This window comes from Bos javanicus, chromosome 2 (assembly GCF_032452875.1).
Source record: "Bos javanicus breed banteng chromosome 2, ARS-OSU_banteng_1.0, whole genome shotgun sequence".
In the NCBI taxonomy this organism is placed as follows: Eukaryota; Metazoa; Chordata; class Mammalia; order Artiodactyla; family Bovidae; genus Bos; species Bos javanicus.
The window spans coordinates 106550052-106790523 of NC_083869.1; the positions used below are offsets into that span (position 1 = coordinate 106550052).

Sequence of the window (240472 nt, forward strand, 5' to 3'; positions counted from 1 at the left end):
CTGCAGTGATTTTGGAGCCCCTAAAAATAAAGTCTCTCACTGTTTCCATTGTTTCCCCATCTATTTGCCATGAAGTGATGGGACTGGATGCCATGATCTTAGTTTTCCGAATGTTGAGTTTTAAGCCAACTTTTTTCACCCTCCTCTTTCACTTTCATCAAGAGGCTCTTTAGTTCTTCGCTTTCTGCCATAAGGGTGAGGCAGATTTGATCCAACCAGGGATCAAACCCCCTGTAGAAGTGTGGAGTCTTAACCACTGGGCCATCAGGGAAGTCCTGAACATATACTTTTTATTCACACAAAAAAGGTGCTTTTAAAGAAACCAGATAGCACCTGAATTGCATTTACTCCTCTTACCAGACTGCATGAGCTCACACACGCACATCTGCACACACATGCACAGATGTGCACACACGTGTACATCTGGTCTTGAGAACTCTTGGGAAGGTATGGCCAGAAGTAGCAGCTGGCCTCACCCCACCCACTTCAGCTCACCTCCCTAAGGACCACCGTGCAGAGGTGACAGGAGAATCTCTGCAGAGGTGGAGCTTGAGGGACAGCTGCCCAGGGGGCTGAGTTTGGGGGTGATGCTAACTTCTGAGTGAGACTGGTTCCTTTCCCATCTTGAGCGAGAAGCCCCCTAGGATCAGGATTCAGAAATGCAAGACGTGGCTTCAGGGGAGAACGGCAGAGCAGAGTCCAAAGGAACCGGTTTATTGCAGCTCATAAAAGCTGGAGGAGGAGCCAGCGCCTCTGAAGGGGCAGACAAGAAAAGCTCTGTGCCCCTTGGAGCGAGCGAGCGACCTCTAGGGGTGCTAGGGTCCCGTCAGTCCTGAAGGGCCCTAAATCCTTGTTCCCTCACCCCTGAGTCACTCCCCCAAAGGAGAAAGGAGGACGGAGGAGACTGCTCCTCTGGTTTGGTAGGATGAAGGGTCCAGGCGCCCCTACCTTTCCTGGCAGGTGCTGTCCACCTGCAGCGAGCATCTGGGCCCCGGGCAGAAACGTATCCCATCCCTGGGTGCTCGCTGGGGACCCAGGGGTGGGGCCCCTCGGCTGTGGGTGTCTGGCAGTCACTGGGCTCCTGGCTCCCAGGGACACGGCGGCCACCTGCCTCCCCACCCCCTCGCCCATTCCCTCTCTCCCTGGGGCCCTATCTTCCCTTATATGGTGAAGGCAGTTCCTAGAAGGGGGGGGCGGTGGGGACAAAGGTCGCTCTCCTCCAGCCAGCTTGCCACAACTCCCTGAGATCTCCCAGGTGGCAGCTGCCTCCCCCAGACAGGTAAGGCCACCCTGCGGGGACCCAGCACTGTAGGTGGTGGGAGAGGGCAGGACCGGGTCGGCTGCTTCCGGCCTCGGGCAGCCTGGAGCCTCCTGCAGCTTCTTGGGGTGGGGGTGAGGGAGAGGCTTGGCTCTCTGGAGAGTCTGGAAAGGGCAGGGAGCACAGGGTGGCCTCCCAGGCCTCCAAAAGAAGGACAGTGGAGCTTCCACCCCAGACAACGGCCCTTTCCTACCCCACTGCCTGCCATCGGTCCCCACCCTGTGTTGGGTGCCACCTGGCCCGGATCGCCCTGGACAGAGAAGAATCTGAGGACTTGTTGATGTAAAACCCGCCAGTCCTGGGCCATCGGGGAGCAGCTGGTCACCCTGACCTCCCTCTCCCCCTCCCCTGGCTCCCACCATCTTTTTGCTCATTTCTTCCTCATCTGAGATGGTTTTTTTCTCTGCATCTCCATTTCCTTGTCACTCCTGGGACCTCAGCACTCTTGTCTCCTGGATACCAAAGTGTGAGCAACAGGCATCAGGGATGGAATGGGCAAAGACAGAAGCAGGGGCAGGGGGCTGGTGGTGGCAGGGCCGGGCCCTGTCTACCCTCGGCCGCCCTTGCAGGCATGCTATCCCATCTCTCCTCCCCTGGACCCATCCCCTCAGCCTCACCAGACCCTGTAGCCCCATTCAGCTGAAAGGAGGTGGGGCAGGGGAGTGGGGATCTTGGGACATACTGACCACCCGCTTCCCAGGAAGCCTGTTCAGGTGCTCTTGGGTGGGGGTGAGGCTGAGTCTGCAGGCTGGAGGGCTGGCATATGTCACTCGCTCTGCTCTCACTGGCCTAACAAAGCAAGAGTTTGTCCTTCGTTTCGAATACTGCCACATCCCTGTCCTGCTCAGAACTGCATAACTAGGGACAGAGAGCAGTGGGAGCACTCTGGAGCTCTTTGGAGCCCGAACTCCCAGGACCATGGGGCAGCACTTATAAAGGGAAGATGGGACCCAGGGGACAGCAGGAACCCTAATTCTTCCATGGCCCTAAGAAGGGCCACTCCTTTCATTCTACAGTTCAGTATTTCTGCTTCAAGAATATTTATTGAGCACCTAGTATGTGCTGGGGGGCTTCCCAAGTGGTGCTAGGGTAAAGAACCTGCCAGGCAATGCAGGAGACTTAAGAGACACGGGTTTGATCCCTGGGTTGAGAAGATCCCCTGGAGGAGGGCATGGCAACCCACTCCAGTATTCTTGCCTGGAAAATTCCATGGACAGAGAAGCCTGGTGGGCTACAGTCCATACGGTCTGCCACGACCTGAACATGACTGAAATGACTTAGCATGCACGTGTACTAGGAGCTGGGGGTTACATAGACAAACGCGTCTGGGTCCTTGACCTGGAGAACCTCATACTTACAAACAGAGCCTAGCACCATCCTGTGGTGAGAGGACCAAGAGAGGCATTTTTTGGCCAGGATGGCTTGGGGTCCCTGAGGATGGGTCTCTCATCTAACGTGAGGATTCTAGGAAGGCATCTTGGAATAAATGAGACCTAAGTTGAGACCAGAAGAGCTTGGGAGTGTTGGCCAAGTGAAGAATGGTGGGGAGTACTTTGGAAAGGAAAATGAAAGGAAAAAGAAGGGACATGAGGGGAGACTGAGAAGCAGCATGGGGCGGGTGGGTGTGGCCAGGGCCAGTGAATGGTGTGCTGTTACCAGAAGCAGAGAGGGATGGGGGTGTGTTGGAGGGCAGGAGAAGGAAGGTTTCAGGGTGTGCACCAATGGCTGACTTCGGGGTCCGGGAGTGATTGTGCCCTTTGGTGAGGTGGGGACAGAGGAGCGCGGGGACCAGGAGTGAGGGGGGAGCCAGTGAATTCAAGTTGAGGGAGAAGACATCACATATTCAAACCCAGGGCAGGGCTGTGCTATGGGCAACGGGGAGTCAGCATGGGCCCCCTACTCCTCCCAGCAGTTCAGGAGATGCAAGGCTGGAGAGGGTCCATTGGAGTGGGGGCACTGTGGGACAGAGGCATCTGCTCTAACCAGCATCTACGAGGCAGGAGCAGCTGGCGAGTATCCATGGGGTACTCTTGCAGTGTGAGTCCACCTCTTGGGGCGGCTCTCCCAGAATCCCCTTGCCCACCTCTTCCCTCTTCAGGCTGCTGGAGGTCCCCAGTCCTGATTTCTCTCTAGGGAGGCAGAGCGCCAAATTTTTCAAACCCCTGCTCCCCTGAGTCTCCACTGTTTTGATGGATAAGAAGGGCCTCATCTTGTCTGTCCTCTTTTGCTTTTGCTGGTCCCTCCTAGATTCAGAACACATTCCTGATGGGACTTTTTTTTTGTAATTTTTCATTTATTTATTTTGTGCCACACTGCATGGCACGTGGGATCTTAGTTCCCCAACCAAGGATTGAACCTGTGCCCCCTGCAGTGGAAGTTCATTCTCAACCCCTGGACCACCAGGGAATTCCCCCAGTGGGACTTTAGGGATCACCTGGTCGTCGACTGCCAACCTCATAGTGAAGATACACACCATGTTCGCACAGCTAGTGAGGGTCGGTCTGTTTTGGCAAAAAGAGGGATATGGGCAAAAGTGATGATTGAAATAAGAGGAAACGTTTTCTTCATTTGTACCCAAATTGGTTCAACTGAACAAGGAGTCCTGGGAACCCTGAGGTCTCCATGGATTGAGAAATATCTCATGGAGGAGGCCCTGACCCACAGGGATATCAGACAGGACCCAGGCATTAGGGGCTCCTACAGGTGCAGTGCTGGCCATCAGCAGGTGGCCCTAATTTGCTGGAGGGGGCGCTAATCAGAGACTGGGCAGGAAGACGTTGTCCCCAAATTCCACAATGCCAGGGAGAGGGTGGTCACCCTTCAGGAGTCGGAAGAGGGAGTTTATCAGCAGTAAAAGACCAGGTCATTGTTCCAAGGGGTGACTCAGAGTCCAGGTGCAAGGAGAGATTATGTAGGTTCCAGCTGTCAGAGCACGGTGGTGGGGGCCACATGATCTTTCATTCATTATTCATCGGTTCAAGGAGCATTCATGGAGGGCAACTCCAAGCCAGGCTGGGTGGTAGACTCCGTGGGGAATGCGATGGCCTCCAGACTGGGAGGGAGGGGCAGGAAACCTGGGACAAAAATTACTGGGGACAAGTGACTCTCCTCCCTAGCTCATCGGAATCACTGGGGAGTTTTGAAAGCACCTCTGGCTTGCCTCCCCAAAGGCAGAAAATAAAGTGCCCAAGCCTGGGCCCCACCCTGGCCTAATTAAATCAGAATCCTTGGGGGTTTGAGATAGCTTGAGCATCAATGCACCAGTGTTGTTTAAAGCTCCCTAGGCAATTCTGATGAGCACTTGGAGTAGAGAATATAGCTAGAGGTCAAAGGAAAAGAGCCATAAAATAGAGCATGAAAGAAGATAGGGGAGAGATTTCTTCAAGCTCAGTGGGTGGAGGGTGGTTCCCAGTGGGAAAGGTTCATTCATTCATTCATTCACTCATTTATTCCCTCATCCATCCACTTAATTACTTTTACCCACAAACTCAGCCAACCACCCAACCACCTGACCATCTACCCACACACCCACTCAACAAAGTTCCAGCAGACCTGGAAGCTGGGGATTCAGCACTGAACAAACAGGGCCCTACCCCGGTGGGGTCCACATCTTGTGGGCCACCAGAACAGTAATTGAGGGGTGTTTGAGGGTTTGGGACTTCCCTTGTGGCTCAGCTGGTAAAGAATCCACCTGCAATGCAAGAGACCTGGGTTGGGAAGATCCCCTGGAGAAGGAAAAGGCTACCCATTCCAGTATTCCGGCCTAGAGAATTCCATGGAATTTAATGTCCATGGGGTTGCAAAGAGTCGGACATGACTGAGCGACTTTCACTTCCACTTGAGAGTTGGGGGTAGCAAGAAATAGGAAACTGCTGCACACACTTTTCTATTGTGATAAAATACACAGAACATAAGACTTACCATTTTAACCACTTTAAAGCATACAATTAGGGGGCATTCAAGACATTCAAAATTCTGTGCAGCCATCACCGCTGTCTAGTTTGAGAATATTTTCATCATCCCAAATGGAAACGCCACACCCACAAGGGGTTACTTCTCATTCCTCCCTTCCCCGCAGCCCCTGACAACCACATGCTGTCTCTATTGATTTGCCTGTTCTGGACACTTCATGTAAATGCAGTCACACAAAATGGGGCCATTGTGTCTGGCTTCTTTCACTTGGCATCTTGGCCAAGGTTCACCCACGATGCAGGGCGTATGGTGCTTAATTTCTTCTGATGGCTGAGTACTATTCCATTGTGTGGACAGACCACCGTTTGTTGATTTAGTCATCTGTTGATGAACATTTGGGTTCTTTCCACCTTTTGGCTCTTGTGAATAGAGCTGCTATGAAACTTCATGTACAAGTTTTGTTTGAACACCTGTTTTTCTTCAATTCTTTTGAGCATGTATACTTTTCAACCCTTGTTTATTCTTTGCTTAAAAAAAAAAAAAAACAACTCAGTATGATATGTATTTTTTAGCCAGGCATGACTTTGATCAAAAATTTTCAGGCAGAAAAATCGTTTGGGTCTGCATCAAGAAGGACCTTGTGTGCCAGGCTTAGGAGTGGGACCTTTTTTCAGTGGGTGATAGGGAGTCAGGAAAGGTGTTTGAACAAGAGTGACAAGATCAGAGCCAGGTGGGACCCCCCTGGCCAGTCAGGGCCCAGGGTGGGGACCTTCTCTCAGAGCCCTGAGCCCTGGAGAGAGAGGAGCTCTCCAGGGCTGGGCTGAAAGAGTGGCCCCTGAAAGCCAGGGTTCCCAGGTCTTCTTCTTGCCCCCACACCACTTCTCCCCTAGGCTCATCCGCCATGACCAAACTGAGCGCCCAAGTCAAAGGCTCCCTCAACATCACCACGCCTGGGGTGCAGATATGGAGGATTGAGGTGAGGATACTGCCCGGTCACAGGGCAGGCTCTGCAGGCCGGGGATGGACTGAGGCGAGGAAGGCTTGACTGTCCTCCACCCTGCCCTGCTGGCCTGTGAGCCCCTGGTGCCATCCCCGCCCTGTCCTCAGGCATCGACCCCTCCTCCTGCTCCTTCCTTTCCCGGCCCGCCCTCCTCACATCCACCCTCCTGGTCGGTTTTCTCGGGCTCTCTTCCTGGCTCTTCCTTTCCCAACTCTCCGTTTGGTTAAAGGGAGGCAGGGAAGCTGGGGGTCCTGGGTGGTCAAACCCTCTGACTTCCCTTCTCTCCTTAGGCCATGCAGATGGTGCCTGTTCCTTCCAACTCCTTTGGCAGCTTCTTTGATGGTGACTGCTATGTAATCCTGGCTGTGAGTGGGGAATGGGCAGGGGAGGCGGCGCAGCAGAGAGCAAAGCTTAGGGCAGCAGCAGGAGGAACCGGGAAGCTGGGGGCAATGGGGACTGCTGCCCAGCTTCATCCCAAGATAGTGTTCAGTGGGCGTTCCCAGCCTAGTCGTAGCACCAGAGGGTCAGAGATCTAAGAGCCAATTGCTGCCCTTGAACCACTGAGCTCCCAGCTGGGGTGACCCTCTGTGGATTTATAGTCTTGGACGAGCTTCTGAACTGGTGGGATGTCACCCTACTTTGAGTCCATGTTCCCAAAATCCACAGTCAACTTCATTTGACTGTCTTGGTTTCTTCTGCATCCTGTATCATTAATGCATTTGTACTTTTACTGATTCACTTTTAAAATTTAAATCTATTTATTTAAAAACTTAACTCATGGAGAAGGAAATGGCAACCCACTCTAGTAATCTTGCCCGGAAAACACCATGGACAGAGGAGCCTGGCAGGCTACAGTCTGTGGGATCACAAGAGTCAGACACGACTTAGCAACTAAACCATCCACCACTACAAAGTGAATATATGCCTAAAGATAATATGTGAAAAGGATATTTGCCATATACTAGCTAGTTTTTTGGTGGGAGGGTGGGAGTCAAGGAAGACTTGGGATTATTTTTACATCAACTTCCATTTTATACTTATTTATAATGGCCATTATTTTTACTAATACCGTAAAACTATGAAAATGAATAAAATACTAAAAGTTTCATATAAAAAAAACTTAACTCAGTGTCATTATCACAAATGGAAAGCAGTATCCCGTTTCACAAACAGAAAGTAGCTATAAAATATTTCCATAATCAGGGATTTCCTGGAGGACCGCTGGTTAAGACTCCACACTTCCACTGCAGCGGACGTGGGTTCTACCCTGGTTAGGGAACTAAGATCCCCTATGCTGAGAGGGGTGGACAAAAAAAAATTTTCAAAGTCATCTCACTGTATACTACCAAGTCACCTCCTAGACCTCTGATGGTCTGTGCACATAACTTTGGAAAACGCTGCCGTAGTCCAACCAAGTTATTTCCAAGGCCCAGGGGAAGACACCTGCCCCATGTCTCAGAGGGTCTGAGGAACTACAACAACACAGGGCTCCTGACCACTCGTCCCATGAACTTCTCCATGCCAAGCTCCCCTGTGGTGCTGGCCCCACACGTTCAGGAGACCATGTAAAGCAGGGAGGCAGGGAGAGGACTGTGGGAGCCCAGGGCCTTGGGCCCACTGGACGTGTTCTCTCCCTAGATCCACAAGACAGGCAGCAACCTGTCCTATGACATTCATTACTGGATCGGCCAGGCCTCGTCCCAGGACGAGCAAGGGGCGGCTGCCATCTACACCACGCAGATGGATGACTTTCTGAAGGGCCGGGCCGTCCAGCACCGTGAGGTCCAGGGCAACGAGAGTGACACCTTCCGAGGCTACTTCAAGAAGGGCATTGTGTACGGAGGTGCACGCTACAGGCTCGGGAATGGAGCCAGGGCTGGGAGGGATACCTGAGGCTGGGGGGCAGACCTGGGGCTGGAAAGGGAGCCTGAGGCTCTGCAGGGAGCCCATGAAGGTAATTTTTGTTCACCTTTCCATTCCCCACCCCCATCTCTCCTGCTGCCCTGTCCTTGGTCTTCAGCCTTGAGTTTGGGAGGAGACACAATTCTGTCTTCAGCATTTTCCCTCTTCCCTTCGCTTCAGTCCCCCTGTCCTGTCCTTCCACATGGCCCCATTACCATGCACCCACCTTTTGCAGGCCTCTCAGCAGGGCTAGGACTAGGGTGAGGCAAGCGAGGCACCTAGGGTACAAAGTCCAAGGAGGCACTCACGGCCAGGGTCATGCAAACGGAGGCGATAGAGTGACCTTGCACTTGCATGGCCCTGAGAGTGAGTGCCTTTTTGGGGTTTGTGACCCCAAGGCCTCAGGCACCCCTTTACTCCCAGTCCCAGCCCTCAAATGGGCCCCGTGGCAACCACATCCCCAGGATCTGGGAGGACGGGGGGTCTGTCACACCTCCCAGCCCACTCCCTTGGGTCAGTTCACATCTCTTCTCAGGATCCGGAAAGGGGGCGTGGCTTCTGGCATGAAGCAAGTCGAGACAAACTCCTATGACATCCAGCGGCTGCTCCACGTAAAGGGCAAGAGGAATGTGGTGGCCGGAGAGGTGGGCATCAACCAGGGCTCAGGGGGCACAGCCTCCTCTCCTCCTATCCACTGCCCTGTCTGGGCGGAGGGCAGAGGCTGAGGAGGGGTGAGGGGCAGGGAAGGGGTGGGGGAGAGATTGATGGATGATGGACAGGGTCTGAGTGAGGTCTGTGCCTGCCCCATGGCTCCCCAGGTGGAGATGTCCTGGAAGAGTTTCAACCGTGGGGATGTTTTCCTCCTGGACCTTGGGAAGCTCATCATACAGTGGAATGGGCCGGAGAGTAACCACATGGAGAGACTCAGGGTAACCCTGCCCTGTGCCCACCCCCCAAATCGCACGCTGCTCCTCCCTGCTCCTGCCTCCAGCACCTGGTCTCCCTCCCAAACTTGCCAGACTGCTGCCACGCCTCCACCAGCCCCCATTTCCTCAGCGCTCTCTTCCCTGACTGTCCGGGGTGCTATGTTTGAAGGTGGATCTGAGTCTCCATGTGTATGCAGTGAGGTATGCGTGTAGGAGTCCGCATGCATGCACTGTGGTGGATCCACTAACGTCTGATGAGTCCCTGCTTGTGGTAGACGCTGTGCCCAGCACTGGGAGCCGGTGGTCAATGAAATGGGCAGAGCCCTGCCCTAGCTCTGGCGTCCAGTGGGCCATCCAGGAGGGGAGACAGATGTGAAGGGAATATTGGAGAAGTGAGGGGTGGGGAGTGTGGCTCTCAGGGTTCGGAGGGGTCTAAGAAGGCTTCTGGGAGGAGGGCGGGTGGGGAGGAGCGGGCCCTAAGGCAGGAGAGAGGTGTATGGCAGACAACCTTCCAGCTCAGACGAAGCCCGAGACGGGGACTTTGGGGAGTTTGGAAAGGAGGGTGGGGGTGTCTCAAAGGATGTGCTGTGTGGTCAGGAAGCCATGTGAGAGGGTTGAGGTTTGTTCTCAGTGCCTGGGATGCCGTTGAAGGGCACCCTGACTTCTGAGGGGCGAGGGGAGAGGAGGAGCTGAGGGCACATGCCTAGGTGAGGAGGGGGCTGGGAAGGTGGAATCACAGGACGTATGTCAGGTTGGGGGTGACAAGAGAGGAGAGAGACAGAAGTCAAAGGTTGTGCTTTTTGTGGGGATGGGTAGGGTCCCATTTTCTCAAATGGAAAGATCAGGGAGCAACAGAGTTGGGGAGAAAATCAAGGTTGGGTTTGGGGCATCTTAAAATGGGGCTGTCTTGGGAGCTGGATAAATAGGGCTAGGCTGGAAACAGAAATGTGGGCCTGGCGAGGGCGGCAGTGGGGTGAAGGGAGCCGTGGAGAGGGGAGGGGGCCGGAGTGGAACGGCCGGGAACTGGGTAGGAGACGCTAGGCTGAAAGAGTGAGCCAGGCTGTGTGTGTGTGTGCACATGTGTGTGAGCCCATGTGAGGCTTTGTGTGTGTGTGAGTGTGTGAGGGTGTGTGTACACGGCTTTGGGACAAAGAGACAGGACTGTGATCTTCAGGGCTCACCTCTCATGCAAAACTTTGAAGCAAAATCACACATTTCAAACAATGTCAAAACTGAAGGCCTGGCAAGTCCCGCCCCCTCACCAGACCCCCTCTTGCTCATGAAGAAGACTGCTCTTCCTGAGGTTTTAGTTTGGCTTCCTGACACACATCTTCAAAGCCTGGTCCCCTCCTTGAAAGGGAAGCGCTGGGCAGGTGCCTCCCCTTTTGGGGCTGCTGGGCTCTCCAGGTGTGGTCTGGGGTGGCGGATGCTGCCCTGTCCACCGCCCCCGCCGCCCCGCCAGCCTTCATGCGTCCCGGGGCCTCCCTTCAGGGCATGAACCTGGCCAAGGAGATCCGCGACCAGGAGCGGGGTGGGCGAACCTACGTGGGCGTGGTGGACGGGGAGGACGAGAAGGCCTCACCACAGCTGATGGAGATCATGAACCACGTGCTGGGCCAACGGAAGGAGCTGAAGGCCGCCGTGGCCGACACGGTGGTGGAGCCGGCCCTCAAGGCTGCCCTCAAGTTGTACCAGTGAGTGCCCGGCTGCGTGGGGCTCCTCCTGGCACAGGGGGTACCTCCTGGGGGAGGAGACCCCGGGGTGAGAGTCCAGCATCCTCCTTGTCTATGCTGCATCTTTGTCCTGCAGTGTGTCTGACTCAGAGGGAAAGGTGGTGGTCAGAGAAATCGCCACGCGGCCACTCACACAAGACCTGCTCAGTCACGAGGTGAGAGGGTCCGGGGTGCCCCCAGCCCCAGCTCCCCATCACCCACCCGCCCCCTGTCCACTCTCCACCAGGGACCTGGGGTGGTTGGGGTGGGGTCACAAGAGGCAAACTTCTGTGTCTGCAGCTCCCCCAGCCTGCGCCCTCAGGCTCTTGCCCTGTGCTTTCTCTCCCGCTCCAGGACTGTTACATCCTGGACCAGGGAGGCCTAAAGATCTATGTGTGGAAGGGGAAGAATGCCAACGCCCAGGAGAAGAAGGAAGCCATGAACCAGGCACTGGTGGGTCTGGGCGTCGAGGAGGAGAACTTGGAGGAGGGGCAGAGAAGGCCACCCAGCAGGGAGAGGGCAGTGGGGGCTAAAGGCCAGGGGTGGCTCTGGGGCTGACTTAGCTCTGGGGGGTCATCTTGAGGGTTCTCTGCACCCCAGGAAGCCAACCACCCAGCGACCTCAAGAATCGTCACAAAAAGGGAGCCTCCTCAGGGCTTGCACCTTGAGTTTGGCCCTGAAAAGGGAGAAAGAAACGGAGGCCAGCCTCCTTACAAGAAGCGGGGTGGGTCAGCATGGGGCTAAGGCCAAGTCAGAGTTTGGGGTCATTGTAGGAGCTGGAGTCAGTAACCCTGAACTGGCTGGGGGTCAACGTTGGATTGGGGGTTGGGCTCAAGTTTGGAGATGGAGACTGGGGTCAGGTTTGGGTCAGATTTGGCCTTGGAGTGAGGGGTCTGAAGTGGGTTTGGGGGTTAGAGTTAGATTCAGGGTTGAGGTCAGAGTTAGGTTTGAGGTGGAGTCTGGTGTGACCTGGGGTGGGAGTCAGCTGGGTTAGGTTTGAGGTCAGCACTGGGACAGTGAATAGAGTCTGGTTTGGGCTTGGGGCCAGGGCAGGTTAGTGGTGGGTCTGATTGGGGTTACAGCCAGGCTTTAGCTCCTGTTGGGGGGTGGAGCCTGGGGGAGGGACACACCCCAGACTCTTCCTTCTCGTCCCAGAACTTTATCAAAGCGAAGCAGTACCCACCGAGCACACAGGTGGAGCTGCAGAACGACGGGGCCGAGTCAGCTGTCTTTCAGCAGCTCTTCCAGAAGTGGACAGTACCCAACCGGACCACCGGCCTAGGCAAAACCCACACCGTGGGCTCCGTGGGTGAGGGCTGGCCTGAGGTGGGGTGGGGCCGGAAGTGGGCAGTGGGGCCAGGAGAGCGCTGGACCTGCCTCCTGCCCTCCTTGAGCACTCCTCTCGTGAACACTGCACCCTGACTCTGGGCTCCCCAGGTGGAGGGGCGTGGACACAAAGGGACTTGGATAAACTTAAGAGTTGTCACAAAAAGGGAGCTGAGAACAACTCACCTTTCATTTGGAGTAGTGTTAGGTCTCCTCAGAACCCAAACCCAAACATCTCCAGTCTTCCAGACAATATTTGCTAAGGACAAGCTCCATGCCACGCACCCGGGGGAGGAGAAAATGTCCCTCCTGTGGCTGCTCTGGGAGGCCCGGACAAAACATGAGTCTTACAGGAAGGAGATAGGGTTCTGTGTTATAGCTCTGCCACTGGCTAGCTGTGTGACCTGGGATAAGCTACCGAATCTCTCTAGCCTCAGTTTCTTCATCTGTAAAATGGGTCTAAGAATTGCAGCTCCCATTCAGGGCTGTTGTGAGAACCTGGGGGAACTCAGCTGGTGACATTGGGTGTCATGATTTCCCTCCTCACTCCAGCCAAGGTGGAACAGGTGAAGTTTGATGCCATGTCCATGCATGTCCAGCCTCAGGTTGCTGCCCAGCAGAAGATGGTGGACGATGGGAGTGGGGAGGTGCAGGTATGACAGGGGGAGAGAGGCCCGGGCCAGGGGGCGGGGTTGGTGGAGTCTGTCCTGGACCTCACACTAGCCTGGTACCGGCCCCAGATGTGGCGCATCGAGAACCTAGAGCTGGTGCCTGTGAATACCAAGTGGCTTGGCCACTTCTTTGGGGGCGACTGCTACCTGCTGCTCTACACCTACTTCATCAACGAGAAGCCACACTACTTGCTCTACATCTGGCAGGTCAGGCCCCACTCCACCCTGTTTAGAGCGCAGCTGCTCAACCCCACTTCACTATACCCCTGCCAAGTGGCCATCGCCCTTGAGTTGAATACCTCTGGTGTGGATATCTTACCCCCTTTCCATTTTGGAGCTGCTTTGGCTGGGAGATCCCCCTGGCTCTGGGTAGCCCCACTCACAACCCTTCCCCTTTGGCTCTCTGAGTCTCCTTTCCAACTTCCATGGCTTCCTGTGCCTTCTCTTCACCTGCTGTGACTGGGTTTCTATGTCCAGATGCGAGGGAGCGGGAGATGTCTGGGGGTGCTGGGGGGTGAGTGGAGGGTAGTCGTGGTGTTTCCTCAAGAAAGGTGCAGTAAGCGGGAGAGGAGGTTGGGGGTCAAGGTGGGTTGGGGTGGACTGAGGCTGGAGAAAGATTAGGTGTGGGGCTGGGATCACAGATGAGGTCTGGGTTGGGAGGGTGGATTTTGGTTTTGTTCAGGGTGGGGATTGGAGGGGAAGACAGTTGGGTTTAGGGCCAGTCAGAATTGGATATGAAGTTAGAACTGGGAGCTGGCCTCACCTCACCCCTCCCACCCTGCACATCCCCAGGGCAGCCAGGCCAGTCAGGATGAAATCACAGCCTCTGCCTATCAAGCCGTCATCTTGGACCAGGAGTACAACAATGAACCGGTCCAGATCCGGGTCCCGATGGGCAAGGAGCCACCTCACCTCATGTCCATCTTCAAGGGATGCATGGTGGTCTACCAGGTGCGGCAGTGAGGTGGGGTGGGCTCCAGGAAACAGGGCGGAGGATGTGGGGTGGGGGACAGGGCTAGGGGGCAGCCCCCTCTTCCTGGGAGGGGACTGTTTGAGGCTCCATCACTTATGTGCAATGGAAATAGAAACAACTACTCAATATTTAAAAAAATCCATTTAATAAACACTTAGCATGTGTAAGACTATTACTCTCTACACCCCAACTCCTCTTTAGATGAAAAAAAGAAGTTATTTTGGATAGATGTGCGGAATGATGAACCTAAGGTGCACTGGCACCTTTTTTTTTTTTAACTTTTTATTTTGTATCGGTGTGTAGCCAATTAACAATGTTGTGATAGTTTCAGGTGAACAGCAAAAGGACTCAGCCATACATATACATGTATCCATTCTTCCCCAAACTCCCCTCCCATCCAGGCTGTCAAATAACCTGGAGCAGACTTCCCTGTTGAAATAGCCATCTCTTGCGTTCCTTTAGCAATAACCTATTTATTGAACACTTACTAAGTACACAGCCCTCTGCAAAGACCGAGGGGGAGAAGAATGCCATGCTAATGCTGCTTACCATCTTGCTGAACGAGCAGTGAATCAACAGTCCAAGGCAGGGTGTGCCTCAGTTCAGTTCAGTTGCTCAGTCATGTCCGACTCTTTGCCACCCCATGGACTGCAGCATGCCAGGCCTCCCTGTCCATCACCAGATCCTGGCGTTTACTCAAACTCATGTCCATTGAGTGGGTGATGCCATACAACCATCTCATCCTCTGTCGTCCCCTTCTCCTCCTTCCCTCAATATTTCCCAGCATCAGGATCTTCTCAAATGAGTCAGTTCTTTGTATCAAGTAGCCGAAATATTGGAGCTTCAACTTCAGCATCAGTCCTTCCAATGAAGATTCAGGACTGATTTCCTTTAGGATTGATTGGTTTGATCTCCGTGCTGTCCAAGGGACTCTCAAGAGTCTTCTCCAACACCCCAGTTCAAAAGCATCAATTCTTCAGTGCACAGATTTCTTTATAGTCCAACTCTCACATCTATACATGACCACTGGAAAAACCATAGCTTTGACTAGACGGACCTTTGTTGGCAAAGTAATGTCTCTGCTTTATAATATGCTGTCTAGGTTGGTCATAGCTTTTCTTCCAAGGAGCAAGCATCTTTTAATTTAATGGCTGCAGTCACCATCTGCAGTGATTTTGGAGCCCCCCAGAAATAAAGTCTGTCATTTTTTCCACTGTTTCCCCATCTATTTGCCATGAAGTGATGGAACTGGATGCCATGATCTTAGTTTTCTGAATGTTGAGTTTTAAGCCAACTTTTTCACTCTCCTCTTTCAATTCATTAAGAGGCTCTTTAATTCTTCTTCGCTTTCTGCCATAAGGGTGGTGTCATCTGCATATCTGAGGTTATTGATATTTCTCCTGGTAATTTTCATTCCAGCTTGTGCTTCATCTAGTCCAGAATTTCTCATGATGTACTCTGCATATAAGTTAAATAAGCAGGGTGACAATATACAGACTTGACGTACTCCTTTCCCGATTTGAAACCAGTCTGTTGTTCCACGTGTGCTTAAATGCCAGAAATACGTTTCATTCAAAGGGACTTGTGAATACAGTGATCAGTGAACAGGCCGAGTCCATGGTGGAAAGAGGGTTGGGAGGAGATTTTGACACTGGGGGGGGTGGGGGCGGGTCACAGCTCCGCAGGGGTCAAATGAGGGCGATGCAGAGGCATAGCCAGCACGAAGGCCCAGGGGAAAGGCCCTGTGGGGAATCGTGAGAAGCTTGGCTGAGCTAAATGGAGGGTTTGGAGAGCTGAGAGTGACCCTGGAAAGGCAGGTTGCCTCCTCATGTGAGGCCTCAAATGACCCCCTGAAAGCTGGGTTCTGGTCTGTAGACCTAGAATGGTTCTAGTCTGAACCAAGCTGTCAGGCAGGGGAGTGCCCGTGACCAAAGCAATGTTTTGGGAAGACTAGTTAGGTGATGGTGTATCAGAGGACCACCTTTGGTAAGTTACTCCTGCCCATCTCTCCCTGCAGGGAGGCACATCCCGGGCCAACAGCGTGGAGCCTGTGCCCTCCACCCGGCTATTCCAGGTCCGAGGAACCAGCGCCAACAACACCAAGGCCTTTGAGGTCTCACCCCGGGCCGCCTCCCTCAACTCCAACGACGTCTTCATCCTCAAGACTCAGTCCTGCTGCTACTTGTGGTGTGGGAAGGTGTGTGCAGAGTTGAGTGGCCTCCCCCTCCAACTCCCCCCGCCCCCCCATAGGCCCCGCCTCCTGGTTTCCCAGCTGCCTCTGGCCCCGCCTCCCACCTCCTCAACACTGGATCTGGATCCCTACTCTCTGCCTCTGTGTCTGAGTAGGTCTTTCTCATTCTGTTTGTCTCTGGTGACTCCTGTCTGTCCCTGTGTTGGTCCGTCTTCATGTTTTTTTTTTTAACCCTTGCCTGAGATCAACACGTGCACAATGCTGTATTTATTTATGGCTGCGCTGGATCTTCATTGCTGCATGCGGGCTGCTGTCTGGTCGTGGTGCGCAGGGTTCCCATTGCAGTGGCTTCTCTTGCACAGGCTCTAGGCGCACGGGCTTCAGCAGTTGCAACACTGGGGCTCAGCAGTTGTGATCTGCTGGCTCTAGGGCTTGAGGGCTTCAGTAGTTGTGGCACAGAGGATCATTAGTTGTGGCTCTTGGGCTCTAGAGCTCAAGCTCAGTAGTTGTGGTGCACGAGTCAATTTGCTTTGTGGCATGTGGGATCTTCCTGGACCAGGATTCAAATCCACGGTCCCTGCATTGACAGGCAGATTCTTATCCACGATGTCACCAAGGAAGTCCCTTTAAAAAAATATTTATTTACTTATTTGACTATGCTGGATCTTAGTTGCAACAGGTGGGCTCTAGGTCCCTGATTAGGGATCAAATCCAGGCCCCCTGCATTTTGAGCACAGAGTCTTAGCCACTGGACCACCAGGGAAGTCCCCTGTCTCTATGTCTTGGGCTCTCTGACTCTCCCTGTGTGTGCCTGTTGCTGCCTCCCCCTTTATCTCTATCATGAGGACTCAGTCTCTTGGAGGCCTCCACCTATCCACTGGGAGGGTCTATCCACTTGTCTCCTCTGCCATCCTTTGGAGCATCAAGGACGCTGGGCTGTGTGCACAGGGCCTTGATCCAGGAGAGTCTCTCAGGCCCAGGACCTCTAGGCCAGTGAATGTGGTGGAAGGAGGGGGAGGCGGGGCACCGGAGGTGGACTCCCCCAGTACAGCCACCCCCCCTTTTTCCAGGGTTGCAGTGGAGATGAGCGGGAGATGGCCAAGATGGTTGCTGACACTGTCTCCCGGACTGAGAAGCAAGTGGTGGTGGAGGGGCAGGAGCCGGCCAACTTCTGGCTGGCCCTGGGCGGGAAGGCCCCCTATGCCAGCACCAAGAGGTAACTCCCAGGTCCCTCGACCTCCAGCTTACCTTCTGAGGCTGGAGAGCCTCCCAGCACCTCTACCCACATCACCTAGACCCTGCAGCAGGCGTGGATTGAGGACTCTGTGTGTCGGGCTCACAGGGCTACCAGATGAGGAAGGGGCAGCCGAGGCTCTGGGAGCCTCTTGGCACAGGGGCTGTGTCTGTGCTACTTATTGTGGGATTCCCAGGGCCTGGGGTGGATATTCCTGTAAAGGGAGTGCACACCCAAAGGAGGCAGCTCAAAGAGAGGGGTAGGACTCTAGGTGTGCCCTTTGGGAGGAAGATGCCAGGGTCCCATCAGCCACTGCCTTTCCATGCTGCCACAGGACCAGATGCTGAGGAACACAAGTTGTAAGCCTAGTTTTCTGAAGAAGGTCCATGATCCACCATTTCCTCAAAAGCAAAAAGACATGTACTGTATTAGCAGCAGGAGCGATAGAGGAAAGATATTAGGAAGAACTTCCTAACAGGACTATAGAAGAGCCCACTGAAATGCTTGTCCTGGAAGAGTAGTGGGAATTTCTCCTTTGGAGGGCTCCTGGACTCTTGGTAGGATGGGGGACTTTTGGTGTGATCAGAAGAAAGAACATTTTTCTAGGAGATGAGCTTTCCAACACAATTCCCTTTCCGCCTTGCAGGCTGCAGGAGGAAAACTTGGTCATCACTCCCCGGCTCTTTGAATGTTCCACCCAGACTGGGCGCTTCCTGGCCACAGAGATCCCTGACTTCAATCAGGATGACTTGGAAGAGGATGATGTTTTCCTGCTAGATGTCTGGGACCAGGTAGTTTTGAGGCCTGGGGACCGCCCTTCCGACCACCCTAATCCCAGGGCCAATAAATAGTGGCTTTAAGGATAGGTAAGGTTTGATGTTTTCTTGGCTTCCATATACATTTTCTCTGAGATTGGTGTTACGAACAGCAGGAGCATAAGAAAGAAGAAGGCAGGTCAGAGAGGAGGATGCCCAGTGGGGCTGCAGGGCATGATGTGTACTCCCAAAGTCCAGTTGATTTTATGAGGCAGAGGAGTGTTTCTGAGGGTCTTTGGCTCTGAAGAGGCTGGGAGTCACACATCTACAGAATATCGAAGTAAAGGGCATCTGTCCAACCCCAATTTCCAGAGGCAAAGTTAAGGCCGGATGGGGCCTGCCTAAGGTCAGGGTCCACAGCAGGATGTCTGAGCCTGGGTGAGCCGAGGGTGGGCAGGGGAGGCTGACTCTGGGATGCTCCACAGGTCTTTTTCTGGATTGGGAAGAATGCCAATGAGGATGAGAAGAAAGCCGCAGCCACCACAGTGCAGGAATATCTCAAGACCCACCCCGGCGGCCGGGACCTTGAGACCCCCATAATTGTGGTGAAGCAAGGGCATGAGCCCCCTACCTTCACAGGCTGGTTCCTGGCTTGGGATCCCTTCAAGTGGAATGTGAGTGGCCCCAGCCCACCTGGTCCTCCCACCCCAGCACATGCTTCATAGCACATGCGAGGAGGCCAGGGTAGACTCCTGGGTTTTTCTGTTCACTGGGATAGATGACCTGTGATGTATTTGTAAAGGGGCTTCAAGAGACTGAGAGTGGACAGTAAGGCTGAAGGAAGACTATGAGGCCCCCTGGTAAGGGAGAGGGAAGGAAGTCCATCAAAAATTTAGGCTAATGACAGTGTCTTGCTTGTACACTAGATTTAGCTCAAAGCTCCTGGGACATTATTGGGAAGAGCTGTACTGATTATTTAAATGCAAATGAATTGAAATTAAGCAAAATCAAAGAATTGATTTCTCACATTTCTCACTAGTCATGTGTGGCTGGCTGGTGGTTGCCATACTGGACAGCACAGAAAAAGAACGTCCATCATCATTGTGGAAACTTCTATGAGATGGCATTGATGGGTCCTCCAAACACATCAGTTCTACAAGTCTAAATATGTGTCTTCTAGCACTAAATTCTAAGCAAAATGGGTCCTACGTGGTCCTGACCTGAGGAACAATGAAGTAGACTTCCACAGAATTTTCCTAAACAGGCCCCAGAGAGAAGCAGAGGGCAGGTCCTCAAAATGGAAAAGGAAATGGCAACCCATTCCAGTATTATTACCTGGAAAATCCCATGGACAGAGGAGCCTGGCAGGCTACAGTCCATAGGGTCGCAAAGAGTAGGACACGACTTAGTGACTAAACCACAAATCACAGTGAAGGTTTTCTGCAGGAGGAAGGAAAGCTAAGATAGAATGAGTGTTGCCCTGGTGGCTTTGGGTACACAAAATTGGCACAACAGATGAGATTAGGGAAACCGAGAGCTTAATTTCCTCAAATGCCTTAAAAAAAAATCAGTGTTTGATGAGCTAAGTGTTTGGTGAGGGAGCCCAACAAATCTCAAGTCTGCACACCTAGATGTGTCCAGAACTTCTCAAACCCAGGTCAGTGTCCCACATCAACAACTCTGGCAGGTCTTCCCCCACCCAGATCTGTGCCGGCTTCTTTCTCAGACTCATTCATGTACTCACTAGTTCATGCTGTCAGCATAGCTGGAACTCATAATGTGCCATGCTTGCTGCCAAGTCCTGGGATGTGGAGATGGGGCTCCCCATGGAGCCAAGGTCCCCTCTATTCCTTTCACTCCTCTGTGACAGTGTCCCCTCCAGGCTCTGAGGGGAGCTCCCCAGTTCTCCAGGACCCCTGAATCCCGCACAGTGTGGGTAGGGTTTCCAAGGCTGCATGCAGCTTCTTAAACTCAGAGGGTGGGGAAAGATTATACTCTCCATCTCCGTGGTGGGCTGAGCGAGGCAAATAGTCCCTTGCCCCAGCCAGTTACCTGTCAGCCCTTCATGCTCATCCTTACCATCCAACCTGATTTTTCAGGGACAGCCTCCAGCCTCCCCCTGATTCCCCCTTCCCCTTCTCATCGCCCCTCGGCCCTACAGCAGCCTTCTTTCAACGCCTGAAGGAAAATGGTCCTGTCTCCTCTGCTGAAACCCAGGTCTAATTTGTCACTTACTTTGTATGCAGAACTCCAAATCCTATGAGGACCTGAAGGCGGAGCTCGGAAACTCTGGGGACTGGAGCCAGATCACTGCTGTGAGTACAGGGCAGGTGGCAGGGGCCCCCACAGTGTCCACTGACAGTAGTTAGACCCATGAAAGCTGAGAAAGCTCCAGAGAAGGTGCCAGGGTCTTCTGCTTTCTTTCCACCATTTTCTCCTTCTTCTCCTGGAAGTTCTTCTTGTTATTTAACTTCAGTGTCTCGCGTGGGTTTGTCTCCTCCATTCCCTAGTGAAATGGTCCCCAAATTTTATCATGTGTAAGAGTCTGGGTGATGGGGAACTTGGGGGTGGGGGAAGCTTATTGAAATGAAGATTCTGGGACTTCCCTGGTGGTACAGTGGTTAGGACTCCGTGCTTCCACTGCAGGAGGCACAGGTTCGATCCCTCGTCAGGGAACTAAGATCCCACAAGCCGTGCCCCCCCATCCACAAAGAAGGAAATCCCAAAGTCCCATTTCCTGAAATTCTGGTTTGTAGAATTGGGTTGAGACCTGTTAATATGTATTTTTCACAAAGGGCCCAGGTAATTTGATCCAGTTAGTCCTCAGACCATACTTGGAGAAGTAATGATTTCTCTACTATCATCACCCTTCTCCAGATAGAAAAACCTCCTCCTTCGTTCTTTCAGTTAGTTCATAGAGATATGTTCAGCCTGCAGGCTTAGAATGTGGAAATATGAAGTCAAAGATGTTCACAGGCTTGCAGGGGAGATAAGACCAAGTAGACTCTGCAGAATTGTGGCCAGTACATGAGAACAATTTCCCAAGCACACCGGGGTTATCAGCAGATAACATGTGAATTCCTTGGACCCACCCACAGCCTGGGAACCCCATGGCACTATTAACCCTTCTTGGTTGACTGATGGTGCAGGCAGGAAAGCGTAGGTAGTTAGGTCAAGGCTAAGAGAATTTATGGTTGACAGTTTCATATCAGATAAGAGAAAGGTCATAAATGTCCAAGGTAGACCTCGAACATTCACGGTAGCCATAGAGAAGTTTATGTCATAGAACAAAACAGTTTTGTTTACGTGTTTTTCAAAGCTGGTCATAGAGCCAACCAGCTTTGGTTGAATATAGACCTCCAAGCTTTAGCTTGTGGATCCTGTCCAGTATGCCATATTCTTATGAAGAGTGTGTGTATACGTATGTGGACAGTGGGAGGCAGGGGTCATGGAAGGCTTATATTTTTTTGGTCACACTGCACAGCTTGAGGGATCATAGTTCCCTGACCAGGATTGAATGTGGGCCCTCAGCAGCGAACGTGCTGGGTCCTCACCCCTTGACTGCCAAGGAACTCCAAGGAGGGCTTCTTGAAGGTTCCCTAGGGTCATTGATGACTTCAGAGAAAAATGCAGCCTGGGAGGCAGCCACAAACCAGCTGAAGTAACGTTTTCTGTTTCTTCCCCAGGAGCTCACAAGCTCTAAACCAGAGGCGTTCAATGCTAACAGCAACCTCAGTTCTGGACCTCTACCCATCTTTCCCCTGGAGCAGCTGGTGAACAAGCCCACAGAGGAGCTTCCTGAGGGCGTGGATCCCAGCCGAAGGGAGGTGGGTCAGGGCCTGATTTAGCCAGAGATTTTTTCTTGAAAGATGAATGGGAATTATTCAGGCAGAGTGGGATATTCTTGGAGAAGGGAACAGTATACATGGAAGCCCAGAAGTAGGATGTAAACACAGCTTGGGTGAAAGGGCAAGATGGCCAGAGCAAGGGGTGGGTGGAGCTGGGAAGGGGCAGCTGCTGGGTGGAGGGGGGCACTGGGCAGCACCTTTTTTGTCAGGCTGGGGAGGGTGGTGTCCACCCTAAAAGTCAAGGGGAACTATTATGGGTGAAGCAAGGGAATGGCCATCAGGTTTACATTTTTCAAAGCCCACTCTAGTTGCTCAGTGAAGAATGGACTTGCTAAGTCTCCTTTAGTCGTGTCCGACTCTTTGTGACCCTATGGACTGTAGCCCGTCAGGCTCCTCTGTTCATGGGATTTTCCAGGCAAGAATACTGGAGTGGGTTGCCGTGCCCTCCTCCAGGGGATCTTCCCGACCCAGGGATTGAACCTATGTCTCTTATAACTCCTGCACTGGCAGGCAGGTTCTTTTCCACTAGCCCCATCTGGGAAGCCCAAGAATGGGTGGGGATGGGTGGAGATGGTTTCGAGAAGTATTTAGGTTAAATCAGCAACACTTGGTAATGACTGGATAAATGTCATGGGGGGGGTAATTGTGTCATTTTCTGAGATTAAAAAAAACCCTGGGTCAGACCCAGCTTAAGACAGGGCCAATCATGAGTTTAGTGGCACCGGGGAGACATCCAGGTTGGAATATCACTATGTGTATGGTAGGCTGGCAATTCAGAGGCGTGCCGGGGAGGAGACGAGTCAGCACAGGGTCCCTCAGGGAGAGCAGCTGCTGTCTGTGTGGTTTTGGGGGAGAGAGTTTGGCAAGAAGGGCATGTTTTAAAAAACACATTTCTAATATTCATTCTCTGTTCATGAATATCCAAAATAGACTGCAAATCTAGCTTGAGAGGGTATTGAGAGAAAATTTCCCCAGTGTTACAATAAACCATAAAGAAGCCTCAGAAATGAATTAAGGAACCTATAGATGGGAGTTGGCTATTTCCTCCAGGAACATCTGAGTCTGTTATGGGTTTGGGCCCAATATACACATAAGTGTATTGTTTCTAGAACATTTGCATCCTCCTTGTCACCTTTAGACCCCTTTATGCATTACCTGTGTCTTCACTGTAATATTGGGATGATCCTAATAGCATATATTATTCTTAAAAATATTACAAATACTATTTCCCCAGCCTTGGTCCATAGGAAGTGTTCTGTATGTGTAAGCTGTGATTGTCATTGCTTGTTTTACACCTCAGAAAACTCAGATCCAGAGCAGGGAAGTGACTTTCCCAGTTAGTAGCCGAGTCAGAGCAAGAATCAGGTCTTCTGAGTCCCACTCTTCCTGTCATACCACGTAACACACAGAAAGTATTTCTAAAGGGAAGGGTAGCCAGTATTATTGGGCCAGGTGATTTAAAGGAGGCTAAATAATGACCATGTACTTTGTTGGTAAGGCTGTGGAACAACATATATTATTTTGCTGTGAGGGCAGAATGTTACTACCCCTGTAGAGGGGAATTTTGCAATATCTAATAAAATATACATTAGCCTTTTTTAAAAAAGGTAAATAGATCACTAATTTTGAATATAAGAAACAGAGTCAAGACAACTCCACCATGGTAGAAGAGGTCTGAAAGGCTTCAGTTCAGTTGCTCAGTCTTGTCCAACTCTTTGTAACCCCATGGATCACAGCACGGCAGCACGCCAGGCCTCCCTGTCCATCACCAACTCCCGGAGTTTACCCAAACTCATGTCCATCGAGTCAATGATGCCATGCAACCATCTCATCCTCTGTGGTCCCCTTCTCCTTTTGCCCCCAATCCCTCCCAGCATCAGGGTCTTTTCCAATGAGTCAACTCTTTGCATGAGGTGGCCAAAGTATTGGAGTTTCAGCTTCATCATCAGTCCTTCCAATGAACATCCAGGACTGATCTCCTTTAGGATGGACTGAAAGGCTTAGATTCTTTTAAAAATTTTGTTGTCACCGATGATTAAATTGTGGGAGTAGTGTGCATTCTTATAGAAAAATTGAGGGTTCCAGGCTAAGTTGGGAGAGTGCACACACTCTCTGGCTGCTCCAAACTCAGAAGGGAGGGCCAGTAACAGTGAACAGTGGGCTGGTGGGTCTCGCTGCAGACAGTAGCAAGAAGGGCAATCCGAGTACCCATGAGTAAACCACAGAGAGGCGGATGTGGGCATGGGTGAGGCTAGTAATCAGCTGGCAGGACCGCAGGGTTCAACAACAGGACCAGTGGAAAGATACAAGTCCACTGGGATGGGCAGTCCCTGCTATCTTGCCTGGGGGGTCAGAGTCCAGAAGTCTCAACCAAGCTGCAAAGCCAGCTTGGGTGGGACAGAGGGCACCTAAAGCATTTGCAGACCATGGACACAACCATAGCTGTCAGGGACCTTCTTCCAAAACAAAGTGCTCCACCACCCTGCCTGGGGGATTGGGGAGCTCAAGGCTCCAGGAGCCTTGAGCAGAAAATGCCGAGGTGGGAGGCAAAGGATAACAGGTTAGAAAACTGGAGCTTCAGATCCACCTGAGTTTGAACTTCATCTAAAGGTGTTTACTAAGAAGCTGTTCCGTGCAACCTGGGCTTGAACTCCACCTACAGGTGTTAACCGTAAAGCAGCTGTTCAATTCAGGGCTCTCTGCAGGAGTCAAAGAAACTTTCTCCAGGGCAATCCTACAGAGCAGAACAGCCCCAGATTGAAAAGAAATGCCACCTCCCCCCTCCCTGTCCCTTTCCTGACCCTCACCACATTGCCTCTTTTTGCTCGTCATCTGATTTCTATGCTACACCTCTGTGACTCATCAGAGCTAACTCTAAGCAAGGAGCTGACCCTCTGGTCCCTCTCCTCTTCCAGGAGCACCTGTCCGTTGAGGATTTCACCCGGGCCTTGGGGATGACTCCTTCTGCCTTCTGGGCTCTGCCTCGATGGAAGCAACAAAACCTCAAGAAAGAAAAAGGACTGTTTTGAGAAGCAAAAGTAGCTTGTAGTTTAAAGTAGTACCCTACCCTGCTTGCAGAGCTTCATTATTAATGGTATCAGTAAATTGAAGTGAATCAACTGAAGTGAAAACCCAGTCTGGTGATGCCGCTTGTTTAGTAATCTACCTGTTCTTCCAGAAAGATGATTCCTCTATAAGGAGACTGTGGTCCCAATTTCAGCTCTCAGGAAGCTGGCTGCATTGTTTTTATCCAGGGGTGTTGCATCACGTTCAACGCCTTCTGCTCTAGTGCTTTCCCTTCTGAGACGAGCAACCCAGCACTCCATGGAACCTCAGTTATGGAGAGCCTCCCCTAGGGCTTTATCATGGCTCATCTTTAATTACGGCAGGTGGGCCGAAGCATTTTTCAGTTTTACATCTTTCCCAGAGTAATGGCTTTTCTTTTTCACATGTATTTACGTAAATAAATTTACATGTACTTAACATAGAAGGAAGTTACTGCCTTCCTCAGGTGATAAGTTAAAGGGACTTGTTCTTTGGAAGAGCTGAATGATCCAGGTGATGGCCCTATTTAGGAGGTTCCACAACACTCACTAACCAGTACCCAGTGAGAAACACATACCCACTGGGCCTGGGCTAGGGGCCTAACAGCAAGTACGAAATGCCAACACTATTTCACCTTCTCCCTGATACTCTTAATAGTAAGGCAAAGGAAGAACACAGTTTAGGCCAATGTTGGATTTACAAACTGTTGTGCAGAACCTCTGCAGAGCTTCACAGGCTCCTCAGAGAAGGCTGGTGCTGACTCAGCCATACTAGGTGTGCGGCCCCACTCCCTTTAAGGTACAACAGTGTTGCTTCAAAGTCCAAGTCAGAAGACCAACAGAATGTGATTTTCACAACTTCAACAACTGGTGAGGTGTCTGCAAGAATGTGTCCTCAGAAATAAACAGTCGAACACAAGGTTAATAAAGGCTTTAATTTCACACACAAAAAAACTCTATGCATAATTTAAAAGGTAAACAAAAAACAAGAAAAAACCGTAAAGGGTACAGAGGAACAGTTCTGCTAAAACACAGATAAAGTGCCGCTCCATACAAAATAACGAATCAGAATCAAAAGTCACTCTGAACACAAAGAAAACCACCTCACAAATAATGTGGCCAAAGCTGCCAGGTTTGCCTGGTAGTGGCTCAACTAGGTAAAGATGAAGAAGCTTACTTCTGTTCTCTCTGTAGCATAAACAAACAACACTGAGATAGGCCAGAGAAGTTGGAGATGGAAGGAAAAGAGTGGGGGTAAACCTAAAGACAAGGTGTGTCTCTCTTCCACCCCTCTGTTCTTGAGACAGACCAGTCCAGATGACTGCTCGTTTTGGCATTGGACCCAATCAACTCCAGTCCTGATCCAGACCCTCATCTACTCTATTCAGACAGCAGTGGACACGTACTTCAAACCTCTGCACTTTTTAAGTCCAAATGACTGAAATCAACGGCTTATATCCATACTGGCACATTTTTTAAACTTGAAAACCTCAGATACATAGCACACACGGAAAGGAAAATTTACTGTGTATAAATATATGTGATACAACGAAAGAGTCTGTCTGAAGTTTAGTAATCAAAGCATGCCATAAAGGAGTCAGTGGTCGTGGTGAGACACAGCAAAAGAAATCTGTCACAAAATTCTCAAGGCCTAACAAACTATTGTCTTCCAATAAAATATATATATATATTTTTTTCAGATGTTAATAAGAAACAGATAGAGACAAAATTAGAATTCTGAAGTAACACATCAGAAAGATGTTAAGAGGGAAGAAATCTGTTTAGTTTTTGTACACAACTTAAAGAGCATTATTTGGTGTAAAGCAAGATGGGGAGAAAGAAAAAGATGTATCTGTTTTGGGGGGGATACTTTTGTGTGACTTGCATCTAGTATTGGGTTGCTGGTGACTTTCCTGAAAATCTCCATGTATATACAGGATCCACTTGGGAGATCCAGCTCTGCTTCCCTGACTTAAAATAAAAGACCACTTCAGGGGAATCACTTAAACAGGGCAAAAAGTACTAAGAACATACACTGTAGTCACTCCAGAGGACAGAGAAGAAAGAGGAAGAAGGGTAATTTTTACTTAGTATAATCTCTTTCCAGTAGATCACAAATGAGTTTACAAAGTACCTTTTCTTTCCCTGTCTCCAACCCCCATGCTCTCTCTACACTCGTCATGCTCAATTACATATGAGAAACTGCCAAGAATCTCTTTAATTTAGGTGTTTCCAAATAGTTTTCATTATACAACTACATATTCAGCTGTACATGTGTAGAGCTGTATTTATATAGATACATAATGGTAACTGCAGTATGGAAGAATAAGTAAATTCATGAATTCACTTGCTGAGGTCTTACAAGTTTTTCTTTTAGAAGAATTTTACACTTGACCAAGGAGAGAAATAAATATCTAGTACTTGCCTCCCAGAGTTAATGAACTGATCTTTAAGTATCACTGTATACTTCTTAAAACGTAAACATATTTACATTTGTTATTGAGCCATTAAGTTAGGTCTGAAATTAACAGACCATGGCAAGTAAACAAGTAGCTCTTGGAATCAAAATACAAATAGAAGAATAATTCATGGATTTGCTTCTTATTCTATTCTGCTGAGACAAAACTTCAGAGTTTGTACACACATACATATTCCCAACACAACAGAATCTATCTTCCTGTAAGCCTAAATTATAGTTTGGACTTCTAAAATGATAGTAACATCTGGCCACCTGCAACTTTCCAATCCTTTGTAGTAATACTAGGTGGTAAGAATTAATGTTTGAATTTTAGTTTCATTTTCCAGTTCAAAATATTCCAATTAAGATGAACTGTGTGTAAAATTAAGTACTGTCAAGTTTCAATTCAAAGTCATTTAAAGTAATGTAACCGTATTTGGTATTTTCAATAGGAATATTAGTTATTGTGCAAGCTGCCTGGAACTGAAGCACTCTGTCCTTACCTATTTTGTCCCTTTCTGGCACTAACATGTCAAGTGCCCCATCTTCTGATTCTGAGCAAACTGCACAAAAAATATAATCTACCGGTAATTTTAAAATAAATACTGTCAGCTCAAAAAACAAACAGAAAACAAACCCCATCAATATGGTCTGGCTGAGCTTTCCATCTGTAGTCATTAACCCTTCACGGAACCAAAATGAGAAATTAACTTAGTAGTGAAAGGGGTAATAGCTGAAGGAGTGAAGGGAGAAAGGAAGGCTGACCAGGCCAAAACAACAGACGTATCTACGGAACTTCAAGTCCCAAACGTGCAAGTATACGAGCAGTGAGATAACTCATCTCCTAGTTTGATCTAGTAAGTCCTGCCCGAGACATGAAGAGCAAATTAAATTAGGTTTAAGCCAAGTGTACTTCAAAACCATACACACAAGCTACGAAAAGCAAGTCAAACAAGGATACTCACGGGCAACCTGGGCTTACGGCATCACTTCTACTTGTTTAAATGCCCTAAATGCACCCACTCACGTCAAATCATTCCCATTTTTAAAAGCACCTCTCTCAAACTCTCAAGTATAGACACAGAGAAGTAATAAATAGCTAAAGAATTTGATTACCACTTCACTCATATATGAGAAAATAGTTTTTTTTCCCAAGGGGAAAAAAAAAAGCCTCCCTAGTGGAAACAAAATTTTAAAAGCTAGCTTTTTAAACAAGTATTTTCCCCTGCTCTATACTGCTCCTGCATGTCCTACCACCACACCATTCAGCAACATTCACGACATTGACAGGTAGGAGACAAAGCTTTCATCAGTAGTTAAGCAAAAGTGCTGGGGCCACTTACAATTGAAAGATTCAGTATTTTAGAACAGGTTACTATGTCAGAACATATCCAAGTTTCTTTCTTTTTTTTTTTTTTTCATATCCAAGTTTCAAGAGTAGGGCTGGAGCTCTCTTAAGGCAATCTTCTAGAAAAGATGTTACATCTTCTGTGATGATGGACTTAAAAATGAAAGAAAATGTTGAAGGTTTCATTTTGCTATACTTAACTCTGTGTGATCCTAATGATTCCTGGGCTCACAAATTTATTTTAGGAACAGAGAATTCTACTCTCAAACTCATTCTTTATATGGTTTCACAAGCTGCTTAACCAAGCAGGTTATGTCAGCTGAGTGATATAACTCACTTAAATGTTGCACCCCCATTTGACCTCAACTCAAAGCACCTAAAAAGTAATAAATCTATTATGCACCTTTGTTATTTGTTAGCTTCTGGAATTACCTAAACCTATCACATTTTAATTCTCACCCTGTTTGAATAGCAAGGCAAATGATTAATGGTTAAGCTTTTCCCGCAGCTCGCGTGCTCAATTTCACCTTTGCAGCAGGGCTTTCAGCTTTAGTGGTCCAGAGTTTCAGCTTGAACACAAGAATACTCCTCCTGACCTCTCTATGTCTGGGAGACAGAGATGCTAGTATTCTTCATTTTCCTTAGGTATTCTTGTTGGGGAGTCCCAACTGGGACATCACTTTCCTACCTCTTACAGTTTTTGCTTCAGTCTGTTAGGGTAATGCTTGCTCCATGGAAGAATGACACAGAAGAAAAAAAAAAAGATTCTATCTTCATCACAATAATACAGATGATACACAATGAACATACTGTGTGAAGATTCTTTTGAAAGAAAACAAAGTGTACAATGAATATCAAATGTGGCAACACAGCACATTCCAAAGCACCAAAAATCCATTTCTTGGGACTGCATGTAAACAGCAAAAGCATTACAAATCCATGAAATATATATATATTTTTTATAAAAGCTCCTCAAGTCAGATGGCAGAAATGCCCCTCCTTTGCCGGGAGGACAAACTGTCATTAGTGTAACATGGAGAGCTGGCTTTCCAGTGAACTTTACTAATAAGAAACACACATGAAAGATCAAACTTGAGTGAAATTACTCAAGGAACATAAAAGCTAAATGCCAAATGATATGTATATCCTCATACATTTCTCAAGTGAATGGACTCTTTGACAACTTTTCTTTTCCAAACTGCTGTGCTATTAATTTTGAGCAGGCATACTCTGGTGGCCTATTCTAATGTTTAAGGCTCCATTCATTCCACAAATATGTGTGTATGTACATATATATATATATTTACAACATGTATTCCTAAGACAAAAGGAAGTGCCACTCTTGTAGGAGAAAAAAAAGGATAATCAGCTACAGATGTGAGACCAGTTTCCATAAAACAATTAATATGGAGCGTTCCGCATAATTGCAGTTCTCGTCTTTTGGTTTGGCCCTGAGCTGTTTGTTGCTCCCGCATCAAGTAGAGTTCCAAATTCTTCTCAGGCAGAGGAAAGAGAAGTGGGTGGCAGTAAGAGAGAATATGCAGTGCACACTGCCAACCCAGGGGTTTGTTCCTCATGAAACCTGACGAGTGGTCTTCCCCACTTCCAGGTTAAGTGCCTGAGAGTTCTTTTCTGTTTCCAGCAGCTCATCAAATATCTCCCTTAAAATAAAACAAAAAAAATTAAACAGGAAATTCAGTGAGCAAATACAAGGACAGACAGAAAAATAGACATAGATAAAGCCTGCATTATCCCATTTGATGCCTAAATTATATTAAATAAGCAGCTCATTCATTTTATTATCATCTTAACCCCATGTGCTGATTCTTGAAAATACTTAGGGGGGAATGGCAACAACTAGCTTTGATAGAAAGGCTATGTATTTCCTATCTATGGAACTCAGATCTTCTAGCTGATATAATGAAAGACAATAACAGGACAGCTTCCATCATAATAAGCTCTTAAGCTCTATATCTACATTTTACTGTGAGAAGAGTAATTAATGCTGAGTTAAGAGAAACATCATTTTGGAAATATCAAGATATGAGCCCTAATAAAAATAATAAATTGTCAACCAATTTAACTGATGGGTACATTTTATCCTTAAAGGAAAAAGAAAAGAGTTTAGGAGATTTTTAGCCAAAAACTTCAGACTGGGCAACGCTTCTTACTTGTGCATATAAAAGAAGATGTAGCCACTCCGATCTCGATCACTCTGCACAGAAGCCTCTTGGATTTTAGATACCTCTAGGTCATTATATGTAAACCATGCCTGCTTCTTAATGTCGTACACATCACTAATGTAGTGACCTTAAAGAAATAAAAATTAAATTTTTAAAAATAAAATATTGAATTATTCTCAGGTATAGGAAGTGGCAGAAACAGTCAACCCATTTCACCTTACTTCCAACAATATTTCCAAAACCCATTAAAAAATTACAGAAATTTAAGGGGGGAATACTGGAGAAGGAAATGGCAACCCACTCCAGTATCCTTGCCTGGAGAATCCTATGGACAGAGAAGTCTGACGGGCTATAGTCCATGGGGTTGCAAAGAGTCGGACACGACTGAGCGACTAAACAGAAAGGGGCAAATATGCTATGCCAGGACAACTTTTGTGATACATGTATTTTGCTTAGGAAAATCTGGGTCATTTGTGAATAGAGAAATCAGAACAGCTGCACCTATTAACACATACGATGTGATAAAAGAAAATATTTCAAAGTTTTTCTTTTTTCTCAAAAGATTGATTTATTGAGCACCTCCTGCAAGTGACACACCTTTGCTCTGGTGCCTCATGGCACCCCAGGATGACCCTGGGCTGGGGTCACTTATGTGGACTTGGGCCCAATCTCAAAGCTGGCGTTCTTTCCTCCTCAGCAGTCTGCCTCTTGGCTAAGGCTCTGAGAAGGGGCCCCCAGGGTTCAAAGTTTTCTGTGATGCATTCAACTCACACCTCACAAAGCAAGGCTCAGAGAAACTCAATAAGGAGTAAATGCTGACTGGTCCATTTATAAAATGCTGAAATCCTAATGTCTGTTTACCTGAAGACGAAGTGCTACCAATGTGACTGACAACACTGATGAGCCGATAGGAATGAGGAAGATTTCCTGTCTGGAAAACAGAAGTGGGCATGACTTTTAACTCTTAATTTGTATAAAAGCAAAACACTGAATTTATTATCAGAGCTGACATGGGGAAGTTTCAATGTGTGAGGGGTTAGACTCAATAAAAAACTCAGTGGTTGGTACTGTTCATATCCTTTGAACCAAGAATTATACTCCCAACTAAGAATTTATTCTAAGAAAATAATTAAAAAGAAGAAAATGTATATATGTATAAAACTATTCACTGTAGCATTATCTATAATAATGAATAACTGGAACTAAAAATACGCCCAGTAATAAAGGTTACAGGTATTTCAACACAATTCAATATTATTCAGTTATTTTAAGAAAAAAAAAAAAAAAAAACCATGGTTCAGCAAAATGTTAACTTGTTTTTAAAACCTACATGAGCATACACAATATAACTACAGATCTCTATGAACAGATAATGTTAATGGTTAAGTACTAAAAAACAGAATGAAAATAATGAAAACAGGTGCTATATTGTTGAAGGGATTATAGATAAACTTTTACATTTTAAATATTTCAAGGAAAAGAAAATAAAACTGAAAAGTGATATTCATGCACTTTAGGCATTACTATACAACATAATTTTGGGAAGAAACTGGAAAGAAATATAGCTATAGGTAGTCAAGTATGGATGTGAGAATTGGACTGTGAAGAAAGCTGAACGCTGAAGAACTGATGCTTTTGAACTGTGGTATTGGAGAAGACTCTTGAGAGTCCCTTGGACTGCAAGGAGATCCAACCAGTCCATTCTGAAGGAGATCAGTCCTGGGTGTTCTTTGGAAGGAATGATGCTAAAGCTGAAACTCCAGTACTTTGGCCACCTCATGCGAAGAGATGACTCATTGGAAAAGACTCTGATGCTGGGAGGGATTGGGGGCAGGAGGAGAAGGGGATGACAGAGGATAAGATGGCTGGATGACATCACCGGCTCAATGGACATGAGTTTGAGTGAACTCTGGGAGTTGGTGATGGATAGGGAGGATTGCGTGCTGCAATTCATGGGGTCGCAAAGAGTTGGACACAACTGAGCAACTGAACTGAACTGAAGACAGAAACAATTAAAATGTTCAAATACTTTGATGCAGTAATTTACTTCTGAGGATTTCCTTAAAGAAGAAAATCCTAAATATAGAAAACATTATAATCATACACAGTTCCTTGATATTATAATGAAAAAAGAAAATTTAAATGCTCAGTGTTAGCTAAAAATTAAAATAAACAGAAGTTAGAACAGTGGGATCTGGGTAATTAAAATTATAAAAAAAAATTAGAAAATGGGAAAAAAGCAATTATTTAGGGGGAAAAAGGGTTAAAAAAAGATTCCAAGTGCTCTAGTTAAAAGTTATTAATTCAACAGTTTTCACTGAGTAACAATCAACTAGTTTTAGTATTTAACCTTAAAGATAAAATAGTTTTGGTAAAACTGAAGGTGATTTAACATATATGTAACTTTGAGAGCTATTACTAAGTTATTACCTAAATGGCTGGATGGCAACACCGACTCAATGGACATGAGTTTGAGTGAACTCCAGGAGTTGGTGATGGACAGGGAGGCCTGGTGTGCTGCAATTCATGGGGTAGCAAAGAGTCGGACATGACTGAGCAACTGAACTGAACGGAACATGTACATGAGGCTGTCAAGAATGTTTTCTTTTTTTTGTTTGTTTGTTTTTCTCTTTCTTTTTGTTTTGAATATTCTGTGTAAGTAATGAGAAGTAAAGCTCAAGAGAAAAGTGAGGACCATTTGATGGCTGCCAAAGGGGCAGAAATGAACCTGCAATGGACAATGACCGAGTCCTTTGAAGATAAGGAGCAGGAGGAGGAGTAGTGATAACGTGACCAGTTGTTTTACACAAGGAATATGTCACCCACCTCAGCATTTCTTTTCAGTTCCTCAGCTTCAGCTTCTGTGTACTCCATATCTAAAACATCTTCATTTCCAGAATCCTCATCAGAACCCAATGAATCCACAAAAGAGTTGTTAAACTCTAAAGAACACAAAGACAAAGTCTTGTAAAAGCTCTCAGAATAGACACAAAGAGATATAGTTGGGAAAAGGAAATACATCTGGAAGTACATATTTTATCATCCTAAGAAACAAAAGACATATTATTATTAGGGTTCCAACTCACCCAGCCTACTCTAGGGAATAACAATTCAGACACCAGTTATCTGTAAAAGAAATGTTTCCCTTTGTTTTAAACATATGTATATCAAAGAGGACAATACTCTTAAGAAAGGAATGAAACTGAAAAAGAGAATATAATTTGTTCAGTCCAGTTCAGTCACTCAGTCATGTCTCTTTGCGACCCCATGAATCGCAGCACGCCAGGCCTCCCTGTCCATCACCAACTCCCAGAGTTCACTCAAACTCACGTGCATCGAGTCGGTGATGCCATCCAGCCATCTCATCCTCTGTCGTCCCCTTCTCCTCCTGCCCCCAATCCCTCCCAGCATCAGAGTCTTTTCCAATGAGTCATCTCTTCGCATGAGGTGGCCAAAGTACTGGAGTTTCAGCTTTAGCATCATTCCTTCCAAAGAACACCCAGGGCTGATCTCCTTTAGGATGGACTGGTTGGATCTCCTTGCAGTCCAAGGGACTCTAGAGTCTCCTCCAACACCAGAGTTCAAAAGCATCAATTCTTCGGCGCTCAGCTTTCTTCACAGTCCAACTCTCACATCCATACATAACCACAGGAAAAACCATAGCCTTGACTAGACAGACCTTTGTTGGCAAAGTAACGTCTCTGCTTTTCAATATGCTATCTAGGTTGGTCATAACTTTCCTTCCAAGGAGTAAGCATCTTTTAATTTCATGGCTGCAGTCACCATCTGCAGTGATTTTGGAGCCCCCCAAAATAATGTCTGACACTGTTTCCACTGTTTCCCCATCTATTTCCCATGAAATGATGGGACCAGATGCCATGATCTTCATTTTCTGAATGTTGAGCTTTAAGCCCACTTTTTCACTCTCCTCTTTCACTTTCATCAAGAGGCTTTTTAGTTCCTCTTCACTTTCTGCCATAAGGGTGGTGTCATCTGCATATCTCAGGTTATTGATATTTCTCCTGGCAATCTTGATTCCAGCTTGTGCTTCTTCCAGCCCAGTGTTTCTCATGATGTACTCTTCATAGAAGTTAATTAAGCAGGGTAACAATATACAGCCTTGATGTACTCCTTTTCCTATTTGGAAGCAGTCTGTTGTTCCATGTCCAGATCTAACTGTTGCTTACTGACCTGCATATAGGTTTCTTAAGAGGCAGGTCAGGTGGTCTGGTATTCCCATCTCTTTCAGAATTTTCCACAGTTTATTGTGATCCACACAGTCAAAGGCTTTGGCATAGTCAATAAAGCAGAAATAGATGTTTTTCTGGAACTCTCTTGCCTTTTCCATGATCCAGCGGATGTTGGCAATTTGATCTCTGGTTCCTCTGTCTTTTCTTTTTTTTTTTCTTTTTTTTGAGGGTTCTGAGCACCACATCAGGATCCCCAGCCGGGGGGTCCTGCGCTTGGAGGATGAGCCACCAGAGCATTTGGATTTAAAGGCTACTGCTACTGCTAAGTCACTTCAGTCGTGTCCGACTCTGTGCGACCCCATAGACGGCAGCCCACCAATCTCCACTGTCCCTGGGATTCTCCAGGCAAGAATACTGGAGTGGGTTGCCATTTCCTTCTCCAATGCATGAAAGTAAAAAGTGAAAGCGAACTTGCTCAGTCGTGTCTGACTCTTAGCGACCCCATGGACTGCAGCCCACCAGGCTCCTCCGTCCATGGGATTTTCCAGGCAAGAGTACTGGAGTGGGGTGCCATTGCCTTCTCCTCCTCTGTCTTTTCTAAAACCAGCTTGAACATCTGGAAGTTCACGGTTCACGTATTGCTGAAGCCTGGCTTGGAGAATTTTGAGCATTACTTTACTAGCGTGTGAGATGAGTGCAATTGTGCGGTAGTTTGAGCATTCTTTGGCATTGCCTTTCTTTGGGATTGGAATGAAAACTGACCTTTTCCAGTCCTGTGGCCACTGCTGAGTTTTCCAAATGTGCTGGCATATTGAGTGCAACACTTTCACAGCATCATCTTCCAGGATTTGAAAGAGCTCAACTGGAATTCCATCACCTCCACTAGCTTTGTTCATAGTGATGCTTTCTAAGGCCCACTTGACTTCACATTCCAGGATGTCTGGCTCGAGGTCAGTGATCACACCATCATGATTATCTTGGTCATGAAGATCTTTTTTGTGGAGTTCTTCTGTGTATTCTTGCCACCTTTTCTTAATATCTTCTGCTTCTGTTAGGTCCATACCATTTCTGTCCTTTATCGAGCCCATCTTTGCATGAAATGTTCCCTTGGTATCTCTAATTTTCTTGAAGAGATCTCTAGTCTTTCCCATTCTGTTGTTTTCCTCTATTTCTTTACATTGATCGCTGAGGAAGGCTTTCTTATCTCTCCTTGCTATTCTTTGGAACTCTGCATTCAGATGCTTGTATCTTTCCTTTTCTCCTTTACTTTTCAATTCTCTTCTTTTCACAGCTATTTGTACGGCCTCCTCAAACAGCCATTTTACTTTTTTGCATTTCTTTTCCATGGGGATGGTCTTGATCCCTGTCTCCTGTACAATGTCACAAATCTCCATCCATAGTTCATCAGGCACTCTTATCTATCAGATCTAGTCCCTTAAATATATTTCTCACTTCCACTGTATAATCATAAGGAATTTGATTTAGGTCATGCCTGAATGGTCTAGTGGTTTTCCCTACTTTCTTCAATTTAAGTCTGAATTTGGCAATAAGGAGTTCATGATCTGAGCCACAGTCAGCTCCTGGTCTTGTTTTTGCTGACTGTATAGAGCTTCTCCATCTTTGGCTGCAAAGAATATAATCAATCTGATTTCAGTATTGACCATCTGGTGATGTCCATGTGTAGAGTCAGACATATATAAATTATTTGTCTAGAATATAATTTGTTGCATATGTTGCAATATGTTGCTGGTGCATATTATAGCACCAATATGTTGCTGGTGCATATTATAGGTGCCACCAGCAAACATAAAATATCTCATAGAAAAGAGACCATAAAAAGATCAACATCCTTTCATTTTCTTCAATATTAAATCATACTTTGAACAAAAATAATGGAAATTCAACATTGAACTAAGTTTTACCTAAAATACACTAAATAGATAAAAAAATCCAAGATCCATTTTTTTCCCCTCCTTAATGATGTGCTTGCACTGGAAGAATTCATCTCTACTAATGGCTTCAAATAAAAAATCCCAGGAGCATTTGTACAGAAACAAAGACTTGTTTTACGCTTGTTTAAAAGTCATGAATAAAAAAAAATAAAATAAAAATAAAAGTCATGAATACTTAAGAATGGGAAGAACAGGAAGAGATTATAGCATCAAAATTCTGGAAGCTGGAATGTCCAGGGGTGACAGACTTAGCAGACCTAAGATAGTCAAAGCCAAAACCTAAGTCAGTAATGCAAAAGTTGAGAACCAATCCAATTTATATCACAGGGTCTTCAAAAGATACAACCTGGAAATACCAGGTACCTCTGAAATTGGAGGCTAAGAAGAGGATAAAAATAAGGATTAGGGAAAAGCTGTTTGAGTTACAGACTCCTAGAGCCACCCCTCCACCCTACTTTATGCTGCTAGCCAATGATCGAAGTCTAGAGCTTTGCTCTCTGGAGAGTTTGTAAAACAGTCTCTGGATTGGGGGATTCCAGACACAAGGGACTACCATACCGAAAATGGGAGGAGACCACAGTGTGCATATTCAAAGATGTAACTCCCACCCTGACCCACAGTAGGCCCTATTCCTATACTTTGCTTCCAGAACTCTGGCAGCAACATCTTTTACCTTTAGGCAAAGGCATAAAACTAGAACACTTTCTTTAGGAATCTTACCAGCCCAAGAGGAGGCCTAAAATATTAATACCATCCCCTAAATAGCAAAATCCTATAAAACTCAAAGTTGACAAGCTCTAGCTATTCATATACTCAGAGCTTCCAATAATCTTTTTAGTCCCTTACTCTTTTTTTAATAAAAAAGATTTATTTATTTATTTTTTGGCTGTGCTGAGTCTTCACTGCTGTGCGTGGGCTTTCTCTAGCTGCGGTGAGCTGGGGCTATTCTTTGTTGTGGTGCATGGGCTTCTCACTGCAGTGGCTTCTCTTGTTCACGGCTCTCAGGCTATAGTGTGGGCTCAGTAGGTGTGGCGCACAGGCTTAGTTCCTCCATAGCAAGTGGGATCTCCCTGGACCAGGGATTGAACCTGTGTCCCCTGTATTGGCAGGCAGAATCTTAACCAATGGACCACCAGGAAGTCTTTAGTTCCCTACTCTTAATCATGAATTGACAGCCAAGGATCACTAGAGACTGAGGATTACTAGATAACTGAGGAAAGGCTCTAACATGGAATATAAAGACCAAAATAAACACACAGGACAGAGCAAAATGGAGAAAAGAGATCTACTCAGGGAGATGAAAACATCAAATACACACAAAAAATGAACTATGTTTAATATCCTCAGAGTTGAGATGGTATTGCTTTCATGAACCACCCTACCCCAAAAATCTTATAAAAAGTAGCAATCACAAACCAGTTCTTAAAAATCAGAAATATAATAGACATAAAATACTAAAAAAAAGTTTGAAGTTGGTGATAATGTTGGAGAAACTTTCCAGACAGTAGAGAAAAATAATAAAAAGATGGAAAACTAAAGAGATGAGAAAATTATGTTTGAGTGTTTGGTTTCCTCCGGGAGGGAGGGAAGGGGTATACAAATAACTTCTAAGGTTCTATTTCTTTACCTGGGAGGTGTTCAAATTTGTTATTGTTATTAAAAATGACAAAAACATTTGATATACTCCTGTGTGTGATACATTTCATCATACAAAAAAAAAAATGTAATTAAAGTAATCTCCATACCTTGAAGACTTAACTCTGTAGCTCTTTTGAGGTCATCATCTTCTTTCTGTTCCCAAGCCTCCTAAAGGAACAAGGACAAAACTAAGGTATTTAAAGAAGTATTGATTAAACTTACTTAATAAGGATAAAGACAGCTGCTCTGAACGTATTTGCTAATAATGCTTTCTATAAAATTATGAATGTTTAGAATATGACCTCTTGAGAGAGATGGAGAAGTTCTTTACTTTTTCCAAAACTGTCTTCCTACTACGGCCAGTTTTAAGCTACCAATGTAACTCTGACTGCAGATTTGGGAAGAGCTATGTATAGTGGGCTCTCCTAGGCTGACAGGGAGCTGGCTCTACCACATCACTGAGCCTACATCTATGACAACAAGGTAAAACAAAATTTCCACAAAATACTATTAATAGATTTCTATGCTTTTCTAATATATCTGAGGTTTTCTTTAAAGAAAAAAAAAAGTACCTCTGAAAATGTCTCAACTAGATACTAATTATAAAAAGGAATAGGAAAATGTTGACTACAAATTTTCCCTTTCATCTTGAGAGAAAAGATCATTTACAAAGGATGCATGTTTTATACTTTTGTCAATTCTAGACTTGTTTTTAAAGTTAAATATATAAGAAGCTTAGAATGAGCTATTCTGCATTATAGTCCTAGGAGCAATAATACTGTGTTCAAGAAAGTCACAGAGGTGTTCTCTAAGAGGAAATATGATTACTTAAATTTATCCAAGTATATAAAGTCTACATTGAGACAAGACGGTAAAGGACTCTCTTTTAGTAATTAATAGAATTATGCAGGGCTTCCCTGGTGGCTCAGCAGTAAAGAATCTGCCTGCCAACACAGGAGACATAGGTTCAACCCCTGGGTTGGGAAGATCCCCTGGAGAAGGAAATGGCAACTCATTCCAGTGTTTTAGCCTGGGATATCCCATGGACAGAGGAGTCCAGGGAGCTACAGTCCAGGGGTTGCAGAAAGTTGTGTGCACAACTTAGCGACTAAACAAGAAGGTGTGCCAACTAAAGAAACCTTCATCTCATAATCCTCACATCTGAGAAAAAGAAGACAATTTTAACCAGGTCAGTTGACAAGAAAAGTATGTGAAAAGGAAGGTTGCTAAAATATTTTCTTTTTCCTTCTTTTCTCTTTTTCTGCAAAGGGCAACCCACCCCAGTATTCTTGCCTGGGGAATCCTATGGACATAGGAGCCTAGGGGGCTACTGTCCACAGGGTTGCAGAGCTGGACATGCCGGAGCACGCACGCATGCCCTATGAGGAACTACTGCTAAGAAATAAAATTTCTTTTCCACTGAAAGGAAGTTTTCTGAAACAGATGATTACTATAAACAATCTGTAAAACAGTTTGACATATATATATTTTTGATGACAAGGCAATTAGGGAGGTACTTTTTATAAATAAAAGGATACAGAACAGCTGGTTCTGAAACAGTTTTAAAGCAGCAGTTCTCCACACTGCCTGCACATTAGAATCATTGCTGGAAGTTTAGGAAAATAAAAAAGAAGAAAGAAATCTAGTCTCCCAGACCACATCTGAGATCAATTATATCAGAATTTCTGAGGGAAAGAACAACCCTGGCATCAGTATTCTTTTTAAAGCTCCCCAGATAAAATGCAGTTAAAATTAAGACCCGATATTCTTTGCCTTAAAATATTAATGATAAAATCATGATCGCATATTGGCTGTTTTAATTGCTTACAAAATAAAACTGGACTAGGAATGATCTCCAGTAATCCATCTTGCTTTAGCACGCAACAAGTCATGGTAATAGAAGGTAACCAACAAGACATTTTGTTGCACTTGGAGTAAAAGAAAAAAAAAAATCAGTAATTGTTTCAAACCTAAGGAAAAGGCCCAAAGCAAGTTTAGTTTGTTTAGGTGGCTCAGTGATTTACTGTATGTAAATCACCTGGAACAATGCCTGACATAAAGTGCTTAACAAACGTTTTTTACTATTATTATTGCTCTATCTCTTGGAAAAGACAGATATGGAGGTATTTCTTACTTGCTCCTGGAGGCTCTGAGCCAATGCCTGCTGAAGCTCCTGTTCCTCCCTCTCACGCTCCATATCATACTGCTGGAGCCAATCAACCTCTCCTTGAGATCCTTCTGGAGTTTTATTCTCTTTATTTTCATCACAGTCTTTAGTTATCTCAGTAAAACTGGCAGGATCTGAAGAAGCAGAACAGAACATCACCGGGAAATTCTCTTATAAACTGAAATCTCTGCATTAGAGTGATATGTATTATTCAAAGAGTAATGCATCCTAACCCCAGACATAACTTGCTTGGGACATACAATCTCCCCTTGCTACATCTAGATCAGGGCTTCCTTATCTCAGTACTACTGGCACTTTGGGTGGGATTTTTGTTTGGATGGGGAGAGGGCTCCCCTGTACACTGTATAATATTTAGCAATATCCTTGACCTCTACCTACTAGATGCCAGTAGCAACCCCACCCTCCCTAGTTGTGACAACCAAAAGTAACACTGTTAAATGTCCCCTGGGGAACAAAACTGCCCTCAGTTGAGAACCAGCGACCTACAGTAATGGTTCTGAAACTTAACCAATCATTAGAAGCACCGTGGTTAAGGATAGAGACAAAAAAATAGCCATATTCATAGGTTATGTCACATGACCAATTACTAGGAATAAAGTATTGTTTAGGATAAATAAAGTAAGAATTAGGATAGAATGATTAGGCTAATTATTGAGATTTTCCCTTACTACACTGTATATCATGAGTATTTTTACATTAACAATCGTATGAGCCTTGTGCATATTCTAAATAAAAGAGCTACATAAAATATGTAATACACATTTCATGTACCATAAAAATATATGACAACATATTATGTTTAAAACATTTACCCATGGAGATAAGAAAAAGATTAATCCTTCATTTTTTTCTGTTCATTCTCAATTTCTAGATTAGAGCCTCCTAGTGCTAATGCCCAGAGAAGGCAATGGCACCCCACTCCAGTACTCTTGCCTGGAAAATCCCATGGATGGAGGAGCCTGGTGGGCTGCAGTCCATGGGGTCGTGAAGAGTCGGACACTACTGAGCGACTTCATTTTCACTTTTCACTTTCATGCATTGGAGAAAGAAATGGCAACCCACTCCAGTGTTCTTGCCTGGACAATCCCAGGGACAGGGGAGCCTGGTGGGCTGCCATCTATGGGGTCACACAGAGTCGGACAGGACTGAAGTGACTCAGCAGCAGCAGCAGCGCGCTAATGCCACTGCCTCATATGTCCAAACAACGAAGTATGATGTTCCGACCATTCTGTCAGTGCATGTTCTGAGTTCTAGTAGCAGAACTCCTTACACTTACATGGATTGGAGGATAGCCAGTAGAGCACCCATTCATCACCACTGGACAATTAGCATCTATTATATACTTTCTCCTTATTCTAGTGTTAGCCAGAATAAACAGTATAGGTAAAATTTTATTCTGGTTACCTGAAATTTCATTGTAATTTTTAATACAGGTAAGAGTGGGGAGAAAAGCAAGGAACCTCCTTCTCTCTTTCCCTTCTCAAACATTTTACCAAAGCAAAAACTTTCACCTCAACAAGTTAAGGAAGTTCTCATAAAAAAAAGTTTAGCCAGTCGGTAAGAATTTTGACTTTACAGGCTCATTTCATATAGACTGTTTTAAAATTAGTGTGTGCTCTTTACCTGCCCCAATACTGAATTGGAACCATTGGAAATGGTAAATACTTTTCCATAATACAGACAACTCTGAAGCTTACAGCATTTTGGTTTTAGACTAAATCAGCAACTAGTCATTTTTTAATTGAACTGACTTACTGACTGAATTAGACAAAGAAATCGCAACCCAATCCAGCATTCTTGTCTAGAGAATCCTCTGGACAGAGGAGCCTGGTGGGCTGCTGTCCATAGGGTTGCACAGAGTTGGACACAACTGCAGCGACTTAGCATGCATGTATGCATGCACTGGAGAAGGAAATGGCAACCCACTCCAGTGTTCTTGCCTGGAGAATCCCAGGGACAGAGGAGCCTGGTGGGCTGCTGTCTATGGGGTCGCACAGAGTCGGACACAACTGAAGTGACTTAAGCAACAGCAGCAACTGACTGAGTATTTACCATTAAAACTTATTCTGAATATTCATTAAAAGAAACTCAGGATATATTAAGTGCAAAAAGCAGTATGATTCCAATTAAAAAAAATTTTTTTAACTCCTCCATTTTTGGAGAAACAATCATTTCCAAAGCCTAGAAGGGGTGGCTCTGAAGCATATAAAATCCTGCCTGTCCCTTTGGCCTTAGCTTACTGGACCAGGAATGAATATCTGAAAGAGTTAACCAGTTGGACCTCTTCTGGAAATTTGGAACCGAGACATTCAAAGTTAGTTGATGTTAAGCACTTCAAGTGGAAAAAAGATTTGGGAGTTGAGGCTGCTATTCTGGGAAATAAGATGAACATAATTACTTTTATTCAAAACATACTCATAAAAATAGGTGACAGAGGCACAATTCTTAACCAATAATTTTCAGCACTCAATGTACCAATATATCTCATACAATCCTAGAATTACACTAGCAATTAATGCATGTGATAGCAAACAGGTATAAGAAACTTTGAGATGCTAAAAAGCTCAATATACATCTGTCTTCAGAACAAGATTATCAGATAGATACAAAAAGCAGTTCAGATCTAGAAATAAACAAGACTATGAGATGAAAAACACACTTTAAAGGAACTGGCACAGTGGATCAGAGGGGGTGCATGTGATAAAAACTCAACATTCTTATACTAATTAGATCATCTGCTGCTTCTCCCATCCCAAATGAAAGCTGCTGCTTCTTTTCTACATTCTGTATTTCAGTCAAGGGGTAAGTGTCCACCCAGTGTTTTTTTTAAGACAGAAATCTGGGAGTCATTCTGACTTCTCATTTACCCACTCATATTAGATAAAGTGTTATTTCCCACCTCTCTCTTGAATCCATCAACTGTTATTTTTTTTCCAATGCCAAATGTTGGCTCAGGGTACATTAACTTTTGGTTTGGGCTACTGTAGTAACTTTCTAACAGTTCTCACAGGATACTTTGGTTCTTCTTTAAATTATGCACTACACTGCAGTGAATTATCTTTTTCAAATACAAATCTTTATCAAATACCTTTTGCTTAAAATTATTCAATAACTTCCTAATGCTTTTGAAATAAAAGTCCAAACTTCTAAACATGACTTTAGGCCAGGTAAAAACTGGAGTCTGTGTAACTCTCTAGGCTCATCTTTTGCTTTTTCCCCCTCAACATTAATGTTCTAGCCATGCAGATCATTCTGAACTTTTAAGGTTCATTAACTTACCATGGCCTTTCTCACATCTGGACCTTTGCACACACACTCTTCCCCCCGTCTTTGGTTAACAGTGAAATCTTACTTAACCAGTCTTTCTTTCCCTCTTCAGTTGATTCAAGAGATGAGCAATGTGACGCACTCCAAATATTTACTGAGAATCAAGCTAGGTGCCAGGTACTGCTAAAGAAGTTGAGGATATAGTGATAATTAAGGCAAGATGACCCTTTCCCTGAAGGAGCTAAAGTGCAAAGGCTTGGAGATGAAAATGAGCTTAGCATGAGGGACACACAGAGAGTATCAGTATGGCTAAAACAGCAGAGTGAAAGAGGGGCAAGGTGAAGACAGGCCATAGTGAGAAGCCTGGATTAAGTGTAATGGGAAATCACAGTAAGTTCAAGGCAGAAGGGTAATGTATGATTTATGCTTCAGAAAGATTACGCTGGCAGCTTTGCTCATGAAAGAAGGTCTGTAGTGGGGTGAGAGTGAAGGAAGAGACATTAGGAATCAACTGTAGTGGCCCAAGTGAGAGTTGGAAGACTAGAGTTATAGTTATGAAGATGTTGATAAGTGATTGGATTCAGGATATATTTTGGAGGTATAATAGACTAGACCTATTGATGGACTGAATATGAGGTATAAACAAACAAATAAACAAAAAAAACCAAGGGAGATATATTTTTGGCTTGAACCAAAAAACGGTGGATGGTGATACCACTTGCTGATATGGTACAAGGTTACTGGGGTGGGGGTGGCAGCTAAAAATCAGTCAACCAAATGGACATTTCAAGTAGGCATTTAAATATGTAAGTTTAAAGCTCAGGGGAGAGATCTAGGCAAGGATATGAATTTGATATTCCGTCAGTATGTGAGGTTATGGGAACATGTAAGATCACTTAGAGAGAGAGCTTTAGAAAAAAAGACAGCTAAGGATAGTGTTCTGGGAATATTCCAACAGTTACAGTTCTGATGAGGAAAGCAAAATCAAAACCAAAAAAACCCTAGGATGAATGGTTGGTTTAGTAGGAAGAAAAAACCAGGCAAGAGTAGTTTATAGAAAAAAGTTTATAAAGCTTTACATGTTAAGGAGGGAGTGGTGGAGTTTATGAAATATTGCTACTATAAACTTGATACATTTTAGTGGAGTGGTGGAGGTAAAAGCCCATTTTGAGAGTGTAGACAAGAGAATGGGAGATGATAAGAAAAAAGAGAGAATGAGTAAAACGACTCTTTCAAAGGATTTTTCCGGGAGGGGAGCAAACAAAAGGGGCAACAGCTATAGGGAAACACAAGATCATAATACGGTTCTTTAAAAAGGGTAATATTAAGAAACAACAGAATGATTTAGAAAAGATGCATAAGAGAAACAGTATAACATAACAGTATAATTTCAAGATAGTCTTTAGAAGGCACAAGTAGATGAGATCCTGGATATCAATGAATGAAGGGATTGGCCTTAAATAAGAATAAGGACATTTCCTCCATAACAAAGATGAAGGCACAGCTTTCATCTGATTGCATCTATTTTCTTTGAAAGACTTACAGCTAAGTTGTGAGCCCAGATCATATGTGGAAGGAGAACTATAGATTTAAGACATTATGGAGACCAAGAAAAGAAATTTACTAAGGAACTATAACAGAACTGACAAGTAGAATTCAGTGCCCATGTTACACTGTGGCTGTGAATTTGAGGAAAGTATAGTCATCACAGTTTTGTGATTTTTCTCCAGCAATCTTTAGCTGCTTGGGTGAAGGTATGGAGTAAAAAGATGGTTGAGCTGCAAAATGGGATTTCATTAGGCAACAGAGGAACAAACAGAGGAAAGAGAGAAGAGAATCAGAATATGGCATATAGGCTGGGGAGGGAAGTGATAACAAAAGGGAGGTGATGAAGAGCCAAAAAGTAGAAGACAACAGACTGGAAGTCTTAATGAGATCAGGTAATTGTTGAAGTAAGTTTTTGTTGTTCAGTCACTCAGTCATGTCCTTTGTGACATGACTTGGACCTCTTTGTGACCTCATGGACTGCAGCATGCCAGGCTTCCTTGTCCTTCACCATCTCCCAGAGTCTGCTCAAACCCATGTCCATTGAGTCAGTGATGCCATCCAACCATCTGATCTTCTGTTATCCCCTTCTCCTCCTGCCTTCAATCTTTCCCAGCATCAGGGTCTTTTCAAATAAGTCAGCTCTTCGCATCAGGTGGCCAAAGTATTGGAGTTGCAGCTTCAACATCAGTCCTTTCAGTAAATATTCAGGACTGATTTCCTTTCGGATGGACTGGGACTCTCAAGAGTCTTCTCCAACATTACAGTTCAAAAGCATCAAATCTTTGGCGTTTAGCCTTCCTTATGGTCCAACTCTCACATCCATACATGACTAGTAGAAAAACCATACCTTTGACTATACAGACCTTTTTGGCAAAGTAATATCTCTGCTTTTTAACATGCTATCTAGGTTTGTCATAGCTTTTCTTCCAAGGAGCAAGCATTTTTTAAACTTCATGGCTGCAGTCACCATCTGCAGTGATTCTGGAACCCAAGAAAATAAAGTCTGTCACTGTTTCCACTGTTTCCCCATCTATTTGCCATGAAGAGATGTGACTAGATGCCATGATCTTAGTTTTCTGAATGTTGAGTTTTCAGCCAACTTTTTCACTCTCCTCTTTCACTTTCAAGGGTCTTTAGCTCCTCTTTGCTTTCTGCCATAAGGGTGTTATCACCTGCATATCTGAGGTTATTGATATTTCTCTTGGCAATCTTGATTCTAGCTTGTGCTGCATCCAGTCTGGCATTTTGCATGATGTACTCTGCACAGAAGTTAAATAAGCAGGGTGACAATATACAATAAAGCCTTGATATACTCTCCTCAGTTTGGAACCAGTCTGTTGTTCCATGTCTGGTTCTAACTGTTGCTTCTTGATCTGCATACAGGTTCCCCAGGAGGCAGGTAAGGTAATCTGGTATTCTCATATCTTTAAGAATTTTCCACAGTTTGTTGTCATCCACAGTCAAAGGCTTTAGCGTAGTCAATGAAGCAGATGTTTTTTCTGGAATTCTCTTGCTTTTTCTATGATTCAACAGATGTTGGCAATTTGATCTCTGGTTCCTCTACCATTTCTAAATCCAGTTTGAACATTTGGAAGTTCTCAGTTCACGTACTGTTGAAGCCTAGCTTGGAGAATTTTGAGCATTACTTTGCTAACATGTGAAATGAGTGCAACTGTGTGGTAATTTGAACATTCTTTGGCAAGAAATAAAGAGAATAGAAGAATGACATTACTTGAGCTAGGAGGAGAAATGGGTTAGAGAAAGATACTTGAAATTAGTATTTCAAAGGTGATACAGTTACTGATGATGACAAAATCTAGGGAGATAGTTCTCATACTTTAACATCAGAATCAACTGGAATCAAAAGACAGAATGCTGAGCCCCAACATCCAGAGTTTCTCATTCATTAGGTGAGGGGTGGGGGTCAAGAATGGCATTTCCAGCAAGTTCCTACATGATATTGATAGCCTGGAGATATACTGTAAGAACTACTGGTTTGAGTTTCGTCAGTTGTCAAGATGGGGAAAAAGAAAAGTTCTTTGGAATTCACATTAGGAACTGAGAAACCAGGTGGTTGATAGGGACATTTAGGAGGATGCTGAAAGCCCTAAGAATGCTGATGGGAGTGGAATGATTGGAAGGTAAAAGATAGCTATAGAAAGAGATAATATGGCAAAGTCAGAAGTTACATGCTTCAAACGAGCAGGAATTTTTTTTAGGATGAAAGGAGACAAGCAGTTGGAATTGGCAATGGGCAACAAGGAGAAAAATGATCCCATCTCCATGCTCTGAAGTTTCAGGGTATGAAGTGGGGGGGTGGAGGGGGGTGCAGAGGAATCCAAAACAGCTGTTAAAGAATAGTAGGACAATTCATAATGGGAGCTTTTCAAAGAAAAATTGGCCTTGACTAGAGACTAAAGGGACCTAACAACAAAATGCAGTGGGTAAGCTTTGGATTTGAGTTTTTTTTTAAAAGTGTAAAAAATACGTTACAGATCAATGGGAAAATGTATATGTGGGATCTCTATATATGGAATTATATATGGAATCACTCTTAACATTCTTAGGTATGCTAACTGTTACATAAGAAAATTTCCATGTACTTAGGAGAGTCAGGTTGAAGTGTTTCAGGGTAAAGTGTTATGATACTTGCAATTTCAAATAGTTCTATTAAAAAGAAGAGTGTGTGCATGCTCATTCTCCAAAGATGGCATCCAATGAACCATGCATATAGGTATTCTAACTCTGTGTAGTCCAACTCACAGTGAACACTTGCAGATCCTGTGAGTGCTTTAAGAAAATGTGACAGAACTGATTCTGTCCTAATTTTGAGCCTATACATTAAGGGCTTCCCTGGTGGCTAAGAGGGTAAAGCATCTGCCTGCAATGCGGGAGACTGGGGTTCAATCCCTGGGTCAGGAAGACCCCCTGGAGAAGGAAATGGCAACTCATTCCAGTACTCTTGCCTAGAAAATCCCATGGACGGAGGAGCCTGGTAGACTATAGTCCATGGGGTAGCAAAGAGTCAGACACAACTGAGAGACTTCACTTCACTTCATACATTAAGGACCTGGCAGATGCCCCTTTTGTGTTCTGGGGAGCCCTGAGCTATCATGTAAGACATTTGGCTACCATACTGAAGAGACCACATGGAAAGGTAGAGTCCCTGAGATTATATGAAGAGATGGAAAAGATGAAGAGAAGAGGAGGAGACAGATGGCCAGGGAAAGGGGACCAGAAGAACAGAGAGGCTATCTAGGCATCCCAGCTGATCCTTCTCACCAATACCACCAAGGTGCCAAGGTGAGCCATCTTGAATGTTACTGCCCAGTCAACAACACAGGGAGCAGAAGAACTACCATCAAAGACCAGTCAATCTATAGAATTATGACATATTAAAATAGCTGTTTTAAAGCACTAATTTTGGGGTAACTATCACACAACTACACATATACATGGGGGCGGTGAGGAAGGGAGAGGAAAAAGAAAGTTACAAAATGTTAATGAATCTAGATGAAGGGTATAAAAGTGTGTATTTTATTTTTCAACTTCTCTCTGGATTTGAAATTTTCAAAATAAAAACCTTACGGAGGGTTTGATCATATTTGATCATTCCTTAGAATTATTATTAATTTTTAACATATGATAATGATATGGAGGATATGTTATTTTGAAAAGAGTTCTTATCTTTTAGTGATACTGAAATCCTGATTCACTTCCAAAGGCAGTGATTGTTAGTTTAGTAAGAGAAGGGGACTTCATAAGGATATTTACCATCAAGAGATAAAAAAATTCTATCATATACTAGTATTGTCTTCACTTCCAAAATCCTAGGCTTGACATACTGACACACATTAGCTAGCTATATAGATATAGATACTAAATCCTTAGTATTTAGTACCAGCAGAAAAAAGTCAGACATGGCTACAAGGAGAGGCAGTGAAAATTCTTTACTTAAAAATCTTAAGACACCCGTAGCGCAAGGCAAGGAGGTTCAGTTCTGTTGTTTGCAGTGATAGCTTGAGAAACAACAAAATTTGAGTAATAATTACCACAAAAATATTTGTATCTGTATAGCACTTCACATAATACGTATGTATTGTTTAACATTTTACCCCAACCATCTGAAGTATGTCTCATAGCTATCAAGGGGTTAAATCACTTATTTAAAAATTTATAACTAGTAGGTGGTATAGCTAAGACTAGACACCCAAGACCTGCTCTCTTGGTTCAGTGGTCTTTCCACCATTTTAAAGGGATGAACCCAAAGAAGAACGGAGAACTTGATTTATACATTAGAACTTGATATAAGTTCAGATATGAAAAAATGAAGAATTATACATATTTATGAGAGAAGTGGTAAGAAAAAAGTGACCAAAAATTGACACAAACAATTTTTAAATGCAGGAATACCAACTTTTCTTTTGATGTACACCTACATCCGCTGGATCATGGAAAAAGCAAGAGAGTTCCAGAAAAACATCTATTTCTGCCTTATTGATTATGCCAAAGCCTTTGACTGTGTGGATCACAATCAACTGTGGAAAATTCTGAAAGAGATGGGAATACCAGGCCACCTGACCTGCCTCTTGAGAAACTTGTACGCAGGTCAGGAAGCAATAGTTAGAACTGTACATGGAACAACAGACTGGTTCCAAACAAGAAAAGGAGTACATCAAGGCTGTATATTGTCACCCTGCTTATTTAACTTATATGCAGAGTACATCATGAGAAACGCTGGGCTGAAAGAAGCACAAGCTGGAATCAAAATTGCCAGGAGAAATATCAGTAATCTCAGATAAGCAGATGACACCACCCTTATGGCAGAAAGTGAAGAACTAAAGAGCCTTTTGATGAAAGTGAAAGAGGAGAGTGAAAAAGTTGGCTTAAAGCTCAACAATCAGAAAACGAAGATCATGGCATCTGGTCCCATCACTTCATGGCAAATAGACGGGGAAACAGTGGCTGACTTTATTTTCGGGGGCTCTAAAATCACTGCAGATGGTGATCGCAGCCATGAAATTAAAAGACGTTTACTCCTTGGAAGGAAAGTTATGACCAACCTAGACAGCATATTCAAAAGCAGAGACATTACTTTGTCAACACAGGTCCATCTAGTCAAGGCTATGGTTTTTCCAGTGGTTATGTATGGATGTGAGAGTTGGACTATAAAGAAAGCTGAGCGCCGAAGCATTGATGCTTTTAAACTGTGGTGTTGGAGAAGACTCTTGAAAGTCCCCTGGACTGCAAGGAGATCCAACCAGTTCATCCTAAAGGAGATCAGTCCTGGGTGTTCATTGGTAGGACTGATTTTGAAGCTGCAACTCCAATACTTTGGCCACCTGATGCGAAGAGCTGACTCATTTGAAAAGACCCTGATTCTGGGAAAGACTGAAGGCAGGAGGAGAAGGGGACGACAGAGGATGAGATAGTTGGATGGCATCACTGACTCAATGGACATGGGTTTGGGTGAACTCCGGGAGTTGGTGATGGACAGGGAGGCCTGGCGTGCTGCGGTTCATGGGGTCGCAAAGAGTCGGACACGACTGAGCGACTGAACTGAACTGACACCTAAAGGGACAAGGAATACTCTACCACTAGCCTCTGACACAAACTCACAATATTCACTTATTTCTGTTAGAAAAAGAAGAGAAAGAGCACAAAAATATTATAGCTCTATTATACAGATCCATCTCATCTCCCATTATGTAGAAGTCATTTGCTATTACAAAGCTTTTAAAACAGTTATGTCTTATTTACCAGATGTTTATCTTTAAACCTACCAGGCTCTGTGATTGTCTTCGGCTTCTCAGTTTCCACAGAGTCTGGATTTTCAGGCATTTCTTGAATATCATCTTCTGCAAATCCAGTATCAGGGCTGCTAGTTGGTTTATCATCATCTTCATGACTGAGAGATGGTGAAGCTTCTCTTTTACTTATCTCTAAAACAGCTGCTAGAAGCTCCTCTTCACTCATTCCGTCAAATCCAGAGTTTTCCAATTCAGATTTATCAGGTTCTATTCTGCATGATTTTGAATCCTAAAGAATAGAACTGCTTTTAGAAGAAAACAGAATGCCTGCAAATACAGCAATCTTAGAGTTTAAAGTGATATGTTCATTTCTAAGAAGTTTCCTTTCCTTTTTCTTTTTCTGGCTGTGCCACGTGGCATGTGGGATCTTAGTTCCATGCCCTCTGCAGTGGAAGCGTGGAAACCTAACCACTCATCTGCCAGGGAATTGCCTAAGTTTCCTTTCTTTGATGTTTTGGGTTATTTAACAACTAATAACGAATAAATAAAGTCATTGGGAAGCCTAATTTTCTTTTAATTTTTTATGTATTAACTACATATAAAGATACATGTTTACTTGCTTGATTATAATAAATGTTAAGTATACTCTTTGTATACATTTGGAAAATACATAAAAATAATAAAATAAACTCATTCAAAAATCCACCACTCAGAGATATTTAAGTGTTTTTGGTATATTTTTTCCAGATATACATGGATCACACTGTAAATATTCTGTCACTATACCTAACATTCTTTTTAAAATGTGGGTAGCTCTCATTCCTTTTTTTTGAATAGATGAAAAAAATAAAAACTATCAAGATTTTATAAATATTTAGAAGTTATTTTCTGAATAAATTTCTCTGATTTCTGGGAGAATTTTTCATTTTGTCATTTCTCACTCAAGGTCAGCAACCACAAACTACCTCTAACTTTAAAGACAGGAAACAGTCTGAACAAAAAGTAACTACTGAATAATTGTTATTTTACTGAAATGAGGTTTAAAATCAGTTTCATGAGATGATGCAAACTCCTAAAAAACCTTGTATCTTCAAAAATGTTAACTATCATTATTATGTGTCAAGACTGAAGATGCTGAAAGTTGTGCCTTCACACCCATCAAACGTTTAGACTACCTAGTTGGCCTGTTAATGTAAAATATTCACTATGGTTCCCTCGTATTAATAATTAGTATCAAAATAATGCAAGTAATTATCTGAGGACCTGGTGGCTCAGATGGTAAAGAATCTGCCTGTAATGTAGGAGACCTGGGTTCAATCCCTGGGTCTAAGATCCCCTGGAGAAGGGCATGGCAACCCATTCTAGTATTCTTGCCTGGAGATTCCCCATGGACAGAGGAGCCAGGCAGGCTACAAAAGGGGTCGCAAAGAGTTGCACATGACTGAGTGAATAAGCACACACAGCACATGTAAGAGTAGCTCTGAAGATTAATATTAATAGGAGGAAGCTATTTATTTACAACAACCTTCACTTCTTAACGTATCAATCTTGGAAGCAACCTAAGTTTCTACTGATGGATGAATGCATAAACAAGATGTGAAATGAGTGCGTGTTTAAGTGTGCGCACACACACATGATGGAACATTATTCAACCATGAAAAAACTATGAAAAACAATGAAATTTTGCCATTTGTGACATCACTAAAGGACCCTGAGGGAAATAAGTTACATAGAGAGAAAGATAAATACTGTATGATTTCATTTACACGTATAATCTTAAAAAACAAAAAAACTAAGCCCACAGATACAGAGAACAGACGGTGGCTGCCAAAGGTGAGGACTAGGGAGTCAATGAAATCGGTGAGGGGGCAAAAAAGTACAAATTTCCAGTTATAAAATAAGTCATGGGGATGTAATTTACAGTTAATAATATTGCATTGCATATTTGAAAGTTGCTAAGTACATCTGAAAAGTTCTCACTCACAAGAAAAAATTTTTTTGGTAACCAGGTATAGTGATAATGTTAAATAGATTTCTTGTGGTGATCATTTTGCAATAAATATACACAAATATATCATGTTATACAGTTGAAATTAATCTCATGTTTTATGTCAATTATACCTCAATTTTAAAAAAAAGCCTCAATCCACGTTTAAACACACAAGTTTTATAGCTACAAACAGCAGACTCTTAAAATTGTTCGAACAGGTGCATTAATTTTACGATCTATTGTATGTATTTATTAAGTTTGCCGATGTTGCTTATGAAAGGCATTGGTTTCTACAGTCAGATATTTTGGTAAGAAACCACTTACCTTTTCCAGGTCCTCCTGCTGCTGTTCACTGCCTGACATTTCACAAAGCCTATGGCTAAGGGCCACAGAGCGTTTAAGCTCATCTTCACTGTCTGAATCAAGGGATAAAGCCAAGGAGGTCTTGGATTTGAAGGTGAAATTCCTATTATTTAAGAGAAACAAACAAACAGACAACTCTATGTAAGTGATAAGTAAATATCTGTCCTTGTTATTTCTTTGAAGTATAAATATCAAAATAAAAGTTTTTCCATTATGGAGAATGATTTAACAGAGAAAAAAAAATATATCAAAAGAGGTATATTTAAGCATTACCTTTGCCCTACTCCAAAAGAGCCATGCTTTGAAAATCAGACAACTCTTATGCTATTTTATATCATCAGTAAACCAATCACTTTGTGCCTTTTTTCTTTTAATGATCAACTCCAAAGAAGTTTGTTACTGTCTTTATAAAGCAAGTACTCTACTGAATGCATGCAGACATAGCAATGAATATGTTTTTGACAACAGAGTGTATGAGGACTAATTTTTGCTCTTTAAAATTATGATCCATGTACTTTGAAATTAACAGTAACATTCCACTTATCCATTTATATGCACGTCCAACTTCTGGCAACCTCTACCTTCTAGAACACAGAGACCCAAAAGGTTAAAAAAAAAAGGCTTCTGAGGAAGGCAGTAGTTTCAAAGCTCATGAACTTTACTGTTTAGACATGGACCCTTCTTCCCCAGGAAATGGTGAGCAAAATAATGTAGCAAGTTCATCAAGAAATGAGAGCTAAGAAATGAGAGAGAATAACCACCAAAAGGACAATAAAGAGCTATCAAGTAATTTAATGTAAAGGCAAACTGTCTCATAAGAATTAAAAGCCTCTGAGGGCATTACCATATTAAAACACAGTGTAATAATGGATACTTACAATGCTGGTTCTAAGTCATTACAATATATTTAAATTATCTTCAGTGTGTTTCATTTAATAACATAAGGAATTCTGCAAGGTTACAGAGATATAACCATCTAAAATGGTTAAAACATTTTAAAGATTAAAATTAAAAAGGCAATGTTTTAAAAGGCAAGCTTCAATCATATAAAAATTCATTTATTTGGAATATGAAATATTACTTTTCAATGATACTAGATAAGTAAGGTGTTACTGTGTTGTCTTCTAAGTGAGCCAAAAATAAACTAAAGGAAAAAGTGGTAAAGGTAAAAAAGCACAAACTTTCTTTGATGAAGGTTAACATAAATTCATATGCTATACTAAAAAAAAAAGTCAAATGGAAGTTAGAAAATGCAATAATCTAAATGTGAAAACTATAAATAAACATATAGAATGATGTCATCAAGAAATAAGAGGCCACAGTGGAAACCAGGAGAATGTATAGCAATGTAGATCAAAGAAAAGAGGCAAGTGGTCAGCAATAAGCCCAACCATGGTCTTTGGCTGAGAGCAGTCAGGGTATCACTGCACTTCAGCCTGAACACTTGAATAGCCTCCCAATATGTATTTAAAAAGAGTTTTTAATATAACTTCGAAAAAGCCAATTAGCCATCTTAATTCTTCATTTCTGATTCCATGCTCACCAAGCAAAACTGAACATACCATTTATTTATTTATCTATGTAAATACTTTGCTGAAGGAGGGTGACACCTGGCTACTAATATACCAGGGTCAAATGTGACAAAGAATATTACAGAAGAACCAATGGTATTTTGGTTCATAATTCAGCCTCTTTTAAGTTTGATCGGCATGACAGGTCTTCTAGGGCCTAGTCATCTTTATTGACCAACTCTCAAATTCTCATACCAGTAAGACCCTGGAGAACAGATTGACCATGCCAAGTATAATGATGCCCAATGAAACCATCTCTTTCTTGAAACTATAGTGATTTGGTACATAAAGAGTGCATTCCATTAATAGTTACTATATTCACAGAAGGCAGCTTGCCTGTAGTAAGGAAAAATATTCATCCTGTAAAGGCATCACTTGCTCACTTTCTAAGCAGCCAAGTGGTATTGCTCATTTGTATCTTGAGAACGGGCAAGAGTATTCATATCGGTACCATTTCAGATTTCTAGTCAGTTAGTCATCTGGTTCTAATTGCACTGAAAAATAATTAACAGGAGGAAAAGAAAACAGCAGTTCCCAAATGTCATTTTATGGTTATATAAGCACCCCAAAAGCCCTTAAACAACAGAAGTGTCTCTTTTCTAAAAGTACTTTGGGACATCAAATCTTTAGAAAAATTAGTTTTAAAGTCAAATGACAACCAAGTCATTTAGAAATGTCTAATCAGGAACTGTAGTTCTAGTCAAATCACTGAGGAGGTATATTAAAAAAAATAGTATTTGTCTCCTTCTTGGACAAACTTCTGGTCTGAAGCAAAAATATATAAAATATTTGTAGAATAGCTACATTCTAGTATGTATTTGTTTTCCTGTCCCCTTTCAGAATGGCTCCAGTTCAGTGTCTAAGATAAAAAGTCCCACACTAGTTAGCTACAGGTGAAAAGATATTTTGAGATCTCCATGCGTGTATTTGAAGAATGGTGCTTTTTATACCAGTAAGGGTTACTTTAACTCTTTAATCCTAAAAATTTCTTGTCATCAGTAAATTTCTAGAGTTGTAGGATGAAAATATTACATACAAAAGATGATCTAAGAAGTTTTAAAGCAAAATTTTGAGAGGATCATCAGAACTTGCTTCAGTGTTAAAACTCGATATACCCTAATTACAGTTCAAAGCAGATTTAGGAAAATTCCAAAATACAGTAATGCAGAGCAGTTATCATGCAAAAAGAGAAACAATATGAAAAGGGAAGGGGATAATCTTGGAAATTAGGGTAAGCCAAATCCTTAAAAATACAAATTTTGGGTACACAAGAAATATAACTCACTTTGAAGGTGTAGAAGGGCTGGTGATGCAGGAATTCACCATTTGAGAGGCTTTCAATGGTCTAGAACTATCAGAAAATTAGAAAATATATAATGTATATAATTACATTACTAAAAAAAATACTTAACTTATAAAATGAATTATCCTGTATTACAGTCCCTTATATCCTCCTGAAAAGCAAACAATTATACTTTTCAACTAATAATAGAGGCCAAAAGAGAAAACAAAATACTTTCTCTAGGCTTTGCCTTATCTCATGATCTAAATAAATAATACTGGAAATGAAGTCAAATACTGATACAACAGGAAAAGGACAACTTGGGAAATTCTCTTTGTCTCAGTTCTTTTAAGCAATAAAATAGTAACAGCTCTCATTTATTGAGGACTTACTAGATGTCAGGCACTATAATAAGAACTCATACATATTATCTCATTTAAAGTTCACAACTACTCTGTTATTTTCTCTACAGACAGGTCAAGGAATTTGTCCAAAGTCTCCAAGGTATTAAATTGTATAGTCAGAGAGCCCAGTTTCAGGCCTGTGATCGTAAAGAGCCTTGGCTACTCGTATGAAATGGTAATATTTCCACAAAGAGTACTAGCTCTACCAGTAGAGGGCAGTTTGCATCAAGCAAAAACATCCATTCTAAAGAAAGGCCATAAGAGAACATCCAGAAACACTGACTCTCTGGGAACATGTTACTGGCTCAGTGAGGCGTTCAGTGTAAACCTATATGATATTTCAAATATTAATCCAAAAGGGAAATAATTTTTACAAAACTTCATCAATTCATTTTAGCAAATGTTTATCACTTAGTGTGTAAGTATAAAATGGAACTACAACATATGGCTCAAAGTAATGCAAGTATGCAGAAACATCTGAAGAAATCTTAAGGTTTTCCCAGGATTCATGATGATAAAATAAAAAGTTACTTCTCATGGAAAAATTGTGAGGCACCATTGAAGTTCTTTGCTCAAACTGGTAATGCTTTTATGAAGACACAATCTATTTTAAATGTCCCAGCATAATAGTTAATATACTGTTTCTCAAGTTTGCATACTTCAAAGAGTCAGCAAAGACATTCATTAAAAATACCGATTCCCCAGTCCTATATCAGATTTGCTGAAACAGAACTTCTAGGGAACAAACACAAGAATTGGTATTTTTAGTGTTCAGGGGACTCTTAAGACCATGTAAATTTGGTTTGTATTCCTCAAATGTATAAAACTGTCTTCCAGTGATCTAAAAGAGTAAGGAGTACTCCCTAAAAAGGTAATTTATTATGAAAGGCAATTAATGCACATTGAAAATTGTTATTAAAGCATTTTTTCAATTACTTAAATCACATAGTAATTTAGCACAGAATCCTCAAATAAAGCAAAATTAAAATCTTCTTGGTATGATTTTACCTGCAGTCATGTTATCTAATTCAGTCATTCTTCTGATCAGATAGTAGAAGTCTTTCTACTTCAAAAGGGAAAGAAATTCTCAAGGACTTACACTGCCATCTGTGCACTCCAACCAAGGTTAAAGGGTGGTTTCGTATTTTCAGTGCAATGAGATGAGAGGGTCAGGTATCTTGGAATGATGACTTGCTGCCCAATCTTGTTGTTAAGTGAGAGAGCAACATTGAAGCTGTATCGTTTCAAATGAAGTATGAGGATTCTGAAAAACAAGATGATGACACTACTGGTTCGAATATAACAGAGGTAGCTCTTTTACAGCTAAGAAGAGATCACTTAACTAACCATGTTAGACAGCTTTTGATTTAAAGACTACAATAGGCCAAACTAAAGATCTGTCAAGGAACATTTACTGAATACCTGCCATGCACTAGGCATTGTGCTAGATACTAAGAACACAAATAAAAATAAAACACAGGCACTGGGTAGATATTATTAATTGAGAGGTTTGGGTAAAATAATGTTACTAGAAAAAAAACATCAGTTCAGTTCAGTCCCTCAGTTGTGTCCGACTCTTTAAGACCCCATGGACTGCAGCATGCCAGGCTTCCCTGTCTACCACCAACTCCTGGAGTTCACTCAAACTCATGTCCATTGAGTCAGTGATGCCATCCAGCCATCTCATCCTCTGTCGTCCCCTTCTCCTCCTGCGTTCAATCTTTCCCAGCATAATGGTCTTTTCAAATGAGTCAGTTCTACACATCAGGTGGCCAAAGTATTGGAGTTTCAGCTTCAGCACCAGTCCTTCTAATGAATATTCAGGACTGATTTCCTTTAGCATGTACTGCTTGGATCTGCTTGGAGTTCAAGGGGCTCTCAAGAGTCTTCTCCAACATCTCAGTTCAAAAGCATCAATTCTTTAGCGCTGAGCTTTCTTTATAGTCCAACTCTCACATCCATATATGACTACTGGAAAAACCATAGCTTTGACTAGACAGACCTTTGTTGGCAAAGTAATGTCTCTGCTTTTGAATATACTGTTTAGGTTGGTCATAACTTTTCTTCCAAGGAGCAAGCATCTTTTAAACCAAAAGATATCAGACAAGAAAACTGAATTTTAAAATACTGTATTGATACTGGGTCAAATCCTTATTTATTTCAGTGTTATATAGTTTATAAAAAAATGGGTGTTATATAACCATAAGGGTCTACCCTGTAGCTCAAATGGTAAAGAATCTGCCTGCAACACCAGAGACCCGGGTTTGATCCCTGGGTCAAGAAGATCCCCCGGAGAAGGGAATGGCAGTCCACTTCAGTATTCTTGCCTGGAGAATCCCATGGACATAGGAGTCTGGCAGGCTACAGTCCATGGGATCGCAAACAGTCAGACACGACTGAGTGACTAATACTACTACTATATAACCATAGATGGTAATTTAAGTGTTAAACAGCCCTTATATTTGATGGTGAAAAATTTTTAAGATGACTTTTGATGAGAACTATTCTTATCTCTTCTCTAGAGAAAAGAGAGAAAACAAAAAGTTTTCTCCACATTTAAAAAAAGTTCTATAAAACGTACATGCCCAATCTGGTTTGTGGATCTGAAAAGGCTTTTAGCTCTGTAGTTTTTTAAAATTACTACTGTAGTAACCATTTTACCTCTAATAAAGAATATAATCTCTGTTTAATAGACTAAACATATTTCATAGCCCACAAGAACACTTTCAAAATTGAATTTCAGAACACCTATGGGAATAATGTTTATGGAAAACTGTTTCCTTTCTTACTGTATATACCTTCACCAAAAAACCACAAAGTCAAAAATCTGTAGAAGTTACTGACTGTATTTCTGTTAAAAAGTATGCAAGAATTCATAGCCTTCAAAATCACAACTTGAGAGAGTACAAGAATCCAACTGATGTGAAGAGACTAAGATGAATGTCAAATGTCAAATATTTTGACTAAACTTTCAAATGATCCCACCAAAATAAAGGGTAATATTAAACAGTCAAATTATCACTCATCTGTAAAGGTGAGGTGGACTACAAATGAACAGTTTTGATAAAGATATCAGGGCCTTCAAGAATAAAACAAACAGATTTAATACTGAAATGAACAAAATAGAGCAAGTCCAGTAACTAGGATTTATGACACAAAGGCTTGACTGATTTCCTTAGTTAGTGACAGCTGGTAACAATCAATCGTTTTCCTTAAGATTTATTCCCCCGACTCTCTTGCCTTCCCTGGTGGCTTGGGCTTCCCTGGTGACTCAGACAGTAAAGTTGCCTGCAATGCGGGAAACGCAGGTTCAATCCCTGGGTTGGGAAGATTCCCTGAAGAAGGGAATGGCTACCCCCTCCAGCATTCTTGCCTGGAGAATTCCATGGACAGAGGAGCCTGGCAGGCTACAGTCTACGGGGTTGCAGAGATTCAGACATGACTGAGTGACTAATGTTCTCTTGCCTTAAAACACTCACAAATAGGAAAGAATAAGTCTCTTAAGGAAAAAAAGACAGACTATGGTCAACATAATACTGCTATGATTTAGAAAGCCATTTCTTTCAAAGAAATTCATTTTCTAGAAAGGCACAGATACAGAATGTAAAAGAACTAGTCCCTAGGGGCTGGTTCCAGAAACTCCATATTCACTCATAGAAAACTGAAGCTTCTAAAAGAAAGTAAGGCAATATGAAGGCAAAGTGCCACATAAATACTTAATGTTAATAATAATCTTGTTTGTGGTTGAGATCTATTCTTGGAAAGAACTGAAAGCTGTTCTACAATCATATGATATTTTTTAAAACTAGTTTGGCTTTATGTTTGTTTATACAGATTAATACAATATAAATTAATTTCCTTCCTAATTCAGAATTCTTAGGACTACCATTCTTATGGAAGAATTCTTATGAAACTTACCAACTTACCCTCTGAAAAAAAAGAAAGCACAAATTGCAAAAAAAAATAACTTATTTTCACATGCACATGTGTATGTGTCTGTAGCATATTTTTATTGAAGGTTTGGGGTAAGAGAGGGAAATTACAGCATGACAGATTTTAACTAAGTGGTACACATTATTGAATTAAAATTTTATTTTACTATCTAGTTTCTATCATTATTCCAAAATCTCATCAGCCTCCTCCTCTTGTTGCCAACTTCTTGGGGCTCTCAGGTTCCCTCTCTTTTTCAACATTCCAAATTCTCTTCCTTTCTTATACAAGGGAATTCTAGCTTTCCATTCTCTGTCCTCTTCATATCTTAGCTTCGCTAATCTTCTTTACCAATCCATCTGATAAGCCTCATTTATTCACTAATATTTTTCAGTACTTTAAAGAAGAAAAAATGAGACAATTAATCTTACCTGGGTAGCCTGTTAAATTTGTGTCTGACAAGAGCACATTTCCCACCACATTTCTCACAGGAATACTCAAGTTCTTCTGCCTGTTAAAAAGACAAGAGGGAAAAATAAAGAAGTATGAAGATGAATTAGCACTGCCACAACTCCACCCAGTTTAAATTTTGTGTCCAGAAGCACAAGCCTTACTAAATTAAGACCTAATCCTCAAAATATAGTGTAACATATGCCTGTTTCACAATTTCTAATTTCCTTTTTTTAACCATGGAAACAGCTCAATTTATGGTAGTAACCACAGTAGCAGATTCCCCATGGATACCTTTTCCCCATGGATACACAAGAACCACTGCTAAGAGTATATCCAGATTTTAACATTTGGCCATAGCAGAGATAAGATCACCTTCAGGTTAGGCGGAGTTCCTGGTCTGTTAGGTGTAACTCTACCCCTTTCTTATAATGGAACTCAATCTTCTGGTGACAGCCCACTAAGAACAACTGCTCTAAAAGGACCAAAGTTTGGGGCAGATATCATTACCTAGAGAAAACTGAAACAAGAAATCCTTAAAAAATGGGGGTAAAGATACACAGGAAAAGCTACGAATTCTATGATAACAACAGGAATAGTAAGGAATGATTTAAAAAAAAGAAAAGCAGAGTATTTATCTCTGAGTGGAGCTGAATTTTCATCATTTCAAGAACAGAGGTTTTTTTGTTTTTGAATCTTAGAGTGATAACCCTGCCTATCTACTACAACAAAACAAGAACCACTATTATATAGACTAAAGGTGATCCTGGCACATTTCCATCAATTATAAGGACTACTACACAACAGTTCAATTATCTCCCAGAAAATTTCAGAATATCTATAGCACTGAACCACATATGCAAATATTTATCTATAGCTCTACACCTCTAAAACAAACACGACTCCCCCTTTCTAACAAGGCACATATAACCTAAAGAAAAGCAGAGTATTTTTTCATTACTCAGATCTTAGTATACTAACTCTGTGCCTCCAATTCTGATTCGCATTACCCAATTTTAGCATGTGTCACTCTGTATTATTAGTTTCTAAGGTTGCCTAAAACACTTGCTGTTGAGTTAGATATATAATCCACTTGAGCAATGAATTTTCTTCTACACTCAGTTAACAACCATATCTATTAAACTTTTAAAAATAAATACTATTTATAAATATTTCTCATTTGTTTCCCCTGCAAGTATTTTGTCAAACTCAAGAAAGCAACTTCAAATACAATTGTCTATGATATATAAAATTTAGTTATGTGAAAATACCAAAAAACAGTATTTACTCTAAAGAAAAGATCAAGGGAATCTTGAATTGAACGAGGAGGGAGTGGCTTTTTCCTTCGAGGAAGGTCAATAGAGAGGTCATTAAACTGTTCTCTTTTGGGAATAATCTCTCCACATCTGCAAGAATAAAAGAAGATAAATGTAAGAATTCAGAAGCCTAAGTGTGCAATACTAAATAAAAATATACTTCAGAAACACTGTTCCCCCAAAGAATTTCTCATGACTAGGCATAAGAAGGGGCTTAAAGTGTGGCGCCAGTGGTAAAGAACCTACTTGCCAATGCAGAAGACATAAGAGACTGGGTTGGGAAGATCCCCTGGAGGGCATGGCAACCCACTCCAGTATTCTTGCCTGGAGAATCCCACTGACAGAGGAGCCTGGTGGCTACAGTCCACAGCGTCACAAAGAGTTGGACATGATTAAAGTGACTGAGCAAGTGTATGGAGGCATGAAAGATAAATGCTAAATTTTAGATTTTTTTATTTCCCCAAACCCCACATGCCCCTAAGCCAGTGTGCCCCAACTATTGAGCCTGTGCTCTAGAGCCCGGGAGCCACAATGACTTGAGTTCTTATGCCCCAGCTACTGAAGCCCACGCACTCTACAGCTCATGCTCCACAACGAGAAGTCACTGCAATGAGAAGCCCATGCATCGCAACTGGAGAATAATCCCTACTCCCTACAATTACAAAAAAGTCTGTGTAGCAATGAAGACGAGCACAGTCAAAAATAAATAAATAAAATTATTTTTAAAATAATTAATATAAACAGAAAGAGAGAATTTGCTCTCTCTGCCTAACTACTTGAGCTGGCCATCAGTAGTCTCCTATCCTGGGATTGGTACTTACTCTGTTGGCTCTCTGGTTCAGGTCTTGGAACTGTGCATGCGTGTTCAGTTGCTTCAGTCGTGTCCGACTCTTTGTGACCCTATGGACTGTAGCCCACCAGGCTCCTCTGTCCATGGGAATTTCTAGGCAAGAATACTACAGTGGGTTGCCATGCCCTCCTCCATAGGATCTGGAGGGATTGAACCCACGTCTCTTGCATTGTAGGCGGATTCTTTACTGACTGAGCCACCAGGGAAACCCCCATATATAAAAAAGATTAAAAAGCATTGCAAAAATTAAAAATAATTTATATTTTAAAGTATTTTATAAAAAACACATTTTTAATAAAAACAATTTGGTTCAACAAAATAAACAACTAACAGGAGGGGGTCTTTTCAGGGCATGGGCACACACAAAAAGTAGAGAAAAATTAACCATTCAGTCAGCACTAAAGCATTTAACAAACTATTTAAGTTCGCTTTAGTTCTCACCCCATCACGCATTTTCATAGAAGATAGAGATAATGAACAAAGATATTTATACTCATGTTTCCCCATGACACAGGAATGAAGATAAGAATTATACCCTTTTAGAAGAGTTTGGACAGAGAAGTCTAGCGGGCTACAGTCCCAGTCCATGGGGTCACAAAGAGTAGGACATGACTGAGCAACTAATACTCTCAGAGAAGAGTTTTAGTCACTTGCCATAAAGAATTAAAAGGAAAAAACGTGTTTTGTTTTTTTTTTTAGAGATTACTTACACTTTACAGATGATGGAGTGCTGAACTTCAAACTCCAAATTAGTAATAACAGGGCAAGTGTATACTCTAGTAGCTGAAATATCTGGTGAATTTTCTTCTCCAGGAACAGGTTCAATCTTCCAAGTTTTATTTAATTTTTCCATATCTTCTTTCAGCTGGTCTAAGCACTGACTTAAAAATTCATGAGCATCCTAAGAAGGTATAATATCCTTAATCAGATCAAACCATTTCTTGCTACAATAATAGGTTAGTAACATTGTGATCTATAAAACTAAAGCACTTGGAAGTTAATAACATATGTGGAAAATGTCAGATTTACTCGAGTGCTTTAGGGTACATATTTTGTGAAAAACGACAACAAATGACAGATTTTACGCTCCTAATTATAAGTTAGAGTAGCATGACTAATAAGTGAATTGTTCCTTCATTTGTTTTTCAAAAAAGAGTGATTTTTCTAAAATAGGCTTTGTAACTAAAATAGTCTAAGGTCCTAAAATGGGGCAAATCACATCTATATTATTAAAATGATAAAATACACAGAATCATATTGAGCCTTACTGGAAGTCCTCCAACCTGTAATGAACACATGTATACAAATCTCATTTTAAAATAAAATTGCGATTTCCTTGGTGGTCCCGGGGTTAAGAATCTGCCTGCCAATGCAGGGGAGACTGGTTCAATCCCTGGCCTGGGGAACTAAGATCCCACATGCCGTGGGGCAACTTAAGTCCGTGCATCACATCTATCGAGCCCGTGACAGAGAGCCTGTGCTAGAGAGCCAGTGCTCCGCAATAAGAGAAGCCATCACAATGGGAAGCCTGCGCACTTCAACTACAGAGTAGCCCCTGTTTACCGTAACTAGAGAAAGCCCATTCTCAGCAACAAAGAACCTATGCACCATAAAAGACACCCAACATAGCCAAAAGTAGATAAATAATAAAATAATAAGATAAACTAAATTGGGTGACTAAAATCATCTCAATTTTCCTGATCTCTAAGGTGTTTAAAAACAATTAGTACTCACATTCTGCATATAACCAGAGAATCTCTCTGCTGTAGCTGAAATGGCATTTTTAACCTTCTTGAGTAAGTCTTTTTTGGTCTCTGAATTACAGATATCTTTTTTAACAAGCAAGTGTGCAAAGCGTCTGATAAAACAAAAGAGACAAGTTTAGTAGGTTTTATGGAACACTGGAAGGTATATTTTAAGGACTGCTAACAATGGCACATAAAATTTTAAGTATCTAAAACGCCATTTATTCTATAATTGATAGTTAAGAGGTAACTCAGTAAGTATATAACAATTACCTGATAAGTGCATTGAGTGGAATTTTCTTCCATGGGATACCTTGCTTGAGCAAGTCATTTGCAAATGATTGGAGTGAAAATAGAGATTGCAAAATAGCATTCATATAGCAGGTATTTCCCAAATTGGAGAAGCTGAAAATGAAAGAAATGGTACTTTTGAAGACAACAGTACTTCCTAAAGTATGTTCACTTGAGCAGGGGTCCTCCACTATAGTATGCATCAGAATCACCTGGAAGGCTTGTTAAACTACATTCTGCTGGGCCCCAACTCCAGAATTTCTGATTCTGTAGGTCTGGACAGGAAACGTGCTAAAATGTGCATGTCTAAAAGGGTCTCAGCTGATGCTGACGCTGCCGGTATGGAGACCACACTTAGAGAACCACCACAGTATAACATGATTACACTTTAGTTTCAACTCAAGGAAAATTCTGTTTTCAAATGAATGCTAAAAAGGATTGGGGACTTAGTCAGAACATATGTATGCTAAATGGGTACTGTCAAATATTATTCCAAAGTACACTGTTTTTTTCCCAAAGTTTGGAAAAAATGTTTATTTGTAAACATTCTCTAACTTTCAGAAAAGTTGCACAGAAAAATATTTTTTACCCAGACTCACTAATTTGTTAACCCTTTTGTTACTATATGCTTTATCATTTAAACACCTCTCCCTATATATTTTTCCTGACCGATTTGAGAATAAGTTGCATAGATCATAGCCATTTAGCTCTAAATACTTCAGGATATATCTCACAAGAATAAGAATATTCGCTTATATAGCTAGAGTACAGTTACAAACATTGTAAAATTTAATGCTAACATAATACCTTTATCTAATACACTAAAAAGCCTCTTGATGAAAGTGAAGAGGAGAGTGAAGAAGTTGGCTTAAAGCTCAACATTCAGAAAACTAAGATCATGGCATCCGGTCCCATCACTTCATGGGAAACAGATGCGGAAACAGTGGAAACAGTGTCAGATCTTATTTTTTGGGGGGCTCCAAAATCACTGCAGATGGTGACTGCAGCCATGAAATTAAAAGATGCTTACTCTTTGCAAGGAAAGTTATGACCAACCTAGAAAGCATATTAAAAAGCAGAGACATAAAAACAAAACAAAACAAAAAAAAGCAGAGACATTACTTTGCCAACGAAGGTCCATCTAGTCAAGGCTATGGTTTTTCCACTAGTCATGTATGGATGTGAAAGTTGGACTGTGAAGAAAGCCAAGTGCCGAAGAATTGATGCTTTTGAACTGTGGTGTTGGAGAAGACTCTTGAAAGTCCCTTGGACTGCAAGGAGATCCAACCAGTCCATTCTAAAGGAGATCAGTCCTGGGTTCTTTGGAAGGAATGATGCTAAAGCTGAAACTCCAGTACTTTGGCCACCTCATGTGAAGAGTTGACTCATTGGAAAAGACTCTGATGCTGGGAGGGGTTGGGGGCAGGAGGAGAAGGGGATGACAGAGGATGAGATGGCTGGATGGCATCACTGACTCGATGGATGTGAGTTTGAGTGAACTTCGGGAGTTGGTGATAGACAGGGAAGCCTGGCATGTTGCGATTCATGGGGTCGCAGAGGTGGACACGACTGAGCGACTGAACTGAACTGAATATACTTTCTTTGATCCAATTTTCTCAACTGACCCAATGTTTCTTTATGTACTGTTTCTCCCTAAGCACAAAATTCAGTCCAGGATAACATAATGCAAAATTTAGTTTTCATGTCTCTTTAGTTTTCTTTAATCTGGAATGATTCTTCAGCTTTCACTTTCAAGACACTGACAATTTGTGCAGAATGCAGCACACCCCTCTGCTCCCCACACCGTGTGCCCCATCCATCCTGGTTAATGGAATGTTCCTCATATTGGGTTTGATATTTCCTTATGATAAGGTCAGCTCAGACTGAAGTCCACATAGTGATACATAATGCTACTGTGTCCTTCAAAGGGCATCACATTCAGAGGCACATAATATTTCTGTGTTGCTCATCAGTGATGTCAACTTTAAATACCCTTAAAAACTTCCACTTAAGACTGAGAAAGTATCAGGATCTGGAATATGACACAAAGAAAAACTGGACAACAGGCAGCACAAGACTGCAATCCTTAAGAGAAAGCAAGCAAATACTATCAGCCCTACCATTTACGTAGGGTTTCAGCCTGGAGGCAATTTGTAAACTAGAGTACAGGGGAGTTCAGGGAGTGGTACCCAAACAGAGCCCAGGAATCTTGCTGAGTTGAGTTGAAAGAAACTGGAGTTTGAGATGCTGAAGTTGTTAAGGTTTCTGGGACAGAGAATCTTGGAGAAAGGAACTGTACAAAGGAGGAGCTACAGAAATCTGCACAGGGGTCTGCTGGAGCATTAGACTTTCAAGCCAACTTGTGCATGCATAAGGTGAAACCCCAAGATAGCATGCAAGAAGAACTTCAAGGAAAAGAATGATTACTGGAAAGCTATTAGCCAAACACTTTCCAGAGCTCATGCAGAATCTAAGTTTTTAGGTTCCCAACAGTCAGAGTAGAGAGATGTAGATGAATTCATGGAGCATTAGTAGAGACCACAGAGGGCCCATGCTTCAAGAAAGGAATTAAATCAGCCTTAGAATAAAGGCCATTGAAGATTCGACCCCAAAGAGCTAAACACAAGTCTCAAAACAAACCCAACAGCAGACAGGAATATTAAAACAGCTATTATAAATATGCTTCAAGGATGTGAAGTATGTGATCAGGATGTATGTGATCAAGTACATCATCAAGGATGTGAAGTAAAACAAAAACACTAAGGAAAGAAATGAAGATATTAAAAACTGAATTTCAAGAAATGAAAAAAATATTTGAAATGAAATTTTATCAAATGAAACTAATAGCAAATTAAACACTGAAGAAGGAAATAGTGAATCTGAAGATACAGCAACATGAAATATCAATAAAGAAGTATCTACTTATCTTATATTTAATATACAATATATTACTTTTATAATTTAAAATAATTTCTATACTTAAAATACTGAATATATTGTATAACTATATTTTATATAGTATTTTAAATCTATATATATACATACATAAGCAAAGATACATGTCTTTTCTTATTTCCCCTTCTTTCTTACACAAAGGTAGATACTACTATATACTATTCAGCAATGTGGTTTTTTTTTAACTTACCAAAACACCCTTTGTTATTCAGGGTTTTTTTTCTGTTTCTTTCTAAATTACAGCCATACTAGCAGGTATAAAGTGGTACCTCACTTTGCTTTTAATTTCATACACCTACTTCTTACTTTCTTTACATTTTTTTTTCTTACAACCTCACAATTTTCCATTCCTTACAGGAATTTGACCCTTTCACCTAGTTATCAAATTTGTTGGATATTCTCTTATAATCCTTTTTATCTTAGTAATGTTGGTGCAATGTACTTTCATTTTTTATTTTAGTGATTTGAGTCTTCATTCTTTTTTCTTTGCCTGTTTATCTAAAGATCTGTCAATTTTGTGGATCTTTTCAAGGAGGTAACTTTCAGTTTCTCTATTATTTTTCTACTCTCCAGGCTGTTGATCTCTGCTCTAATTTTTATTATTCTCTTTCTTCAGCTAAATTTGGGCTTCATTTGTTATTCTTTTTCTAGTTCCTCAAAGTAGAAAGTTAGGTTATTAATTTGAGGTCATTAAAAAAAAATCATAGTAAAATACATAAAACACAAAACTTACCAAAAAACCATTAAGTATACAGCTTACAAGGCATTAAGTACATTCACCACCATTCATCTCTGAATTTTTTCATCCTCCCAAACTGAAATTCTGTACCTATTAAACAATAATTCTTCATTACCCTTTCTCTGGCAACCACCATTCTACTTTCTGACCCTACAAATCTGTCTACTCTAGGTAATCCATTTAAGTGGAATCATATAGTATTTGTCCTGCGGTGACTGGTTTCACCTAGCATAATGAGTAGGTTCACGGTTCATTCACACTGTAGCAAGTGTCAGAATTTCTTTCCTTTTTAAGGATGAACAGTATTCCATTGTATGTATATATTAATAACACATTTTGTTTACCTACTCATTCATTGGTAGACACTTAGGCTGCTTCCACCTTTTGACTATTGTTTATAATGCTGTTATTAATATGGATGTACAAACATCTGTTCACATCACGGCTCTTAATTATTTCAGATATATGTGCTGGATCGTATGGTAAATCTACTCTTAATTCTTTGAAGAACTGTCATACTATTTTCAATGGAGAAGGTGATGGCACCCCACTCTAGTACTCTTGCCTGGAAAATCCCATGGATGGAGGAGCCTGGTAGGCTGCAGTCCATGGGGTCACAAAGAGTCAGACACGACTGAGCGACTTGACTTTCACTTTTCACTTCCATGCATTGGAGAAGGAAATGGCAACTCACCCCAGTGTTCTTGCCTGGAGAATCCCAGGGACAAGGGAGCCTGATGGGTTGCCATCTATGGGGTCGCACAGAGTCAGACACGACTGAAGCTACTTAGCAGCAGCAATAGCAGCAAGGGTCACTTAATAGGGTTTTTAGAATTTCTAGTTGGAAGTTACATTTTTAATATTTAGTTTCATGTTTATTATCCAGTTTCATTTCACTGTGGTCAAAAGATGGTGGCTGTCCCATTTCTACATTATGGGGTCTCCTGATTTTTCCTTTGTGCCCTAACATATGATTACTTTTTGTGAGTGCTCCATATGTGCTTGAAAAGGTCTATACTCTATGATCAGAGTATGGCATTTACTATTTTCTGCAGATCTATCTGATGATGTTTTTTATCTTTTATGTCCTTAAATATTCTATTTTATCAGCTATTAGGACTGCAACCTCTGCTTTCTTAACTGTTTCCATCAGACGGCCAAATTGCTTTCCCTCCCTTTATCTTACAACTTTAAAAATCACTGTTCTAGGTATATCTCTAGTATACAGCATAGAGTTGGTTTTGCTTTCTAAGCTAATTTGAAAATATTTTTCTATTAGATGTGTCAGCCCATTTACATTTCTTGATGTGACAAATACATTTGGACTCAACTGTGTCACATTGGTATATTTTACTTCTTTATCTGGTGTTTTAGAGATATCTTGATTTTAAAAAAGGTTTTTTAAAAAAGTGGTTATATCTGTATTTGTACTTTTTTATAGTGCTCATTCTTTTTTTTTTTTTTACTATCTAATCCGTCCATTTTAAATAGTACTTTTTGACTTGCACTTACTACTGATGACAGTCAATTTAGTTATTCTACTTTTCTTTCTCTCTGCTTCCATTTTTAGTTACAATCATACTCCTTTGTCATAAGAGATAATATCTATATGTCATCCTTATATACTGGTGTTTCCACTATTGTTTTAGTCTTATCTCTATAACTGAATATATGAAATATTCACCATCTATCTTTTGCCAGTATCTCCTTCATTACCTCTTGGCTGGATGAAGCTCATACCCTATAGAGACCTCAGGAAGAGCTTATGTGCACATTATTCCAAGTTCTTCCACTTTAAAACTTATTTTTTCCTAGCCCACATACCTGACAGCTTAGATTGGCATATCTGTTTATCCTTTCTTTCATCAAGTTTCTTGAAAATGATGTTCTTTTTTCATCTGCTTTTAATGATGACTGAGAAATCTATTTCTCTTTCCCTCACAAATTATTTCATCTTTTGACTCAAGGCACTGAGGGTTTTTCCTCATCTTTAAAGTCTTATACTTGTACTAAGATGTGTCTTATTCATTCAATATTCCAGGTACTTGGAGGGCTCTTTGAATATATAAATTCAGTAATTTTATTTCTGAAAATTTTATTTCAAAGTTTTCTTGGGTTATGGTTGTAAATACTAATTCTGTTTCACTGTCAGGATTTTTTTTTTCTTCAGAGATTCTAATTATATGTGCCATGGGACCTTCCTTATCTGTTTTCTAATTCAACCACTTCCTCACTGACCGCTTATACTTCTTTATCTTATTTTCCTCCTTGTTTTTTCCTTCAAAGTCCCTTATTAAATTTTCATTTGAACTTATTTTCCCTTGGGGAACTTTCATTTAGACTTAATTTTTGATATGATGTTGTCTTTCTTCCTCTCTCTCTTTTGTGTTCAAGCAACTGTCATTTCTTCCTGCTTGCCCATTCTGATTGTGGGTTAGAATTATTGATTTATGGTGCTTTTTTTCATATCTTCAAATGCTTATTTGAGGATATTTAATTCAGTTTTGAGTGCTATATAACAATTTTCTTGCAGTTTATATTGGTTTTTGGAGCAGAATTTTTACTGGACTAAATATTTTGATTCGTATTTCTGTTTTTCACTTCTAGTCTGTACAGAGGTGGCCTGTTTTTTAACATTTGTATTCATTTTGTGGATCTGGTGACTAATTCAAGCACATCCTCTTCTGTTAGTTTAACAAAGTGTACTTTCTTTAATGGGTCGTGGTGGTGGTAGAAGAATTACCAGATGATCCAGCAGTCTTACTCCTGGGGATATATCTAGACAAAACTATAATTAAAAAAGACACATGCAGCCCTATGTTCACAGTAGCACTATTCACAGTAGCCAAGACACGGAAACAAACCCAATGTCCACTGACAGATGAATGGATAAAGAAAATGTGCTGTGTGTGTGTATATATATATGACTACTACTCAGCCATAAAAAAGAATGAAATAATGCCATATGCAGCAACACAGATACAACTAGAGATTATCACACTAAGTGAAGTAAATCAGAAAGGGAAAGACAAATGCCATATGATATTACTCATATGTGGAATCGAAAATATGTCACAAATTAACCATGAAACAGAGTCATGGTCATAAACAACATCTGGTGGTTGCCAAGGGGAGGGATAGAGTTGGAAGTTGGGGTCAGCAGATCTAAGCTATTATATACAGAAAGGATGAACAGCAAGGTCCTACTTGCTGTTATTGAATATAGCACAGGAAGCTATATTCAATATCCTATGATAAACCATATGGAAAAGAAAATCTTAAATATGTATAACTGAATCATTATGCTGTATAGCAGAAATTAACACAACACTGTAAATCAACTATACTTCAATTAAAAATTTTCTTTTTCTTTTATATTTATGTAAGATGACTGATAGTCACTAAACTTACTGTGGTAATCATTTCATGATATACATGAGTCAAATTATTATGCTGTACAATTTAACCTTATACAGTGCTGTATGTCAATTATACTGCAATAAAGCTGGAAGGAAAAAAATGCAAGAGGGCTCCAACTGCCTAGATTCACTATTAGTGTATTACAACACCTCAAGTAAGTTAATTCATTCCTCTAAGCCTTAGTTGTGCTGTGCCGTGTGTAGGCGCTCGGTCACATCTGACTCTTTGCAACCCCATGGACTGTAGCCCGCCAGGCTCCTCTGTCCATGGGATTCTCCAGGTAAGAATACTGGAGAGGGTTGTCATGCCCTCCTCCAGGGGATCTTCCAACCAAGGGATAGAACTCAGGTCTCAAACCCAGGTCTCCCGCCCTGTAGGCAGATTCTTTACCATCTGAGTCACCAGGGAAGACCAAGAATACTGGAATGGGTCTCCTATCCCTTCTCCAGGGAATTTCCCCGACCCAGTAATTGAGCCAGGGTCTCCTGCATTGCAGGTGGATTTTTTGCCAGCTGAGCTACCAGGGAAGCACAAGCCTTACTCCCTTAATCTACAAAAACAGATTTTTAAATACATCTAGCTCAGAGAGCTACTGTGAGGATTTAAAGACAAAATTCATTGAAACACAGTTTCTGGCACATAACAAACACTTTAGCTATGATTGATATTATTATTATAGCTATTATACCATGATCTCATTTTTTATGGTTAATAAAAATATAAGCATGAAGGGGCTGGGAAAGAGAAAAATAAAATTAATACTGAAGTATCTAAGGAGATGGATGAAGTATATGAGATTTAAGAATACGCATTTTCTGCTTTATGATGTTTCATATATATATACACATTTGGAGGAGCCTGGTGGGCTACAGTCCATGGGGTCGCTAAGAGTCGGACACAACTGAGCGACTTCATTTTCACTTTTCACTTTCATGCACTGGAGAAGGAAATGGCAACCCACTCCAGTGTTCTTGCCTGGAGAATCCCAAGGACGGGGAAGCCTGGTGGGCTGCCGTCTATGGGGTCGCACAGTCGGACACAACTGAAGCGACTTGGCAGCAGGAGCAGCATACATTTACACAGAAACACACACACACGTGTATTTTGTTTTCAAGTCCAAAAATCAGAGACCAGATAATGAACGGAACTTCATGGATGTGATAAATCTTTAATAAGTGAAAAAATATTTGAGAACTATAATTTATGACTCTTTTAATCATTTTTTACACCAAGTAAAAGGGCTTCCCAGGTGGTGCTAGTGGTAAAGAACTGGTCTGCCAATACAGCAGATGTAAGAGACCAATATAGCAGATGTAAGACATATGGGTTTGATCTCTGGGTCAGGAAGATCCCCTGGAGGAGGGCATGGCAACCCACTCCAGTATTCTTGCCTGGAGAATCCCCATGGACAAAGGAGCCTGGTGGGCTACAGTCCACGGGGACACAAAGAGTCAGACACAACTAGAGAGATTTAGCATGCACACATACCAAGTAAAACATACTTCCGTTGAATCACTTTATAAAAAGAAAGCAAAATAAAATAATTTACCTACCCCTGCAGTTGCTGCTGTTGGTGAGAGGAAAGGGGCACTCTTGGCTTGTTCCAGCCAGTGTAATCCTGGTTACACCTCAGTTTTTTAACAGAAAGAGGAGCTGGCTGAGGAAGAAATCCCAAACTTCTTTTGGCAGATGGAGTTTGGCTTGAAATATTAGTCCTATGAAAAAGAAAAAATAATGAAGAAACAAAACAAATTTGAATACTGCTTTCTTCCCCTACTAGATTCAGAGAAGTCAATGTCTAGGGGAAAGTAAATGTCCTAAATTTGAGGAAATATCAGTAATAATGATCACTTGGGAAAAAAATTTCACAAATGTAAATTAGCAAATCTGGTGACAGGGAGCTGAAGAGGCAAATAATATGGTAATGTACAATCAAAATAAGCCAAGTTAATGGCTTGAGAAAAAATAGTTTTACTTTTTTATTCACTTGTATCCACTTGATGGCTATCATACATCAGTTTACCTAGTCTTGAAAACCTTTAGGCAGTGAACTCTTTCCACTATTATGCAACATATATTCTTACCCAATCTCCTTGAGAACTTATTCTGATTTATATGCTTAGCAGTGAAAATGTTAGGAATATTTCTAATTTTCATTTAAAATTTTCCTAGCTAATGACTGTTTCCCAAAAATGCTGTACCAATTTATATTTCCACCAATAAAGAATTTCCCCCAATAGAGAATTTCCCCTTTTCACATAGTCTCCATTACAGTATTATCCCTCTAATGAATGGAACATGATTTCATTGTTATTTTATAATTTCCTCATTATTACCTAAGTTGAACATATCAGTCTTTCTTTATGGTTTCAATTTCTGTCTTAAGAATCATTCTATAAAGTAAGGTCAGAGAAATGGTTTCCTATATGTTTTTAACAATTTAAAATCTTGTTTTCCCTCCTATTCAGGTCTTTAATCTGCCTGGACATTTACTTTTTGCATCCTATAAAGCAGGAATATGATACACTTTTTTATAAGGAAAAACCAACTGTACTCGAACAACTTACTATGTGCCAAGGACATCTGTTAGCCACTGTTTAGTTTTTTACTTAAAAAAACAAAACAAAACTGTGAAATAGAATAGAAAAGTCCAATGTGTAGCACAGTTGTTTAAAGTGTGGAGCTTAACATATTTTTATAAAGCAAACACATAAGTAACAACTATTAATGTCAAAAACCTCCAAGTGCCCCTTCCCAATCACAACCCTGAAGTTATCATTAGCTTTCTATCAGCTTTATTCGTTACTATGTACTCCTATACACTATAGTTTGGACAAGACAAATGTATATCTTTTCATCCTTCTGTTTTCAACCTTTCTCCATCTTTATACTGCAGTTGTCTTTAAATTGGCATATAGATTATTATTCTTCCTTTAAAATCCAGTCTTTTACTGAAACATTTAGTGTATTTATACTTAGTGTCATTACTGATGTAGGTTAATAACCTAACACCCTTGGTTTACTAATTCTATCATGTGTCATTTCTGAGTCAGTATTTATTAATTTTTCTCTTCCTTATGAGTTGTTTTTTCCTGTTTCTTTGTACACTTCATAATATTTTCTTGGATCCCAGACACTGTGAATTTTATCTTGTGGGGTATTGGATACTTTTTATTTCTATAAACATTCTCAAATTTTGTTCTGGGATGTGGTTAGGTTACCCAGAAACAGTACAATGTTGGATTTAAGGTCTGTTATCTGGAAGCAGAGCAGCAATTCGTCTAGGCAAAGTTTTTCCTCATTAATGAGGCAAGTCTTTTTGTAGGCATTCAAACTGCCATTAGGGAACAGGAACTATGCCTGCCTTTATGTATATTCTAAGTATCATCCACTTAGATCCTTTAGGGTGGTTCTTTCCCTGGCCTTGACCAGTCTCCTCACCTGCATATGCTGCTCAGCACTAAAAATGAATACTCAAGGGGGACTCTGCAAAAATTCCTTCTTTGTGTAGCTTTCCCTTCTGGTACTCCGCTCTGTGAATTCTAGCCACCTTGCATTCCCTAGTTTCCTAGCTCCGCTTCCTCAACTCAGGAAGAGCCCAGGACTGGCTCTGCCTGGTTCCCCCTCCCTGTGTGGCAACCTAGAAACTTTCACTAGCAAGCAAGCTAACATAGTCATAAGGCTAATTTGTTTCCCATCTCTCAGGGATCACTGTCCTTCACTGATTCATGTCCAATGTCTTGAGATGCAATGTTTCACAGTTTGTCCAGTTCTTGGTTGTTTAAGGAAGGAGGATAATGTGGTCCTTGACAGTCCATCTTGGACAGAAGTGGAAGTCATCTTTAACTTTTTAATATGTCTAAGTTAATGCCAAAAATGTCCTTTTCATCATAGGGGACTGGAAAGCAAAAGTAAGAAGTCAAAAGATACCTAGAGTAACGTTTGGCCTTGGAGTACAAAATGAAGCAGGGCAAAGTCTAACAGAGTTTTGCCAAGAGAATGCACTGGTCATAGAAAACATCTTCTTCCAACAACACAAGAGATGACTATACACATGGACACCACCAGATGGTCAATACTGAAATCAGATTGATTATATTCTTTGCAGCAGAAGATGAAGGAGCTCTATACAGTCAGCAAAACAAGAATGGGAGGTGAGTGGTTCAGATCATGAACTTCTTATTGCCAAATTCAGACTTAAATTGATGAAAGTAGGGAAAATCACTAGATCATTCAGGTATGACCGAAATCAAATCCCTTACGATTATACAGTGGAAATCACAAATAGATTCCAGGGATTAGATTGACAAATAGATTGCAGGGATTAGATCTGATGGACAGAGTACCTGAAGAACTACAGAAGACAGAGGTTCCTGACATTGTACAAGAGGTGGTGATCAAAACCATCCCCAAGAAAAGAAATGCAAAAAGGCAAAATGGTTGTCTTAGGAGGCCTTACACATAGCTGAGAAAAAAAGAGAAGTGAAAGGCAAAGGAGAAAAGGAAAGATATAAGCATCTGAATAGAGTTCCAAAGAATAGCAAGGAGAGATAAGAAAGCCCTCCCAAGTGAACAGTGCAAAGAAATAGAGGAAAACAACAGAAAGGGAAAGACTAGAGATCTCTTCAAGAGAGTCAGAGATACCAAGGGAACATTTCATGCACAGATGGGCATAGTAAGGGACAGAAAAGGTATGGACCTAACAGAAGCAGAATATACTAAGAAGTGGCAAGAATACACAGAAGAACTATACAAAAAAGATCTTCATGACCCAGATAACCATGATGGTGTGATCTCTCACCTAGAGCCAGACATCTTGGAATGTGAAATCAAGTGGCCTTTAGGAAGCATCACTACAAACAAAGCAAGTGGAGGTGACGGAATTCCAGTTGAGCTAATTCAAATCCTAAAAGATGATGCTGTGAAAGTGCTGCACTCAATATGTCAGCAAATTTGGAAAATTCAGCAGTAGCCACAGGACTGGAAAAGGTCAGTTTTCATTAAAATCCCAAAGAAGAGCAATGCCAAAGAATGTTCAAACTACTGCACAACTGGACTTATTTCACATGCTAGCAAAGTAATGCTCAAAATTCTCCAAGCCAGGCTTCAAGAGTACGTGAACCGAGAACTTCCAGATATTCAAGTTGGATGTAGAAAAGGTAGAAGAAACAGAGATCAAATTGCCAACATCTGTTGGATCATCAAAAAAGCAAGAGAGTTCCAGAAAAACATCTCCTTCTGTTTTACTGATGTTGCCAAAGCCTTTGACTATGTAGATCACAACAAACTGTGGAAAATTCTTCATGAGATGGGAATAACAGACCACCTTACCTACCTCCTGAGAAATCTATATGCAGGTCAAGAAGCAACAGTTAGAACTGGACATGGAACAACAGACTGGTTCAAAACTGGGAAAGGAGTACGTCAAGGCTGTATACTGTTACCCTGCTTATTTAACTTATATGCAGAGTACATCATGCGAAATGCTGGGCTGGATGAACCATAAGGTGAAATCAAGATTGCCAGGAGAAATAGCAATACACAAATGACACCACCCTTATGGCAGAAAGCAAAGAACTAAAGAGCCTCTTGATAAAGGTGAAAGAGGAGCATGAAAAAGCTGGCTTAAAACTCAGCATTCAAAGAACTAAGATAATGGTATTCAGTCCCATCACCTCACAGCAAACAGATGGGGAAACAATGGAAACTGTGACAGACTTTATTTTCTTGGACTTCAAAATCACTGCAGATGGTGAACGCAGCCATGAAATTTAAAAAGATGCTTGATCCTTGGAAGAAAAGGTACGACCAACCGAGAGAGTATATTAAAAAGCAGAGCCATTACTTTGCTGAAAAGGTCTGTGTCATCAAAGCTGTGACTTTTGCAGGAAAATCAATTCTGAATATTCATCGGAAGGACTAATGCTTAAACTCCAATATTTTGGCCACCTGAGACAAAGAGCCAACTCATTAGAAAAGACCCTGATGCTGGGAAAGATTGAAGGCAGGAGAAGGGGACGATAGAGGACAAGATGGTTGGATGGCATCACGGACTCAAGGCATATGAGTTTGCACAAGCTCCAGGAAATGTTGAGGGAGGCCTGGTGTGCTGCAGTTCACAGGGGCTGCAAAGAGTTGGACACAAATGAGAGACTGAACAACAACAAAGTTAACTGTGGCCTCCTCTCAAACAAAATAAGGAACTTAAAATGTTTTAATTTCCCATACTCTTCTCCACTCATTTATTGTAACCTCTTATTAGTATACTATTCTGTTAATCTTTTGTTTTCAATCCTAATCATTTTTATAAAAACTATTAAAATATATTTAGATGCATAATAAGTCTGGAAAGATATTAGTAATAGCAGTTGCCTCCTGAAAGAAAATGAACAAGTAGGAGTTAGGAGAGATATACTTTTCACTGCATGCACTCTGTAGCTTCTGAAGTTTCTACCATATGCCCTTATTACTTCTACAAAAGAATAAATTTTAAAGGTACTTAATTTTAAAATATGCTTAAAATTTTTTTTGCTCACTGATTTTTCCTACTTCTACTCCTTCCTTTGTTCACTTTTCTTCTTGCTAAATAAATTCTGTCCTTGCATTTTTGGATTAAAATTTAACTGGATGTGTAATTCTTTGATATCATCTGTCCCTACTGTTGCTGATGTCAGTCTGTTTTCGTTTTATAGATGATATTTTTGTTTCTGGCAGCTTTTAAAAATTTCTTAACCCATCATCTTCCACAATGTAGATTTAAAAAATATGTATCCGCTGTTTGGCATTTGTTGAGGCTTTTCAGTGTGGACTTCCATCATTTTCATCCAGTACTTCTTTGACAAATTTCCTTCCTTTATTCTCCTTAGTCTATTTTTTTTTGTCCAAAATGCTATTAAGACATAGTTAAGTTCAGTCGCTCAGTTGTGTCTGACTCTTTGCGACCCCATGAACCACAGCACGCCAGGCCTCCCTGGCCATCACCAACTCCCCGGAGTTCACCCAAACCCATGTCCATTGAGTTGGTGATGCCATCCAACCATCTCATCCTCTGTCGTTCCCTTCTCCTCCTGCCCTCAATCTTTCCCAGCATAGACGGTTAAAAAAGAAAAAAATGGAGGGTAGACCAAGAAGCCCTACATAAATCTTTTTTATAAATTCATAGATTTTTAATGAATTTGAAATAAATTTTCCATAAATCTTTTTAAATAAAATTCATTGCATTTACAATCTCCTCTTTATCTATGCTACATCCTATGATCATGCATTTTTGCTTGTTTAGTAGCTGTCTCAGTCTGGACCTCTAATCTGCACAGGACTTTATATCAGGGGTTCAGAATTTTTGCCCCTACATAGGGAACATTAAAGCAGATACCAATTAGTGCAAACCCCATTTTTGGATATTTGCTTTCTATCAGGCTTCCCCAGTGGCTCAGTGGTAAAGAAACTGCCTGCAATGTGGGAGACGTGGGTTTGATCCCTGGGTCGGGAAGAGCTCCTGAAGGAGGGAATGGCAACCCACTCCAGCATTTTTGCTGGGAAAATCCTATGGACAAACGAGCCTGGTGCACTACAGTCCATAGGGTTTGCAAAGAGTTGGAAACAACTGAAGTGACTGAGCACAAGTAGAGGGAGCGTCAGGTAAGCAGCATATTTAAGGTTCCATACATAGGCAGTTACATAGAAGTGTTTGGGCTTGGTTTACTAGCACAATGGAGAGGGAATTGGCACCCACTCCAGTATCCTTGCCTGGAGAATCTCATGGATGGGGCAGCCTGTTGGGCTGCAGTCCATGGGGTCGCAGAGAGTCGGGCATGACTGGGCGACTAACACTTACTTACCAGCACAGAGGGCAGTTTGAGATATCCAGCTTCATGTATCTTCAGATAAGAAATCAGGTTCTGATTGGGGGTCATGTTCAGTTTCCAACCTCATGTTGGTTTTGAAGACCCAGCCCTAAATACTTGACTCCAGCCTGGGTTTTATACGTGCTTTATGGCTTCAGCCTTTACTCAGCATTATTTTTCTTACCAGTCTGAAAATTTTCATCTTATCTTTGAGGGTAGTTTTGTATTAAAAGAAATTTTTATTTCTTCAATAATTCCTGTGTGCAATGAATATGCTCACTCTATTACTTTGAAAAGAAATCTGTATTGTATTTAAACAGCTGAAAACCAAATTTAGTTTTTTTTCAACTTGGATTCCTTTAAGATTCTTCTAATAAGCAGAAATATATTAAGCTTCCTCTTTTAAATTCAAAGAGTAAACCATTGCATTCATAAAGTGCTCGAAAGATTCCACCCAAGGCTGAGTATATCTAATATCAAATTCTTTAACTCACCTTAATCATTTAACACAAATAATCTAGGTGTTTTTACCACTTTGAATTAAATTCTAGCAAAAAATAAAATATGACTTAACTGGTCATTATCTATGAGTGGTCATTATGCTATATAATAGCGTATTTATACTCTCACTTTTTACAACTGCCCTTCTGTGTGGCAATCTATGAACACATCTCTTTGACAAGTGCTTAGCAGTTGTCTCATATATTCATACTCAATAAACCTCAAAAATTTAACCTACATCTCTGTGTGTCAGTAGCTCAGCTGTGTCCGACTCTGCGACTCCACGGACTGTAGCCCACTAGGCTCCTCTGTCCGTGGAATTCTACAGGCAAGAACACTGGAATGGGTTGCCATTTCCTTCTCCAGGGGACCTTCCTGACCCAGGATCAAACCTGGGTCTCCTGCATTGCAGGCAGATTCTTTACCATCTGAGCTGTATTTCTAGAATCACCAAATTAAATTTTTGACTAGCCTTTTCCAGTAAAAGATACTAAGGTGAAACTTTTTGCTCTTTTAGGAAAACACCTTAAATTCTGGTAGGTAGCTTAACAAACATGCAAGCAATAAAGGCAATTTTAAAATGTCTCAGTGGGGAATTACTTTACTTGGGATAATGGAAAATACACTGGTCTAGAATCTGATCACATTGCCAGTCAAAACCTGTGGCCTCAGGACAAGTCTTCCTAGACATCAGGTTTATACACGTGTTGAAAAACATAAAAAGTAATAGTTTGAACTAAAACACTTCTAGAGTACCCTGTAACTAAAATGTCATGAATCTGTAATTTTCATCTATGTTGTTAAAAACACTGGTATTCATTTAGAGCACAACACATAGATCCTCCCATCATTTAATATTCTGAAGAAAGCTCTTTAAGTTCTCACAAGGCATATAGTCAGTGCATACCTGTCTAAGTTAGTGCTGCCAGGAGAATAGTCCTTGGCTGCAGTTCTGCTACCATAAAAAGATGACGACTGCAAAGGTAGAAGCCCTAAAAAAATGAACAGACACAGGAAAAATTTAACTCCTAAATCAACCATTCAAGTTCATTTAATAATAAAATTACGCATTGGGCTTGTTTATATTTAACTCTATTTTCCCCTTTCTTTTCATCAAAGTAATACATACATATTATGCATGTCTGAAGAGCAAACGCTGTGAAAAAGTTTATAAGAGGTTACAAAAGAATACTCTCTAGTCCTAAAGCTCCACAAATTTTTCTCCCAATTTCTAACCAGTTTTTGAAATTCAGTTTCTCTGATTTCCTCCATAACATTAGGTACAATTTGTATAACATTTGTATAATTTCTCAATTTATTAATTTTAAACAGCATCAGCTGGCTCCCTCAAGAAAAATTAGAATTTCTCATTTATATCACCTCTACTCTTCTTCTCTTCTCTCCAACCAATTATCAGTTGTGTTATTTTATTATTTTATTTATTTTTTGTCTGTGGCTTGTGAGATCTTAGTTCCTCGACCAGGGATTGAACTCCAGCCAATGACAGTGAAATCACCAGGTCCTGACCACTGGATTACTTAGGAACTCCCCATCAGTTGTGTTATTTGAGTTCTACTGATGAACTTTGCAATGTTAACCTAACACACTTAAAACTCTCTACATTTTGTTCCATGAAACTTTTTACCACCCGACCCCTTATACTTTCCTCTCTCTCTCCTCTTCCACATCAACACTTGTAAGATGTACCATTACTTCAACAGTATTAAGTATTAATGCATCTATTAACTATTAATACATCTTTAAGTATTCTGTTTTCTAACTATAGTGAAAGTGAAAGTGAAGTTGCTCAGTCGTGTCCGACTCTTTGCGACCCCATGGACTGTAGCCTACCACGCTCCTCTGTCCATGGGATTTCCAGGCAAGAGTACTGGAGTGGGTTGCCATTTCCTTCTCCAGAGGATCTTCCCGACCCAGGGATTGAACCTGGGTCTCCTGCATTGTAGGCAGACGCTTTACTGTCTGAGCTACCAGGGAAGTCCTTTCTAACCATAGGTTGATTGTAAAAGCTGAAAACCAAAAAACAGAATTTATATAATGAATTATTACTTCAGAAGTGATAATTATATTAGAGCTTTCTCTTTCTGTCAGAGTCTAATTTATATATGTCTGAACCCTAAAAGGAGACTGTTTCTAGAGTCCAGATGAAATGAATTCTCTCCAACTCCCAATTTATCAAAATCATGCCATATTTTAGCTTTCTTCAATTTCAAGTTAAATACAATATTCAAATCAATACTAGATACATGAGTCTCTAAGAAGTTCAGAGGACCAGAATGATGCTAAGTATAGGAAGCAGCAATAAAAATTCAGAGACAATCTTTTAGTTTTTGTTAAAAACAAGGTGAGCTTATACAACTGCTTTATGCGATAATTACAAGATCTTCTGGAACTTCTAATAACCAGCAACACTGATAAGTTTTAATTTCAATAACTTTAACTCCTTGGATTCATTCCATGGTCCAGGTACTTTGACAATGAAAGAACTTAATTCTAGGTAGTTGAATAGGGAGATATAAAGCTTAAATTCCTTATAAGCAAAATAAAAATTCCCTTATAGTTCTAATATTTTAAAAAATATTTTAGCTAAGTACTAGGATACAAATTAGGACTTCCCAGGGGGCTCAGTGGTAAAATATCCACCTGCCAAGCAGGGGACATGGATTTGATCCCTGGGTTGGGAAGATCCCCTGGAGAAGGAAACGGTAACCAACTCCAGGATTTCTGCCTGGGAAATCCCATGGACAGAGAAGCCTGGTGGGCTACAGTCCATGGGGTCACAAAGAGCTGAACACAACCGAGTGAATAAACAGCAACAACAGGATATAAATTGACACCCAATAACTAATACAAAATTTACGCAGTGTTCCTAAATATGTGAGAAATATGCCTCAGTTTACATTTCTATTTCTAGTCTAATACTATATATCATATCATAAACGAGTAAATTATGCAAAGACCAAATACTTACCTGATGTCCTATTCTCTTCTGACTGTTTCAAACTCAGTTGCTTCTCTCTACTGCTGGTTAAATACTTTCTTGAGGGATCTGTTATAGCCTTGTTGTTCCTATAGTTAAAACATATATGTATAAAGATATAATTCTTAATTTTAAATAGTTGTCATTAGAATTTACATTTCAATTGCTGAATTAATTGATGTGCTTAGAAGTTATGCTACAAGGTGTTAAAACCTTATGCAAATGAGAATCATAAAAACAAGCTTTTCATTACCTAGTCAAAAGTCAATCCAATCCAAAACCCTGGTTATTAGGCAAAAATGAAGGAGCAGTTCCTTTATAAAAAAGTCAAATCAGAGACAGCAAGAATATATAGGTTTTCTTTGCCAAAAGCAAGCCTAGCCGAAATGATTCAGCTACTAAGACCAAAAGAATCAATTAAGAACTAAAGTGAAAAAATTAAAAGTAAAAAAACATTGAAAATAAGTAAATAAAAAGAAGCAAACCATTCGAGCTTGATAATGAATAGCTCTAAAAAGTAAAATAAACAAAATCCAAAATGTTCTTATAGTCTATGTAATTTGAAATGTTATTTACTAAATGTCAACAACATTTCAGTTCATAGTGACTAAACTACTTTAAGTTCATGAACATAAAGTTAAAATTTCTTAAGCCCCTTTCCCCTGATCTATTATTCCCAAATACCTGAACCTATATTAAGTAAAGAGGGTCCATTGAGAAACATGCTCATGCTTTGATTAAAAGTGCTTATTTTAGGAGATCCATCATGAATAAAGCCTACAAGCAGACAATGTAGATGCTCCACCCAGATTCCCTCTGATCTTATTTTTGTATCTTCTCTTTCACACCAATTAAAGTTTTTTTCCTATTTTTTTTTTTTAATATTAGAGTATAGGTGATTAACAATGCTTTGTTACTTTCAGGTGTACTGCAAAGTGATTTAGTTATGCATATACATGTATTTATTCTTTTTAAAGTTCTTCTATTTGGGTTGTTTTTTAAATTTTTTTGATAGTCAGTACCTAGGGTTCCTCTTCACAAGATTGTCCTCAAGCTACTAGAGCCTTTGCCTGCACTCTCAGAGTCAAAAGCAAGGTCAGGTGCTAAAGGATAGAAGTCAAGCTCCCCTGCCTTGGATTAGAATAGTTTTAAGGTGAAATGCATGTAACAGATTTTCTCTCTGGGATTAGGATGAAGCCTGAACTCTGCATTTTTCTGGTCAGAGATCAGATTTCTGTCTGAGATCACACTCACTCATTTTCTCCTGCACTGCAGTATCTTGCTTCCCCCAGTCCCTTCCTGGTATCCCCTGGGAATAATTTCTAACTAAATCACTTGGACACTACTCTCCATTTCAGGGTTTGTTTCTGAGAAACTTGAACAACAGTTAGTGCTAGAAAAGGGTCTAGGAAGCACACTCTAAGGACAAGATTCTGGAACTGGATCAACTGTTCGGCAATGGTAGCAGAAATACCATTGGCTGGTGGTAAAATCTTTGGTATCCTAAAGTGTAATACCACCAAGATTTTTCATCCGTAGTGAACTGGGCTGGGACAAAGTAGAAGAGGATATAGTTCATGCAATCTTTCCAGCGTCTGAAAAACGTGGTAGACAGCGTCTGAAAAATGTGGTAGAACATAGAAATGTTCTAAAACTGGATTATGGTGATGGTTGCACAACTCAAAAAATTTACCAAAAATACAGAATTATACATTTAAAACAGGTGAATTTTATGGTGTATAAACTGTACCTCAATAAAGCTGTTGAAAAAAAAAATCCCAAATTATTTCCTTCCTTGTATCCAAGCCCTCTATTATGAAATGCCATCTGTTTCCCTATCCCTTAATGAGGCTGGCCTAGTGATTTCCTTTTCCCAAAAGAATCTAACAGACACAACAGTACCTGAGTCCTGATTCTAAGGCTACAGGCACCTTGCAAATTTTCACTCATTCTTTTGGAACCCTACCACTGCCATGTGCTTAACTCCAGGGTAACCCTATCAGGTGAAAAAAAAAAACATGGCTAGTCTCCTGCATCACCCCAACCACTAGACAGCCAACAGCCAGTCATACAAGGAATGCCACTGTGGACCAGCTGATCCCGAGCCAACTTACCAAATGACCATGCATGTATGAGAAAATGAGAGAATCCAGTCACAACTGGCCAAGATAGGCCTAGATAAACAGAACCACTTAAGTGACCACTGACTTATAAGCAATAGTAAACAGTTACTATTTTAAGTATATCGTTATTGCTATTGCTAAGTCATTCAGCCGTGTCCGACTGTGTGGGACCCCATAGACGACAGCCCACCAGGCTCCCCTGTCCCTGGGATTCTCCAGGCAAGAACACTGGAGTGGGCTGCCATTTCCTTCTCCAATGCATGAAAGTGAAAAGTGAAAGTGAAGTCGCTCAGTCGTGTCCAACCCTCAGCGATCCCATCAACCGCAGCCTTCTAGGCTCCTCCGTCCATGGGATTTTCCAGGCAGGAGTACTGGAGTGGGGAGCCATTGCCTTCTCCAAGTATATTATTATACAGCACTAGATAACTGATATAGTGATATGGGTTAAATAATAATCATAAAGACTATGGGTCATCAAGGAACTATGCAACCAGAGCAAGCCATCATGAGCTGGGTGCTATCATACCCATGAAGTTGTAAGATCAGGAAGTTACAGCAGCAATCCATCATAAAATGCGAGTGGTATATCCAAGTAAACAAGAATAGATAATGAAAACAGATCTATGAGCATTCTGGTGACCAGACAGAAGAAAAAAACTTGTGCCTGATTCATGGATGGATCATCTCGGTACATTGATACAAGCTGAAAATGAACTGTTGCTGCATTGTAGCTCCACTAAGGGACTACCCTGGAACACAGGACTAAGACGAAATCCTCCACTGTACAGAGTTTGAGAAATGCACCTCACTGTCCATTTTGTATGGAGAGAAACATGGGCCAGAGGAACCCTGGATGGTGGTAAATGGTCTAGATGGATGATCAGGGGCCTAGGAGTAAGCCTGGAAAATCAGGGAAAAATGATTTATGAAAGAGGTTTATGCACAGTATGTACAAACGGTGAAGATCTGTTTCACATGTTAATGCTCACCGGAGAACTTCACTGAAGAGACATTAAACAATCACCCATGGTAACTTGTCTAGTGGATGCCAGTCAATCTCTGTACTCAGCCATCCAAATACTTCCACAAAGGGCCCATGAGTAATAGGCATGGTGGTAGAGGTAAAAGCTCCAAGTGCACCCTAAAATAGGGGATCCCTTTTAATAAGTCTGGTTTAGCAACTTATGCTGCTCAATGTCCAATTGTTCAGCTACTCTAGAGGCTGATCCCTGGCCCTTGAATGAATATTATCCCCTAAGGAAACCAACCAGACATTTGGTGATAAGTTGATTACATTAGATTCCTTCCACCCCAGAAAGGGTAGCAATTAATTCTGGCTGGGACTGGCATATTATTTAAGGTTTGCTTTTGCCTTTCCTACCCACAGTGCCTTGGCTACACTGCTATCTGAGGGCTTTATAAGAGTATATGATTTATTAACATGAAATCTCACATAACATCATTGTGGAATGAGGAATCCACTTTACACAAAAGAAAAGGAGGAAAATACAGTAAAGGCATATGGACCAAAGGATCCACTGGCCCTATCGCAGATCACATTTACCTCAAAGCTGACGGCCACAGCCTTTAAAGGTGTAGATTAGAGATGATCTCGTTAGGCACTGGGTGCCCTTCAAGATACAATATATAACATAAACCAACAGGCCATTACATTTATAGAGAATACATGGGTCTGGAAACCAAGAAGTAGGAACGCCTCCACTATCAGTCTTAATAACACACTTAGAGAATTTGTGCTTCTTGTTCCTTCAATTTAGATTTTGTGGATCTAGCGGTTCTGGTTTCCAGAGGAGGAAATTTTTCACAAGACAGGACAAGAAGAATCCCATTTAATCTAAAGCGATGGCTGCTACTCATTTTGGGCTTCTCATGCTGGCAGAGCAACAGGCAAGGAAAAGAGTTACCATACTGTAACTGACTTAAATTATTATAAGACAGCAGGGTAGCTGCTACATGATAAGGGCAAGAAGAATGTGTCTGGTATAAAGGAAATTCACCAGGGAATCTCTTGGTGCTTTCAAGCTCAGTTTTAACTCTGAATGGGTAATTGCAGCAACCACAGCCTGACAAGTGCACAGTGACCATGGGCTCGGATCCCTCAGGGAAGAAGATATCAGTCATACCACCAGGAAGAATTGTTAATGAAAAAAGCAGCAAATCCAGAATGGATCCTAGAAGTAGATAATATCAGTTATAGCCTCAAGGCTATTTGTAGCAGTAAGGACAAAAAGAGCTACAGCTCATCCCACTAATCCTCCTTTTTAAATATTCTCACCCAGAAATTGAAAAGCATCAATGTGAAGAACCTGTAATAAGATGATGGGGCTTTCCTGGTGGTCTTGTAAAGAATCAGCCTGCCAATGCAGGTAACATGGGTTTGAACCCTGTTCTGGGAAGAACTACCTCAGTAGTAAGACAGAGGGTAAAAACACAGTTATTACTGACTGGAAAGCTGGTGAGCACTGTTATATCTCAGCAAAATAGTCACAGAACTGTTACCTGTAATGTCTTAGGAGGCAGAACTCAAAGGAAAAGACTGAGACAATTAAGAACACTGGTCTGTGTTAGTGCTTTTTACTGCTCTCAGCAAGGTTCTATTCAAGACAGATAAATCTGGGTTAGAACTAGCAGGTTTGCAATCAAGGTTGAAAATGAATACATCTCTCTGTGCCAATGTCCTAGAATTAAAATTGTGTGGTAAGTGGAGGTCATATGGGACTAAAAAAATCCAATTGCTTCTGATTCTCAAACTAAGGCAATGCTAAGAGGTAACTAGAGAAGTAGTTTGTGAAAAACTGATGTTAATATTCGGGAAAACTGGATGAGGGGTATACAGGCACATCTCAATATTATCTTTGCAACTTTTCTGTAAATCTAAAATTATTTCAAAATTTAAAAGAATCAAAATAATAATTAATTAAAAGAATCAAAATAATAACAAAAATACTGGCCCTAATTATTTCTCAAGCCTATAAAACCCTGAATGTTCTACCTTTAAAAAAACTTCTAAAACTTTTACATTTCTAGACTTTTCTAAACTTCCAGGACTACATCAGCATCAACTAGGCTACAAAGCTGCATGGCTCCAAAGAACAGAGTCTTCAAAACCCCCTTCAGCTATGGCCTTGAAAGATAACAGACAACGGGAATCTGTTAAAGGGCAAAGCCACGAGTCATATGAAGTACAAAGAGCAAGGGTTCCTCCCAGAGGATCGGACAGACTGTTATAGGGGTTAATTAAGAACTTATTCCACTGCTTTCACTGTCTTCACAATTTCTGCCTAACAAGATTTTATCTCTACTATAGACCAGTGACTCCTCAGTTCCCAATCCTTGTCTTTTCTAAATGGAAATTTTTGCTGTGGTTATCCTTTGCTTACTCCAGCAATGTAAAATAAATGCTATGTGTGTGGAGACAGGAGTGAGGAATGCAGATTAACTTGCTTTTTAGTTTTTAGGTACAACACCACTTTGCCAACAAAGGTTCCTATAGTCAAAGCTATGGTTTTTCCAGTAGTTATGTATGGATGTAAGGGTTGGACCATAAAGAAAGCTGAGCACAGAGGAATTAATGCTTTTGAACTGTGGTGCTGGAGAAGACTCTTGAGAGACCCTTGGATGGCAAGAAGATCAAACCAGTCAATCCTAAAAGAAATCAATCCTGAATATTCATTGGAAGGACTAATGCTGAACCTGAAGTTCCAATACTTTGGCCACCTGATATGAAAGAACTAACTCATTGGAAAAGACCCTGATGATGGGAAAGATTGAAGGCAGGAGAAAGAGACAACAGAGGATGACATGGTTGGATGGCATCATCGACTTGATGGACATGAGTCTGAGCAAGCTCCAGGAGTTGCTGATGGACAGGCAAGCCTGGTGTGCTGCAGGCAAGGGGGTTGCAAGGACTCAGATACAAATGAGCAACTGAACCAAAGTGAACAAGACCATGAGGTGTATAATCCAAGGCGCAGCTGGACCTTATGGAGAGAACTACACATAACCCAGAGATCCTGGACTCTGAGCTGGATATAATGACTAAATGAGATTTAGAGGCTGTCTCCATCAGGGTGAAGGTAGGGGTACTCTGCATATGGGAAGAATGATTAACAAAGGTAAATCTTTAGCTAGAAGGGTAAACTATGGCAGACTGTTGTCCCCAAATAACCACTGTACTCCTTTGTCATAACAGTAGAATTTGGGCGAGGCATACTTCCCAGATCTCCTCGTAACTTGATATAACCACATGACCAAGTTTTGGCCAATGTAATATGCATAAAAGTTATGTATACAAATTTTCAGCCTACACAAAAGCTGTATGCCCTCCCTTTGCTCCTTTCCTCCTTCCCAGTAGGAATACAGATATGAGAATGGAGGCTGACGCTAACTTGGTTCATCAAAGGAAAGATACTTATTAAGAATGGCAGACAGAAGACAAAGGAACCTGAGACTATGGTGATTGTAGTTTAAGAGAACACGCCAGTCTTATCAGCTACCTAGATTTTTGTATCTGTTACAGCAATAGAATCAAGAACTCAAACTATAAAAAGTTTCTTTAACTTTTTTCCCAACTTCTTTCTGGTGACCCTTTGGCCTTCAACACCAGTTAACTGACTACCAACTGACTTCTGTTAAGGTATTAACTGGCAACTGTGTAATAAGTTTTCTCTCTCAGAAGACAGAGACAAAAAAACAAAATCCACAAGTCTCCCATTATGAGGAAGAGGATTGTGAGCTAGTGACTGTCCTACTGCAGGCATGCTCTGTCCTATTGCAGGTGTGCTCTTTTGTTCAACCCCAAAAGTAGCTCTAAAAGACTGATGCTCCTTGCCTAGAACCTATGCTGGTTTTAATACCCTTTTACCCCTAAGTTAACTTTTCACATGAATAAGGTAAAAATTGTACTTTTTTTTTTTTTTTTACAGGTAAAGGGAAGAAGGAAGGAAGGGGGTTCATACTAAAAGAGCAGCAAACAAAAAACACTTATATAGAGTTCTTCAGCTCTATCCTTATTTTAAGTGTTGCAAACAAATAAAGCTAAGATGGGAGAAGTGCACTAAAATGACCAAAGCAATACTAATGGCCAAATCCTTTCTCTATTGAGCCTACAGTGTACTGTTACCAAAATACTCTAAATCCTGTTCTGTCTTTGCGATTCCCATAAACTGAAGACCATCCCAATTTTCTCTAGTGGTTGTAATTATTAATGGAAGAAATACCGATCAAATGTTATAAAAGTTCTTAAAGCAACTTACGATGATGAATCATTTTCCTTAGGGTAATCTTCATTCAACTCTGAGCCAGATGACAGCATTCTTTTTCTCTTTTCAGTCCTACAGAGAATAGAGAAAAACGGTTATTTCACATTATTAAAAAAGTATAAACCAACATACTCAAGAACAAGAACTGTGACTACTGCTATCTAACTCTATACACCACATTTAAATATACTGTGTGTCTGCAAGCTCTATACATGTCACTAACATAAATCACAAAAGACAAATATTATCTCCAAAAAATGCGCTTTACAAGTTGTTCTTTTAACTAGAAGTCTCCTTCTTTTCCCCAAGTTATTGGACTTTCTAAAAGGTCTAAAAGACATTTCTAAATAGGCAGAGTTAATGACTAAGAAAGAAAAAAAAAAAATATTTCATACCTATTTTCTAATAACCCTGATCTAAGAGGTGTGGATGTAGATGTCAAAGAGGGAATTGTCCGGGCAGGAGTTACTCCATTTCCTGCTGCAGCCTTAATCGATCCTCTACTTGGATTACCAAGAACTTTTCGAAATGGAGTATCATCTTTAGTTTCCAAACTTCCTCTTTTTGAAGAGACCTATAAGAATAGAGTTTAACATAGCTAATTTTTCACATTAATTGGCATATGTTTAGACCAGTGATCCTCATATACGGAATTTTTAAAAAAATATCCACAACTGGAGACCCATCTCCAGAGATTCTAGCCTATCCGGTCTGGGGGTAAGCTCCATTCATCAGTACTTCTTTTTTTAAAGAACATTAGGTGATTCTAATCAGTGTCAGATATTGAGCTTGACATGTATTTTCCTATAGTATTCTTGTAAGCTTAGAAATTCCACAGCATACCTAGAAGCAGAAAAGAATTTGCTCTGAATTACTGATTAAAAAAAAAGAAAATAACTTCACAGACATAAGAGCCACATGAAAGTAGATCTGTAAGAAAGAAAATCCAATTATGAGTAATTTAAAGTGAGCTTCCCTGGTGGCTCAGCTGGTAAAGAATCTGCCTGCAATATGGGAGACCTGGGTTCAATCCCTGGGTTAGGAAGACCCCTTGCAGAAGTACATGGCAACCCACTCCAGTATTCTTGCCTGGAGAATCCCCATACACAGAGGAGCCTGGAGGGCTACAGTCCATGGGGTCACAAAGAGCTGGACACGATTGAGCGACTAAGCACAGCACATTACATCAAAGTGACATAAATGTGAGAAAAAGGAGCAACAATGACATTTGGTTGCCACAATTTAAAAGCCAAGTCACATGTATAGCATATGATTTTTGAGGGGGTTCTAGTATGGAGAAATGAAACAAATACATATAATGATGGGGAGATTGAAGGTGAGACAGAACCTACTGGCAGAAGATGAATCAAAGAGTCTACCCCAAAACACAGCAAAAATATTCAGAGAGAATACACACTTTAACTCTATGGAAAATTTCTAATTACTTTCCACAGAATTATAATCTTAGAATAAAAAAAAAGAATCTGAGGTCATCTGGATGAATGATTTAAAAAGCTGATTTTCAAATGGATAATTGATTCTCAAGATTAAAAAAAAAATCAAAACACTATTATAAAAGCCATATACTGAGAAGTCTCTTTTATCACCCCAATGTCATTCACTCAGTTCTTCTACTTCCCATCCTCCTACACCTTGTAAGTATTCTACATTTTTAAGGAAATGAAAATCAGTATTTTATTTTTCTAGTTACACAAGTGGTAGCATGCTATATGCATACTGTTTTGCATATTTTTCAACCTTTTTTGACCATGACCCCACAGTGAGAAATATTCTACATCACAACCCATTATACATACATACAAATAAAACAGAAAATTTCAAAAACCAGTACTTATCCTTACTGTGTAGAATATGTTCTCTATTATTTTCTATTCTATTTAATGGTAGTCACAACCCACAAAATTGATTTTATAATCCCACTATTAATAGAAATCATTATTTGTGAAAGTATAAATATTTGCTTCTGCTAGATGCATTAACACTTACAGTTTAAATATTCTAACACTTTAAATTTCTACCTGTAAATGGATGAACCTCAAAGTAATTATGAGTGAAAAACCCAAACAAAAAATTATACACTGATTCCACTTATATAAAACTCTAGAAAAATGCAAAGTAATCTAGAGTGACAGAGAGCAATTCACTCATGGCTTAGGGATAGGGGCCGGACAGGGAGCTGGAGAGAAGGATTACAAAGGGGGATGAAGAAGCTTTCAAGGGCTATGGCTATGTTCACTATGTTGATTATGGTGATGATTTTGCAGGTACATACATAAATCAAAACATATCAAACCACACACTTTAAATATGTGCAATTTACTGGATATCAATCATACCTCAATTAAAATGTTAAAAAAAAAAAAAACACTCAACTTGTAAAAAGAAACTAACAAAAAGAAACCTTATTCACTGATTGCTTAATCCAGTAAATGGTTTAAGTAATCAACCCATCTCTACACAGTCAAACAGAATTCATTACTTACAGGAGAGTTTCAAAGTTTCTCTATACACCTGGTTTACCTTTGTAAGACAAATTAAGAGAGACATAGGACTGCTAAGGTGCAATAGTGCAACGTAAGTCTCAGGACTGGCTGAATATTTATCAAAGAAAAATTATTAAAAAGCAAATAGAAGACCCAACAAATCAGTCTAATATCATATAGTATAGGTAAAGTTCATAATGTAGAACAGACTCAAAAAAGCATCAAAGAAATAGCAACGGCAAATATTTACAGGGTTTAGTGGTATTGGGGGCTAAGCATTTTTATAATATGCATTATTTCACAGCAACACTTAAAGTATTTTTGCTGTCTCAATTTTACAGATGGATACTAAGGCTTGAGATACTTAAGGAGGAGCTTCTCCAATGGCCTATAACTAGTAAGAGGCAGCACCAAATCTCAAACCCACATCTAACTTCAAAGCCATGTTTTCAAAAACTACACTGTGATAAATTTCAGGTATGTGGAAAGTATCCTTGTGATAATGCCAGAATTATTAGACATTACAATCTAAATTCTACTTCCTCCAACTACCTTATAGAATGTCTAAGATTATCATCTTAAAAAAAAGCTAGAAAGATTCAAATGAACATACCTGATTGTCTGAATAAGAAAGCTGCCTGTTGGTTTCCTTCTGTGAGGTCCTGCTGCCCAGAATAGCTCCAAAACTACCAGAACCCTGAGAAGGTTTCATGGCTGGTAGGGGGAAAAAAAAAAATCCAATCAATTACTTGAACTAAGAGATTTGTCATTATTATTATTTAATACTAAGGAAACAGAAACAGGAAAAATAAAACAAATTTAAGTGCTTATCTAACAGAAAATAATTCTGACATGTACAGTAACAATTTAGAGCTGGGATCAATCAAAGAATTAAGTAACAATGCAAAAACTTGGAAGTATGTAATGGAAGGATAAATTTTTGAACGCCAGAGATTCTCCTGTATAAACATTTGGTAATTAACACTATAGCAAAGTCAGTCAGTGAACTAACTTTGGACACTGGATGCTAAGCACATGTCAGAACCAGTGACCAACATACTTTTAATAATGCATACCCCAAAACTTTTGAAGTTCAGCAAACAGAATAAGTGGCTTTTTTTCTAAAGAAATCAATGCTAGTTTAAAGGACATGCAAGGTAATGTATAAATATGGATTTTTATATACTTAAAAAAGTATTTCAAGGGAATTTCATGGCAATTCAGTGGTTAGGACTCCGTGCTTCCATTGCCAGTGGCCCTGGCTGGGGAACTCAAGATCTCATAAGCTGCAGGTGGCCAAAAAAACCCCCCAGTAGTCTATATTTTAATTTTGTTAATTCCCCACTGAAGATCATTTAGAATGTTTTAATTTAGAAACATTGCAAATAATGCCAAACATCTTTTTACATATCTTCTTGCACTACTGCAACAATTTTCATAGGATAAAATTCCTTAGAATAAGAATTGTTGGAAAAAAAAAAAAGAATTGTTGGGATAAAGGATGTACAATTTTAAACTAAATTGATACTAGCACTATTCCTCAAAAAAAAAAAATCTCCAAGCTCCTACCAAGTATATTAGAATATCTTGCCTCCCCTCACACTACTGCCAAGGTGATAAGAATTTGATTTGTTTAATTATTGGTGAAGCCGAGAATTTTTTCACATTTATGAAACACTTGTTTTTCTTCCTGAGTTTTCCTATATGTTTCTCTACTGAACTGTCTTTTTCTTACTGATTTCGAAAGTCGGTATTATAGAGTTCGTTAATGTAAGTCACACCGATATTTGATAGGTACACAGTAAAATTTAGCAATATTAACTATCACTGTGACTAATACTTTCATCTTTTCTTCTTTCCTTGTCACAGAGATCATTTAAATTTTTTACACAGTCCAAGTTATTAATCTTTTCCTTTATTGATTCTGGTTTTATGTCATACTCAGAAAGGTCATTCCCACTCACATAATATGTTAAAATCCATTCTACTCTTCTAATAATACTTTTATCACTTTTTTTTTAACACTGAAATCTTTGATCAGTGTAAAATCTATTTAGATGAAGGAGTAAGATAAGGACTCAGTTTTACTATCTTCTTAAATGGTTAGCTAGTTGTCCTATTTATAGACAACACTGTTCATCAACCATTAGTCTTTTTCCCATTGATTTCAAACACCACATATTATACTTTAAATGTTTCAAAGTGTTCTTATATTCATTAACTTACATTTTTGGGGCAGTTACAGCAACTTAAACCTAAAAGATTAGAACAACTTGCCCAAGAGTACAGAATAAGTTAAGTCTACAGCTAGTCACTCTAAAAGCCATAATGACTTACTGTGTACCTATCAAATATCGGTTGTGACTTACATTAATGAACTCTAATTTTTTATTAAGCACTGAAATTAAGGTAAGAAAACACTCATTTTAGAGATGAGGAAACTGAAACTCATTTATTAAAGGAACTGCCCAAAATTGCATAGGATATAATAAGCAGGGCTAGGATTCAAACCCAAATCTGTTTAGGTCCAAAGTGTTTTTCCATTACACCATGTTGTTCAGACTCAAATCTGGGCCCCAGTCTGCTGTGCTTTCCACTCTAATGCATTCAGAGACATACTTTCTTAAATATGTCAATTTTTAAAACAGTGGTTCAATTAATATGATGGAATAAAACAAAAATGTAAACAAAATAAAACAGAAAATAATAAACAGAAAATAAAATAATAAACAGAAAATAAAAATAAAACAGAAATGTAGACATAATCCCTAACATATTCTAAAACATATTCTAAAACTTTTAAACTCAACTCAATTCTAAAATTCAGTATTTAGAAAACTGACATGGTTCATTCAGATTTGGTAACATGAATACATGATGAATATGAACCAAATGGCAAACAACCATAAAAAAAAATTTTTAAACAATAGTTTATCAAACAGTGATTAAATTCAAGCAAAGAGGCACTGCTACATCTTTATTTTCTAAATGTTTTTAATGTGTTATATTTGTTAAAAAAAACTCAGCAGTTTTTTAACTATAAAATACCAGTAATAGCAAAGTTACTGATGATGACAGAGCTGGACAGTAATAAAAATAAGAGTGAAAAACTCATTTTGAGCAACAGATTACTCCTAAAATGATGCTTATAAATATGTGTTCTTTAAAATCAAAACATTTTACATGAAAGGGGTTGGAGGAAGTAGGGGAATCTGATCACACTACTTGAATTTCTATGGTACTTTCTGTTTTTATAGAAAAATAAAACCTCAGAAAAAGTTTCATATAAAAAAGCAACTATATAACATTTATGTAACAAGGTAAGTTTTCCCAAATGTAATTTAAATCCTACTCGTTCCTTAGACACACACTCTTTTGTGGAATCCTTAAGGTGTTCTACATAAACAATCATGTCATCTGAGAACAAAAACAAATTTACTTCTTCCTTTTCAGTTTGGATTCTTTTCATTTCTTTTTCTTGCCTAAGTGCTCTGCCTAGGACTTCCAGTATTATGTTGAATAGAAGGGGTAAAAGAGGTCATCCTTGCCTTGATTCTGATTTTGGAAAACCTTTCAGTTTTCTATCACTGAGCTATTGGCTTTTCATATAAGGCACTTATTATGTTGAGGTAAGATGGATTCCTTAAATTCCAACTTTGTTGAGTGCTTCCATCATGAAACAAAGTTAAATTTTATCAAATGCTTTTAATGCATCAAGATGATCATGTGGTTTTTGTCCATCATTCTGTTAAATTTGATGTATCACACTGCCAGATTTTCCCATATCTTAAACTATTCTTGCATTCCAGAAATAAATCCCACTTGGTCATGGTGTATACTCCCTTCAGTGTGATGTTGAATCAGGTCTCCTAGTATTGTATTGTTGGGAGAAGGCAATGGCACCCCACTCCAGTACTCTTGCCTGGAAAATCCCATGGACAGAGGAGCCTGGTAGGCTGCAGTCCATGGGGTCGCTGAGGGTCGGACACGACTGAGCGACTTCACTTTCACTTTTCATTTTCATGCATTGGAGAAGGAAATGGCAACCCACTCCAGTGTTCTTGCCTGGAGAGTCCCAGGGACATGGGAACCTGGTGGGCTGCCGACTATGGGGTCACACAGAGTCAGACACGACTGAAGTGACTTAGCAGCAGTATTGTGTTGAAATTTTTGCATCAATATTCAAGAGGGATACTGGCCTACAATCTAGTAATATTTTTTATAACTGCTAATGTTAGACCCTCGGATGATTAGTGCTTACCTGCATTAAGCCTGTTTTGATGGACTGCATCTAGAAACAACCTCATTTCCTCTGCATCCTTACTTGGTACTTTATCAATTGACAAGAAGCTGTTATCTTGTAGAGTTAACATTAAGCGGCTTTGCTTTGCTCCACTGGGTCGAAGCACCACATTTTTAATGTTATGACTTAGCTGATCAACACAAAAGGAAGAGTACCATTAAAAATGAATTATAATGAAGCATAATAAGTTGTATAATGAACACTAAAGTTTATACGTTCTAAGATACATTTCTTACTCTTTCCCATATTAGTTTTTTTTTTCTTAACCCAATCAAAAAGAGTTTCCATTTCTTGATACATTTAAATCAAAGACTTCACTTCTAGGAGAGGCAAACACTATTAAAATTTTACAGAGTAATCCTAACACTCTTGACTTTTTTGGTAGAAACTGCATATTTTCAGGTATAGTTACAAAAACAAAGAAGTTAATTTTCTAAGCCTTGATGGTAATACCATCACCAGTTTAGAAAGTCATATTGGATTAGAGGCTTTTTTTCTTTTTAAACAAAAGCTTATAAAATATCTAGGAAGTGGTTTATGTAGTTGCAATGAAAAAGGATATTCTGATCCAAACTATAATCCTGAAAAGAATTCTATTTCTCAAAAACACATCAACATAAACCTTTACCTACATTAGAACATCTTTTTTTTTTTAAAAAAAAAAAACTATCTAAGCAGGCTCACTTAACTTTCAATCACAAAGCTCATAAGTTCCCTGGAACTCTCTTAGCTTGCTTCTCCCACTCCCCAGAACTGGTTCAGTACTTCTCTTATACTCTTCCAGACTCTGGATATATGCTATTAAGTGATAACTTTTATTTTTTCTTGAATGAAATTTTTCCAAGACTAAATCAATAAATCTTGAACTTTATCTTAATAATTCTCACAACCAGTCATCCTTATTTTCTAACATTCTCCCTCAGCAGGCATATACAGAGGTTTCTAAAGTTGCCTTTTGCTGAAGACATATCCTCTGAACAGCATAAAGAAAGAAGTAAAAGCATCTCACAATTTTTAAAATTAGGGATAATTGACCTTGTGACATTACTTTGTCAACAAAGGTCCGTCTAGTCAAGGCTATAGTTTTTCTAGTGGTCATATATGGATATGAGAGTTGGACTATAAAGAAAGCTGAGGGCAGAAGAATTGATGCTTCTGAACTGTGGTGTTGGAGAACACTCTTGAGAGTCCCTTGGACTCTAAGGAGATCCAACCAGTCCATCCTAAAGGAGATCAGTCCTGGGTGTTCACTGGAAGGACTGATGTTGAAGCTGAAACTCCAATACTTTGGCCACCTGATGCGAAGAACTGACTCATATGAACAGACCCTGATGCTGGGAAAGATTGAAGGCAGGAGGAGAAGGGGACCACAGAGGATGAGATGGCTGGATGGCATCACCAATACAATGGACATGAATCTGGGTAAACTCCAGGAGTTGGTGATTGACAGGGAGGCCTGGCGTGCTGCGGTTCATGGGGTCACAAAGAGTCGGACACAACTGAGCGACTGAACTAAACTGAATGGATCTTACAACAATTTTTAGATAAAGATGAAAAAACAATTTACCAGACTTAATTTATATTTCAAATTTAAATGACAGGTTTTAAGACTCAAGCAGGTCTTTCCCTCACCTCCCAAATCTAATGAGTTAAATCTTGAAATCTCTTGAAATCTGTATTTTCTTCCTTTTGCTTCTTTCACTGTCTTATCCTTTGCTCTATGTAGCTCTTAGCCTCTACTACTGCCATTCACTCTCCACTGTGCATTTACTTTAAAATAATTTTCTGGTTTCCTGAATGTTGATTCACACTAGCATGTGTCTGTACATTATAGAAATCATCTTCACCTTAACTTCACTGTGTCTAGCAAATTCTTATCTATCCTTTAAATCCTCAGAGCACAAAACACTTCCTTATGTTACATCAGTATCTCTGAGGTATCTTTACAGATGAGAATGCATTTGGTTACTCTTAAGTTTGAGAGGAAAAGTGCCTCACTCAGCTCTGTATTCTTAGCCCAGTACCCATCACAGTAAGCTACAGGTGGTTAACAAATGAATGCTGAATGCAAAACTGATCTAGAACTGAGATGAAAAGTTTAATCACAGGTAGACTCATCATGCTTCTCAAGATCTATGTTTGCTTAAGTATTTAAATATTTACTGAGTGCTAATTTGAGTTGAGGACTGAAAGACTGAATCTCTGTTTTAAAAAAAATCTTTCACTGAGATGGTCATATGTATATGAATGTGGTAGAAACTATTGTTTCTATTACCCATGTCACCACCTACAATCTATTTAAGAATACTTTTGATACATAAAATCATAACCAATTTATTTTCAATAGTTTAAAAGCAAAAATTAATAGAAACTTTACTTCAGCTCAAGTTCTCAAGCATAAAGTTTTATAAATTAGTCTTCAAAAGAGTACTTTAGAATATTACACTTTTATATAATCTAATTAACAAATATAGCATTTTTAAGTGTAGAAAATGTAAGGCATTAAATTCAACTCGTATCAACAGAAGTAATTCTTGGCTGTACAAGACAGAATTGAAAACAAAATTATTTTTTACAGTGATAAAATAACGAGGTCCTTCAAAAGTTAACAGAAGAGGGACTTCCCTGGTAGTCCAAAGGTTAAGAATCTGCCTTATAATGCAGGGGACTCGGGTTTGATCCCTGGTCAGGGAACTATGATCCCACATGCCGCAAAGCAAACTAAGTCTGCACACCAAAACTAAAGAATCTCTGCACTGCAACAAAAGACCCTGCATGATGCAATGAAGAGCTTGTGCTGCAATTAAGACCCAATGCTGCCAAATAAACAAATAATTTTTTTAAAAAAGTTAACAGAAGCAAACGGCTATAAGAATGACGCTGAATATCATCCTTGAATGGTCCATACCACAACCTTTGGCGGGATTAATTAGGAAGACGAAATTAAAAAGACACTAATGAATCCTATTAAAAGCTAATACTAAATAGTGATGAATTTATCACATATGTTGGTTGCCAGGGGGTGGGGACATAACTACATAACTGAAGTTATCCTAATGTGGTTTTAAAAATAGCTTAGACAGTATCCAGACTCAGTTTCTCCCAGCTTCCTGTTCCCACCAGTTTCTTTTCAACAATGGTGACTACTTCCTACTCTTTATTATACACCATCAACAGTTCTGCTGAATAATTTTTAACAGTATTAGTGACCTGAAAATTAAACAAATAGTAATCTAGTAGGGGTACTATGATACTTAGTGTGGCAGAGAATAGCTGTTCACTAAAGGATGTGATTTGAAGGTCTATTCCAAATCAAAATTTGGTAATACCTGAAATATCCTTGGAATCCCTCCAGTATTGTAGTGAACTACTAGGCTGACTTTATTCTCTTTTTCCACAACTTCAAAGGATCCTTCTTTCCATTTTGTAATCCCAGTCTGCATACTTCGAATTCTGATAGGGCCATGTATCTTCAGAGGAGACATATTTTCTTTAAAAATAAATTGCTTCTAGCCAAATTAAAAAGAAAAAATACACCTTCACCTGACAGAGTCTAAGGAAGAAAAATAAAATAAAATAATAAGTTACAACTTACTAGTGATTAAAACAAGAGTTTGAAAGAGAACATTTAATGAATCATCATATGTCTTTTCCTCCATTTTCAATAAACTACCTTTTATTAAATATCCTCAAAGGCTCTGATTAGCTGGATAGCACTGGTAAGAAGAACAAATGAAGGAGTCACTCATGTTCAGTGACTGAATTTACCCACCTTATATTTTTTCTGTACATGCTCTCTCCTTAGCCATGTACCTGAGTCCATTTAGTGTCTAAATTTTGCATTTTGCAGCATTACCAACCATGACAATCAGGAATACTAAAGATCCCATTCTCAATTTGAGTGCCCATGGCAATATGGCCAACTTTTACCTTCCTTCATGATTTCAAATATAAGTAAAAAAAAAAATTCAGTCAGCTGATTCCATTCTTTAGAATTGAGTTCCTATTGAAACATCAAATTGTATCACCTAAGCATATCCACATGTATAAAACATATTATATGAATAAATAATTGTGAGAATAATCAAATTAATTTAACCTCAACAACTACATTATTTGAGAAAACCATTTATTCTCTAGGGAAAACTAACCAAAAAACCCCTCTCCCTAAGATCCACCTACCATTTATGTTTAACTCTACCATTCCTGGAAAGAATTTTTACCAATTTTATCTTTCACAAATATTCAAATTTCCCAAGTGAACTTCTGATACTTATAGATATGACAGAATGTCTATGACTCTTAAAACTAGCTTAACAGATGTCAGCAAGTAAATACAATTAAACAGCAGAAAATGATTATCAAATAGTGTGTGATACACATATACGCGATCAAATAAAATTGAAGCAAAATTTACACTACAGCCTTCAAATCTCTAGAAACATGGCCTCTAATACAGATTCTTGTTTATAATTTAATAAGTTAAAAACCATTAAACTTTGCCTCTGCCTAAACAACTCAACTAGAAAAGCTAAAAACAGTAATATATGTACAAAGGAAAAACATACTAGATCTAGGTATCAGGAGCCAGCTCCGTCACTTACTAACTTTTAACTTACCTTTCCTCACCACTAGTTTTCTCAGTTGTAAAATAGCAATGCTACAGTGTTGCAGAATTAAATGAAATATTGCTAAAACTCATTAGGCACTCAATAGACAGCAGCTTCAATATGAATGAAATTAGTGTCCACTTTCTGAATTTATTCCTTGTCTGCAACACGTCTTTCTCCAAAGATCGCAGACAAGTAACTTGTTAACAACGGTCACCAACTCACTGTCTATAGAGGCTAAACAGGTGACACAAACGATTTAGACAGGCAAAATATGAACACTTCTATTCAAATCTAGCCAGCTGTGCCATGAACCCAGCATTACCAGATCATCTAATTCTTCAAGAAAATGAAATCAAATTTTTATGTCAAACTGCCCATTTTAAATTCTGGACAATGAATTCAAAATTTCAAATCAAACAAAACCCACTCTAGAGGTTAAGATATAGACTGGAGAACCCTAGTTCAAGGCCCCTAGGTGCTATATATCAAACAACTAGGAATAAATTTAAAGAGAGATAATGAAAACACTTTGAATTGTTTAAGGTGTTTTACATTGTAAGTCCTCTAGTATTATTCAGTGATTGAACTTTTTGAGTGCCTAATTGTGGCCAGATTTATATACTCTAATTAGCTGGGTGTATGAATCCATCAGAGTAATAGAGGCCACTATTTTTCACAGACCTGTTTGTTAATGTGACATTTTGTTCCAACTAGTAACTACAAAATCAGCAATGTGTTTGTAATGCCCTTTTTTTTTTTTTTTTACAATTAATAATTTAATGCTTTACTGCTTGGATATAGCCTTGAGATTTTTTCCACTCTGTCTCATAGCACTGCCAAGAATATGTGATCCCTCTCCTACTCCAGTTGTCCATGCCAGAAACATGAGTTATCTTTAACACCTCTCTTTATGATTATTAGTATTGGACTGGAAATGCAAGGTAAAGTTGTCAATTTAACCTCTATATACCTTCCAGACATCTTCATAATGAACTTCAGATCAACTCACATCACTATCCACAAAATCATTCAACAGCTCCCTGAGGGATGCAGTCCATCGGGTCACAAAGAGTTGGACATGACTGAGCAACTGAGCACAACACAGTACATGCCCTCACAATAAAATCTGACATAAACACCCTTCATGATTCAAGCCCTGCTTACCTCTCTAACCCCAATAAACTCCAAATTCAGCCACCTAAACTATTTATAATTTTCCTTAAAAAGGCATATATTCTCATGCCACTATACCTTTGCACACACTGTGGTCTACATCTGGAGGATTTTTTACCTACTCTCCCCATCCTCCCCTTTTAAATTCTCCTGGCTATAAAATCAAAACTCAATTTAGATATTATCTTCTCTAAGAAGCCCTTTCTAGCTATCTTTCAATTATTCTCTCATCCCATATACACACGGAGAGCATTTAATGCTTTGCTCTTCTGCTGTACCGTGCATTTACCCCTAGTAGAGCATTCATCACATTGTATTATAAACTATCTATTTACCTCTTTGTCTCTCTCTTCTATGTGGGATAAAAGACAGGCCCAACTGTCCTAGACTTATCAGTTGGGGTATGATGGATGTTGAGAAGCTCACCCCAGTGCTCCCTACACAGAGCCGCCAAATGAAAATGGAAAACTGTTATTTGAAGACAGGGAATATGTTCTTTATCTTTGCATCCCTACTAGGACAGTGTCTGGCACATAAGAAAACACGTCATTATTCAAGAATAATAAATCAGCACAATCAATTTTATCATTTTACAGTTAAAATATACAGCAGCAGATACTAGAACCATAAATCCCTTTTATATGGCCAGTATAGGATTAAATTTATTAAGCTCTTTATGGGAGCATCCTTCTGTACTGTATATCTCATTCTTTGAAAACTACTTCCAGGCTTTTTCTATGTGCATCTGAATTTCTCCTAAATGCAAAGCTGTCCACATATCAATGAGAAAAACAAGAATATGCAGTTAGAGAATGATTAAAACAAAAAACATTAGCAAACTTGTCTAAACTGGGATTCACATAATCTACTGCTCAATGAAGAAACAATACTTTAAGAGACTTATCAAATTATCTCATCTTTTCTTATACATTTAGGATGTCAAATTATAAGGGAATAGTTAAAACCCCATTGTCTCAGTGTTTTCCTTACAGACCAAAAAGTAAATAAAGGACACTGACCTTGAATTCCTCCAACAAAAACATATTTTTAAAAATTAGATTATTTAACAAGATTTGGAGATAAAGATTTCAAAGTTCAATAAAGCATGTAAGAAAAAACTTTATTGGTTACTTTTGTTTCCCTCTATAATTCTCTCTACATGTAATACATGATTTCTCTAGATGTAATTCTCAAATATTCTGATGATGAGTTTTGGTTAAGTGTATAAAATTTTACTTCAGATATTGAACATTTTCTTTTTTTTTTCAGATATTGAACATTTTCTTAACCATTTCTACTAGTAATCTCTTTCTTCTAAGAGAAAAACCTAAAAGGTACAAGACATAAAATTGGCAGAATCAATACAATTTTTTCTTAACGTCTCTCTCAATCCAGTCCATTGTCTGCTCTTGCACTAAATGAGTTAACTGCATTTACTTTTGTACACTGATCATATTATCAGTTTGCCCTATTTGGTTAAGAGAAAAAAACACTAAGTTTCCCTTCAAGTATCTAGCATGATCCAGTAACAGTTCAACTTTCTATGAACCTAACAAAGACAAGGTTTCATTAAACTCTGTAATGCTAATTCACTGTCAAAGTGATATTAGGAAGACAAAGTACAAGAAAAACCAATTATTCTTTAGGTATATCCAAAGAGATTTGCTTTTCCCTAAATTTCTTCATCATTTTTGAAATCACTCTTCAATTCTGAGCCATCTGTGAAAGCTCAATAACATTGGCAAAAATGTTTTTATACCCTTTACAGTTATTTAAATGCTCTTATTTCAGGTACTGCTTTGAAAATATTCTTATGCAGAGGGTATTCTGTGGTTTAAGAAAGCATGCAAAAACACAAAAATTACTGCTACAAAATAGAAGAAAATGGTCAGTTCTTGCTAGTTAGCATACTCTTGGAAACATATATATCCAAAATAAAAACATTACTTACTTTTCAGAGACTTTTACTGAAAAACCCTATGTAATAACAGTTCACCTTTATTCTGATCCTTGTGCCAAAGGCAATGCACTCTTCTTGGGGAACTACTCATATTCTGCAGCTATGCCAGTTCTCCAGGTGCCATCAACTCAGCTAAAGGAAATATAAGTGTGCCTTTTTAAAAAAAAATCTCATTTACAAAATTACAATTTTCAAAAAGTGCTCATTTACACAACGAAGATTAACCTTCTATTTAAAACTCACAAACTACTAAAAACATTTCAAGTATAATGCTCAAGATACACTTGTACACATACCCCTCACCCCACCCACACACACAAACTCAACAACTTTAGGAATATATCTGCTGTGCAAAATGAGGGACTCCCAGAGCCTGCACCTATTTGGTTTATGTTATTCCTATTACATTTTGAAACTAAAAAGGCAGTATTTCTTTTGTTAACTTTACAAACATTGTTACATATCATGGTTTTAAATCTTAAAACACCACTTCCAAAAGATGTTGATACAAATTTCAAAAGGTGGGTAAACTTGGTTTTTACTTTTCTTTTAAAACTAAATTTATGGGCTTGTTTCTCAAATTTAGGCCTCTTAAAAGCCTCAACTTTCCCTGAAGTTCTTTACCCAAACTTTTCTCTATCTTATTAACTGTTACAACATCAACTCTAAACTCCTTTGTTCACTTGGTAAAAAAATCATTTATTGAGTTACTCCAATTTGATGGCACTATGGTAGGGACACAAATGTGAACATGACACAGTCCAAGTCCTCTTTAAGAGATTTCCCAGACTTTCCTGCATTTGTCTTTCCACTGTCATTTAGGCAAAAAAAAAAAAAAAAAAAAAATCTCTGCATCAGATTTAGCCTTGTTCTTATTTATTTCAAACAGTCATTCATCACTACCACCCTAATTCAGAAACACATCACTTTGCTAATCCTTCCCACCTAATATTTATTACGCAACATTTACTAAGCACAGTATGAAGCACCACACATGCAATATTTCATAATCCTTACAATAATCCTGAAGAACAGGGATTATTAATATCACTAATTTACAAATGAGGAAACTGAGGCTTAGATTAGGTAATTTATCCATGGTTACTTAAGAGTCAGTAAGAGACATACCAGAACTCATGTTTTTAACTGCTACCATACTACATCCTCAAAGGTTTGTAACAACCACTTTCCAGTCTTCATTCTCTCAAGATTTTTCTATCCAACAAATCCTTTATCCTATAATAACCTTTTCTAAGGACTTTTAAAAAATCTCTTACCAACTCAGGTGGTGCTAGTGGTAAAAAACCCACCTGCCAATGCAGGGGACGTGGGTTTGATCCCTGTGTTGGGAAGATCCCCTGGAGGAGGAAATGGCAACCCACTCTGGCATCCTTGCCTGGAAAATCCTATGGACAGAGGAGCCTGGCAGGCTACAGTCCATGGGGTGGCAAAGAGTCAGACACGACTGAATTGACTTAGCACACCAACTAAATCGTGCACAAGTTCTCTCAACTTTCTCTCTCAAGGGGAAGGGGGAGATGGAGGGGACCTGTCTTATTTTCTTTTTTACTCCAACAAAACAACAGGTACTTAGTAAATCCTAAAATACTTGCTACTGAGGCTAATTCCCCTCCCAAACATTAAAAAAATTTTTTAATCTTATTGTGGTTAAGAATATTTAACATGAGATCTACCCTCTTAACATTTAAGTGTACAATACAGCATTGTTAACTATAGGTACAATGTTGTACAGCTTATCTTTAGAACTTATTTGTCTTGCTTAATTGAAACATTCTCCCAAACATTTTAACAGCTCATCACTACCTATCAAATCCAAATGCTTCTGTGTTTGGCACTCCTATTTTTAATTTTCTATTTTTCTACACAAATTTTGTTCTACACACTGCTGCTGCTGCTAAGTCGCTTCAGTCGTGTCCAACTCTGTGCAACCCCATAGACGGCAGCCCACCAGGCTCCCCCGTCCCTGGGATTCTCCAGGCAAGAACACTGGAGTGGGTTGCCATTTCCTTCTCCAGTGCATGAAAGTGAAAAGTGAAAGCGAAGTTGCTCAGTCGTGTCCGACTCTTAGCGACCCCATTGACTGCAGCCCACCAGCTTCTCCGTCCATGGGATTTTCCAGGCAAGAGTACTGGAGTGGGGTGCCATTGCCTTCTCCGATTCTACACACACAACTTATTAAATTTTGGTATTCTCTTCCATAACCACCACCAGCCACTTACTTAAACATGAAATTTTCCTTTATGTATTTTTGGAAACTTCTTTACTGGTCTCGCAGTTTAACCTGTTGTTAAAATATGTAAATCACTGCTTTGATTTCTAAGGGTTTTCTTTCCTAAAATGAGCCATAAAACTAATGCACAAAGAGAAAATTGTGTGGTAGCTGAAAATAAAGAGAGAAGCTGACCTTAATGAAATTTTTCTTCAATTCAAAGAATCTAAAACCTGAATGATTCTATGATCTAGGAACAGGTAATATTGCCCAAAGAGGTAAACTTTGTCTTTTTGCATCTTTTGTCTGTGGAGTGAAAAAAGGTGCTTGTCATCAGATGACAAAAATATCAGTAAGCTGGTGTTTCCCAAAGACATGATGGTTCTTCTAGCAAGCTCCAATTTACTTATTCATTTCAACAAATTCTTGAGAAATAGAAATGAAATAATTTCTAAACCATATTCTAGAAGATAGACTTTAAATAATCACACAAGTAAATATATAATTAAAAGTACTGAATATGGTATAAAGTTCAGGGCATCGTGAGAAATTATCACAGGGTACCTAATTTAGGATTGCGTAGGGGGATACACAGAGAAGGCAATGGCACCCCACTCCAGTACTCTTGCCTGGAAAATCCCATGGATGGAGGAGCCTGGTAGGCTGCAGTCCATGGGGTCTCGAAGAGTCCGACACGACTGAGCAACTTCACTTTCACTTTTCACTTTCATGCACTGGAGAAGGAAATGGCAACCCACTCCAGTGTTCTTGCCTGGAGAATCCCAGGGACGGGAGAGCCTGGTGGGCTGCCGTCTATGGGGTCGCACAGAGTTGGACATGACTGAATCGACTTAGCAGCAGCAGGGGGATACAGGTTGGAAGTACCACTTCAGATGAAAATTGAGAGATAGTCATTCTGGAACAGTCCATAACCACACATGCAAAGGTTCTGTGGTGGGAAATAACTTGGTGTATCTAAGCAAATGAAAAGCATTGTGGTTGGAGTTTAGTGAGCGAGATGAGGTGGGAAAGAATCAGGTTATGCGGAATCTTACACACCGTAGTAAACATTTTGAATTTTACCCTAATGTAATAAATATTTAGTCATGGGAAATCCACTGAAGGTTTTTAAGCAGACAAATGACATGTTACTGCTAAATGGAAAAGTGATGTGTTTTGTTTGGGTTTGGGAAGGACAGTGACAGAAGCAAGAATGAAAGAAATTAGAACCAGACAGGACAGTATTGAAGTGATTCAGCTTATAACAACAATTACAATAATAGTTAATACTCACTGGCTATTTATTTTATGTAATGTGCTTACCATGGTTATTTCATTTAATCCTTTTAGCAGTCCAACAAGGTGATCATTCCCATTTTACAAATGAGAATATAAGGAACATTAAGTCCAGGTGAAAAAGTGTTGTGGCTTGAATTACAAAAGTGATAATGAAAATGTACAGAAATAGATCCAAGACACATAATGGAAATACAATAAATAGAATCTGAAGAGGGTACAGATACGTGGGATGACGAGAAGTCAAGAATGGTTTTCAAGGTTCTAGACTACGTAAATGGAAATACCACTTAATAAAATGGGATACTGGAAGATAACACATTTAGGTATGGAGAGGAGACTGGTTTCAGGTTTGTTCTTTTGAAACTCCTAAGAAAAAAAAATCAAATTAAGATGTCCAGCAGTTAGCTATTTAGACTTTGAGCTGAAAACAGAGGAAACACACTGGAAATAAAACTTCTCAAGTCATCTATTGTTGTTAAGTCACTAAGTCTGTGTCCAACTCTTTGCGATTCCATGGACTGCAGCACACCGGGCTTCCCTGTCCTTCACCATCAACATACAGGTAGAATCTAAAGCTTAGGGTGGAAGGGAACAGTAAAAGGAGAACAAGACTGCACCCAGATATCCATTTTATTCCATCAAACATCTCTCACTATGATCATCGATTACTTTGATGTCAACAGGCTTTTCAGTCCTCATTTATCTTTCAACAGAATTCAATATTATTGACAACTTCTTTCACCTTTTCTGCAAAACTTGTACTCCTCTATCAGGTACTAAACACCAAGAATCTCTCAGCGCTCCATCCTAGGTCCCTTTCCTTTTTAGCAATGCACTCTCCTCAGGCAATTTCATCCACATCCATGGCTTCAATTACTATCAACATGGCAGATGATGTCTATATATATATATATATATACACACACACACACACACATTTATCTATGCACCCAGCTTACAACTAAGCTCCAACCCCAGTATAATCCAATTGCCTACTTGACATCCTCTGTTCAGACAGCTCTTCCAGTTAGAGGCATGTCAGACACTGCCACCCCCAAGAGGCATTTACACAGAGCCTAAATTTTGAAAGGATTACAAAACCACCCACAGACCAACTTTCTAGACAGAGGATTTTGTCATCAATTATTATTTCCTTTCACAGATCATGACCTAAAATAGGTAAACGTGACAACCTGATTTGATGGCTAGAGATGGGGAACAACCAAAGGCACGAAAAAACTATATAATCCATGCCTTAGAGTGAAAGATGACTAGGAGAGAGGTGAAGAATAGCCAAGAAAGTGAAACAGTATCATATCCCAAGGCCCGATGGACAAGCGGCAACGGAAGTCACCTGAAGAGATAGCAGGCCTCGCTAAGGTGCGAATGACGGACAACGACAGCCCCCAGCAAAGAGGGGCCAGGTTCGGGTCACGGGGGGAGCGAGTGACAGTAAAGACCCGGTCAAAGGAGAGGAAAAGCCTGGAGGAACACCCAAGTGGAGTACCTGTGAGGCGACAGACGGCGTCGAGGGAATGGGGGCGGGCTGAACCGCAGCCGGTGAACTCCAGAAGAGTGAACGCCGAGTGGGCGGACCGCACGGGGCGAGAAGTGAGGGGGGGGGGGCAGGGTAAAACGGCTCCGTTGAGACGCTCGCCGGGCCCGCCTTACCTGTACCTGCGAGTCGGAGCTTTGGACAGGCCTGCCGGAAGCACGGAGTCCGCGTGGAGGGGGAGGAGCTGGGGGTCACGAAGGAAGGGATACCGAGTACGGAGAGGGGCCGCTCACTCCCCCAGTTAGGGAGAGCGGCTGATGGCGGGAACTGTGACCACACGCAAACACGCACGCACGCACGCACACCCGACGCGACCAGGAGAAGCGCGTGCGCGCAAGCCTGAAAACTCCGCCCCCTCTACGCCCTCTCCCCGCCCCAGTACCGGGCGAAATCACGCCGAGGTAGCCCCGCCCCTGCCCTGACCATAGTACGCACGCGCACTTTCTACTTCACGCACTTTTTCGCTTTCCTACCATTTCCCTCCTACAGAGTCGAGTTGGGCATGCGCACTAGTTGTCCTCCCGGACTGCCTGGTTTTTCCCGCCCTTCACTGGCCTCCGGAGGAAGGTCAGAGTTCACGCCCCTCTCTGGAGATACCTGCTCCAAGCCGGGGATGGGGGAGACTAGCAGGAGGCGGGTGTCCTTCTGGTCCTGAAACTTATGGGACAAAACAGACTCGAGGATTGTTAGCTCCAGAAGCTGGGGGGGGGCGGGAAGAGGTTGTGTGGGCGGGGTCAGAGGTGAAAGGTCAGAGGGCTGCGGAGGGGGCGGAGCGAGCCGGAGGCGGATGGCGGCTGCGGCGTGTCATCATCTTCGGCGGCTGAGGTGCTGAAGCTGGGACGCGGCTTGGCGCGTCCGGCAGTGGGAGGAGAGCGGCGTCCGCTCCCAACATGCACAGTCTGGCGACGGCTGCGGTAAGTGACTGGGCCCCCGGCTTGGGCCCCAAACCTCTTCTCAGCCCCGCGTTTCGGCCTTCTGTCCTAACTCCCTGTGGCAGGCTGAGAGTCCTCCAGCCCTCAACCTGCGAGCACCCGGCCCCGCTCCTCGCTGAGCTTGGCTGTGACAGAGCCGGCCCCCACTCTCCCCGCCGGCCGGCTCTCGCGGCCTCTGGCTCCGTGTAGCGCGTAGTTTTCCGGCCCCGGGGCCTGGTCGCGCGGCTGGACCGCCTCCCTTGCGGCCCAGAGGGACCATTCATTGATTCATTGCTCTACCAACAGTTTTAGGCCGCCGTTTGCGTGCTTGGCGTTGGCGGGGGCGAGGGGACTTCCGAGGTGCATCTGACCCTCCCTGCCTAGCCACATCGCGGCGGGGAGGAAATGGCTTCTAGCTCAAACCACTTGCTTTACAAAGATACAAAATCCGAAACCTAAACAACTGACTAGTTAGGATGTCTGACTTACGGTTCTCTGCGTTTAAAACCTTTTTTCATACATCTCGTTTTACCAGCGTGATTTTTGACCAAGAAAAACAGTGTAAACTCCTAATAACCATCCACTGTGGCTCAGAGGGTAGAGTCTGCCTGCAATGCGGGAGACCTGGGTTCGATCCCTGGGTCGGGAAGATCCCCTGGAGAAGGAGATGACAACCCACTCCAGTATTCTTGCCTGGAAAATCCCATGGACCGAGGAGCCTGGGCAGGCTACAGTCCGTGGGGTCGCACAGTGGCGGACACGACTGAGCGACAAACACGCACACAACCTAGCTAAAGTAATCCTGCGGTTTCCCGTTTTGTTGAGGTAAAACCCAAACACTTTGCATTGCCTACAAGGCCCTCCCTGAGCGTTAATGTTCCTTACCCCTGTTTTCAGTCTCGTCTTGTATCACATTGCTTTGCAGGCTCCAGCTACAACTGGCCGCCGTTCCATCTTTTCTGCTTAAGCTTTTCCCAAGTTTTGATTCATTTACTTGTTTCTTATTTGTCCCCCTTTTGAGGTCAGGGACAGGGATCATGTAGATAGATCCTGTTTACATGATTACTTCAGTGCCAGGACAGTTCCTGGCACCAAGTAAGAGCTCAAATATTTTTGCTGAATGCCAGGGAATTGATGAAGGCGGTGACCACTGAGAGCAAATAGCCGTGATGGGCAGACAGTATCATGTGATTTGAGCATACTCTTCTGAATGCTCATCCAACTTTTTTCAGTTGCATCAAGGCGAAGTGGCTTAGAGAGAATAATATACTGAAGTTGCATTACCAGGTAAAATGACATAAATCCTCAATAGAGGACAAAAGTTAAATTTAAAGTTTAAAAGTGAGTTGGGTGTGACTAGGTTACAGACAGCCTTGTCATTTCCAGGGTTAGTGGCATCTCTGCCTCCTGGCACCTTCTTTCTAAAATGTTTGAAACTTCACGGGGTGAGGTACTTTTTATATAATCTCTTTAACTAGGTGACTGCAGTTTCTCCAGCTTTTTTGTTTCTTCCACATTGTACATGTAATATGACAGTAAAGAATCTGCCTGCAGTGCAGGAGACCTGGGTTTGATCCCTGGGTCAGACCCCTTGTAGAAGGAAATGGTTACCCATTCCAGTATTCTTGCCTGGATAATTCCATGAACAGAGGGATTACAAAGAGTTGGACAGGACCTAGTGACTAACATGAGAAGAAGCCAGTCAGAAAATGAGGTTGCTGCTGGTTGGAGGGGACAGTTTAAACAAAGAATTCTAAGGTTGGCTTGTCTATGTCTCAGAATGTCTCTACCTATTCAACTTTTCTTTGCAGTTGCTCCCTAATACATCTTTGAAACAGCCGTTAGAGCTCTGGTTCATTACTTAAAATATTCAATGCATGTTTCTTCAATTAGATTTACAGTGAATTACCTTTATTAGGAAATTGAACTTTTGGTGTTTTTTTCACCCATTTTTCTGTTTGGACTACACAAAAGCTCTAAGTTCATTTGTACCATTTATTCACTGGAATATTTGGTTAATGAAGAGACTGAAGCAAAAAAAGGTTGAGCCACCCCTTTCCCAATCCTTAGTGCCTTCCTTTAGGCTAAACTGACTGTATTGTTCTCATCTGGGTAAAGGGACACTGATGGTGTATCAGTTCAGTTCAGTCGCTCAGTCATGTCTGACTCTGCGACCCCATGGACTGCCGCACACCAGGTCTCACTGTCCATCACCAACTCCTGAGCTTACTCAAACTCATGTCCATTGAGTCGGTGATGCCATCCAGCCATCTCATCCTCTGATGGTGTATATTCCTCACTAAAAATTGTGTCAATAAGACATGCAACAGTGCCTGCAATAATCTAAACTGCTTGAGAAGATGCTTACTTTTTGTCTAATGATGATAATTTGTATTTGTGTATACCTTTATTTCTTTTTTAAATTGCAAATAAATAATGACTTCATCTACGGAGACAGTAGTATCAAAGGAGAATGTGATCATATATGAATGCAGGTATGTTATTCACTGGAGGAATTGAGATCATTTGGGATATCTTAAATTTTGACTCTTTTTAGTATTTTATTATGCCAATAATTTCAAGTAGATCGGACTCTTTTCATTCTTTACAGAATACTTCGTCCTAACGTCTTCATTATTGCCATCACAGAATATAGTTACATTCTCAAATCTAACAAAAACAGAAGTACCACACAGGATTGTATTAAATAAGAATAAGAAAGTGCTAAGTGGTGGACTGGGTTCATTCACTGATTAAATGACTTACTCCCAGAATTCAGCCTTCGGACTCTAATTCTTGCATCAGCAAAGTAGCAAATCACTTAGGGACCTTGAAGTTTTCTTCAGCTTAATAGAACCACAAATTTTCACATATACCATGGATTTTCTGTAACGAATGTTATGCTAGTGATCTAAAACAGCCAAAGGTAAGCCTTTAGGAGATGCACTGTATATGCTTTTTTTAAATTTTCCAGTGGCAGTTCTAACATCCTTAAACCCTTGTTTTTCCCTCACTATGTAACTAGCAGCTGCATCAGTTATTTCATATCTCTGCTGAAGCAGTGCTGGACTCCCAGATACCCTCCTCTTTGGCAAGTAAAAAGAACATTATGCACTCTGAAGTATCTAATTTAGACACTATCTCCTTCTTTGTCTCCGGTTGAAGTTTTAAGCAAGTTGACCAAATTTTCTTTGTTTATTCACTTCCATTTTTAAAAAGTTATTTTGAAGAACGTTCTGGCCCTTCTCTTATGAAGATAAAAATATTAAGCTAATTTGATACTTCCCTTCGGCGCCGTTAAGAAAGTGCGTTTTCTTATTGTATCATCATTATATAAGACACCGAAAGCCATGTGTTGAGCCTTCTCCAGACTTTGGAAAATAATCTCTATTTCAGTCAGGATACAGTCTAGAATACAAAATTCTATTTTGTATTCACAATGGCACCCCACTCCAGTACTCTTGCCTGGAAAATCCCATGGATGGAGGAGCCTGGTAGGCTGCAGTCCATGGGGTCACGAAGAGTCAGACATGACTGAGCGACTTCACTTTCACTTTTCACTTTCATGCATTGGAGAAGGAAATGGCAACCCACTCCAGTGTTCTTGCCTGGAGAATCCCAGGGACGGGGGAGCCTGGTGGGCTGCCGTCTATGGGGTCGCACAGAGTCGGACACGACTGAAGCGACTTAGCAGCAGCAGCAACAGGGACTGGCACTTAGTATGTTCAGTAAATATTGCCTCCTATTAAAAGTTCCTAGAAAAGTCAAACCTAGTCTATGGAGGGTTGAATGTGGGGTTAACTGAAAGAAGTATAGAGAATTTGGGGGGATAATGGAGTGCCCAGTAATGTATCTTGATTGTAGTGGTGGTCACTCCGGTATATAGATATCTCAAAATTCATTGACATGTATACTTAAATGAGTACATGTAAAAGTTTTATTGTATGCAAATTATGGCTCAATAAAATTGTTTGGTAGCCATTTAGTCTCTCACTTTTAACTAAAGAAAGAAAGTTCTGAGATTTTAGAAGCAACTAAAACTTAATTATTTAATATAGTTCTCTCATCTAACCAGTGAATATTGAGGCTCAGAAAAGTAAATGATTTATTCTAGGTCGCACAATTGTAGAAATGGCAAAACCGTTTTGAAACCACTTCTAGCTCCCAATCTAGTGTGCATTCCAGTTAGGTACTTGTGTTGTTACTTGCTAATTGAGGTCTTTCTGATTTTTTTTTTTTTTTTAATTTTTTTGGCCACACACAAGGCTCAATCCAACCAACAATTGAACCTGGGCCCCCTGTAGTGGAAGTGCGGAGTCCTCTAACTACTGGACCACCAGGGAAGTCCCAGGGTCTTTCCTATTCTTAAACCTGATAAACAGTTTCTTAATCTTAGGTCTATTAATGGATTACAGGTAGACTCTATGAATTCCCTGGAATTATTTGTAAATTTTAGGGTAAATGTAAATTACATGCAAGACAGTTTACAGTTGTTTATTTTTCTGAGGAAATGATCTAGAAATTTCATTTGATTCAGAAATTGCTAACCTCTGCTCATGTGGTAGTGTTCTGCTGTTAGTGTGTTTAAGTTAGGTAGTTTCCAAAAGATGAAAGTCGCTCAGTGGTGTCCAACTCTTTGTGTTCCCATGGACTGTAGCCTGCCAGGCTCCCATATCCATGGAATTCTCCAGGCAAGAATACTGGAGTGGGTAACCATTCCCTTCTCCAGGGAATCTTCCCAACCCAGGGATCGAACCTGGGTCTCCTGCATTGCAGGCAGATTCTTTACCATCTGAGCCACCAGGGAAGCCTCAGTTTCCAAAAGGTAAATTAGATGAATTTGCTTCTTTGTCACTGGATGGTATGTGCAAGTAGATTGAGTTTGTATCAGCCACAGCCTCAGAGGTATATTAGTAAATTATAAATTAGAATTGTAGCAACTGAACTAAGAATCTTTAGAGGTGATCTTTAAATAGAGAACTGGAAGAGGGCAGAAATCTGCCCACTGTTTACTCATAGTTCCATCAGCTGTAAAATGAGGGTGATACCATGATGGTGATCATTCAGTGAAACCATGTTTTAAAGAGTACAATTCAGGGCTTTCCTCATGGTTCACTGGTAAAGAATCCGCCTGCCAATGCAGGAGACCCAGGTTTGATAACTGATCCAGGAGTATCTCACATGCCAAGGAGCAGCTAGGCCCACAGCTAGTGTGCCACAACTGTTGAGCCTGTGCCCTAGAGCCCAGGTACCACAAGTCCTGAGCCCACACGCTGAAACTACTGAAACCCAAGTGCCCTAGACATTGTGTTCTGAAACAGAAGCCACAGCAATGAGAAGCCCCCGCCCTATAAATAGAGAAAGCTCACGAGCAGCCAACATAGACCCGGCACAGGCTAAGTACATAAATTAATTAAAAAAATAAATAAAAGTACAATACAGTTACCCTCTCTTTCCTCATCTACCCTACCTTCTCTTTTACATCCCATTCCCTTTTAGGAAGTCATCAATTTTCAGATTCTAGTATTTTTGTGAAAGGTGTACCTAAATAGTCTTTGGACTTCAGAAGAAGAGGCAGATGCATCGGGCTTTTAGTTAATATGGCCATCAAGATCAAGTGAGGACTTCCCTGGTGGCACAGTGGATGGGAATCTGCCTGCCAGTGCAAGGGAAACTGGTTTGATCCTGGTCCTGAAGGATTCCACATGCTGTGAAGGGACTGAGCCTGTGAGCCACAGCTACCAAGCCCGCATACTACAGCTACTGAAGCCCACACACCTAGAGCTCCATAGCAAGAGAAGCCACTGCAAAGAGAAGCCTGCCCACTGCCACAAAGAGTAGCCCCTACTCACTATAACTAGGGGAAGCCCTTCAAAGCAACAAAGACCCAGTGCAGCCAAAAATAAATTAAAGATCTAGTGAGATGCTAGAGTTGTGCCTTGGGGTTTTATTCAGGGATGATGTACAAAGTATTTTATCAATTGTCCAGTAATATAAATTAATATGGAAATCAGTGCATAGTTCAAAATGTAAAAAGTAGGGAATGCCCTGGCAGTCCAGTGACTGAAAACCAGCAGTTTCACTTCCAGGTCCTAGATTCAATCCCTGGTCAGAGAACTAAAGATCCTGCAAGCCTCAGGGTCAAAAAAAAAAAGGGTTGTAATATTTTTATTCTCCAAAAACCTAAATTTCCTTGTTTGTTACAAAATTATTTGTTGATATATTGGTAGAAGTAGGGAAGTGTGTGGGTGGGTGTTGGTGGCTAGCACTAGCTAAATTATGCCCATCTGAGCCTTGATTTGATATAGGGAATTATGTCAAACTATTTAATTGACCCTTCCCATTACAGTGATGGTTATTAAGTACCTCAGATCTCATTAAGAAGAAAATTTCTCAATTTTGATATTGGGATCAATGATATTGGGTGCTGGTTGTTTATCAGATTCTGCTGAACTAACAACAGTAGTATTTTCATTTTTGTTTGCGGTTTTTATGTATTCCCTGTTTCTATTGTCACAGGGTCACAGGAAATAGTGTTTTTGGAGAGTTGTCTTTAGATTAGACCTGATCTTTAAGGAAGTAAGAAGCAGCATTCGCAAAGCAGTTAAGAGTATGGACTTTGCTGCCCGACCACCTGAATTCAAATCCTGAGCTTTGCCACTTAACCTTTAAGTAACTTCTCAGTTTCTTCATGTAAAAAAATGACTGTGATAATAAACATTTATTTAAGAAAGTGCCTAATAGAGTAAGCGCTATGTATGTGAACTCCTACTTTTAAAAAATAACTGTATTCATCCCATAAAAAATAGGTATTCAGTGGGTTTAAACTAACTTCTGCTATTAAATCTGGGGCAGAATTCACCAGGGGTGATGAAAAGGAAAGTCCCTACCTCAGCTACTTTCTGGTACCAAACTGCCCTCACTGCTTCCTTCTCCTTGTTAGAGTGGGTGCAGAACTCCTCTCTAAGCTTGTACCTGAGGGCCACATTACTACCCACCTGACCTCCCAAGTCCTTCTAGAACTAACCCCCCAAAAAGATGTCCTTTTCGTCATAGGGCACTGGAATGCAAAAGTAGGAAAGCAAGAGACACCTGGAGTAACGGGCAGATTTGACCTTGGAGTACAGAATGAAGCAGGGCCAAGGCTAACAGTTTGGCCAAGAGAACGCACTGGTCATAGCAAACACCCTCTTCCAACAACACAAGAGAAGACTCTACACATGGTCAATAACGAAATCAGATTGATTATATTCTTTGCAGCCAAAGACGAAGAAGCTCTATACAGTCAGCAAAAACAAGACCTGGAGCTGACTGTGGCATAGATCATGAATTCCTTATTGCAAAATTCAGGCTTAAATTGAAGAAAGTAGGGAAAACCACTAGACCATTCAGGTATGACCTAAATCAAATCCCTTATGATTATACAGTGGAAGTGAGAAATAGATTCAAGGGATTAGATCTGATAGAGTGCCTGAAGAACTATGGACAGAGGTTCGTAACACTGTACAGGAGGCAGTGATCAAGACCACCCTCAAGAAAAAGAAATGGAAAAAGGCAAAATGGTTGTCTGAGGAGACCTTATAAATAGCTGAGGCAAGAAGAGAAGTACAAGGAAAAGGAGAAAAGGAAAGATATAAGCATCTGAATGCAGAGTTCCAAAGAATAGCAAGGAGAGATAAGAAAGCCTTCCTTGGTGATCAGTGCAAAGAAATAAAGGAAAACAATAGAATGAGAAAGACTAGAGATTTCTTCAAGAAAAGTAGAGATACCAAGGGAACATTTCATGGAAAGTTGGGCACAATAAAGGACAGAAGTGGTATGGACCTAACAGAAGCAGGGATATTAAGAGGTGGTAAGAATACACAGAAGAACTATTAAAAAAAGATCTTCATGATCCAGATAACCACAGTGGTGTGATCACTCACCTAGAGCCAGACATCCTGGAATGCAAAGTCAGGTGGGCCTTGGGAAGCATCACTACGAACAAAGCTAGTGGACGTGACAGAATTCCAGTTGAGCTATTTCAAATCCTAAATGATGATGCTGTCAAAGTGCTGCACTCAATATGCCAGCAAATTTGGAAAACTCAGCAGTGGCCACAGGACTGGAAAAGGTCAGTTTTCATATTCCAGTCCCGAAAAAGGGCAATTACAAAGAATGTTCAAACTACCCCACAATTGCACTCATCTCACATTCTAGCAAAGTAATACTCAAAATTCTCCAAGCCAGGCTTCAACAGTATGTGAACCGTGTGTGAGCTTCCAGATGTTCAAGCTGGATTTAGAAAAGACAGAGGAACCAGAGATCAAATTGCCAACATCTGCTGGATCATAGATAAAGCAGTAGAGTTCCAGAAAAACATCTACTGCTTTATTGATTACGCCAAAGCCTTTGACTGTGTGGATTACAACAAACTGGAAAATTCTTCAAGAGATGGGAATACCAGACCACCTGACCTGCCTCCTGAGAAATCTATATGCAGGCCAAGAAGCAACAGTTAGAACCAGACATGGAACAACAGACTGATTCCAAATTGGGAAAGGAGTATGTCAAGACTGCATATTGTCACCCTGCTTATCTAACTTATGTGCAGAGTACATCATGCGAGATGCCGGGCTGGATGAAGCACAAGCTGGAATGAAGATTGCTGGGAGAAATATCAATAATCTCAGATATGCATATGACCCCACCCTTATGGTAGAAAGTGAAGAGGAACTTAAAGAGCCTCTTGATGATAGTGACAAAAGAGAGTGAAAAAGCTGGCTTAAAACTCAACATTCAGAAAACGAAGTTCATGGCATCCAGTCCCATCACTTCATGGCAAATAGATGGGGAAACAATGGAAACAGTGACAGACTTTATTTCGGGGGGAGCTCCAAAATCACTGCAGATGGTGACTGCAGCCATGAAATTAAGACACTTGCTCCTCGGAAGAAAAGCTATGACCAACCTAGAGAGCATATTATAAAGCAGAGACATAACTTTGCCAACAAAGGTCCATCTAGTCAAATCTGTGGTTTTTCCAGTAGTTATGTATGGATGTGAGAGCTGGCCTGTGAAGAAAGCTGAGCACTGAAGAATTGATGCTTTTGAACTGTGGTGTTGGAGGGGACTCTTGAGAGTCCCTTGGACTGCAAGGAGATCCAACCCGTCCATCCTAAAGGAAATCAATCCTGAATATTCATTGGAAGGACTGTTGCTGAAGCTGAAACTCTAATACTTTGGCCACCTGATGCGAAGAACTGACTCATTGGAAAGACTCTGATGCTGGGAGAAATTGAATGCAGGAGGAGAAGGGGATGACAGAGGATGAGATGGTTGGATGACATCACCGACTCAGTGGACATGAGTTTGAGCAAGCCCTGGGAATTGGTGATGTCCAGGGAAGCCTGGTGTGCTGCAGTCCATGGGGTCACAAAGAGTTGGACATGACTGAGCAACTGAACTGACTGACCTCCCTAGCTCTCTTAGAACCAGAGTCTCATAGAGGCTAAAATTTCCACGAGTAGTTTCAAAAGGTGGAGTATTACTGGCAGCCAGTGGTCATGGCCGTAGGGAGCACCAGACATTGGCCCTTTAGAGTGCCAATATCACTCCAGGGGCACAGTCTTCTCTGTTGGAGTCAAACCAGCTCTAGAAATGGGAATATGTGGAGACCAGGCCTACAGTCCCAAATCCATTATATGCTAGCTGGTACCTACCGTTGCAGCCTGGTGGTGTTCACCTAGAGTTCCCCGGGATGGGATAGGGTATAGGAGTGCTGGATACAAGTCATAGGTTGACTCTGGAGAGGATGGTGGAGCTTACTGATGGTAGTATCTGGATGGCAGGCCTCTAAGAGTGAGTAATGACTAATCAGGATAGATGCTATATTGCTAGAACGTTTTCGTGGGGCCCTCTTTAGGATTGTAGGTCGTCCAAGGGATTCTGGGCAGGAAACCCAAAGCTACAATTTTAGCCCTTGTTTTCACTGAGCTTTTAAGGTGATGTAATACTCTAAATAAATATACCCTATCTTCTGGTGGAATTACATTTCCAAAAATAATTTTTAAAGTTGAAGGCCTATCTGTGGCAGCATAGAAAAGGCAGATGCATGGAACATACTGTTATTGCTATTGGGAATGGGGATCAGAAAACTACCCTATTCTACATCATTTAGGAACCTCATGTTTTCTTGAGCATCACTGATGGGAATTACAAAACAGCTTTTAGCAGATTACTCTGAGACACTTAAGGAGGACTTAAGTTGCACGGTATATAGTCCATTTAGCAGAACACTTTGTGGTTCACTCTAGCACACAAGAGAAATGATAAACATTAAGCTGAAAGCTTCTAATCGAGCTTCTAATTGTAGAAGGTGATCGTTCAGCTTGAGTAGAGTAAATGTGAGTACTCCTCAAAGTCCACCTTAGACTTCATTCTGTTTTTCAGCGAAGACAGTTGTGCTTTTTGTTCCTCATCTTTATATCATGTGGGATGGGTCTATCATTATTCTATCACACTAAGGTGTTATGGGAACAAATAAATACTGTAAGAAGCTGTGTAATATGGTTCAAGAAAGATGAGAATATGCAACTTTGTACTTGGGTGAACTGAGCAAGTTGATTCCTCTGAGCATTCGTAGTCTAATCTACAAGTGTAGATCTCTTTTCTATCTACCTACTCTGTTAATCCTCATGGTTGCGGGGTGCGGGGAATGAAGTGAAACGATATTGGGCTAGGGATAGAAATAGCTATGAATTTGTTAGGACTTCAGAGCCTAAAGTAGCAATGGTAATCATTTTTCTAGTCTTTCATCTTACTTTCCAGGTAAGAATAATTAAGGAACTTAACCAAGCCTGTTTGAAAATGTGAAGAATTATAGAAGTGCTCAAATTTTTATTGGAATATTGAGATTCTTTATAGTACAGTAATGAAAGATTCTTTATATAGTTTATACATGAGTAAGAAGTGAGTAAATCTCCAAGGGATGGAGGTAGAGTCTGTATAAGAATCATTAGAGGAGGGAGCTTTTCCAAATTATGTAAGTTTTCTCCTTAATGGAGGGGGATGCTGGAGTTACTGGGGAATGAAGAGCAGTAGGGGGGTGACTTTTTTTTTCAAACACCATGATAGTCACATGGTTAAAAAAATTTAAACTGTATGTAAAAGATTTTATTGTGTACAATAAGAAAAATAAGATTTTATTGTGTACAATAAAAATAAGTCTCCCATATAGATTCTAACCTTAAAGTTAACTACTGTTAGCAGTTTTTTATGTGTCCTTCTAGAAATGTTGTATGTAAATATATAAGAATACATGTGTGTGTTAATGGAAGCATGTAAGCTATTTTACACTCTGTTTTTTTTGCTTCTTATTTAGTATCAGCACAGTATAGAGACAACTTTTTTAAAGGGCTATGTAGTATTCCAAATAAAGATGTACCCATACATATTTAACCAGTTCTTTTTTGATAGATGTTTATAGATTTCAAGTTTTCTGCTTTTAAAATAGTACAACAGTAAACATGCTGATACGTCTTCAGTACAACCCAAGTATACCTGTAGGGTAAATGTCTAAATATGGTATTATTAAGGAGTGTGTGTTTTATTGAATTAGTTTACATCAAATATATGTTTCTAGAAAAGATGTCCTGTTATTTACAAAAAATATATTCCCTCTAAAGGATACAGCAGAGTTAGACTTGGTTTGATGCTAATGAAACTCACATGTTTACTTTTACTTTTCTTATTTTCACTTGAAGCCTGTGCCTACTGCACTGGCTCAGGTGGATAGAGAAAAGATCTATCAGTGGATCAACGAGCTATCCAGTCCTGAGACGAGGGAAAATGCTTTACTGGAATTAAGTAAGAAGCGAGAATCTGTTCCTGACCTTGCACCCATGCTGTGGCATTCATTTGGTACTATTGCAGCACTTTTACAGGTGGGTGTATATATCCATGAGTTGCATTTCATTCCTAATTATCGCAAATGTATCTCTCTGCCTTTGTACAAATGATTTTGAAAACTTCAGTAAGTTTTTTTTTTTAAAGCGTTAACATTTGTAAGAATCTTGTTTTAGAAAAATCTAAGATACTCATTAAAATGAAATTCTTGGATTCTACCCAGGAGATTTGATTTATTTAGTCTAAAATGAAAAATCTGTATTTTTAACAAGCAGCTCCTGCTCCCAGATGATTTTTATGTAGGTGATGTAAGAACTGCACTTTGAGAAACACAGCTTTAGGAGTACTGTAAAATAATACTGTATGACCAGGTGGACTGAGGATGGTGGTGGGGAGAGAGGTATAAGAACTGAAAGGTATATTCTGGGTAAAGAAAATGCTAGAGTAAAGATATAACAGCCATAGGAGTAAAGGTGGGTATTCTTGTACATTAAAGAATAAATAACTAATATTTGATTCTGACTAGAACAGTCATTTCCGGGGAATAAGTTGATATGATGTAGTCCTAAGAACCAAGATGTGATCATCTTCTAAAATATTGTCCACATTCCTAATAATTAGATTAATTTTTAAAATCTGTTGAGTAAATTCATATTCTATGTATACTGCATATACCCAGGAAACTAGTCTTTCTTATGTGTAAAAATTTTACAGTTAAGATAAATGGAATTGTGTTCAGCAAATCATCACCTTTTGACAGAGAATACGTATGTTCTCTGCTGTTTGTACATATCCCCACACATATACGCACTTTCTTATCTCCCCCTTTTTGCACTTGCTGCATGACCAAACAGAAACTTTATGAGTTAAAGTGGTTGATTTACTGACATTTTCTGGCCAACTGTCTCATCACTACAACCTAAATAGGGTGTTGACAAAGATGGGGGAAGGGGAGTCCCTCAAGTGAAAGCCTCCACAGATGATACAGAATATAGGGAAAAGTATGGGTAACCACAGTTGCCTCCTTAGAAGTCTTCCTAGGGATAATATGTTTCAAATAGTCTCAGTCAGGTATATTTGTGATGAAAGGAATATTGTTTATTTCTGCCCCCTCTTTGATGGTTCTGTTCTTATTGGGTATACAGAATTAAAATTGTTGGCTTTCATACCATGGGAATTAAAGTTATTCCGTGCTCATATGGTGTTGATTTCCATTTTTTAGGAAATTGTAAATATTTATCCATCTATCAACCCACCCACCTTGACAGCACACCAGTCTAACAGAGTTTGCAATGCTCTAGCATTACTGCAGTGTGTGGCGTCACACCCAGAAACCAGGTAAATACTTTGGATGGATGTGTGGGTAGAGGTTTGTATTGAATGTGGTCCTAAAACTTCTGAATGATGAGAGGAGGGGCTTGCAGGAGGGTGCACCTGTGTTGGTATGGTTCTTTAGGATTCCTACTTTTTTTTTTCCTGAAGAATTTCTGGTTTCTAATTTCACCAAATTTTGGTGTAGTGGCAATATGGTATTGTTTAACATGTTATGTGTTTTGTTTTTTTTTTACTTGAAGGATAATTGCTTTACAGTATTGTGTTGGTTTCTGCCTAACATCAACATGAATCAACCATAGTAACATGTTCTTTTACAATTGATTTTTTAAATTGTGGTAAAATATAAATAACATAAAATATATCATTTGAACCATTTTATTTTTATTTATTCATCTATTTTTGGCTGTGTTGGGTTTAGTTGCAACATGCAAGATTTTCATTGTGGCTTGCAGGCTTCTCTCTAGTTGTGGCATATAAGCTCAATGGTTGTGGCACATGAGCCCAATTGTCCTGCAGCATGTGGTATCTTACTTCCCCAACCAGGAATCAAACCCACATCCCCTGCATTGCAAGGCAGATTCTTAACCACTGGACCACTAGGGAAGTCCCGATTTTAAGTGTTCAGTTCAGTAGTTTTAAATACGTTAATAATGTGCCACTGTCCCAGCATCCATTTCTGTAGTTCTCTTCATCCTGTAAAACTGAAACTCTATACCCATTAAACAATAACTTCCCATCCCCCTGTCCCCTAGCTCCTGGCAACCACTGTCCTCCTTTCTATGATTTTGACTATTCTGAATACCTCATTATAAATGGAGTCATATAGTATTTGCCTTTTTGTGACTGGTTTATTTCACTTAACATAATGTCCTCAAGGTTCATCAGTACTGTTGAATATGTCAGAATTTCCTTCCTTTTTAAGGCTGAATAATATTCCATTGTCTCATTTACTTTTTGCCTGTTGTTAGTAAGTAACTTTAAAGGAGTGGTGATCACCTCTCAGGAAGTCAAGTATACAGCTACTACTTGCTCCTGAATCCATGGTAGGCATCACTATGCCATGCATGAGGCACAGTGCGTGGTACTTAGTAGGAATTCAGTGTCTGTACTCAGCACTTTTTCTCACATAGTAAGCCAGATTTGGCTTCAGAACCTTTTTGAACACAGGATTCTAGTCAACCTCTGTCATAAATGAGAATTGATACACAAGTTGAGAAATTTTTGCCTTGCTGCTATATATGACAAATTAAGAAAGGGGAGATTCTGTTCAGAAGTCTGTTCTGTGGCTTTTATGGTCTTAAGGTGCTTAATAGTCATCTTATTAAAGCTTTTCCTTTCTTTGTCAGGTTTTCCTTATAAAATCTGAGTGCTGGATTAGCACTGACCTTTTGGAACATTAGAAACTTTGCTAAGAAAATTACTTTTAAGTACTTAAGAAAAATACAAGAGTATTTGGTTAAAATTTTGGAGTATTGACTCTCCTGTAAGGTGTAACAGTTATAAATTATATAAAGTAATAGGCTGATTCCATATTAGTTGCTGAACATACTCAGTTCAGTTCAGTCGCTCAGTCGTGTCCGACTCTTCGCAACCCTGTGAATCGCAGCACGCCAGGCCTCCCTGTCCATCACCAACTCCCGGAGTTCACTCAGACTCATGTCCATCGAGTCAGTGATGCCATCCAGCCATCTCATCCTCTGTCGTCCCCTTCTCCTCCTGCCCCCAATCCCTCCCAGCATCAGAGTCTTTTCCAGTGAATCAACTCTTCGCATGAGGTGGCCAAAGTACTGGAGTTTCAGCTTCAGCATCATTCCCTCCAAAGAAATCCCAGGGCTGATCTCCTTCAGAATGGACTGGTTGGATCTCCTTGCAGTCCAGCTGCAGATATAAGTGTTTCTAGGATACTTGGTTTATCTGAGAGCTCTAACAAAGAAGTGTATTTAAGTGTAACAGATAAAACCTTGATAGTGGCTGCTTTATTTTGTTGTCTTGGTTTCTAAGGTTTTGTCAGCTTGTACCTGTGAATATTATTGTTATTCACTCATAAATGAGGTGAGAGGAGACATATAGGAGAATCTCTTGTGCACTTAAGTACATTTTATGACCTGTTTTTAAAATTTGCAATTGGGTATGTTATCAGTTTTTAAGTACTTGGTACTGGTTTCAGGGGAAATTTGGTGTTCTTTTAACCATTGGCCTAGGCTAGGGTTTTTCAGCCTTGACACTGTTGACATTTTGGGCTGGATTGTCTTTGTGGTAGGAGGAGGGGGAAAACGGGACTGTCCTGTGCACTGTAAAATTTTTTAGCAGCATCCCAGCCTCTGCCCAGTGGATGTCAGTCACTTCAGCTGTGACGACTAAAAATATCTCCAGATACTGCCACATGACCCAGGGGGTCAAAATTACCCCAGCTGAGAACCACTGGGCTAAATTAAAGACCAGTAATGGTCTTCCCTAGAGATTTCTCGGTCAAGCAATGTTAAAGGCCTTACAAAATTAACTACCTGGAAATTTGAATGTTCAGAATCCTTAGAAATTAGCTCTAAGCTCAGAATGCAATTCTTCTCTTCTTTCAGGTCGGCATTTCTTGCAGCACACATCCCACTTTTTTTGTACCCCTTTTTGCACACTGTCAGCAAAACACGACCCTTTGAGTATCTTCGGCTAACCAGTCTTGGAGTTATTGGTAAGTTATTAGGATCATTCTGCAAGCCTGGAATCATCATCATTCATAATAGTGGTCCTGGCTTAGGTGTTTTGTCTGGTCTTTTATAGCTTTTGTTTACCTATTGTTTATTTTTGTCTTTGGGGTTGAGTCTAATAAAACAGTTTTTACTAATGAATATCAGGAACATGGTTGTTCTTACCAAGTACCATTCTGAGTGTAAGGCTATGAGGCCCAACATTTGGGATTAAATTCAGTGTATATGTAGAAATGTTTATTAATTGTAGGAAAAGTAACATAAAAGAGCATTAATCAACAAAGAAAATTGTTACAGGAATAAGAGTTTTAGTTTGTTATTTTCATTTGATTTTTCATCTTTCTCACTTCTAGACTGTTCTCCCCTAATTCCAGGGATTTACCTTCTATTTTACCTTGTTGAATTTTTGCATGTTCAAGTTAATGTTTTCATATGCATTTATTATTAGACATGTATCTAAAATAGTTTTTATTCAAGCAAATTATATATTAGCTATTTCACATCTCAGACTCCTAGATAGTAAAATCGGTAAATTTGTGAAATGTAAATACAGTCAAGAAAATTTCTTTCTTAAATTGCCCTTCCTTTTTTCAGTGTCTTTTTCTCATAGTTTTTGCTTGACATAATAACCAAGTAATAAGAACATCAATTATAGAAGCTTTGTTTTGTTAAATTATTATTTTTATATTGAACCTGTCTTTCATCCTTATGATTGTAAACCATGAATCAGGAGGTATAATTTGAAAGTTTGGTATTTCTCAAAAACATTTTATTCTACTTTTAAGGAGTATCTGTTATGAATGTTATGGTTTTTTACATCTTCTCCTAAGAAGTCCTCTAATTAGAAACTTTTTTCCCAGTATATTCTTTTCTGCTTTTAAGATATAAAAACTTCTCATGTAGGCTTTGAAACATCAGCATGATTCTAGCCAAAGGAAACATTTATGTTCATTATTCTAATTCAGATCATCCTACTGCTATGGTTGGATGCTGCATTTATGTTAGGATAAAGGCTGATAGTGGGGAGGTGTGGAAAAAAATAGTTGGATGGTATTAAGGTAGTTGTCTATCCTTGCATATATTTTTAGAAACTCAGTTTCTCCCAAGTCATTTGAAAGAACAAGCAGAAGGTGAATGTTTGTGCCTAGACTCTTTCCTACAGTTCAAGGCTTATCAGATGAGTTTGAATATAAATGAAGTGATAAATAGCATAAATTAGAGAATACCTGAAACTGAGTAAAAATAAAAATATAACATATCAAAATTTGTAGGATCCAGATTTAAGCAGAGCTTAGAGGAAAATTTGTATCATTAAATGCTTATACTAGAAAGAAAGAGGTCTTCAATCAGTGAGCTAAGCTTTTCTTTAAGAAATGAGAAAAAGGAGCAAATTTAACCAGAGCAAACAAAAGGAAGGAAATAATAAAGACTAGCTATCAATAAAAATGGAACAGAAAATCAATAGATGACATCAGTAAAACCAATAGCAGGTGTTTTTTTATTGAGACATGACAAAAACACTGTATTAGTTTTTGGTATACAATATGATGATTTGGTATATGTATATATTGCAAAGTGACCACTACAGTAAGTTTGGTTAACATCCGTCATTACATAGTTACACTTTTTTTCCCCTTGTGATAAGAACTTGGAATACGGAATGAAGCAGGGCAAAGACTAACAGAGTTTTGCCAAGAAAATGCACTGGTCATAGCAAACACCCTTTTCCAACAACACAAGACTCTGTACAAGGACATCACCAGATGGTCAACACCGAAATCAGATTGATTATATTCTTTGCAGCCAAAGATGGAGAAGCTCTATACAGTCAACAAAAACAAGACCAGGAGCTGACTGTGGCTCAGATCATGAACTCCTTATTGCCAAATTCAGACTGAAATTGAAGAAAGTAGGGAAAACCACTAGACCATTCAGGTATGACCTAAATCAAATCCCTTATGATTATACAGTGGAAGTGAAAAATAGATTTAAGGGCCTAGATCCGATAGATAGAGTGCCTGATGAACTATGGAATGAGGTTTGTGACATTGTACAGGAGACAGGGATCAAGACCATCTCCATGGAAAAGAAATGCAAAAAAGCAAAATGGCTGTCTGGGGAGGCCTTACAAATAGCTGTGAAAAGAAGAGAAGCAAAAAGCAAAGGAGAAAAGGAAAGATATAAGCATCTGAATGCAGAGTTCCAAAGAATAGCAAGAAGAGATAAGAAAGCCTTCCTCAATGATCAATGCAAAGAAGTAGAGGAAAACAACAGAATGGGAAAGACTAGGGATCTCTTCAAAAACATTAGAGATACCAAGGGGACATTTCATGCAAAGATGGGCTCGATAAAGGACAGAAATGGTATGGACCTAACAGAAGCAGAAGATATTAAGAAGAGGTGGCAAGAATACACAGAAGAACCGTACAAAAAGATCTTCACGACCCAGATAATCACGATGATGTGATCACTGACCTCGAGCCAGACATCCTGGAATGTGAAGTCAAGTGGGCCTTAGAAAGCATCACTACAAACAAAGCTAGTGGAGGTGATGGAATTCCAGTTGAGCTATTCCAAATCCTGAAAGATGATGCTGTGAAAGTGCTGCACTCAATATGCCAGCAAATTTGGAAAACTCAGCAGTGGCCACAGGACTGGAAAAGGTCAGTTTTCATTTCAATCCCAAAGAAAGGCAATGCCAAAGAATGCTCAAACTACTACACAATTGCATTCATCTCACATGCTAGTATAATAATGCTCGAAATTCTCCAAGCCAGGCTTCAGCAATACGTAAACCGTGAACTTCCTGATGTTCAAGCTGGTTTTAGAAAAGGCAGAGGAACCAGAGATCAAATTGCCAACATCTGCTGGATCGTGGAAAAAGCAAGAGAGTTCCAGAAAAACATCTATTTCTGCTTTATTGACTATGCCAAAGCCTTTGACAGTGTGGATCACAATAAGCTGTGGAAAATTCTTCAAGAGATGGGAATACCAGACCACCTGACCTGCCTCTTGAGAAATTTGTATGCAGGTCAGGAAGCAACAGTTAGAACTGGACATGGAACAACAGACTGGTTCCAGATAGGAAAAGGAGTACGTCAAGGCTGTATATTGTCACCCTGTTTATTTAACTTATATGCAGAGTACATCATGAGAAATGCTGGACTGGAAGAAACACAAGCTGGAATCAAAATTGCCGGGAGAAATCTCAATAACCTCAGATATGCAGATGACACCACCCTTATGGCAGAAAGTGAAGAGGAACTCAAAAGCCTCTTGATGAAAGTGAAAGAGGAGAGTGAAAAAGTTGGCTTAAAGCTCAACATTCAGAAAGCGAAGTCATGGCATCCTGTCCCATCACTTCATGGCAAATAGATGGGGAAACAGTGGAAACAGTGGCAGACTTTATTCTTCTGGGCTCCAAAATCACTGCAGATGGTGACTGCAGCCATGAAATTAAAAGACGCTTACTCCTTGGAAGGAAAGTTATGACCAACCTAGATAGCATATTCAAAAACAGAGACATTACTTTGCCAACAAAGGTCCATCTAGTCAAGGCTATGGTTTTTCCTGTGGTCATGTATGGATATGAGAGTTGGACTGTGAAGAAGGCTGAGCGCCGAAGAATTGATGCTTTTGAACTGTGGTGTTGGAGAAGACTCTTGAGAGTCCGTTGGACTGCAAGGAGATCCAACCAGTCCATTCTGAAGGAGATCAGCCCTGGGATTTCTTTGGAAGGAATGATGCTAAAGCTGAAACTCCAGTATTTTGGCCACCTCATGCGAAGAGATGACTCATTGGAAAAGACTCTGATGCTGGGAGGGATTGGGGGCAGGAGGAGAAGGGGACGACAGAGGATGAGATGGCTGGATGGCATCACTGACTTGATGGACGTGGGTCTGGGTGAACTCCAGGAGTTGGTGATGGACAGGGAGGCCTGGCGTGCTGCGATTCATGGGGTCGCAAAGAGTCGGACGCGACTGAGCGACTGAACTGAACTGAACTGAACTGAAGATTTCTCTTAGCCTTCAGACATACACTACAGTGTTGTTACTGTAGTCACCATGCTATACATTATATCTCTGGATCTTACTTACCCTGCAACTGAAAGTTTGTACCTTCTGACCACCTTCACCCATTTCATCCATCCCCAATTTTTTGTTGAAAAAAACGATGAAATTAATAAACCTCTAACCAGACAGACGAGGAAAAAAAAGGACACCAATTGGCAAATGTGATAAATGGAAGGGGAAATTGTGTAAGACTCCTCAGACAAAAGGAAAGTAAGATAATACTGCTAATAACTCTGTCCATAAATTTCACCACCTAGGTGAAATGACAGATTCTTTGAAAAATACAGTCTGCTAAAGTGCACTTAAAAAGAAAAAATGTTTAAGACTTTTCCAGAACGTGCAGAGGGGGCTTCTCAACTCTTGATGAAGCCAGCAATACTTTCATAATGAAAACTTCAGTTAAAATTTTTTTAAAAGAAGCAAGAATAAGATTGTCTATTCATAGACAACCTGTGTTGAAGAATCTACAGAAAAAAGCTACTAGTACTGGTGAACTTAATAAGGTTGTAGGATAGAGTTAGTACATAAAAGTCATATTTTGGTATGCTTGAGCTAAATAGAAATTGAAATTTTACCAAAATATTTGAAAAACTTGGGTGTAAATTTTACAAAATATGTGCAAAGTCTGTAGTTACAAACTATAAAGCAATGATAAAATAAATCAAAGAAAACCTAAATAAATGTAGAGATAAACCATGTTTATCAGTTGGTATATCAGTGATTCAATATTACGATGTCATTCTGCCCCCAAATGATGTATAGTTTTAGAGCAATTCTAACAAAATTCTAGTAGAAGTTTTTAATAGAAATTGGTGATCCTAGTGGAAGTCTCTCAGTCGTGTCCGACTCTATGTGAGCCATGGAATTCTCCAGGCTGAATACTGGAGTGGGTAGCCTTTCCCTTCTCCAGGGGATTTTTCCAACCCAGGGATCAAACCCAGGTCTCCCGCATTACAGGCAGATTCTTTTCAGCTGAGCCAGAAGAGAAGCCCTTGGTGATCCTAAGATTGTATCTGAAAAGGCAAATGAACTAGAATATCCATTTTTTAAAAAGAAGGATATAAACTTGGAAGATATAGTCTACCTAATTTCCAGATCTACTGGGAAACTACAAAAGTCAAGATATTGTGGTGTTGGAGAAAATAAGGACTTACAGAGCAGAGTGGAGTGTACAGAAATAAACCCACACAAATAAGGTCAATTGGATTTTTGACAAAGGCACAAAGAATTTAGTGAAGAAAGGATAGTCTTTTCAATAAATGGTGGTAGAACAATTGGATATTCATATGTAAAGCAATGAACCATGACCCATATCTTGTACTCTATAAAAATTAATTCAAGATGGATTTTAGACCCCCATGTAAAAAGTCTAAATGAGATAGTAATTTGACATCTGTTGTAGGCCATGTTAGTTAGTTATGGTTTGTGCTGTTTAAAGATGTAGTATTTGTAGATTGCCAGTTCTGGTTAAAGCAAATGATACCACTCTCTTCTGAAGTAACTGACTATGGTTATTACAGGTCGAGTTAACTAAGGCCTTTGATATAAAAGCTAGCGAAGCATTGGACCACTCAGGGAACAGTCATTTGTTTAATGGGACTTTGACTCCCTGTATACAGAATGAAGAGGATATTGAACTGTGTCTGTCATCTGGTCAATGGTGTCAGTTTCGAAACCAGCGGAGTAGTAGAATTGGGATAATTTTGGAAATTATTTGTCTAACTCTTATTTCGGAGAAAGCAATGGCACCCCACTCCAGTACTCTTGCCTGGAAAATCCATGGACAGAGAAGCCTGGTAGGCTGCAGTCCATGGGGTCACTAAGAGTCGGGAACGACTGAGCGACTTCACTTTCACTTTTCACTTTCATGCATTGGAGAAGGAAATGGCAACCCACTCCAGTGTTCTTGCCTGGAGAATCCCAGGGACGGGGAAGCCTGGTAGGCTGCCGTCTATGGGGTCGCACAGAGTTGGACACGACTGAAGCGACTTAGCAGCAGCAGCAGCAGCTCTTATTTATTAAAATAGCAGAGGCTTGCAAAGTGAAGTAACTTTATCAAACTTCGGTGGAACCAGAATTAGAATCTAGGTATATGTTTCTTGTTTAGGTATGCCCTACAGTGTTTTGCTTTTGGGGAAATAGGGGCAATTAAATAACCAGGAAGTCATTTATACCTATTGTGAGTAGGATTCAGAGGGCATTGTTTCTTTGTACCTGAGAGTATGCTTTAATACTGATACAGAACTTCTCTCACCAGGGCTTCCCTGGTGGCTCAGACCGTAAAGAATCTGCCTGCAATGCAGGAGACCTGGGTTCTATCCCTGGGGTGGAAAGATCCCCCAGAGAAAGGAATAACAACCCACTCCAGTTTTCTTGCCTGAAGAACTCCGTGGACAGAGGAGCCTGGCAGGCTATACAGTCCACGGGGTCACAAAGGGTTGGACATGACTGAGCGACTAATACTTCACTACTTTGCCCTGGTGGCTCAGGGGCACAGAATCCACCTGCCAATGCAGGAGATGCAGATATGATCCCTGGATCAGGAAGATCCCCTGGAGAAGGAAGTGGCAACCCACTTCAGTATTCTTGCCTGGGAAATCACATGGACAGAGGAGCCTGGTGGGCTGTGGTCCACGGGGTCGCAGAGTCCAACATGATTAGGAAACTAGAACAACAATGACGACAAGAATTCTCTCTTACCTAAAGTACATGGAGAAGAGATGGTGATATTATTGTGTGATTGTCTACCAAAGTGATAGAATAATTACTTAAGTAGCTAAACTGATGCTAACTATGTGATGGACCGGACTTTGTACCTGATCTTTTAGTGTCAACAGTCAACCTGTGCTTTTCTTGCTCCTTTTTTTTTTTTTTTTTAAAGCCAGGGTTTGAATCTGATTCTCTGACATAAAAACTACAGTTTGTGTTGTATGTTACTAAGTTCCACAACTAGACGGATGAACAATTTTAGTTGGAAACCCTGACTGAAGTAATTTCGTTTGTCCATATTTTCTTTAGGGGCTCTGGTGAAAACAGATGAGCAGGAAGTAATCAACTTTCTATTGACAACAGAAATTATCCCTTTGTGTTTGCGAATTATGGAATCTGGAAGTGAACTTTCTAAAACGGTGTGTGTTTTTATCTTAGATTCTATGTTGTGTTGACTGTTGGACTACTTCTTCATGGTTGAGTTATCTTTTTCTGCCTCCCTTCAAAAATGAAAGTTTTTGAAACTTTCGTGAATGTTTTTTTCTCTTTTGAATAAAAATTGTTATATAATGATGATTTAAGAACCTAGAACCATCAGAAGAATATATTAAGTTAAATAATAAATTTCTCCCTTTTATCTGAACCCCCTTCTGACTCCACAGGTATATTTTTCCAGACATTCTTTATACATAATCAAGTATGTATATATATATATATATATATACACTTGAGCTTCTACCTGCTTTGTATTTTAACCATGGATGATAATGTAACTGGTTATAGAATTCTCACCTCTGTCTTCCCTCTCAGAACTCCATTATCATAGCCATGTTGTCTTCTGGTACTGAATGTTGTAGTGAAATCTTGAGTCAGCCTGATATTTTCCTTGTCAGGTTTTTTTCTGAAAGAGCCTACTCATTGTGTCTTTTTTGTTGTTAATTTTTATAGTTTCCTCTTTGTTTTGGCCTCTTGCTTAAGCAACATCAGTTATGCTGTATTGTCTATTTTTCATGTGTCTCTTCTTACCCTCTAATTACTTTCTATCTTTAATTTCATATAATGTGATTTTTCTCAAGGCTACTTTTCCATGTTGCTATTTTTAGCAATATCTAACCTCTGCTTCTAAAGTATATCTGGTCACATTGACTATTCACTTTAATTTTTAATTAGGTAAGTATTGCTCAGTTGGATATAAGCAGATGTAATGATTTAAAGTTTGTTTGTTGTGAATATGCAATACAAATAAAGTAAAAATTCATAGGCTACTACAAATAGGTATACAAGCAAATAAATGTAAGTCTTCTACCTTACCTCTCAGTTCTTCTCAGTAGTAGCCAGTATTATTACTTTTTTGTAGAATCTTTCCATAAATATGTATACATGTAGCAGTTTAATTTTGTATTAATTTTTATTAATTAATTTGTATTAATTTTCTGTTAATTTTTGTATTAATACAAATTGTATTAATTTATTAATTTTTTCCTCTAGTCTGTGCTTCTCACTTCTCCTGTTGTTTCAGCTCTTCTTTGAATTTTGTATTTTCTTTTAACTTTTTAAAAATGTTTTTTTAAAGTTCATATTCGCTTCAGTTTCCTTGAAAATGCAGATAAGTATTACTTGCTACCGTTTCTTGGGTTATATCTCTATAAAAGTTTCCCTGTGGGAGTCTTTCTATCCAGGATTGCTGTTTGTTTAAAAATAATGGATGGAAAGAGAGATGTTGTGAGCTGAAGTTGGCAGTTTTTAAGTCAAGTGTTTTGCCTCTGAATACTTTTCCACCCAGCCTGCCAGTCTAGGGTGTGTGTTTTAGGGAGGATTTATACCTCTGCCTTCAACTTTCTACTAAACACACAAAGGATAAGTGACATGTGATCTGTGTTCATGCTTTTCTTTTCTCATTTCTTCCTTAATTTTATTTATTTTGTTAATTTCAGTGGATTTCTGGGACAGGATTGGAATGGGTACAACTGTATTCTGTTGTTTTTAAATTCATAGTTGCCTGTGAATAGGTGTTTTTCAAGTTGGCTTCTTATGGCTGGGACAGACAAAGATTCATTTTCTTCTTTTGTGACATTTCTTCCACGAGCCCCCATCCTAACAATCCCTCCATTTTCATTTCTTGCCCATTACTAAAATTAATTCATCCTTGATGTTTAGAAGTTCCCATCAACCTTTACACTTCAACTAGAATGCTTCTCCTATCCTGCCTTATAACATTATTTGTAGTCAGTTCCTGGCATGTCTATCTTCTTTTGGTCCATGCAAGTAAAGACCTTGTCATGTTAACTTTTCATGTACAAATCCTTAGTCTCAGGCCTTGTCATAGTAGGCATCAGGTGAAACAGAGGTTCTCAATCAAGGCTGTGTGACATGATCACCTGTCAAGTGTTTTAAAAACATCAGTGTCCAGGTTCCATCTCTGACTTACTGAACCGTTGTCCAGAGTGATAAAGTATGGACATTTGTGTGTTTTTTTGTTTTTTTTTAAATCCCTCTGGATAAGTGTATAGTATGTTATTTTGGAAAGCTGTTTGGTGGTACCCACTATAAACATAAGTCTACCCTGTGACTCAGCAGTCCCACTCCTGCATATATACCCAAGAAAAATGAGCTCTACAGAGTTCCCTGGCGTTTAGGACTCCATGCCTTCACTGCCAAGGGCCCAGATTCGATCCCTGGTCGAGAAACTAAAGTCCCACAAGGCACATGGCACACACACATACCCAAAAAATGAGCTCTTATGGGCATCAGAACATGTATAGGAGTGTTTATGGCACTTTTGCTCATGAAAGATAGAACTGTAGTATATTACAAAATAAATTACACAGTAGTTAAGAAGAATGAACTGCTGATATATGCAGCATAGGTGATATTACGTCAGATGAAAGAACCCAGGCACGTATGAGTTCATACTGTATGACCATGTATGTGAAAGTCCAGAGTGGTCAAAACCAGTCAGTGAGGATAAATCAGAATAGTAACTCCCTCTCAGGGAAGGATATGACTGGGGAAAGGCACACGGGAATCTTCTGGAGTGCTGAAAATGTTCTATATTTAAAATTTTTATTTTATTTTTATTATAGTTTATAGTTGACTTATACAATATTGTGTTAGTTTCAGGTGTACAGCGAAGTGATTCATAAATATATATTCTTTATATATATATATAGAGAGAGAAAGAATATATAGATATATATTCTCTTCCACTGTAGATTATTACAAGATACTGAGTATAGTTCCCTGTGCTATACAATTGGTCCTTGTTGGTTATCTGTTTATATTATTGTTGTTCATTCACTCAGTTGTGTCTAACTCTCTGCAGCTCCATGGACTGCAGCACACTAGGCTTCCCTGACCTTCACCATCTCCCACAGCTTGCTCAAACTCATGTCCGTTGAGTCGGTGACACCATCCAACCATCTCATCCTCTGTAGTCCCCTTTTCCTCCTGCCTTCAATCTTTCCCAGCATCAGGGTCTTTTCTAATGAGTCAGCTTATAGTATTGTGTATATGTAAATCCCAACTTCCTAATGTTCTGTATTTTAATCTGGTTGTGGTTCACAGATGTGGAATAAGTAAAAATCAAAATACACTTAAGATTAGTACACTTAACACATTTTACTGTGTATATGTTTGTTTGATTTTCTAATTCGTGCTATAAAAGATTGTCACAAGCTCAGTGGCTTAAAACACTACCAGAAACCATAAATTCAGTTTAACCAGCTTAAGTCAGGGTGCCCGTAAGGATGGCATTGCCTCTGGAGACTCTAGGAGTGAATCTCTTCCCTTGCTTTTTTTCAGCTTTCTTTCTTTCTTTATATATATATATATATATATAAAATATGATTTTATTTGTTTATTTTTTGCTGTGCTGGGTCTTTGTTGCTACACACGGGCTTTCTCTAATTGCGGCGAGTGGGGACTCCTTTTTAGTGTGCAGGCTTCTCATTGCAGTGGTTTCTCTCGTTGCAGAGCATGGACTCTAGGGCTTAGGCTTCCATAGTTGAGGCTCCTGGGCTTCAGAGCACAGGCTCAGTAGTTGTACATGGGCCCAGTTGCTCTGAGAAATGTGGGATCTTCCCAGATCAAGGATAAAGCCCGTGTCTCCTGCATTGGCAGGTGAATTGCCTTTTTCGGCTTTTAGAATTGCACATCTTGGCTATTCCTCCCTCTTCCATCTTGACAGCCAGCAGTGTAGCATGTTCAAATCTCTGCCTCTGTCATATCACTTTCTCTATGGTCACATCTCCCTCCACTTCCCTTTTATAAGAACCCTTGTGATAATGACCTAAGGCCCACCTGGATCATCCAAGATGGTTAATCCCCCCAAGATTCTTAACAATCACATCTGCAAAGTACCTTTTGCCTTATGAAGTAGCCATCCCCAGGGTTTAGTGATTATGACCTGGATATGCTCGGGGGCCATTATTTAGCTGACCACAATGTTATACACCAGTAAAATAGTAAAATAAAGCAAATAATTCCCACAGTTGATTCTGATGATCAGCTAAGGAAGAGAATCATTATAATAATCATTTGACTTGAATTAAAACTTTTTTAACCCCATCTGTGTAAGAGTTAATGAGCTTAAATCAAGCTTAAATTGAGTGTATTCTTTATTACTGTTGGAAGTTTTTGAAGGGAGGCTTAAAAATCTTATTTTCTTAACGGTCTTTTAAGAATAGGAAAAATCTTACCTAACTCATTTGGAAGAGATGAGGCATGGCTGCGTTTCTGAAATCATCTTGGCCCATGGAAAACTGGGGAAGCTCTGTGTTTAACTAGGTTTGGATCTCAACTCTGATTTAGTCACTTTGTTGCTTGGGATCTTAATCTGGCAAGTTATTGATTGATTAACAGTTATACCTGGCACATAGGTGTTCAATAACTAAGAAAACCTCTCTGTTTTTAGACTCTGATGATTACCTGCTCTTTTTAAGTAAAATAACAATGGTACCTACCTCATAGGTTTGTTGTGAAAATAAGATAAGGCATGTTACAGCTTTAGGAAAAATTCTGGCACTTAATGTTGAATATGGTAATATGTATTAATTTTTTTGTACTGTGCATAAGTTGTCATAATTAAGTTATCTAGAATGCAGGGGTATTTTCTTAGTTTTCTGCTTCATGGTTATTCCTAGGAGAGGAGTAGACAGTTGGAAGACAAGTCTGAACAATGTTTTAGACTCCTTAATTTTGTTTTACTCCAGGTTGCCACATTTATCCTCCAGAAGATCCTCTTAGATGACACTGGTTTGGCTTATATATGTCAGACATATGAGCGTTTCTCCCATGTCGCCATGATCTTGGTGAGTTCTTTCCTTTACCTTTTTTATTTATTTGGCCGTGTTGGGTCTTAGTTGTGGCATGGGGGATCCTCTGTTGCTGCGTGTAGGCTTCTTTCTAGTTGTGACACCCGGGCTTTAGAGCTCACAGGCTCAGTAGTTGTGTAGGCTTAGTTGCCCCAGGACATGTGGGATCTTAGTTCCCTAACCAGGGATTGAACCTGAGTCCCCCTGCATTGCAAGGAGGATTCTTAACCACTGGACCACCAGGGCTTCTGATCACACAACTTAGTTTCTTTGCAGTCGACATTGAGCTACTTCAGTCTCCCAACAGGAAACAACAACCATGAAACCTTGTATAACAGGTCTTGCAATATCTGGTCTCTGATACCAACTAGGATTATGTTGTGTTTTGTATGTTCTCTCCTACCCCACCTTGTTTTGGGGAAAACAGGGTAAGATGGTCCTGCAGCTATCCAAAGAACCTTCCGCCCGTTTGCTGAAGCATGTAGTAAGATGTTACCTTCGACTCTCAGATAACCCCAGGTAAACATTTATAGAATTTAGAGGACTTTGGGGAAATACTCTGATGAGCGTCTGCCCCATCTCATGTCATGGCTTCTGTATCTTTAGGACAGGGAAGGGATAAAACTATATTCAGGTCGTCTGAGACAGACCTTGATTAATTTCTTTTAAAATCTGAAATGCTAAATTTAAAAATCCATCAGAGTGTTGTCTCCCCACCAAAACTCTGTACCCTACTCTAAAATTCCCGAGAGTTCAGATAGTGAATCTCATGATCCATTACTCCTGTGGTTTGAGCTTTCTGTTCTACAAGAAAGAAAAGTATATTTTTAAAGATCTCTTAAGAAAGGAACAAGCCCAGAGGGCTCTTGAATTGTATCTCTAGTTCTCCTCTTGATTCCTGTAAAGTCCTTGAGCTAATTATTTTACCTCCCTCTTTCTTTCTGCCGGAAATCATACATTGTAGATACAGTGCATTTTAGAAGAATTTGACCTTTTGCTTTGTAAATCCATAATTCATGCTGAAAGCCACTTGCTCATATTCTGCTAAACCACATAATGGGATGATTTCTGTGTTCCTAGGAATGGGGATAACTTGATTAATGTGAACTCCTGCCACTGAGGTTATTTAAGCCCTAAGTATTTCTTTGACCATTTTCTCCTGTTCTTTAGTGGTTCCTGATTTCACCAAGTTTGAAAATACATTTATTTAAAATTCTCCTTGTAAAAGAAACTAGGCTAAGTACAAAAGCCATAACTTAAAAAAAAAAAAAAACAGTCTTATAAATAGTTAATTTACCTTAATGAGTTTTCAGAATTGACTTTTACTGGTAATATTTTAAAGAAAATGAAATATTTGAAAGTTCATCTGATAATAACTTTATGATAGCTTTACTGCTTATCTCTTAAGAGTTTTAACATAAAACTGAAGCTGTTTTTGGAAAGACACAAATTTTTATCAGTTTAGAGTTAAAAGTTCATTAACTTATCCTACTATGAATCAGGTCATATCCCCTGTTATTTTTCTGATTTTGGAATGTTTCATTTACTATCACCCATATATTTTTAACATGAGTATTTCGACAACTGTAATAAATCAGAAAGTAGTTTGAATTGAGGTAAATTGTTGCATCATTTTATTCTATTTGCTTTGTCACAAAGTTCAATGTAGGGGAAACATTCTGAAAATGTTTACAGACAACAGATCCTGGAGGTCTCTAAGCCTATGTCTAATATAAGCTTTAGATAATTTTAATGGCTTATTAAAGTACTTGACAGAGCCATAGATTCCCAGGATTCTATATATTTATAGCTAAGAAAAGGGCTCTTCCCTGTCCCCCAATGTGGGTTTATTTGTTTGGTCTCCCTGGTTGGTTGGTTTGTTTTTGATGTAGGGCACGTGAAGCGCTCAGGCAGTGCCTCCCTGACCAGCTGAAGGATACGACCTTCGCCCAGGTGCTAAAAGATGACACCACCACCAAACGCTGGCTTGCACAACTGGTGAAGAACCTGCAAGAGGGTCAGGTCACTGATCCCCGGGGGATTCCCCTGCCCCCTCAGTGATCCTCCCCCATCCCCTCCCACTACTCCCCCCAAGTTGGGGGAGGGAGGGGACACCTGCAAGGAAAACAGCTCAGGTTTTATCGCCGACTGGGAATAGACGACCTCAATGCTGAACTGCACTGGAGAAAAGGGGCACGGTACCCCCGCTGAGGTGTATGAGCTGCCATCTCAGGCTGCCTTGAGGACCTGGGCTCCCTCTGCTACTCCCAGGAAACGGGTTCCTGACACAGCAGTTTGCCACCATAGCCAAGGAGGGTGTCAACACCAGCAAATGCTGTATTTGCAGCAGGCCCACGATGACCCTTCTCCCTCACCTCTACCCAGCCACTGGCGGGAGGGAAGATTGGTGGCGGCAGCAGCGCTGTAGGCACGGTGAACGCCTGGGACCAACCATGTGGCGTTTTCTTATTTTGCCTTCCTGGAAGACTCAAGATGTGTCACTTCATCCTCTCTCTCAGTATTTGTTTACTTTGGTTTTTTGTTTTTAATCTTAGAGAGAGGTGTAGTGGACACAAGCTGTAATATTCAGCAAACCTTTGTCAGTTGGCACTGTTTACAAGTCTGTTAGCTGGATAAGCTCAATAAAAAGTTGGTCTGGGCATTACATCCCATTACATCTAGGAGGCCAATAGCTGCGTGAGCTGTTGGGGGGAATGGGAGGCAGGGGAAGGATATGAAGCCAAAGGACAGCAGGAACCCACCACCTATTTCCCTTCCCTTCTCCATTCTTCTACCCCCAGTTCTGGATGCCACAAGGACCTTAACCTTGCTTATGGCTTTCGCTGCTAGCTTTTCCAAATCTCAGTGCTCTTCCCTTGTTCACTTTCCTAAACTTAAAACAGGCGTCTTAATTCACCAGACTGTCCTGGAAGGATATTGTATTGAGAGGAGATGATGAATGTCACCTTTAGTTCAAGTCCTCAGAGACATTTCCTGGATGACTTTTAAAAGGAAGGTTATCTGGGCTTACGATGATAGGCTCCTTGATCCTATTCTTTGCTTTGGTGTGAATCTACAATTCCAAGTGTCTTCATGATTGTACTTGAAGCAGTATTAACTGAATGAGTTAATTTTATTCAGATTTAAGATAGAGCACTGGACTCTGCTTGCTCAGTCTTGTTGGGTTTTTTGTTTTTTTTCTTTTGTTTTGGACACATTCCCTTATGGTCTGTGGGAATTATGAGATTGTCTCTGTAATATTTTTCACTTTTTTGTACTGTGTCAGAGACTCTCCATTTCTTCTGTGGATCTTTAAATGACTCTGTTCATAATCTAGAGGTTTGAATCTGCAGTCCAATGTAAATTAAATTGCGTTGCTTTCCCCCAGTCCTTCCACCTGCCATTACCTACTGTCTCTCTAATCCCCATCTTCAATCAAAGATGGAATTTATAACCCAACTAGAGAGACCAAATATTTTCAGTCCACATCTTACACAGTTGAAGGTGAGTCTGAACACATTTGAGGAGAGTCACAGGGGGCAGGCTCAGAAAAACCTTTGCAGGGGCAGTTTTGCCAACCCAAGGGCTCTTTCAAGCCGACTTTCACAAAGGGAGCCGGCCTTATTAGTTGGCTTCTGTCTCTCTAGAGCCAAGAAAGTAGTAATGAAGTAGCCTAGATGTAGGAAGGGTAGAATAAGCACTTACTCCGCAGCTTTCAAAAATGAAGAGGAGGACCAGACCAGCTCTCACTAAGCTCAAGCCTGAGGAGAAGAAGCCTTGGAGAAAGCAGAGAGCAGCATGGACTAGATAAACGTCTTGACTCCCTTCAGCCCACAGTTTCTGTCCTGCAGACTCCAGCTAGGTTAACCCTGGTTTTTGCCAACCGCCTTCCTGCTGAGCCAAAGTTTTCTCATTCCCTCTCCTTTGGGGAAGCAGTTGAGGCCCCAGGCCCCAGGCCATGCTCCCTGAGAAATTCTCTTCTCCATCTTTCGGTGCATTGGCCATTGTACTGTGCCAATAGTGTCTTAATTCTTGTACCATCTAATCTCAGCGGGCCTTGGACCCCACGTAGGAGTTGAGGGGAGGGGTGGAAATGGGTATTGTTCCTTGTAGTTGGTCCTGATGTCGTGTGTGAATAAAGAGACCCCCTCCCCTCACTTTGTGTGTTCTGTCCCTCTCACTCCCTCAACAGGACTGAAATAAAAATGCTTCTGTTTTTGTAACAATAGTTTTTCCTTTAAACTGTGGAGATTGGATTTTGTCAATGTGGAGGTATCTAGGCACTTTGGTCAGATGATCCTCATCAACCTTGCCTCTCTACCTCTGTGCACCTACACACACATGCACTGTCCTACCAAGAGGGCAGTGATGGTTCCTTTGTGGATAAGTCCTTTGGAAGAGTCTTACTGATGTGTAAAAGCTGTTTGGGAGGCTGGGGTGGCATCTTTTTTCTGATAAAAGTGTCTTGCTTAAGAGAACTTCACTCCTGGCTGTAGTGGCCAGAACCTAGTACTGGTGTGGGAGAGGCTTCCATATATGAAGAGATAAAACTTGAAACATTTTACCACCAACTTTAATAGCCATTTCCTTCTGGAGTTCAAGACTTCCATCTCCAGACTTGTTTCCATCCCTGTTTCTGGCTCTCAGTGAGACAGAGCCAACCTCTGTTTCCAGCTTCTTTTTTGTGAGGCTTGAGGGACTTTGTTTCAGTGGTGGAACAGGACAAGGAGAGGTACTGGTAGCCTTCAGAGCATGCCTTCCTTACTAACAGTATGTATGATTCTCTTGCTAACTATTCCTGCTGCTCAAAGCCTGGGGAAGTGTGAGGGGGAAGAGTAGGAATATGCAAAGTTACTCTATCAAAAGTCCAAGGAAAACATTTGAAATAGAAAACAATAGAATGAAATGACATTTTTCTCCCTGAATATTGCAGAATTTCATTTTTAAAAAATACATGTGTTTCAAAAGCAGATATAATAGGTTAAGTTGAACAACACAAACCTAGCTTAACTGACATACATAAAATACTGTAACTCAACCAACAATGCACATATTTGTAATTGCACCAAAAGCTTTCACCAAAATTGATCATAGCTCAACGATCAAGCTGTAAGTAAGGAAATTTCCCCCCCAAATTAAAGTAATACAGTGTTCTCTGAACACAGAGGGATTAAGCTAGAGGGGAAAAAACTGAAAAGTCCCTAACTTATAAAACAGTATAATTCTAAACCCACTCATCACAGGAAAAAAAAAGTACAAAGGAAATTAGAAAAAAAAAAATAATGAAGACACCTCATGTCAAGAAACTGGGAAAGAGGGAAATCCCTGATAGTCTAGTGTCTAGGACTTGGCAGGGGGCCCAGGTTCCATCCCTGGTCGGGGAACTGAATCACGTGCTGCAACTAAAATACCACAACTAAAAAAAAAACCTGTATGCTGCGGCTGGGGATCCCAAGTGCCAGAGCAAGGACCTGGTCCAGCCAAATAAGGAACTGAAAAAGAATAGCAAATTCAAGAAGTAGAAGAAGTGCAAAAAAAAAAAGTGAAATAAAAAACATGTAACCAAAAGTCATTCCCTTAAAAACAGTAAAACTGATAAAGCTATAGACTGATCTGGAAAAAAAGTCAATGTTAGAAATGAAATAGAGACGTCATTCATATCTTAGTCACCAATCGCATGAACTTCCAGAAACTATAGAGAAAAAACAGGTCTTAATTAAAATTTGAAGCAGTATAAGTCAGCCACCAAAAACTATCAAGGATATTAAAGGAAGGAAAACTAGGTGCTAACCTTTCCTATGAATGTAAATGTAAAATTTCCAGTCAAGTCAAATCTAGCAACATATAGAAAATGTGTCAAATCTGATTTGGATTTACTGCAAAAATAGATTGACTTGATGCTTGAATTCAGTTAACAAAAAACAGGAGAAGAATCACAATCATTAAATATACGCAGGAAAGAGCACTATAAAATTCAATACTGGGACTTCCCTGTTGGTCCAGTGGCTAAAGCTCCATGCTCTCACTGCAGGGGGCTAGGGTTTGATCCCTGGTAAGGAAAGTAAGATCCCATGTACCACAACTAAAGATCCTGCATGCTGCAGTGAAGATCGAGCATCCCCCATGCTGCAACTAAGACCTGATACAGCTAAATAAGTATTATAGAAAAAAAATTCAATACCTATTCATGAGTTTTAAAAACTTTGAAAAGCAGGAATAGAAGGGGGTATCCTTAATCTAATAAAAATCGTTAAATGTGTGTGTTTGTAGATATACCTATGTGTATATCTGTGTATAATTACTTTGACCTAAAAATTCAAATTCATTTATAATTTTAAGATTTAAAAGAAAAAGTTTCATATTCATGAAAACACAAAATCTTAATAAAAAAACGCTATGGTTGGGACTTCCCTGGTGGTCCGGTGGTTAAGAGTCCACCTTGGAATGCAAAGGATACAAGTTCGATCCCTGATCAGAGAACTAATCCCACATGGCTCAGAGCAACTGGGCTCACTCATCACACCTGGAGAGTTTGCACCCCAAGGAAAGGTCCTGAGTGCCAACTAAGACCCAATGCAGCCAAATAGATAAAATTCTATTTTTAAAAAACCTGTAGTAAACTTCTCAATTATAAAATACTGAAATCATCCTCCACAAGATGCAGAATAAGATAAGGATGTCCACTATCACAACTCCATAAACTGGTCCCAGCCAGTGTGATGTCAAGAAAAAGATAAAGGGAAAAAACAAACATGCTGACAACATGATTGTGTATGTAAGTAATCCAAAAGAATCTACAGATTCTTAGAATTAAGTGAATTTAGCAAGGTCACAGAATACAGTCAATATGCATCTCAAAAAAGTCAATTATGTGTTTCTAAATACAATAAATAAAAAATGAAATTCAAAAATATATTGTTTATTATAGCATAATAAATCAGATAGCTCAAAATAGGTATGCCAAAAGATATGCAGACTCTACATTGCAAACAACATCCTGGAAAGAAAGATTGACAGGCATGTGGTCAAGTCACATATGTCAATTCACCTAATATTTTTCTTTGTTGGTATAGGTTAGCTTATATCTGTTAGAAAAAAAGTGGGAACTTGCCTATGTTCTCAACTATTTAGAAATCTCACTATGTAAGTTTCACAATAACTTAATTTTATTTCTTTAAATTGTATATAAGATACCATTAGAGAAACGTTTTTAACCCTAATGAAATTTCAAGAATGACTTTACAGTCTGACAACATGAGTACATTTTGAAAATAAAAAAATTGAAACATCTTAATTGTAAAAAAAAAAAAAAGACATAGATGAAGAGACATATAATCTCCATGGACTGCAAAATAATATCGGAAGGATACCTGTTCTCTCAAATTAATCTGCCAGTGAAATTCGATTCTAAGTAAAATCCCAGCAGGTTTATTTTTGTGAAGATTGACAAGCTGATTCTAAAATTTGCATGGAACTAGAGAAAAGCCCGAGCAAAGCAATGAAGACCCAGCTCAGCCAAAAATAAGTGAATAAATAAAATTAATTTTTTTTATTTCATGGAAATGGATAGTGCCAAAACAGCCAAGACAGTCTTGAAGAAAAATGAGATTGGAGTCCTTCCACACCCAGACACCCTCCTTTAACCTTTTAGACCCACCTTCCTGAGACATGACTTATAAATAGCATACAGTTGTATTTTACTTTGTGAACTTTTCTGAAACTTTTATCTCTCACAGTGGTATATTATACCCTTTGCATTGTAGATTTTGTTTTTGGTTGTGCTGGGTATTTACTGCTGCATAGGCTTTTCTCTAGTTGTGAGTGGGGCCTACTCTCTAGTTGCAACATGCTAACTACAGGCTTAGCTGCTCTGAGGCTTGTGGGATCTCCCTGGACCAGCGATCAAACACATGTCTCTTGCATTGGTAGGCAGATTCTTTACCACTGAGCCACCACCAAAGCCCTGGCCTTTGCATTTTAAATTCTAATCTCTATCATCTGATCTCTTGTTTCTCTTATACCTCCTTGTCCCCCCTCCCACCTTAATTTTTTGGGGAAGGGGGGTTATTTTGGAGGTTTTTGTGAGTGTTTTCTCTGGAATGGAAGTGTCTATATATTCTGTTATCTTTCCAAGTTATATATCCTGGCTTTTAAGTTAACAGGTGTGCTTAGTCACTTCAATCGTGTCCGACTCTTCATGACCCCATGGACTATAGCCTGCCAGGCTCCTCTGTCCATAGGATTCTCCAGCTAAGAATACCGGGGTGGGTTGCCATGCTCTCCTCCAGGGGATCTTCCCAGCCCAGGGATTGAACCCAAGTCTCTTGTGTCTCCTGCATTGGCAGGTGAGTTCTTTACCACTAGTGCCACCTGGGAAGCCCAAATCAACAAGTGGTCTCACAGATTATTTTTTAGGTGAAACTTAATACTTTAAGTATTCCTTTTTGACCAATGAGAAAGGGGAGCTTTATTTCAGAAGTGTGAGAAGTTAGATTGGATGGTCTGGGAAGTGAGTCTCTGAAACCCCAGCCCTGAAGCAGAGAAGTTTAAGGCGTCTCCTCTGGGAGTCAGGAGGAGAGCCTAGGCTTGCCTGTGCAGCAGTGTCAGGGTACACTGTTGAGGTCTTCCTCTTTGCCAGCTACCCCTTCATTTCAATTTAGGGCTTCTAGGCCTTTCCTGGGCATGGTTCCCAGAAAATCCCTCTGCTGCTGCTGCTGCCCTGATCAGGTTTCTGGATCTGTTAATAATAGACAAGAGTGTGGGGATGGGACAGGATCATTATGGAAAGAGGAGCAACTAAACCAGATGGACAGCTCCTGTGCTCAGGGCCCTGTGTGTCTGCTCCTGTCCTGGATCTGAAGGAGATCCTGCAGTGGACCTGTCTTCTAAGCCATTCCTGGGAGCCACAGTAACCTTGTGAAGGTTTTCTAATGGCTTTCCCCAAAATCAGAATACATAATCTGGGTTGCTTATAAGAACACTGAAACAGAATGTGTGAGATTTGAACTCCCATCAGAAAATCCAGGAGGAGTGATAACACCTCTCACAGAACACCCAGAAGAGTATGAGGTGGTGCTGCAACTAGGTGAGGCAAATAGTGACTCAGAGAGGCAAACCATATGTATACCCCTGGAGTGTATGGACTTCCCTGGTGGTTCAGTGGATAAAAAACCACCTGTCGATGCAGGGGACATGGGTTCAATCTCTGGTCTGGGAAGATCCCACCTGCAGCGGGGCAACTAAGCCCCTGCACCACAACTACTCAACCCACGTGCTCTAGAGCCTGTGAACTGAAACCACTGAAGCCCACCCGCCTGGAGCCTGTGCTCCACGAGAGAAGCCACCACCATGAGAAGCCCACACACCACAACCAAGAGTAGGCTCTGCTCTTTGCAACTAGAGAAAGCCCGTGCACATCCACGAAGACCCAGCAGAACCAAAGATAAATAATTTTTTAAAAAAAGAAAAAGAATTTGCCTTGCAATGCAGGGTACTTGGGTTCGATCCTTAGTCAGGGAACTAAGATCCCACATGCTATGGAGCAACTAAGCCCATGTGCCACAACCAGAGAGTCCATGAGCTGATCATGAGATTATGATCATGAGAATCCATGAGATATCCCACATGATGCAGCAAAGATCCCCCAGGCTGCAACTAAGACCCAAAGAAGCCAAATTAAAAAAAAAAAAAATCCTGGAGTGTGGAAGGGCTAGTATGGAAAAATAAGGACAGGACAACGTTGGAGGAGTGGAAACAGAAGAATAAGACAAGCATGGGAAACAGCCTCTATGAAGTAAGATATGAAATCAGCACAGTTTAAACCTTAGTGCCTCCTAATCTTCCTGTTCCCCGGGAATGGCCTTCCCTCTTCTGCCTCTACTCCCTGCATATTCCTTTTCCTTTATTAAAACCTACTGTCAGTGCAGTAAACTCAACTTAGGTATAAATTTTGAGACTCGTAAGGCTTCAGAAATTACCAGTTACTAAAACATGAAACCCTTTTGTTGTAAAATATAACAAAGCTACAGAAAACTACATAAAACGTATAGCTTCATAAGTTATTATGAAGACCCTTATCAGCAACCCAGGACCAGAAACAGAACTTCGCCAGCTATTTCAGAAGCCAGCTACGTGCCCCATCCCACTGCAATGCCTCTCTTTTCCTCAAAGTAACCACTATCCGGACATTTATGGGAATTACTCAGAAGGATTTTATTTTAATGGGACTAAAGGTTTAGCTATAAATAAGCACTAATGGTAGAATATTAGGCAGTTGAGCGATGTTTGGAGGAGCCACAAGAGGCAGCCAGGTCCCAGCACACTCAGAAATGACACCACTTTGTACAGTTAGTTCCCTCTGTGCCTGTGATTAAGACATTACTCACTGGAAGATGACCCCACAGAAGTCCAAGTACAGAGCTGTGCCCCTACCCTCAGCTCCATTCTGTCATACACTGATCCAAAAAGAGCCATACCCCACAGTCTTCCCAAGGCAGAGCAAAAGTAGGTCCCAGCTCACAGTACTGGGGAGATTGTAAGGGACTGGCGGTCTCTGCTCTGACCTGTGAGTCCGGGCCATTGCTGAAACTTCCCTGGGCCTCCGTTTCTCACTGTGAAGTATGGAGCTGTAATAAAGCCCTTGACAATCCCCTATTCCTCTCCTACTTTCCTCAATCTTGGTGTTTGTTTCCGCTGCCTATTCGTACATGCTTTAAGAAGTTCATTACCTTGCTTTCCCAGCTGGATGTCTTTCCAGCCTTGTGTTCCTCTTTTTGCTTTTGATCCTTATACACTATGAGTCTGCTTCATTTCTACATGTACCTTTATAAACACACAGATATGTCCTTGCCTGTTAGAGATGCTGAACAAACGGTTGTAGGATGAATGAATCTATGAAACAAATTGTCTCCTACATTCATATATACATTCCTTCAATATTCAGCAGATATCTAATATATATAGAGACGCCAACCTTTCCCTCTACACTCTAAAATCATTCTTCCTCCTTTTGTCACCTTCCCCCTTTCCCACCGTATCTTTTCTACTTTCCCTGAGCCATAAAGTTAGACTGAGTGCTCAGCAAGACAGGATGCAGAGACACAGAACCAGGCCAATGGAAACAGACACCATGGAAGGGAGCCAGATGAAATAAGGGCAAAGACAGCTGTACAACATGCAGAGAGAAACCAACCAGAATGAAAAACAGTGATTCATGGAGCACTGCCACTTGGATACTCCTTGGGTTTCGCTCTGAGAGCTGCTGCGAGATTGAGGTCAGTGAGGGCTGGCATGGAGAGGAAGGGCAGACAGGCTCCTCCTCCCTGGAGATGCACTGCTCGTCAATCCCTCCCCTTAATCCTGTGCTACCCACCCCACCCCCATGACTCCCTCATGCTGACCAGTGTCCTGGGCCTTTAAGGGATGGGCTGGACTGAGGAGAGAACTCACACCTCTCCCCACCCTACTCCTTCCATCTGGCTGTAAGTCAGCCAGCGACAGCAGCAAACTGCAGCAGAAGAGGGGAGGAAGCCAGCGAGTGCAAGAAGAGCAAAGGAGCCCCACTGGATTTCCTTGCTCCACGGCGGAGAGCATCCCAGAGCTCAGACATAGGACGGCTATCCTGCCCACGGTAAGGGCTGGAGGCTCTGACCAGCCACTGCTCCTAGCTCCTACATGCCCAAGTCCTTGCCCTTGGCCTCCACATGCTTATTCCCCCTGACTAAATCATACCCTGGACTCCTTTGCCTAAACAGGTTTACGGGCCCCCGACCTGCTGGTTTTCTGTAGCTTATCCACTTGGACTTATAGTTTTCCTACTAGCTATATCAATCACCTTTTTATATGAGGACCTCTTAGCTACCCAGGGCTGTCACTGTGTAGATAAGTGGTGATCTCACCCCAGGAAGGGAAGAGAGAGAACTGAAGCAATCATGCTTCAGCATGAATTCATTAACAGATTGTTGAGGATTACCACATGAGGGTTGACCAAGACCCACGGAGGGGAAGGGTTGGGGGGAGTCTTCTATTATCAGAAACCCCTGATAATAGGCAGAGAGTTGTGAGACTTCCTTGGAAAGAGCCAGGGTTTGAGTTCTATGCCTCATTCTTAGCCTGCTCAATGATCCAGGGCACTTTGTCGGTGCCCATGAAAGAGAGGCCTAATGGGAAGGATTTTAGAACCAAAAAACTGATTTTCAGACAAGTTGGTGTTGAGACCAAAACAACAATTCACACTTCAGGGACTCTGTCTGACCTACTCCCAGCTGCCTCCTAGGTCTGACCAAGTGCTGTCAAATAGGAGGCACTTGAGAATTTATGGGATGAGTGGAGGCATGAACGAATCTGGTTGATTCACAGGCGTCCATGAGAACATTAAATTGATGTGCACAAGAGTACAACAGAATCTTTCTAGGCACAGGAAATATTCTTTCATTTTTACTGTGACTTCTCTTTAAATAAAGCTGCCTTTTTGGGGAAGCATTGTAAAAAAAATATTGGAAGAGTACCTGCTCCTAGTCCTGTCTCTGATGTTAACTAGCTCTTTGACTTTGAACCATGGCTTCCTGATCTACTGTGGGAGGGAGTAGAGGGTTCCCAAAAGAGGATTTGCTTGTGTCTCAGGAGCCCTTGTTAAAAATGAATATTCCTGGACCCCATCCTTAGAAACTCTGATCTGGTAGATTTGAGGTGGGGCTAAGGAATCTCTGTTTTAAGACACTCTACAGGAGACATTGATATAACCAGGAACCACTAGATTGATGTGTTGTATGAGTCTTCAAGCTCTAACATTCTGAAGGCTATGACCTGTGACGGGAGCCATGAACCAGGTTTGTCATAATTCTCCTCCAAAGAAAGAGAGTAGACAGGATGAATCTCTTCCATCCTGCCCTCAGAGAGACTGTGCTGCTGCTAAGTCGCTTCAGTCATGTCTGACTCTGTGCGACCCCATAGACGGCAGCCCACGAGGCTCCCCCGTCCCTGGGATTCTCCAGGCAAGAACACTGGAGTGGGTTGCCATTTCCTTCTCCAATGCATGAAAGTGAAAAGTGAAAGTGAAGTCACTCAGCCATGTCCAACTCTTCTCGACCCCATGGACTACAGCCCACCAGGCCCTCCATCCATGGGATTTTCCAAGCAAGAGTACTGGAGTGGGGTGCCATTGCCTTCTCCGCAGAGAGACTGTAGACACCTCGAATTCCACTATAAGCCACAGGCAACTCTACCAAAGTCCATCCCCAGGTGATATGAAGCCACCTGTCAGCTGAGGACCAAATTTTGCTTGGCAACCCTTGGCCACTTCCTGCCCTATTTGTGTGTCTATTTTCTCATCTGTATTGTAGAGGTAATTATCTGTATCCTCAGGGAGCTCCACATATGTGCCTAGACGTAAACAGTTAAGACCCAACCTCTCTCTCAGTCATTATCCTCTGATTCTTGCCTCTTTCTCTTGCTCCCACTCCCAAATCCTTTTTCCCTCCTCTCCAAACTGTACCTGCCTCAGCTGTGACCATCCTCCCCATTCCACCTTCAGGTGCCAGAGGAAACACCAAGACCTAGAACACCTAGGTTCTAAGTTGCATTCTCTGAGTAGTTTGTTTAGTCAGTCTCCTAGGATACAGGGGAAAATGAAGCTGAGCAGAAGGATCTGTTACTCAGGATCCCAACCCAAGAGTCCCCCTTCCTGAACCAAAGTCTCAAGCACCTTTCAGGGGACGAGAATCCAAGCCATTGCAAATTAGAAGAGAAACAAAAGAGCAAGGAGTAATGAGGAGAAGGGATGAGGAGAAGGATGAGAAGTCAAGAGCAAAGAGAGGCTGACTTAGGTAAGCAAATAGGAAGGCAAAGGGAGGGTCAGGAGAGAGCAAAGTGAGCTAGGAAGAAAGGAAAAGGAAGGGGTCAGGTAGAAGAGGGGGAAGGGGAAGAAAATGGGAAGAAGGAAAAGAAAGGCTGTGGAGTGGGATATGGTAGGAACAGAAAATGATGGGGTGGCGGGGAGGGAGAACAATGTCCCTCACTGGGTCCCAGCTCTGCTTTCATCGGCTTGCTAGAGAAAGCCTTTTCTAAGGGTAGTCTCGGTGAGGTCTCTGAGTTGGTCAAATGGAGACCTCAGTTCTAGCCCCAGTTCTGCCACTTAATTCCTTAGGTGACTGGCAGTTCAGCTAGCCTTCTGTCCCTTTATTTTTTCTAACAAAAGGATTCCCATACTTATTACTGAGCTCCATAGACCGCTGGTGGGGAAACAGAAAGCACGGGGAGCTAAGCATTTCGTCTCCCCTGTGAGTTGTTCAAAGAGCGGTGATGTTCTGTGATCTGGTTGGTTAACGTACAACCTTAGCACAGGATAAATGTGTGCCACTTCATACGTGAAGCTTCTGACATAGCCAGCTTGGTTCTTCTCCAGTGTCTTCTCTTGGAGTTGTATCTGATTACCTGTTTTCATTGGAATCTATTGAGGAATGGGATGATTCTGCTTTTTTTCGTGGTCAGGAGTTGCCTGATCCTGAAAGTCTTGTGAGAAGACATGGTGAGATGCAAACTCAATCACACGTAGGATGGCAGAGAAAAGAGCTCCTCTGTCCCTTTTCTACAAAATGAAGTCCAGCTCTGACATCCTGTGGCTCCCTGAGTTGAACCTAGCCCTCTATCGGCCATGTGTCACCTAGATACAGTTTTAAAACAGTGACTCAAGAATGGGAACAGGGCACGCCAAGCTCTGAGGTTGAAAGAGTTTGACAAAAGAATATAAAATCATTTTCTAAGGCTGGTTTGAGATGAGGTAGGGCTGTTCCTGTGCTTGGGACTGTTCTCAGATCTCCCATGTCTCGACATTGTGGTGAGGCTCCCAGACACAGGCATATGGAAGGTAATTCTGTCTTCTCCCAGGGCCAAAGCCCACCCACCCCAGAAGTTCAGAGGAGAGAGGAGGCAAAATGTTGGCAAAGGGGATTAGACTTCAGCCCCAGGTTGACCCCAACCCCTCTTAGAGTCTGAAACTCTAAGACATTTAATGAAGATCTATTACTTCTTAGTCTTCATAGAACTTTTGCAAACCTTGGATTCCAAGCTGTGCAGCACCACCCAGCAAAGCAGAGATGCTTTCCTGTCTTCTTTCCTTCCTTCTTCCATCCAGAGGTCTCCTCTGGTCTCACTCAGGATTCTACATGCAGCCTCAGCCAGTAAAACTTTTCCCTCTTGGGACTGAAGCTGTGTTCTTGCTCTCCTGAGAGTTGCCTTATCTCTTCTGCTTAGACTCAGATTGGTTTCCTGCACATTCCTACTCCTTTGGAAAATCTTCTCTAGGTCCTTCAGTCAGGAGAGCTATAATTTCAGTGACTTCTACATCATTCCTGAAGATCATCACCCTGGGTGGCTTTACAGGCTCTTCCTACTTAAGGGAGATGGGGCACTAATATGCTGTGTGACCTCAGACAAGTCACATCATGTTTCTGGATTTCTGCTCTAACGTAGGGAGTTGAACTACATGATGTTTAAATGGAGTACTAACTGAATAATTAGTTTAAGGATTCTTGCCTTTTTTTTTTTTTAGATGTTCACCACTGACAAATTGTTAAACTTATTCAGGGATGTTCCTGGCAGTCCAGGGGTTAAGACTTCACACTTTCACTGTAGGAGGCACAGGTTCGATCCCTGATTGGGGAATTAAGATCCCACATGCTGCAAAGGGCAGCCAGAAAGACTTTTTTTAAGTTTAAACTTACTAATTAAAACCCACAATATTTCTCTTCAACCATGGATCCTTTGCTTATTCAAAAGCATAAAGCTTTATGTTCCGTGGACTTTGCCAGTTTCAGCATGATTTGTTTTAAGCACTGAGTATATTTGTTCTAGGCACAAAGCTAGGATCAAAGTGGCCACAAATCAAATCATCCAGTTCTTTTCAAGGCAAGTTTGTTGTTAGCTCTTAGGATAACTTCAGTTCAGTTCAGTCACTCAGTCGTGTCCAACTCTTTGCAACCCCATGAATCACAGCACGCCAGGCTTCCCTGTCCATCACCAACTCCCGGGGTTTACCCAAACTCATGTCCACCGAGTCGATGCCATCCAGCCATCTCATCCTCTGTCGTCCCCTTCTCCTCTTGCCCCCAATCCCTCCCAGCATCAGAGTCTTTTCCAATGAGTCAACTCTTCGCGTGAGGTGGCCAAAGTATTGGAGTTTCAGCTTCAGCATCAGTGCTTCCAATGAACACCCAGGACTGATCTCCTTTAGGATGGACTGGTTGGATCTCTTTGCAGTCCAAGGAACTCTCAAGAGTCTTCTCCAACACCACAGTTCAAAAGCATCAATTCTCGGCATTCAGTTTTCTTTACAGTCCAACTCTCACATCCATACATGACCACCGGAATAACCAGTCCTAAATGAGCAATGGCACCCCACTCCAGTACTCTTGCCTGGAAAATCCCATGGATGGAGGAGCCTGGTGGGCTGCAGTCCATGGGGTCACTAAGAGTCGGACACGACTGAGCGACTTCCCTTTCACTTTTCACTTTCATGCATTGGAGAAGGAAACGGCAACCCACTCCAGTATTCTTGCCTGAGAATCCCAGGGACGGGGAGCCTGGTGGGCTGCCGTCTATGGAGTCGCACAGAGTTGGACATGACTGAAGTGACTCAGCAGCAGCAGCAGATGAGCATATATTTAAAGGTAGGAACTCTCTTTCAGTAGGTAGAGAAAACTTGAACATGCTGTTCTGAGACTATGTAACTTATCTGGTTCATTAAAACTGTGAGAATTACTATTATGAATAAGAGTATGAGCTATACTTTATCATGTGAAGGTAGAAGTGGCTTATTTAGCAAGGCGCAGCACTAAGTGTGGTGGAAGAGACAAAAGAAATACTCTGGCCTAGCTTGTCCAGAGCTGGAGGATCCACACAGGAGCATGGAGAGGGCTCCTGGAAGAGAAGTTGAGATGATTCTGCTTGGAGAAGGAAAGGCTAGGATGCAGAGAGATTCCAAGTTCTGAAAGGGGGCAGCCAGCAAGTCAGTGATTCCTAATAATGGGGAACTGAGAGAGGTGTGGTCAACGTGACCTCGTGGATTGTAGGGTGTTGGAAAAGAAGAGGGTATTTGTCAGAAACCCCTGGGTTGGCCCTGTCGGAGATGGCTGTGGGAAACGGCAGAAACTCTGAAATCAGATATATTTGGGTTTAAATTCCAAGTCCCTGTGTGATTGAGACAAGTTTCTTAGCCTCTCTAAGCTTCAATCACTAAACTCAAATTAGAAGTGAAAAGAGCTACAAATTATGTAGATGAAGTAGCTGACACAACGCAGGCAGTCAAGGAACACTAATTTCCTTCTCTTCCTCCCTCGATCTATTACTCTAAGACCTCAGGATTAACCTGAAGCCTCTTGCTGCTCCTCGCTCCTTTAGGTGACTCTGGCGTCAGCTGGTGAAGCAGTGGGTGATGGCGTATCTGCTGCAAGGCCGTGAGTACCCCTGCAGAAGAGGGCTTGGGGAGACAGCCCAGAGACAGGGAGGAGGCTGGACTCCTGTTCCAAAGCTCCTCCTGGGCCCTCCACCTTCCCTACCGGCTACTCAGTCCCTGCTTCTCCTGGCTCAGGGCTGCCCATCAGTCAAGATCTGCTGCTGATGCAGAAAGGCACAATGATGCGCAAGGTGAGGTCCAAAAGCTGGAAGAAGCTAAGATTCTTCAGACTTCAGGACGATGGCATGACAGTCTGGCATGCCCGGCAGGCTGGAGGCAGGGCCAAGCCCAGCTGTGAGTGATGTGGGTAGCCAGGGGTGGGCATGTGGGTGGACAGGACCTTACAGGCCCAGCAGCTTGAGGGCAGAGGAGTGACCAGTGTCTTATGATTTGCCCTGTTCTGGTCTCTTTAGTGTCTTTATCTGAGCCTGTAAAATGGAAATTATAACTGTACTAGCCTCTTCAGGGTGTTACAAGGATCAAATTGGTTATGGTGTGCAAAGATCTTCCAAGAGTCTTTGCCACATAATAAGGCTCAATAAATCATAGGTTTTATCTTATTACTATCATCATCATCATTATTATTATAGCATAATCTCGGGTAGCCAACTGTCTAGATAAAAGCCCTGGCTCTGCCAATTTCTAGCTGAGTGACTTTGGACAAGTTATTTAACTTAAGCTAATATAAGTTTCCTCATCTATAAAATGAGGATTAAACAGCCTAGTACATTACAGGAGCTCAAGAACTTAATGTATATAAACCACCTAGCTTGAGGCCTGAAACCTGGATCAATTTAGTGAGTTAACCATTATAGTGAATATTTCTAAATATCGTAAATGCGTCATAACAGTGTTCCTCCTATTGGCCAAACACTTTATGATCCCTCTAAAAATGTGACCACAGGACTCACTTAAGAGAATCTACTTTAGAGACATAACCAGAGCTTACGATCCACACCAGCCCCAGCTGAAGAAGCAGGGGGAAGGATTTCTCTGGCTCCCTCCCAGACATCTGGAAAGAGGAAGCCCTCAAACCTGGAATGAGAGAACTGAATTTGGGCATGTCATGCTTTGGTGTAACTGCTTCTATCCTGCAAGTGTGCTTCCACTTGTCAGCCCCACCAGTCTTCCTGTAATTGATCACCATTGGATTGGCCATGGAAGGGACCATCCCTTATTTAAGATTAGGATGCTGAGGGGCTACGTCATTTTCGTCCCTGTCACACTGCCAGTTGGTGGCTGGAAGCCAGGTCTTGCCATTTCCAGCACAGGCCCCTTGTCATGCTGCTATGAAAACAACGACTCATGTGGCAATCTGAATTCCAAGAATCTGCATCTCCCTGTACTAAGGCTTTGGGGGTTTTAGTCTATGGAGGCTGGGGTCCCTCCTCCTGTGGTCTCAGAGAGAAGAAGGGGGAGTACTGGTCCTTGGCTCTCAGCTGCTGTGATTTGTCAGACCCTTTGCTTAGGGCCTCCCACTCACTTCTTCCCTGGCAGTCTCAATCTCCGACGTGGACACAGTACGTGAGGGCCACGAGTCTGAGTTGCTGCGCAACCTGGCAGAGGAGTTCCCCCTGGAGCAGGGCTTCACCATCGTCTTCCATGGCCGCCGCTCCAACCTGGACCTGGTGGCCAACAGTGTCCAGGAAGCCCAGACCTGGATGCAGGGGCTCCAGCTGTTGGTGGGCTTTGTCACCAACATGGACCAACAGGAGAGGCTGGATCAGTATCAGCAGGATGGAGTCAGAGTGGGATCCAGGGGTCACTGAAGGAGCCAGATGCTGAAGGACTAGGGACAAGTAGGAGGGGGCACAGGGCTAGAGGGGCCTGAGAGTCCAGATGGGGTGGCCAGGGACAGCTTGGGCTGATGTGAGGCTGAGATACTGAGGGAAGAATGGAGGCCTGTGATGGCACAGACAGAGTCACACAGAGTTTGGAGAGGAATCAGGGCCCCCAGGATTGGGTAAAGGGACCGTGAGAGGCAAACTAGGAGCTGATCCTGAGAGCTGAACAGAAGATCCCAGTGGCATTAACTCCCATAGGGATGGGGAGCAACTCCTTAGGGGGCTTAGTGGGATCAACTCACTTCAAGTTTCCTAGAATGTATTCATCTTCTATGCTGGTCCATTCATTTATTCACCATCTATTAAGCAGAATGTAAGAGGCACTATGCCAGGCTTTAGGGATACAAAGATTAATGAGGCTCAGATATTATTTTAGTCAGCAGAGAAAATAGAATTGTGTGAATAATTTAATTTATCAGCATTACAGTACTTAGCTGATATGTGGGTGTTCAAAGGAAGGAGAAATACTTATTTCTAGCTGAGATGGTCATGAGAAAGCTTCAGGAGAAAGTAGCGTTTGAACTGAGCCTTGAAAATGAGTAGAATTTGAACTGAAGGGAAGAGGAGGGGAAGGCACTCGTGTCTGAGGAAACATTATGAATAAAGGCCCAGAGGTAGGAAGCTGAAGAGCTGGGACATCACCAAGCAGGGGCTTGCTGAATCTGTCTGAGGTACAAGGTAGTCATTTCTGTGTTGAGAAGGCTAGTTTGGGGCCAGATCACTGGGGTGAAGGAGATCTTAATTTCTATGTTAGGGAAGTTGGGCTTCTTTTTGCAGGCAACAGGAATGTCCCCAAAGGCACCTGAGCCATGCAGGGGCAAGACAGATTGGTGCTCTGGGGAGATTATTCCAGAAGCTAATGTGGAAAATGAATTGGCTCTGGGGAGGAGACTGGCAACAAAGACAGGGGAGCAGTCAATGGATGAATGTGCACACACATCTGCACACACAAACACACACTCAGTGCTTTTGCCTTGACTCAGACCTGGATGGCTGAGTGATTGGTTCCAGCGCGGAGACAAAAACCAGGATGGTCGGATGAGTTTCGGAGAGGTCCAACGGTTATTGCACCTGATGAATGTGGAAATGGACCAGGAATATGCCTTTCAGCTTTTCCAGGTGAGTCTTCTGGGGAAAGGTTAGCAGAAGCCAATCAAGGCCACATTCTCCCTTAGCCAGAAGTCCTCCAACCCTCTCCAGCAACACACAGCTGTTGAATCTCTCCTACTACGCCAGGTTCATTGGGAAGTGTGGGTAGGACATGGTTCTTACCCTTCAGTCTTGTTGGAAAGATGACTCATAATCTTATGAAAGGTAAATAACAACATGTTATTACATCAGACCTCAGGGACCTCTCTGTCCTTGGCCAGGATTTCACAAGTGCCTAGTACAGTGGAAAACTCCAACTGGCATGTGAGTAAATAGAAAAAGGGATCTTCTGATCTTTTAGGGACATGTTGGGGGCATTTAATTCTTTCTAGTTGAAATTTTTCTCCAGTAGCAAATGGTATGGCCGAAATTTTGCTTTTTACTTCCTGTCGTGGCTTTTCCTATGAACACTAAATGTCAGGAGTTCTGTGGATGCCACCCTGGCTCCATCAATAATAACGCCCTTACAAGGAAAGTCAAAACTGCAACATCTGCCGTTAAAGGGTTTTTTACTCTCCTCTAAACCCTCTTCTGCAGACAGCAGACACATCCCAGTCTGGGACTCTGGAGGGAGAAGAATTTGTAGAGTTCTATAAGTCATTGACTCAGCGTCCAGAAGTGCAGGAACTGTTTGAAAAGTTTTCATCTGATGGGCAGAAACTGACCCTGTTGGAATTTGTGGATTTCCTCCAAGAGGAACAGAGGGAAGGAGAACGGGCTTCTGACCTTGCTCTGGAACTCATCGACCGCTATGAGCCTTCAGAAAGTGGTAAGAGGACTAGGGTGGTGAGGCAACACACATGGGGGCCAGATGGGGGACCAAGAGACAACTAGCCTTCTGCCTAACTAAGGGAAAATTCAGTCCCCCAGACCCCGTTCCCAATCATCTTCATCTCATTCAATCACTCCTCCAGAAGGAGAAAGCCATTTCCTGCCCACATAAGACAGGAGTCTCCTCTGTAGTGCTGTATCTCTTAGGAGGAAGAACATTCCGTAAGTCCCCTTTCCTCTACCACGCTCATATTTCTCATTCTTCACTTTCACACTGTTCTTCCTGATATCAACCTTTGTCCTCAGTGGAAACATAAAATCCTTCTCCTCTTACTTTTGGCTTCTTCTCTAGGGCATGTGATTCCTTTCCCTTTAGTTCCCTTCATGGTTCCTGTTTGCTGTCTCTTTAAGTGCTGGCTCTCTGCCCTTTCCTGGACTTTCTCCAAGTTCCCCAGGTGGTTTTTGAGTCCTAAGTCCCTGAGCTGGGCACCTAGTCAGCCCCTGGCTGAGGTGGATGATGAGGTAGACAATCATTTGGCTCTTAACAAGCAGTTAAAATATGCCCTCTCTGCCCTCAAACCTTCTCCTTGCCCCTTTAGTAGACACCTTCCTGCCCTTCATTCCTTGCAGAGCATGAAAAACTTACATTATTAATAAAAAGAGGGCTTCCCTGATAGCTCAGTTGGTAAAGAATCCACCTGCAATGCAGGAGACCCCAGTTTGATTCCTGGGTTGGGAAGATCCGCCGGAGAAAGGATAGGCTATCCAGTCCAATATTCTTGGGCTTCCCTTGTGGCTCAGCTGGTAAAGAATCCTCCTACAATGCAGGAGACTTAGGTTCAATCCCTGGGTTGGGAAGATCCCCTGGAGAAGGCAAAGGCTACCCACTCCAGTATTCTGGCCTGGAGAATTATATGGACTATGTATATAGTCCATGGGGTCGCAAAGAGTCTGACACAACTGAGTGACTTCCACTTTACTTCACTTTATAGCTCTTACATTATTTAGTCCTTTGTGTGTGTGTGTGTGTGTGAGTGTGTGAGTGTGTTAGACGCTCAGTAGTGTCCAACTCTTTGCGAACCCATGGACTATAGCCCACCAGGCTCCTCTGTCCATGGGATTTCCCAGGCAAGAATACAGGAGTGGGTAGGCATTCCCTTCTCCAGGGGATCTTCCCAACTCAGGGATAAAACCCCAGGTCTCCTGCACTGCAGGCAGATTCTTTACCATCTGAGCCACCAGGGAAGCCCTTAGTACTCACTGCTGCTACTGCTGCTGCTAAGTCGCTTCAGTCGTGTCCGACTCTGTGAGACCCCGTAGACGGCAGCCCACCAGGCTCCGCCATCCCTGGGATTCTCCAGGCAAGAACACTGGAGTGGGTTTAGTACTCACTACATCCTTGTAAATCAAAAGCAATAATCTTTATTGGGCCTTTGCTAAGCATCCCATAATGTGCTGATATCTCTACATGCCTTTTCTCTTCTAATCCTTCCAACAACCCATGGAAGTAGATTTCTATTATCAACTCAGTTGTACAGAAGAGGAAAACTGAGATTCAGAAAAATTAAATGACTTGCTCAAAGTCAACAGCTAATGAAAGGAGGAATTGTAATTCAAAGCCAGATCATTGACTCTTACCTGGTGCCTCTCTTGATAATGAGAATAAGACATGAGAGGAATGTGAGCTGGACAGGTGACCCAGGTTTCTTAGGTCTCAATTCCCATTCCCTTTCATTCATTCATTCATTCATTCACTCGCTACTTCAGCAAATGCTCACTGAGTACCTGTAATGTGCCAGGACCAATGATAGGCAACAGAGATACAGTAGTAGGTCAGACAAGGACACTACCCTCATGGACCGTGGAGCCAAACAAAGTGTTGCAATCACTGATTCCAGATTTATGTGGGTGCTTAAGAAGAAAGGGGCTGTGACGCAATCTTTTCAGAAAACTAAACAGAAGAGGAAGTTGAAGGGTTAAGACAGGATCCTCTGTTTCCAATGAAGAATCCAGCATACATCATTACATTTATTCTGCCTGTGTGCATGCTCAGTCACTCAGTCGTGTCCAACTCTTTGTAGCCCATGGACTGTAAGCCCACCAGGCTCCTTTGTCCATGGAATTTTCCAGGCAAGAATACTGGAGTAGGTTGTCATTTCTTACTCCAGGGGACCTTCCCAACCCAGGGACTGGATCCTTGTCTCTTGGGTTTCCTGCACTGGCAGGCAGATTCTTTACCACTGAGCCACCTGGGAAGCCCCACATTTATTCTATCCACCCTTTTTGGAGTTCTTTCCCTTTTCACTTGATTATCAGATACAACAACACTGTGGCTGCAAAGTGTGGTATCAGTCAGGAGACAGAGGCTCAAGTCCCCACTCTGCTTCTTATAGAGTACTGAGTTGCTTAACCTATCGGAGGCTCAGTTTTCTCATTTGTAAAATAACTGGTGATCAAATGAAATAAAGCACATGAAAAGTACCTGGAGCTATGGACTTTATCAATTTGCAATTTGAGTCATTACAGTCAAGAATGAAACTTTGTGGGATTTCTCTGGCAGTCCAGTGGTTAAGACTTTGAACTTCCACTGAAGGGGGCATGGATTTGATCTCTGATCGGGAAACTAGCACCCTGCACGCCTCAAGTCTGGAGAAGGCAATGGCACCCCACTCCAGTACTCTTGCTTGGAAAATCCCATGGACGGAGGAGCCTGGTAGGCTGCAGCCCATGGGGTCGCTAAGAGTCAGACACGACTGAGCGACTTCACTTTCACTTTTCACTTTCATGCATTGGAGAAGGAAATGGCAACCCACTCCAGTGTTCTTGCCTGGAGAATCCCAGGGACGGGGGAGCCTGGTGGGCTGCCGTCTATGGGGTCGCACAGAGTCGGACACGACTGAAGCGACTTAGCAGCAGCAGCAGCATGCCTCAAGTCATGGCCAAAATATAGAAAGAATGAAACTTTGAGCCCAACTTCTTGCCATTTTCCACCATCGCCAGGCCTTGTCACACCTGGAATGAGGAAGCTAGGCATGAGAGTAAAGCTGTTCTGCCTCCCCTGTAGCAAAGTCATCCTCAGTGAGACTTCACAGTCCAGCAGTGTAGGGCAGATTCTGACATCTGACTCCCTGGGTTCAAATCCCAGCTCCTTCACTTATTAGTTATGTGACATAATATTATACAGGAGGCGGTGACCAGAACCATCCCAAAGAAAAAGAAGTGCAAGAAGGCAAAGTTGTTGTCTGAGGAGGCTTTACAAATAGCTGAGAAAAGAAGAGAAGCAAAAGGCAAGGGAGAAAGGGAAAGATACCCAATTGAATGCAGAGTTTCAGAGAATAGCAAGAAGAGATATGAAAACCTTAAGAGAACAGTGCAAAGAAGTAGAGGAAAACAACAGAAAAAGAAAGACTAGAGACCTCTTTAAGAAAAGTGGAGATATCAAGGGAACATTTCATGCAAGAATGGGCACAATAAAGGACAGAAACAGTGAAGACCTAACAGAAGCAGAGGAGATTAAGAAGAGGTGGCAAGAATACACACAAGAACTGTACAAAAGGTCTTAGTGATCTCGATTTCCACGATGGTGTGGTCGCTCACCTAGAACAAGACATCCTGGAGAGTGAAGTCAGGTGGACCTTAGGAAGCATTACTATGAATAAAGATAGTGGAGGTGATGGAATTTCAGCTGAGCTATTTAAAATCCCAAAAGATGATGTTGTTAAAGTGCTGCACTCAATATATCAGCAAATTTGGAAAACTCAGCAGTGGCCATAGGACTGGAAAAGGTCAGTTTTCATTCCAATCCCAAAGAAGGGCAAAGCCAAAGAATGTTCAAACTACCACACAATTGCACTCATTTCACATGTTAGCAAGTTTTTAATGCTCAAAATCCTTCAAACTAGGCTTCAGTAGTACACAAACTGAGAACTTCCAGATATACAAGCTGGGTTTAAAAAAGGCAGAGGAACCAGAGATCAAATTGTTAACATTCTTTGGATCATAGAAAAAGCAGTAAAGGAATTCCAGAAAAACATCTACTTCTGCTTCATTGATTATGCCAAAGTCTTTGACTGTGTGGATCACAATAAACTGTGGAAAATTCTTCAAGAGATGGGAATACCAGACCACCTTACCTGTCTCCTAAGAAACCTGTATGCAGGACAAGGAGCAACAGTTAGAACTGTACATGGAACAAGGACTGCTTCAGAATTGGGAAAGGAGTATGTCAAGGCTGTATGTTGTCATCCTGCTTATTTACCTTATATGCAGAGTATCTTATGTGAAATGCGAGGCTGGATGAATCACAAGCTGGAATCAAGATTGCCAGGAGAAATATTAGCAACCTCAAATATACAAATGATACCACTCTAATGGCAGAAAGTGATGAGGAACAAAACAGCCTCTTGGTGAGGGTGAAAGAGGAGAGTGAAAAAGCTGGCTTAAAACTCAACATTCAAAAAACGAAGATCATGGCATCCAGTCCCATCACTTTGTGCAAATAGAAGGGGAAAAGTGGAAACAACGACAAATTTTATTTCCTTGGGCTCCAAAATCACTGCAGACAGTGACTGTGTGCGTGCTAAATCACTTCGGTCGTGTACAATTCTGTGCAACCCTAGGGACTGTAGCCTGCCAGGCTCCTCTGTGCATGGAACTCTCCAGGCAAGAATACTGGAGAGGGTTGCCATTTCCTTCTCCAGGGGATCATCTTGACCCAGGGATCAAACCAGGGTCTCTTATGTCTCCTACAGTGGCAGGCAGGATCTTTACCACTAGCGCCACCTGACAGTGACTGCAGCCATGAAATTAAAAGACTCTTGCTCCTTGGAAGGAAAGCTGTGACAAACCTAGACAGCATATTAAAGAACAGAGACATCACTTTGCTGACAAAGGTCCGTATAGTCAAACCTATGGTTTGTCCAGTAGTCCTGTATGGCTGTCAGAGTTGGACCATAAAGAAGGCCGAATGCCTAGAAATTGATGCTTTCGAGTTGTGCTGGAGAAGCCTCTTGAGAGTCCCTTGGACAGCAAGAAGATCTAACCAGTCAATCCTAAAGGAAATCAACCCTGAATATTTACTGAAAGGACTAATGCTGAAGTTTCAATACTTTGACCACCTGACATGAAAAGCCGACTCATTAGAAAAGACCCTGATGCTGGGAAAGATTAAAGGCAGGAGGAGAAGGGGATGACAGAGGTTGAGATGGTTGGATGGCATCACTGACTCAATGGACATGAGTTAGAGCAAACTCTGGTGGACAGTGAAGGACAGGGAAGCCTGGCATGCCCTAGGGCTGCAAAGAGTCAGACATGACTGAGCGACTGAACAACAACCACAAATGTGACCCAGGGTATGTTACCTAACGTCTCAGGGCAGATTATGTTATATCCACCTGATTGTGTTGGTGAGAGGATTAAGGGAGATGCTGCATGTTATGTCCTTGGCAATGCTCAAGAAACCCTCAGGCCATAGTAAGCAGTAGCTACACAGCCCAGGGCATAACACACAGGTACCTTGGTCTTGAGGCTTCCCAGGTGGTGTTAGAGCTGAAGAACGCCTGTGCCAACATAGGAAATGTAAGACATGTAGGTTCGATCCCTGGGTTGGGAAGATCTCCTGGAGGAGGCGTGGCAACCCTCTCCAGTATTCTTGCCTGAAGAATCTCGAGGACAGAGGAGCCTGGCAGGCTACAGCTCATAGGGTAACAAAGAGTCTTCAGACGTAAAGCAACTTGGCATTCATGCACGCACCTTGGTCTTGTCACTAACAAGTCTTTGACTTTGATCCTCTCTGAGCCTCGGGTGCCCCATCTATGAAATTAGTCCTTTGGACTAAATACTGTGCTGTCCTTCATGGTAACCCTGAGCCCCATGTGACTATTTAAATTTAAATTACAGTCGGCTCTCTGTATCTACAGGTGCCACATCGCGGATACAGAGGGTCGACTGTACCATGAGATTCTGTGTAAGGCACTTGAGCGTCCATGGATTTTGGTATCTGCTATGGGGAAGGGGCCGGAGAAGGCAATGGCACCCCACTCCAGTACTCTTGCCTGGAGAATCCCAGGGACAGGGGAGCCTGGTAGGCTGCAGTCCATGGGGTTGCTAAGAGTCAGACATGACTGAATGACTTCACTTTAACTTTTTACTTTCATGCATTGGAGAAGGAAATGGCAACCCACTCCCGTGTTCTTGCCTGGAGAATCCCAGGGACGGGGGAGCCTGGTGGGCTGCCGTCCATGGGGTCACACAGAGTCGGACATGACTGCAGTGACTTAGCAGCAGCAGCAGCATGGGGAAGGGGGAAGTCCTGGAGCCAATCTCCTGTGAATACAAACAGTAATTCAGTTCCACAGTCACACAGCAACATTTCAAATGCTCAGTAGCTTTATTTATTTAGAGGTTATCATACTGGGCTGTGCAGACCAGAGAACACTTCCATCACTGTAGAAAGTTCTGTTGGGCAGCACTGGACTAGCATGATCTTAATAATTCTCTTTGTATTTTTATGGTTCTCTGAGGAAGGGGAAGCTTGAAATGACAGGCTGGATAGGGCAGTGGGGTCTGGAGGCTGGGAGTGGACACCATTTGAAAGGCTGGGCCCTGGAGAGGGGTGGGGTGCTCTGAGCAGAGAGCTTCTCACTCTAGCCACTCCACACCCCAGGAAAACTGCGGCATGTGCTGAGCATGGATGGCTTCCTCGGCTACCTCTGCTCGAAGGACGGAGACATCTTCAATCCAACCTGCCACCCCCTCTACCAGGACATGACTCAACCCCTGAACCACTACTACATCAACTCCTCCCACAACACCTACCTGGTGGGGGACCAGCTTTGTGGCCAGAGCAGCGTGGAGGGATACATACGGTGCTGTGGGGCTGGGGGGTGAAGGGGTCCAGCTCATGAGATGGGAAGGTCTGTGGGAAGTTGGAGGGGAATTGTTAGTTGACTGCAGGAATTGAAATGCTGTTGTGGGGGGATTTGAGCTGAGGATTCCTTGGTCCCTGAGAGACTTGGAGGAGATATTGAAGACTGGCAGGAGAGTGCTGTGGAAACCCTGCGGGTAAACACAGCTTCTCTTTCATAGGACATGAAATTACCTTGGCACCAGAGGTCCTGACAAATTTATTTTGAACAAATAAATAAACTCAATGTTAAATGGGAGGCAGTAGGGAAGAGGATTTAAAAACATAGGTTCTGGAGTCAGACCATTTAAGATCAACCACTAGCTCCCTCACTTGGTACTCTGAGGTCAAATACTTAACCTCTCTCTGCCTCAGCTTCCCTATCTGAGACACAGAGAGGATTACTATTCTGTCTATTCTGTCTAGCTTGTTGTGAGGATTCAATAAGGTAATTTATGTGTCAATAGGTAATAAATGGTACCTGACTTTATTGTGATTAACCATGCAATAGGTCAAATAGTCAAGGCATCTTTGTAATGTCAGCAGCTGAACTAGTCGCTTCAAATGCAACTTCCCTAGGAAGCCTAGCAAGGAAGTAAAATGTAAATTTACTGAGAGTTTGAATAACTCAGGTGTCATATAAAGATATACAAGCAGAACACCAGAAGGCAGTATGTGATGGCTCCCTAAGGGAGGATTGTTGAGTAGGGCCTGGTGGAGATCAGTGTGAGCTGCAGGTGTGTCCCGGCAGACAGACAGGGGTCCACGGAGATGTAAATTGACAGTCTTGATGTGTGAGTGCCAGTGAGCACTGTTCTCTCCAGAGAGGGAAGAGGGTCCCTATGTGAAAGATCACACCTTGACCCCTCCCGTCCCTGGGGGGTGGGGTTCTTGCAGGGCTCTGAAGCGGGGGTGCCGCTGTGTGGAGGTGGATATATGGGATGGACCAAGCGGGGAACCTATTGTTTACCACGGACACACCCTGACCTCCCGCATCCCATTCAAAGATGTTGTGGCCGCTATAGGACAGTATGCCTTCCAGGTGGGAGCCTCAGGATGGAAATACTGGTGATTAGCAAGAGGATCTGAAGGAAGAGACTCTGGGTCTGGGGTTGGGGAGGGATGCAGGGGAAAGTAAAAGTATTAGTCACTCAGTTGTATCCAACTCTTTGTGACCCCATGGACTGTAGCCCAACAGGCTCCTTTATCCATAGAATTCTCCAGGCAAGAACACTGGAGTGGGTATCCATTCCCTTCAGCAGGGGATCTTCCCGACCTAGGTGATGTCAAATGACATATACGTAAAAGAGATTTTAATTGTGAAGCATCAGGCAAACATTAAGGGATTATTATGAATAAGTGTTGGATGTGTTACTAGTTAAGTAGTCATAGAAGTAATTGCTAACTGTAATGATTACTTCTAAAAACTTCTGTCACCCACCTGGGAGAGGGCGGAGGAGGAAACAGACAAACTGGTGGGTAGAGCTGGGAGGCAATAGCTATCTGGGGATGAAAGTCTGAAAGTATAACGTGAACATGTCTGGGGCACTGGCCTGGCTTTCCCACTCTAAGCCTGAAAACTCAAAGGTCCCATAAGGACCTGGGTCAGACCTGGCACAGATCTGAGATTTGGGGTCCCAAGAATGACTTTTAGATGTGGGGTGCCTAGACCCAGGCAGATCTCCTGGAGGCCTGGCATGGGGTCAGAGGACTTTTGGCAATCAGGGTACTCAGTTGAGTAATTGGCAGGGGGTGGGTGGTGGGGTGGTGGGTGGGGGTGGAGCTGGAGAATCAAGAAGGTTATAGGCCTCAGAACTCTGGCTCCAGCATGCCTTCCCCTCCTGACCAGACGTCAGACTATCCAGTCATCTTGTCGCTGGAGAACCACTGCAGCTGGGAGCAGCAGGAGATCATCGTGCGCCATCTGACGGAGATCCTGGGGGATCAGCTACTGACGACAGCCTTGGATGGGCAGTCTCCCACTCAGCTGCCCTCCCCCGAGGTAGGGACCCTGCCTTCTAGCCCAGACTTCCCTACCGGGCTTGGCTCTTCCTCCCAGGCCCATCTGTTCCCTTCTTCTCACCCTCAGATGGACCGTCTTGCTCTTTAATATTCTCAGAGACAACTTTAATTTTTAAAAAATCGAATTCAGGGTGTTCCAGTGTGGCCTAGTGGTTATGATTCCAAGCTTTCACTGCCAATCCCTGCTTCAGGAACTGAGATCCTGCAAGCCGAGTGGCATGGCCAAAAGAAATAAAAAAAAATCTAATTCAACATAAAACTCCAGATATAGCTTTCTAAATTTAAAACCATTTGTTTACTTTATATTTCTTTTTTCAATGGAAGATCTTCATTTTTTTTCCTGATAGTTCATTATTATAGGCTCTACAAATATAAGGGGAGATTCCCCCACCATAATCTCAACCTCTCCAATAACAGCTGCCAACATTATAGATTTTTTACACACTTATATAGACATATATATGTATATATGGTTACATTTTTAAAAAATGTGAATGGGATAATCCTTTCTATCCCTTTTATATATATCACAAATATTTTTTCATATATATTTTCTTTTTTAACAGTTCTATAGTATTAAACTTTATGTTACTGACCATAATTTACTCAACCAGTAGGTGGTAAAAATAACCAGTAAATGGTAAACATTTAGGTTGTTTATAATTTTTCATTTGTACATAGAGCTTTGCTCATTTACTCTTTCTTTGAAATGGATTCCTAGGAAAAAAATTGCTGGGTTGAAAACTGCATGTTGACATTTTTGGTTATTATTGTCAAGTTGCCCTCGTTGGGGGGGGCAGGGTGCAGAAAAAAACCAAATTTCACTCCAACTGAACAGTGTAAGGGGATGACTACAAACAACTCCAGTAGTGAGATGATTCGTAATGGCAAACATGAAAAAAAAGTTTTTAAAAAACATAGGTCTGTTTTATTCTTTCAAATTAACTGATATTATTTACAAACTTTTTTATATTAGAGTTTATAATTTTTCTTGATATATAACTTTAAAAAATGTTAAAGATATTAATGTTTTAAAAATACTTTTTTGCAGTCTATTTGGGCAGGGGTGGCCACGCTGTGCGACTTGCATGACCCAGTTCAAAACCAGGGACTGAACCCAGGACACAGCCGTGTGGAGTCCTAACCACTGGACTGCCAGGAAACTCCCCTTGCAGTCTATTTTTTCTTTTTGTCTTCATAGCCTCTTCTGTTTTACAGGTTTTTAACCTTTATGTAGTCACCTCTGCCAATCATTTTTTATGTCTTCTGAGTTTTCAAAGGCTTTCCTACCTTGAGGCTTTTCAGAAAAAGTCTCTATCTTCCTCTAATACTCTAATGTTCTTTACATGTAAATCTTGAATCTATGAGGAATCTTTACGTCTCAAATGTGAGGTAGGGGTTCGCATGTATTTTTTACCTTAGAGATGTTACAGGTCGGCTTAACCATAAGAAATCCCTGCTCTATGTATCAAGTAGCCTTCCTGTGGGAACTTCCGACCACTTACTTGCTTCCTTTGCCTTTGAGGTGGTCCTGTGAGAGCTGCATAGGAGCTGCACGACCCACAGGAGGGGCCCAGAGCAGACAGGTAGACAGGCCCCTCTGTTTTTGTCCCCTAGGACCTTCGGGGGAAGATCCTTGTGAAGGGGAAGAAGCTAATGCTTGAGGAAGAGGAGGAAGAACCAGAGGCTGAATTGGAAGCAGAGCAGGAGGCTAGGCTGGACTTGGAGGCCCAGCTGGAGTCTGAGCCCCAGGACCTGAGCCCTCGCAGTGAGGACAAAAAGAAGGTAGGCCAGAAGGGTGGTCTTTCTGCTCTGGCGTTTGATTAGTCAGTACTACAAGCTGAGACCCCATGTGTGAAGAGACTGGAGCCAGGCAGGGTGGAGAACCAAGGAGCAAAATGCTCCTTGCCTCCAATGACAAGAGGCATGAGAATCCATACACAGCATCATCATATAGATTGCCATATACAGACATATGGCAGTGGCTTTCCAACTTCTTTGTTCTGTGAGATCTTTTTTTTTTTTTTTAATGAAATTCTATATGGAAGCTCAGGTCACAAAATAGATATATGCAGAGTCATTCTGGTTGAAGTACTTCTTTGGCTCTCTCCTGGGTCTCCCAGGTGACTTCTGAGACATCTTTGTACTACTTCCCAGTCTCTTTAAATGATACTTCAAAAACCACTGATGTGTGCATGTGTGTTGTTATATTAGGTAAGTAGGGCTTACTAGAGTGACTGCTATGACCTCAACTAAAGTGGGTTTATTGCTAGAAAGTTTCTTGGAAAAGGTGAGTCTGAAAAGGGACCAGAAATAGCCAAAGAGGAGGAGCATGAAAGGTTGGGGAAGGGCTGCCAACAGTGGGACCACCAAGATCTTGCTTTGAAGTCTGCATTTCTCTCTCTTATGCACTTGCTTGGCTCAGCTGAATGACTTCTAGCTAATTATCCTGTTCTCTCTGGAGCTGTGTTGTCTCACCTGCTGCCATGCCCAGGGATGGAAATGGGAATTCAGAAAAATCTATAGATGTTACTCTGGGACTCTGACATCCTTCCAGGTGTGAGTTCCATGACCATTTGCATAACTTGATGTATCTGGATTCATATACATTTTGATAAAAAATTAATTTGTTTTAAAAGATGAGAGGTAGTGAGGATGACATCTCTGTTTAGCAGTGATAAGTTAAAGACCTGTTACCTGCACAGTAACCCTTCAAGCCCAGAGGCTGAAACTGATCCCTTTAGTATACGTAGACTGCTTTTATTCCCATTCCCATCCTCAGGTTGTGATGTGCCCGCTGTTGTGTCGGCCTTTGTGTTGTCAGATTATGGCCCAGGCTCCTATTTCCAAGCCTGGGCTTCTTCTCTTTCCCAAGCAGGTGAGGCAGGAGGGAGGCAGCGGGCAGAGCCTTAGGTTGGGTGGGGAAGTTCAGATCTTGGCCACTGGCTTCTTCCCTCTCGGATTGCTAATGGCTCAACTCTGTCATCCTCTCTCTCCTTTTCCAGAAACCCAAGGCCATCTTGTGTCCAGCCCTCTCTGCCCTGGTTGTCTACTTGAAGGCTGTCACATTCTATAGCTTCACTCACTCGAGGGAGCACTACCACTTCTATGAAACATCATCTTTCTCTGAAACCAAGGCCAAGAGCCTCATCAAGGAGGCTGGTCAGGACCAAGAGGGAGGGATGGAAATGGGATGGGTAAAGTCAGGTCTGACGGGTAGGAGGATGAGTTCCAAGAAAGAGGATGAGGGAGCAGAGGGACGCGGAAGTTAAGGAACTCCCCGGACCAGGTATGGGGATAGGAGGTGAACAGTGGACTCAAGGCTCTAGTGGAAAGACAGCTGGGGGAGGTGGTCTGCATGGAGCAGAGACAGTCACAGCCTTAGGAGATGCTGGAGAGAAGAGTGAAGTAGGTGGGCGGGGGCTCTTGGGACCAAGGAAGTAGGAGGGTCCACTCCACCCACTACCATCTCAGGACCCACACCCTCTTTACAGGTGACGAGTTTGTGCAGCACAATGCCTGGCAGTTAAGCAGAGTGTATCCCAGTGGCCTGAGGACGGATTCATCCAACTACAACCCCCAGGAATTCTGGAATGCAGGCTGCCAGATGGGTGAGGGAGTGGTAGGGACAGGGAAGACGGAGTGCAAGGGCAATGGATGGGAAGTTGGTCCCTGGGTGGCAGCGGGGCCAGAGAGTGCTTCAAGGGGAGTGCCGGGCTGAGAAAGACATTCTCCAGTGTTGCCAGCAGCCCTTTTACACCCAAAAATTTCTCAGTCTGGTTTCCCTGGAAGATGGCTGCCTAGTCCCCAAGGTGACTCTTTCCTTTTTTTCTCCTGGGGTCCTCAGTGGCTATGAACATGCAGACAGCCGGGCTGGAGATGGACCTGTGTGATGGGCTCTTCCGCCAGAACGCTGGCTGTGGCTATGTGCTGAAGCCAGACTTCCTGCGCGATGCCCAGAGTTCCTTCCACCCTGAGAGGCCCATCAGCCCTTTCAAAGCCCAGACCCTCATCATCCAGGTATAATGGAAAGAAAAACCACTGGGAAGAAACTGGGATAGCTGAAATAGAGCCTGGGGCAGGGGGGAGGGGGGCAGGGGCGGCTAGGTCTGACAGGAGTGTAATAGACGGAAAGTTCCTCATGGGGCAGCATGGACTTTGGAGTCAATCGCCTAGGTCCAAACCCATTTACTAGTCATGTAATGTTTGGCAAACTTAACCTTATTCTCCTCACCTGCAAAATTGGGGTAATACTGCCTACTGTACAGAACTGTTGAGATTAATCTGTGTGTGTGTATGTGTGTGTGTGCTCAGTCCTGTCTGACTCTTTGTGACCCCATGGACTGTGGCCCACCAGGCTCCTCTGTCCATGTAATTTCCCAGGCAAGAATACTGGAGTGGTTGCCATTTCCTACTCCAGGGGATCTTCCCAGGGATTGAACCCGAGTCTCCTGCACTGGCAGGCAGATTCTTGACCACTGAGCCACCTGGGGAGCCCCTCATTAATCTGAAGTGCTGACAACAGTGCCTAGGGCACAGAAGTGCTATAGAAGGGTTGCTGTCATAACTTTCCCACTTTCAGGCCTTATTAAATTTCTACTTGGATGAATTTTAAATTGCAGGTGAGGTGCTAGAAGAAAATATATTACCCATGAGAATTAGTTTTGTAAACCATAAGCATATAGTGCAAGGTCCTATGTCTCCCCCTCCCCTCAGCCTTCCTCCTCCCCCCAGGGTGTGAGAGCTGGAGGGGGGCTGGGCTGAGCAGGAACTAGTGAGGTTCCAGAGCCCTGGTTGCAGGTAATCAGTGGTCAGCAACTCCCCAAAGTGGACAACACCAAAGAACAGTCCATTGTGGACCCCTTGGTGAGAGTGGAGATCTTTGGCGTCCGCCCAGACACAACCCGGCAAGAGACCAGCTACGTGGAGAACAATGGTGAGACGCTCGGCAGTGCTGGGGAAGTGGGAGGAGCATGGCTGTGGTTTCCCCACTGTCCAGGTCTCCGTTAAGCACAGTCCGTCACCCTTCCTGCCCCTCCAGGGGAAGCAGTGCAGACAGGACAAAGGAGGAGGACTTGGTCTGAAGCCAGGTCTCTCACTTACAGTGACCTAAGCAGACTGCTTATCCACTCAGTTTCCTCACCTGTAAAGTGCTGACTGCTCTGAAAATGAAGCAAGAGAACACAGGGCAAGCAACTCACCAGCGCCGTCAATAATGTCTGTTCCTTCATCCTTTCCCTCACTCACCCTCCCTGGCTCAGGTTTTAATCCATACTGGGGGCAGACACTGTGCTTCCGGATCCTGGTACCTGAACTGGCCCTGCTGCGTTTTGTGGTCAAAGACTATGACTGGAAATCCCGAAACGACTTCATTGGTCAGTACACCCTGCCGTGGAGCTGCATGCAGCAAGGTGAGATGGTCCTCCCTCTCCCGGCCCACACCCCAGCTCTGGCCGTCTTCCTGATGCTGTCCTCTCCACCCCTCCAACCACCCCCAGGTTACCGCCACATACACCTGCTCTCCAAGGATGGCCTCAGCCTTCACCCAGCTTCCATCTTTGTGCACATCTGCACACAGGAAGTGTCAGAGGAGGCTGAATCTTAAGGCAGCCACTTCACAGGCGGAGTGGATTCACTGGCTGTAGATGGTGAGAAAAATGAAAAAAACCTGGAAGGATGCTCCAGAAAGCAAACAGTGGTAAAAACCCGAGCTTTGGACTGTGCCTTCTCAGGCACAAAATGACTTGGTCCTTCCTGACAAGCAAATGTAGGACCCGATTTTTCACCTTCTTTCTCTTCCCTTTCTTCGTTTTCACAAGCTTCTGGCATCATTCCTGTCCTTTCCCTCTGCAGACTCTACACTGGAATTCCTTCCTTCCTCTGGCTATAGGCTCAACACCATACCCAGATCTAGGACAGTGCTTTCCCACCAACTCTGGCTCAAAGGCACATTGCAGCTAGAAATCCAGAGAGGGGCTTGGGGGCAGAGAAACCCAAAACCTAAACCTCCACCCCTAACTTCCTCAAAGTCCAGAGCCAAGGGAAAGACAAATCAAGCCTCAAGTCTCCCCAGGCAAAGGCTGGGGAAGGAGATCTGATCCCCTGTATTATGACTCTCAAGAGAACACTGCATGGCTCTGAGAGTCCCCACTGGACTCCTGCTCACTTGTGCCACCAGTATAAATAGAGCTTCTCTCTCAAATTGGCATGAGTGTGGTCTCTTATTGTTGGGCAAGGAGATATGAGGGTTGGGGGACATTTGGGTAAGACAGGTGGGGTAGAAAAAAGTGGGAAAACAGGGTTTCCCAGGCCCCTCAGGATTCACTACACAGAAAGAGTTAAGAAGTATGACTTCTACATGGCAGGGTAAAAGGAGAAGACAGAGAGTTACGTGATCCCAGGCTTCCTAAAGAGTTGGCCTGGAATAGTCTTGCTTTATGTCTGGTGTCTCAGCATAATTATTAATAGTACCCTCTTCGATTTTCCCAGTGTCCCAGTTTAGATGATTTATGATACAGTCACTGTGAAGCACCGACAGAATTCTGGGTGAGAGATTTACCTCCCCAAGTGTCTGTCTTCCACTATCCTGTGCTTCAACTCCAGTCCAGCAGCTGAGCTGGTCTGAGGATGCTGCTGAATTAAAGCTGCTTCTATGAGAAGGCTGAATGGGTAGCAATCCTCCATCTACTGGAAGACAAAGGGACTTGGAAATAAGGAGAAGGCAAGGGCTAACTCAGGCTCTAGGACAGACAGAAGGCAGACCTGGTCCTGTTTCAGAACCAATCACTCAGTGAAGATGAAGGAGACAAAGGAGTGAAGGAGGCCTGAGAGGGGACAGGGCGCACTGAGAGACAGCCTGGCAGTATTAAAGTCGGGGACATGGAAGAGTCTATATAAGCTACGAATCATTTAACCATGCTTTATGGAGCAGGGGGCACAATGGCACATGCGGTTAGATACAACTGTTTTGAGGATGCTGAGGAAATAGGAACTTGACACAGTTAAGAAGGAAAGAGATGAAGTGGGTAATCCACGATCTTATAGCCAGGGACTTTGGTGGGGCGATGGTGAACAAATTAAGAACACACAGGTCAAAAACACAGTGTGCCTCAACAGAAATCAATTTGTGGTCCAGGTCTCTCTTTTATATCAACTTCCAAGTACTACGGGCCAGATTCCCAGGAGGGTTCCAGCCTCATTTATGCCCTGAAGCCAGGCCCTCCCACAGCCCTGAGCTCCTCGGGCTAGCTCTGGGTCCAGTCAGGTCCACACCCTCCTCGTGTCTGGGAGGTGTCGGGGCTCAGCGTTTGGGTCCAGTCTGCACATGGGTCCACACCCTCCTCGTGTCTGGGAGGTGGGGGTGCTCAGCCCTCAGGTCCAGTGGGCGGAGCAGCAGGAGCGGGCGGGCCAGGGTCTTCCAGTTGCACGTCGTGCAGATGCACCGTGGGAGTGGTGGGGTCTTTGCCCACGCCTTGGTTGGGGTCAGCCTGGTCAGGGTGGTGCCTGCGCACATGCTTGACCACCTGGAACTTCTGCTTGGCCTTGTAGCTGCAGAGGCGGCAGAAGAAGGGGTGGCGGTCGGTGTGGGTGAGGGCGTGATGGCGCAGGCCGGCGGCCCAGCGGAAAGCCCGGTGGCACACGTTGCACACGTAGGGCTTGGCCTCGCTGTGCTTGCGCAGGTGGGTGCGCAGCAGGAAACGCGTCTTGAAGGCTTTGCCACACTGCTCGCACATGAAGGCCCGAGCTTCCCGGTGCCGTGTCTCCTGGTGCACGCGCAGCGCGTCGGCCCGGTTGGTGCAGTACTCACACTCGGGACACTGGTACGGCTTCAGTCCTGTGGGACAGGGGAAGGACAGGGAACGGGTTGCCACTGAAAGAGGTGGAACAAGGATCCATGGACCAGAAGTGCCACTGTGATCCTGGCACATAAGGAACGCAGCCAGCCAGCTGACAAAGGACCATGTCTCTGACATGTTCCGATCCTGTTTGATGTGCTCCCGTTCTTCCACACAATCCCTTGTAGACAGTGGGTGCTCAATGGATGCTGGTAACTAACTGGACCCCTAAGTAGCCAGCTGACAGCAATAAAGACTCAAATATACTAAGTTTTCTACATGGGGAATTCCAACCCCCTTTTGGTCCTGGGTCTTCCTCCCAAACCCCTCCATCAAGGCCACCACGAGAAAACCACCAGAGAAATCCCAGCTGAGGGACCTTCCACAGAATCCCTGAGCAATCCTTAGAATTGTCAAGGTCATCAAAGTACAGGAAGTCTGAGAAACTGTGCGTCCCAGAGGAGCCCAAGGAGACATGACAACTCAAGGTCGGGTGGGGTCCTAGGTCAGACGAGGATGTCGTGGGGAAAAGCAAGACAAGTGAAATCAACTCTGGGCTTCCCTGGTGGCTCAGATGGTAGAGACTCTGCCTAGAGTGCGGAAGACCTGGGTTCGATCCCTGAGTCATGAAGATCCCCTGGAGGAGGAAATGGCAACCCACTCCAGTATTCTTGCCTGGAGAATCCCATGGACAGAGGAGCCTGCTGGGCTACGGTCCATGGGGTCGCGGAGAGTCGGACACAACTGAGCGACTTTCACTTTGGTCCTGGAGTACTCATGGAACTGGGAATCTATTTAAATACAATTCCTTGTTCAACTCAGGAAGTAAAAGAAAATACTTAAGAGGGGAGAGGTAGAGGTAAAAAGTAGTGGCATCCATAGAGGCAGAGGGTCTTTTTTTTTTTTTTTTTTTTTTTACTGTGGACCCGGCCTCACTGAGGCGTTGAGAGGCGCGGGGACCGGACCGGACCGGGTCTGGCTACATCAGGCCAGGCGGGAAACTGATCGGCAGAGGGTCTTGAAATGCACCTGGTTAATTCCCTTACAGGGTGGGCCATATGCAGCAATCAAGACATACCATCATTAACCCATCTCTGAGAACATGTGGTCCGTGAACTCTACTCAGGAGGGAAAAAAAGGACAAGTTAAGACAGGCAAGCCCTCTACTTTCTCCTCCTCACTCACAATAGTTCCATCCTGTTTCGACAGGAACCAGGTAGATCTGGTTCCTCATGCTCAAGTTGGGGGTTCTCAACAGGAAGGGGGTGACCGTGTGCCACAATCCCCTGGAAAGGTTTTGCAAAGCACACATGCCCAGACCCCCAGGTTCACCTCTCCTGATTCTGATAGGCTTTCAGTGGGTTGGGAAGTTATTCTGGCTTTTTAATTGACCCACTACCCTGATGTGAAAACTGATATGCACCCCAAATCTGCATAAGGACATACACCACCTCTGGGAGGCTGGGTGTGCCAGGGCACAGGGGAGCCCCTCGGGCCCGTGGAAACCACGCAGACTCACCTGTGTGCTTAGTCATGTGGTACTTAAGCTGGTTGACCCACTTGCACTTGTAGCCACAGTCAGGGCACAGATACTTCCGTTCCTCCTTGTGGATCCGCATATGGTACTGGAGGAGAGAAGAGCAGAGAGCACCCAGAGAACATGTGCCTAATGGGTACTCACTGGATGTGGAAATAGGGCTAACAGGCAGAGAAACTCCTGGCAGATAATCCTGTTCCCTGCACCAAGCCGACCCATGCCCCCCACTGCCAATTGGGTCCCCTAGGCCAGTCACTCGGACACCACCTTGATCCATTTGGCCAGTCTCAGGTATACCCAATCTCAGCTCTGCCACTCATTTAGCTGTGTCTTTGGGCAACCTAACCCCTAATTCTCAGTTTATTAATCTGTAAAATGGGAAACAGTGAAAGCAACTATATTTCATATTTTCATAAGGATTAAAATTAATGCCCAACATACAGTATAAGTGATCAAAAAATGTTAGTTATTATTATCTAGATTATCTACAACCTATTACATGCCTTTATCATATGCCAAGCATATATTACGGAATTCTTTTTTTTTTGGTTACGTGGCATGGGGGATCTTAGTTCCCTGACCAGGGATTGAGCCTACGCCCCCTGCACTGGGAGCACGGAGTCTTAACCACTGGACCACCAGGAAGTCCTGGAATTCTACCTTTGTAACAACGCTATGCAATATTATCCCCTTTTCTCACAGATGAGGAACCTGAGGCTTGGAGAAGTTAAGGGACTTGACCCAAGGCACAGAGCTAGTACTTGGAAGAATCAGGATTAGAGAGCCTAGGTGGTTTTAACTCTGCAGCCTGCCTTCCTTCCGCTTCTGGACCCCATGGCCCCTGACCTTACCTTGAGGCGAGAGGGGTCCGCACAGGCATAGGGACAGAGGTGACAGCGGTAGGGCTTTTCCCCGGTGTGGATACGGCTGTGCCAGGTGATCTTCTGCCGGTTCTTGGTGCTGTAAGCACAGTCCGTGCACTTGTAGAGCCGGGTGCCCCCATGCCCTTTCACGTGGTGATCGAGCACCAGCTGGTGGCGGCAGGCAAAGTCACAGAAGGGGCAGCGCAGAGGGGGCTGGCCAGAGTCCCCCTCCCCGGCTGAGGCTGCCGCTGCCTCGGAAGTCTCCTCGTGCTGCTCCAAGTAGTGCTTCACCAGGCCCACCCGCTCCCGGGCAGCAAAGTCACAGAGCTGGCAGCGGTGGCTGAAATGCTGCTGCCTCCGGTGCTCGTCCAGTGCCGGCCGGCTGGGGAAGGCCTCCTGGCAGGCCCCACACTCGAGCCGGGGGTGCTGCTTCCGGGTGTGCCCCCGTAGGCTGGCGGGGCTGGCGCACAGCAGCCCGCAGCGGGTGCAGTGCAGGGGGCCCTCGGTGGCCTCCGCCGGAGAGCCGGGGGTGGGCAGCGTGGGCTCTGGATGCCGGCGCAGTGCGTGCTGCTTGAGTGCGGTCTCGGAGCTGAACTGGGCCTCGCACTGAGGGCAGGCAAAGGCTGGGGTGCCCTGGTGGCAGCTGTTGACGTGGCGGGTGATGTCATGGCGGAGGTAGCCGCTGTAGTCACAGAGGGGACAGAAGTGGGTAGGCGTTTTGTCGTGCACCCTCAGCCGGTGCAGGCGCAGTTTGGAGTTGGTTCCGAACGTCTGAGGACAGGAGTTGCAGCGGATGCGGCCAACCCCTGTGTGTCGGGACTGGTGGGCCTCGAGCCGGTACCGTCGGGTGGTGGAGAAGTCACAGAAGGGGCACTGATGCGGCTTCACCCCCTCGTGCTTCAGCCTTCGGTGCTGCTGCAGGCACCGGCTCTGCTTACAGGTGAAGCCGCAGTCCCCGCACTGCAGAGGGGGCCGGGGGCCTCGGGCCGGGGTGGCGGCGGGGTGGCGGCGCTTCTGGTGGAGCTTCAGGGCAGCAGGAGCGGGAGCAGTGAAGGGGCAGAGGCCACAGCGCAGCTCTCCAGAGGGCTCCAGGGGACAGCCCCGGGTCTGGTGAGTCCGCAGAGCCCGCTCCTGCTGACAGCTAAAGGGACACGTGGGGCAGGAGAAGCGGGCTGCTTTCTGCTTTGGCAGCAGAGCCAGCTCCCCATCCCCTGGGCCGCGCTCTGTACTCCCACCACTCAGGGGTGCAGAATCCCCGCTGCTCAGTGGAGACAGGGCAGGCTGGGTCTGGACAGCCCCTCGCTTTCCTCCCCAGCCACGTCCACCCCGGCAGCCCTCAGCCACGTGAGAGGTGATGGAGGAGAGGCGAGAGCAGAGGAACGCGCATGAGTTGCAATGAAACTTGCCCTGCTCAAAGTGGAACTTCTCAGGGGCCTCTGAGGGCAAAGAGTCTCCCACAGGAGGGACTGTAGAGCCAGAGAGCAAGGCAAGAGGCTCCCCTATCTTCTCTGGCTCTCTAGAAGGCTCAGGAGCATCTCTTGGGAGCATGATCTCTTCTCCTAATGGTGCAGCTGGGGGCTTCCCACCTTCTGCATCCTCTGAGGCCGCGGTGCTTGGGGGCAAAGGCTGCAGAATGATGGGTGAATCTGGTCTGGGCAAGCCCTTGTTCTTTCTGAGCAGAACTGGGCACTTCTTCAGCAGGTGTGTGCTGAGGCCACGCTGCTGCTTAAAGCTAGCGCCGCACTCGGGGCAGAGCAGGGGCTCTCGGCGGCCCTGGCACCCAGCCCTGGAGTGCAGACTCAGGGCTTTCTCCCGGCGGGTGATGAATGGGCAGTGTGGGCAGCGGAAAGCTCTCCCCTCTGCCTGAATCACGACCATCTGGACTCGCCCTTCCAGTACCAGTGCCTCTGCCTGCTCTTTGTCCTGCCTCCTTAGGGCCTTGAGTAATGACTCGGATTCAGGGAGCTGGGGCAGGGGTGCTGTCTCGGTGGCTGTAGTTGCCTTGAAGGTTCCCACCCAGCCATCTAGGGGCTCCTCTGAGGAAGGAGGATTGGTTGGGGGCTGAGAGCCTGATTTTTCCAGAATGGGTTCTTCAGCACCCAAGTCAGAAGTTCCAGCACCCTCAAAGGTAGACAGGTCTGTCAAAGTTCCCTCTGGCCCTTCCAGGCTCAGGGGCCCTGGGGGGTCCAGGGGCCTGAACTCCACAGGAGCTGTTTCGGTGACTTCCTCAAGGGGCGGGTCAGCCACAGGTCCCAGCTCAACTCCCAGGGCCTCGAGGTGTAGTGTGCAGCTGCCCTCGTCTACCTCCGCTGGACTGGGGCTGCCAACGAGGTCATCCCCCTGGGGAACCTCGCTGCTGTCCTGTTTCCCAGCACTGCCCTCCTCGCTGGTCTCTGGCAGGGCCTGGATCAGGGTGGGGTCTATCACTGCCCCGGGATCATGGTCCGGCCCCTCAGGCTGGGCAGACGGTTGACTTGCAGGCTCTGAGTCTGGTGAGGGTGTTGGGCACTGCCTGGCCCCTTCTGGCTCCTGGCTGGCACCACGGAGCTGCCAGACCTGGTCGCCGGGCACGTAGCCATGGGCCTTGCGCTTGTGGAAGAAGAGCGTGGTGTTGCTGAAGGTGCGGTAGTCACAGAGGGCACAGCGGAACTCGCGGAGGCGGGTATGCTTGCAGTTCTCGTGGCTCAGCAGCGCCTGCTTGTGGCGGCTCTGGTAGCTGCAGTAGCGGCAGGGGTAAAGCGGCACTGGAGTCCCGGGGTGGTGCTGGGAAGCCATGTGCTTCTGCAGCTCGTACTTCCGCTTACAGGCGAAGGCACACACCTCACACATCAGGGACTTGCCCTGGTGCCGCAGTTTGTGGCTGCTCAGCTGATCAGCCCGGTGGCAGCGATAGGAGCACTGGTTGCACTGGTATCTGCCAAAGAGGGAAAGATCACAATTATTAAGTTAATCATAGCCACTACCAGTCACTCATAAATTCATACCACGGGCCAGGTTCCACATTTACTTGTACATGTGTCATCTGATTTAAAACATTTTCTTAAAAGTCTTTATTAAATTTGTTACAATATTGCTTCTGTTTTGTTTTGTTTTTTTGGCCGCGAGGCATGTGGGATCTTGGTTCCCCAACAAGGGATCAAACCCTTACCTGGTGCATTGGAAGACAAAGTCTTGACCACTGCACTGCCAGGGAAGTCCCTTGTCATCTAACTGAATCATCTTTTCTGCTACCCTATGAACTAGGTATCTCCATTTTATCAGTAAGGAGACTAAGGCATATAAGTTAATAACTTGCCTCAAGTTACAAAGGAAGTGAAGGGCAGTGACAGTCTAGCTTCAGGGCTTGTATTCTAACTCTTAATCTATGTTTCTTCCTAAAGGGAAGATATGAATCAGCAAACTTCTGCAGACTTCCAGGGTGCTGACATGGCTACAGCCCCTCGGGCAGGTTTCTGCACCGAGTTCCCACTCTCCACAGAGGTGTGAAAGCTAAGGAGAGACTCCCTAGCCAGCTGAACCCACTGGTCAGAGGGGAACTTGCCGGGATGTGGAAGTGCCAAGGTCGGGGTCACAAGCATAGCCCATCTATGTCACCAGGACTGGGCTCAGAGCTCAAATGACACCTCAGTCTCGGGGCCTCTCCTCTGGGTCTGCACTCCCTTCCCTGAGCCCAGAGAGGTCTCACTGGGCTCAGATCTCAGCCTGGCCCACAGGCAGAGGTCAGTTGGAGGCAGTGGAACAGAGATGACAGGAGCAGAGGGGTGTGAGGAGTCTCTTGGAGCCGGAAGAGAGACGGGGCTGGGAGCCGACTTCAGCCAGCTTAACCCCCGGTCACTGGGGGAGGGAGGGAGGGAGGGAGGCACACGTGCGCGCATGCCTGAGGTCGCCTGCGTGCTTGCGCATGTGCACGCTGAGGTAGTGCTTCCACTTGGTGACGTAGCCGCACTCGGTGCACATGTAATCCTTGGTGCTGGAGTGGGTCAGCATGTGCTTGGACAGGTAGCTCACGTCTCGGCAAGTGAAGTCGCACAGTTCACACTTGTGGGGCTTCTCACCTGTGGGGGTGGGGTGAATGGGGAGAGGACACAGGTCAGACACGGACTGACTGAGGATGCCCTGATGCCTGGCAGGAGTGGAAGCTGAGGTGCTGATGGCAGAGTCAACGCTGCCTCATGGCCCTCTCGGATGATCACGCCTCCACCCCGAAACCAGGGAAGAGGGGCGGAAACAAAGACCCAGCTTTTTTCAAAGTTGGTTCTAGATTTGTTATACAGCTTACTGGCACTGGTGGCCAACTGCTCCACTTAGCCCAATCCACTTAGTTTTGTGGAAGAGGAGGAGGAAAAAATTAGGTAATATGACATAGTGGTTAACTCTGGAGTCCAACACAGTCATAAAGATATTAATAGCTGACATTTACACAGTGCTCACTACGTGCCAGGCGCCTTTCTGAGCACTTTATAAAAATGCCTTCCCTTACTGAATCCTCACAACAGCCCCACGAGGCAGGTGTTCTGATTCCCCCATGTTACAGAGGAAGAAGCTGAGGCACAGAGAAACCATAGAGCTATTCGGCAGTGGCTGAAATTCCAGTTTACTACTGTGTGGCCTTGGGCAGGTCATTTATCCCCTCTAAGTCTCAGTTTCCTGGTTTTCAAAAAGGTGGGGGGAGGGGAGGGACACAAAAATACTGACCTCACACAGTAGACATAAAGTTTAAATAAGATGCCCCAGAGGACTCCAGGACGAGCTATCCGTGTAAGCTGGTCAAGACCTGGCACTGACTGGTGAGGCTGGGGCCATATTCCTTTCAACACCTTTCCCTGAGGCCCCTGCTACCCACTCAGCTTCTCCCCTGATGGTGAAAGAAAAGCAACCAGCTGGCTCTGGTTCTAATACCAGCTGTGGGATCCTGAAACAGGCCATTTAAATGTTCAGGGTCTCTCATCTTCACCTGCCTCCGTCACAAGATTGTTATGAATAATAAATATGGAAGAACTCTGTAAACTGTAAAGGGAAAGTGAAGTCGCTCAGTCGTGTCCGACTCTTAGCGACCCCATGGACTACAGCCTACCAGGCTCCTCCATCCATGGGATTTTCCAGGCAAGAGTACTGGAGTGGGGTGCCATTGCCTTCACAAACATCTCAGAGACATTATGGGCTCAGTTCCAGACCATTGCAGTAAAGCATATACTGCAACAAGGCAAATCACACAAATTTTATGGCTTCCCAGTACACATAAAAATGTTTTGTTCATATACTGCACTGAAGTCTATCAACTGTGTAACGGCATTCTAACAAAACAATGTGCATGCCTTGATTAAAAAATACTGCTAAAAAATGCTAACCATCACCTGGCAATGCAAGGTTGCCACAAACCTTCAATTTATAAAAAACATAGTATCTGCTAAGAATAATAAAGTGAAGTACAATAAAAGAAAACACGCCTATATTGATGTGAGGTTTTAGGAAAGGCCCCCCAAAATGAGATTTTGTGACTAAAGCCTATATAGTAATGAACTGTTTAATGGGAACAACAATGGCTTTGCCACAAGCTGCCTAAAAACCGTCCTCCCAAACTAAAGAATCTTTGATGAGATTTTTTTTAAATGTCTGGTCAATCCACCGATACTTACATAGAGATCACAAATGGGCAGATGCTATATAGCCAGGGAGCCTGATTTGGTTTTTACTCAAAGTACCAGTAATGCTGATAACCAATTAAAAAGTCTGAGTTGAAAAACCTGCAACTTTCAGGTCATGAGACGTGATCATCTTTCAGTGTCATGGCTGCCACGACTATAACATATAAGGATGGCTCAGTCCCCTCAGCCCCATCTCTCACAGCACATCACAGAACTTGAGGTACAAAGGCAGGCATCTGTCCTGGTTTGGGCTTCTTTGCTTTAACAGGCTAGGTAAACATGCCTGACTAGGGGTGGGCAGAACCCACCAGGGCATTAAAGGTGAGGCACAAGAGCACAGGGTCTGAGGAAAGTGAAAGTGAAGTTGCTCAGACGTGTCCAACTCTTTGTGACCCCATGGATTGTAGCCTACCAGGCTCCTCCGGCCATGGAATTTTCCATGCAAGAGTACTGGAGTGGGTTGCCATTTCCTTCCCCAGGGGATCTTCCTGACCCAGGGATTGAACCCAGGTCTCCCGCATTGCAGGTAGATGCTTTACCATCTGAGCCACCGGGGAAGCCCCTGGGTCAGAGGGCCTGGATTCAAACCCCAGCCTGACCACTTTCTGAGTTGATGGACTTTCAGCTTAAGGCTCATTTGTGAACTTCAGATGCTAGATTTACCTCATGAGTCCTACGCAATGTATGCAAAGCCCCACCATGTGCCTGGCACACACGGAAAGCTCCCATTTGCCGCCATCATCACCGTCATCGCCCCCACTACACGGAGCGAGGGAAGCCACCTCACCGGTGTGCAGCAGCATGTGGCGGATGAGCACCCTCTTGTGGGCGGTGGCAAAGCTGCACTCGGGGCACTGGTGGATCTTCTCGTGAGCGTGCATCTTGCCCACATGGTCCTGGTAGGCCACCGGGTTGAAGGTGGCAAAAGGACAGAAGGTGCAGCGCAGCTCTTCACTGCCGGGGTGGCCCTGCTTCTTGTGTTTGCGGAACAGGTGCTTGTTGGAGCAGGCGAAGTCACAGTGGGGGCAGTGGAAGGCATAGTGGCTCTTATGGTGGGCTTCCATGGCTTCCACCGTGGCGAAGAGCATGGGGCACGAGTGGTGGCGGCACTCCACAGCCCGCACCCCGTGGGTCTCCTTCAGGTGCTTCACGAAGGCCTTGCGGTCGGGTGCTGTGTGGCCGCAGCCCTCCTGGAAGCAGCGGAGGGGCTGTGGCTCGGCCGCGGCGGCCACGGTGTGGCTCTTGAGGTGCTCCTTCAGGGCCTGGCTGAGGCGGAACTCCTCCCGGCAGACAGGACAGGCGTAGGTGTCCGAGTAGAAGTTGGAGATGTCCTCGTGCATGCTGGCCATGTGACGGTTGAGGGCATTCCTCTCCACGGCGCTGTAGTGGCACAGCGGGCAGCGGTGGGCCTTCTGGCCCAGCTCCCGCAGCAGGTGGGTCTTAAGCTTGCTCTTACTGGTGAAGAACTTCTGGCAGTTGGGGCACTGGAGACTGGGGTCTGGGAAGTGGAGGTGTAGGTGCTCCACCAGATGAGTTCGCTTCTTGAAGCAGCGCTTGCATTCTGGACACATGTGGGTCTTGAAGAGGGACTCGGTGCCAGAAGCTACAGTGCCTGGGAGAGGGAAAAAGGAGGGGAGGGTTGACAGTGAGATTCTTCAATAGGCCAGGGACTGACCATATAATGGGAGAACCACAATCTGCCCAGACAAAACATGCACGCCTGCATGGCCTTGCTCCTTTCTCTCCGGGAAACCAAACAGTAGCATCTCAAACTCTGCAGGCTCGAAGAAGAGACAAGACATTCAAGTATTTAGAGAAAGAAAATCACAACGACTTCTCAGACCATGCTGTGGCCTGTAAGAAGTGCTTCACCCAGCCACCCTCTATTCCTAAGACTCTATCCAGAAAAGCTCAAAAGAACAATCTTGATGGAACATTCTTGTTCCTCCTGCCCTCCATGGGGGCAGTTGGAAGAATCAGGAGGGCTGGTTGGAAGGAGAAGGACCTCACAGGGAGTGAGCAGAGGGAAGACAAGGCAAAGTACTCTTACTTCTGAATACTCCGGTCAGAGAGCTGGTAATAAATATAATCAGATCCTTCCTGGTCATCTGTTGGTAAATATGCTCCCTGTGGGAATGGGCTTCAAATGCTGTTCTACTCAGATGGGAGTAGATGGGAATGCAAGGGTTCAGAAATGCAGTCTTAGGGGGCTCAATGTCAGACAAGACAGGCTGCCAGTTGCTAACCTCTGGCATCTTCGTACTATGAATATCATCCTCTCTCTCCTCACAGAAGAGCCTTCTGCCTGAGGAAAACCAACTCCGAGAGCAAACGCTATTTACCTTTCCCTGCATCACCAGGGGCTTCCCAGGTGGTACCAGTGATAAAAAACCCGCCTGTCAATGCAGGTAGATGTAAGAAGCACAGGTTCAATCCCTGGGTTGGGAAGATCCCCTGGAGGCGTGCACAGCAACCCACTCCAGTATTCATGTCTGGAAAATCCCATGGACAGAGAAGCCTGGCAGGCTAGGAGGTCGCACAGAGTCAGACTGAAGCGACTTAACCCGCATGCACTGTGTCACCAGGGACTGTGCCCATCTATCACTTCCCCAGTAGCTGTGTCGAAGAAGAATGTTAGGAACGCAAGGATGTGAACCAAAACTCAGAAAACCAAACCCCAGAGCCTCGATGCCAGGCCCTCCAAGTCTGTTCCTCCCCACCAAGAGGTTCAAGCCCATCAGGCATTACCTTCCAGCTCCAGGGCTTTCTGGGACCTCTTCTGGCTACCACGCTCCTCTTCCTCCTCTTCCACTGACTCCTGCCCAGGTGAGGGTGCTCCTGTCTCCTCTGAAGGCTCTCCCGTTCCTGGAGGCACTTTGGGAGCTGCAAGTGCAAAGAACTTGATGACTAGAGAAGCCAGCGCAGCACTGAGTGCTTGAATTTCCCTCTTACTGGCTGGGAAGAATCACCTCTCACTGTGAAGCATAAGAAAATCCTGGGTTCTAAGCACATACGTTTATTCCCACGGGGACAGAAAGATCAGGAGCTAAGCTGTTAGTAATGCTCCAATCTAAAGTAAATCAAGGGCTTCACTAGCGGCTCAGACAGTAAAGAATCCGTCTGCAATGCGGGAGACCTGGTTTCGATCCCTGGGGTGGGAAGATCCGCTGGAGAAGGGAACAGCTACCCACTCTAGTATACTGGCCTGGAGAATCCCATGGACAGAGTAGCCTGCCAGGCTATAGTTCATGGGGTCACAAAGAGTTGGACATGACTGAGAGACTTTCACTTTCACAAAGTAAATCAAACCTCAGATAACACCAAACTCAGACCCCTTGAAGGTAAGAGCTTTGAGGTCACTGGAGTGGGGAGAGGGACACAGAGTAGAGGAGGACAGACTAGACTGTACTTCCTTGACTCAGGTCCCCAGGGCTAACAGCTGGTGGCTCAGTGCGGGCAAATATCCCTGACGTCTAAACGTCTACTGAAAAATCCAACTCAGCAATTCAGGGACATAGCCTGCGCTCCAAACCCATTCCTTCTATCCCTCAATAGAGGCAGCTGCCACTGTAAGGCAAAGATGTATGACTTTTTCATTCCAGGAAAGAAGAATCTTCTGTTTGCACCAGAGCACAAATCAGTGGTAGCAAGCCAAATTCTCTCATCAGAACCCTGGCCCCGCTGGTCTGATTTCTCTATTTCCTCCTGCTCCTCTACTCACCTCACGCTCTCTTTTTGAGACCAAGAGGAATAAGAATCATTGAAGCACCACCTCCATTGAAGGTTTCTTTTTAAAATAACCCCAGCTTCTCCTGCCCAATTCCACTTGCTCTAACAGGAGTCCACAGGCATTCCACCAGTGGCTATAGCCACTGACGGGCAGGGCAATTTAGCTTCTGCCCTCAGAAAGTTCTAAGATGGATCAGAAGAGATGTTGGTTAAATCACTTCAGTGCAGCCTAAGCCAATCTTCAGTCATTGCCTGCCTGGTCCAGGATGTCTAGATGCCCTCCCACATCAGTCAGTAATCCTGACCTCCTGAGCTACTACTCTGGATTCTCTTAAATTCATGCATACATTCATGGCATCTGTAACAACTGCCTCTTCTACAGACCAACTGCAGCTGTGTTCTAGGCAGGAGACTGCTGGGCTCTTGACCTCATACCTGGCAGCAACTCCTGGGAAGGAAGACCCATTATAGCAGACAGTTCTTGCTGCGTCCCAGCCCCATGACTCCGCTGATGCTGCCGGAAGAGTTTGACGTTGGAGCCCACAAAGCTGCAGCGGTTGCAGTGGAAAGGGTAATGGGTCTGCCGATGCAGCTCCATGCCCTGCTGGCTCCCAAAGAGCAGGGGGCAGCCCCGGAAGGAACAGGGCACCGGAAGCGCTCTGTGGGTCAGCCTCAGGTGCTGGTGGAGCTCCTTGCGATCTTCAGTGGAGAACACACAGCCAGACTCTGGGCAGGAGAAGGTGTCGGGGGTGCCCCAGTGCATCTTGAAGTGGCTCTTCAGGGCCTGGGGTTGGGCAAACTCTTGTCTACACACAGGGCATGGCAGGAGGCTATCTGGTGGGCTCTGGCCCTGCAGAGGGCTGGGGAGAGTGAGGTTGCTGGGGGGCAGCTCTACAGAGCAGGGTGGGGTAGGGAGGCCCTGCACGGGCTGCATAAGGGTCTCAGTGCACTGGTGCAGGGCCAGCAGAGTGGGCTCTGCGAAGCTCTGCTCACAGCGCTCACAGAAGTACACCTCCATCACCTTTACCAGGACACCTGTAGGCAGAGGACCGACAGAGAAAGGCACAGAATCAGACAGAATGAGACTCAGAGGAGTTAGTTACCAGCAGAAAATATAAGTGGATCTTTTCATATCTGCGGAATGGAGATGGACTTAAGTCTGATTCTACACCTGACTGTAAGCCCCTAAGGTCAAGGACAGTCTATCTTACATGATACTCAGCACAAAGTAGGCATTTCATAAATATTTGTGAAGTGAAAGTAACAAGCATTAACCAAATCCAAAAAGCATTAAGAAAAGGTGATATATTTTGCCCAAATGAAAAATTAGAAATTCTCACAAGAAGAAAATGACAATCTGGGGGTAATGTCTGTGACATACATGACAATATATATGTTTACTTTTATATTCTGTGAAAAGACTTTCAAATGCACAGTGACTCATAAAATGGAGGACAGCCTTTCTGAAATGAGCCAAATCACATTCATAGTAATTGCTGCCATTTCTTAAGTAATGGCAGGACCTTGACAAAGAAAGGCTTAGGAAACACTTTTACTTGGTCCTCCAAATGCCCTATGAGAAGAGGGACCTGGGATTCTGCAAGGTTAAGGCCACCATGCTTGTTAACGGTGGAGTCCAGGTTTGTCCTGCATTCTGGTAGTCTTTTTTCTCTTTATATTTTTCTTTGTTTAAATAAAAATTCAGTGCAACAGCACATCTATATAAGAATATCCACCTCCCAGCCTCACACACACAATTTGGTCTATATTTTTTCAGGCCTCATGGGGTCACATTTTCATAATTTTTTTTTTCTACTTGCTATATATCAAAGATATTTTTATCTAAAAGTAGTACATTTAGATCTATCTCATATTTTTTTTTGTCCAGTTCACGATACTTCAGAGCATGGATAGAGCAAAATGAAATTAACCTTACTGATGGATATCTGGGTTGTTTCCAAATACTGTAAAGAAAGCTGCCCTACACATCCTTATTCCTGTATCTTTGTGTGTGTATGTGACACATTCTATAGAACAGATCCCTAGAAGTAGAATTACTGGGTCAGAATACACTCATTTAAATTTTGTTATGTGGATAAATTGACCTTCAAAAGATCACATTAATTTATACTCTCCATAAACTATAAGATAGGGTCTGCTTCCCATAGCCTCACCAACACTAGTTTTATAAAAAAAAAAAAAAAAAAAAAGCTTAATTTTTGCCCAAGTGTTGCAAAACAGAAGTGGCATCTCATAGGTACTTTTAACTAGAATTTGTCTGTTAGTGAGATTATGGTTAGAGACTTTTTTTTAGTGAATTGCATGTAGGTTTCTTCCCCTCCCCTTTAAAAAAAAAAACAAAACTGTTTCTTTTTCTTACTGTGCAGCTCTTTGAATTTTAAAGATATTAACTCTTCTTATATATTGCAAATGTCTTTCTAGGTTCCTTCTCAATTTATTTACTATTTCTTTCACCACATTAAAGTTTAGAAATGTTATACGATCAAACCAGCTAATCTTTCCCAGTATTCTTTGCACACTGACAAGGAAAATTGGTACAACTGTAGCTGGAAGATGACAGTTAAAAAATAGGGAAGCTACCCAAAAATAAGAAGTTGTAGATGTAGGAAGAATAACAGGGAGAATCTTTCTTCTAACATAAATTGTTCAACTCCCAGTCATAACGCATGCCTTGGGAGTTAAATATATTATCCACAAGAAATCAGAGCAGGGAAATAGCAGATTACCTCTAGGAAGCCCTGCCAAGCCCTGGGTGGTAGAGGGAGGCTGGGCCTTTTGCTTAAACCCTGGCTGCAGTCCCTGGGTGGGAGGGTCAACATGGAGAAAAGAATCCCTGAGGACAATAGCAGTAAGAATTGGGCAGAGGTGTCAGAAAGGTCTTCCCTCCTGGATTACTGCCTAGCAGACATAAAGCCCTTTCAGGGAGACTGCCAAGAGTTTGGTACAAGTTGTGCACCACCTTGCCAGCCTCCAATCAACATTCACCAACTGCAAATCAAATTACAACATCTCTAAGTATAAAAATAGGATGCTACCTTGTGTCTTCATCTTGTTTATAGGCAAGGATCAAAAATAGCACAGACAAAAAACTCAGGCTTGCTTATCCTACTGCCCTGCTAGCAACTGTGTTTATACCTGGAGTCTCTCCAGGAGCACCTGGGGACAGATTTCCAGCTACTGCTTCTACAATGATCTCCATGTTCCCTGTGTCCTCTTCAGTGGCTGTGGCTTCTACCAACAGGCAGCCTGGGTCAGGAGGCAAAGGTGGAGGGTTCCCAGGACAGGGGCTATGGACAGGCTCTAGGATTCCATGGTTAGAGAGAGGTGGGGGGATCAGCAGTAGCTCAGGACACAGTCCATCCATCTCCCCAGTGCTGTTGGCTGGCTGTGAGTCCAACACGGTGTCCGTCATCATCACCAGTTTCTGTGCTGTGGCCTCTTATATGCTGATAAACCAACCAGAAGAAAAATCAAACAACATATAATTAGATCTCTCACTTTCTTCCCAGTTGGGGTGGGTGCACAGCCCAATGCCTGCCCCAATTAGGCATGTCCTTGCATGGCAGCATGCCATACCTAGTTAACATGGACATTTTCTTTTTAAGACAATGTTTACCTGGAGAAGGAAATGGCAACCCACTCCAGTATTCTTGCCTGGGAAATCTCATGGACAGAGGAGCTTGGGGGGCTACAGTCCAGGGCATCGCAAAGAGTTGGACACAACTTAGCAACTGAACAACAACAGCAACACACAATCAGACAGATTGTGATTTTTTTACTTTACAAAACTGTATTGGTTTTGCCATACATTGACATGAATCCGCCATGGGTGTACATGTGTTCCCCATCCTGAACGCCCCTCCCATCTCCCTCCCAGTCCCCATCCCACCAGCACCGAGGACCCTGTATCATGCATCGAACCTGGATAATTTACATGTTTCAATGCCATTCTCCCATATCATCTCGCCCTCGCCCTCTCCCACAGAGTCCAAAAGACTGTTCGATACATCTGTGTCTCTTTCGCTGTCTCGCATACAGGGTTATCATTACCATCTTTCTAACACATATATACGTGTTAGTATACTGTATTGGTGTTTTTCTTTCTGGCTTATTTCATCTGTATAATAGGCTCCAGTTTCAGGAAATATCTCTTGACAGAAATGTGGCATAAAATGGAAAGTGAAGTGACCTAGCAATATGGAATATAGAGTTTTGTAAGAAATTAAAATTTGTGTATAGAATAATAGTTGCAAATATTCAAACAATAAAGTCTATGGCTAAAGGAGAAAAAAAAGAAGACAATGTTTAGAACAAAGGCATTAAAATGATAATAGTGGTCAATATAGCAACGAGACAAGAAATTGTGACCCATATACTAAACATTGTTTCTTGGAGCTAAGTGACCTTTGTCATATCAGTAAGCAATCTGGGTCTCAGTTTTCTTATCTGCAACAAAATTGGGTAGGGCCAAGCTATCAGGGATTCCCTGACAGCTCAGCTGGTAAAGACTCCACCTGCAATGCAGGACACCCCGGTTCAATTCTTGGGTTGGGAAGATTCACCAGAGAAGGGATAGGCTATCCACTCCAGTATTCTTGGGCTTCCCTTGTGGCTCAGTTGGTAAATAATCTGCCTGCAATGTGGGAGACCTGGTTTCGATCCCTGGGTAGGGATGATCCCCTGGAGAAGGGAAAGGCTACCCACTCCAGTATTCTGGCCTGGAGAATTCCATGGACTGTATAGTCCATGGGGTTGCAAACAGTCAGACACAACTGAGAGACTTTCACTTTCACTTTCAAGGGATCTCAGAGGTCCCTTCCCCTCTTAACATCTTAGGATCTCACTATTCCTTAGCTCACAGCCCTTCCTTCATGATCTGGCCCTGCTGCCCTCTCTAGATTCATCTCCCACCTCTCTCTGCAGAAGATCTCTGAGCCAGTGATTCAACTTTTCATTGATTTGCCCTTTCCCAGACTCACCACATTCTCTTCTGCTTCTATATACTATACATCTCTCAACTTGCTGGGCCTTCTCCCCTTTGTCATCTCTCTTGTCTGGCTAACCAACTCCTAACTATCTTTTAAGAATCTGTACAGGGACTTCCCTGGTAGTCCAGTAGCTAAGACTCGTGCTCCCAATGCAGGGGACCTTGGTCAGGGAACTAGATGCCACATACCACAACTAGGAGTTTGCATGCCACAAGTAAGATCAAAGATAACTCAGACCTGGAGCAGCCAAATAAATAAATGTCACTTTACTATGATGGCATCCTGACACGGTTCATCTAAGTTTCTGTCTCTAGGGTCCTCATGGCACTTCGTACATAGTTCTATCAGAAACATGTCACACTGCACTATTGTTTACTTGTCAGTCTCCCTCCCTAGACTTGGAGCTTTCTGAGTGGATTTTACGGGAAGTTATCACTTCACTGAACATAAATCACAACAGCCTATGCAAGTCAGACAAGGGATTCTAATGAAAAACTGTGATGCAGTGGTAAAGAATCTGCCTGCCAATGCAGGAGACGCAAGAGACATAGGTTTGATCCCTGCATCGGGAAGATCCCCCGGGGTAGGAAATGGCAACCTATTCCAGTATGCTTGCCTGGGAAATTTCAAGGACAGAGGAGCCTGATGGGCCACAGTCCATGTGGTCACAAAGAGTTGGACACGACTGAGCACACACTTACACACAGTTAAGAACTGAAGACAGAGATGCAAGGCTAGGCTTCTACTAAGATAACAAACCAGAGGCGCCTTATGTATAAAGTAACACACCTGGAGAAATTTCTCATTCATTGATTATGGACCTAATATTGAACATTGGAACTCTACTCAGAAGTGAATGTCAACTAAATTGCATATCCTGTTATGCTGCTGCTGCTGCTGCTGCTAAGTCGCTTCAGTCGTGTCCGACTCTGTGCGACCCCATAGACTGCAGCCCACCAGGCTCCCCTGTCCCTGGGATTCTCCAGGCAAGAGTACTAGAGTGGGGTGCCATTGCCTTCTCCATTGCTAAAATTAGTTTGCGCTAAGTAATTAGGAATTAAGGATGATAGTATAATCACTCCATGAAACTGAGGCATGAAGGTCAGGTAAGGGGCGCCTAGGGCTAGAAAATCATTTTGTGGGTGAGAATTCTGCAACTCAAAGACTCAGATTAGGGAAATTCAGAAGGTGGTAGAGCAGCGCACTTCCGCCCTCAGAGGGTTCTCTGGAAACCACAGACTCCACGTATCGCTGCTCTAAGGAATCTTCCAGCTCCAGTAATAATTGCCTTAACGGGGAGCCAAGGAGGAGGGGGTGTCGTCTAGACTGAGAACCGTCAGCCGCTGGAAGGCCGAGTGAGGTGGGACACAGATGGGCACAAGAGAAGAAATGAGGTTACCTTCGGGGCAGCGGTACCGAGGAAAAGAAAGGACACATTAAGGCAGAGAGAAGGCCTGGGGAAAGGGTGAGATCGGGTCTGGGGACCAAGGCACCCCATTTCCACTTGCCTGTGGGCTCTACTCACCGCGTGGCCTTGGGCAGACTGTAGTCCCCTCGCTTCCCGGGCCGTCAGCTTTCCTGTTTGTAAAGTGGAGGTGAAGACAGCCTCCACATCGTTAGGCGGGAGCGGGAATCACTATTGCCGGCAAACGGGAAAATCGTTTTGTAACCTGCAAGGCTAAGGAGGGAGCATCGTCATGCTTACTGTCCTAAGGAGAGGCAGCGTGTAACCGGGTGGGGTCCACAGCAATGACGCCGGGGTTGCTGATCTGATGCGCCGGGGCCTCGCTCGTCGCCGCGCTCCCTTCTGCACTTCTCCCGAGCGTTCCCATGGCCCAGGCCTACCCCTCATTCTGCGGTTTGAGAAACTTTTGCCTCCGGCCTGCTCCGCCCGCACTCCCTATTAGTTCCCGCCCCGCAGCCTCCAGCTTACCTCCGGCCCTAGGCGGGCAGGAGCCTCATCTCTATGGTCGTCCAGCGGCTGGAGTGGCCTCCCGGGACGCTCTTTGTGCGACCGCCTCCGGCCCAGAAGCCTCTAGGACCGCGGCATATGGAGGCCGCTCTCTCTTTCCTTGTGAGGCTGGTGGAATACTCTCTCTATGGTTCTTCCTATCGTTTCCCCCCGCCCCCACCTCCTCTCGCCCTGAAGCCCGAAGAGTACCATCGAGAGTTGTGGAGCAGAGTGGTGTGGCCGTCTCGGTGGGTGTGACGGGAAGTAGATGAAAGAATTCAGGGGCGAAGCCAAGTGGAGAGTGCCCAAAGAGCCGAGGGGTGAAACCATCGAGAGGAAGGGCCAGAGAGTCATGGCGGTAAGGGGGAGGAGTGACTGATTGCTGCAAACCACGCTGCTGGAGGCGCGAGCTGGGGTGTGGAGGGGGTTCGGGAGGAGGCTTCTGGGCGTCCGACAAGGACCAGGAGCTGAAAGGGCTTTGTCTGTGGCCTTCCACGCATAGGAATTTTGGAATTCTGGATCCTGTTCTGAGCTTCAGCAGAGTTCACTGCTGTCAGTTCACCGCACTGCGTGCCGGCATAAAGCAAACCGGCGGGGGGTCGGGTGAAGTGTGCTAGAAACGATTTGACCTCCTACCCCTTTTGGGATCTTACAGCCTAGAATCAGGCCCAGTCACATTTTATTGCGGGGCGGGGAGTGAAATTCGGGGGAATCTCCGTGGAAAAGGTAGCAGATGGGCGGGATTTGAACTCTATAGAGATTGAGGGAAATAAAATGGGCTTTCCGAGTCAAGGAGGAAGGAGGCTTGTATATTTGTTCAACAGAGAATATTGGGAACTAAGCCATTAAAGGTACGTGGGCCCCGTGTTGTGGTGGCAGAGGAGTTTTCACCTAATTCAGGGACCTGTTGAGAGCCAGTCATTGGAGGTGTTGGAATAGGGAAACTAATGGCATTGAAGCAGAGCCTTATGAAGAACACTCTCGACCCCTGTAGAGCAGTTTGGTGAAGCATGACCAAAGTGGAGATCCACTAAGATGCCACTTCAAGAATTAAAATTAATTTCGAAGAGACAGTTTAGATGGGAGGTAATAAAAGGGCTAACAGGACATTAGAATGTAAAGTAGATGAAAGGATACCTGAAAGACATGATACGTGATAGCAAGGCATGAGGATATTGACAGATTGACAGAAGAGAGTAACTTCCCTGCTCATTCTGGCCAGTGGGCCCCTGTCTCAACTGATCCCAGGGACCACAAAAATGCTGTCCATCTATTATCCTGAAGTCGGCTATATCATTCAGTCAGGTTTAAGGAATTCCAGAATAGTGTCTGGCAGGACACAGGTATGAAACAGGATAATGAAAGGCAAAATGGGACAAGTGGCTCAGTCTCACCCCTTGGGTCCAACACCAGCCCCACCTCACGAAGGGAGGGTATTGAAGGACGTTGTAATACTGACCTGTCATTCCTCTCCCAGCTTCTGTGGGGCGCGAGAGGAATTTGAGTCCTTTTTTTAAACTAATTAGTGCTTTATCCCATCTCTACTGCTCCCCATCTCCAGGTCTTGAAAATGCCTCGGGGCCCGTGAGGTTCAGTGTTTTCCTTTCAAGATGCCCCTCTCAGACTTTGTTCTGGCCCTGAAGGACAATCCCTACTTTGGGGCTGGATTTGGGCTGGTGGGTGTGGGCACTGCCCTGGCCCTGGCCCGGAAGGGCGCCCAACTGGGCTTGGTGGCATTCCGGCGCCATTACATGATCACACTGGAAGTCCCAGCTCGAGACCGGAGCTACGCCTGGTTGCTTAGCTGGCTCACCCGCCACAGTACCCGAACTCAGCACCTCAGCGTTGAGACGACGTACCTTCAGCATGAGAGTGGCCGCATCTCCACTAAGTTTGAATTTGTCCCCAGCCCTGGAAACCACTTTATCTGGTAAGGCTGGAAGCCAGAGAGGGCTCTGAGAGTGGAAAAGAATGAGAGGAGGTGGACTTGACCTGTTTGTTCACCTCATTTTGCTCATTCTTATTCAGGTATCAGGGGAAATGGATCCGGGTGGAACGGAGCCGAGAGATGCAGATGATAGACCTGCAGACGGGGACTCCTTGGGAATCTGTCACCTTCACGGCTCTGGGCACCGATCGAAAAGTTTTCTTCAATATCCTGGAGGAAGGTGTGGGATGGCACAGACGGCATTTTTGGGGGTGGGGTGGGGGTGGCAGTTGCAGGGATGGAGTATTTGACATCAAAGGAAGAGAAGCTTGGAGAGGCGTAATAGGAGGATCTGGGCCCATGGAGCAGGGCCTGGGGACTGTTTGGGCACAGCTCTGCCTAGTAGCATGGCAAAGGGTAGTTATGAGTTTTGTCTCATCTTCCCCCTCCCAGCTCGAGAGCTAGCCCTGCAGCAGGAAGAAGGGAAGACAGTGATGTACACTGCTGTGGGCTCTGAATGGCGCCCCTTTGGCTATCCACGCCGCCGCCGGCCACTGAATTCTGTGGTTCTCGAACAGGGTGTGACTGAACGAATTGTCAGAGACATCCGGGAATTCATTGATAACCCCAAGTGGTACATTGACAGAGGTGAGAAGCAGCTGAGGTCTTGGTGGCCAGATGGGGCAAATATAAAGCTCTATCCTCATTCCCATAGATGAAAGGGAAAGAAAGGTTGCCTGAAAGGAATGATTGCTTCCAATGCCAAGGCCATCAGGCCTCCAGGGAGCAGGGTTGGGGATCAATGTGGACATCTAGGGCAGAGTACATGATTCATTTGCCTTGACGATCATCCTGGCTGTATCCCTAGGCATTCCCTACAGACGTGGCTACCTACTCTATGGGCCCCCTGGTTGTGGAAAGAGCAGTTTTATGTGAGTAGAGTCAAACTTATCTTAACCCTCAAACTAGAGAGAAATTGGGCTGGTGGGGTTGGAAAGGGAAATAAATGTGGGGAACAGGAAAACATGAGACACATGGAGCACTACTGTGAGGTGGTGGAAGGATTAGGCCTCAGATTCAAAGCTAGTACTGGGAGGAACAAGCAGTTGGACCCAAGGACCAGTTCCCAGCTTGCCAATTACCTGTCACCCCTCCATAGCACAGCCCTGGCTGGGGAACTGCAACACAGCATCTGCCTGCTGAGTCTCACGGACTCCAGCCTCTCAGATGACCGGCTCAACCACCTGCTGAGCGTGGCCCCACAGCAGAGCCTGGTGCTCTTGGAGGACGTGGATGCTGCCTTTCTCAGTCGAGACCTGGCCGCCGAGAGTAAGTGAGGGGGTGTTCACGGCACGGGGGGGGGAGAGAGGGTATTTCTCAATGAGGAACAGTGGAATAAAGGAGAAATCCAGAGAGCAGGTGGAGGATACCTGGGTTAGCAATCAGAGTCCACTGGAGACATGGATAAGTAGGGGGCACGGTAAGCAGGGAGCAGAGAGGGGTGCTAATTTGAAGTAGGGCTGTGATCACTCATGCTTCCTCTATGCCTTCCTCCAGACCCAATAAAGTACCAGGGTCTAGGCCGGCTCACCTTCAGTGGCCTGCTCAATGCCCTGGACGGTGTGGCTTCCACCGAAGCTCGCATAGTATTCATGACCACCAACCACATCGACAGGTAAGGAGTGAGGTACTCAGATCTGGAGGCGAGACTCCATCCCCCTCAGCCTCTCTGGAGGATCAGGAGGTTCAGAGGAACCATTTTGGGGGTGCCAGTGGCACTGCTGCTCACGACTGCTTTCGCTGCCTCTCTTTTTAGGCTCGACCCTGCCCTGATACGCCCCGGGCGAGTAGACATGAAGGAGTACGTGGGCCACTGCTCACGCTGGCAGCTGACCCAGATGTTCCAGAGGTTCTACCCGGGGCAAGCAACTTCCCTGGCTGAGAACTTTGCAGACCGTGTCCTTCAAGCTACAACACAGATCAGTCCTGCCCAGGTGCAGGGCTACTTCATGCTGTATAAAAATGACCCTGCAGGGGCCATTCAGAATGCAGAATCTCTGAGGAGGTGACAACTGGGCTGTGCCCAGCTTTCTTCTCCAGGAGATCAATAAACACCTGCCAAGCTACTTTAGTGTCTGACTTCCCTCCTACCCCGCCATACTGGCACTTGAATAAAATCCTGGGGCTGTAAACATAGATGCCTCCAGAGACCCTCAGGTATCCACGTATACAAATGCTAGGGACGTAGCCTGCCTAAGACAAGGTGGGAAGAAGAGAGACTGTAGTAAACAGGAAAGTACTATCCTCTACCTAAAGGTATTCAGATACATATAGACAGAGAAATGTGGCTGCATGCACAGTGGCTTATGTAGCAGGGTGGGGCCTGCATATTCTTAAATGTTGGCCTCTTCTGGTTTTCCTTGGAACCCACTATTCTAGCTGAGATGTCAGACTCTTCCTTTATCCAGACCTCAATCTCTTGGGAGAAGAGATTTCAGAACAAAATTGGGGCTACTCGGGCATGCTCGTCTTCCTGGAAATTTAGAAAGAGCCACACTTCACGGTTAGGCACTGGTGAGTAAGGAAAGCCAAACAAGGCCAATCTCTTTATTACCCATTCCCGACCCAATTCCCTGTCCCCCCACAGTACTGCTAGGAACCATCCTCTGACTCGAGGCTCACAGGTTCTCTTCGAGGACCAGGCCGGTAGGCTCCCCGACCCCGAGGCAGGCGGGGATAGGAAGAAGCTGGTGTCCGATTCTTGGCGCGTTCCCAGTGGGCACAGTCCCGAGTCCTGCGGGGTGGGGGACCCTGCCATTCGCCGGGCCCCTTATCTTGGGGAGGACCTTTACCCCCTTGGTTATGAGACTCTGGCTTTAGGTCCATGGACTCCTTGAGGGGCCCCTCAGGAGACTGCAGTTTCTGGGTGTCACTGGTACCTTTGAGGGTATTGCACTCCCCTCCTTTCAGGTGCCTCCGTTCAGGCTGTCTCCATGGGCCTCGACTGGCCCGGCGGGGATCGAGCACAGCTTTCTGGGTCTCGCCCAGCTTTGGCAGATGTGGCCCAGCCCCTGGAGTCTTCTCACATGTGTACTGGGAGGCCAGAGGCAGAGAAACTGACAGGGCAGTGTGAGTTGCTGATGTGGTGGATGGTTCGGTGGCAAGGGTGCTGGGCTGGTGGGATCCTCTGGAGACATCTATAGCTGACTCGGGTTCCAAAGGGGCAGGAGGCTAGGAGGAAGTAAGTAGAGACAGTGATGGAGATATAGTTCCTTAGAGCAGGGAACTGCAGGACCCTTGCCCAGAGTCCAAGCTGACCGCCATCAGCCTAGACCTCCCAGGGTAGAGCAAAGCTCACCCATGGGCCATGGCAGGGGGTTGCTGGTTAGGAAGGTAGCTGTCATCAAGGGAGGAGAGGGAAACTCTTCTCTCACCTGCTGAAGGCTGATGAAATACCGGTTACGCTCAGCCTCAAGGTCGATGATGCCCCCCCTCTCCTGCTGTCTCTGGTACAGCCTCTTGCGCTCTTCTTGCTGGCGCAAGCTCTCTGCATCAGGCTGGTACAGCTCCTGGAGGAAAAGGAGGAGAGTGGAACAAAGGGAAGAATAAACAGAAAGCAGACCTGAAATCCCTGCTCTTCCAGACTGCCTCAGGAGATGGGCTCAGGGTTCTTGGTTTTAACCCTTGGATTAGGCTCATTAGAGGGCTTCCCTCATAGCTCAGTTGGTAAAGAATCAGCCTGCAATGCAGGAGACCCCAGTTCAATTCATGGGTCGGGAAGATCTGCTGGAGAAGGGATAGGCTACCCACTCCAGTATTCTGGGTTGGAGAATTCCATGGACTGTATAATCCATGGGGTCGCAAAGAGTCAGACATGACTGAGAAGTTGTGATGGAGAAGACTTAGAGTAGTGCAGCCATGAAATTAAAAGACGCTTACTCCTTGGAAGAAAAGTTATGACCAACCTAGAGAGCATATTAAAAAGCAGAGACATTACTTTGCCAACAAAGGTCCATCTAGTCAAGGTGATGGTTTTTTCAGTAGTCATGTATGGATGTGAGAGTTGGACTATAAAGAAAGCTCAGTGCTAAAGAACTGATGCTTTTGAACTGTGGTGTTGGAGGACTCTTGAGAGTCCCTTGGACTGCAAGAAGATCGAACCAGTCCATCCTAAAGCTCAGTCCTGAGTGTTCATTGGAAGGACTGATGCTGAAACTGAAACTCCAATACTTTGACCACCTGATGCGAACAGCTGACTCATTTGAAAAGACCCTGATTCTGGGAAAGATTGAAGGTGGGAGGAGAAAGGGACGACATAGGATGAGATGATTGGATGGCGTCACCAACTCAATGGACATGAATTTGGGTAAACTCCAGGAGTTGGTGATGGACAGGGAGGCCTGGCGTGCTGCAGTCCATGGGGTCACAAAGAGTCAGACATGACTGAGCGACTGAACTGATTAGGCTCATTTGGAATAAACTTTAGATTTCTGCTGGGGGCCACAGCTTTGCAGAGGGGGCCCAGGCAGCTTAAGCCCAATTCCTGAAGTCCCATTCGAAGCAGACAAGATGCCATTGATCTTGATTTAGACTACAAGAGAGTTCTCTTACCATGGGCTGCTGGGGTTCAGGGGCTGCTTTCAGGGAGGCAAGATCGTACACGAGTGGCTCTCTGCACACTGGGCACTGCACACCAACGGCCTTCTGAAAAGAGAGGTGAAATCACACCCCAGCTTCCCAGCCCAAAGCACTCGCTAGCTGGCCAGCCTCAACTGCAGAGAGTTGGGACAAAGGGGCATGGGCCCACCCACGCAGCAGTGAGAGGGCACAGAGCGGGGGCTGCCAAGCTAGAGGTCTGAGAACCTTCTGAAACCACATGCAATATGATTACACAGATATAATGATGCCCCTTTTCCTGGACAGAGGTGAACTTTCATTCATCTCAAAGGTACCTATGACCTTGAAAAGGCTAAGGCGGCCCTGGAATGGAGGGATAGAAAGGCTGTGAGTCATGTAAACAGGGGTGAGGAGTCGACCTGTTCGGGTGCAGCATGCTGCCGTTCCTGCTCTCGCTCCCGTCCCTGGGCCTGCAGCTCATGCTCCATGTGCTGGATGTACCGAGCCAGGCAGTGGCAGTGGAAGTAGTGGTAACAGGGTGTTTTGGTAAAGGCCTCCTTCTCCTGGAAGGAGGGTGGAGGGGGGACACTGTCAGCACTCTCCCCCCTGAGCCCCTGTGTCTGTCACCTGCAGACCCCCAGGTCCCAAGAGAGTAACCCACCTGGAAACCATAGAGGCAGATGACGCACTGGCCATGGGGGATGTTGTTATCTGTGAGAATTTCCTTCCCTTTCTGAGAGGAGAGAAAAAGCTGTTCAAATAGGGAGGCAGGGGCCGTAACTGTGAACGAAGCTTGTCAAGCTATTCCCAGGAGTGACTGGCAGGGCTGTCTCTCATGGGGCCAGTTTATCTCGTGGTCATGCATTTCAGTCTTGGTGATCATTTCTGCTTAGAATCAATCCTTCCCTATGTGCCACTCCTCCCCTGCAAATCTACCTAGCTCCAAAATCCAATTTAATTGTTTTTCCACTAAGTCACTTGAAATACTGGGGATGAAAATAAAAACTTAGAAAAAAAAGTGTTCAGTTAAAACTCACATCTTCTGGGAAGCCTTTCTTTAAGTATCTCTCCCTCAATGGGCCTGTTGTGGAGTCAGCTTTCAGAAACAAAGTGAAGGCATGGACACCCCAAACGGACAGAGAACTGGAAAGGCAGCAAGCTATGAAATACACATGCGCACTGTCACTTGGATAGCGACTACTCTGGAATTCCACAAAGTTCAAAGCTGCATCGTGGAGGCTGATTCAGAAATGCTACAGTGCTCCATGCCCATTCTGACTCCAGGCCACCCACCTTCATTCTTTTATGAACATTTTCCTTAAAAATTGAAAGCAGAGGAAAATAAGGCTGCATTTGTGTTTCTGATCTCAAACAAAAGTTAGCTGTGTATATTAACTTGTAGCTCGAGGCATAATTTCATCTGGGTTGTTTCCTTCATTAGGGTAGAAACTCTGAGGAAAAGAACCAAGACTCTTTCTATTCAGCTCCACTGGCAGACTACCAGAGATCTCTTCAAGAAAAGTAGAGATATCAAGGGAACATTTCATGGAAAGATGGGCACAATAAAGGACAGAAATGGTATGGACCTAACAGCAGCAGAAGATATTCAGAAGAGGTGGCAAAAATACACAGAATTATACAAAAAAGATCTTCATGACCCAGATAATCACAATGGTGTGATCACTCACCTAGAGCCAGATATCCTGGAATGCAAAGTCAAGTGGGCCTTAGGAAGCATCACCACGAACAAAGCTAGTGGAGGTGATGGAATTCCAGTTAAGCTATTTCAAATCCTAAAAGATGATGCTGTCAAAGTGCTGCACTCAATATGCCAGCAAATTTGGAAAACTCAGCAGTGGCAACACGACTGGAAAAGGTCAGTTTTCATTCCAATCCCTAAGAAAGGCAATGTCAAAGAACACTCAAACTACCGCACAATTGCACTCATCTCATGCACTAGAAAAGTAATGCTCAAAATCCTCCAAGCCAGGCTTCAACAGTACATGAACTGTGAACTTCCAGATGTTCAAACTGGTTTTAGAAAAGGCAGAGGAACCAGAGATCAAATTGCCAACATCTGTTGGATCATCGAAAAAGCAAGAGTTCCAGAAAAACACCTTCTGCTTTGTTGACTATGCCAAAGCCTTTGACTGTGTGGATCACAATAAACTGTGGAAAATTCTTCAAGAGATGGGAATACCAGACCACCTGACCTACCTCCTGAGAAATCTGTATGCAGGTCAGGAAGCAACAGTTAGAACTGGACATGGAACAACAGACTGGTTCCAAATTGGGAAAGGAGTACGTCAAGGCTGTGTATTATCACCCTGCTTATTTAACTTTATGCAGAGTACATCATGAGAAACGCTGGGCTGGATGAAGCACAAGCTGGAATCAAGATTGCTGGGAGAAATATCAATAACCTCAGATATGCAGATGACACCACCCTTATGGCAGAAAGTGAAGAGGAACTAAAGAGCTTCTTGATGAAAGTGAAAGAGGAGAGTGAAAAAGTTAGCTTAAAACTCAACATTCAGAAAACTAAAATTAGGGCATCTGGTCCCATCACTTCATGGCAAATAGATGGGGAAGCAATGGAAACAGAGACAGACTTAATTTTTGGGGGGTCCAAAATCACTGCAGATGGTGACCATAGCCATGAAATTAAAAGATGCTTGCTCCTTGGAAGAAAAGTTATGACTAACCTATACAGCATATTAAAACGTAGAGATATTACTTTGCCAACAAAGGTCCATCTAGCCAAAGCTATGGTTTTTCCAGTAGTCATGGATGGATGTGAGAGTTGGACTGTGAAGAAAGCTGAGCACCGAAGAATTGATGCTTTTGAACTGTGGTGTTGGAGAAGACTCTTGAGAGTCCCTTGGACTGCAAGGAGATCCAACCAGTCCATCCTAAAGGAAATCAGTCCTGAATATTCATTCGAAGGACTGATACTGAAGATTAGCTCCAATACTTTGGCCACCTGATGCGAAGAACTGACTCAGTGGAAAAGACCCTCATGCTGGGAAAGATTGAAGGCAGGAGGAGAAGGGGATGATAGAGGAGGAAATGGTTGGATGGCATCACTGATTCAATGGACATGAGTTTGAGTAAGATCCGGGAGTTGGTGATGGACAGGGAGGCCTGGTGTGCTGCAGTCCATGGGGTTGCAAAGAGTCAGATGTGACTAAGCAACTGAACTGAACTGAAATGGCAGACTACTCTTCAAATGTTCATTTATGGCTAGACCCTCCAGGCAAGATCTCTAGCTACTATCAGTTGCCAATGCCAGGAGAACAAGAAACACACTCTTGGTGAAGCATGAAAAATACAAGTTAAAGAGAAAAAATAATTTTGTCAAGATGCTGGTACACCCATGGTGGATTCATGTCAATGTATGGCAAAACCAATACAATATTGTAAAGTAAAAAAAAAAAGATGCTGGAATAGGCAACTTGGGGAAGCTACAATGCTGTCTTTTGGGGAGATTTTTTGAAACAGAAGACAGTCTCATCTTTCTGGATCAGTTTTGGCCTTACCCAAACAAGAACTAAATGAATGTCTCCAAACATATTTAAGATTCTAGGCTCAAAACCTCTGTTGAGAGACACTGCTGTAGCTGGAAGGGAAGGACATTTCCGCAGGCTAGCACCTCTCTTACCTCGATGAGTTCATAGAGCATGGCAGTACCCAGTCCAGCCTCAGCCACGTGACTTAGCGCCTGTGAGATCCTGGCGGGAGAGGGCAAAGCAAACATAAGGCTGCCCTTTCCACTCCAGACTGAGTTGTTTCCCACGTTTTCCCTGCTCTGACTAGCCCGACTCACTTGTGGATCTGTTCATCTGAGAGTCCTCGGGGGTTACGGATAGAGATCTGTGGCACCTCATGGGGATACTAGAGGGAGAAAATAACATGTTACTGCTAAAGCCCTCTACCCCAAGGCCTCTCCCTTCCTCCCGTTGCTGCCATAGAGGCCTCACCTGTGTTGGAACCTGAAGCACCAAAGTGAAGCAGACATACTGGGAATCCTGGTCCTCTGCAGTGGCAGGGTGCAGGGTGATGTAGATTTCCCATGGTGATGACCTGCAGGTGGATGAAGTGGAGACCTGGGATGTGACTGTGCAGGGGCTTGATGAGAAGAGAGTGAAGTGGGCAGAAGAAGTGAGCTTCAGGCTCTTTCTTTTGGGGTGATTAAAGGAACAGTGTTTGTCCATATGACAGAAATATTTTTGAATCAAGGCTCACAGATACTGCATGGAATCCTCTTATTACCAAGGGGACTCCTGCCCATCTCCAGTTGAACACGTACCTGCCATTTCCTTTAACCACCTGTAGTTCGTCCAAGTAGATAGACTCTAACACTTCAACTTCAGAGGGAAGGACCCTAGAGAGACCAGGGGAGATTGACTTACTGTTACAACTCTTCATATTAAGTCCTACTAAGGTCAACAAAGGCTGGCTTTGTAGAAAAATGGCCATCTGTCTGAGTGTATTCTCTTGCTGACCTCCATAAAAATTCAGGAAATGTTTGTCAAGTGGCCAGGTAGAAGCATGGGAATCAGTGTTTTAGAGATCATTTCTGCCAACAGATGAGCAAACAGATTCCCAAAAAGATGAAAAGGCTAGCCCAAATCTCAAGACTTAATGGAGGCAGAATTGGGACCAGAGCAGTTTCCAGCTGCCTGTTTTAAGTTTCATTGCACTGTTGGCTGTTTGTTAGTGGCCATCTCCCTGACCCAGAAATATGACATTCATTGATTAGCATTAAAGTTACCAATACCACTTCTGGCTTTCCTTACACCAGTGTTCATCATGGATCCCAGCATCTACACACACTGCCAATACCAGTCATTGCAAACCTCCTCAAAGGAGATACCAACTTGAACAGAACAGATCTATGTGCTGTAAAGGCTGTGCTGCAATGGAAGAGCCATCAGCCTTGGAATGAGGAACAGGTACCAATCACTTACCAGCTATGTGATCTGAGTAGGTTCTTTTATCTGTCAGCCTGAATTACCCCGTCTACCACATATAGATACCATCACCCACTCCAGGGTTATCATAAGGATGAAAGGTGATTTGTTTATGTGAAGTGCCTAACAGTATTCTGACTATACTAGTTAGTCTATGTCCCCTTTTTTTCCTGTTTGTGTATAACCTTTTCCCATAAAAGGAAAGACAGAGGGATGTAGTTAATATATTTATGGTCCCTGTTGTCTGACTGATCTAGCTCAACCTGCCCAGGTCAGGATCCTGTGGTCCTGATGTAAATCAGAAGACACACGTTTCCTTAAAAGAAACAGGAGATGTAATGCCACTGAAGATGAGTGGCTGGCTAGAGGGCACAGCTTTACCCAGATAATACGTGGAAAAATACATGTTTGGTTTGCTTTCTCATACTTATATCTTATCCCTTCTTCACTAAGAACAGAGTTGCCCTAGCTTGATATATGTGTGTGTGTGTGTGTGTGTGTCTGTGTGTATACAGAGAAAGATTGATTCTCAAAACTTTAAAAGTCTTTTTAAGTCTTAAGCAGACAATATATAAAATAGATAATGTAGGTAACACTTAAGTAGTTCCAGCTGGCAAGAGAGTCAGAATGTTAGAGCACCACAGACTAGCTGTACAGTCAGTACTGCCCTTGTCATGGCACAAAGTGTCCCCTTAGAATCTTAAAGTCCCCCTGAATAAGTTGTAAACTACATCTACATTTTGAGGTCTCAAAAAAGGCTAGCACTGGCTGGGCTCCCTGAACCAATGAAACACTGAGGTACAGCCTCCATCAAGAGGTCCTTCAATACTTCACACACCCTACCTGTGACTTGGGTTCTGGATGTGAGATACGGGATGGGACGGTGGTAAGATGGTGACAGATAAAAAGGGAAAGGGGAACTGTAAAATGCCCTAGAACTAAGAACTAAGTTTTGGAATCAGATAACCTGGATTCCTAGTGATTACTATGTACCTTTTGGCAAATCATTTAATCTCTTCAGGTCAGGTCGTCTCAGGTGCTATACCACAGAGTTGCTAATGAAAATGAGGCTTCTGTATGTTACAAACCAATCTTGATTCTCTCAGCTATTCTGAGGTGGATGACACACCCACTTTTTTAACATTTAAGGACACTGACTCACAGAAGCTAGGTGGCCTGGTCAGCATCACATAGCTAATAAAATGTGAAGTGAATCCATATTTATTTCCAAACCCCAGAGTCCTTCCAGGTTCTGGTCCCCTTGTTAAGAATGTTTAAGAGAAGGACTAGGAGAGCTTTTGTGAGGTGTAAAGCTTTATTCAGACAACAGTCCTCATTAATGCTATCGGTAAGGGAGACGGCTGAGGCTGAGGAAAGCCTCAGCGAAATAGACTGATTCAAGGGGAATGAGGAACGGGGGGCTGACTGGAGGATATCGGTTCCGGGGATAAGGGATGGGGGAGAGATTTGATAAACTGGCATTCCCCCGCACCGGGACCCTGAGCAAATCCACTTCAGATAAAGAAAATGGGACGGGGTGAAGTCGGATGACCGAACCAGATAAGGCGCGGCCTGAACTGGCCAGGCCGGCGCTGATGCGGTCTCCCGGTCAGACAAGCGCCCCTCCACCACCCGCCCGCTCCTTAGCCCAGAACTCTCTTAACTAGAAATGTCAGCGTCTCTAACATCCCTCATCCCTCGCCCCGCCACACACGCCCGCCGTACGGACCATCCGCGGCTGCCGCTAGTCCCCTGGACCGGATTCAGGCGGTCAAGCCAAAGCCCATGCCCCCAAAGTTACCAGTCCTCATCCCCTGCAGCTACCGACGCAGACACCGCCATGTCTTCTGCAGCCCGCAGCCGGAACCGGAAATACTCTTCGCGCAGTCGGAGGCGGCCAGTTAAACAGGGGAGGGAGGGCGGCTAGCGGCCGTTTCTAGGCAACCGCCGAGTCCGGGTCCTTAGATGGTCCTGATGGCCAAGGGACGGTTCGGAAGTGCCCTTAGGAAGTGCCTATGGGCGGCCCACTATCTCGCCCACACCCCTGAACCTCTTTGTTCTCCGAACCTCTGGCCAGTTCTACCGAGTAAAATTGGTAACAGTGTGAGTCTAAAGAGACCGGCAGTGGGGGTGGAGAAGAACGCTAACTCAGGCAAAGTACGAAGGCAGCCAGAAGGGGCGGAGCTGAAGGCCAGGGCCGGCGTCCCTCGGCCTGAGGAGCTTGAAGCTCCTAGGCTGGGGGTAAGAGAGGGGCTCCTGTCCGCTGAGCGCGCGGGGTGAGGGTGCTGAAGAGGGTGGCAGTGGCAGGAACTTTGGGGTGGCTGGAAGGGGCGGGGTCCGTGGGCGAGGCTGGACGGAGGGGGCGGGGTCGGGGGGGGGCGTGAGGCTGAGTAAGGGGGCGGGGCCGAGGGGAGAGGCCGAGTGAAGGGGGCTAGGGTCGGGCGGGCTAGGCTGGGTGGACGGGGAATGGGTCTCGGGGTTGGGTGGGAACGAAGTTTGGTTGGGGGGCAGCAGGAGAAAAGGAAAAACTACAGGAGGCGGTCTGCTTCAAGATAACATCTTTTCATCCACTACACCCTACCTTGTTTATGAGACCTGGATTGTTACGAAAAAAAAAAGAAAAGGCAAGCCGGCTAACGTTAACCTTTCTTCCGTGCCCGAGCCAGGCCTCCCAGATGTGTGGAACTGTCCCTGGAGCTGACCATCTCTACTTCCTTCCTTCAGAGTGATCCTGAAATCTCTGTCATGGAAAAGTACCACGTATTGGAGATGATTGGAGAAGGCTCTTTTGGGAGGGTGTACAAGGGTCGAAGAAAATACAGTGCTCAGGTGGTGAACAAGGAGGGACATCTCTTGGGTGGGATTCCACACTCTGAACCCCAGTGGAGTATGGGACCAGAGCAGTGACCTGTGTTCCTAAGACACTGACTCCTTCATAATTATGGAATATGAGCTCTGAAATTGGCTTACTTGGGTTCAGATCATAGCTCCACCACTTTGTAGTTTTAGAACTATAGACAAGTTACTCAACCTTTCTTCTGTCTCAGTTTTCTCATCTATAGAATGAAATTAAGAACAGTGTCTGAGTGATGGGGTTTGAGGATTAAGTGTGATGTCACACTGAATCACTTGACACAGTGTTTGGTACCTAGCAAACAACAAATTATTGTTATGAGTAGTGGTAGTATCTGGGGCTTCCTGGGTGGCTCAGACTGTAAAGAATCTGTCTGCAGTGTGGGGACCCAGGTTCAATCCCTGGTTTGAGATCTGGAGAAGGGAATGGCAGCCCACTCCAGTATTCCTGCCTGGGAAATCCCATGGACAGAGGAGCCTTGTGGGCCACAGTCCATGGGGTCTCAAAGAGTCAGACATGACTGAGCAACTAACACTTCCACTTACCATATAGGAAGGGATAAACCACTTGAGCTCTATTCTACCCTCTTAATTTTTCCTTCCTTCCCTTTCTCCTAAATCCCTTAAACTTTGAGTTCTTTATCCAGATCAGAACACCTCTCCTAGAATCCACCAAAAGGATCTAACTGACAAAGGCAGTTTCCTCCTAGGGCAAGAGGCAGGGGAAGCCTGGGTAAGGTCAGTTGGAGGCTACCCATGGAGGGTACCATGGGTAAGGTGGATTGGGAGACTAGCAAAGTACAGGGAGAATTGTTCTCAGACAATCTAAAGCCAGCTCCAGAGCCCTGATGCTAATGTTTCAATAGTGCAATTAGGCCTTGACTCTTGACTTTACCACTGACAGGTGGTGGCCCTGAAGTTCATTCCAAAACTGGGACGCTCAGAGAAGGAGCTGAGGAATCTGCAACGGGAGATTGAAATCATGCGGGGTTTGCGGCACCCCAACATTGTGCATATGCTTGATAGCTTTGAGACTGACAAAGAGGTGTGCTTTGGTTTGGGGGGTCACTTCTCCCCAAGAGGAAGGGTCCCAGGAATTTCCCAGCCTCAAAATGCATACATTTGGAGCCATCAGCAGCACTGCCTATTCCCCGCAGGTGGTGGTGGTGACAGACTATGCTGAAGGAGAGCTCTTTCAGATCCTCGAAGATGACGGAAAACTTCCAGAAGACCAGGTATTCCCGGCTCAAACTTCTCCCGCCCCTGACCTCTCCTCAGGTTAAGAACTGTAGGGAGAGCTGAGGGTGCAGAGAGTCTCTATTCTGAAATCTCCTGAGTAAAATATAAGAGTCTGTGTGTATATGGAGGCAATGTGGTATGACAGTAAGGTATGTGAAAACTGGAGCCCAAGTTCTCTGAATACAGAGATTAGGTCTGACACTTTCTAGCTGGGTCTTCTTTGGCAAATTAGTTTAGCCTCTCTTTACTCAGTTTCCTCATTTTAAAATGGAAATAATAATAATGTCTACCTCGTAAGGCATTAATGGGAAGATCAATGAGTTGATTCATGTAAAGTGTTTGAAAGAGTACCTGACACACACTATTCAATAGTTAGCTATTATTTTAGGGAGCTAATATTCCTGTTGTTAGGCACCATTAGAAAAGAAGTCCAGGTGTGGTGGTACCAGAGAGACAGGAAGGGATAAGAGTTGTGGTTAAGGCAGGATTCACCACCAAGACACAGTAGTTAGCAGTAGGTTGAACACATTCTCCAGCCATATTCATTCCAGGGATTTTTGTGTACTCTGGCAAGTAGGCCCCCATCAGGACTTCCCGTCACAGCATCCTGCTTCCTTCCAAACAACCATCATTATTTGTAAGTCATCACCTTGTTTATTTTGTCTGTCTTATTTGTTTGGCTACAGCTCTTGGGAACAGGGACTTTGTTTTATGTAATAACAGTTAATATATATGAATATATAATTCATATAATATATATGAATGCTTACTAAGTTCCAGGCACCATTCTGAGTGTTCCATCACTTTACATGCTTGAACTCATTTGAATCCTCACAATGATCCTATGAGACAAGTAAAATCATTATTGTTGTCTTATCAATAGATGATGAATCTGTGAGGCACAAGAAAACAAATGAATAAACAAATGAAATACAAGAACTAAGAAAGATATGGTGTGATGCTCTGGAAGAAAGGGAGGGAAGAGAAGGTCATGTCTACAGAACTATTAGGGTGGAGTCCTTGGGCTCCTTCCTTTGACCTTTCCTTTCTTCCTCCCACCTGACTGTTTGACCTGTAGGTTCAGGCCATTGCTGCCCAGTTGGTGTCAGCCCTGTACTACCTGCATTCCCACCGTATCCTCCACCGAGACATGAAGCCTCAGAACATCCTTCTTGCCAAGGGTGGTGGTATCAAGCTCTGTGACTTTGGGTGAGGAGCCTGACCTTGTGTCGCCACTTCTGGTTTTGCAGGGAGCCGTGTACTGTATGCTTGACTTCCCTGGGCCTCCTTTTAGAACCTGGGCTGGAGAATGGGATTCCTGCTGGGTCTTTTAGAAGGCATTCTCTCTGTTCAGGTTGGGGCGATCTCACACAGTAATAGCTAGCAGTGAGCAGCTCTAGTTTTGACTGAATATCTTCTCTCCATTTCCATTCCATCATCTCCCGCAGGTTTGCCCGGGCTATGAGCACTAACACAATGGTGCTAACATCCATCAAAGGCACACCACTCTACATGTCCCCAGAGCTGGTGGAGGAACGACCTTACGACCACACTGCGGACCTCTGGTCGGTGGGCTGCATATTGTATGAGCTGGCAGTAGGCACCCCTCCCTTCTATACCACGAGCATCTTTCAGCTGGTCAGCCTTATTCTCAAGGACCCTGTGCGCTGGCCCCCCACCATTAGTCCTTGCTTCAAGGTAATGGATATTGACAGATAGCTTTTGCATCAGAAACCTGTCTCTGTCCTATTCCCTTTTCCACAGTTTTTTTTCCAGAGCTGGGGTTGCACTTTGAAGTTACTGAATTAATGCAGGAGCTGGGGCAAGCTGCCTTGCTTTTGTACTACAGGGGCTTATTCTGGGAGGGTGACCTAAGGTCTGCCAAGCCTGCGAGTCTTCCAGATGGTCCTATATCAAAATGAAGAAGAAATTTCAAGATCCCAGAAACAGTTACTGCTCCCTTTCAGTTCAGTTCAGTTCAGTTCAGTCACTCAGTCACGTCTGACTCTTTGCAACCCCATGAATTGCAGCACACCAGGTCTCCCTGTCCATCACCAACTCCCGGAGTTCACTCAAACTCATGTCCATCAAGTTGGTAATGCCATCCAGCCATCTCATCCTCTGTCGTCCCCTTCTCTTCCTGCCCCCAATCCCTCCCAGCATCAGAGTCTTTTCCAATGAGTCAAGTCTTCGCATGAGGTGGCCAAAGTATTGGAGTTTCAGCTTTAGCATCAGTCCTTCCAGTGAACACCCAGGACTGATTTCCTTTAGAATGGACTGGTTGGATCTCCTTGTAGTCCAAGGGACTCTCAAGAGTCTTCTCCAACACCACAGTTCAAAAGCATCAATTCTTCGGCGCTCAGCTTTCTTCACAGTCCAACTCTCACATCCATACATGACTACTGGAAAAACCATAGCCTTGACTAGACAGACCTTTGTTGGCGAAGTTATGTCTCTGCTTTTTAATATGCTGTCTAGGTTGATCATAACTTTCCTTCCAAGGAGTAAGCATCTTTTAATTTCATAGCTGCAGTGACCATCTGCAGTGATTTTGGAGCCCAAAAAGTAAAGTCTGACACTGTTTCCACTGTTTCCCCATCTATTTCCCATGAAGTGATGGGACCAGATGCCATGATCTTAGTTTTCAGAATGTTGAGCTTTAAGCCAACTTTTCTACTCTTCTCTTTCACTTTCATCAAGAGGCTTTTTAGTTCCTCTTCACTTTCTGCCATAAGGGTGGTGTCATCTGCATATCTGAGGTTATTGATATTTCTCCCAGCAATCTTGATTCCAGCTTGTGCTTCTTCCAGCCCAGCATTTCTCATGATGTACTCCGCATAGAAATTAAATAAGCAGGGTGACAATATACAGCCTTGACGTACTCCTTTTCCTGTTTGGAACCAGTCTGTTGTTCCATGTCCAGTTCTAACTGTTGCTTCCTGACCTCCATATAGGTTTCGCAAGAGGCAGGTCAGGTGATCTGGTATTCCCATCTCTTTCAGAATTTTCCACAGTTTGTTGTGATCCACACAATGGCTTTGGCATAGTCAATAAAGCAGAAATAGATGTTTTTCTGGAACTCTCTTGCTTTTTCCATGATCCAGCAGATGTTGGCAATTTGATCTCTGGTTCCTCTGCCTTTTCTAAAACCAGCTTGAACATCAGGAAGTTCACGGTTCACATATTGCTGAAGCCTGGCTTGGAGAATTTTGAGCATTACTTTACTAGCATGTGAGATGAGTGCAATTGTGCGGTAGTTTGAGCATTCTTTGGCATTGCCTTTCTTTGGGATTGGAATGAAAACTGACCTTTTCCAGTCGTGTTGCCATTGCTGAGTTTTCCAAATTTGCTGGCATATTGAGTGCAGCACTTTCACAGCATCATCTTTCAGGATTTGAAAGAGCTCAACTGGAATTCCATCACCTCCACTAGCTTTGTTCGTAGTGATGCTTTCTAAGGCTTGACTTCACATTCCAGGATATCTGGCTCTAGGTCAGTGATCACACCATCATGATTATCTGGGTCATGAAGCTTTTTTTGTACAGTTCTTCTGTGTATTCTTGCCACCTCTTCTTAATATCTAATGCTTCTATTAGGTCCATACCATTTCTGTCCTTTATCGAGCCTATCTTTGCATGAAATTTTCCCTTGGTATCTCTAATGTTTTTGAAGAGATCCCTAGTCTTTCCCATTCTGTTGTTTTCCTCTATTTCTTTGCACTGATCGCTGAGGAAGGCTTTCTTATCTCTCCTTGCTATTCTTTGGAACTCTGCATTCAGATGCTTATATCTTTCCTTTTCTCCTTTACATAGTCTCTATTCTCCTAATTGCCTATCAGATGCAATGTCCGAATGATTTCTAGATTTGCCAACAGAGCCATCAGTCCTCTTCCTGAAAGGAACAATCTTCAGATATCCAAATGGCCAGAGCTAGTGGAGCTAGCTCACTTATTAGGAGCAGAGTATAGAGATGGTGCCTGTTCATTGCAGTTAAATCTCAGTAGGCCAGGGAGGGAGGAAAAAGAGTTGACCCTTTTTATTTCAAGGGCCTGATTTGAGCCTTCAATAAAGTCTAAATGCAGCCTTCTCCCAGAGTAAAATCTCATTATAACTTTCCTTTATTTTAGCTACGATGAAAAGAGACAAGTTTCTCCCAAACCTATTTAGTTAAGGAGGCCCAAATAATGACCAAAAAGAATCTGAACAAAGGAGGGACTTCTTTGGTGGTCCAGTGGTTAAGACTCGGGCTTCCACTATAGGGGGCATGGGTTTGATCCCTGCGTGGCGAGCACACAGTAAATAAATGTGCGTGTGCTCAGCTTTTAAGACATATCTGCTGGAAGAATGCACTCTGGGGACTTCCCTGGTGGTCCATTGGTTAAGAAACTGCTTTGCAATGTAGGGGACGTGGGTTGGATCCTTGGTCGGGGAACCAAGATCCCACATGGCATGGAGCAACTAAGCCCATGTGCCATAGCTAGAGAGTCTGTGCTCTGCAACAACAGCTCCCAAGTGTTGCAACTAAGATCCAACACAGCCAAATAAATAAATAAGTATTTTTTTAAAAAAAAGTCTTGGTTGACCAGTTCTGATGAGTTTGAGAGCCCATGGGGAAGTGCAGACTGATGAGGTATCCTTTCTTTCCACAGAACTTCCTTCAGGGACTGCTCACCAAGGACCCCCGGCAGCGTCTGTCCTGGCCAGACCTCTTACATCACCCCTTTATTGCTGGTCGAGTCACCAGTGAGTCCTTAGGGTTCCCAGCGCTCTCGGCCCTGGCCCCAACATCTGGATCCAATGTATATTCTTTACCCCTCCAGCTTGAATTTTCTTTTTAGTCTTTTGCATGACCCTTGCACTTCCCTTGTAACCCCCTTCCCTCTTTGTCACTTTGTCTGAAGGGCCTCTTTGCACAGAAGCCTGAAGATGCTGCCATTGTCTCTGGCCAGGTGGAAACAGTGGCATAGCTCCAGCATGATCATGTGTTCCCTCTTCTCTTTCTGCAGTACTAACCGAGCCAGCAGGCCCAGATTTTGGTACCCCATTCACCAGTCGCTTACCCCCAGAACTTCAGGTCCTAAAGGACCAACAGGCTCATCGGCTGGCCCCCAAGGGCAATCGATTTCACATATTGCGGCAAGCCTGTAAACGCATGGCTGAGGAGGCCAAGCAGAAGGTGAGTGGGGGCAGAGGGGTATGTGTGACCTAGCCAGACTAGTGACTGGGGAAGCTAGAGCAGGAGGGTGACTTTCTAGGTTTGGGAAAGGGCTTCGAATGAAATTCATAGTGTCTTATGGCAACCAGATAGTTCTGACTCAGTGTCTCCTGCCCATTTCCTGCAGAAACACCAGAACACAGAACCTCCCCTTGAGCAAGAGGATAGGACCAGCAAGGTGGCTCCTGGCACAGCCCCTCTGCCCAAACTCAAGGACACTCCTCAGGAACCAGGCCTCTTAACTGGGGTTGTAGCATCAGAAATGAAGAGCAGCTGGGCTGAGTGGGGTGCTGGAGAGGCGCCCCCTGCACCTCGGTGAGGAGGGTAGAGCGCAGGATCTATAGGATAACATGATTTGCAGAGCTTTGGCTCCAGTCAAAGCAAATGCAGCATGGTTCTTGTCACTCATCACTGCCTAAATGTGGACAGGGCTCTGGAAGACTAAGTTTTGGGTTCTTGAATTCTGATTCCAGATGCTTTGCTGATTTCATCAGGAAACATGGTAACTTTCTTTTCTCTATATCTTAGTTGTACATTAACCAAAAAGAAAAAAAAATCATCTCCAGACACACGGAAAGATTATTTGAGTTGAGAGCTACAGGGGAAAACCACCAAGGTAGATTTGAAAATAAGATTCACAGTGGGAGGCAGTCAAGGATATGTGTGTAGTGAACATATGCTGTCCTGGCCAGATCCTAGAAGATCTCCTCTAGCCAGTCCTCTATGGCTTTCCATTCCTACACTGGACCTAGAGGGAGGGACAAGTTAACCCTAAGCCTCACAGGTCTGGAACTCATCCTACTCCCTGCTTCCTCTGGCAGGGAAAACTGGATCACTCAGGACTGTGAGCAAGTGTTCCCAGAGCTGAGGCCAGAGGTGAAGGGCCAGCAGAGCCTTGATGCAGTGGATCTGGAAAATGAGGTGAGCCCTAGAGGTTCCTCTTGGCTTTGTCCCTGCCATGGGTGTTAGGTCTTGGTAGCGGTTTTCTGTAACAGTGATTCCCAACCATCTAAGGATGAGTCCCCTCGTGTTAAAAATTGCTTCCTTCTTATTCATAGATTTTAATTGCATAGTATGTGAACATTTAATTGTAAAAAATCGGAGTACATTAGTAAAAAGGAAAATCCCCCCTTAGCCTTATCTCAGTCCCGAGGTATCTGTCTGCTTCCAGACTTTCTGTGGTTTTATACGTATGTATGTAGCTACATAGAATATATCGTTTGGCTGTTTTTACATTACTGAGTCCAGACTGTAGGTATTGTTTTGCCTCATGCATCTATTACCGTATAATCTGTTGTTAAGATTTTTCTACGTCAACTTTAATCTTTTGTTTTTTTAGGGTTTTAACTTTTTATTTTGAAAAGGTTTCAAATTTAAAGAATAATTGTGAAAATAGCACCAAGAATTCCTATATACCCTTTTACTCAGATTCACCAGTTGTTAAAATTCATTTTAGGGTGAGTTTCAGATATGCCCCTTCATTGCCAAAGACCTTAGTGCATATTTGCTAAGAGCTAGGTGATGCACTTGCACTACCTCAGTACAATTTATAGAAGTCAGAAATCTGACATTGCTATGGTTCTGTTCCTTAATCTACAATCTATATTTTGATTTTCCCAATTGCTCCAGTAATGTTTATAGCAAAAACACATTTTCCCCCCAGTCCACAATCCAGTCCAGTGTCATTCATTGCATTTAGTTGTTATACTTCTTTCCTTGTTTTTCATGATTGACAGTTTTTAGGTGCCCGGGTCAGTTATTTTGTAGAATGTTCCTCAGATTGATACTTCCACATGGTTAGACTCAAGTCATGCATTTTCGGTAAAAACGGTACATGAGTGATGCACTGTCAGTACTACGATCTTTTTTTTTTTTTTAAGATTTGCTTGTTTGTTTATTTTTGGCTGGGCTGGGTCTTTGTTGCTGCATGCAGGCTTTCTCTAGTTTCGGCAAGAGAGGGCTACTCTCTAGTTGCAGGGAGCAGTCTTCTCATAGCGTGCTGGCTTCTCTTGTGGTGGTGCACAGGATCTAGGACACCTGGGCTTCAGTAGTTGTGGCGTGTAGGCTTAGTTGCCACACGGCATGTGGGATCCAACCTGTGTCCCCTGCTCTGGCAGGTGGATTCTTAACCACTGGACCACCAGGGAAATCCTAGTCTTTTTAATAACTTCTTAGTGTTTCCTAACATGGATGTGCCATGATTTATTATTCCCTTACTGACTAGCTTTATGATGTTGTTATTATAAACCATGCAGTGGACATTTTCCTAGGTATCTCTTTATGTACACATGCTAGTGTTCTCCAAGAGACTTTTCAAGACCTCTCACATACTGCCAGTTGCATCTTTTTAAATTGGTGGCTGAAAAAAATACAGCTGTGCCAAAGGAGTCACTGGCTTTTTGCAGTTACTTCATGATTCCCTGGGCTTCCCAGGTAAAGAATCTGCCTGCAATGCGGGAGACCTGGCTTCGATCCCTGGTTTGGGAAGATCCTCTGGAGAAGGGAATGGGAACCCACGCCAGTATTCTTGCCTGGAGAATCCCATGGACAGAGGAGCCTGGGGGGCTACAGTCCATGGGGTTGCAAAGAGTCCATCATGACTGAGCAACTAACACTTTCATTTTACTTTCATGATTCCCCAGGGTGGGAGCTATTGCCTCAAACCTAACACATGCCTCCTGACCTCTTTCTCTCTCCGATACCTCAGGAGCAAGACAGCGATGATGAGTGGCAATGCCTGCTAGAGACTACCGAGCCTGTGCCCATCCAGCTGAAGGCCCCTCTCACCCTGCTGTGCAATCCTGACTTTTGCCAGCGCATCCAGAGTCAGCTGCATGAGACTGGAGAGCAGGTAACTGGCAGAAGGATACCATGGATGGGACTGGAGACTGTTTTCACAGATGAGGTGTTAAAAAACATTAATTAGTATAAGGAGAAAGTCCCTTTCCAATGTTCTTTCACTACTGTCTGTTTAATTTAGGGAGGTTTGGTAATTTCTTTTAGTAATACAGAAAGAGCAGACCTTGGGTTTCTCTTTCTAAAGGGAAAAAGTATTCTTCAGAGCAAGGATAAGCAAGCTTTCAGCTATAACCTTTTTAGGCGTTGACTGCCAAGAGGGAAAAAAATGGAGGATATCATTTAATTGCTTCTTTTTTTTTTTAAAGATTTTTTAGATGTGGACCATTTTTAAAGTCTTTATCGAATTTGTTATAGTATCGCTTCTGTTGTTTTATATTCTGGTTTTTTGGCCAGAGGCATGTGGGAGCTTAGCTCCCTGACCAGGGATTGAACTCACACTCCCTACACTGGAAAGTAAAGTCTTAACCATTGAACTGCCAGGGTAGTCCCATAACTACTTCTCTAATGAGAGAAAACACGTTTCTACAAAATTTTTGACAAAATTAAAAATACAGATGTAACAATTTATTTTATTTTCTAATACAGATATACTAATGATCACCATAATTCAGCTTTAGAATATTTTCATTACCCTAAAAAGGTAATTCCTAGCTATTTACAGTTAATCATCATTCCTACTCATAGCACTTACAAGGAGATTGCTTTCTGTCTCATAGATTTGCCTTTTCTGAACATTTCACGTAAATGTGATCATACAATGGATAGTCTTTGGCTTCTTTCTCTTAGCATGTTTTTTGAGGTTTCATTCATGTTGTAGCCTGTTTCAGTACTTAGTTCCTTTTTATTGCTAATTAGTATTCTATTGTATGTATATATCACATTTTGTTTATTTGTTCCACCAATTGATGGAAATTTGGGTTATTTCCACTTTTTGGCTTTTATAAGCAATGCTACTTTGAACATCCATGAGGAAATCTTTGTGTGAACATATGTTTTCCGTTTCATTTCTGGAAAAGGTCAGTTTTCATTCCCATCCCAAAGAAAGGCAATATTCAAACTACCACACAATTGCACTCATCTCACAGGCTAACAAAGTAATGCTCAAAATTCTCCAAGCCAGGCTTCAACAGTATGTGAACCGAGAACTTCCCGATGTTCAAGCTGAATTTAGAAAAGGTAAAGTAACCAGAGATCAAATTGCCAACATCCATTGGATCATAGAAAAAGTAAGAGAGTTCCAGAAAAACATCTACTTCTGCTTTATTGACTATGCCAAAGCTTTTGACTGTATGGATCACAACAAACTGTGGAAAATTCTTCAAGAGATAGAAATACCAGACCACCTGACCTGCCTCTTGAGAAATTTGTATGCAGGTCAGGAAGCAACAGTTAGAACTGGACATGGAACAACAGACTGGTTCCAAATTGAGAAAGGAGTATGTCAAGGCTGTATGTTGTCACTCTGTTTATTTAACTTCTGTGCAGAGAATATCATGTGAAATGGCAGGCTGGATGAAGCACAAGCTAGAACCAAGATTGCTGGAAGAAATATCAATAACCTCAGATATGTATATGACACCACCCTTATGGCACATAGCAAAGAGGAATTGAAGAGCCTCTTGATGAAAGTGAAAGAGGAGAGTGAAAAAGTTGGCTTAAAACTCAACATTCAGAAAACTAAGATCATGGCATCTGATCCCATCACTTCATGGCATGTGGAAGGGGAAACAGTGGAAACAGTGACAGACTTAATTTTCTTGGGCTCCAAAATCACTGTAGATGGTGACTACAGCCATGAAATTAAAAGACTCTTGCTCCTTGGAAAAAAGCTGTGACCAACCTAGATAGCATATTAAAAAGCAGAGACATTACTTTGCCAACAAAGGTCCGTCTAGTCAAAGATATGATTTTTCCAGTCATCATGTATGGATGTGAGAGTTGGACCATAAGGAAAGCTGAGTGCCAAAGAACTGGTGTTTTTGAACTGTGGTCTCAGAGAATACTCTTGAGAGTCCCTTGGACAGCAAGGAGATCCAACCAGTCCATCCTAAAGGAAATCCGTCCTGAATATTTATTGGAAGGACTGATGCTGAAGCTGAAGCTACTGTACTTTGGCCACCTGATGCGAAGACCTGACTCATTGGAAAAGACCCTGATGCTGGGAAAGATAGAAGGCAGGAGGAAAAGGGGACAACAGAGGATGAGATGGTTGGATAACATAATCGACTCAATGGTCATGAGTTTGAGTAAGATCTGGGAGCTGGTGATGGACAGGGAAGTCTGGTGTGCTGCAGTCTATGGGATTGCAAAGAGTTGGACACTATTGAACAACTGAACATTTAGTTTTGAAATGAAATGATTTTTTTCATTTCTCTTGGCCCTATGCATAGGAGTGGAATTGCTGAGTCAGATAGTAAATTTATGTTTAAGAAACTGCTAATCTGTTTTCCAAAGTGGCTATACCATTTTGCATTCCCAGCAATGTATAAGGGTCCTCATTTCTCTACATCTGTGCCAACATGTATTCAGTTCAGTTCAGTTTAGTTCAGTAGCTCAGTCGTGTCCAACTCTTTGTGACCTCATGAACCACAGCACACCAGGCCTCCCTGTCCATCACCAAATCCCGGAGTTTACCCAGACTCATGTCCATTGAGTTGGTGATGCCATCTAACCATCTCATCCTCTGTCGTCCCCTTCTTCTCCTGCCTTCAATCTTTCCCAATATCCCATCCCTCCCAACTTCTATCTTTTCAAATGAGTCAGCTCTTCACATCAGGTGGCCAAAATATTAGAGTTTCAGCTTCAACATCAGTCCTTCCAATGAATACCCAGGACTGATTTCCTTTAGGATGGACTGGTTCGATCTCCTTGCAGTCCAAGGGACTCAAGAGTCTTTTCCAACACCACAGTTCAAAAGCATCAATTCTTCGGTGCTCAGCTTTCTTTATAGTCCAATTCTCACATCTATATATGACTACTGGAAAAACCATAGCCTTGACTAGACAGACCTTTGTTGGCAAAGTAATGTCTCTGCTTTTTAATATGCTGTCTAGGTTGGTCATAACTTTCCTTCCAAGGAGTAAGTGTCTTTTAATTTCATGGCTGCAATCACCATCTGCAGTGATTTTGGAACCCCCAAAAATAAAGTCAGCCAACATGTATTATTATCTGTCTTTTTGAATATAGTCATCCTAGTGAGTGTAAAATAGTATCTCATTGCTATTTTAATTTGCATTTTGCTAATGACTAATGTGAGCATCTTTTCGTGTGCTTACCAGCCATTTGTAGATCTTCTTTGGTGAAATATCTAATCATTTGCTTTGCTTATTTTAAAGTTGTCTTCTTATTGAGTTGTAAGAGTTCTTTATATATTCTGGATATAAGACCTTTATCAGATATGCGATTTGCAAATTTTTTCTCCCAGCTTTAATCTGTCCTTTTATTCTTAGAAGAATGTCTTTTAAAGCACAAAGGTTTTGGATTTTGAAGTCCAGTTACCATTTTTTCCCTTTGTGGATTTTGCTTCTGATATTATATTAAGAAATCTTTTTTTAAACCCAAAGTCTTAAAGATTTTCTCCTATATTAAAAAAAAATCTTTCCAGAATTTTAGCTCTGACGTTTAGGTCTCTGACTCACTTTGAGTTGATTTTTATGTGTATTTTGAGGTAGGGATCTAAATTCATCTTTTTGCATGTGGATATATAATCATCCCAGCACCACTGGCTGAAAAGACTCTCCTTTTACCATTGCATTGTCTTGGCACCCTGCACCTCTCATTTGGCCCCTACATGGCCTCCTTGTGTCAGATAATTTTTCAGTGGGAAAGGAGGTTAACAACTCTGCCTCCAGGGTCAGACTTTCTGAGTTGGAATTCCAGCTGAACTACTGTGTGTGTTTATTTATTTATGGCTGTGCCGGGTCTCTGGCTGCCAGGCTTTCTCTAGTTGTGGTGAGTGGACAAGGGCTTCTCATCGAGGTGGTTTCTCTTGTTGTGGAGCACAGGCTCTAGGGTGCATGGGCTTCAGTACTTGCGGCTCCTGGGCTCTAGAGCAAGGGCTCAGTCGTTGTGGCGCATGGACATAGTTGCTCCTCCTGGGATGTGGGATCTTCCAGGACCAGGGATCAAACCCACGTCTCCTGCATTGGCAGGAGGATTCTTTACCACTGAGCCACCAGGGAAGCCCCCTGTATGTGATTATTGACTGTTTACTTAACCTGTCTGGAAGCTTCGGTCTGCTTCTCTATAAAGTTGGTAATTGTATTTACTCTACAGTAACTGAGGTTATTGTAAAGATTTGAGTAAATAAATGAGCAGATTTAGAACGGTGAGTGGCATATTGTAAAGTACTTGATGTAAATGTTGGTCTTCTTTTGAAAAATAACCTTTTAAAATATAACCATTTAAATATAGTACTGTCCTTAGCTTATAAGCTGTATGAAAATAAGTAGTAGGCTGGATCTGGCCTGCAGGTCGCAATTTGTTAACCCCAGAGGCAGAGCTGAATAATACTGTTTTGTCTATCTGGAGTTGAACAGCACTGTTTTGTGCCCATTGTTTTTAATTTTCAGAAATGTGTGTGTGGTTTCATTTCATTTTATTCTAAGGTGAAGGGCTGGAGAAGGAAGGGAGCAGATAGGAATGGTCACTAAGTCTCACTGACTGAGGGGGAGATCCCGCTCCCCCTTAGTCATCTCTAAGTCAGGGACCCTGGCCACCTATAGTTCCCTTTCCTGGTGCACTTTCCCTGTTTCTCTGTTCTCCTTCTCTGGGTTTTAGATTTCCAAAAAAGGAGTAAGAACACTGGGTCTTCTTTGTCAGCTTCTTGGGGACACTTGGTATCTGTGACTCTCTTTTACCTCTCACAACATGGATTACTGTCTCTTTCCCTCGTGTCACCCAGATCCTAAAAGGCGCCCTGGAGGGTGCTCCCCGCATCCTTCCTGCACTCCGGGTACTGAGCAGTCTCCTGTCCAGCTGCAGTGACTCTGTTCCCTTGTATTCCTTCTGCCGTGAGGCTGGGCTCCCCGGGCTGCTGCTTAGTCTCCTCAAACACAGCCAGGAGAGCAACAGTATCCAGCAGGTAAGTGCTGCCTCTCAGGACTGACCGGCATTTCTTCTCTTTGGATTTCTTTTCTTCAAACTGCCATCTCTATCGGCCCCTCTGCCTTTTCTTTCTCTTCTTCCTATCTACTTAGTAGATTATGAGTTGCAAATTCTCACGCCTTCCAAGGCCAGGCAGATAACGTTATCAGGGGAGTAGACCATGTGTGACTATATGAATAGCAGGAATATGAAGAACTGAGGTCCCGTGCCCAGGCTCATCCAGCTCACTGTTGCTCGGTGGGAAAATGGGCTTATGGTGCCACATCTTCCAGTTTTCTGAGAGAAGCTAGAAATCCAGATTTTTCTGTGTAATTTCTCAATATTCATAGATTAACTCACCCACGGGCACTACCCTGTAAATGGTCATGGAGACGACCAGCGGGAGAGCTCAGGTTGAGACTCAACATCCGTGTGCCCATGCTGTGTCCTGTCACAGCTGAACCGAGAGGCTGGAATGCAGAAGTGTTTACTGGGCTAAGGCTCAGGTGGCTGGAAGTGCACTCTGCTGATGAGTGTTAGTCTTGAGTGTTTTTAAGGCATTTAGAAGAGAATTTGTGCTATTTTGAAAAATATAACCTGCTATACTCCAAAATGCTGTTCAGACCAAACAGGACACATTTTGGGCTGTTCATAGCCTGTTGGCCACCACTTGTGACCTTGAGATCTCCTCTCTCTGTCTAAAGGTTCTCTTCACTCTGTCCCTTTCTGTTTGGTCAGCCTAATTGGATCTCTGACCCATTTTTCCCTTGGTCTTTGTTTCTGTCCCCTGAGTTTCGCTAACTCTCTGTCCTCTTCCCTGGCAGCAATGTTGGTATGGGGCCTTCGTACAGGACCTGGTGGCTGTGATTCAGGCCTACTTTGCCTGCACCTTCAATCTGGAGAGGAGCCAGACAGGTGACAGGTGGGATGAGAGGCAGTCTTGTGCTGCTGGCCAGTTTGACTTCAGTTTCTACCCCCATTTCTTCCCCTCCCCATTATGAAGAGCCTAAGTAAGGAGAAGCCATGATTTGTGACAGGTTTAAGGGTCAGCTGAGTGACCTCTCAGAGTACAGCAAGTTCTTTTTTTTTCAGCAAGTCCTTTTAAGGACCTTGAGTCACCTCCAAATTTGCCCACAGAATTTCAAGTTCTAAGGGTCAGCGGTAGTCACCATACACTGAATGGAAGGCTCAGGGTGGGAATAAACTAGAGAAAATGGCAGAGAAGAGGCCTGGAGGTGTGTATGTGAGACCCTGTGTGTATGTGTGAGGAGAGAGAGGGAGAGCGTTCTGATGTGTTCCTTTGCAGAGATTTTCCTACCCGCCGTGAACTGACCCATTCACCACATGTGGGCATTTAGTAGAGAGATGAGAAGAAACCAGGACTCATTTTTTCCCAGCCTACAGGTATTTCAGGAGGCCACCAGCCTCTTTCTGGACCTGTTGGGGAAACTGCTGGCCCAACCAGATGACTCCGAGCAGGCTTTGCGGAGGGACATCCTTATGGTAATCTGCTCTCCCTTCCAGATAGAGTTAGATCAAGTAATACAACAAATGTCTGTTGCCTGCCAACTATGTGCTGTATACCATCTGAGTTAGAGAAAGTCTGTATCTTCAAGGGTCAGGGCTAGTCTAGTAGGATAAATGTGATAAAGGACAACAGTGTGAAAAGTACAGTAGAAGGACTTCCCTTGTGGTCCAGTGGCTAAGACTCCAGGGAACTAGATCCCACATGCTGCAATCAAGATGGTACAGCCAAATAAATATTAAAATAAAATGTATAAACGTAATAAAGTAAATTAAAAACACTAGAACTTCATATAAAACACAGAAGCACCACTGAGGAAGACTCACACTACCTGGAGCGTCATAGGAAAAGTCTTTTTTTTTGTTGTTTTTGGCTGCACCATACAGCATGCAGGATCTTAGTTCCCTAGCCAGGGATCAAGTCGGGACCCCCCTATAGGGGAAGTGTGGAGTCCTAACCAGTGGATCATCGGGGAAGTATGTAGGATCATAGAAGAAATCTTGAAGAAGGAAATCATCTCTGCTAGGATTTGAAGGACACCCAGAAGTTTGCCAGGTGGATGAGACAAGGAAGCAGGGAGGACATTCCAGGCAGAAACAGTAATGTATATTAAGGTGCAGAAGCAGTATGCAGTGTAACCTATTTTAGGGAACCACAAATAGAAGTAATTTCTTCTTGAATAGACTTACAGATCAGCTAGTATTCCCAACCTTGTTTGTCCTACAGACTAGCAACCTAGATGGGTCAACTCTGCATGTGAGGGACAGGAAGGGAGGATTGAAAGAGAAAATAGCTGAGTTCTGACTGGTCTCAGAAGAGACAGTTAAGAGAGGAACGTGTGCAAGGAAGGAAACAATTGTCTGTTTAGTTTCAGACTGGCAACTGGGAGCACAGATGTGGGCTGCAGTCCTACCTCCAGCTAGCAGTCCATTCAATCTCTTCTAGTCTGGGAGCCTGTCTTAACATCACTCATCCTTTCTGGTCAGGAAGCTGTTAATGTCTAACCTAAATTTTGGCCAGTAGTGACTCACATTATTGGTCAGCACTTTTCATATGTCACTGTGCAGTGAGTAGCATGGGGAGTTTGGAATAAATTCTGAAGACTGGGTTGGGAAGGACCCACGAATCCCCAGGAATTCTTATATTCAGGGTCCACGATATTACTTCGAGAAATATCATTTAGGAAGCAGCTGATCAAAATAGGATTGACACCTAAAAATCCTGTTCCCAAACATGAAGGCAATTTACTCTGCACTTTCTCTGTGAGGAATACTTAGAATTCAACAACTGGTCCCCCTGGGTTTTCCTCCTCCTTTCTCAGGTTCTCCGGGAATGCTTGCTCCTTACCCTGATTCCAGTCTGGTTTCTGATGTGCTAATGTGAACCCTGCCTGTCTCCCCTAGTGCTTTACTGTTCTGTGTGAAGCCATGGACGGGAATAGCTGGACCGTCTCCAAAGCCTTCTACTCCAGCCTGCTGACTACACATCGGGCTGTGTTGGACGGGCTCCTTTATGGCTTGACAGCTCCACAGCTCCCTTTCCATAGCCCCCCAGGTAACGGGAATGGGGAGGGGAGGTTCTCTTGACTGACTTGTCAGCAGGACCAGCACTGCTCTTTTTCCTGCCGGTTACCTAGAATAATGTCTGGCATTTAGCGAGTGTTAAGTAACTATGATGGAGAAGGCAATGGCACCCCACTCCAGTACTCTTGCCTGGAAAATCCCAGGGACAGAGGAGCCTGGTAGGCTGCAGTCCATGGGATCGCAAAGAGTCGGACACGACTGAGCGACTTCACTTTCATTTTCATGCATTGTAGAAGGAAATGGCAACCTACTCCAGTGTTCTTGCCTGGACAATCCCAGGGATGGGGGAGCCTGGTGGGCTGCCATCTATGGGCTTGCACAGAGTCAGACACGACTGAAGCGACTTAGCAGCAGCAGCAAGTAACTATGAACTGAGAGAAAGAAGGGAGAATTTGAAACAACCCATGCCTTTCTGCATTCTTTGCCTTTTGCACAGGAGCCCCCCAGGTAAGCCAGCCGCTTCGGGAGCAGAGTGAGGATCTGCCTGGAGCCATTTCTTCAGTGCTGGCGGCCATGTGCACGGCTCCCGTGGGGCTGCCAGGCTGCTGGGAAGCCAAGGAGCAGGTCTAAGCTACAAATTTTTTTTCAATTTTTATTTTAAATTTTATTTATTTATTTATGGCTGCGCTGGGTCTTGGTTGCTGCATTCAAGCTTTCTCTAGTTTCAGAGAGTAGGGGCTACTCTCTAGTTGCAGCGAGTGGGCTTCTCATTATGGTAGCCTCTCTAGTTGCAGAGTAGAGGCTCTAGAGCGGAGGTTCAGTGATTGTGGTGCATGGGATTAGTTGCCCTGCTGCATGTGGGATCTTCCTGAGCCAGGGATCAAACCCGTGTCCCTTGCACTGGCAGGCAGATTCTCGACTACTGGATCACCTGGGAAGTCCTGAACTACAGTTATTTGTTCTTGTTGTCGCTGTTGCCAGAGTTGGGGAGGTTGGCCCCAGTGTCTCAGAAAAGCAGAAAAACAAGCTTCTCTGTCTGCCTTTACTCAGTACTTCCAGAAGCAGATGCTAACGACTAGGTTTGGGCTACTTGTTGAACATGATGTAGCCAGAATCCCAGGGCCCTTGGCCAGCTGATTGAAGAGCTCCATGACAAACTGCCCATGTGGTGGGGTGGCTGATCCGAAGCCACCAGTGATGCTTGCTCAAGGGTTCAGGGTTCAGATTTCCCACTCCCTTTGGCCAGCAACACTTTCCTCTGTACCTGCCTGCAGTGGGACTTACCTAGGCCTTGTCTTTTGCTTTTCCACTGAGCATGAAGGCTGGGGATAGAATGAGGTCTGAGGTTCCTGGTGAATCTGGGGAAGAGTGGCAAGCAAGGGGTTGAGAGTCCTGATTAGTTGGAGATACGAGAGGAATAGGATTGGAATAAAGGGAATGGGATTGAGTCTTCAGGTATGTCTCCACAGATCGCTCAGCATCTGGCTGATCAGCTCACCAAAGACAGCAACCACCTGAGGTCATCCCTCATCTCTGCCCTGCAGCATCCCATCTTGTGCCTACCCCTTCTCAAGGTACTGCCTGCCCAGAACTCTTGGCCCCTCAGATTTCTTTTTCACTTCCAGGAATGAGAAAGAGAGAGAACGAGACACTGAGAGAAACAGAGAGAGATGAGAGACATCCCCCCCTGTTGCCCTCCCATAGAGGAGGACCCCTTTCTGCTTTTAAATCAGTTCAGCTGAGATAGCCCAGCTGTCAGCCAGTCCTCACTAGAACTGAGACATGTCTGCATCTCAGTCTCTCAGCAAGAGGTGGACATGGCCTGAATTTCTCTGACACCCCTAGATCTGTCAAGAGGCTAGCCTGCTTTCAGCTGAGCCTTCCAGTCTAGGACCTGCCTCCCTGACCAACTGCTTCCCACACCCCTTAGGTTCTCTACTCCTGCTGCCATGTTAGTGAGCGCTTATGCCATCTTCTTGGGCAAGAACCCCTGGCCTTGGAGTCACTGTTGAACTTGGCCCAGGGCAAGGTAGGCCAGTGGCACAAGTGGGCATCTCTTAGGGGGTCCCACCATCTCAATCAGAGGACACTCTGATGCCTTGGGTTTCCTTTATAGGTAAAGGTAGTAGATAGGGAAGAGTCTACTGAAGTGACTCTCTGCCTCCTCTCCCTTCTTGTCCTTCGCCTCCAAGATCTGCCTTGTGGGTGAGTCATAAAGTAGGGTCACCCTGACATGGATTATGGGGAGTGCCACCATACAGCCTGTCCTTGGGAGGGACTAGGACAGAGTGAAGGTTTCTCTGCAAAGAAGAGACCTAGATTCCCATGAACTCTGTGCCCTGGAGGTGGACATGCAGCTTTGGTGGAAAGCGCCATCCAAGGGAGAGGGCAGGTCACTCAGCAGCCTCCTTTCACACGGCTGCATCCCTGATGTATCTCCTTATTCCAGAATGGAGAAGCTAGGCAGTGAGATTGCTACCGTCTTTACGCATTCGCACGTCGTCTCTCTTGTGGTGAGTTCTCAGCGTTCATCTTCCTCGCCTTTTCACCCTATCATCCCACCTTCTGGGAGCGGGAGAGTTGTTTCCTAATGTGCAGCTGTTTGTGAGGCATTCTTCTGGAGACAGACACCCTCCCCACCTGTCCTGAGTACCATTCAGATTGGGACATTCCTCCTCCTCATCTGACTCTCCACAGAGTGCGGCGGCCTGTCTGTTGGGGCAGCTTGGTCAGCAAGGGGTGACTTTTGACCTGCAGCCTGGGGAGTGGATCGCTGCAGCCACACATGCCCTGTCTGCCCCTGCAGAGGTGAGTCCTCCCAGCGCTGAATGCAGAGATGTGCTTTCTCTGAGTCAGATAAGGTCTGTGTTCAGGGAGAAAAGTCTGAAGTTCCAGTAAGCCTGGAGGGAATCCAGGAGTCTTTCCTGTCCTGTCCTTCTGCCCTCGGATAATATAGGTCCCTCTGAGCCCCAACTGTCAGGGCTTTAGATTTATTGTTAACACACACGACCTCTGAAGGGGGAGGAAGAGGCATCGTCTTTCTCCTTCCTTCCCTCCCTCTTGCTCTCTCTCTCAGGCTCTGGCCCTTGCCTCCTGAAGGATCTCTACTCTCTAGTGTTCTTCCCTGATGCCAAAGTGAGCTTTCTTAAAGGAAAACCTGCCTATTGCTCAACCAGTCATTATTTCACACATAAATATGTGCTGAGTACCAGGCACTAGTCTTACCTATATGGATGGAGCTTGTGTAGGTCCTCAGTAGCTTCCCACGGAGTTTCTGGGTTAATGTCCACATTTGCTAGCAGGCCACACAGAGCTCATCCGTTACCCCTGGGCTCTCTAATCCTCCTCTACCAAAGAGTTCACATTTCAAAAATTCACTGTGGCCTTTCATGACCTGTCTTTTATATAAGCTGTGCCTTCTTCCTTCCTTGTCTGCCTTTGAATCCCATCCGTTTCCTACCTCTAAGGGCAAAGTTAGCATCTCAGCTATCCCTCCTCCCTCTCCACAGCCCCTACCTCACAGCCTCTTATTCAGTAAGTGTCTTCCTAAACTGTAGTTGTTTGTGTGGCTGGTTACGCTACCAAACTGCGTGTCTTTAGGACAGAGATAGTTGTTGGATGAATAGGCAGGAACCAAGACACACAGTGATAAAGAATCTGCCTGCCATTGCAGGAGCTGCAGGAGATGTGGGTTTGATCCCTGGGTCAGGAAGATCCCCTGGAGGAGGAAATGGCAACCCACTCCAGTATTCTTGCCTGGAAAATTCTGTGGACAGAGGAGTCTGGCAGACTGCAGTCTATGGGGTCACAAAGAGTCGGACACAATTGAGCACGCTGTGCATCCATCCATCCATCCAAGACTCCTAAGTCCAGAAGAACTCTCCCCACTACTCTGGGCCGAAGAAGAGCTCCTTCTGCCTGACTTGGAGTGGGCTGTGCAGGTCTGTGCGGTCAGCTCGCCCCTCTCAGGGATCTGCTGTCTTCCTGACTCTCTCTACCAGGTCCGGCTGACTCCACCTGGTGGCTGTGGATTCTATGATGGCCTCCTCATCCTTCTGCTGCAGCTCCTTACCCAGGTACAGCTGCATCCCAGGATGCGTGGGAACTAAGGAGAGAGAAACTGGGCGCTTTGGGGGGCCGCTGGCCAAGAGGAAGGAAGAAACCACACAGTCACCTCCCCTCTCAGAGTACCAGTGATGGCCTTAGATTGGGCCCATCTGCACCAGTACAGACCCTTTAAGGGGAACCATTCAGCTGCATCCCTTAGGATTCAGTGGAAAGAAAGCTGTAATTGCCTGGTTTCCAGTAAGCGTACACATGGGTTGAGAGGTCAGGGAGGTTAAGATGTGATAAGAGAGGAAACTGAGACAACAGGGAAATCTTAGGTGGAAAAACAGGAAGAATTGTTTCTGGGACTCCCCTTCCTCATAGATCAGGAAGAAGAGTGAAAAAAAGGCATTTTTGACTCCTGACTTGGACCTCCCCCTTCTCCCCTTCTCAATTTTGGCTTTAGCAGGGGAAGGGTAATCCGATAAGGGACATGGCCAGCTCAGAAATGTGGACCGTCCTGTGGCACCGCTTCTTCATGGCTCTGAGGCTCCCCGAGGAGGCATCTACACAGGAAGAGGAGGTGTCGCTGTCCAGCCCACAAAGCCCAGAGCCAGACTGGACGCTGATCTCACCCCAAGGTATCTCACTTCCGACAGCGTGGCTCCTTTTGTCGGGCCAGTGTACTGATCCGTCTTCAAGAGGAAACAGCCTGGAACTGGGTTGGCCCATGGAGAGGGCTACTAGTGCTGCTGTCTTGGGAGGGGATGGCAGAGTCTGTGCGGGAGCTGCTGTAGGATGGGGAAGGGATCAGGGAACAGGTGGTGCCCCTGAGAACCATGGGGATGCATCTAGGCCTCTTGCCTGCTCCACTGGGTCTCTACTGTTGGTGTTTCCAGGCATGGCAGCCCTGTTGAGCTTGGCCATGGCCACCTTTACCCAGGAGCCCCAGTTATGCCTGAGTCACCTGTCTCAGCGTGGAAGTATCCTCATGTCCACCCTGAAGCATCTGCTTTCGCCCAGCTTCCTGCATCACCTGGGCCAGGCGTGAGTTGAAAATTTCAATTCTGCTATTATGGATGGGATGGACGGGGGGCAGGCAGGAGAGAAAGAGCTGACAGCTTGAGCTGTGAGGCAAGAAATGTGATTACTGAGGTTGGGGAAGGAGGGTTGGGGGAAGAATATGGAAGGCTGGGTGAGCCAGACCGAGTCCATCCTTCCACGCTGCCCTCCTTAGGCCACAAGGGTCTGAGTTTCTCCCCGTCGTGGTGCTCTCTGTGTGCCAGCTCCTCTGCTTCCCTTTTGCCCTGGATGTGGATGCTGACCTCCTTGAAGGTGTCTTGGCTGACCTCACGGACTCAGAAGTCACCGCCCACCTACTGCAGGTACCAGGGAAGCCACCCAGGCAGGAAGGTGGTCAACCTTGTGTCACATTCACTTCTTGACAGCTGTAGGGCTCTCCCAGGTCCCTGGAGGCATATAGCATCTGAGACTGGAGTGGAGGAAGCATGCAAGCCTGAACAGAGGCCTGTGGTGGGAGCTTGGGCTGGTGACTCCTCTCTCCATCAGTCCCTTGTCTGGATTCTCTTGATTCTCTCATCCTGGTCTGGGCCCTGAAGATGCTGCTCCTAAGCCAGGAATCGCTTCTCTGGCGATTGTTGGCACTAAACAGTGAGTGAGTCTCTGAAGGCAGAGAGACCAAGGCCTTGCAGACCACGGCCTGGCCTTGGGAAGGACACGTTCTCCCAGGCGCCAGGTTGTGTCTGTCTCGCGTGCGGTGCTGTGGTCAGGTCTTCCGGCCCCCTGTGGTGTTCTCTGCAGAACTTGGCTTCTCTCCCAGGTTTTGGGCTCCTTGTTATTTCTCAGCAGTGCATTCTCCCTCTCCCTGAACTGTTTTGCCCGCATCCCTCCCCCTTCTTCAGGTCTGCTGCCACCATCTCCCACTGACACAAGTCGAGCTGCCCATCAGTCTCCTCACACGCCTGGCTCTCTCGGATCCCGCTTTTCTCAACCAGTTTGTGAACACAGTGGTTGCCTCCCCTAGAACCACTGTCTCATTCCTGTCCACTGCCCTCCTGGGTGACCAGCCTCTGCTGACATCTGACCTTCTCTCCCTCCTGGCCCACACTGCCCGGTTACTGTCTCCTAGCCATTTGTCTTTTATCCATGAACTCCTGGCTGGCTCCGATGAATCCTATCGGCCCCTGCGCAGCCTCCTGAGCCACCCAGAGACTTCTGTGCGAGCCCGTACTTACGGGCTCCTGGGACACTTGCTGCAACACAGCATGGCCCTGCGTGGGGCCCTGCAGAGCCAGGCAGGACTGCTCAACCTTCTGCTGCTGGGGCTCGGAGACAAGGACCCTGCTGTGCGCCGTGGAGCCAGCTTCGCTGTAGGCAACGCAGCCTACCAAGCTGGTCCCCTGGGACCTGCCCTGGCAGCCGCAGTACCTGGTATGACCCAGTTGCTTGAAGATCCTCAGGCTGGTATCCGGCGCAATGCCGTATCAGCTCTGGGCAACCTGGGGCCTGAGGGTCTGGGGGAGGAGCTGCTACAGTGCCAAGTGCCCCAGCGGCTCCTGGAGATGGCATGTGGAGACCCCCAGCCAAATGTGAAGGAAGCCGCCCTCGTTGCTCTCCGCAGCCTCCGACAGGAGCCCTGCATCCATCAGGTACATCCCAGGGGACGTGTGAATCATCATGACAGGGCTGTTTTCAACATTTTTTCTGAGATAGTCTAAGGAATTGGGACATCTGGAAACCCAAGCTGCCTCCTTCTCTGGGAGCAGGAAACTCAGGGGGCATGACTTGGACATGAGTTTTTCACCTAATATCTCCCACCTGGAGATGGGAAGGGGCCTGAAGAGGGCTCCACTGGGCTTGGAAATGCCTGGGTTGTCAAGGAGCAGTGTTACTCTCTTCTGGAGGCTGTGCAGGAGAGGGGGAGGGAAGACTAGAGGTGCTGAGGCAGAGAGTCATTTTTTTCTGAGGGCCATGAAGATGCTACCTTTTCTAGCGCTTACCATATGAAAAGTACCATGCTTAGCATTTTAGCTGCATTATCTGGTTTAAGCTATGCTTCTCACTTGGCAGGCAATGAAACTGAGGCACAAAGAATTTAATCACTTGTCCCAGTCACACAGCTAACATGTGGGATTGGACTTTTGAACTCGAGAGTCTGAGTCCAGAGCCCATGTTCTTTTTGGTCATGCCATTTGGGATACCAGATCTTAGTTCCCTTCCTGATTGAACTCGTGGCTCCTGAAGTAGAAGCTTGAACTCTTAACCAGGAGCCCATGTCCCTAGAGCCCATGCTCTTAAGCACTGCTTTATTCTGTTGTTGTTTTTTTTTTTTGCTCAATTTTCAGTATATAAACAGCCCAATTGAAAAGCACACATCTACCTAGGATAAAGTTGTGTGCTGTGAGTGCTTAGTCACTCAGTCGTGTCCGACTCATGAGACCCTCCAGGCTCCTCTATCCATGTAGATTCTCCAGGCAAGAATACTGGGGTGGGTTGCCATGCCCTTCTCCAGGGGATTTTCCCAACCCAGAGATTGAACCCAGGTCTTCCACATTGTAGGCAGATTCTTTACTGTCTGAACCACCAGGGAAGCCCATGATAAAGCTAAACCCCCAAATTATAATAGCTCCATGTGGTGGCATTGGGCAGTTCTTGCAGAAGAGAAGTTTTGATAGGATGGTGATGATATACACTACAGAATTTTCTGTAGTCTGTGTGGGGAAATAATAAAAGGGATTTTTGGTGGTAATTCACACTGGTCTAGATCCACGGTAGGGAGTCTCACCTTCTGGCTGCTGCATTTATTATCTCTTCCTGGGGACAAGTTCATGGGTCCTTTGGTGCCTTGGTTTCATGGTCTGTGACCAAAGAGAACGGAAGTAGTCTGGTCCTAGTGGTTCCTGTCTCCAAAATCTTTCTTTTCCCACATAATCTGAGTCCCCGAGAGCTCATATTCTTTTGCTTTCTTTTCTAGACTGGGAATTGCTTGGCCAAACGAGAGTACTCTGCATGTCGTGTTTTGTCATCTCTCTCTGTCCCACAGGTGCTGGTGTCCCTGGGCGCCAGTGAGAAATTAGCCTTGCTCTCTCTGGGGAATCAGTTACTGCCACACAGCAGTCCCAGGCCTGCCTCTGCCAAACACTGCAGGAAACTCATCCACCTCCTGAGGCCAACACACAGCACATGACCCCAGCTTCCTGGGGTCCAACCTTTGTTGCCCTGCTGTTGCCAACACTTCCTTCTACTCAACAAGCCACCTACTAAAGAGACTGAAACAGATAAGCCGCCAATCTGCTGATTTGAGAACGAGAACCTAGAAGAGATTTATGTATAAAGCTCCTCCTTTCCCCCAGATTCAGGATGATTTTAACCAGTAAACTTCATGATTGTTGGTGCCAGAGGAGATGTGTTTCTTCTCTACATCAAAGAGTCTTTTCTCCAATAATGTGCCTTTAAACCCCAGGGGCATGCTTCCAGGACATCTTCTGCCTGAGAGGTTTTCTTCCTTTCTGGAGCTCCTGAAATTTTCCCAGCAGGTTCTTTTATTTAGACCTTATTTTCATTGCCCATTGTCTGTATTTATATTTTGGCAAAAATAACATATTTTCTAGAGACCACCATAATTTCTTCCTATCCAGATTATTTCGTTTCAATTCAACATATTTATTTGTTTTTTAATTTATGTTTAATATTTATTTATTTTTAATTTATTTATTTGGTTGTGTCGGGTCTTGGTTGTGGCACACAGAATCTTTTTTGGGGGATGCGCAGGTTTCTCTAGTTGTGGGGCGTTTGGGCTCAGTAGTTGGAGTGAGCCAGCTCAGTTGCCCCAATGCATGTGGGGTCCCAGTTCCCCAACCAGGGACTGAATTCATGTTCTTTGCATTGGAAGGTGGATTCTTAACCACTGGACCACCAGGGAAGTCCCTAAATTTATTTTTTTATTGAAATATAGTTTAATTACCATGCTGTGTTAATTACTGCTGTATAGCAAAGTGACTCAGTTATATATATATATATATTCTTTTGCTGGGAAAGATTGAGGGCAGGGGGAGAAGGGGGCAACTGAGTATGAGATGGTTGGATGGCATCACTGACTCAATGGATACGAGTTTGAGCAAACTCCAGGAGATAGTGAAGGACCAGGAAGTTTGGCATGCTGCAGTCCATGGGGTCACAAAGAGTTGGAGACGACTGAACAACAGTTCTTTTTCATATTCTTTTCCATTATGGTTTATCACAGGATATTGAAGATAGTTGACTGTGCTATATAGTGAGACCTTTTTGTTTATCCATCTGTATATACAGTTTGCATCTGTTAAACCCAAACTCCCAATCCAACCCTGTCTCATGCCCCTCCCCACTTGGCGACCACCAGTCTGTTTTCTACAACATATATTTATTGAGTCCTTTCTATATGCCAGATACTTCTCTTGGCATTGGAGGTAAAGCAGTGCTTGTTTGTCAGAGACTTTCTATTCTGGTCAGGGAGATAGAGAGCTTATTAAAATAAGTGAATTGTTTAGTATGTAGGAATGTGATAAAAGCTCCAGAGAAAAGTAAAGCAGGAAGAAGGGGATGAGGAGAGCTGAGTTGGATAGCCGGGGTAGGCCTTTCTTAGAAGGTGACGTTTGAATAAAAACATTTGAACGAAGCAGTACAGCTCTCTCAGGGGAACGACTATGCAGGGAGAACGGTCTTCAAAGGCCCTGAGATGGAAGCATGCCTGGAGTGCTGGAGGAGCTGCGAGGAAGCCATGTTGGATGAAAGACGTGTAGGAGGGGGAGAATCGTAGGAGATGAGGACAGGAAGGTAATGGGGACCAGATGGAGGCCTTGCAGACCTACTTTACACAGAGCAGGGATCTATTAGAGAGTTTGATCAGAGGAATTCTAAGATCTACCTTATGTTCTAGAAGATTGCCCTTCATTCTGGTGTTGTGAATGGACAGGGGAATGGGGAGGATGGGAAGTAGGGGGAGTATTTAGGAGGCTTTGTAATACTCCTCATGCGAGATAATGGTGTCCTGGACTGGGGTGGTGCCAATGGAATGGTAAAAAGTAGCCAGATTTTGAATATATTGTGAACATGGAGAAAATAAGTTTTCTGGACTGATTGGATGTGAGAATGTAACAAAAGAAAGCAGTCAAGAATGACTTTTTGGCCTGAAAAGTTGGAAGGATGGAATTCCTGTTAACTGAAATGGGGAAGGCCATTAGTGGAGTGGTAATGGGTAGGGAAACGGGAGTTTAATTTTGAACATATTATGTCTATTAGTTGGAAACTTTCAAAGGTACACACAAAAAGATTAGTTCAGTGAATGCCATCAACACTTCACTAGCTACCTTATCCTTGTATTACTTGAGTATTTTAAAACAAATCCTGGACAACATATAATGCTATCCATGAGTACTTTGAGTACTTTTATCTCTAACAAATTAAAACTTCTGGGTTTTTGGTTTTATCAAAACCATAGTACTTCCCTAAGACCTGTCTACATTAAGACAAATATGTAAACAATATTGTGTCTTTAAATCTGGATATTTTTTTCCTAAAAGATAAACAAAGGGGAAATTACCTTGTAAAAGAATTGTCTTTTCCAAATAATTTGTTAAATACTAGCTTGAAATATCTTGCTTATCTGATACATAAACAATTTAATGTAGAGAAATCACATTTACATCAAAACTTTCTAGGCTATGTATTGCATCAAACAACAATCAGTTTAGAGGAAGCATAATAAGAAAATATGTTCCCATCCCTGTGAGTTTATAATCTAGAGGATTAGAAATATGTAAACAGTTTTACACCCAGCAGTTATCACAGTGCTGAGGGGATTTGGGGTGAAGTCCGAGTGGTGCCTGGGATTTAGAGAATGTCTGGAAGGCTTGAGGATTTGTGCTTCTTTTACATGCATACATGAAGGAAATGGCAACCCACTCCAGTATTCTTACCTGGAGAATCCCATGGACAGAGGAGCCTTGTGGGCTATGTCCATAGGGTCACAAAGAGTCTGACATGACTGAAGCAACTGAGCATACATGCATACAAGGGTGTATGTATTTAAACTTTTGGGGAGGGGAGAAGGAGACTAAAGTTTTCAAACACAAAAAAGTAGAATGGCAGGTGAAACACCCATGTCCTGATCTCACAAATTCAGCCACCATCAACATTTTGTCACACTGGTTCTACCTGTTCCATTTTAAATTTTGTTACTGCTATCTGTTGTCATTGGGTCGCTGAGTCGTGTCTGATTCTTTGTGACCCCACGAAGCACACCAGGCTTACCTGTCCTTCACTATCTCCCAGAGTTTGCTCAAATTCATGTCCACTGAGTTGGTGATACCGTCTGACCATCTCATCCTTTGTCACCCCCTTCCTCTCCTGCCTTCAATCTTTCCCAGCATCAGGACCTTTTCCAGTGAGTCAGCTCGTCACATCAGGTAGCCAAAGTATTGGAGTTTCACCTTCAACATCAGTCCTTCCAGGGAATATTCAGAGTTGATTTCCTTTAGGATTGACTGGTTTGATCTCTTTGCTGTCCAAGGGACTCTCAAGAGTCTTCTCCAGCACCACAATTCAAAAACATCAATTCTTTGGTGCTCAGCCTTCTTTATTGTTATTGCTATAGTTTTAAATTATTTTTTGGAAATAATAAGGACAGTGTGAAGAATTCCCATACACCCTTCACCCAGATTCACGAATTCTTAACATTTTGCCACAATTGGTTTTATCATATTTTTCTGAACCATATGAGGCTAAGCTGTAAATACCATGCTCTTTTACTGTTAGAAAACTTGCATTTCAGGGACTTCCCTGGCAGCCCAGGGGTTAAGACTCTGCAGTTCCAGTGCAGGGAGCACAGGCTTGATCCCTGGTTGGGGAACTTCCCTGCATGCCATGCAGTGCAGCCCCCCAAGACTTGTATT

General features: G+C 43.4%; 8 protein-coding genes across 28 annotated transcripts; 5 read left to right on the forward strand and 3 right to left on the reverse strand.

Moving 5' to 3' along the window:
* Positions 1-1179: 1179 nt before the first annotated feature.
* On the forward strand, positions 1180-24899 carry VIL1 (villin 1). The gene is made up of 20 exons (XM_061384892.1): positions 1180-1279; positions 6121-6206; positions 6521-6595; positions 7869-8065; positions 8668-8776; positions 8951-9061; positions 10550-10752; positions 10868-10946; positions 11125-11223; positions 11926-12079; positions 12649-12749; positions 12837-12974; positions 13560-13718; positions 15758-15937; positions 17002-17147; positions 17812-17956; positions 18406-18594; positions 20167-20235; positions 21607-21747; positions 24684-24899. The coding sequence occupies exons 2-20, from the start codon at positions 6132-6134 to the stop codon at positions 24795-24797; spliced, it is 2484 nt and encodes an 827-aa protein (XP_061240876.1). The 5' UTR covers positions 1180-1279; positions 6121-6131; the 3' UTR covers positions 24798-24899.
* Positions 24900-25728: 829 nt separating this feature from the next.
* On the reverse strand, positions 25729-111429 carry USP37 (ubiquitin specific peptidase 37). 7 transcript variants are annotated; one of them, XM_061384835.1, is made up of 25 exons: positions 111148-111429; positions 105933-106073; positions 101525-101748; positions 98154-98325; positions 94506-94606; positions 91784-91962; positions 91383-91460; positions 83975-84072; positions 81893-81977; positions 74194-74355; positions 65509-65640; positions 65225-65348; positions 64201-64391; positions 62613-62730; positions 61306-61385; positions 58044-58208; positions 56544-56609; positions 53649-53790; positions 51368-51623; positions 40716-40882; positions 38689-38749; positions 33628-33743; positions 31663-31732; positions 30790-30928; positions 25729-30279 (listed from the first exon to the last, which is right to left on the reverse strand). In XM_061384835.1, exons 3-25 carry the CDS (start codon positions 101678-101680, stop codon positions 30192-30194), a joined length of 2946 nt encoding a protein of 981 aa, XP_061240819.1. In that variant the 5' UTR covers positions 101681-101748; positions 105933-106073; positions 111148-111429; the 3' UTR covers positions 25729-30191. The 7 variants fall into 7 exon arrangements, with proteins under 7 accessions (XP_061240819.1, XP_061240835.1, XP_061240808.1 ...); XM_061384851.1 differs by having other exon boundaries at positions 101525-101704; positions 111142-111429; XM_061384824.1 differs by having other exon boundaries at positions 111142-111429.
* A 130-nt stretch (positions 111430-111559) lies between these two features.
* Positions 111560-144181, forward strand: CNOT9 (CCR4-NOT transcription complex subunit 9). Its single transcript, XM_061385061.1, has 8 exons — positions 111560-111939; positions 123681-123860; positions 125045-125160; positions 127734-127843; positions 134951-135060; positions 139852-139950; positions 140381-140472; positions 141846-144181. The coding sequence occupies exons 1-8, from the start codon at positions 111916-111918 to the stop codon at positions 142012-142014; spliced, it is 900 nt and encodes a 299-aa protein (XP_061241045.1). The 5' UTR covers positions 111560-111915; the 3' UTR covers positions 142015-144181.
* A 1006-nt stretch (positions 144182-145187) lies between these two features.
* On the forward strand, positions 145188-176294 carry PLCD4 (phospholipase C delta 4). Of its 5 annotated transcripts, none has more exons than XM_061384900.1 (17): positions 145188-151226; positions 151439-151582; positions 157348-157403; positions 157538-157696; positions 160230-160365; positions 160933-161164; positions 167831-168032; positions 168968-169112; positions 169920-170072; positions 171710-171877; positions 172875-172970; positions 173098-173254; positions 173587-173703; positions 173940-174112; positions 174893-175028; positions 175354-175503; positions 175591-176294. In XM_061384900.1, the coding sequence occupies exons 1-17, from the start codon at positions 151149-151151 to the stop codon at positions 175695-175697; spliced, it is 2409 nt and encodes an 802-aa protein (XP_061240884.1). In that variant the 5' UTR covers positions 145188-151148; the 3' UTR covers positions 175698-176294. The 5 variants fall into 5 exon arrangements, with proteins under 5 accessions (XP_061240884.1, XP_061240892.1, XP_061240896.1 ...); XM_061384921.1 differs by lacking the exon at positions 172875-172970 and adding an exon at positions 158900-159128 and having other exon boundaries at positions 151163-151226; positions 151443-151582; XM_061384908.1 differs by lacking the exon at positions 172875-172970.
* A 703-nt stretch (positions 176295-176997) lies between these two features.
* On the reverse strand, positions 176998-196663 carry ZNF142 (zinc finger protein 142). Its single transcript, XM_061384762.1, has 9 exons — positions 196236-196663; positions 192858-193168; positions 190137-190736; positions 188721-188855; positions 186755-187584; positions 184205-184377; positions 180316-183241; positions 179447-179552; positions 176998-177926 (listed from the first exon to the last, which is right to left on the reverse strand). The coding sequence occupies exons 2-9, from the start codon at positions 193135-193137 to the stop codon at positions 177457-177459; spliced, it is 5520 nt and encodes a 1839-aa protein (XP_061240746.1). The 5' UTR covers positions 193138-193168; positions 196236-196663; the 3' UTR covers positions 176998-177456.
* On the forward strand, positions 195930-200714 carry LOC133228921 (mitochondrial chaperone BCS1). Of its 5 annotated transcripts, none has more exons than XM_061385036.1 (8): positions 195930-196070; positions 198223-198591; positions 198690-198829; positions 199042-199236; positions 199457-199520; positions 199748-199917; positions 200146-200263; positions 200405-200714. In XM_061385036.1, exons 2-8 carry the CDS (start codon positions 198272-198274, stop codon positions 200655-200657), a joined length of 1260 nt encoding a protein of 419 aa, XP_061241020.1. In that variant the 5' UTR covers positions 195930-196070; positions 198223-198271; the 3' UTR covers positions 200658-200714. The 5 variants fall into 5 exon arrangements, with proteins under 5 accessions (XP_061241020.1, XP_061241012.1, XP_061240989.1 ...); XM_061385028.1 differs by lacking the exon at positions 195930-196070 and adding an exon at positions 196823-196909; XM_061385005.1 differs by lacking the exon at positions 195930-196070 and adding an exon at positions 196846-197019.
* Positions 200715-201167: 453 nt separating this feature from the next.
* Positions 201168-210061, reverse strand: RNF25 (ring finger protein 25). Of its 3 annotated transcripts, none has more exons than XM_061384984.1 (10): positions 209980-210061; positions 207515-207589; positions 207186-207288; positions 207032-207099; positions 206867-206936; positions 203867-203938; positions 203625-203768; positions 203200-203289; positions 202023-202157; positions 201168-201819 (listed from the first exon to the last, which is right to left on the reverse strand). In XM_061384984.1, the coding sequence occupies exons 1-10, from the start codon at positions 210018-210020 to the stop codon at positions 201241-201243; spliced, it is 1377 nt and encodes a 458-aa protein (XP_061240968.1). In that variant the 5' UTR covers positions 210021-210061; the 3' UTR covers positions 201168-201240. The 3 variants fall into 3 exon arrangements, with proteins under 3 accessions (XP_061240968.1, XP_061240958.1, XP_061240979.1); XM_061384974.1 differs by having other exon boundaries at positions 203200-203292; XM_061384995.1 differs by lacking the exons at positions 203625-203768; positions 203867-203938 and having other exon boundaries at positions 203200-203292.
* Positions 210062-210127: 66 nt separating this feature from the next.
* STK36 (serine/threonine kinase 36) lies at positions 210128-236941 on the forward strand. 5 transcript variants are annotated; one of them, XM_061384804.1, is made up of 27 exons: positions 210128-210281; positions 210845-211007; positions 211936-212076; positions 212189-212266; positions 213349-213479; positions 213719-213968; positions 216919-217012; positions 217276-217445; positions 217612-217799; positions 218306-218405; positions 220192-220335; positions 225247-225426; positions 226253-226350; positions 226826-226931; positions 228357-228507; positions 228973-229100; positions 229946-230050; positions 230407-230505; positions 230593-230681; positions 230926-230989; positions 231174-231284; positions 232478-232552; positions 232990-233164; positions 233423-233570; positions 233761-233908; positions 234446-235192; positions 236587-236941. In XM_061384804.1, the coding sequence occupies exons 2-27, from the start codon at positions 210924-210926 to the stop codon at positions 236728-236730; spliced, it is 3948 nt and encodes a 1315-aa protein (XP_061240788.1). In that variant the 5' UTR covers positions 210128-210281; positions 210845-210923; the 3' UTR covers positions 236731-236941. The 5 variants fall into 5 exon arrangements, with proteins under 5 accessions (XP_061240788.1, XP_061240760.1, XP_061240769.1 ...); XM_061384776.1 differs by having other exon boundaries at positions 210144-210454; XM_061384793.1 differs by lacking the exon at positions 210128-210281 and adding an exon at positions 210336-210419.
* The last annotated feature ends 3531 nt before the right edge of the window (positions 236942-240472 follow it).

Excerpts from the sequence above, each read along its gene's own strand:
- VIL1 (XM_061384892.1), top strand. The coding sequence starts at position 6,132 with ATGACCAAACTGAGCGCCCAAGTCAAAGGCTCCCTCAACATCACCACG. Across the intron at positions 8,066-8,667 it reads TACTTCAAGAAGGGCATTGT|GATCCGGAAAGGGGGCGTGG; the intron begins GTACGGAGGTGC and ends ATCTCTTCTCAG. Across the intron at positions 20,236-21,606 it reads ACTGGAGCCAGATCACTGCT|GAGCTCACAAGCTCTAAACC; the intron begins GTGAGTACAGGG and ends TTTCTTCCCCAG.
- USP37 (XM_061384835.1), bottom strand. The coding sequence starts at position 101,680 with ATGTCTCCTCTGAAGATACATGGCCCTATCAGAATTCGAAGTATGCAG. Across the intron at positions 65,349-65,508 it reads CCACTCAATGCACTTATCAG|ACGCTTTGCACACTTGCTTG; the intron begins GTAATTGTTATA and ends TTGTTTTATCAG. Across the intron at positions 62,731-64,200 it reads CACTCCATCATCTGTAAAGT|ATGTGGAGAGATTATTCCCA; the intron begins GTAAGTAATCTC and ends TTATTCTTGCAG.
- CNOT9 (XM_061385061.1), top strand. The coding sequence starts at position 111,916 with ATGCACAGTCTGGCGACGGCTGCG. Across the intron at positions 123,861-125,044 it reads CTATTGCAGCACTTTTACAG|GAAATTGTAAATATTTATCC; the intron begins GTGGGTGTATAT and ends TCCATTTTTTAG. Across the intron at positions 140,473-141,845 it reads CGACTCTCAGATAACCCCAG|GGCACGTGAAGCGCTCAGGC; the intron begins GTAAACATTTAT and ends TTTTTGATGTAG.
- PLCD4 (XM_061384900.1), top strand. The coding sequence starts at position 151,149 with ATGAAAAACAGTGATTCATGGAGCACTGCCACTTGGATACTCCTTGGG. Across the intron at positions 172,971-173,097 it reads TTCTTCTCTTTCCCAAGCAG|AAACCCAAGGCCATCTTGTG; the intron begins GTGAGGCAGGAG and ends CTCCTTTTCCAG. Across the intron at positions 175,029-175,353 it reads CAGCTACGTGGAGAACAATG|GTTTTAATCCATACTGGGGG; the intron begins GTGAGACGCTCG and ends TCCCTGGCTCAG.
- ZNF142 (XM_061384762.1), bottom strand. The coding sequence starts at position 193,137 with ATGATGACGGACACCGTGTTGGACTCACAGCCAGCCAACAGCACTGGG. Across the intron at positions 187,585-188,720 it reads GAAAGCCCTGGAGCTGGAAG|GCACTGTAGCTTCTGGCACC; the intron begins GTAATGCCTGAT and ends TCCCTCTCCCAG. Across the intron at positions 183,242-184,204 it reads AAGCACGCAGGCGACCTCAG|ATACCAGTGCAACCAGTGCT; the intron begins GCATGCGCGCAC and ends CCTCTTTGGCAG.
- LOC133228921 (XM_061385036.1), top strand. The coding sequence starts at position 198,272 with ATGCCCCTCTCAGACTTTGTTCTGGCCCTGAAGGACAATCCCTACTTT. Across the intron at positions 199,237-199,456 it reads CAAGTGGTACATTGACAGAG|GCATTCCCTACAGACGTGGC; the intron begins GTGAGAAGCAGC and ends CTGTATCCCTAG. Across the intron at positions 199,521-199,747 it reads TGTGGAAAGAGCAGTTTTAT|CACAGCCCTGGCTGGGGAAC; the intron begins GTGAGTAGAGTC and ends ACCCCTCCATAG.
- RNF25 (XM_061384974.1), bottom strand. The coding sequence starts at position 210,020 with ATGGCGGTGTCTGCGTCGGTAGCTGCAGGGGATGAGGACTG. Across the intron at positions 207,289-207,514 it reads GTGGTTAAAGGAAATGGCAG|GTCATCACCATGGGAAATCT; the intron begins GTACGTGTTCAA and ends ATCCACCTGCAG. Across the intron at positions 203,939-206,866 it reads TGCTCTATGAACTCATCGAG|AAAGGGAAGGAAATTCTCAC; the intron begins GTAAGAGAGGTG and ends CTCTCCTCTCAG.
- STK36 (XM_061384776.1), top strand. The coding sequence starts at position 210,144 with ATGGTCCTGATGGCCAAGGGACGGTTCGGAAGTGCCCTTAGGAAGTGC. Across the intron at positions 217,013-217,275 it reads TATTGCTGGTCGAGTCACCA|TACTAACCGAGCCAGCAGGC; the intron begins GTGAGTCCTTAG and ends CTCTTTCTGCAG. Across the intron at positions 226,932-228,356 it reads TGCGGAGGGACATCCTTATG|TGCTTTACTGTTCTGTGTGA; the intron begins GTAATCTGCTCT and ends TGTCTCCCCTAG.